Here is a 282075-nt window from a genome sequence, read left to right as displayed (position 1 = left end):
TTGCTGTGTGCTCTATATGTAATATTTGAAGGGATTTAAACATTCTAATGGGTTCCCCAAATTCATAACGGCCCTCGAGAGGAAACCATAACTACAATGTGGCCCGCGGCAAAAAATGACTTTGACACCCCTGCCTTAGAGGAAAGCAGTTTGAACACTGCGAGGGAACCTTGCAATATTATTGACCTTGGTGACGATATTGGGAAGTGAAATTTCCGCATAATGAGAATGATTTTTTTCTATGATGATACGAGTGCAGCGTGTTCAAATTCCTTGTGTGTTCTACATGCTTGGCTAATTCTTCTATTTTTCCCCATCCATCTTTCTTTTTTCAGTGCAATCCTAATAGACCTTTTCTTACTTCTCCGCGTGTAATGATCATTTTAAGCCTCTCCCCGCAAACATTTCATCTTCAAATGCTCACTTCAGCTCCCGTTGCGGTTTGTGTTGTGCGCCTAATCGCATAAACTGTTGGATGTGTCTTAGTAAAGACTTAAATAACAAGCCGAGACGAGCCTTCGCTCCACAGCAGTTAGGATGTACAAAGATAGCACAGCGCCAGCTGGTCTGATAACAGAGCAGCAACAGACAAAGCAAGACTCCCCTCTCACAGGACATAACAACATGCTCCGTGTGGGCCATTTCACGGACTCCAACTTTCATCAACAACATCAGAGTACGGAAAATAGAACTGAGGGTGGATTTGGATGCTTTTGATACACTAATACTGTTTACACCCACAACCTTTCACACTTTAAGTCAATTCGGAGATTTGAATTAACCTAACATCCACATTTTTGGAAGATGGCGGGCAAGGCAGTGTACATACAGAAACCGCATGCGGGCAGGTCAAAGCCTGCATTCGAACCCCCAAACTTAGAGATATGAGGCATACCATATGTCCACCATGCCAAAGACAACTTTTGATATACTGTATCTTATTTATAGTCATGTTTTTTAAAAAAAATTCATTCCTCACAGTTTATTTACTCAACTGGCACAGCAAGTGTAGCACCCCAGAACCTAATCATGATGGAGCGTGCAAATTCACAAAAGATCTCCTCACATCCAATTATTATCAACTTAGCATAATAGACTCACTCAAATGATGTGCAATATGCAGAAAGAGATTTACCGGTACTTGTTTCAGTTGCTGCTGCTGTTTTGGTGATCAAGAGCTGAAATGGTCTCATGAGTTTAATTATGAACACCGATGCATCTATCAACTGAGGTAATTACAATTGCAACATCCGAAGGAAAACAAGGCGTCAACTTGAGTAAGATGGTCATGTTTTGTTATGGTTGGTTTTTTTTTCAACCCTTTCATCGATAGCAGTCAGTTACTACAGTGGACAGTTTATTATGTTATCAGGTTAGCATTATTGGTGCATGAAAGGGTTCAATGGGTTTGCCATAATATGAACACTTTGCTCTGGATTAACTGTACGCGCAAAAAATAATGGCATATTGAATGCATCAGGTAACTAATAAAACAGGGAATGTGAAGATGTGTAACAACAAGAGGGAGATGTGTAGTTTTCAAGATTCGGTGAGTGGGGCACAATTTATATTGAGAGATGAAATCAACTCAAACGTTAAGGAAATGCCAGAGCTGGGGCGGTACACGGAAATATTGATTGCTATTTGCCAAATCCTTCTCATCTAGTTCATGTTTTTAATATTGGAGCATGCTGCGTGAATGTGCTCCTACCTGATTGGAGCTCTTCATCGTCGCTTCAGATGTCAAAGGTTCTGCTTGTTGTCAGGCTTCACGTAGCAAGAGAGCAGCTCCCTTGCATGTTTGATGATAGAAGCATGGCCACTCGGCCTCGCAGCTTGGAGTTTGATGTGGGCCACCCCAGCATGCCGACTTCCTTTTATAAGCGGTTAATAGACACAAATAGCAGGCAAGCAGCTGTGGTGCGCCGCCAACAATGTTGACAATTTAGGCTGGAAGCCACACAGAGTGCTTAAAATAATTCAGTCTCTGATCCAGTTTGCTTTATAGCTCCATCATAGAGAATTGTAGCATATTTGGCGAAAGTTGTGAAGATTGCACAACTGTCCATGTTTTGATGGTACTCTTGTGTTTATTATTTTGCTTTATGTTGACTATTATGTGAAGCACTTTGTGACAGCTGCAGCTGTTCTTCTTCTTTTCCTTTCGGCTTTTCCCTTCAGGGGTCGCCAGAGCGAATCAATGTCCTCCATCTAACCCGGTTTTGTGCATCCTCTTCTCTCACACCAGCTGCCTTCATGACCTCTTTGACAACATCCATAAAGATCCTCTTCGGTCTTCCTCTCGGTCTCCTGCCTGGCAGTTCAAGGCTCAGCATCCTTCTCCCGATATAGTCCCTCTCTCTCCTCTGGACATGTCCAAACCATCTCAGTCTGGCCTCTCTGACTTTCTCTCCAAAGCCTCTAATATGAGTTGTCCCTCTAATGTACTCATTCCTGATCCTATCCAACCTGGTCACTCCCAAAGAAAACCTCAACATCTCCAGCTCTGCTACCTCCAGCTCTGCTTCCTGTCTTTTCTTCAGTGGCATTGTCTCAAGTCCAAACATCATGGCTGGTCTCACCACTGTTTTATACACTTTTCCTTTCATCCTAGCGGAAACCCTCCTATCACACATCACACATCACACCTAACATTTTTCTCCAGCCGCTCCAGCCTGCCTGGACACGCTTCTTCTCCTCTTTTCCACACTCTCCATTGCTCTGGACAGTTGACCCCAAGTAATTGTATTTTACTAATTATTGAATATGAAATTAGAAATGGAAAACTGTTGCATGGAAGATTTTTTTAACCGATATAATCCAATATAATCAATATAATCACCAAAAGTCAAAGTCAGCTTTATTGTCAAATATGCTAATATGCATGACATACAGCACAGATGAAATTACTGTCCTCTCGGACCCAGCATGCAAGGCACTTATAATGACTTTAACAAACATAATAAACATGAAAACGCCAATTTGCCGGGAGAGGGCAGCCGCTGCGTGTTCACGCGCCGCCATCTTGGGAAAAACAAAAAAACAAAAATAACAAATATGAAAACACAAAGACAGAGAATCATTCATTCTTCAGGACTTGCTGTACCCTCTTTGTGATGACATGAAGCAGTTCTAGATGAAAGAGGAGAGGATCAAAGCATCCATTTCAGGAGTGGATCAGGGACGTCATGGTGGAATTTGCACGTCTACTATACAAGCTAAATGTTGAAAGCAAACACGAAGCTGTCGCATCCATTGACAAAAAGACATTGTCTCACATCTCCTGTCCCACGTAAATCCGCTTCAATTCCAAGCCGCAACAGTTTTACATACGTATCGGCGCTCTGCACTGACGCTCCTTTCTTCTTATCGCGGGCTCCTCAAGCCATGCATCCATCCAACCGCAGACTGTCCAACACAATGTCCCCAGAGCTGTCCAGCGATGACAGTCAAATGGCACCGACATTCCTCCCATGCAAAAACAGTACTGGCAAATTCATGCTGCCGAAAGGCTCAGCACAGTCTCCTCCTTGATGATTGTCAAGGCCAAAAATGCTGAAAAACAATCAGTTCCGCACGACGCACAACAACACAAAGTGACAAAAGAAAACACAATAACAAGACAAAAACAATAACAAAAAATCATGCAAAATGGCACTCAGGATTACAGAAAATAAAAATCACAAAAACGTTTTTTTCTTTTTTAATTAACTCGTTCACTGCCATCCCCGAATTTATTCGGAAATTGAAAATAAGACATAGAGCGCCATTTCTGAATTTGTTCGGGTTTTGGTTTTTCTTGCTGGGGGGTGCCGATAAAGTGCTGGTCAGACCTCTGACAATGTTTTTCCCTTCCCGAGGGGCCAGCTTTTGCCTTTTTTCCATGTCAGTGCTTTGTTACAGCTTCTCCTGTTGTTAAAGCACTATAATACTACTACTACTACTACTACTACTACTACTACTACTAATAATAATAATAATAATCTTCTTCTTGTCCTTTCGGCTTTTCCCTTGAAGGGGTTGCCACAGTTAATCAGTGTCCTCCATCTTCAGCGGTTTGATACGCATGTTTGGTATGGCCAGGCTTTTACGTCGGTTGCCGTTCCTGACACAACACGTTAATCAAAACACCGCAATCAGAGTCGGGGAGGCGCATAGAGCATCATACCGTAAAGACAACTTGAGCATTGATTTTCCTGTTTGGGTACCAGGGATGAAGAAGAAGAAATGTACGATGCTAATGGTCAACCTAACAATGATGCTGACCACAAAAGGTTCTTTCTGGCTGATCAATATGAGCAGTTCATTCGGGCAATTCCCACAAAGAAAGGCAGCCGTAAGGCATTTTCATGCGCACATTAATTCCAGAACGACTCACAAATTTAGTCGTTTTAATTCATTGTCGTTCAACTGAATTAGATTTTAGTTGAGTTAGAAGCAAATGCCAGAGAAGGATATTAATTAAAACATTGCCTGAATATGAAATCAAATTTTTACGATGATGATAGTTTAGGGTTTGAAATTACTTACTTCACCTTATATTGTTTTTAATCCACTGTCCAATCAAACCAACATTTTTACCTTGCTGTGGACTTTGACAAATTGCACATTTTGGTCATGTCATTGCCAAATAAGGTTTATTATTACATTTTTTTTCATTTTGGTTCTGATTGGAAGAGCTTATGTTGTTAGTTCTGGCTGATGCACTGACAGAGTGGAAAGCAGAATAAAAGTGCCCGTGTCAAATGGGTGACAGCTGAAAGAGAAAAAAAAACCACATCTAAGTGCCCAACAAGGACGTGACATGATTGTGCTTAGTTTTTTTTTTAACTCGTTTTTTTTTTTATCTCGTGCAGTTGTCCTGTGTTGTTTTATTTCTTTTTTTGGTTGCTTATTTATTTTTTTGCTGTAGCTTTTTGGGGGGGAAAGTATTAATAAATGAGTCACAGGATAATATGGATGAAGTCATTGTGAAAGTCATTTGTTTGAAAACAATTTGTTGCAGTTTGTCCCACAAGCGCGAATGGAGACCTCAGAAGTGGATGCTAAGCCTTTAAGCACACTACATTCTTCATTCCTGCCACAGTTGCCCTTGTCTATTTCCATCCTGCAGTTTCGCTTCACATATATCTACGATCGCAGCGCGGAGTCGCACATTGCCGCTGCACTCGCTTGTGCGCCGTAGTTATTCTCGAAAATATTTGAGATATACTCATTTCAGATTCAAAGCCGTTTTAGATCTTATAGGTTGTCTAGGTGCTCTTAATTCACCCTTTGCAATTCCTTTAGAAGAAACATGTGATATGATTTTCATGAGATGATATTTACCAATTTCTAAAGTAACTTTTTATTGTTTTATATAATATATTGAATGCTGTCTGAGAGCAATTCAATAGTTTGAGAGAGTTAACCCTGTATTCTGTCCATGACGGACAGATGGAATATTCATTGCTGGTGTCCAGCACTGCAAAGCTAGGGGCCAAGGGTTATTCTAAGTTTTGAAATATTAATGAAGACAAAATTAATTCCAACAGACATAACTTTGCTCCATTGGGTCAAAAGGGCAGGTTTTTGTGCACTACTCGGATATATCTGTGTACGTGCTTGCCATTGAGCTTGATTTGTTATTTGCTATTTTTAATCAAAGCAATGTGCTCAATGCAGAAGAAAGTATACCTCTTTGACAATAGTAGCGTGTCACTAGAAGAGGTTTCAGTCTTCTATCTATCAGGAAAACGTTAGTGTGTGTCTGCGGCAATTGCTTTTCTTTCATCCGGAACAACATTTATGGAATCAGTGAGTAGTGATGTTGGACCCCAGAGCGGGCCTGAAGGCTCACCATCTCAGCTCTAACTTATCTTTTTTATTTTTTGTAAAAAAGATAAAGATAAAATAGATACATTCAAATTGCAATGACTGACAACATCTCGTAGCCAGATACATGTCTATTATGATTATTATTATTTATATTATTATTATTATTATTATTATTATTATTATTATTATTATTATTATTATTATTATTATGGGCATCGCTCTTTGACAGATGGTCACCACTAAAGGGTAGAGAAATATTAAAGCCACAAACATCCGTACCCCAACCTTCCCTGCATTTGAAACTCTTGTAAACCAAAACCAAAACATCTATTTCTGAAATAATAAATACACAGTATCGAAATTCAAAAACGTTGGTTCACACAAAGGCCCCTAATTACACCTAATTACAGTTGACTACATAAACATCCTAATTACAACATTATCAAACACACAAAATAATACACTTTCAGAAAATAAAATAAGGGATTCCCTCAAGAGAATCAAATTCAACATCGCTCCTTGCTATCCTTTATTGACCGCTCAAAAGGTTGCAGAGTAGTTGTTCACAACACACAATTGAAAGTGTGTGCAAATGGGCACAACTCATTGGATTTTTTGATTGATTTTTGACACCTAGGGAAGAATAAATGCAGTGAGGGTATAATTTGTTTCACCGAGAACCTGGTAAAATAAAACATGGGTCATGGAGCTCCAAACAACTCTTGACTTTGTAGATTATGAACTCTATATGTCTGCCACATTGAGATTCTCATCGCTATTTTCAGAATGTCGTGTCACTGATTTTACTTGTCATTCAAACCGTCTCCTTGTTCCCTCAGTCTGCTATCAGCTCCCAATGGCCCCCTTTTGTTCTACCCATCGGTGTCTCTTCTTTAGTCTCGATGTATTTTCTGTACTTCCGCACTTTCCATTCTTCTCATGTACCTCATTCAACTTTACTTTTGTTTTTGCCAGCACTGTGCTATAATTCCTGTCTATTTCATGTTGCTGTCTACCAGTAGATGTATTCGGATATCGCACAGTCCACCAAAAGTAATGTGATCCTGGCCTACTCCTTCGCTCGGGACTAAATTGAGCCGAAGTGGAAACCCTCTGCAGGAGTGCAGAGATGATTGTTTCCAAGTCAAGACGATACCTTTTAGACCCCACATGAGTGGTCTTCTGAAGACATGGGTAGGCAAAATGTTCTTGTACCCTCCACATCCTGGTCACCACCTCTTGCCATATGGATGCTATATCAAAGCATGCATACTAAAACCAACCAGCCCCCGAATATGTGCTTCCTTCCCTCTTGCCATTAACTTTCGAAACATTACTCATAATGCTACAGAGGACTTTTGCACTTTTTTTTTTACCAATTTGGCCCATTCCGGTGTGACACCAATTAGTGTAGCTGTGGCTATTTCAAATTTTGCAAAACATTTTGTGCGCTACACCACATCACTAGAGACGTTACAGTTCTCAAGGCCGCTCTGTGTCACTTTATACAATGGTTATTGGATCATAATTACGGCACTTGTAGGCATGATTGTCACTGACAACCATCACTACTATTTGCTCAGCTGTCTTTGTGCGGTACGACCAAACTAATGCCATCCTTTGGCCTAACCACTCTCTCTACTTATTGTCTGAGACCAATCAATAGTCTCTTTAAAGGCTGCCAGCTATGCATTTCATTCGTCCTTAACAAGTTTTCTTCCATTTCCATTAACAACATTAAGACCAAATAGTGTTTGGAAGTAGGCTGTATTAACATTCGGTCTTTGGGAGCTATGTTTATCCAGTCTCTTTAATTGTCAGTTAAAAACAAAATCCAGTGCTGCGTTGAGATACAGGTGTAATTAATTCCGTGACCACGCTCATAACACGAAACATTGATATCCCAAATCAGTTAAAAAAACATGTGTAGCTGTTTTTAACTTATACTGCAGAGAACATACATCTTCTTCTTCTTTTCCTTTCGGCTTTTCCCTTCAAGGGGTCGCCACAGCGAATCAGTGTCCTCCATCTTCAGAGGTTTGATTCGCATGTTTGTTTTGGCCAAGCTTTTACGTCGGATGCCCTTCCTGACACAACCCTCTGTATTTATCCGGGCTTGGGACCAGCACAAGAAGACTTATGTCCCCTTGTGGCTACAAAACAAGCAACTCGCTCAGTAAAAGGCCCCCGAACACAAAATGGTCATCGGCACAGAACATACATGAATAACATAATTATCCATGCAGTGACTTTCCAATCAGATGGTCTTCACGAACTGTCCTCGCTGAGCAGTCAGGGTACACCCTGAACTGGTTCCCAGCCAATTGCAGATCTCCAAAATAATACATATGACAGTATTTGTCAATGGCAAATGTATCTGCAATTTTAAAAAAAATGCCATTGGAGGAAGTCCCTTCAGTGGTTTCATATGTTCAAGGTGGATAAAATGCACTGTCAAAAGACTCCTAAGGGACACAACTCTCTGAAATGCCTAAATCAGGTTGCACCTCCCTGAAAGGACCTTCTTGTGAGAGCTCTACATCTTCATCAGACGTGGAGGGATGAGTGAGGATTATCCGTGGAATCTGTCAAAGAATATACATGTGCTGGCTTTAGGATGGAAATAACATCAGGTGATCTGTTGCACAAAGACCGATGGAATACAGGTTAGGCATGAAGAATAAGGTGCTCAATTGACTCATTCACTGCTATTCACAAATTTATTCGGGAATTGAAAATATGATGTCAGGCGCCATTCATTAATTAGTTCGGGTTAATGGTTTTTCTTGCTTGGGTGCCGGTAAAGCGCTGACCAGACTTCTGGCAATGTTATTTTTCCCCCTTTGACAGCATTCCCCTTTTTTCCATGTTATTGCTTTGTTCCAGCTGATTATCAATAAAATATAATTAACTATTTTTCTGATGACAAAAGACAGTCTCAGGTTTCTTACATTGCATTGAATGTTTATGTTGTCCTAAAACTCAACATTCTGTGGGTCCTGGAATTCGAGTGACAATAACAAAACCCTGGCACTGGAGTGGACATAATTTTGCACGTCTGGCAGTGAATGAGTTAATAGTATTTTGAAATAGTTTAGAATTAAAGAAAACAAAAATCTGAAAACACCTGTCACACTCTGTTGTCGCCTGGTGTCTGAAACCAATTTCGGCCATATGGCACAATCCCTCATGACGATTATCTCCACATTCTGCATGATTTGGCAGTGCAAATATCATTGTGTCCACTTCATGTGCCACATTGACAGATCTGCATCAGGTAGCAACTTTGACACTTTCTCAATTAGAGTAGTCTCCAGCTCACTCAGCCCCATTGGTATTTGTGCTTCGGTTAAGCAAGGCCAGTTTATCAGAATCAGAATCATTTTTATTGCCAAGTATGTCGAACACACAAGGAATTTTTCTCCGGTAGAACACGCTGCACTAGTATCATCAAAAAATTGAGAAAAAGGGAGGCCCTATACAGTCCTATTTGGGTTACTGTTTAGTGAATTAATGGTTTGGGGGAAGAAGCTGTTTAAATGTCTGCTGGATTAAAACAGATTTAACCTGCCTTGGATAAAAAAATGGACTACATTTATTGATCCTTGCTGTCGTGTAACAAAATAAAACATACAAAGACAGCCGGGAAGTGTTTGAAACTGTTGGGAAAATGGGCATTTAAGAAGAAAAACAACTTACCTTCATTACATTTTTGTCCAAATGCAAATCATTTCTTTTGGTCACTTGAGATCTCTGCAAGTCACTGTTTAAATTAGTCTGGGAAAAAAAACAATGATAAAAAAAAGAAAATGAGAATAGGTTAGTGGGGTTTTAGTTGTGGGCATAATTTCAATGCGTTTTACATGAGAATTACTGATAGTGTTGAAATGAATTATATTTCTTTTCTACCCACAATGCCATTGCCGTTGCACACTACTGCGTCCGTTTTCTTGGAGACGCAGTCGTCCCCGCTGTCCACCTTGTGCGGTGTTTCCCTTTGACATTTGGTGTCGTCGCGGTCGCTCAGGTGCCAGCACGCAGCATCTTCAGCATCTGCCACCTGCCGTGTCACATGCGAGCTTCCCCGCAACACTTTCATTTGAATGCAGCTCCCGGCATTCCTCAGGGTTCGCACAGCCTCCAAATGAGTGGCCCCCTGCATGCTGAGGTTGTTTACCTGGAGGGTGACATGAAACTTTTGTCAAAAAAACCGAGCCTTACACGTGAATGTGCATCCTAAAACATTTTTCTCTTTCCATTCTATTTCCATCATTGCCTCGCTACTATTTTAATCTGTGAGGTAAAAATGGTGCCGCGAGCATTGATTCAGATTTTCCACATGCATTTTTAATGATCAGTAAAAATAACGACACTTCCAAATTGACTCCATCACTTCTGTTTGTACATGAGCGCCCTCTACTGTGCACAAAGGGAACTAAATCAAGACAGTATTTGTCCACCGGTACATATTGAAATATTTCCAGAGAGCCATGAATTAGAAAGATAAAAACACAACATTTAAAAATAAGGATAATCAAAAGTAAAATAAAACGGAACAATAGAAAAAAGAACAAGGAGGCACAAAACAGAACAATACCTCCAGTAATCTGTCTCCAACATGGACCCCTGCTTTTTCTGAAGGCCCACCTCTTGTCACTCTGGAAATAAAAATACCCTGAAAGGGAAAACACACTTGAGTGGCAGCTAAGATCAGTCTTGCCCCCTGACTCCCCTGACAGAAATTGCTTTGCTCAAGGTAAACACACGCCACCTGAGGCCCCTTGCTAAATACTTGGATTTGATTCAGAGTCGGGTTGACAAAACAAATATATTCAGGAAATGAATCGGCTTCAGTTGTTATTTACCAACCTCATCATGGTCTTTGTAAGGCAAAGACCCTTTCCCACCAGCTATGCTGATCCCCAGCCCGTCCCTCTGGCCAGAAACTCTGATCTGTAACTACACAGAAAGCCATATAAATAACATTTCTAAACAATGTACAGCTAGCTATATTGAGAGACACTTTCAAGCAGGAAAGCAGTGAAAATGAAGGCAACAAAAACAACAAGCAGGAATTTTCCTCTATTCATATTCACTAGTGGCGGGGCGTCAGGACCTGCTAGGCCTTCTATGCTGGCCTAAAAATATCTTAATCACAGACTAATTGATCATATGCTGCCCATAAATTCTTTTTAAATAATTCAAACTTGTCTTTCAGCTTCCTTTCACTACTTTTTCCCCTGTCACGCTGCTTCCGGACGTGTTTGTGTATTTAAGCATTTAACCAATCACATTTCAGCCATCATTTCCTACCAGTGTCAGAAATCTACGTGGACGCCTTCACAATCAGTTCTGCAGGCTCGAGTTGGCAACCCAAGGCCTGCTCAAAGGCGCTGGCAACGTCAGTTTTCGCAAATTATGATTGGCTAGTCACATGATTGGCTAGTCATTAGCCAATCCTAGTATCACTAGCCGCGAGTGAGAAGGTAAGAGCAAGCACACTGTATTGGTAGCGAGATGCATAAGCAAATATATTGTTTTGATTTAATAGCAGTTTTGTTAACCCACAATGGCTGAAGAAGCAGAAGAAATAGTTTTTGTTTGCAGATATACTGTTAAAGCCATTTTCAAGATGGACTTTTGAAGCAAAAATTGACATCATTAAGAACGTCAGTCAGTTATTTCCTGGCTAATGGTACCCTCTAGTGGACTCTCATAGTAAATCACACCACACTTTTTTCAGTCTGGATTGATTGAGACAGAGCACTACTGAGGCGTAGCGATGAAGGCCCGCCACTAGTATTCACTGTATTATGTTGTGACATTTAACAAAGGTGCAAGTACGTACCCGTAATGGCACATATGAGGTGAGCGATTCGAGAGGAGTCTGCAAAACAGGCTTCAAATGCCTGCTGACGGAGGGGAGCTTTGAAATGTGGGCAGAGTCTCCATGGAGACGACATCCGGCATTAAGAGGTCCGTGCGGTTGAAATTTCCATCCTTCTTGAGTGCCACTTCTCCGGTGGCGAAATCGACATGGGAGGCTATCACTCGACGTCAGCTGGCTCGAGGCCTTCTGTTGATAAGGAATGAAAAGAGCTTTTTGGGACAGCGAGATGCATTTTGAAGTGGCAGCGGTGCAATGAGTGATATCAAAACTGTCTGCGAGTGAGTGATCACATACAGAATACGAAGAAAAATATAGCGGGGTGTGAATGTGTTACTTAAAACGTGGAAACCCCTTATAAAGATAAACACACCTGAGCTGGTTGCTCGCTTTTCTTCAAATGGCGAGCGCACAATCCATCAATGCCAGGGAGGAGGTGGACGCCCCCGTGCAGACAAGCTTTTGCCACCTTGCCAAAACCTGGGAGGGCCCAGTTTTGGCAGCTGTTCCTGAGGGACAGACCCGCTTGATGGGTTGCAGTCTCCTGGAGAATATTGGAAGGCACCACCTGTGGCTAAAATGTGATAATGATGTTATGATCAGGATCAGATGGTTGATGTCAAATGTCTGAGTAACTCTCATGTCACTCATTTTGCTGAGGGCGGTGAGCAGACAGTAAAGGACACTTTCTCCATGCCGATTGCGGGTTTCAAGGTCCCTGCTGGCAAGTGACACTTTAAACCACACGGATGACAATCAAGTGATGTTTTACTTTGATTGATGCCTTCAATTTATATGCATATGTCTTTGTATGGGTATGCATTGCAGGCAAGTGTTTGCATTATGATCAATCATATTAGATGGTAGGTGTTAGAAATTGTAGCATTATTATTGTTGAGTTATACGCTGCTTGTTTAAATTACCATATGTTCCCCACTCTCAGGCACGCCGGATTATAAAGGCCACCTTCAATGAATGGCAATTTAAATTGTTGATTTTGCCATGGTTTTCCTTTTTTTGATGTGAAACAAAAATAGAAATTACAGAATAGTATAATGTGTGGTATTTTCTCATTTTTTTTATGAGCTCAAAAATATTACAGGGTTTTATCAGTTTATCATAATACAATAAATATAATTTTCTGAGATTACCAATACTTCTTTGAAACTTTAAAATTCTTTAAGGGTTTTTATGGAATATTTTGGCCTTAAAATTGTAAAAAATAATTTTTGGGGGGGGACGCTAAATACAAAAACAAGCAAAAAATGCCAAACTTTCCATTTCTCATCATTGTGCCAACAACGGGAAATTATGGTGAAAGCAAGAAGAAAATTCCACCTGACAAATTAATTTTAAGAGATTACCGAAATGAAAGCCATTTTAGATATCCCCGGATGCATCGCGCACTACTTCTTCGATGGGGGGGAAAGGGAGTCGGTGGTTGCTGACAGTAGTTGCGAGACCTGTTGCGGCTCAATATTACTTCATCGTCATCTTTTGAATACAATAAAGGCTTTTGGTGAGCCTTACAGTGCCGAAAGTACGGTACTTCTGCTGAGTGGAACTTTTCAACAAATGAAGCCGATTAAAAATGACCTTCGCTCAACAATGGCACAGGGGTCGTGGCAATCATAAAAATCTATGATGACATTGTACAGCATTTGTCTGTGGGTACTCCAAATTTTCGCTTGTGGTCATACTAGGGCCCGGCCGGGTATGTATTTTTGCTGCAGGCCAAATCGTGGTTAGGTTTTTCCTTGGACTGTGAAATTACATTTCAATCAATTTATGATGCCCTTATATTATTACAAATGGAAAATAAATGCATACATGATATTAATACTACTACTGCTAGTTGTGAAATCAAGATGTAATTGTCTATTTTTCAGTTTGTTTTAAAGAGGCAGGGGAATTAGTTAAAATAAATCACATGCAATATACCATATCGCAGTAATGCGAAAAGAGAAAACAAAGTATAAAAAACAAAGTCTACCCACGTGATCTGCCTGATGTTGCTGGCCGGATTTGGCTTTGGGCTTTGAGTTTGAAATCTGTGCCATAAAGACTAAATCGTTAAGTTTTTGATAGAGTATGTGAGCCGGATTTCCATTGCAAAATATGTGACATCATCTCAATAAGATGCAATGGAATCGATTATGGATTCCACAAAGACTTGGCTTTGCTTATCATTCTGGTTAATGCAAGCTGCTTGGTACGCACTAAACAATACCCAAGAAGTAACTCTCCATTTCAAAAAGGTTGATGAACCAATCTTCCAGCGGGTGTGAGATGTGACTTAGGTAAACAGGCCAACTTGGACAAGAAATATAGCGACCCAAAACAATCAATGCTTGGTCTGGCCACTGTTAGCCGATACTGTGCTTGAACGGACCTGGAACACAAGACACACTAGTTTTGCTATGGTCCAATCACTTGAGTCCCCCAAACCAAATACTAAAATAGTGAAGTCAATACAAACAACATGTAAAAAAAATCATTAAAATTAGATACTGGGGGGAAAAAAAGAAATTTCCTAGACTTCTTTGCAGCATAAATATGATGAAGGTTTCTAACATCGGTAAGAGACAAAGTCAATACATTCATGGTCTATTGAAGTAAAAGCATGCAAGTGTTGGTCCGTGCAGGGTGGACAAGCTGAGCATTCCAAAAGCGCTAGCAAGCAATCGGCAGGCAGGAAATAATCAATCAAGACACTAGAGGCGCAGGCTATTCCACAAAAATTTGACATCATTTCAAGATGATTGCTTTTCAAAAACGATGACAATCCTTTGGTTTATCCTTTGGAATTGCATTGATTTGTTTTTAGTCTGGAAATGAAATATATTAGCGGTGATAATAACCCCATTTAGTGTGGCGTGGTGAAAGTCAAAGTAATTATGGAAAGACGACATTTAGTGTTGCACTCGTTTTATTCATCAGTGGTTAAAAGTCATCCAGATCTCAAGGTTAAAAAAAATCTCTAAGATCTGAGTTTGTGCAGTTTGATCAGGAAATAATTAAAAACAAATAAAACACTTTGAGAAACCTGGTCCACATATCATCCACTATATCAAGTGGCTGATTAAAAAAAAGAATGAGCTTGAAGGGATGTTGTCGAGTGCATTACACTGGAATTTCCAAAACTGCAAGGGTGCATTGTTGTTTCGTCAGGCCTATCAATGCTATGACTGTTTTTTTAATAGCAGCCTTGGAAGGGGAGCTGGGAAAGGAACAGCTGTATTTTGACATTTTGTTTGAGAAACGTGACAAAGCAGTGAATTGTATTTGTTTTGACATTGGTGAACTGAAATTATGTGCCGTCATTCAAACAGATCCTAAAAAAGGCTCTGAGGCCATCGTACTCAACGACATTTAAATCAACTGAATAAGACATGATTGAAAAAAGATTTTGCTAATTTCATTTTTTGATTTTTAAAGAATAAAAAAGTACCAAGTTCCAAAAACGAAAGAATTTTTAAAAAATAATAAATTTGCTATACATTTCTATTTACATTGGAGCTGCCAAAACGTACAAAAGTATTCACATGAGACTATACAACAATTCATAATCAGTAGATCCAAAACCTCCTGCTTTTATATATGCCCAGAATGGTAAGAAAAATAAATTCACCCAGTGTTTAAAAATCGATATAGAACACAAACATACAACATTTTAAACGGTTTGACTGTATTAGAGATTTCAAATAAAAGTGCAACTACCTAGTGTTTTTCTTTTCTTTAAAAATATCATTTTCATAGGGGCTTTATTGCTGTGGACGAGAATTTAAAAACAGGAAGGCACAGCAGCCCTGAGGGAGAACGAAGCTTTACAGGCGTTCCGGGGTTCAATCACAGGACGGGAAGGCCACAGTTTATCGGGTTAAAGGAAGGAGAACAGGAGGGAGAAAACAAATGTTGTTGGATTGTGCAGGACTACACGGTGAGACACGGGAGGTAAAAACACAAATCCAAAAAAAGTAAAAGTAGAGGTGTCACACAGACGTGGTCACATTATCCGCCGCGTTATTGACCTCATTCTTGTTGGAGTCTAGGCCTTTGCTGGCATTCAGGTCGTTGCGGAGGTTCTCGGCCACTTTCTTCATTGTTTTCAGCTCGCCTGGGTGAGGGGTGGCGCGGCGCATTAGTGTTCCCTGTGAGGAGGATGCAAACTTGTGTTCACGATGCATGTGAAGCACTCGCGGTCGACATGAGTGGGGCTGATGTAGCCGCAGAGACCCGCGTAAAAGCCAGTTAGCCTGTGACCACTTTCACAAGCGTGCGCTATATCACAATTGAATATGAAGAAATACTTGTTTTTCAAAAGAGATGAGTGGTGTTTTACTTTTAAATTGCAATTATAATGAGCTGCAATGTCTTTAAACACTAATAAGTTCCATTTAAACTCTCTCTGAACATTATCTTTAAAGGACAACCGACGTCTCTGGACAAGTTGTGTCTATAATTTGTAAAATGGCTTCTACTGAGCGTATTTTACAAAGATACCACCGCATATAGCTATATTTTACGTTTTAAGACTCGCGCTGAATATTCCGGAAGTCTTGTTTTTGAGTTGGTGACGAGTCCGTACGTGACGTCACTGAAGGAACGCCCCTGACTGCGTGTTTTGGGTATTTTAGATGCTATAAAACGTTTTTCTGATGTCAGTTAGGAAACAAAAATGTTACGTCGGTTGTCCTTTAATTATAATGCAACTGAAGATCTGAGATCTGAGAAAAGTGTCTCTAGTTTTTATTAATATCACTTCATAGCTGGAAGAAAATAGAGTAGAACAAATGTCGTTTAACATTCAAGGCCATGATACACCAAATGTTTGACATGTAACTTCAAAAACCAATTCATTAGTTTTTTGGGGTGCATGTCCTTGAACTTTTTTTCCCTTAAACGTAGACAAATACGACACACCAAACACTCAAACGTTCTTCCTGAAAAACACATTTTTTTGAAACTACAAAATAAGTTATTTAAAACATGATATATATTTTTCATTAATTGTCCGACTGATCAGTCATTACAATTTTCTTTTCTTGCCAAACTTTGAAAATGGCATAAAAATGCATCCATGTCGGTTATCTCCTAAAATATGACAAGAAAAGTATTTTCTTTCATTAAAAAGTCCTTCTATTGGAAAATACTTGATGTTAAAAAAACTACCTGGTAATACCTGGTGTGTCCCATTTAAATAAATAAATAAATAAATAAACAAATAAATAAAAAAGGAATGGGCTGATACGTTGTCAAGAAAATGGTCATCTTAGTGCAAGTGCACTGTTCTATTTAAAATATCACTTCAATGTCATGATTCCTTCTTGCTACTCAATATGGCATAAGAATGACAACTTTTTGTCCTTGGGATTGTACACTTAATTCTCTGTTGTTTAATTTTTACACTAAGACTCTTTAGCAGCCCATTATTCGTGCTGGTATTACATTTGAAATCAGTGAATAAAACCCACTCTTGCTAACAAGCTAAGGGAAGACACACTGGAGGACACATTTGAATTCAATCAAAGAGCTTTGGCCGTGGCAAACCGATTGATATGATATTCTCGAAATGGCTTTTTGCAAGTGCACATTGGCAACACACCGTCCTTGAGTTCTCACCTTTTCATCGTCTTCCTCTTCGTCATCATCTAAAAAGTGAATGGCGCTGATCCTGTTCCTGGCTTTGTTGTCCCATGTGTCATCTGCCATGTCGTTCACCAGGCTCTCCAGGGCTCCGAAGCGGGCGAGATTATCAGAACCTGTGGTCATTAATGGACGGGAGAGAACACAATTAATCGCGAATGCTGGAGCGAGTCGTATGCCGTGCTGCTATGGTCTCATCTTGAACATCATCGTGCATGACATTTTATTTTTCAGAAGGAAGCAAATGTTAAAACAAAAATAACATTTACAACCACGAGAATGCGCATAGATGTGGTAAAGTCTTGTATCCACCAGCAGAAAAAAAAGCCAAGCATTGAAGCGCTTCTTTATACCAAACAGGCGAGCTTTTAATGGAAGAAAGCCAGCCGTTGCTAAGCCTCTTTAGCTGTCCGATCGACCACATTTCAGAGGAACATCGCCAAGGAAGGCCTCAAGGGACAGCAAAGGCCGTGATCTCTTACAGGCTCTCTGATCCTATACAGGATACACTTGTGATCAACAGACTCTACCAGGAAGGATTAGAGTGGAAGAACAAGAAATGGGCGTCTCCATTTTAGATCATGCAAACATGACAGAAAAGGATGACAAAGATCACTCAAATGTCACTCGGGAGGAAACCCGACTGTGCATGTTGGCAGAGAGAGAGAAAAAGAAAACAATGGCATGACTTGATGAATAAAGTAGTGATATCGAACGCTCTTAAAACTGCTGGGTTAAAAATAACCCAAATGGAGTGAAAGAGTTCACCCTGAAATGTTGAGGTTTTTACACAGCCTGTTAGGTCATGAAACAAAACATGCGATGCAAGAATTGATGGGGGGAAATACTTGCATTCTACAATAGATTCATATTTTCCTTTCTAATCACATCATATTTGGGTTTCACCTAAATACAATCCTAGCGTTGGTTAAGATGTCATGAGGCAATAAGAACAACAGGGGTCGCACACGGCTCATAAGCTTCCACACTTGCTATCTGCAATATCGTCTCGCAGAAGTATATCTATGCTAACGTTAACATGGGGCGTGTTAAAATGTCACTGACATTCGACTGTTTCATCGATGGTATTGTTTCATTGCAAATTAGAATCAGAACATTTTCTCTCCTCAAAGGCGAATGCTCCGGTGTATTCAAGCTGAAGTGCACTCGTTGGGCTCATTTAAAGGAGCGTTTACCTGTTTCAACATGACGGCCAGTATCATCCAATCAAAATGGCGCTTTCGGCCAACCTAGGTCAGTGTCATCCAATCAAAATTGCGCTTTCCGCCAACTGCAGCCCCAACAGCAAATGAACAGCGAAAAAAACGAGAATATGTCTTTAGTTTTATCGGCGAGCCATATGCAATCATCAAAAGAGCCATATATGGCTCGCGAGCCATAGGTTCCCGACCCCTGCTTTACACCTCGTCTGAAGGATCAGCTGCAAGTTTGGCAAGGATCATTCAAACTAACTGATTGTCCAGTTCAGTCCCATCGCTAAGTGCACATTGAATATACACAAAAATGTCTGCTGTAAACATATCCTACCAATAGCGAAAAAAGTGCCTACCTTTGTTTTCAGAATCAAAGGGCTGTTGGGGCAGCAGCACGCAGGTGAGAACCTTCTCACCCGAATCGGGGTCCTCGTCCGTCTGAAAGGTGAGAAGGGGCTGCGACTGGTTTTCTGACAGCCATAAAGCCTTCAGGCAAAGCTTGGTCAGGGACATGGGCAAGTGGGTGAGCCTGGTCAGCAAAACCAAGAAATCGGGCATTCAAAGTTTCGTAGATTTGTAGTTGGTGATACATGCAACTTCCTCTGACATTTTCTATGAAGCTGTGTGTAAAAATTTCAAACAGTGTACTTTTTTGTTGTTTTTTTAACTGCTTCAGATGTACCCACTAGTAGTAGCGGAACTGCAAAAGGAGGCGATATGGATGAACATACTGTCTAGAGAGCTTGGTAAAGTTTTGTCTTGAACGACTACCGTACTTGACTTTCAAGTTTTGGCAACAGATGAAATGATGGACTAATAATAATACATTTAATTTCTAAGCGCCTTTCAAAACTCTCAAGGACACTTTACAGTCATGGGTTTTTTTTGTGCGAGTGAGCAGCGGCAGCCATTCGCGCCAGCGTTCACTCTTCCCGGAAGTAACACATCCTCCACTACTTTACGGAATGAAGGCACAGACCTATTTCCAGAAACGTCAAGCACGTGCAGCTCCGTTGCTTGCGACAGCTCCGAGGGTATCCTCGTCAGTCGATTTTCCCGCACACAGAAGACATTCAGGCCACTGCAGCCTCCGATCTGAAGCAACAACCACAACAGGATTCAATGAAACCAGCAGCCTGAAAATCAAATCAATAACATCTAAGGTTGTGTAAATGTTGGCTCTTGTAACTGTTAGTACACTGAAAATAATGGATGGAAAAGCCGCTTTTGATCCTACTCATAAAAAAAGGGTCGGCGCAATTTGTACATTTTGTCCCAGAAATATCAATTGTTCTCTCGTCCAGTTCAAATGAACGCAATGAGACAAGGCAGCACAACCTAAAATTAGGAACAATTAGGCTCGCACTTGATGAGCCATCTAATCTGACAATTAATCGATTAATCTCATCAAACGCAGTGCACGGTGTTAAAAGGCTAAATGTGAGTGAAATGCTTCAACAGCGTTGATTCATGCCAAAAGGTAAACATTCTGAAAAAGACTTTGTGGTGCCAAACTTCGCTCAGTTGTGAGCCAGAGAGAGAAAAATGAATAAACATTCAATGGAATCTATAAATGCAGACCAATGGTCAAGTAGCTCGGCTAAACACACATCAATGACGTGCACTGTGGTTACAATGTGAGCATTGATGTCATGCAACGGCCTCTTTGGCAAAACAGTGACAGTGACATTATTGTCGAGGCCAAGTGTCCCATTATGTTTCTCCATGCTCTGCATCATTAAGACACAAGAGCATTGTACGGCAGTCCGGAGGAGCCCCTTACATAGTTTTGCGTCAAACTCGCCTCCACATAAACAGAAAGTGGTAGAAAAGCACGTTTCATGCGATTGCAATCAAGACGGTCAAGGTGGATGACTTTTATTGCTTACAATTTGAGCGGGATACAATGTGTTTTTGAAATGTGAGAGGAATCCGGAGTACCCTGAGAAAACCCACACAGGTGCGAGGAGAACATGCTAACTCCACACAAGAAAGCCAGAGCCGGAATTGGATTAAATTGGATTGAATTAGCCTTTATTAGCCTCGCAGTGGAGAAATTTACATTTCACAGCAGCAAAGTGATGAAAGTACCGTAATAGGAAAGGCAAAGGAAGAAGTAGAAAAACAAAGTACAGGACGTGCTGTAAAGGCAATTGAACCCAATGTGTGTGTGTGATGGATTTGTGTCTTTCTGCAAATGGTAAATAAATCAATTGATGCAATGATACTTTAAATTTGCCAACAAACCTCTTTGGGCAATGATGTCAGCAGGTTCCGGTCACAGTTAAAATTGGAAAGCCGCTTCAATTTCCCTATGCTTCTTGGTAAAATCTATTGGAACCGAAAATAATAAAATTTACAATACAACCATATCCTTGGTGCATTTTAACTCATTCGCTGCCGTTCTGGAATTTATTCGGGAATTGGAACATTTGACGTGGAGCGCCATTGTAGAATTTGTTCGAGTTTTGGTTTTTCTTGCGGGGCGTGCCGATAAAGCGCTCGTCAGACCTCTGGCAATGTTTTTACCCTTTCACAAGGGGCAGTATTTCCCTTTTCCATGTTATATAATAATAATACATTTAATTTCTAAGCGCCTTTCAAAACTCAAGGACATTTTACAGTCACAAGGTTTTTTTCGTGCAGGTTAGCGCTTTGTTCCAGCTTCAGCTGTTGTTAAAGCGCAATATAAACCAATATGTATGTATTGCATTGTATTTTGGACAGCGGCCCTCATTTCAAGCTCGTGTGACTCAGGAATTAAGTATTTTTTCTGATGAAAGAAGGGAGTCTAAGATTTCTTACGGTGCATTGAATGTTTATGTAGTCCTAAAAAGCAAGATTCTGTGGGTCCTGGAATTTGAGTGAAAATGACAAAAACCCTGGCACTGGAGTGGACACATTTTTGCATGTCATCTGGCAGTGAATGAGTTAACATCGAATAGCATTTACAAATTGTTTCTTTTTGACAGTCAAATCAATTGTACTCTTAGTTAACAGTTTAGTAGCAACATGTTGACCTTTCACTCGACTCATTTAGCAACAAAGAACATAAAATAATCAGGCAAAGCAGACATCACTTTTTACCTTTTCGTTGAAAGCACAAATATTGGAAGCTTTAAAGGACAACCGACGTCTCCGGACAATTTGTGTCCATAATTTGTAAAATCACTTCAAATGACTTCTACTGAGTGTATTTTACAAAGATTCCACCGCATATAGCTATATTTTACGTTTTAAGACTCGCGCTGAATATTCCGAAAGTCTTGTTTTTGAGTTCGTGACGAGTCCGTACGTGATGTCACTGAAGGAACGCCCCTGACCGAAAAAAAAGACACATTGTAGCAGTCCTTCCATCACGTCAATGTATTTTGCTGTACTTGTTTGGTCTGAAAACCTCGTGTTGCACCAAAAAGCCGCCAGAAGAGGGCGACCAAGCTCCATGTCAGGAATTTATCAGCCTGTGGAAACGGCTGATTAATTCCTCACAGGAGTTTGGTCACCATTTTCTGCCTCTTTTTTGGTGATTCCCCCCATTTGCCCCCAATGTTGCCTCAAAATGGCACGGAATAAGTCAAAGTCAGCTTTATTGTCAAAGATGCTAATATGCATGACATACAGCACAGATGAAATCACTGTCCTCTCGGACGGTAATCGAATAAATTATTTAATCGATTGCAAACATGTATGCTTTCCTCTTCAGAACTATTTGAATCATATTCATAACTGGATGTGTAACAAGAAAGCATATTCTCCGAATGTGAAGCCATTCTTTTGATTCTCCAGCAATGCAAGACGTCTTGGTGTGACGTCACACCAAGATTTTGGACACTTTAAGTCCTTTTTATTGGTGTTTTGCAGTTGACTAAAAATATCAGCCTGCGTGTTTTGGGTATTTTAGATGCTATCAAATGTTTTTCTGATGTCAGTTAGGAAACAAAAAAGTGATGTTGGTTGTCCTTTAAGTACAGCATTTCAATGACACTTGAACAAATTACATCGTAAATTACAAACAAACCTGTATCTGATTCTCTGTGAGCACCAGTTCAGTCAGACTCGCACAGTTGCCAATGCTCTCTGGCAGGTACGACAGTCTGTTCTGATCCGCTTTCAGAATGGACAGATTACTCAGTTTTCCTGCGGGAAAAGAACAAAAGTGGCAAGTCTTTCAACGTAGGAAGAAACACCAGTGGTTAGCTTTTCAAACTATTTACCGATGCTTTCTGGTAGAGCATCAATGAGGTTCTGCGACACCAGCAAGTCAGTAAGTGCCAATAGGCCTCCCAGTTCCACGGGAAGTCGCTCCAGTTTGTTTTCAGACACATCCAAACACAAGAGGCTCTTCATGCTGCCCATCTCCTGAAGTTTTGGTTAAAAAAACATTTTTAAAATGCAGACCGAGTTCAGATTAAACGTGGCTCTGCCTTGGCATGCAAATAGTTTGTCAAACCTCAATGTTTTACCGAAAAAAGAAAACATTTTACATGAATTCAAATTCCGAATTGCACAGCTACTGAAATGTTTGGGTGCCGAGGGGGGCACCACTTCATGCAAGCTACAAAATAGGAAGAAGAAAAAAAAAAAATCACACCCAAACCACGATTGAGCATTCTGCAACTCAGATTTCAGCCACTTGAAAGTCAGTTTAACTTTTAAATATATGAATGGAAAAGAGGCAGAAGAGGTGAAAATGTTCAGAGTAGGACATAATTAGCATGATAATCTTACCGCAGGTATTTCGGCCAACTGGTTTCCATCCAGCCACAAATCCTTTAAACTGACAAGACAGCCTATTGTGTCTGGCTGCGTGGGGAGAAGAATGTCACAATGGAATGAGCAGGCAAAAGGATATTTTGGCAGCAAAGATTCAAGCAAATACAACAGTGTCATTTTTAATAATCAAATTGGGATATGTACTTGATTAAATCTTCAAAAACATTTCAAAAACTACATTTTGGACAATATGTGGAGTTGTCTGTGGTTTACAGCACACAGACAAAAAATGCAACATGACAGCCACGTCAGCAAAGCCTCCTTTTGGATCTTGTGCCAGTAAATCACTCACACGATTTTGAGCGCTCCCATAAGATTACACCCTAAAACCCAAGCTGGAAGCAGATGTGCCCCCTCCCATCTGCGCGATAAGACAGGAGGAAGCTGATCTTGAGGAATTCTAATCTACTCGGATGTGATGAAAGCAAGGAAATGGAGAAAAGTAACGTATCAGAGAATACAGATTGCCCAGAATTCACAAAGAAACTTACCAAACTATATAATTCATTATTTCCTAAATCGAGTTCTTCCAGTCTATGGAGCAAGGAAAGAGAACTGTGGATCAAAAGAGAACACGTGAGTGCGGATTTACAACCGTTTGGAAAAATATGCCAAAACGTGAACATCAGTACATAAGAACCGTCTGTACGCACATGAAAGCAGGCAGATGGTTTGAATACTCACTCTGGGAGGAATGTCAAGAGATTTTCTCTGAGTTCTAGTGACACCAAATTGGAGAGCCTGAAATAACAAGGCAATGTTTATCTAACACCTTTAAATTTCCACAGCATGCATAAACACTCACAAGTGCTTTTTAAAACAAAGAGAGGGGAACGAATCAAGTCGGGCCGCAAACGCCATGAAAGATCTCTTTGCCATCTTGACGTAAGGAACAGGAAACATGACGGAGGCCGGACCCATCTTATCAAAAACAGCAGCAGTCTAAACAAGTAGTGAATCGGTTCAACGAAAAGCCAAATGTCTCCTGGGCCATCAAAAGAACCAAGTACAGTGCAGCGTTTATCTTTGGGTGGTGTTTGTGGACATCTTGTGCCCTTTTAATGGACAGTTTTATGACAGCAAGTCATTAAGAGACGCCTTACCAAGAGATTCCAAGGAAGTGTTTTGAAAGTACTTTTAGGAGTAGTCATTTAAATTGAATTGCTTGATTGGAAATTTAATGCAGTAATAATTGCATAAATGTTCCTTTTGACTACGCTTCCCAATAAAATGCATATATCCAGAAACAATACACGAAATGGCATAAACTACGCCTACTTCAACATCACGATGTGGACTTTATGTCTCTTCACCTTCACGTTTGTCATCATTTGCATAAAATAACACATCGTTTAAATTCCTGAATTTTTTTGTAAACTTCCTACTTTGAATGTTACGGTATAACTCGAACTTGCTGTAACATGAATTCATTTGATGCACCTTATACACCAGTAAATACGGTATTATGTAATCAGGTGACAGGAAGCATGAATGGGTTTTCATGACAAATGAGAAAGGTGCAGTAAAAGTCGCCCCCGTTGGATTTGTGTTCCATAACATGAACATTCACAGGTGCCATTGAGAACAAGTGGCAGTTGCAGTAAAAACGACATACACTGACAGAATTTCGGCATCACATGTTCGGTCCCAACCCTTCTCCAAGAATTTTGATCCAAATTGCCTTTCATGCATTTCCAGTATATCTCTCTCTCTAAACATAACAGTATTTGAAAGACTGCCTGCTCTGACAGCAAATTGTGTGGCTAAAACTTATCTGACAGTAATGACCTCCAAAAAAGGACGAAGGGTCTCTCACAGTCTGAAATACATGATTTGGGATTGCTTAATAAGACTTGTTCTGTGGACCCAGACTAAGTCAGATTCCAATAAAGTCTTGATGTTTGTGCCAGAGACATTTTTCATCAGGCGAGATTCGGAGATTCGAAAGATGGATGTTTTCAGAAAACATCTATCTTATCCCCTTTGGCAAATCCAAAAGATGTTGTTCCGTGATTATTTTCTTTCTTTCGCCTCTTGACGATGAGCAGCACTCGAGCAAGAATGTTACACAAGCGACCAGTTATGGGACATTTGGGCATATCAGCCGTACCAAGAAGAGCAAGGTGCACACGCTCAATATGAAAATATGAATTGCCGTTGCATGATGTGGCAATATTTGAAAATATAACCGGCCAAATGTTTACTGGAAATCCCGGTTGACTTTAGCAAGCACCAAAGGGATGTGACTTCCTTTATCCTTGGCTCTTTTTTTCTTCAACACAATTTATTCCAATAAGATTCATGACTATTATACAACAGACTTGTGTGTACCTCACGAGAGATCAATTCAACTTCTAAGAAGCAACGGTCAACATACGTTTTTTTTTTCATTTGCCAATTAAGAAAACCGCAAAGATTAAATCCACAAAGTAAGTGGATTTTATATTTGTCATCAAATTTTACAAATGGCATTGGATAACGGATTGTTGCACTTGTATGACAGTTCAAGATGACCATGTTGCATAGACAGTTACGACCAATACAAATGAGTTAAGGCTTTATGTTTGTGACATTTTGAGGGACTATTTTCCTGTTTATTCATTCATTTGGCAAAACGTAGAAAAAAAATAAGATTGAACAAATTAGTCAATGGATTGTTTACCATTATCGCATTCACTGTCAGACGATGTGCAAAAATATGTCCACTCCAGTGCCAGGGTTTTTGTCATTTTCACTCAAATTGCAGGTCCCACATAATAGTGAGTTTTAGGACTACATAAACATTCAATGCAGCGTAAGAAATCTTAGACACTCTTCTTTCATCAGAAAAAAAATAGTTAATTCCTAAGTTATATGGCTCTTGAGTAACATGAGGTGTAAGTGGGGGCGGCTGTACAGAAGACAAATGATGCCCCCTTGTGGAAGCGAAAAAACAGGTCTAACGCGCGCTTTATTGGCACCCTACGCAAGAAAAACCAAAACCCGAAATAATTCAGGTGTGGCGCTCCAAGTCATATTTTCAATAATAAATTAGGGGATGGCAGTGAATGAGTTAATTAATAATAAATTAGGGGATGGAAGTGAATGAGTTAATTCGGCAAAAAGTAGAAAAAAAAATAAGAAGATTGAACAAATTAGTCAGTGGATTGTTTACCATTAAAGAGCCACGGTATGGACGTGCAGTTATTTAATTCTTTTGTACAGCCACCCCCACTTGCATCTCATATTACTCCAGACCCATACTTAGGAATTAACTCTTTTTCTCATGAGAGAAGAGAGTGTAAGATTTCTTACGTTGCATTGAATGTTTATGCAGTCCTAAACCTCAATATTCTGTGGGTCCTGCAATTTGAGTGAAAATTACAAAAACCATTGCACTGGAGTGGACACTTTTTTTGCAAATGTCTGGCAGTTAATGAGTTAAAAAAGATGGAAGGATCGGGGGAATGGAGGGAATGAATGAGGTTAAAGACAATCAGGTTATTGTTGACATTTCTCCTTTAAAAAAACACCTGGATTTTCTCACTAAATCCACCCACAAGAACCAAAATTTAATTTCATGTAAAAGACCACAGTTCCATTAAAATAACCCTTGAGGCAATTTGACCCACAAGTTCATAAGTGTGTTATTAAATTTAATTATAACTGAGATAGGAACAAGAATGTTGGCAGACGGGCCTTTTTCTGACATGCTGATTATGTGGCATCTGACAAGCCTTTTGTTTTTCAGAGAAAAAAAATCAATGTAAGAAAGATTATCCTCGCATGAATTAGATTATAATTAGATTCATATGAAATTTGCATCTTTCAAATTATTTCAAAATAAATTGCGAAGGATGTGGTGAAATGCTTGAACGGGCAATTTAATACGTTTACTTGAAAGCAGGAACGGTGGTATGTTTTTAAATGCAACGCAAAATAGAAAGAGTAGGAAAAGAGAATCACTTGCTCAAAAAAAAAGAAAAAAGAGAATTTTGAAAATATATTTTCTTGCTGTCGCTACATAATTATTTTCATCATGTCCAAGCGAATATGACACGGACGGTGCTGCTGTGACTTACTTTCCAATGTTATCAGGTAGGACTTGCAATGAGATGTCATTAATAGAAAGGCATGTTAGACTCCGGAGCTCTGGAAAGCTTTCAGGTAGCCTGGAAAAACACCAAAAGATGCAAAACCTTCAATACTCTGCATAATTCTGGAACATGTGCCTCGAATGGTGGATGAAGCACCGTGCTGTTTCGTATGACGCAATAAAACCCATTCACTGTGGTCACCAAATGGGCTATTATTTACAGATTTTGTCCCTCTCTATAGCTGGTAGCTAAAAATTTCTTCCAAACCATTGGAGCCTGTCAGGCTCTGTCACGCTTATCTTTATTACGGCATATCTAACCACGGTTAAAATGCTCGCTGTGGTCACGCCCTTTCCCCCAGCAACAACATAATGTGTTTGTCATTTGCCACTTGTGCAAATAACTGTCAAAATTACCTTGTTAATGGATTCCCACTGAAATCTGCCACTTGGAGGGCTTTGCAATGTGAAATGGTCTCTGGGATTTCCATAATATCTGCACACAACAAAAGCAAACCACGTAAAGCGCACAACATAATTAAGGGAAGATAATATTGAAAGTGCTTGGAGAAGGGCTCAAAAACACGACGGTGTCAAGCAACCAGACCGAACCAAAGACCACAGGAGGTGGCTACAAGTCTATTCTTATCAGCCACCCCGTATTATTCATCGCCCGTATTTTCCAGTGTATGAGGCACACCCAAAAGCCTTGATTTTCGTCAAAAAATGACCCTGCGCCTTATACACCTTATATGTAAAGTAATACTCAGCCACAACAGGTATCACAACGACTGTTTGCAGCCATTGACTCCATTTCCACCCCACCGTAGAAGTAGTGTATAACCCCAGCCTCTACTGTTGCGCCTTATACTGTAATGTGGTGTGACTTATTTTTTGAAAACTGGTGTATATATTTATATATTATATTTGGAAAACATTTTTCACTCCCTGAAGATGCGCCTCATAGTCCGGTGCACCTTACACAGTGATACCTCGTGTCAGAGATGCTTTCGCTCACAAACTTTTCGCCTTACAAACATTACATTTGCGAGAATATAATCTTGGCATACAAACTAGTTTTCGGCGGACGAACCAAACAACACAGCGCCACGGTGGCTGACGGACTAGTTTTCCACACCCCCTTTGAGTGCAGACGTGGTTTGCTATCAAGTGGAGTACTTTTTCTATTATGGGACCAAAAAAAAGAGTTCATTGTATATGGAAAAGGTTTGAAGATACACCATTCATTGGGGGTGCGCCTTATACACCGGAAAATACGGTCATTATTTTCTGAATCCCACTTGCATTGGTGTGAATTTGGAAATGGCAATATTGAAAATAAATGCTATCATTCAAAGGCAAACGACAGCATTCCAGGAGACAAGCTCGCAGGCGCAATGATGATGGGAGTAGCAACAATAAATAAATCAAATAATATTGAAAAAAATATACTATTTACCATTTCGCGAGACATCCAGCTCTACCAGTTGCATGAAGTTGGCGATTTCTGGAGGAATTCTCTGGATCTCATTGTCACTCAGGCTGAGTTTTCTTAACTTCACCAGCTGGAAAAATGGCTGAAAGATTAAAAAAAAATGTCAAATCATGCATATGGGCAATAATGAATACAATGTCAATGGAAATGGAAAAATAAATGAAAATTGAATTAAATATTTTTTCATATGATAATAAAGAGATGAAATTCTGAGGAAAGAAAAGCTTTCGATTTAAAATATAGTAGTTGGTGAAATAAATAACATAATCAAACACCCATTGAAAAGCAGTATGCACATTTATTGTAATTAATAAATATATAATGAGGAATTTTAGACAGAGCGACATTTCAATCCATCCACATATTACCTACTAAACACATTGCCTTTAAGAAAACTTCCAAGTTTTTTTGATCCCTTGTGTCAATCCACAAGCGTGAGGCACACTTCTCACTATAATGGCGCTGCAGTGATGAACCTCTCTTCGTACCATTGGTGAATTGTATTGGTCTTTAATTGCATGGGTCAGACTTATATGGTTCACGGGTCAAAATCACATGTGATTTTGGGGCAATTGGCTTCAGTTCCCACTCGGTAATCATGTGAAGGGTCATCTGTCTTGATATTTATCCTGTGATTGGCTGTCAATCAGTCAAGTGTGTTGACCCCGAACAAGATAAGCAGCACGGACACCAGATAATCACTTCGATGGTGTGCAACAGCAATATCAGTCTGGTGATTTGCAACGTTTATGACTGCCGCCTTTAGGAAGACCAATGAGCAGATGTCTTTGTGATGTGGTGAGGGAAGATTTGTAGTAGGGGGAAAAGGAGACAGAGGGTGAAGTGCAAGAATGTTTTGATGTGGCAATTTCTACAACTATGACTGATGAAATATAGTCGTCTAGCTGGTTTGTGTGAATCATTCAAATTCCTACTGTTAGAGCAAACGTCCATCCATGAATTAATTAGTCGTTGCGCTCAAATGGTTGCACTGATGATATAAAAACAAACATAAACCTATTCCTGTGTGTTGTGCAGTGTATTTTTTTCATTCCAAAGCAAAAAATATACAGTATTAATTGGGACTGAAACTAATTAAGAGCTAGAATCAACTTGCACAGAGAGTGAGCCAACTGGCAGGCGCAAGTAGTTTATACATGCACATACTTGATACGACTCACAGGAAATATCAGTCTCGCCTGGGTGAATGTTTCTGGCAAAAAAAGCAATTGGGTCTTATTTTTATTGTTCCTTAGTCATGGAGAAATTTAAAAATCATCATGTTTGTTATTGTTTCTACCAAGGAAGTTATGCCTTCATCATTTCATTGTTGCAAAAGCTCCTGCTACCGGTAAAACTGAATGTACAAACAAATGAATGAAATCAGAACCCAAACAGAGTCCACACTTGATATTCGTGGGGAGGCCAGGTGTCACTACGGAAATGGAAAATGTTTTCTTTGGCAGAACAGGCCATCGCCCTGTTGTGGCCGCCCCAGAGTGCACTATCAGCAGGCATAATTTTGCCGACGGACCGCTAAATGAATTCCAAGGGAGCCGACAGTAAAGAGACTTGGTGACCACACATCAGGAACTAACGAATATGGGGATAAACATCCTTAATCCTTCATTAGTGCAAACACACGAAGCAATGGTAACTGGAAAAAAAACAAAGTCACAATTTATGCAACCGAAGCAGAGAAAATCCCCTGATTTAGCAAGTGTTCCTTTTTGCGGTACTTTTAGACATTCACTGTTATAGACAATCACAAGCAAACAATTGCTGACCGATCCACCTGTCATCAAAACATACATCTGGAAACACATTTTATAGTGGCACATCAATCTCCTTGACAATGGCACTAAAGAAAAGTGCCTGTTTGCAAGTCCAAACCTGTTCTTCCTGCTGATCAATCGGCTCCACGCCCCTCAAAAGAAAAGAAAAAACAATCACGTACAACACAAAAATCTCAAATAGGGTGAGTCAAGAGTTTAACCTCTGAAATCCTCAGTCAATGATTAAAATGTTGGTTTCACCTTCAGCACCATCCATTTGGGTTGGAGCAGAAGACACAACCAATTTATGTTTCCTCTGCACAGGAATAATTTCATTGGAAAAAAATGTTGAGCATATGACAAGGACTTGAAATGGGGTTTAGAGACAAATGGCTAGTCTGGCCAATTACATTGTAGACGCGGCCAATTGTGTGAGTATAAACTGCTCACATACTGGTAATTTTGCTATTTTCTAAACCAACATGGTTAATAGTTTCACTGGTTCAAGGGGAAGGGCTGACAATGTGTTGATGAACGCACTTATGAAATCGCAAGACCAATAAAGATAATCTCAGACTCAATGAGATTAAATCATAGCAAACTGTGATACCACTTACTCTTTGTGTGTTGCAACTCATTGCTTTTGTTCTCGTGGCTCCTCGACATGACTTTATGCACAACCATTCAAAATCACAAGGCAAACAAAATTCTATGTTAAGGTCCCCTCTATAATCATGTATATATGATGTTGGTCCAAAATAACATTCTGCAGTGTTACCAATCTGGATGCCAAGTGGACAAACTTTCCCGGGAGGAATTCCCCTCTGTGATGCAGAAATATCTTTTAATACAACTGCACGGGTTAATGTGATTGTTGTTTTTTTCACGAAAACTGTTTAAAATGAAAACATTCATAGCAATCAAAAGACACTTAATTTCAGCACAGCAAAGGGTACCTCATAAATACTGGACAACTGCTAAAATGCACATTGTTCTTTATAATTGCTTTGTGTAGGTAATCTAATCAATTGGGTATTTGCGAGCCAATCTGATGATATACCGTACATCAGAAAACACAACTGGGAAATGTCAGCCTTCCAGAATTCAGTTTTCACACCTGAAATTCGAACAGGGGTGTGTTGAGTTTTCTACGTCAACGTATGACAAATAGAATGGAGCCATGATTCCAAAATGAATCTGAAAAATGTTTCCAATATTTCTCAAAAAGCCTGAATATTGTTATTGATAACATTGATCCCAAGGTGAAATTATAACCGATTGCACAACCCCAAATTAACTCATTCACTGCCAGACACGTGCATAAATGTGTCCACTCCTGTGCAAGGGTTTTTGTCATTGACACTTGAATTCCAGGACCCACAGAATATTGAGTTTAGGACTACATAAACACTCAATACACCCGTAGAAATCTTAGATTGTCTTCTTTCATTAGAAAAAAAAGTTCATTCATAAATGATATGGATCTGTAGTTATATGAGCTTGAAATTAGGGTGGTTATGTATTGGTTTATGTAGAGCTTTAACAACAACTAAAGCTGGAACAAAGCGCTAACATGGGAAAAAGGGAAATTCTGCCCCCTTGTGAAAAAGGGGGCAAACATTGCCAGAGGCCATGGCCAGTGCTTTATTGGCACCCAAGCATGAAAAAAAATAAACCCGAACAAATTTGGGAATGGCACTTTACGTCATACTTTTAATTCCCGAATAAATTTGTGAACAGCAGTGAATGTGTTAATGAATAAAGGTATGATGAAATCAGAAACATTTATACATTTGCTCATACAAGTGCCTCTTTGCAACGCTGTGCTTGTAAAATGTTCATCAGAGGAAAAGTACAACTCCTTTGGGGGAAAAGTGAGCGCCAAGCCACGTCCACTTATCCACCCACCTCAGGGGCAAATTACCGACAGCAAGCGTTGAAGTGGATGGTGAGCTAATACGAGCATTCATCCAGTTATGTTTCTTGAGTTCACCCAGCAAGCATTGATGACATTAGTGACATGCCGCTAACCATGATTAACTGCTTCTCTTTGTGGGCATGCTACGAGGAAACACATCATTACGCTAAACATCCATAGAATACTGCTGAACTGGACTGTCACTTCAGTTCAACGTCACGTGGATGCACGTATGACAGCTGTCTCGATAACAACACACCTGCCATTGGTATCTTCACAGGCAGGCAATAAAAGTAACGTGTACTTCACACTACGCAAGATACTGGCAATGTACTTTTATCTGCGTTCATATGATACACCACAGGCCTGTTCTTTGCAGCTCAATGATTCTTTAGCGGAAAATCAACCTCATACCGGTATGATCAAACCAACAAGAGAAATCAGAAATCAGAATGGTGCTTGTGTTTATAAATTAAATATTTACAATGAGGAAGCTGTATAATTTATCAGGAATGTTTTATAGAATGTTATGCATTCAATGAATACCTTTAAAAGAAATAAAGTACAAATATATTCACCCTATTTGCGATTGTGTATGTGTGTGTGTATAAAGAGGACATTTACTGCAATTTTTTCAATAAACGTTGTTGCTAATTTTGTCCACTTTAGGTGACACGGACAAGCACTTAAATGAAATGGTGAAATTGATTTCGAGTCAATCATTGATATTGATGGAAATGGCAAAAAGATGCCAGGTTTCAGGAGGAAACCAGGTCAATTTTATGTCCTTGAGAGCTTTGAAAGGCGCTTAAAATGTAACGTATTATTATTATGATAAAATGCTGTGCCATATTTGCATTACGAGGGATATGGTTTGGTGAAAATGACTACATCTAGTAAATATTTGAAGACAGTCAATAATGCAAAATATCCGTCAACAGCTTTGGTTCAAAATAAGTCGGGCTGGTGGAACACTGTTTTTCTCCTGCACTGCCACAACTAGAATATTGGTGGTTCTCAGGGGGGCTGGTTCAGCCAGACGCTCAAACGCTGACCCACTTTGAGGGTCAATATTTTTCCCCATTATAATCAATCAACATATTTCACAACTTGAAATTCCATACATATATATTGCAGAGATCAAATAAACGTTCTGAAAGGGATTGGTGCCTTTTAGCTGGGGACTGCATTTTAAGTGGTGAAAATTAGCCGGCACGGCTACTGAAGCCCTTAAAATGTTAAACGTTCAAACAAAGTTGTGACCAATAAACTGGCAGCATATCAATGCAATAAAATACAGTTTAATTGAGTCATACAATGCCCACAATGTGAACATAATGTACTGTATTTTCCGGTGTATAAGATGCACCAGAGTGTAAGGTGCACCCCAAATGAATGGTGTATTTTCAAACTTGTTTCCATGTATAAGGCACATCGGACAATAAGGCACACCTTCAAACGGGGGAAATTGAGTCTGTGGCTGCTGACAGTAGTTGCGAGACCAGTTGTGGCTCAATATTGCTCACATATAAGGCGCACCTGCGTATGAGGCGCATGGTCATCTTGTGAAGAAAATCAAGGCTTTTGGGTGTGCTTTATACACTGGAAAATACAGTATTTAATTCATGACATAATGACAATATTGCATATGAAGATGTCTTGAGGAGTGCAAATGCAAACAAACTTGAGAGGCTTTGACAAGTGTACTGTACGCCGAACAGTGGCCACTTCATATGAACACAACAAATCGTATGAAAATGAAGTCAAGATCATTTTGGCCACAACATTGTTTGTGGAAAGAGAAGTAAAACTTCACAATGAACAGTATGGTTGGTTTTCCCGTATGGTTGGTTTTCAACAAATATAGATGCCTTTGCATTGTTAACGTGTTAGAAGTAAGAAGACATTTCACAAGTAGGAACACGTTTGGCATGGTAAGAAGTATGAAAGGATAAGGTTGCTTTTCCACTAAAACTGTTTCAATTGACCTCTTTCATTTCCCCCCTTGATGGTTCACTCGGTCAGCGCAGGAATGGAACTTGGATGTTGATGAATATAACCTAGAGGTGCACTGCTTGTTATGGGCCCATTCAAAACTCTGGTGCAGTTGTGATGAGAAAGCAATCCGACCCCATCTGATAAACACATTGCATTCCAAATAACGGAATGACGATCGGATATCGGAGTGTAGTATGTAATGTGATGTGATCAATGTTTTGCAGTTTCATCAAATGAAAATGAGGCCTCTCAAAAAGTCAACTTGAAGGGCACCTGTATATTTGCTGGTGGATTACAGCATGTGTCAATACGCCAAACATTCTCAATGGATGTTAAAGTGAGAAGGGCGGGCGTGAAAGAGGCATGACCACCCTCTTTTAGGCCCACGCTGCATTGCAGTTCGACCTTTCGCAAAAGCCGACTTCATTTTTGGGGAGCTGCATGTGAGAGTGACACTGACAATGACACAAAGGAACCTGGCGTGTATGATGTTGAACTTGCCTAGTTGTTCATTTTGAATACAGAAGTTGAGGACTTTGATGAATTTGAAGAATATAATTTTTTTTTAACTCATTTACTGCCAGACGTGCAAAAATATGTCCAATCCAGTGCCAGGGTTTTTGTCATTGTCACTGGAATTCCATGACCCACAGAATATTCAAATTTAAATTTGGGAATGGCTCTACGTCATATTTTCAATTCTCGAATACATTTGTGAATGGCAGTGAATGAGTTAAAAAAATATGTGAGTACATAGTTAAATACGTAAATAAGTAAAACAGAACTCTGTTGTGCTCCTGCTGTCTTTTTGAAGATTTAAGAAAGAGTGCATGCATGTTATAGTTTTTTTTTAAGATAGCGTACATTTTCCCATGCCTGCTTCCAATAATTCATACATCTTCTATATGTGTTGAATACCGAAATAGCACCCGTAAATGACACTACGCCTTTTAATATAGTGCACCATATTGTCATAAAAATAGAATACAGTACATGCAATCAGACCACTACTATGGCAACTCTTTTGGGTAGCATCATGCTGCTCGATACAACAGTGGCAGTGAAACAGGAGGCGAGCACATTCAAATAAATTATCCTTTGCAATAAAAAAAATAAGGATCAGAAATAAGACCACCACAATTAGTGTGGTACACGAATCAATCAATTGATTTTGTGTGGATGTTAAAGTACTTGAAATTAAACCTGTGGCTTTAAGGTCGACATCAAGAAGATCTAGCTAGCTTGTCATTTGCCTCAGTGGACAAGCAAATGTTTACTTTTGGGGGAGGGCTCGCTTAGCTGCATAGCTCCTATTGCCTTGAACATATAACCCATGTGAGTTGGAGTTAGAGTTCACTGAATGACTGGAGCATTTTTTTTTCACATGAATCACAGATTGACTTGCAGGCAGTGCATTGTGTACCTTGTCTCTTGCCCATAGGCTCTCCATTACTCGCAATCAAATTTGGACAAATGCTTTGAAAAATGGACGGACATGAGAAGTATTAATTTTTTTTCCACAGCTGCACAGCTATTTACTGTTATGTTAGACCTACCCCAAGAGTGAGGCAGTAAAAAGTAATTTATGAGTGATCACATGAATTTGAAGACAGTTCCAAGTGGCCTCCATCCTGTTTCCACTTGTCAGGGTCAGCAGTACAGTAGAACTGGTTTGGCGGTCAAAACCGAGACTACTAATGGTAATGAACAAAAGTAAACAGTTTGTCAGAAACAGAAACCAGGTCTGAATCTTGGAATAGTATATAGTGACAATGTTGAAAAGAGACTAATGCTGCAAATCCTTTAAGTAGCCAAATTAATCCAGAAGATTGGGGTCAAATGGGGCCAAATTTATGGCATTCATCTCGGTCCCTGCAGTTTGCCTTGGCTTCTATTTAGCTACTTGGGCCTCTGTTTTATCACACGAGGCTGTCAATCAGGGTCAAATGCAGTATTTGGCTTTCACGCAGGACAATGAAGGAGAAGTCTACTTTCTGAGCTAGTTTCAAATCCTGTGAAAGTCTGACGGGAATTTGCCTCAATTTTAAAGTGTGAGGGAGGTGAGAGCAGAAGATAGGATATCAGTTTTATTACCATGACCCACTTTGTACATGCTCTTTTCCTGATTGTACCACAAACTACGAGCCAATAATGTACTTCCTGGAGACATTCGTGCCACGCCAGATTACCATGAACAGTACGAAGGATATTTGATCAATGAAAATTGCATTGTCAACAATTCAGAAAGGGAAGAAATGTTATGACTACATCCAACAGGTTAAGATATCAGAAATCTGTGCTTATGTTATGTTATGATGGACCCATAGACTTAGCTGACTTAGTTTGATTGGGTTCTGTTGACAGTTTTAAAATAATTGTCTGTTGCACTGAATGGCACGAACAGTTAGACTTCTGACAGCTGTGACCAAAACAGACAGGGTTTGCCACACGAATGCATATTTCCAACAGTTCACAGTTCAGTGAATTTAACCCGTGGAGTGCGGGAAATTTCCACCTCCACAGGTTTGCCCGCCTTGCTGATCTTGCGTAATGACTGTCCCCAGATCCCAGTCCGTTCTCTCACGGGATGGATGAATCGGCTCAGTAGCTTGCAATTCCGTGCCGCCTCTCCGGTGAACTTCGAGCACAGAACCGTGGAGGCCTTTTGCGAGTGCGTCTATGCGTTTGTGAGTTAGTGGGTGGAGAAAGGTGTACGAAAGCAGCTCGTCGCTCGCTTACCTTGGGCAAGTCTCGAAGTTGGTTGGCGTCGAGTAAGAGTTCTTCCAAACTGCGTCCGTAGCGATAAATCTCATCTGGCACAAATAGCAGTGAGCAGTGGCGTCTATCGATTACCTCCACATGACGGTTGCACCGCCACAGGGGGATACAGTGAAACATCACGGGGGTGGTGCGGCTGGATGTCGTACCCGGGCGAGAAATTGCACACGAACTCGGGAAATGCAACAGATTGCCACGACAGGACAGTCCCGGGTTTCTCAAAAAATAAAATAAAGCACCGGCAAACGACGCTAACAGGTGGTTCTCAGCGAAACTCCAGTCGTAAACAAGTCCAATGTGTCGTTTGTTAAGTGTCGACCGACATGGGAATCACTCTCCGGCCGGCCGTCGTCACTTTGCTTAGTTTGGAGGCACCCGCCCAACACCGCATGGAAACACCGCCGCTTTTACCGCATCGAAGCCGGTCTACATCTCCGTGTTGCAGGGTAAAACGGTCATTGCCATGTCTTCGCGTAGTTCCCGGAGTGAATTTCCTCTCGCGTTCAGATTCCGACCCGGAACACTCACTCCCTCATTCCAATCTACGTCATCACTCCTGGCGGCTCCTCCCTCTCTCCTCACGAGGCCGCCATGTTGGGACGGAACCAGCCCACGGCTGTCGGGGCTGCATCCAGCAGTGCTCGGGAGAACCCCCGTCAAAATCAATTATCTTGGAAATGAATGCATACATCTAAAACGTCATTGTTCCTACTTAAATCAAGAAAAAAATCATACAGACAAATACCTTGTAATTTGTATGTTTTCTGAGACCATTTCAGTTCAGCGATTAGTTGCATTAACATCACCCACAACTTCCAACGGATGATCATTTCATTTCAGAAAAGAAAAAAAGGAACATGTTGAACGCCTTCATCACCGTACAGACATGAGAATTATGTACAATTTTATCTACCTAAGTGGGTTGGTAGTCGAGTGGTTACCACACGGGCTTGACAGTGCAGAGGTCGTCAGTTCAAGACCAGGTCTGGCCTCCCTGTGTGGAGTATGCATGTTTTTCTCGGGCCCGCGTTGATTATATCCGGTTTATTTCCTCCCACATTCCAAAAACATGCATGGCAGCATGATAAAACACTCTGTCACCCTCTGTGTGACAGTGACCGGTTGTTTGTCTCTATATGCCCTGCAATTGGCTGGCAACAAATTCAGGGTGCCCGAAGACGGCTAGGATAGCCTCCGGCGCCCCCCCCCCCCCCCCCTCGTGACCCTGATGAGGATGAAGAGGTTAGGAAAATGGATAGATGGGTGTACCCAGCCAGCCCACTTCAAGCGTGAATCCTCAAAGCTTGTATCGATACCGACGAGCTGCACACCAGCACCAGGTAGCCTGAAAGTACCAAAAGGGTTGTCCCCCAGTTGCGATTTTAACTCATAGCAACTATAGTTTTAAAAAATACAAACACCAGCAGTATTGAGAAATTTTCATTGTATCAGTTTGGAAATTTAAATCAAGTACAGTACTAAAAATAACATATTCGTTTTTTTCGGCATGAATGTATTTGGTAGCCATATACAATCCCTAGACACGAAGTCGCTTTCACCCTCAAAAAGGTACAGGTATTTGACCCCTGATCCTTACACGCTTCAAATGATTGCCCTGGATGTTGTTTGTACAGTTTTTCCACCCTCTGGTGGTAGTTGTGTGAAAGCGGCCGGATATTCCATAATAAAAATGGTCCTAATATGAAATAAACATTTTAGCGTTGAAATATTTTTAACCAGATTATCGGTTTCGCTAGGGATAACCCTTCAACCAGAACTATGTAAAGGAAGTTAACAGTCTGTGTTAAGCATCTACATAACTACCGTTTCTTGTTTTCCCCTAGACTGAATCATGCTTTGTGCGGACTGCTTATGACTGCAGAGATACTGTGCAAAGTAATTTATTGTCTAAGGAAATGTGAATTTGTGTGCCTTAACAGTTTTCATTTTTATTGTATTCACATTTTATAAGGCAGGCGATGGCATTCATAATGCGTTTGCGTGCATGGGTATTTGCATGACCCATGTTTTGAGTTGTAGGCATGAGAGGAGTTGTTGGTATGAGAATCCCAAATTACCGAATAGTTCCTCTAGAGGGAGCCACAACCCATTTGGTAATTGGGACGTTTTTAAACTCCCCAAAATGGACCAGTTTTGCTTTTTGACTGTTTATTCTTCAATCGAGGAGAAAAGTAACATTTCCAGAGAAATATAGGAATCGGTTGTATTCGTTTTCCTACATTATTCCAAGGCGAACAGTGCCTATGACCCTCGCTCAACACAAAGTACAAGATCATTAAAGTGCATGCATTTATCGCCGTCCCAGTTGCTTCTTGAACGCCTTCAAGGACTTTGCCATCATTGGCGCCACTCCTGGGTTGACAAATATGACAAGTAAATTATGCAAGATATCATAAAATGGGTACAGTCACCTGTATAGACTGTGACAAAAATGTCTTAATCTGTTCAGTCCCACAAATCTGCATCAAAAGCACTCAAGTGCGCTCACGTGTTTTCTTGCGAGGTTCTTGTGTGCTGCTTGGCCCGAAGGTGCTGCTGCTGTTTTTTGTGGGTTCATTGCTCAGCTTTGATTTGCTCTCCTGGGACTTGACGCTGTATATAGAACAAGTAAAAGTATCCAGAAGTCTATACATTCAAGATGGTTCAACTACAACTACAGCATGAATGACATCTTACATTGCAAAGTAAACTTGATAGTGTAGTTGTCCAAGTCATATTACATTCTCAGAAACTGAGGTGGAAAAATTGCAAGCACATTGCTACATTTTACAGCTGTGGTCACAGTGAATTAATTACGGTTTACCAGGTTTTTGGGGTGTAAAATTACACCAAAACAAATCATTTCTAAACTGCCTTTTTTGTAGTCACGTGTAGTCCAGAAAATCCAATACCTCCTTACTTCCAGGTTGAGTGAACGCTGGCGCGTGGCTGCCGCTGCTCACCCGCAGAAAAAATATCCTGTGACTGTAAAGTGTCCTTGAGAGTTTTGAAAGGCGCTTATAAATGAAATGTATTATTATTATTATTATTATTATTATTATTATTATAAAGAACCAATGTCACTCCAGAATTTCATTTTTTAATGTATTTAGAACCTAAACAATTCAATCATTTATTGACTAGTAATAGAACTTATAAATCTATTTACCGGATGAACGGGAGCTATTGAAAAGCCTTTAAAATAAGAGAAATATGTTCTGATGTTTTTGTTTTGGTCAGAACCTGAGATGCAGCATTCTCAACCAGCTACAGCCTTTTATGTGGGTCGAAGTTAGGAGACCCTGACTATAAACAAGTCTTCTGGAGATCAAACATCTAAATTATGACCTTAAAATGACGTGTCTTAAGAGATTGCATTTCTGCCGGTGTCACAAATATATAGGGAGTCAACACGTACCAGATCCTGGGTTGCTGAAGTTGCTGACCTGCGGTGCCATGGATTTCTTGTTGAATACGCACGTCTCTCGGTGGCTTAGCAACAGTGTGAATAAATGCCATCTTCACTTGCCGGCCTAAACAGAGATGAGTGTCGATGAGTTCAAAAAAAATAAACAACAGTTGCCAAAAATTGTAAACACAGACACAGGAGCTAAGAATCAGATGAGAATCCGGATAGTAGTGTTTTAAAGATATGAAGTATTTGTCTGTAGGTTGTTTATTCTAAGAGTTCAACTGATAAAACTCAAAATGGCATCTAAAGATACATATAGATATAAGATATACACATAAAAACAAAGAAACATGGGCAAATTGTAAAAACACTTAGCCATGAAATCTTCAGGAAGTGGAAATCAGAATAAATGCGGAGGCATAATGACACTGAACAACCTTTGCTTCCCCAAGATAGAGGTGTCAATTTTATTCCATGCCGTAAGATGGAAGTGTTTTTCTATTTCCTCTCCAACTTTTGACCTTGTGCATTTGGGAAATTTTGTGCACACCTTTGGGTTTCTTGGAATGATCCGAAACAATTTTTTTGGCCAGCGTCTGGAATTTCCTTTCCCTCTCCTCTGAGACTCTGATGTACATTTCCTTCCACGACTCGTACTGCTGAAGTTTGGCATCCTTGAAGTCTCTCTGGCAGTGTTTTCCCCACAGGTGGTCTGTCACTCCGATGTACACCTAAAGACGCGACCAATAAAGATTAAAAGAGTAAATTGGCATAGTATCACAATGCAAAAATGCGTTAATGTACAACAGTGAGTCAAATTCCACAATCAGCTTCTGAATGTAGAAATATACTTGAGAGGAATCAATCACTATGCAGTGAGGAAAATCAGGAAAACTGATCAGCGATTACCTCGATCTGGCCCCATTAAAGGACAACGAACATCTCCGGACAAGTTGTGTCCATAATTTGTAAAATGGCTTCAAATGACTTCTACTGAGCGTATTTTAATAAGATTCCACCGCATATAGCTATATTTTACGTTTTAAGACTCGCGCTGAATATTCAGGAAGTCTTGTTTTTGAGTTGGTGACGAGTCCGTACGTGACGTCACTAAAGGAACGCCCCTGACCGAAAAAAAGACACATTGTATCAGTCCTTCCATCACGTCAATGTATTTTGCTGTACTTGTTTGGTCTGAAAACCCCGTGTTGCACCCAAAAGCCGCCAGAAGAGGGCGTCCAAGCTCCATATAAGGAATTTATCAGCCTGTGGAAACGGAGGTGGCCACAGGAGGTCGCCATTTTGTGCCTCTTTTTGGGTGAGACGTTTCCTCTCAATGTTGCCTCAAAATGGCACGGAATACATTCTTCAATCGATTGCAAACATGTATGCTTTCCTCTTCACAACTATTTGAATCATATTCATAACTGGATGTGTAACAAGAAAGCATATTCTCCGAATCTGAAGCCATTGTTTTGATTCTCCAGCAATGCAAGACGTCTTGGCGTGACGTCACGAACTGGGGGCGGGACTTTCTGAAAATGGCCAATTCGCAGCTCAATTTTTTGCAGATTTTGGACACTTTAAGTCATTTTTATTGGTGTTTTGCATTTGAATAAAAATATACTGCATGTTTTGGGTATTTTAGATGCTATAAAACGTTTTTCTGATGTCAGATAAGAAACAAAAAAGTGACGTTGGTTGTTCTTTAAATACTGTAGCTCACTGATTATGAGGTCAGGATCTTAAGCAATTCAACGAAAATGACAAAAACTGTGGCTTCTGGTTCCTTTTGTGAAACACAGAAAAAAAACTTTTGTCAGTTGGCTGACCGTTGATTTTCTTAAAGCATTGTTTTACATTCACGATAAAACCTCAAGTGAGGCTTTGGTGATAAAATCTGTCCTATATTTGTTCCTACCGGATTGCAGTCCTCAATACGTAGCAACTGCTCCGGAGTGCATCTCTCCAATACCGGCTCAAGGATTTCAAACGGAACCCCGCCGGTTTGATAAAGCACTGACAAAAACAGAATGGTACACAAAGCAACAGAACCTCAAAACATCTAAAAAAAAAAATAATAAAAAAAGACAAAAAAAAAGATTGCTAGGTCTCATTCACAGTTTATATTGTTCTGCAGCGTGCGGATACACTGCTGGTACAAGCTCATCATAGCAGGGAGGAATACCGTCTTGGCTCCCGAATAGACCTGCATTTTTTTATTTAGCCGATGGCCTGTGAAGAATGCTGAGTCCTCAGATAGGTCCCCAAAATCAGGCTCCTTTTCACCTTCAAAACAAAACAAAAAAAGGTGAATTTGCTTATCAGTTAGTGAGAAATATGAGTATTAGAAACTGTACCTTTCCTTTCAAGGTATTTAAAACTGGATTCTTTGTCACATTCAACTAGAAGGGCAGGTAAAGGAATGTAAAGCGGGTCCTTTGGAGACTCCAGAAACATCTAAAATGCAGGTTCATCAGAGATTAACCAGTTGTCCAGAAGTTCAATGTATACCCTCACTCAAGCACCTTTTTTGGAGAAAAAGGCATCCTCGGAGGCTTGGTGGGTTTTATGAGAGGCTGCTTCTTCATGACAAAATGGATCTTTTTGGAGGCTTTCTTTCCATTGGAGCGATTCTTCTTCTTCTTCATGGCCTTTTGGTCGTAGCTCAAGTATGATTCAAAAGACATGGATGGCTGCTCCATTTCACTTTCACTATTTTCTTGCTGTGTTTTGACCTTTTTCTGTGAGAGATTTGACAGCCTGTCGAGTTCAGACTCTTCTTTCTCTCGTTTCTTCCTTTTCCTATTTGGGTTGTCTGAGCTACTCGATGATACTGACGATCCATCCTGTTGAGCGTTGTTCAAGTCAGAGGACATGTCTGAGTGCCTGTCACCGGGTGAGGTTTCCTCTTGTGGGCATTCTTTCGATAGCTTTGATTTATTTTTTGACTTCTCTTTCCTATTGTCTGTAGGTTGTACCTGACAGCCAGACCTGGATTTAAAATGTCCATTGTCCTTGAGAACAGCATTTTTTAAACCCAAGATTCCATTTTGCAAACTGTTTGGGTCATCTTTTTTACTTATTTTGGACTTGTCCTTTTTTCTTTTGGGACTTTTGTGTATGTCTTCAGCATGACATTTTTCAGTCAAATCTTGCAAACTTGTTTTAACTGGTGTTAAGCAATTATTTTTGAAAACATCTCCTGTATGCTCTTCATGTTTTGGGCTATTTGGGTCACAGATGATGCGCTCTTTGATGGACAAACTGTCCAATATGTCTTCATCTTCTGGATGACTGCATTTAGGAGATGAAAATATTAAAAGACTTGAAGGCGAAAAATAATAATAATAAATGAAAAGGGAAAAAAAGATCCACACCTCATTGACTTCTTGGGAATTAATTTCTTCCAACCTTTGACTAGTGACTTGGCCAAATCTCCAGCTTCTTTGTGCTTTCGAAAGGAATTCACAGTTCTCCCAATTCCAGTTTCCTTATTAGAAAGAACATTCACAAGTGAATGGCCAATTAAAACAAATTCACATCTAAATAGTCTCATTTGCCACTTACAGCAAGAACATCTACAGTGATGTCGAGACTGTTGAGCTTCTGCAAGATTTTGAGAACCTGAAATGAAATTTATCAAGACCTGAATCGCAACATGAAAAAAGAAACATTGTTATTGAACACACATTTTCATGTATTGTCTTGACATAAAAAAACAAAAGCTGAAACATTAAACGTGACATTCCAGGGTGATACAGTAGCTTAGAAGCTATGTATAGGAACCTTTCCACCCCCTTACTCATTTTACTCCCAGCTATAAATGGACAAGCCCGTTACACTGCGCTATCCATTTTATCTATTGGCACAAACTGTGCAGCTTTAAGCTAAAATATTTACGAACTCCTTCAAAGATATTTAAGTACAGTTTAATATGATCTAGCCACAAAGGCACATACATTGTCTTGTGCCGGTCCCTAGCCTGGATAAATATAGAGGGTTGTCCGGAAGGGCATCCGACATAAAAGCTTGACCAAAACAAACATGCGGATATAAACTTCTGAAGATGGAGGACACGGATTCGCTGTGGCGACCCCTTGAAGGGAAAAGCCCAAAGGAAAACAAGAAGTCTTCATGTACAGTAAAGTCTCGTTATATCGATATTCAAGGGAGTCCGAAAAAATATCGATATAACCGGGACTATCGATATATCCGACCCTGTTTGCATGTAATTTTCTCCGTGCGTGCATAGAAATAGTATCGATATAACCGGGACTATCGATATATCCGATATCGATATAACGAGACTTTACTGTACTTCCTTGTAAAACTTGAAAGTTTTGAATGGTGCTTATTAATGAAATGTATCATTATTATTCAAAGAGGCCATGAGATGTGCAGGTTGTCACAGCTGATAAAAATGATAGACAACAGTCATAAATTTAATCACTGGCGGCGAAGCAATTTTTAGCCGCAAACCACTTCCCAGTTATGTTGTTTAACATCACCACGAGTGAGGCATCCATATGTATATCATTTTACTGTACTTAGTAAATTGTTCTGTAACATTGCACAAAATGACTTGTGTCCGCTATCATCAATCACTAGATGTAATTTTATTTCACTTATATTGGAGTGCAATAAAACACAGTTAACAACCAAAGTCCTGCGTTCAAAGACATTCATTTCCAATCAGAAGGGTGATGGAGACAATGTTATCATTTACGATGTTATCATTGAAGCATTTAATGGTACATATACGCATCAATATGCTTTGTTTTTGTTATACTTGCACCGTGTACATTTTTATGAACCATTTTTGCACAGTTACAGTATGCACCTCAGTCTTCTGACAATTATATTATGCTTAGAATATCTCTACAACCCTGACCCCCACCCTCTTTCAAATTGCTGCTGTGGACTGCAAATTTCCCCATTGTGGGACGATTAAAGGCTTTCTGATTCTGATTTAATGGTCTATTTGAGGAGTGTTTGCTTTCACAACATTTACATTTGAACTTAACTGTTCTTTTGTTCTAGGTTAACACACCACCTCAACTTATAATAAGTAACTCTGCCAAAAGGTTCCTTCGACGACTATTTTCAGCCATTTGCTTGGAAAGGTAATACTTTTCTGTTGACACGGCGCTGAATAAATCAGTGGTGCATTTAATGAACCCTCTGTGTAGGAATAATGGAAGAATAAAATGTTCGCTACCGTTGTAGACTGTGGCGTGTCCGATAGCTGAAGTTTGAAGCGTAACACTCTCTTCACCACGTCCGAGGTTCCTGCCATTACTTTGGTGGCATGTATGCCGGCACACGCACCTGACGGACAGGCGACACTAATTATCTGCAAAGGAAATTGTGGAAACTCCCACTTCAGTTTCCTGTGTTAAAATTGATACGGTCATTTATATGACGTCACACATCGGAAAGCCGGTATGATGCTGTTATTGTAACAGTTGATGTATGTGCATTTGTAATGTATTTTAGGAAATTTGGCAGGAATGTTATCAGTGTTCAAGAAAACACACAACATACACTCGTCACAAAAGGTTCGGGACACACTATAGAGTGCCTTTCACCATGACGAAGTAGGTCGATGAATTCAGGGTAGCAGAAGCTTTGATGAATTCTTGTGATCTTTGTATACCTAAACGACACCCAGTTGGTTTAACCTGTGGCGTCACACGTGTGTATGATTTTGAAGTGCGCCTTTCAACCCTTTCATGTCTTTCAATTTCTTGATCTCCTTGATGTGCGTCTCGCTCACCCTGACGCATAGCACACGCTTGAAAATGGTATAAAAGGAGCTGTCGCGGGACAGAGAGATTGGGCGAACCACGGGACAGAATCATCTCAGACTCATCTCGGACTCACAGACTCGAAGAGACTTGCAAAGACCCGCACAGGCACGCCCGGCTCATGCCGGGCGTCGGACGGACTCCACGCCACGATCAACCTCTCCGCGTCACCTGCCTGGGAGATCTGACAACGAACCTACTTACAAATAAAGAGAAACGTCAAACTCTTTAAACCCCTCTTTTCTAACTGGTTTTGTATATTTTTGTTTAGATTAAGGAAATGAGGGAAAATAACAAAATTGAATGGGTAAATTCATTGTGATTTTGTTTTCTTTTCAGGGTCGAACACATTTACTTTCTGCCACCCGAAGGTACCCCTTGGTGCCTGTTGTTTCCAAAGTTGATGAAAAACATTTATGGGTCTTTTTTTGTAAAATTTTAGACTGAAACTAAAATTCACAGTCAACTCACATTAGCCTTCAACCCCTGTAAAGCTGTTTCATTTTTTTGTTGTTGTTGCGGAGTTCACTATCTTCCACATTGAGTTGAATGGTAAAATTCACAAAATGCATACATGAATCAGATGATGCATTTCCAAGGTCGTTTTTTGTGACTTCAAGTCTCATTCTTCATCTCAGTTGTTCCTTTTGATGACACCGTCCACACTATAGTTTTGCACTGCATGTAGTTAATTTGCTATTTTGTAGTGCTGTTGGAATATATGATTATTGTATCCGTTATTGCATTGTGCCAATACAAAATAATTATCGTTCACACAACAATACCTTTACATAAAGGAAGGGATGTAATCCTTTTATATTTAGGGGGGTAAAGGAGTTAAAGTCCAACTACAATTGATTGACTAGATTGATTATTAAGAAGGCATATGAATGTTAAACTGCAAATTTAAAGACACTATTTTGATTATTTTGCTCATCTCAAACAAAGCTCTGCACATTATTGATGCACAGAGGATACTATGGTGTTCAGAGCCAAATTATTGACATCAACTAATTGGAAATTATCTGTAAATGAGGCCAAACGAGAGGTCAAGTTTTGGGGGTGGGAAGCTACTGTCTACCCCATGTATTTCACAATGTGTGATTGACACCCAGGCCTGAAGAGGAGGAGTTAGTGAGGATTTCTCTTTCAGCGTGGGTGACTGCTGTCCTCTCTCTCCAGCTCCAGTAAGTGGAGGCACAAGTTCCTTCCCCCCCCCAGCCTCAACTTCATTCCTCAGGTATTTGGTATTTATTGGTCAAATTGTGCTAATTGTAAAATTCATGCTGCTATGCTTGATGTATGTTATAACTTTAGGGGTCAAGGACTTTATTTGGGCTATGGTGGTTGGACGCCATACTTGAAGTGGTTTTATAGATCGTTATAGAGACATACTGTGCATGGTAGGTGAATTGTGTCCAGTCATTGTGCTTTTAAGTTTAAAGCAATTGTACTGACAAGAGTAATTCACTGCAATTTACAAGTTATACCAATGTAGTTTGAAAGTCTAAATTGAACCAAAATAGTAAGAGAGCACAATGCCTGCTTCTGGTGCCTCAAAGTCTATAAAAGGAACATCAGTGGCAAGCCCTTCCAGTGGGTTATTCCTGGCCAAACAGCTGATAAAATGTGACAGATGCAATGAGGACTCGCTCCCGCATCACCTGGCACAACACATGCTTCAAAGGTGTCAGTCTCTGCTTGTGCAGTAAGATACAACTTTTAGATTTCAATGAATTAACTTCCACGAATGTGGCAGATAAATCATGCCAATGCTTATTCGCTTTTGGTTATTGACCTTTACAGCATAAAAGCATTTATTTGTTATATCGCTGTTTTCAAAAGGTCTGGGTTGTGCTTCGCTGCCTCAGCCATGGCGCCCAAAAAGAACAAGACAACCAAGAAGAATAAGGGAGACATCAATGAGATGACAATCATGGTTGAGGACAGCCCCGTGAACAAGATCAACGGGCTGAATACACTGTTGGAGGGCAGCAACGGCTTCAGCTGCATTTCAACCGAGGTTACAGATTCCGTGTATGCCCCCAACCTCCTAGAAGGTCTGAGCGCCATGAGGCATGACAGTTTCCTCTGTGATTTAACAGTTGCAACCAAGTCAAAGTCCTTTGATGTCCACAAGGTTGTCATGGCCTCTTGCAGTGAGTACATACGCAACATCTTGAAAAAGGATTCGACGCTGCAGAAGATTGACTTGAACGACCTCTCACCTGTGGGCCTTGCCACAAGCATCACATATGCGTACTCTGGAAAGCTGACATTGTCACTCTACAGCATCGGCAGCACCATTGCCGCGGCCAGGCTCCTGCAGATCGGCACTCTCGTGAAGATGTGCAGTGACTTCCTCATGCGGGAGCTCAGCGTTGACAACTGCATGTACGTGGCCAACATTGCGGATGCTTACGACCTCAAAGAAACCAGGGCAGCGGCACAGAAGTACATGCGTGAGAACTTCATTGAGTTCTCAGAGATGGAGCAGTTCCTGAAACTCACCTATGAGCAGATCAGCGACTTCCTCTCAGATGATTCCCTGCAGCTTCCCTCCGAGGTCACAGCCTTTCAGATCGCCATGAAATGGTTGGACTTTGACGAGAAGAGGTTGAAGTACGCTGCAGAGCTCCTTAGTCACATCCGCTTTGGCACAATCTGCGCCCAAGACTTGGTGAACCACATCCAGAGTGTGCCTAGAATGATGCAAGACCACGAGTGCCACCGTCTTCTCGTAGATGCCATGAACTACCATCTGCTGCCGTACCAACAGAATATCCTTCAGTCACGAAGGACAAAGGTACGCGGCGGCCTCAAGGTGATCCTCACAGTCGGAGGACGCCCGGCCCTGACGGAGAAGTCCCTCAGCAAGGAAGTCCTTTACAGGGACATGGACAATGTGTGGAATCGGTTGACGGAAATGCCAGCAAAGAGCTTTAATCAGTGTGTGGCAATGATGGATGGCTTCCTGTACGTGGCAGGAGGTGAGGACCAGAATGATGCGAGGAACCAGGCCAAGCATGCTGTCAGCAACTTCTGCAGGTAAAAACTCATCTCTGTTGTCGACATTTAGTTTCTGGAGACTTTTTAGGTACTGTATTAACCACCTTCATGTTCTTAAGGTATGACCCCCGCTTCAATGCCTGGATTCATTTGAACAACATGATCCAAAGGCGCACCCACTTTAGTCTCAGCACCTTCAATGGCCTTTTATTTGCCATTGGTGGCCGGAACGCTGACGGTGTTCAGGCATCGGTGGAGTGCTACGTGCCGTCTTCCAACCAGTGGCAGATGAAAGCTTCCATGGAGGTGCCCCGCTGCTGTCATGCCAACTCAGTCATCAATGGAAAGATCCTCGTTTCTGGCGGCTACATCAACAACGCCTACTCCAGGGCCGTGTGCTCATATGACCCATCCACTGACAGCTGGCACGATAAGAACAGTCTGAGCTCGCCTCGCGGTTGGCACTGCGCTGCCACCGTGGGTGATCGCGCCTACGTCATCGGTGGCAGTCAGCTTGGGGGTCGTGGGGAGAGAGTAGATGTATTGCCCGTAGAGTCCTACAACCCTCAAACGGGTCAGTGGAGCTACTGCGCACCTCTTCACACAGGCGTGAGCACAGCCGGCGTTGCCATTTTGAACAGCAACATATATGTCCTTGGGGGCTGGAATGAGGGTGAGAAGAAGTACAAGAAGTGCATTCAGGTGTACAATGCGGACCTCAATGAATGGACTGAGGACGACGAGTTACCAGAAGCTACAGTTGGCATTTCGTGCTGCGTCGTCACCATCCCCACTCGAAAACCAACACGTGAGTCTAGAGCCAGCTCAGTTTCATCTGCGCCAGTCAGTATGTAGGGATTGATATCCTTTGGATGATGTAGTTTACATGCTTCCTCGCCTCAGCTTGTCTGTTACGTCAGCCGTGGATCTAAAAACTCCCTGTGGTGAACACCAGAAAGGTTTTTCATAGGGTCTTAAATTTTAATGAGGGAGCAAAGGAAGTGCAAACAGACATTTAAAGTTACAGTTTGGCAGTTGGGTGGTTATGTTTGGCATCAATCGGGATTTGTTACGTTTATAACACAAATAAACTGGGCAAGGTGATATCAAGCACAATTAGCTTTTTATTAGGCAGAGATTTCCTCTATGAGGCCAATAATAATAAAATTAGCCCTCATTGTGTTGCATCACAAAAAAAACTCTTAAAATTAAAATTACAGTGTGAAGAAATGTATTTATCCAATTCCATGACAATCATGCTGTACATATATATGTTCACCACGAGAAAATTAATTTCAAAATATTTATGGTGACCAAAGAGCTACTGTGATGGTCAGATACTTTGAACAGCATGAGTTTTGGAATCAATGTTAGAATACCACCTACCAGGATTAGATGTTTAACATGAGTGTATTCACAAACTTTACAGCGATCTCACCATTCAGTTGGGAGAAACTGGTTCTGCTGGAAAATCCTGCGAGAGTGAGATATGAATGTTTAGAAAAAAATAAAATGGAACTGGAGACAACTATTTCTGCCTGAGCTGTCATGGGAGTTTTCATTATTTCCCTGGTTGCTCATGACTTTTTTTCAATTAAAGATTTCTTATTTTCACAGGACTGTTGTCACCATTTAATAAGACCTACAGAGTATATGATTAGCACACCGGCTTCACAGTGCAGAGGTCGCCGGTTCGCGTCCCGGTCCGGCCTCCCTGTGTGGAGTTTGCATGTTCTCCCGGGACCCGCGTGGGTTTTCTCCGGGTCCTCCGGTTTCCTCTCACACTCCAAAAACATGCATGTCAGGCAGATTGACCACTCCAAATTGTCCCTAGGTGTGAGTGTGAGAGTGACTGTTGTATGTCTTTGTGTGCCCTGCGATTGGCTGGCAACCAATTCAGGGTGTCCCCCGCCTCGTGCCCGAAAACAGCTGTGATATGCTCCAGCAACCCCCGTGACCCTAATGAGGAATAAGCGGTACGGAAAATGAGATGATGAGTATATGATTATTTTTAAAATATTACTCAGATGATTTGACAATAGTTCAATGTACCCAAAATCTCTGTGTTTTGGATCAAAATGGATTGACGTAATATTTTCAACATCAAGAGCTGTTGTCCTGAAGGAAACTAGTCAGAGCAAAAGCAAACTGTATGAGAATATCAAAGTATTATTGTGAGTTATAGAATGACCCTCTGTGTCTTTGTGTTGTCATATTATTTGTTATTTAGTTTATTGTTCTTTGACTTTAAATGGCGCAGCGAGAGTGGCTGCCTTTTCAGCAGCTCCTGTATTTTGTTTTTGTACTTCTGTCTTTCCTCTTCCTTTCATAACTTTGCTGCTGTGAAATGTAAATTTCTCCACTGCGAGACAAATAAAGGTACATCCAATCCAATCCAATCCTATATCACATCAACAAATATTGTACGATCACATCACCTGACATCCTATTGTGGATTACCAGTGGCATGTAGTTAGACCGTTTTAATAAACATGTCATATTAAAATTATGTGGCGTGATCATTTGTATTCCCGCTTGTGAAAAAAAGTCAGAACTAAGATGTGGAACAATGCAACAGCGGCTTGATAGTTTGACACTGCTTACTTCGTTGTGTGTAATGAGTAATAGGCACAGTGCTAGAGGGAACCGCCCACCACTGTGAACAGCAATCAAAACAAAACACAGTCATGGCAGGTGCCAAGGATGGAAGAAGAATGTGCTGTAATTCCGAGCAACCAGTTCTGAGTGCAGCCTACCTACTGCCCAGAGACAGCTGGCATAGGCATTCCCACAACCCTTGTGAGGATAAGCAATTTGGATGAAGGATCGAAGGTTGACATTTCTACATGGTTGTCGTCGAATCCATCCGTTGTTATTCCATCACCGTTTGGTTTGGAGCCGTCACAAAAATGGACAAAATCCGACTTCAACGGACAGTTAGGACAGTTAGGACGGCGGAAAAAAAATCATTGGCACCTCACTACCCACTCTCGAGGACTTGCACACTGCAAGAATACAAACAAGGGCGCGGAAAATCCTACTGGACTCTCCGCACCCTGGCCACCACCTTTTCCAGCTACTCCCCTCAGGCTCCCCTCGAACCATGCACACCAAATCCAGCAGACATTTAAAAATCTTCTACCCCCAAGCCATTAACTCTCTAAACAGTAACCCAAATAGAACTGTATAGTGCCTCCATTTTTCTCCATTTCTTTATGATACTACTGCACCATGTTCTACCGGAGACAAATTCTTTGTGTGTTCTACATACTTGGCAATAAAGATGATTCTGATTCTGATTAGCCATAGTTTGTTACTTTATTTTGAACACAGTGGATTTTTCGCATAATTCAGTGTATGTACCTATAGGGTCCCATTTTATCCACTCATAAATAATACAAAGCATGCCATTTAATAAACCACAAAAACCTCCACTCACTTGACCATTGAAATGTGAGAAAGAGTCTGAGTTAAAGGACAACCGACATCACTTTTTTGTTTCCTAACTGACATCAGAAAAACGTTTTATAGCATCTAAAATACCCAAAACACGCAGTATGATATTTTTATTCCAATGCAAAATACCAATAAAAATGAATTAAAGTGTCCAAAATCTCCAAAAAATGAACCCGGAAGTGGCCAGTTTCAGAAGGTCCCACCCCCATGTTCGTGGTGTCACCCCAAGACGTCTTGCCTTGCTCAAGAATCAAAACAATGGCTTCAGATTCGGAGAATATGCTTTCTTGTTACTCATCCAGTTATGAATATGATTCAAATAGTTCTGACGAGGAAAGCATACATCTTTGCAATCGATTACAGAATTTATTCTGTGCCATTTTGAGGCAATAGGACGGGAAAATGTAGCACTAAAAAAGAGGCAGAAAATGGCGACAAAGCTCCGTGTAAGGAATTAAACAGCCCGTTTCCACAGGCTGATTAATTCCTTACACGGAGCTTTGTCACCCTCTTCTGCCTCTTTTTGGTGCAACACGAAGTTTTCAGACCAAACAAGTACAGCAAAATGCATTGACGTGATGGAAGGACTGCTACAATGTGTCCTTTTTTTGGTTTAGGGGCGTTCCTCACCCTACGTCACGGTGAGGACTCGTCACCAACTCAAAAACAAGATTTCCTAAATATTCAGCGCGAGTCTTAAAACATAAAATGTAGCTATATGCGTTGGAATCTTTGTAAAATACGCTCAGTAGAAGTCATTTGAAGCCATTTTATAAATTACTGACACTTGTCCGGAGACGTCGGTTGTCCTTGAAGGGGCTGGTAAACTATGCACGTGTATTGACTTCCTCAGTGGATCCGTTCACGTGTTGCGTCGCAGGTTGTGTGAGTGCATTTGTCAGTCATTCGATACTTCAACGTACACAACAACAATAATGTACACCCTTGGTTGCAGTGTTGAAACTACAAGGGAAGTGGAAATTGTGTGTTCTCCTTTTTGTACAATAACCTGCAGTCGACATGGGGGAATGAGTGTGGGGAATTGCTTGGTCGATAGCTCAGAGGGTATATTGGTTAATATGTAGAGTACTGTATCTGGATTCATAGGGATTACGGGCATGGGTGCAAATAAGCGGTGCACCGATGCGCATGAGAACTGAAAGTATAATGTCACTTTCCAAGTCTGTTATTGCAGTTTTGTTCACCAAGAGGAAGTCAGACCAGCATCAATTAAAAATGTCTGCCGCCATAAAAATGGCTCTTGATGACCAATTTTGAAATAAATGCTAGGTGAGGCATTGCTATGTCACTGTCTCACAGTAAATGTAGTTTAAGGGCATGGAGTCAGTGTCTGACTACTCGTCAAGCCAGCCGAGTAGTCAGCCCAGCGGTTGTTAAACGGTGTGCAAGGGTCAACTTCAAAATAAAAGTGAAAAACTGGACAGCAAGGGTAAACATCTCAGGTCGTTGAGGACTCCTATTGACAATATTTTTGATGTCTCTCTCCTCTAACACACCAGCTTTGTCAGTCCATCAAAATATAACCTTCGAAATAAATAAATAAATAAACATACAAACAACCAAATAAATAAATAAATAAATAAATAAATAAATAGATAAATAAATAAATAAAACAGTGGACCGCGAACAGCTGCCCTAGAGAAACGTGCTAAGTACCATCATTTAGATGATTATAAATGCCATGCAACTCAAATGTGTTAAATATTAATTACATGTATTTTTACAAAACAGTAAATTGTATTGATTTAATAAAATGCCAATCTGTAATCTTAGCATAATTATGTCTTTGGGATTCAGAAACAAAAATTAGAAACTGGAAAAAAAGAAAAATGTTGATATCTACAAAATATTAATAATAAATGCTGCCCAAATATAAATCAATATGTATTGTACTGTATTGTATTGTATTGTATTGTATTGTATTGTAAATGTGGTGGAAGTTTATCTACAAGTTCAGTGGACTGGGTAAAAAAATGGTCTTTAGATAACCATGTAAATTTCTATGTGCACACCTGAACGTACACATAACAGATGTAAGTTTCTGAGTGTAATGAGTTACAAGTAGGTAGGTAGGTAGGTAGGTAGGTAGGTAGGTAGGTAGGTAGGTAGCCAGGCACGTAGGTAGGTAGGTAGGTAGGTAGGTAGGTAGGTAGGTAGGTAGGTAGGTAGGTAGGTAGGTAGGTAGGTAGGTAGGTAGATAGGAAGGTTGCTTGGTAGGTAGGTAGGTAGGTAGGTAGGTAAGTAGGTAGGTAGGTAGGTAGGTAGGTAGGTAGGTAGGTAGGTAGGTAGGCAGGCAGGTGGGTAGGTCGGTAGGTAGGTATGTAGGTAAGTAGGTAGGTAGGTAGGTAGGTAGGTAGGTAGGTAGGTAGGTAGGTAGGTAGGTAGGTAGGTAGCCAGGCACGTAGGTAGGTAGGTAGGTAGGTAGGTAGGTAGGTAGGTAGATAGGAAGGTTGCTTGGTAGGTAGGTAGGTAGGTAGGTAGGTAGGTAGGTAGGTAGGTAGGTAGGTAGGTAGGTAGGTAGGTAGGTAGGTAGGTAGGTAGGTAGGTAGGTAGGTAGGTAGGTAGGTAGGTAGGTAGGCAGGTAGGTAGGTAGGTAGGTAGGTAGGTAGGTAGGTAGGTAGGTAGGTAGGCAGGCAGGTAGGTCGGTAGGTAGGTAGGTAGGTAGGTAGGTAGGTAGGTAGGTAGGTAGGTAGGTAGGTAGGTAGGTAGGTAGGTAGGTAGGTAGGTAGGTAGGTAGGTAGGTAGGTAGGTAGGTAGGTAGGTAGGTAGGTAGGTAGGTAGGTAGGTAGGTTGCTTGGTAGGGTAGGTAGGTAGGTAGGTAGTAGGTAGGTAGGTAGGTAGGTAGGTAGGTAGGTAGGTAGGTAGGTAGGTAGGCAGGCAGGTGGGTAGGTCGGTAGGTAGGTATGTAGGTAAGTAGGTAGGTAGGTAGTTAAGTAGGCAGGCTTTAAGTAGGTAGGTAAGTACATCCACATAGTCATGATTAGAGCAGCAATATATAATGGTAAAACTGACACAGGAAGTCACATAATGTGACCTCTAAAAATACGATCACAGCTTTTTAAACAGGGGACAACGTTCACTCATCCACATGTTTATGTTTGAGTCTCATACGGCAAATGATATGGGCCTCTTGCGTATTAATGCCACTCAACCTGTCAGACCTATCGCTTCAGAAAAGCAATTGTTCACAGAAGAAAATGATAGTTATCTGGCTGTCAACATGTTGAATTACGAGCAACACGTTTTTTGAACTGTTCACCCCCAGGTAAAAGTCGTATTACAAATATAATTTTCTGTTTGATCTCGTTTCACATAATAAATGCAAGGTTCTTCTAAACTGAGATGATGGTCGGTCTGTTCATTGAGCCCCTTTTACGCCACCTACCCCCCCCCCCCCCCCCCAAAAAAAAAAAAAAAAAAAAAAAAAAAAAGCAACCGAGATTTGCAGCACAGTGTACCAGGTTTATTATAAGCAGATGTTGTGGTGAGCTTGTCTGGGTTGATTATTTTCTGTCTTGCATATTTCAATACGTTTATTTCTTTGTGTACATTTGACTCCTCTATCTTATCAAAATACTTTTACCTAATCTTTCTTATCTTGAAAGCTGCAATCTTGCCCCATGACTCAGCAGTAATAATGGTTTTCTCATCCTCTCTTCAGTTTTGCATAAGCATTAACTTAGCTTTTTGCTTGATCATTTTTGTGATTAATTTTTGGGGGACTACTTACAACAATTCCTCTGAGATAATATTTGTTTTTAGAATTTCCTGGCAGGCCAAACAAATGCTCTTCGGTCAAAGGATCTATATGGATAATGGGACCGCAGTTCCCGGGTGTGCCTCATTCTTGTTCGCTCGATTGTCATTTACTCTCATCTACAACACGTTTGTATGTTTGCTTTGTTGACATAAAACCAAAACTGCTTTTCCTTGATCCAGCTTCATCCAGCAACATATGTGGATTTAAACAGCACTGAAAATTTTAGTATACAATAAAACAAGACCTGTTCTAATAATTATGCATCTTGTTTTTTTTATTTTGGTTTTTTGTCTTTTGTTTTACTTTTTAAATTTCAATACAGTACTCCCTTATCCCATCTCTGCTGACTTTTGATGTGAAACTGGGCACAAACGGACCTGGTTGCCCCTCAATAGTTGGGCAGTTCATTCTGTTATTAAATAAGTTACAGTGGTATTTGGGTCACATGATTTCTCAGCACGATGGAACACTCTCATCATAGTTTGCTGTGTCATGCTTTGTTTACTTTGCCTTCCAGAGAGATTACATCAGGCATGAATAAGGTCAAAGTTTTTGACAATGAAAACGCTAATTTGACATACTGTACGTTATTAAGTTATCCAAACCTTATGTCTGCGCATGTGTGAAAGCGTGGGTATATGTGTGCGTCCGTGCATTGTGTGTGTGTGTGTGTGTGTGTGTGTGTGTGTGTGTGTGTGTGTGTGTGTGTGTGTGTGTGTGTGTGTGTGTATGTGGCATGTGTATGTGGCAGTAACATAATAAAAAATAATGGCTCCTCATCGCTGACTGGTTGGCCACCCCTGTAATAGAACAATAGTGAATTGATAAATTACATTTGACTTCTAAAAAAGTGTAGAAAAGTGGATATTGTATTGTTGAATTGCTGAAAAAAATTGTGAGCACAGTATATCATTTCAGGTAAAGGTTTACAAAACAACAAAAGATTGAATTGAAAGTATTTGAAAAGTACTTACCTGCATCTATAAATAGTGACAAATGGAATGTTTCTGTGAAATGACTACAGGGAGAAAAGTTAGAATTCTGAAATTTGCTTTCTAACAAATTACTTGTCTCAGGTTTACTCAATTTTAACCCCACAGCTGCGTCTTAATGGTTCCAATTTTACGAGGTAATCGGTCAAATATATTATTTCTTAATCCCCGCAATGTTGTGACCTCTTCTGTGGTTTTGAAAGCATCGGCCTCCCGTATGAATGACAGGAGGCATTGGAAAGCTTCTCGGAGAATGCTGAGTCATCGTTACGTCATATAAAGTGGGGTGGGGGCGCCCTTGTGTACGACAGCCTCCTGGTGAAGTGGGCTGGCTCGGTAGCAACGGCAAAACCGGTTCAACCCACAACAGAAGTGCATACTTAAAAAGCGCCCAAGCGAACTAAAACGAGCAGGCAAGTGAAAGACAGAAGTCACAGATCGCATTTCTGCGAGCATCTTTCGCTATAGCAGCGTGTCTTTTCGCTCAGCAGATATTAGCAAGTGATGATCAGGGCCCTTCTTTTTTTGCCTCTTCTGGGGAATAATTTAAAAGTCAAGAGGGGGTATTCTAATCGAACAACACGTTTAAATAATCACTAAATTTGTGTGATTCTAAAAATCAAATTAAGGCTCATCCTGTTGTTTTAGTTCTCGGGTGTGCGACTCTATGCTAGCTGAGCACAAGTTGGACTAGCGAGCTAGCCCTCGGCGTGAAAGTTAGCCGAAAAAGGCAACGAGGCAAGCGGTCGTCACCTCCCCCCTAACCGAGTGTCTGCGAGATGGGCTTGCTGAGTCAAGGCTCACCGCTCAACTGGGAAAACACCAAGAAGCATGCTGATCACATCCGATCGCATGGCATCATTCAGTTTGTCAACATTTACAACAATTTGAAGGACCGGCACAAGGATGTACTAAAATGGGGCGATGAGGTAAAACATTCCCCTTTATTTCATTTTGAGACTGCTTCCGTTGCTTTTAAGTATATTTTCCTGACGCACCGACTGTCATGTGCTCCATTTGTTGTGCTGTAATGAGTAAGGCGGCGCGTTACATGTTGCGTCTCTGTGCGTGATTTATACCACAAGTTATGTGAGCAGAGGTATTAAAACAAAGTAAATTATTATTCCATTAAATAGTGCCCCGCATTCGAGCTTTTATGTTGTGTTCCTTTGACCCATGCACCTGTAAACTCTTTAAAGATTGGCCACGTCTTTTTTTCTTGGTCTGACCACAACCGCCATAAAAAATTGTATTTTGCCGAGTTTGAATAACTCACTACTCACTAACTGAGCACATAACTCAATAAAATGGTACTTAGCAGTTGTCGTCAATCTAACATTGATCTGCCATGTGGAATGTGATTTCAAACAATGTGCAGTCCTGGTGATTCTAGATTCTAGAAGATGAAGCCCTGGGATTACATTCCTGCGTCAAAAGTCAAGGAAACACATCTACACCTTCATGCCTTGGGTGACTGGTGGGGTGACATTTTGATGAATGTGTCGTCATGCAGAATATTATCTGTGTATTCATAGGTGGAGTATATGTTGGTGGAACTGGACGACAAGGATGAAAAGGTTCGGTTGGTGTTGAATGGCGATGAAGTATTGGATACCCTCCAAGGCCAAGGTGAAAAGATAAATCCCAAGTAAGTTACAGCAGCTATTAGACAGAGTCAGGAGAAACTTTGACCTGCAGCCAAACCCCTGACTTCTTTTGTTTCTCGCTCACGTTGTGTTTGCCTACAAACTTGTCATGTTAATGTGTCATAAGACGATTAGTTATACAGTACTGCCTGTGGGAAACAGTTTTGAGCTGCCATTCATTCACATGAGTATAAGTCTTCAAATTAAAAGTCCAACCAAACTCCAAGTAACTACGAACAAAATCAGTTTAAACTCCAAGTTGTCTTTGAATTTAAGTCATAGCTTTGCGGCGTGGTTGAGCTCAAAATTTACATTTTGAGAATTTGACAATGGAGGGTCCACTACAAAACACTGTTAAACCTTTGGATGAGTTATTAAAGAATGTACTACCAATACTGTGTATTGAGAAATGAAAGTGAAAATGTAGCACCTGTAAATGTAAATAAAATTAAGGATATAGTAGTTTCAACATTTAGAATGTGGCCAACCTTCACCCCATTTCTCACCTTCCTTTTATTTCCTTTGAAAGGCGCTTGAAATATATATATATATATATATATATATATATATATATATATATATATATATATATATATATATATATATATTATATATATTATTTATTATTATTATTATTATTATTATTATTGGCTATCCATCCTCATTCATGAAAGTCTTCTAATTTGAGCAGAACTTTCTGCCTCATCCCCAGAGTGTGCCTTTGCTTCTCTTCTACTTTAGCATGTGTGTGTGTGTGTATGATCAGAACTACCTGTAGATGTGGCTTACTCCAGTCGTATCATCTTCCAGTCTCTAGCCCCCTCCTTCCAAATTATTTTAAAGCTACACATACCTCTCTCTTGCTGCACTTTTTATCTACAGTAATGTGGCAGTTATTTCAAGTGACCGACCATTTGTGGTTAATATATTTAAAAATGGCCAGTAGTCCTTTTATAGCGCAAGGTAACATTTGGTCAAATAGGGACATTTGCATGTGCTTCAGTGCATGCTCTAAAATAAATGTAAATATATTTTAATATAATCCCAGGAGAGGGCATTCCCTCTATACGGTGCTTTATTTTAGTCACATGCATTACATGCATGCAGCTCTAATCCACATGCAAAAATAGATTCTGCAATTATGCGGGTGAGGGGATGGATGTTCCTTCTTGAAGTACATGTACTTCAACAATAAAAAGTACACGCACAGGAATCGATTCAGCATTCCTCCGATAACGTTTACTGTGCGATCTCAGCCTTCACGTTACAGGTCATATGTTGTGTTTTGTTACCGTAGTTTGTTATTTTATTTTAACTGCAGCTGTTGAGAAAACGCAATACTGTATAACGAGTGGTTTGATTGTCCCGGTATTGGTTTCAACTCCTGGTCCCCGAGCCAAATACTTACGGTCTCTCTTATTGCCATAATCATTTGACAGCTGAGTAGTTCTTCCAAAATTGTCAAGCTATACTACAAGTTTCATGATGAACAAAGATCTGCTTTGCGGACAATTCCACACCCATTCTTAGGAATGTTTCAGGCACGTTCCCAAATTAAAACTCGGTTACTTTCTAAAGGAAGGCCATGTTTGGACAAGCCTTCCACGTTGTCCAGGACATTGCTCTAAATCTGTGCTGCCAGCTCCAACAAGGGGAAATCCTGGTGGCAGTGAGAATAGTAGAGACCAGCATTCCACATTACTTCCCCTCTGGCACTCTCACGCCGGCCCCTTGGGTACAAAATTATTGCTGCCGTAGGCTGAAGGGAGGGGGGCCAATTGAGACCTCTGGTCATTTCAATTGAATGATTTTCTTTCTTTGTGCAGCCATCCCACGCTTTGGAGGCCAGAATATGGCAGCTACATGATAGAAGGAACTCCAGGGCAGCCGTATGGCGGCACCATGTCAGAGTTTAACACTGTCGAGAGCAACATGGGGAAGAGGCGACGAGAAGCTTCTTCTGTCCTCAACCAAAATGAAATTCTCTGCACAATCACCTCTTTTCCAAGGTACATAACACAGATGTTTAAAGTTACCGCATCCTCAACAAATTTAACACCCTCTTCAGGATCAGAATACATCTGTGTAAGCGCTCAGTCGTACAGGAGTGCTCCATCGATGAAAATGTTTGTTTATTCAGACCTCATCTCTACTTCTTTGAAGGTGTCGGACGTTTTGCTCCTCATCCAAGAAGCTTCGTCAGTGAACTGAGTAATGATGGGGTGAGGAAGGGAAGGGAATGGGGGGTGGTGAAGATGACTTCCGCGTGAGTTTGATTCGAAGCTTTTTGGATGAGCAGCGAAACGTCCGACACCTTCAAACAAGTACAGATGACGTCTGAAGAAACCTTTTCATCTCTAGGCATTGCAGTTCATGCAAAAGCAGCAGGCGGTGTTATTCTTGAACACCAAAACCATGATAACAATTTACAGGAATGGATTTAACTGGGTATACTCATGAATAGCTCAAGTATATATAAAGTTAAAAAAGTAAACTAAACCTTTCCATCTAAAGTATTCTTCCCTTTTGTCTCTGTCTGTTAGGCTGGGTTGTCCCGGATTTACAAAGCCTGAATATCCGCCAACGCCTTTTGAGAGCGGAGCATCAAAGTCACTGTTTTTCCCAGATGAAGCCATTAACCACCACCCAAGATTTAGGTGGGCACTAAATAGTTGTCGCCATGGCAGTTGCGCATGACTTGTTTGTGCACTTTCCTTTTCAGCACCCTCACCAGGAACATACGTCACAGACGAGGAGAGAAAGTCGCAATAAATGTACCGAGTAAGTCTCGGCGATAACTCGAATGAATTAATAATTTGAATTATCCCAGTAGTAAAACAATAAATTACGTTCCAGTATTCAAAGACGAGTGCACGCCGTCTCCATTTGTGGAGACGTTTCCTGGAGATGATGAGGAGTCGATCAGGGCAGCTTTGCCTGACCACATTTATATGGACGCCATGGGCTTTGGAATGGGCAACTGCTGCCTGCAGGTAATGAAAATGTCCACGCAGCCAAACAACATCTCAAACAGCCTTTTTTTTTATCAGTGCAATAAGATTGTGCAAGCCAGTCTGTCAAAAGCGACGCCGGCTTTCATCCTGACATAAATGTCCGTCTTTAAACGGTTTATGATATTTTGCAGGTTACTTTCCAGGCTTGCAGCATCGATGAGGCAAGATACCTCTATGATCAACTCGCGACATTCTGCCCGATAGTGGTGAGTAGATCAGGAGATCATGTGGCAGACAAATAGATTTATCACATTTGCCATCCAGCGTGATATTTGACCTAATCACAAATGAAGCCCACTAAAGGTCGGTTGTCTAAGACCACTGCCAGGCAGAGTACGAGCAAATGCATTGGCACCCCACACACCTCTTCCTCATTCTATCACGAGACATCCCAGTTAGATGACTGCGAATGTGGTATTATGATGCACTGCGGCGCCGCCCTCTCTTACACAGAGCAAGCAAAATGGGGGTCCTCTGTGACAGTGTGACAGACCCTCCGTCACTACAGAATCTAGAAAACGGAATGAATGACTCAAGTTGGTCAAATTCCTACTAAGAAAGCGGAACGTTGAGTTGGGGAGACGGCACGGCCAAGATGGCTTTCAAATCCACAACATTGTGACTAGCTGTCATGGCGTCTTGACAAATATATGTAGGTTCCTACTATAAGCTCGCTTTGATACTACCAGTATAACCAAAAACATATTTGAATGCTTATTTTCTTATTTGCATATCTCCATGATGAGGTTTTAAACTTAAGTTTCAACATTTGAGGCGGATATTGCAAAACAATTTGAACCACACACCGCACAACTGAATGTTTTGCTATATTTTCACCTTAAAGAAATATCGCCATCGGGATCAACAGTGTACTGTGGCTCTAATGATTTAAACGCTGTCAACACAGATGACTAATTTGACTGTGTGCGTGCAGATGGCTCTGAGCGCAGCCTCTCCCTTCTACCGAGGCCACGTGTCAGATATTGATTGTCGCTGGGGGGTTATTTCTGCCTCAGTGGATGACAGGACACAGGAGGAACGTGGACTCAAGGTGAGCCACCCAGACAACATATTACATTTTGCCATTGTCAAGAAATTAGTTCCATTCATTTAGTTTCTTCTTTGACTTATTTGTCTATGTAAAAAAATCTAGGTTTTACACAGACAAGTCACCATTATTAAACACAAAATAATCATTTTGGCCAATACTCATTTAAAATGCAATTTAAAGCATAGTGGAAAGAATTTTAACCGCAGCTGGGTGGGCCGCTTTTTTTTCTCTCCTGCAGCCTTTAAAAAACAACAAATATAGAATCTTCAAGTCGAGATACGACTCCATTGACAGCTACTTGTCTAAATGCGGCGATATATATAACGACATTGATTTGACGATCGATGAGGACATCTACAATCAGCTATTGGGTGCAGGTATTAAATACGTATTCGCATATGGGGTAAACAGTCACCATAAAGTAAAATACACTGCAGCGTGTGCATGACAAATTTCCTGCAGGAATTGACAAGTTGCTGGCCCAGCACATTGCTCACCTCTTTATCCGAGATCCGCTGTGCATCTATGAGGAGAAATTGCATCAGGATGACGAGAATGAATCGGACCACTTTGAGGTGAGGATCTTGCACCTGCGTGGAAACAAGGGCTTAAGATCGGTTGTACTTGAGACTTAAACAGTTTTTGGTACTGTTTGACAGAACATCCAGTCAACAAACTGGCAGACGATGAGGTTCAAACCACCTCCTCCGAACTCAGACATTGGCTGGAGAGTTGAATTTCGCCCGATGGAGGTGAGTCGTGCCGTTTCACGTCCGGCCCACTTGAAATGAGATCACAGAAAAGTGACTGGTTTCACTTCTCAGGTGCAGCTCACTGATTTTGAGAACGCTGCTTATGTGGTCTTTGTCGTCCTGCTCACCAGAGTGATCTTGTCCTACAAACTGGACTTCCTCATCCCTTTATCCAAGGTGACATGATGTTTATTTGAAGACGCCCATGTAGGTTCAAGTTGCTCTTTGTGATCTCATGCCGACTTTTCTGTCATCAGGTGGATGAAAACCTTAAAGTGGCACAGAAGAGAAACGCAGTGCAGGAGGGAATGTTCTACTTTCGAAAGGACATTTTCAAAGGTGATCTAAAAGAACGGTGCTGTGTTCAATGGGGCGCAGTAACACCTGAACACGTTATGCCTGCAAACAGGATGCAACCCAGGCCTGGATGGCACCTCTTCGGCCCAGAACGGCGTGGAGACAGACGGAGCTAACGAGGAGTACACACTGATGAGCATTGATACTATCATCAATGGACAAGTAAGAGTCACCTCCTATGGAGCCTGCAAATTTGTTGTCACAACACTAACCACAGACCAGGGCTTCATCCAGCTGCACTTTTTCTAAAGAACCATGTGCCAAAACCAACGTGTCACAATAAGGTGATGACATAATATCAGTGCTTGTGTGTAGTGGAAATTATAAATACCTGGAAGGCACAGACGATTGTTGACAAAAGGGCTTCCTGGAGTGTGTTTCCACCATCCTGTGGTATCTTGGTGCCAGGGAAGTAGTTTGAAGCATTTTAATTAAGTGCTTTGCTGCCATCTTTTGGCATCAAGAGGTCATCGTTTTAGTTTTTGGCATCGATTTCCCCTGGATTCTATTATTGCAGGGCTTGGGCCATATTCTATGAAAATAGAAAGGGCATACGATACATTGCAGTGTAAATCTTGGCGGGCCATGAATAGGTTTTTCAATGAATTAAAGGTTTGTTTTTGAATGTCAGTCAGAATATCTTGTAATGTAATAATCAGAACAGGGGTCGGGGGCTTCACTCGAGGCTGTCTGTTTGCTTTGCGTGTCAAAAAGTTCTGTTTTATGCTTGCTGGCCCAACCAAAGTACATACAGAAGGAAACCAATGTAGCCTTTTTTTATTACTAGGAGGGAGTTTTTCAAGGCCTCATTCCGATCCTCAATTGCTATCTGGAGAACATGGAGGTTGACGTGGACACCAGGTGCACCATTTTGAATTACCTGAAGCTTATCAAGAAGCGCGCCTCAGGTACATTTTAACCACAATGCTGCATCACAATGTTACACTGATCAAGAAATGTTCCCCAGGATTTTTCCAATAAGAGATGTGATTATGCTTTTATACTATCTGGCACATCAGTTTTAGGATGGGAAGAAGAAACAGTTAGGAGTATGTTTTTCAGAAACATCAGCGCTATAAATTGCCATTTTTTTGTATTTGAGTCAGTCCTTGGTTTAATGTATCTGCCAATCCAGACAAACAATGTAATATGACGGCAATGAAAAAAAGCGTGCACCTGATTTTTCTCAAATTTACATGCAAATACAAAGACATCAATTTGTATATGTTATATATTACTGAATATTGATATGAAGCACTCCACCAAATCATTTAGGATCAATTAGGATTTGTAGTACTGTACTCTCAAAATTCAAGTTTGTGATTGGATTGGGACATCCCTCTAAATGCATTGTAAAATCCATAGTGTGCAAGATGTGATAGGTTGAAAAAAATGAAAGTATCAGGAAAAAAACTGATATGCTCGAAAAAATGTAGACATTTTTGTCAGCATAAAAAATTGTCTCGGGGAGCACAAAGTAATGTTTGAGTGTGTAAAATGTACCATTGACCAGTGTTAGCTTTGCATCTTGGGCCTCATTCTGCTTTTCTGTTTAGGCGACCTGATGACGATGGCCAAGTGGATGAGGGAATTTGTGGCAAAGCATCCCGAGTACAAGCAGGATAGCATCATCAGCGACAAGATCAACTATGACCTCTTTGTGAAATTCAATCAGATTTCCAGTGGCAAAGAACAATGCCCGGAACTCATCGGCAATCCAGTCAACAAGGTTAAATGAGAACCTTCAGTGGCAACATGTATCAGACAAAACGACCAAATATGTGGCTCTTGTTGAAATCGATTCACTGTTTAAGATATGATAAAACATTGCTGAAAAAAAACACCTGCAGTAATCTTGCGTACTGTACATATACTGTATCAGATTTTTAATGACTGGAAATTATTTTAATAAGGTTAAGACATGCTCAAGGTATGTCAGAAATGGTGTATTTATTTTTCTCTGAAAATCTGGTTGTCAATGTAAATTCAGCAAAGAGTTGTACAGTAGTTTTCCCCCTTCTCTCTACTGTTAATACTGTACTTGTGCTCTTTGCAAAATTAACACAGCCCGCCGGGCTGTGTGTTCATCTCGCTGCATCTGTGTGCGCTTTCTTCTACTTTGGGGATAAGTTACATTTTATTTTACCAAGATGTTATGTTTTTACTTTGAAATGTAGTCGCAGGAATTCAAATGGGAGCAGTTTACATGTGATGCTGCTTCAAATAAATCTGTATGACACATCTACTTGTTCTTGATTTGGAGATGTGTTTCCTCCCCCACCATCCAGCCATGACATGAACAAGTACCAATGATTGTTCACAATTTGGCATAATGTCCCAAAAGTCCTGTTTATTTTATGCTCAATGTGGTTGAGGTTTGGTCAATATGTTGGACATGTAGCAGCACGTTTCATTTTGCGTGAACCCACTGCGCCAAAATCGACAATTACCCCAACAACAACCAAGATGAATCATGAAACTGAAATAACGTTTCTGCCAGTGAGTTGATCCTTCATGAGTCGCGGCGAAGTGTAAAATGTAACAAATGCACACACAAATAGGCACTATTAAGTTGGCTTAAGCATCAAACTACATCCGAATACAATTGGAAAGAATACTTCTTACTTAACACTGCTTTGTCTTGTAATGTTCAGTGTTTTTAGCCACTAGAATAGATGGAAGCAGTGAACTTCACTGCACTTGAAACTTCACTGGACAATTTTTTTGCACAATATCCTTTTTCATGAAAATAAGCGACTGGTAACCGCGACTACAGAAACAGTACAAAAAGGGCGTTCGGCTTCTTTTTGAGGAAGCAGGAAGTGATCCAGACTGGGGGGTCAGGTTAGAGGGCGGGGATTGGGGGATACATTGAAGAAATCATTTTCACTTGTGGAGTGAGATCATACATGATCTGTGCATATGGCGCAAGCAGCGGGCCCATGTCAAACGCAAATAATCCCATGCACACATCACCTCTATACTTTCATCGAGCTATCAAGTATGAGCCGCATATCAGAATTATCAATTGTAAGTATCTGAAGATACAGTGATTTTACGGTATAATGCAGTATTACTTACCGATTTCCGTTGACACGACATGTTCCATCCTGCATATAGTCTGGATGTTGCCTGATAATGGTTGATCTGAATTGGGACGAGATAATTTATCACAAACTGTTTGTTCATAGACAAATAATCAGAGATAGGCGATTTGATGTGCCATAATGAATCGGATGATCAACAATCAAATTATCAAATGAAATGGCAGTATTCTCAGAATGTGTTCAATGAAGTAATAAAAATACATTCGTGTTTTTTAACTTTGAAATACCTGTTTTGAATAAAGGGATTAACATCGTTAATGCCGTTCATTTTTGCAGTCCGCTTCAATTTTACACATCTTGTACCGGAACGTCACTTGCGTGCGCGCAGGAGTGGTTTCCTGGCTCATCGTACCCCTCCCTCACGATATTATCCGACGTGAATGTCTCCAGTTTGTGCGCGTCCTCGCCGTCCCCGAGCCACTGTTAAACGCTCTGATTTTTTTCCGTCTTAAAAAACAGAAGACAGAAAACGAAAGAGTTGGTCCATAGTCCGTGTCTCGTCCACTCTTGTGCCCGCCCGTGGACGCTGTGACTTTTCTGGTGAGTGCGAACCATCGGCACAATTTGTCACTTTGAGCTGATGGTTAAAGCGTGTTTTGTGTATCCTTGGTTGAGAATCGTGTGTGGTGGTGGTAGCAGCACGACGCCCGGTGCTCACAGGTATGACGAGAGGACTATCAGGAAAGTAAAACGTGACATTGTTTTGTCAGTGAACGACATTTGACTTTATAGTTACAGTTATTACATACGCTGACACCATGTACGGCTGAAAAGTGGACACAAAGTCCTGGGACAAGAGCTCATGATGTTTTTCGAAGTCGTTGCAAGGGGGTGACAACTGAAGCGAAACAGCGAGGACGATGGGAATGATCACACTAAAGCTTCATATCTATTAATTAACCAGTTGTAGAATGTTTTAGTTGCTTTGCAATCTAATCGACCTACTATACAATACACTTTACAATAAACATAATATTGCCAACATCTTCAACTTGAATTTTGACAATCTGTAAATACACTGCCTGAGTGTTTTCCCATTTTATATCAAACACACTATTTAAGTCCCCCCCACCCAAATAATGATAATAATAACAATAATTATTATTATAGTAATGTTATATTTATAAGCGCCTTTCAATACTCTCAAGGACACTTTACAGGAAAATACAGTAGTCTTGACTTACAAGTTTAATTCGTCCATTTACAAAGTCAGACCTGTTCTATGTGAAATTGCATTTCCCCTCTGGAATGAATGGAAAATCCATTCAATTACTCCGCCCAAGAAACAACATAAAAACCCTCTAAAATAGCTTTGTATTGTAGATTCCCATTGATTGAATTGCTTTATATGAACATGTCGACATCTATCCATCCATCCGCTTTGTAAAGCGTTTCTTTGCTGAAGCCTCACATAAAAATAAGAGATCTACATAAAATAAAAGAATGCAGCAATACCTTTTAACCTTTGGCACAGTTTACACATTCATAACGGAATAAGAGGAAGTCAAAAAATTTATGTCATCCTTGCTCTCCATTAATTTACAATATGATATTAATGTTATTCATACAGTACATGAGAATAGACTCGTACAAATTGTATGAATGAATGAACAGGTCCATTTTTACACGTCCAATCATTGTTTTATGAAAATCAACATATGAACCCCTGCAAGGAACCAACAATTTTAAGCATCACCAAAAAAGACTCGCACACAAAAGAAAAAAACCCATAAAACCGTGTAAATATAAAAATATCTATCGGCCAGCGGGGACTGGAGAAAGCTTACGTAACCAGCGAGAGCTCATATGACATAAACATTTAGCTGTTTCTTAATCGCTGATTTCCAATGGACTGTAAATGTAATGACATAAAACAGTGTCCAGTCCATTTAAGAGGCCATTTTGAGTAGTAATTATCAAAGTCTGTCACTACTAAAACTGTTGGTTACCGGTGCTATGCAGAAACCGTTGTCACAGATGGACAGAACAGACACGAGGCGGCTAACATCGCTACATGGCGGCCATGTTGGCAGGGGCAACATTTTCTTCAAAGGAAATGCATGAACATAAGTGGCGGCAGCATTGGTAGCAACAACAAACTTATCGAAGACGGTCAACATAAAAATGGCCATAAGCACTGCTGCAATCAGGCTGCTCAAAACGAGCGTCTTGTCCCCCTCAAATGTCTGGATTTTATTGTAGGGTGCATGGCACCGAAATGCGTATAATACTGCCTATTAAAATGTAGAGAGTTGCGTAAATGCCATTATGATCAGATTAAATATGACATTATTACTTTGCATGACTTGATTGTGTTTTGTCCCGGAATGCAAGTCATTTCTTGCCATCCAGATGTCACTAAAATGCTTTAAGGTCCCATGAATGGTTAAGCATTGACCATAGATGAAAATAAATACATAGTATGTCACAGAAACAAAGTCACTGGTGCTTATCCTCCTGATCGGAAAGGCTCGAGTTATTGCAATGTCCTATGATTGTGCAGAGGACACATGCGGATTAAGTTTTCATGTTTTTGCAGAATTTGCTAGCTCTCAAATCTCAATGAATGTTTGCGTAGCTTCATCCAAGGTTGTTGTAATCTGTTTAACCCTTCTGTGATTTTAATCTGAACAAGGCCCCTGACTGTTCACCAATCAACCTTGTCCTTTGGCTATTCAAAAATGCGAACATCAAACTCTGGTCTGGAAATGTAACTGATATTTCACAATGGCTCTTAATTAGAGAAAAGTATCAGCATCTGTAAAGTCAAGACTGCCCCGAGCTAACAGGCTAAAGTTTAAGATGTAGTAAAAATTCACTCTATCGCTAGCTCGAGTACACTCATAATTCATAGTTTGTCCGGTAAACAGGACAGTTGTTATCTATTGTTGATGTTTTATGGCTTTCAGGTGACCATGGAGGCCTTCGATCAACGACTCAACACCTTCTTGGAATCATGGTTGGGTCCCAGAGGTATGTGAGAATACAATGTTTTCCGGGAGTTCGGTTTGATTAAAATGCAACTTTAAATACAGAACACTGGGGAGCGACGTTGATCGGTTATTGTTAATACTACTTATGTCATGATCCGATCGAACCTTGCCATTGACGTTACATTATTTTAGACCAGCGAGTGCGGGGTTGGCTGCTGCTCGACAACTACACGCCAACTCTCGCCCTGACCCTTGTTTACCTGCTGGCGGTGTGGATGGGGCCCAAGTACATGAGACACAGGCAGGCATTGTCGTGCAAAGGCCTCCTCGTGGTCTACAACATGAGCCTTACCTTTCTGTCGCTCTATATCTTCTACCAGGTATGCGGGTACTCGCAGCGGTGGATGAATTTCAACTATTGAAGACAGAATTATTTTTACAAATTCATTCAGTTTAGTATTCCATCCATCCAGTTTCAAATTTGCTTAACCTCACAAGTATAACAGGCATGCTGGAGCCTATCCCAGCTGTCTTTGGGCAGTAGGCGGGGGATACCTTGAACCGGTTGCTAGCCGATCGCAGGGCAGGCCGAGACATACAACCATTCATGCTCACACTAACGACTAGGAATAATGGAGTGTTCCATTTACCTGCCATGGATGTTTTAGAAATGTGGGAGGAAATCGTAGTAGTGGGAGAAAATGTATTCAGGCACAAGAGGAACATGCACATTCTCTGAAAGAAGGCCGAAGACCAAATCGAACCCTTCACTGTGAGACCGACGTGCTAACCGGTCGCCCACCGTGCGGCCTGAGTTTACTATTGATTTAAAAAAATGTAATTTATGCTAAAATCAATCAGACGCTGATGGAAGGGTAGCTTGTTGTCAGGCAACACACTCCAGGACATCCTGTTCAGACCAGACTCCAAACCATGGAACCTAATCACAACAAATTGCGTTGGAAATGTAGGTTAGAAGTACAGTGCCACCTCGGTTTACGAAACCCTTGGCTTGGTCTTTTGCTCAACTAAAGTTGAGTTCAGTATTATCAGTGATACCGGTTATTCGGTACTTAAAAATGGATACCATTTATTTCAAAGAACCAATAATATAATGCGTTATGATAGCTAATACTGTCCCAGTAGTAACAGTCAGTAAATGACTCCCCATAGCCCAACGCAGATGTTGCAGTAAATGCCAAGCAAAAATATTGGATTTTTTTTTTTTTTGGGGGGGGGATGCACTTGCAGCATGCACTTGGCCACAAAAATGACTCCTCCTCTTCTTTTCCTTTCGGCGTTTCCCTTCTAGGGGTCGCCACAGCAAATCAGTGTCCTCCATCTTTAGAGGTTTGATCCGCATGTTTGTTTTGGCCAATCTTTTACGTCGGATGCCCTTCCTGACACAACCCTATGTATTTATCCGGGCTTGGGACCGGCACAAGAATACTTTGTGGCTACAGAACAATTACTAACAGATCAAATTGTACCATATAGCTCAATAAATACGTTAAAAAAAATCATGAAAGCCATGTTACACCCACAAAAGCCTTGATCTTCATCAAAATATGACCTTGCGCCTATTATGTGAAGTAATGTTGAGTCACAACAGTGTGTGACAATGTGGTGTGCCTTATATTTAGATTTTTATCTATTTCTAGATTATATTTGGATAACTTTTTTATTTATTGAAGTTGCGCTTTATAGACCAGTGCGGCTTATATTTTGAAAATACACCATTTATTTGGATGTGCCTTATACTCTGGTGCGCCTTATACACTGGAAAATACGCTACATAATAAATGTGTTTTTACCATTACAGTGTACACCTTAACAGCTATTTACATATAAACATAGCAAAAACAACGTGAATCATTGTTGATCAAATCAATAAGTTGAATATTTTTACTGTGCTAAAGCTAACCTGATGTTTGAGGAACTCTGCGTGAGTTTTTATGGGATGGCAACCTTAAGTGTGTCTCCGCCTCTTCTGGCTGACTTCTTGCTTCCCCATCTGCATTGCATAAGGTTCATCAAACCCTGTGCTGCATGTGAACTGAGTAGAATCAAAGTACATGGCGGTTTGATTGCAATCGGTGATTAAAAATGAGACCCTGAGAATTCATTCATTTAACACTATTGAAGCTTTTGCTTCTTCCACAAAGGCAGTCGATCGTTATTGATCTGGGACCCTAGCATTGAATTACGTTTCTCAATCTAATTTCAGTTGAGATCATTTGTTCATCAGAAGTCTCATTCAAATGAGGAAAACAAAAGATTCTGCGGTTCTTTTTTTTAGTCGAAGAAAATATCTCAAAATCTGGCAGATTGTTTCACCACTTAGTTATCACGATGCACTCCATTTTGGCATGGTGTGATGTTGTAACTTGCGTTTCCTTTCCGAGCTTTGACATTGATTGGATCCACTTTATTGTGCTGGACATAAAAATTTTAGTTCGCTGACAAAGCCTTTTGGATGAGAAGCGAAACATCCGACACCTTCAAAGAAGTACAGATGACGGCTGAAGAAACCTTTTTATCCAGTGTGAAATGAATTAAATTGTGCATTATTGTGTGTGTTCATGTCCATGTTTATCATATCTGATATTTCTGTATTTGTGTATATATGACTCCCTCATTCATCTTTGTCATCAGCTTGTGTCTGCTCTGTGGAACAGCAGCTATGACTTGTACTGCCAGGACACAAACAGTGCACCGGAAGTGGATAATACGGTGAGTCATAACTGGACTCGCAATGTGCTCGCTCAAGGTGATTCTTAATGATTTCAACAGTAACACGATCTCCGGAGTGCCACCAAAATCTTTTGGGGGGAAAAATATGGATCAACATAGCGAGTCAAACCACCATCGTGATTGACAATCAAGTACAGTACCTATAACATAAAACTGATGTCAATATCTCGGTATTGTTTTGAGCAATGTCATTTCTGCTTCCTTATTCGTGACTCACCTAAAAATCCCGGGACCAATGTGCTGATTTGCAACCAACATCTGTGTGTTTCCCCGCAGATCATGAATGCGCTGTGGTGGTACTACTTCTCCAAGTTCATTGAGTTCATGGACACCTTCTTTTTCATGCTGCGAAAGAACAATCGGCAGCTCACCTTTCTTCACGTCTACCACCATGTCAGCATGTTTAACATCTGGTGGTTTGTCCTCAACTGGCTCCCTTGTGGTCACTGTGAGTGATGAGTATCTGCGTTATTATGTAAGAGCATAACTGGACTTTTTCCTCTAGGTTGAGCTAAGGTAAGAAATGGCGAAAACTGCTTATAACACATCAACGATTCAACAAAATGAAATAACAGTGTTGAGGGTGCTCGACAAAAAACTGATTGGCTCCGTTTTGGCTGCTTTCATAACCTCTTCAATTCCTGCATAACTTGTCGACTGTACAGCTCTGTCAATAACAGCGCTTACATGGTGCCTAATCCAATTGTTCTGATTTGTACATTGTATCCATGCAGCTAAGTCTTCAACAAAAAAAAGGCAAAAATGAATTGAGTTATTCGCATGTACCTTCCAGCCTACTTTGGGCCTACCCTCAACAGTTTCGTCCACGTGGTCATGTACTCATACTACGGCCTGTCCGCCATCCCCAGTGTGCGGCCGTACCTCTGGTGGAAGAAGTACATCACACAGCTCCAGCTGGTAAACTCACTTCTGCTGAACGTGGAAGGAAAAAAAAAAAACATTTGAGCATCCATTAAAGATATTTTGGGCTTCGGATCGATACTGTCTTTCTCGTCACCTTCTAACAGAAGTGTCTTTGTACGTGTGTGTGTGTGTGTGTGTGTCATGTTTCCCCTCCAGATCCAGTTCTTCTTAACGGTATTGCAAACCCTGAGTGCCATCGTGTGGTCGTGCGGTGTGCCTTTCGGTTGGCTCTACTTCCAAATCGTTTACATGATCACCCTTATCATCTTCTTCTCCAACTTCTACATTCAGGTCACTTTTGTCCGATATTATTATCCCCCGCCCCCATTGTCAAAATACAAATGTTTACTTATCAGACCGGTATGTCAATTTTTCCAGATGAAATATTTGTTAGCTGATCCTGAATCTGCCCCTGTTTTCCCTGTAGCACATCAGGTTTTTATGATACTAATATGTAATCAAATACTGTAATATTTTAATATTTTTCCTTACACTTGCTTTTAAACCTGAAACACTAACCTAACTTTAAACTCTACACCTAACACTACCTGAACCAAAACGCTTATCCAAAACCCAAACTCTGGACCCTAATTTTACACCTAAACATGAAACCATAACCTGAAAATGTCACCCTATAACAAAACCTTAATTCCAATAAAAATGCGAAATCAAAACCCTTCCATCCTTATGTTTCCTTTTTTTTCCAATGAATCCATTGCCTCAGCTTTGTAACAATCATCTTGTTCTTCTCTTTGCCCTTCACCACAGACATACAAGAAGGACAAGAGAGAGGAGCTAAAAAATGGACATTCGAAAAGGACCGTGGTGCTCAAAACAAAGATGAACTGAGGCTGGATGTACATTGGTCACTCTCAGCCTTGCTCCAATTGACACTTAAAGCTTATCACACTGATAGCTTGTCAGCCATGCTGCTAAGAGACAAAAAGTAACGTAAAGTTGGCCAGGGTCGACACTTTCTATTTTCTCATTGAATTTAAAATGACTGACTTGGCAGGCTTTCCTTGCATACGGTGAGCGTGTAAATAAATTTGAAGCACACAGCGTTTCGGAGCGTCCTTGACATGTAATCAGAGAGCGCTTCTTGCGTCCTGCCTGTGCTGTTGCATAATCTCTAAATACTGAATGTCCTTTGCAGAGCCCGGCCAGGACAGCGAAAGATGCTTCTCGTCAAATACGTAGTTACACAGTCGACACACTGATATGAAACATTAACCAAATCCCCAAAGGACTCATTTTTTAATGTGTTATTCAGGAAAGGGGGGGGTGTATATATTTAATTTATTATGGGTACAATCACACTGCAAACACAACGTTGCTGTTTTTTTTTTTAAATAGATGTAGTGCCTTCATGACCTGTTTATTGGGTTGCTATATAATGCGGATGTCACCACAATGATGCCGGGTCACTCTGTGTCTGACTTTACTGCTTGTGTTTTGACGACATCAGAAATGGAGTCGCAGCTTGGAATTGAGGCAGTTTTGCATGGGACAGGAGATGTAAGGCAATGTCTTTTTCCTCAGTGGACGCTACAGCTTATTGGTACTTTCTGACTCAGCTTGTAGCAGACGTGTGCACATTTTCAGGATGTCTTTAGGGGTGTTCACACGGCACACTTTAGTTTAGGGGTTTAGCCCGGGTGCTACCCCTAAGTAAAAATGCCCGTTTGAACACCTCTCCTAATCCATTGGTGAAAGGACACCTTGATACGCTCCTCTTTTGTCTATAATTGCTTCAAACAACAAGTAAATGCCTAAATGTGGTTAAGATTGCACGACTGTCTGTCTCAAGTGTTTTGTTGTATCAGTTGTCATTTTATGTTAACTGTTCTTTTGATCTCTCCCCCCTGAGGAAATTAATTTCATCTGTGCTGTATGTTGTACATGTAGCATGTTGACATGAAGATGAGAGGAATCAATGACATCATTAAAGAATTGTTTAGAATAGACTTGATGACATGTTTATTCAATTTTCCGCAGAGGAAGTGCGCGTCTTTACAATGACAACACAAGCTAAGAGACGCCCGGTTCATTATACACGTCATGCTTGCTGTATAGAGCAGAAAATCACAGATTCATTTACTGTTAGTGCAGTGAATTGGAGGATGAAGAAGAGGGAAAATGCACAATGCTTTGATGTTTAAAGTGTACATGATTCTGAAACATTCCTCAGGCACTTTGCGGGTGGTTGTTAACCTCGTGAATCAAATGTTGCACCTCTTTGACACGACTTTTCATTGACAAACTCAAGGAACCAATGCCATATATATCATTTAGTTGCACTGTTGTTGGAATGCAATTGTACAGACAGGCTTCATGTGCTCACGCGCAAAAGACAGTCCAGTCCATTCATGTCTCTCATCCAGAATGGGGTGACATGACATGAGTGATCAATAACATGAACACTGGTGACCACGCCAGCCTTAAACTCCCAGTACAATGTCACAAATGCACACGTAGGCATTCAAAACTCAATTTGTGCCATGATTTGCAACATTATTATAGACAGCATGTGGTTACAACACTGCATCTACATTCAAGAGGCGACAAATAATTGGAGCTCAATGTAAAACTGCTACGTCCCTCCTCACTCTATAAATCCTGTTCGATCCATCCCTGTTTTCAGAAAAAAAGGGATTAAAATAACAGCTTACATGTCTCGTGTTTATATATATGACAACACTGTAATATGACGTACATTGTATCCTATGCATGATTAGAACATGCTGTCAAATGAAACAATCATGTTATAACTTTATTTCAATGAGAAAAGTGCACCATGAGACAAGACCAGTTTGAACATTCGCTGGTGGGAACATGTGAACTGGAGTTGCTCATTACATAGTGCTCATCCACTAAGCAACATGACTGAAAATCATAGGAATAACTTGAGATATTGTCACGTGCAAGTGGGTTTAGTTTTGACACTGCTCGTTTAAGTAATGCATGAACCGGTAGTCTTTGTGGGAGATCGTGCGGGTTTCCTAGAGGGGCTGATCTGAGAATGCGGTATAACTCTTGACGCGTCCAAAGATGAACGGGGTGTACATCTTGTTAAGGTCAAAAGCGCTGATAACAGTTTCTCCAGTCTGTCTAAAAAAAGAATGTTGAAAATGTGTTTTGAAACTTTCCGTTTTTTTTTATAAGGATTCAATATTATCGGATTTAAAATAAATCTGTGAAACATATCATGCTTTGTAATTTATATACTGTCCATTGACGTCTGTATCTGATGAAATGTTTCTATTTATGCATGAGACACGTTCCATTCATTCTTCCAGTTTGGAAGATTTCCCAAACCCTTCATCTTAAGGTCACATAGTAATTTACCCAAAACGTTGCAACAACCCTCCTTGTGTGTGGTAGGTCTTACTTGTAAGTGATGTGGCAAGAATGGTGAATCCACGCCAGTTTATTGAAACTCTGGCGCCCCACGGAGGAGAGAAGAAGTCCCACGTGAAAAGTGTGCTCGGACTCGGGGGCGGGGTTCCGCCTGCAGAACCGATTCTTTTGCATTTCGGACGATTTCTGGACATAGGCGCACGCACACATACGGACAAATGATTTCATTCATCAAAAATACATTACGTTTATATCGTCAAGTAAAAAGAAAATGGAACGTTTAGTGCTGTCAAGAGATGAAAAAAACACAAGCATCAAATGTAAAAAGGGATATTAGAAAAAGGCAACCCACCTACAGAAACAAAGTCAGAGGTTCAAATCTAGATTAATGCGATAAAAAAACATAATGGTGTTAAATAGGGCTGTAAGTAATTATTCATAATCAACACAACAATTTGAAACCTCTAGTAATGTTTCATTCAAGAAATAAAATCCTTGTTGAACCGATAAAATACTCTTACCTCCTCCTTTCTCTTGCGGACGACAGCGTAAACTTTGGTTTGGTTGTCCGTCTCCTGGGAAAGACGGTAGTGGCCGAACTTGACGGCATCTATTCTGCAGAAACACCATAGATGCAGAAAATAATGACACTCGGCCCAACTGAAGGAACTCTACTTCCCACACAGAGCTCGGAAGATGGTCAAAATTCCTCCCGTGTGAGTGGTACGTTTCTGCAACATGGCCTCACCTGACATTTTGAGTGCGTAAGCGAGGGACAATCGAGAGAGGCTCCTCAGGCGTGGTCAGCATGAGCACGCTGCCATCAGGGAAAAAGCGCAGATACCTGACAACACACAAAAATATGCACAATATACTGACCTCCAAGTTGACAAAAAGAAACAAAGTGCGCGTGTGTGTCCAAAATCAACCTGTAGAAATCAACATGGTGCCAAGGCCGGTAGAAGCCATCCAGGGATTGCTCTCCTTGACGAATGTACGACGTCCTGCTGATGTAGACGCCTGCTCGGACAATGTGAGAATTACGTTTTTGTTTTCGTTCTTCGTCCTATTGAAGCATTGCTACACTGCATAGTTACCTACCATCAAAACGGACGCGGGGCCTCTCCAGGAACATCTCTCTCCAAGACAGGAAATGTCCCAACTTAGTGCAGTTACGTCCCCACACTCTTTGACAGGCTGAACGCCAAATCTCCGGATCCCTGCCATACACACGATAAGGATTTTACATGAAGGATCCAGTTATTCGCAAAATGACATCCTCTGGCTCCCTCCAGTAAACGTAAAAAAAAATAAGTCACAGGATCACAATGATTTAAACACATTTTAACGCGATAAAGTACATTTGATCAGCACAGTTCAGTCGTATTCACCTTTTAAATTTTACCTTTGAAAACTGACCACTTCTAAAAGGTCTTATTTAAAATTTAATTTGTTTTTTAAAAAATATTTGACTAACATATTTTATTTCCATACCTCATCGTATTATAGTGGCTTCTAATCTTCGAAGTGTATATCTTATCAGGAGCATCTGCGGCATTTTAAATAAACAGAAGGCGTCCTACACGTGGTGCAAAAAAATTTACATGCACTGCAGTACTTTACGTGCATGTATGTCATTAGTCAAGTCATACCCACGATTAAAATATAGCTGCATCATATGTACTGTACTTAGCATTAGCAAGACACATTAATACATTATGTTGCCTTTTTACACTCCTTTATTATATTCCCAACACATAAAATTTAGATTATAATAGTGGTTGACATGCTGCAGTCTTGACAGTAACTGGGGGAGATGTTATGATGCTGACAGTGAAGACAAAAGGTAGCTTTTGACTAACATGATTGCATACATTGTTGATTAATGTGGTCGGCGGTGCTGACCTTGCGCAAATGTAAAAGCCGCGGCACACCAATGACAGCTGTTCCAGGGCTCGCATGTCCAGGTCACGTGACACAACCCAACGAAATATGTACATGACGATCTCCCGTGGCAAGGCTATAGTCATGTAGGAACACATCACCAAGTTGACTTTGGGGTGATAATTTAAGGAGGACGGGGATAATATGACATAAGGATGCCCACTACCTGATAGATGCACCTGAGATTTTTCCAGGTCAGGGGAGCAAATTTTGGGAAAGGAAGTTGCCAAAGTGAGCTCCTGCTCAAAGTAGGCAACCAGATCCTCAATCTCCCCATCGGCGTCTCTCTCCTCCCTGCTGTGATACAACATGTGAATGAATCTGTGATAGTGAGCACTTCTTTTTGCTGTGATAATGCAATTTCAATCACTTGAGTTCAGCTCAAGGAAAATGAAAGTGCACTATGTTTATGTAGACTATTTCAACTTGTGTTTGATGGATTTAAAAAAAAATATTTTCAGACCGTAACACCACCACACATTAATTACCCTTCAAAAGTTTGGGTGAGATTAAAAAAATGTATGAAAAATGAAAGAAAAGCATATCATTTTTTCAGTTAATGTTAATCAGAATCAGCTTTATTGCCAAGTATGTAGAACACACAAGGAATTTGTCTCCGGTAGAACATCAAAAAATTACATAAAAAGATACAGCCCAGACATTGTTAATGTGGTAGAGAAAAAAACCCTGTGCTTTTCTTGAAAACTGAAAGACATTTCTAAGTGCGCTATAAAACGGTGAATGGCAGTGCATACATGTATACTGCATGCAACAGAGTTGGAGATGCCAAACTTTTGTGCATAACTGTGTCAGCAATGTGGAGCATCTTACTAGTTTCCCTCAACTTGGTCAGCTTCGGAGTGGCTGTAGTTGATCTTTGATTCGATATCGGGCACAAGCTGCATAGCCAGGCGGTAGAATTTGATAGCTGCCAGCGACAACAACAAAATTAGTTCAGGCAACAAAGTGAGTTTTCAACCACATGTAACACAACACAGATCATTTTTAATTAATTTCCAAGGCTTTTAAAACCACATTAAGTGGCTCAGTGGAACATCCGTCACTTGGGGGTTAACCTCTAAACTCCATAGGGTTGTGCTGCATTAGTGAAGCTCCAATCAAAAAAAAATAAATAACTCCATGACTTTTTCCTTAATAAATGTCAAGCTTTGTCAAGGAAACACATTGGTAATCATGTGGAGTGGTGGTTAGCATGTCTGCTTCACATTCAGTGGTTTTCCGTTCAAACACCTCTTTGCGCCTGAGGACATTAAGAGACTCACCTTCGTAAAAAGCTCCATTCTGCTCTTCCTGAACAGCTCTCAAATACAACTCTGCAGCCTGACAGGAGGAATTATTTTAAAAAAGATGGATTGGATTTGCCTTTATTAGTCTCGCAGTGGAGAAATTTACATTTCACAGCAGCAATGTTATGTTGAGCATGGACTCAAGATAACAGGTCCTGTCACACATGGTGGGGACGTACCTCTTCCTCACGAGCAATTTCTTGCGCCTTCCTCTGACTCGAAGCTCGCAGCAGCCTCCTATCACAGCTCGGTTTGAGTTCGGACATCCACTTAGCTCGGAAAACATTGAGCTGCAACTGCAGTTGAATCATTTCATTACTTGTTAGGGACTGGCTAATGGTGAAAATTTTAGGGCCACTTATCCATTTTTAAAATTTATTTAATTTGATTTTAAAATTTTTAAAACATTATACATAATATTAAAGTTGAATAAGTATCATTCCAACAATGTATGAACAGTGCTTCATGATGTGCAAAGCTATTTATTTTACCTCAAGATTTGGGTCGTCAGAACCCTCATCTTCATCCTCAAGCGTGTCACCAACATTCACATGTTCTTCAGCCTAGTAAAAGTCGACAAACATAAAACACATATTTATTCACCATTACCCTAATGATGATAAAAGAGCAAATTTTGACAAAATGCCTTGCTTTCTCCAAAACCCCCCATGGAGCTTCGCTTGCCTGTTGTACCTAAACTGGAATCTTGCATTCTGCTGCCAAGCTGATTGGCTATCAGTGGGTGACTTATTCATATTCAGTGTTATTATTACCCAGGAGTTATATTAAAGCACCCTTGGATGCCCTAAAAGGTGCTGTACAAATCTAGAGCGTCTGTCATGATGTTGATGATTCATTCATTTTCCGAACCGCTTTATCCCCACTAGGATCCCACTGGGGGAGGGGAGAGATGATCCCAGCTGTGTTTTGGTAGTAGCCAAGGGACACCATGATCCTGTTGCCACCCAATCGCAGAGGACACAGAAACAAACAACAATTTGCACTCACACCTCAAAACAATTTGGAGTGTTCAATCATATGTCATACATGATTTTGGAATGTGGGAAGAAAAGGGACGACCCAGAGAAAACCCATGCAATCCCACGGATAACATGCAAAATCCACATAGGAAGGCCGGAGCTGGAATTGAACCTCTCCACTGTGAAGTCAATGTGCAAACTATTCGACTACCATGCCGCCTGATGATGATGAAGATTGCTATTATTCATATTATTATTGACACTAAATAGCATGAATACATATGTCACATATGAATGTTTAAAACATTTCAACAGTAGCCAAAATGGAACTGTATAGTGCCACTTTCTGCAGTTTTTGCAGTGCAGTTTTTTGACGACAATACTAGTGCAGCGTGTTCTACCGGAAACAAATTCCTTGTGTGCTCTACATACTTGGCAATAAAGATGATTCTGATTCTGATGAACTGCCACCTGAAACCTCGATTCACACTTTGTGAATTACCATGATATGGTTAATTGACAATCTACACAGACGTCATGGGGGAGGAAAAACGCAATCTTCAGCGGGCACATTAGTATTTTTGTTGATTGTGTTGCGACAGTAACTTAAAAAACACTACACCAACTGTGCTATTAGGCCAATGATTTTGGACTGTGTAAATTGGTATTTAAATGTGTTCAAATGAAACACAGGTAAACGCAATTCAGTATTTGACAATTTAACTAGTTCGTCGCTTGTGGGATTAAATGTCACTTGCAGAAAGTGACGATAGACATATTGGTTGAAGTTAGCTAAATGCTAGCTAAACGGCGAACTACCTAACGCCGTACACGCGCGGTGACATACCATGCCAATTTGGCCAAGAGAGTCCTTTTGAGTAAGCACGTGTCTTCACAAAGTTCAGCAAGAAGTTTACAGGTCACGGTCGGAGAAACGGACCACACAACGAACATATTTACGAGCTCGCAAGAACGCAGCCATTTCGATTGTCGGTCCAAGGCGAGCTTGGAGACTGAAAGTCAAGTAATCCGGAAGTCGCGCACCTGTCTGCTTTATTTGGGTTGTCACTGTTGACATTTTTACACGACAACCTACGAAATTAAGCAAAGTTTGTTATTTTACGACGAAAAAATCTCAACACATCTCAGTGATCTCGGGTCAACGTTAATGTTCCTGACGCTCTTCAAATGAATTGCGCAACAACACTTTTGCAACTTGTAAATTACACTCTCAACCTAGATAGTAGTTCAAATAAAAATTGCTTTGTAGTATGAACATTTTCGCCAACTCAAATGTTACTATTAGATTATGGGGGTCACCCTTTAACTGTATAGGGTGAACTGCAAAATAACCTTTTTTTATTTACCAGAGAGGAATCATTACACTCAAAATTGTTCACACCCACTTATTTCCGCATATACAACACTACCCTAAAGTCCCGCCCTGTTGTGTTACGTACATTTGTATTTAACGTTTTCTAAGCGAAGATTTGTTTCTGTATATTTAATCTCTGCATCAACGTCTTATTTGTATCAAGTTTAATAGTTACTCGCTGTGATTTTTCTGCCTTCATAGTTACGTGTGAACGACAAGGGCGCAGCATACATTTAATAATTTGTTGTAAAAAATGTCACGTCCAACACATTGTGTCTCGGGAGATACCTACTAAATTTAAAATCGTATGATCAGTACAGTTTTTGCTTTTTTGAATGTTGCTGTGCCGATTACCATTTTGTGTTTAGGACCCCTTTACTGAGCGAGTTGCTTGTTCTGTAGCCACGGATGGACATAAGTCTTCTTGTGCCGGTCCCAAGCCCGGATAAATACAGAGGGGTGCGTCAGGAAGGGCATCCGACGTAAAAGCTTGGCCAAAACAAACATGCGGATCAAACCTCTAAAGATGGAGGACATTGTATTTTATTTATTATAGTAGCTATGCTTGTCTGTGACTGTAAAGTGTCCTTGAGAACTTTGAAAGGCGCTTAAAATGTAATGTATTATTATTATTATTATTATTATTATTATTATTATTATTATTATTATTATTATTATTATTATTATTATTATTGATTTGCTGTGGCGACCCCTTGAAGGGAAAAGCCGAAAGGAAAAGAAGATCTTTGGTATCAATGACGAGCTGTGATTTGTTGTGAAATTGCTGCAAGTATCGCATTCAAACATCGCGAGATTTTAGGCGAATCCTCTCCCAGCGAGATTGGGCCTGGTTTTGATTGCATTTATATTTGGTGGAGACCCACAGAGGATGTATGTGTTTACAGCTAACCCGTCAATGTGTCATTTTGCTGCAAATTGTTGCTCATTTTTGACTATGTGCTCTTGTGGAACTGATGCGAGGAAGGTGAGAATTGTTTCCTGTCTTCTTTTTAACACGGCTCGAGGGTCTATTTGGTTATCTTTCATACAGTAGCGCTGTTTGTTTTCTGTCCAGTGGACCGCAGTCGACCACTACGTGTGTTCTAAATTGCTACACAAAACTAGAAGCGTTCAAGCAAAACGTAACACAAATGGCATACAGTATTTGAGAAGATTTGTATTTCGCGACGACGAATACATTCACGGAATTTGCTTAGTTGTGCTAACTCTTTGTTTGCTAGCTTTAAGTATACATTATTGTTATAAATAGGATCTGTGTACGCTTGCTCGCACAAGTCCCGTTAGTCCTGGCGAAGTACCAGAGATGCGCCCATGACGCTGAAACGGCGCTCCATTACATTAAGTGAAGTGACCCAACTCCCTTCTGCAACCCATTTAGTTGAATCCGGACATCGTAATCCTGACAGGGAGGATTTGATGTAAAACTGCCATGATTAATTTAACAATGAAGTGGCAAAACACTTTGATTGCGTTGATATGTGGTTTCATCCATGCATTATCCAAATTGTATATCCTTAGGAGGGTCCCCCTATATTTATTTATACAAGAAGGTTCTGAGGGGTGGGCGTGCTGACCACTGGGCGTGCTAACCAGTCACCCACAGTGCTGTCATGTGTCTTACCATTGTTGCATAGTTCATGTCATGCTTGTATACAGGATGAGGCTATGGTAAATACTGTAGAGGATGGCTGGCAGCGAAAAAGTCGGAAAGTATAGGGAGGGAAATGGAAGGCAGAAACATTGGTTAAGAAATAGAGATGAGAGCATTAAAAAGTTTATCTCGATGAAGACAGTTTTCAGCATCCCCCCTCCACCCCGAATAAAAAAAATGTAATTTAATAAAAAAAAGTTTAAAGTGTAGTACGTAATTGTGATCTCACGCAGAATGCTAATTATCATATTCTTGTGCTTCCTCCAACAAAGCCAGGAGGAGTCAAGTGCATGACACAATGAATCCTCTACCTGTGGACTTGTGGCATTGTCACAGCACTTTTGGCTGCATTCAGCTGCGGCAGGCAAGCAAATCTCAGCTCCCTACCCAATTGACCTCTTCCCCAGGGTGAGGGTATGGACAGACAAGGACAATGAACAGATACAACACGCTCAAGCAACTTGGGGATGGCACATATGGCTCGGTCATCCTCGGACGCAACCTGGAGTCCGGAGAGCTTGTGGCCATTAAGAAGTGAGTGTGTGTGTGGTTTGTTTAAACTTGATCTGTGGACTGTGTCGTCTAACTGTAAAGTGAACTCAAATAATGCTTGGCAACCAGAACATCAATGAGAATATTGCTGTAACCTGAAGTGTATTTTTCATTTAGAATGAAAAGAAAGTTCTACTCATGGGAAGAATGCATGAATCTCCGTGAAGTTAAGGTCGGTAAAGTTATCTGTTACACAGTCACAGCCCCCCCCCCGAGTGTTTAAGATTTGTACAACACAAATACAATTCAGATGAAGAGCAAAGGAAAATAATTGCTTTGTGCTTTTGCACTTAGTGTATATAGGACCATATGTCGTACCGCATTAAGAGGCATCGTGTCAGTTCCGGTCCAATCTCTGTATTTAACATATACACAACATGCACTGTGTGAATGGAAGCAACCATGATAAAATGTACGCCACATTAAACCCCCACGTCAGCTTTTCAGACATCTCGGATTCAAGCAGTATGTGTGTTGGTTGGTAAGAGTGTCGACCGCAACACACGGTGGTACACGCCCCCATATAACCATTTCAGTGGCCCCACATGTTATTTCCTCCTGAGCTGAAAAGCCAGATTTGGCATTGATTTATTCAAGTGGATCCTTTTGTTCCTATTTGAAAAGTGAATTATACATTGACGAATGCTGGAGTGATGTGAAACACTCAGTTTGTTCTGCTTTCTTTTCACACTCAGACAGAATGTTACACTCAACCCACAGCAGCTCTTAAGAGTCAAAGGTGATTCTCGTGTGTTATTGTCAGCTCTTTTCCCCCCACTTTGAACTTATGTACCCCTTTTCTAAGAGTTTGACTTTTTAAAGCAGTCGGAGATTTAGCCGGCTTGAAACTACGACAGCATGTCAAGGCGTCAAAAGTGAAAATCCCAGTATGGCCTCCTCACTAAAATGTAGCATGATGAAACCTGAATCATTCCTGTGCATCATGGCTTGTGTTAACAGTTTTACATTGTCTTTAATTGCACGTCCGTATGTGCTCAATTTTATGCTGAAAAACTTCCCTTTTCATTTCAGTCCTTAAAGAAGCTCAACCACGCTAATGTGATTAAGCTGAAGGAGGTCATTAGGGAGAATGACCACTTGTACTTTATCTTTGAGTACATGAAGGAAAACCTGTATCAGCTCATGAAAGACAGGTACTGTACTGTATACCAACTGCATTTTGAAATCCTGACTTCTCTACATTTAGCTTTTTTTTCTTCCTGCTTCAGGGCTCGGCTGTTCCCAGAGTCTGCTGTTCGAAATATCATGTTTCAGATTCTCCAGGGCCTTGCATTCATTCATAAACATGGTATGTTACACCACAGCACCTTTGAAATACTCTGTTAACCCCTGTAAGTTTATACGGTAAACAGGCATCTCTTTTAGGGTTTTTTCACAGAGACATGAAGCCTGAGAATCTTCTGTGCATGGGCCCAGAATTGGTGAAGATAGCCGATTTTGGCCTCGCCCGTGAAATAAGATCTCGACCACCATACACAGACTATGTGTCAACCAGATGGCAAGTGACATTGTCTTGAGGATTCGCGCAATACTCGCTGGCAAATTAGGTGGCCCTAATTACCCTCTCAAACCCCAGCATTGATGTCTAATTTTTAGTGAACTTTTACGTGTACTTCAGCGTTCCCCAAACTTTACTGAGCCAATGAACCCATTTCACAAAGGAAAAATCTCACTGCACACCTCCATCACCATCATCATTCTCATTCAAGTTCTAGTCCCAGTGAATCCCAGACGTTTCTCCCCCACCCTGCTTCTTGCCCAAAGTCAGCTAGGATATGTTCCAGCTCACCCAAGGAGGACAGTTAAAAAAGTCAAAAAAAGAAACAATCCAACCAGTAGGTGGTAATTAAGATTTTGTTGTTTTCCTGGACAGGTACCGAGCACCAGAGGTCCTCCTCAGGTCCATATCCTACAGTTCCCCCATAGACCAGTGGGCGGTGGGCTGCATCATGGCAGAGCTTTATACCCTCAGGCCTTTATTCCCAGGCTCCAGTGAGGTGGACACAATTTTCAAGATTTGCCAAGTTTTGGGCACACCAAAAAAGGTAACCATTTCAATGTGTGATCAGGATTAACTCAATCACTCCCAGACATGTGCAAAAATGTGTCCACTCCAGTGCCAGGGTTTTTGTCTTTGTCACTTGAATTCCAGGACCCACAGACTATGGAATTTAGGAATATATAAATTCAATTCAGCATTAGAAACCGTCGACTATTTTCTTTCATCAGAAAAAAGAGTTAATTCCTAAATTATATGGATTTGGAGTTATGTGATCTTGAAATGAGGGTGCTGTCCAAAATACAATGCAATACATACATATTGGTTTGTATAGCGCTTTAACATCAGCTGAAGCTGGAACAAAGCACTAACATGGAAAGGGGGAAATGCTTCCTTTTGTGTAAAAGAAAAAACATTGCCAGAGGCCATGGGCCAGCGCTTTATCGGCACGCAAGCATGAAAAAACAAAACCCGAACAAATCCGGGAATGGTGCACTCCATCATATTTTCAATTCCTGAACAAATTAGTCCATGGCAGTGAATGAGTTAATTCAAGTGCATCTGAAATGAAATTCGGTTTTCATTTGATCACAAATGTGAGTGTAAAGTGGAGATCATCTTTTTTTCCATCGAGAATGATTGGTCAGAGGGATTCCAGCTAGCCAGTGCCATGTATTTCCGATGGCCTCAGTGTGTTCCCAGTAATTTGAAGACGCTGATTCCGAATGCCAGTCCTGAAGCCATCCACCTGATGACTGACCTGCTTCAATGGGACCCCAAGAAAAGACCAACTTCTGCTCAGGTAAGCCTTCATGGAAATCACTGATGGAAATTATGTGTTCAAGTCTGGCAAACGATTGTGTATACAAATGTGGTATATAGCTGTGTGAATAACTCATTCAAGAATTTTTAGAGAAATAGGAGGAACAAATGCTCCCCGGCACATACTGATGATGCACACAATTTTGATGTTTTCTGTAGGTGTTATGTTGTGGGCGAGAACAGGTTGTTGTTATTTCTATTAATTTCAATGGGTAACAATGATTTGATGTACAAAAAAATTGCTTTTGTACTGTATCGTCAGTTTATTTCAAAAGCAAAAAATATTGATTTGCACAATATCGTGTGCAGGCTCTCAGGTACTCGTACTTCCATGTGGGCCAGGCTTTGGGAACCCCACAACAGATCCTGGAGCAGGGAAGACCCCAGTCTCATCCATTTCCCTCGACGCCACCGTTATTACAGTCCCAACAGACTCCACAGCAGCAACCATTAAATCTGAGGCCTGTGCCTCCCTCTCAACCACCGCCAGCGCACAATCAACACTGCACCCCCCCCAGGCCTGTGCAGCAGCTCCAGCCTTCCCCAGCTCCGCCAGCGACATACCAACGGCACATGGAGCTGGTTCGAGAGCAGCAACCGAAGCACCTTCTCAAGCAGGAACCCAGAGAAGGAACACCCCAGATTCATTTACCTTACATTCTTGACAAGAACAAGGTGAGACTCTCCAGAGTCCCAGGCTGCACTCCACATTTTCTACTTGTGTCACTACATATATTCGTAATGTTTCACTATATTGTTTGACAGATACAAATGTGTTCTCTCTGTTCCATTCAATTTGACTTTTCTATTCACAGACCAGGCAGGAAAGTGACAACGCAACCTCACTGACCTACCAGATGAAAGCAAAGGGTGGGCGTCGCCGCTGGGGTCACAGCACAGGGCACCTTAAAGAGGATGAGTGGGATGACTATGAAGACAGTGAATTGACACCATCGAGTATTCTGGGGAAAAGCAAGTGCTCGAAAGACAACTCCAGGCAGGCAGCTGAGCCACTTACAAGGTGATATGATTGAATCACAAAACACATTTTATTTTCATTTCCTTTTTAAAGATTTTTGTTTTGAACTCCAAATCAAACCACTTTCAGGCATTCACTTTTCAGGTTCCACTTTCCATACCTCATACTACATTATGCCCAAACATTCTGGGAAGTGCTGAGCTTGATTGAATATACTTGCACCATAGGATACATTCCCCAATGTGTGTCCTGTGCCACTCAGATTTAGCGACGTTCTGGACTTCAGTCACCCTAACGGCAAAGAAGAAGCACCTTTAAACCTCAACAAAGCTTTGGGTTACCAGGAATCAGCAAGGACTGCATCTGCCAAACAACACTACCTGAAGCAGTCTCGATATTTACCAGGTATCAATTTATAAATACAATGCCATTACAGTAAAGTCTCGTTATATCGATATCGGATATATCGATAGTCCCGGTTATATCGATACTATTTCTATGCACGCACGGAGAAAATTACATGCAAACAGGGTCGGATATATCGATAGTCCCGGTTATATCGATATTTTTTCAGACTCCCTTGAATATCGATATAACGAGACTTTACTGTATATGTTTGTTTTCTTAACTCTTTCTCCATGTCGCCCAGGTATCACCACAAAGAAAAATGTGACCATAAACGCCAATAAAGACATGTCCGGAAGTCTGTGGGGACACAGCAGTATTCCATTCGGTGGCACACTACCAAGCAGAGGTCTTCATGGTAATCTCACTGTCGTCATTGCATCTGCTGACACCTTTGGTCACATTTTATTGTAGGAATATCGCCGGTCAGGAGGGATAAGTGAAGAGGGCCAGTCACAATCTACAAAATGACATGGGTCTTCAAAATATACATATACTGTATAAATATAGAAATAAAATCATTCAAATAAAAAATACCGTATAGAATTGTCTTATGGAGAGACGCTAACTTCTCATTTCTTTACAAGTAAATACAAAAAAACAATTATTTAAATCGAACACATCAGTAAGTTATGAAAGAATATGTTTTACTTTGCACTTTCTGTTAAAATTTGGTGTAATTGTACTGAAGAGTTTGACATTGGCACTAATTAAAAATGAAAACAACAAAAGCTGGGAGATTTGTTTCAAATGTTGTTAGCTTTGTAAGTCTTAAAGGACAACCGACGCCTCTGGACAAGTTGTGTCCATAATTTGTAAAATCGCGTCAAATGACTTCTAATGAGCGTATTTTACAAAGATTCCACCGCATATAGCTATATTTTACGTTTTAAGAATCACGCTGAATATTCCGCAAATTGGTGACGAGTCCTGACGTCACGTCACGGAAGGAATGCCCCTAACCGAGAAAGGACACACAATGCATTTTGCGGTACTTTGTTTGGTCTGAAAACTTCGTGTTGATGGTGAAATTAGAAGGAAAACACATAAATAACGCGATGGTGAATCGTTGTGTGTTGCACCGATCAACTATTTGATATTCGCTGACAAAAAAATCAGCCCATTTCCACGGAGCTTTGTCGCCATTTTCGGCCTTTTTTTGGTGCTACATTTCTTTCTAGATGCCTCAAAATGACACAGAATAAATTCTTTAATCGATTGCAATAATGTATGCTTTCCTCTTCAGAACTATTTGAATCATATTCATAACTGGATGATTAACAAGAAAGCATCTTTTTTGAATCTGAAGCCATTGTTTTGATTCTCGAGCAAGGCAAGACATCTTGGCGTGACACCACGAACATGGGGGCGGGACCTTCTGAAACTGGCCACTTCCGGGTTCAATTTGAAGTAGTTTTAGAGACTTTAAGTCATTTTTATTGGTGTTTTGCATTTGACTAAAATTATCAGCCTGTATGTTTTGGGTATTTTAGATGCTGTAAAACGTTTTTCTAATGTCAGTTAGGAAACAAAAAAGTGGTGTCGGTTGTCCTTTAAATATTCCAACTCAGTACAGTCAGTGATTAGTATATTTTATTTATTTCACTTTCTGCTACTTTTTTCTTTGGCTTGGACAGGCACAAATACAATCCCAGCTGGAAGCTTGCCAAAATTTTACACAAAAGATGTCGCTTCTGCTGGTCACAGATCACATCAGCGTCCTCCTTTGGAATCAACAGCGTCAAGTTAGGATTCTTTATCATTGTTGTTTTTACTCATTCATTTTAATATATTTTCTTGTTGTATTAATTGCGTGTCCTTTTTCATTTTTAAAGATTATGCAACATGGCGATCCACTCGGAGTCAGAGGACTACCTCCACCAATATGCCCAACAAAAGTCCCCCTTGTCTTTTACCACGTGCACCAGTACAGAGCATCCACGGGCGAATCGACTGGTCTGCCAAATATGGACACCGCTAGTGGCCTGAAAAACACACTTTACTTTACCTCCTAAGAGTCATCAAAGGCTGTACATACATCTTAACAGCAATAATATTGGCTTCACTACCCAAACCATGGATGTTGCATGTGTGTGTGTGTCTACATATGTATGTATGTATGTATGTATGTATGTATGTGTGGTTACATGAAATCATGTGTCGCCCCCCAAACAAAAGAGAAATTACACCTCTGTAATGTAATTATTACCTCTCCTTTCCAGTTGTTACATATTGTTATTTATATGAATTATTATCAGACCTGTGTACCAACATGTTGAAATGAAATGCATATTATGCACTGTGAGTTGTTTACAATAGATGACTCTGCTATTGTATATTACTTTCTATAAATATATGGCTGGTGTATATTTCTATAAATAAGTTGCTAATTTTTTTTTACTTTAATGCTGATGTACTGTTTGTGTGTGCGTGTTTTTTTCCAAATAAAGTCATGGCAGTGATTTAGCTTTTGGATTGGATTGGATTTGCCTATACAGTGAGACCTCAACTTACAAACTTTTCTTCTTAAGAACCTCTAATTTATGAAAAATAAACCTTATAGTAAGCACTATTTTCATAATACACACTCACCACGGGCACGCTTTTTGCTGATAATTTTACTATGATGGGACCGAAAAAAAACCCACCACAGGCTCGTGTTCAGCCCAGGAAGACACAAAATAAAATCACCGTCGCTGAGAAGAAGGAGATAATTGAAAAACACGAACGAGGTGTGCGTTTGTGTTATTTAGTGGCAGAGCACGGCTATGCTAAGTCAACCATTGCTCCGATTCTCCGGAACACAGAAGCCATCAAAGGTGCGTCTGTTGCAAAAGGTGATTCCGTGCTCTCAAAGCGACGGTCTTGGGCAATCGAAGAAGTTGAAAAAAAACATTATTTTACAGCACCGTTTATTTCTTTAATTACAGTCCTCATGTAATGTGCCTCTCTTTGTGACTTTATGATACAATGCAGTGTATTTCTTTCATTACAATACAATAGCACATTTATTATACATAGAATAAGGTATGTTGTGTGTAGTTTAAGGCTTATTTAGTTAAAAACTATATTTTATGGAAACCCGGGTACGGATTATTCTCATTTTAATGGTTTATGTGATTTTTTTTTTGGGAGATACACACTTTTCACCTTACACACTCTGTCTGGGAACCAATTAAGTGCGTAAATTGAGGTCTCACTGTATTAGTCTCACAGTGGAGAAATTTACATTTTGACTTGTGTTCCAATTTTTAACATTCAATTGACATGTTTTTCAAATCACATTTTGACATGCACCCAATAAATAATTTGCCATCGTTGTTTTGAAAACTTACGCTCTCAAATGATCTGATATTAACCTAGCTAATAGGCTTTCTATTTGTTGTAACACGCTTAAATATCGGTAGTTTCATTTTTATTTAAACCAAAACATAAAACAAGAAAACAAATTAGCTATGAGCATATGAGTTAATTTGAGTAAACAAATGACTAAAAGTGTCACAATGATGCTCTACATGGAAAACCGCAGTTTCGCCTAATCTGGTATGTAAAAAGGAAGGCAGACTGCCACATGCAGCGCCGCAATTGGATGTGTCTGAAGCTTGGAGCTTGACTTCCCTACGTTTCTCCTACAAATGGGCCTTGAGCTTGTTTGGAGGTTCTAGCAGGGGAGCGCAGCTACTGGTATACCGATGAGTTGTCGTCCGTCGGGGGGACGTCGTCCGCTGCCACCGAGCGCTGAGCTTCGGGAGGGACACACATGGATCGGTGAGGGAGGAAGGGGACACCCGCCTAGCCAGCCAGATCAGCCGAATCAACCCTAGCGATCAATGGGGTGACAGATGTCGCAGCCAGATCGCCCTCACATCCAAAAGACAAACCACAGCTCAAGAATATATATAGCCCACTTGACGTAAATGTATAAGAATTACGGTGTGGATTAGTATTTCGCATTCTGTTCTAATAACCACCCAATGTTAGAAAATACATGACGTGGTCTTAATGTGTTGAATATACCGCGATCGACTGAAGCAGTTTGACAGGAAAACCATTTCCCAGCATGCCTAGGGGGAAACATTATGCTAATGTAGAGCCTTTCTGTTGGCTTGCTTCTGCCAATAACATTCGACTTGTTTAAACACCCCTCTCGTCTTCCTTTAAAATGGAACCCGAAATAGTAAAATCCGCCCACTCTCGATCCATAACATTGAGGAGGTGACGCATGTAAGTATGGCAAATCGTGTTCCACCTCGAATTTTTAAGTTTTGGACTCCTCCCCCCACCATCCTCATACTTATATATCTTTTCAACTTTTCAGACCAACAGCCATGGGTGAAAGGGTAAAGTTGCACTATTTCAATGGGAGAGGGAAGATGGAGTCAATCCGCTGGCTGCTCACTGTTGCAGGAGTGGAGGTAAATGAGTCTTGGTCGCAAAGCCACCACACCAAACTGCTGTTTGCTTTATATCCAAATGAACACGACTTTTTGCAATCATGCAGTGTATTTTACTCTGAAATGAAAGTACAGAAAACAATATTTTTTTATTCTATCCATCTATTTTCTAAACCAGTTATTATCACAAGGGTCACAGGTGTGCTGGAACATACACCAGCTGTGTTGGGGAAGTGGGCGGGGGACACCTTGAACTACTTGTCAGCTAATCGCAAGGCTCACATTCACACTTGGTGACAAATTACAGTGTTAAGTCAGACCACCATGCATATTTTTAGAATGACGGCGAAACCCGGAGTTAAGCCATGCAGTCCGAGGGAGAACACAACAGCTTTTTTTTCCTGAAAAATATATGTATGTATAGTTCTGAATTACTCATCATTCTGAGTAGTATACCAGTTTCCAGTGTATCATTTCAAAGTATTCATTGGGCTAAAACCTCTTGATTTTCAAGGATACGCTGGAGAAATATTTGCTTTTTAAATTATTTGACTGGAACTACTAACGTCATTAAATTTGATGCCACTTGATGTCCGCAGTTTGATGAGATCCTTCTGACCACCCGAGAACAGTACGTTAAACTGCTGAACGGTGAGTTTTATTTCCCCAAGTGACTTCACATGAGTGTGGGAATTTGTCCCATTTTGGGAAGTCAATGTGTTATGTATGTCATGTCGATTAATCACTTTGTTAACCTCAACTAAACTAATGACTTACCTGAGATTAGCCATAGCAATGAAATGGCATAAATGACCTTTGCACAGGTGAACTTGGCCACAATGATTCAGCTTGTTTTACTGGGTGTGGCTCTCTCTGCAGATGGAGACCTCATGTTTCAACAGGTCCCATTGGTGGAAATCGACGGAATGAAGCTCATTCAAACAAAGGCCATCTTGAACTACATTGCAGAAAAGTACAATCTGCATGGAAAAGACATCAAAGACCGTGTTAGGTATGAACCAAAAAATGTAAACATTTTGAAATGATGGAACCTGTAATGTTTCCAAATGGGAAATTGTATTTATTTCATTGGTATAGTGTGCATCAATCAACACAAGAATAAACTGTGTAAATGCGCTAGGTAATATAAGTTTAAAAAATGAATAATATAAATACAGTAAAGTCTCGTTATATCGATATCGGATATATCGATAGTCCCGGTTATAGCGATACTATTTCGATGCACGCACGGAGAAAATTACATACAAACAGGGTCAGATATATCAATAGTCCCGGTTATATCGATATTTTTTCGGACTCCCTTGAATATCGATATAACGAGACTTTACTGTAATCGGTTTCAGGATCAAGCTGTGGCTGTCATCGTTTCCAGAAAATATTTTTTTTGTATTGGTATTCTTTGTTTATTTTAATTGGAGTCATGATTTTTAGACAAGTGATTACATTAAAGCTCAACATATTTTGATATGAGGATGGAACATTTTTTGTTCCATGTTAGAATACTGGTAAATAAAAATAAAATCTCATTTTCGACTTGGCACGGAAGGTACATATTCTTTTCTCTTCTGGAGCGTTAGTGAACCTTCCTATTTTCAAGTCTAAGAAGTGTCCCTAACCTTATCTCGGTACATAGAGATCGCCGGCCTCTCCTGATACTAAATGTAACAAATTTCAGTTTCGTTTCTATCCTTTATGAGGCAGCATAATGCTGAGTAGTTGTACTTTATGTTGCCGATGACTATTATCCTTGCTGTCATTGCCTTTTAATCGAGCATCTTCATCTTTATTAAACTCATAGTGTTGCTTGTTCTGTAGCCACAAGGGGACACAAGCCAGTGTCTTATTGTGCCGGAAAAATACACAGGGTTGTGTCAGGAAGGGCATCCGAGGTAAAAGCTTGGTGGCCAAAACAAAAATGGGAATCAAACCTCTGAAGATGGAGGACACTGATTCGCTGTGGCGACCCTTGAAGGGAAACGCCGAAAGGAAAAGAAGACGAGTCAGTATGTTCTGAGCTTTGTTTTGCTCCACAAATTCATCGGCCACTCACATTTATAATCGGCATACATATTGTACTTTTTGATATTATACTTTCATCTCTTTCCAAATATAAAAGCCATATCTGTAGGAGGCTATACCAAAACCGAACCATACGACACCTTGGCTAAAGTTTGGCTCTGCGATATTGTCGCAGGTAGTTTTTCCTCACGTCCCCCAGTCAGCCATGGGGCCCACTCATGCCTCACATAACTTGACTGAGACAAAAGATTGATTGCCTTCTGAAAAGGTGCATGTACAGGGTGACCCAAAATGATGCGTACCCATGAAAATTTCAATTGTGGCTTTGATTAAAAAGCTATTTATTTCATATTAAAACCACACATTACTCAGTTTATGGAAGAACATTCAGCAGTGTTTCAGCTATTTCTGTCAATTTTTAGTCAATTTATGGCTTTCCTAAGATGTGTTCCAAATGTCCATTTCGTTGCAAGCAAACCTGTACACAAATTGACTAAAAATTGACAGAAATAGCTGTACATCAATCATAAGAACCAAATACTAATGAGTACTAAATCACAGGTCTCTCGACACAAAAAAGAAAACTGTAGTCCTCCTTTTCAATGCATGATCAGCCCTTTCTAAATCCATTCTGCTGCTCCAATAACAGCCCAGTCTGCTTCAATGGATCAACCAACCTACTGTTTAAAATGGAAGAGTGCAGTTTATACACACAGCTGATCAGGCTTTGGCGGATTTCAACATTTCATTTGAAATGCATTGATTCCAATAAGCCTTTTAAAATGGGCATTAGTTTAGTGCATTTTTTACTTTCCGAAATACATAATTCAGCATGCTAATTTCCACATTGTGGCACTCTTAAAGGCTTACTGATTCTGATTAGATCATTTTGTCCCCGTTTGTAGATAAACCGGTAGCCCTTCATGCTAACCAGTACAATGTGATCTGGTGGAATAAAACATCCCAAAATTCCTGTTGAGGTTCCATTGTGTTGTTGCATGCTTCATTACAGCCAACTAAAAGTTGACCCTTATCATTCAGGATCAACATGTATTCAGAGGGAATAATGGACCTCATGGAAATGATCATGCTTCTGCCCTTCGCTCAAGACCCAAAGTCCAAACTGGGCAACATCCAAGCCAAAGCAAAAGAGCGCTATCTGCCCGTGTTTGAAAAGGTAGCATCACACAAGGTGTAAGGAGTTGGCTTTCTGAAGACTGCTGATTAAAAGAATGATTGTGTGCAGCAACTGTTGGACCGCATTTACCTGGTGGGAGGTCATCTGAGTGTTGCGGACGTGCTCCTGATGGAATGCACGCTCATGCTGGAGGAAAAGTTTGTGGGGATCCTGGCGGATTTCCCTAATGTCAAGGTGTGCAAGTGACAAATGAGTCAATCCTAACTAGGAGCGTGTAGACTTTTGATATCAACTATTGTGACATTCCCAACGGTGTCTCCTTGCAGGCTTTTCAGGGCCGCATGTCAAGAAATGATGCCATTGCCAGATTCCTGCAGCCTGGAAGCAAGAGGAAGCCCCAGCCCGATGACGTTTACATAAAAAATGTTAAGGAGGTCCTCAACTTAAACATATCATTTCCATAACATGTTTTTCACCTTCAAATTAATGTTGAAAGGCAGAGATGAATGTGAAGGTATCACCCATGAAAAGGTTAATTCTGTCTTCAAACATTGCACCGTTTATTGATTTCACAATTTAACCAAACAAATCATGCTGCAGTGGTTTGATGAGTCAAAGTCTCTTGGTCCATTAGGAAATCAATGACGCAGTTCTATAGATTTATATAACATCTATAAAAAAAAATCCAATGTGACAATCAAGCAAATGTGTATTTTTCTTTGTGAGCATGTTCCATCTATTTCCTTATTTGTTTTTTTAAGTATTGCTGTTTTTGCATGGTGGGCAGGATCATATGCTCACCTCTGGCTCCCCAGTGATCCCTCTTTAGAGCCTCGCAAAGCGTGCAGCTGGTTGGATTTCAAACAAAATGGTCATCAAGTACAAAAAAATGTTTGATTTGTTTTGTTAAAATCAAACTTGGAATCGTGTATCAGGTCAAACAGCTTGCCTACACCCTTTCTTCAATCACACCACCATCTGGAGCAAAAGTCGGAACACCATGAACAAACTGTAGAAAGAAAGCAGCCAACATTACACAACCTATCGAAACCAGTGAGGCAATTGTTTCAGATGTGTTTTATAGATAGCATCAGAGTTTAAAATTCTGACCTTAGACCGGTCATAATCCCAGCTGGCATCAGTTTGCCAGACTTTGTGTACCTTGTCCCCATGACCACCGCAAGAAGACCAGAGCTGACTGATGGAACACAATTAAGGTAACAGTTAGTGCCTCGTGACCGACCCGCAAACTGTCTGGCCCCAGCTGAATAACCAGTGCCGACTTGACTATTGTGCAATATTGTAGAAGCAAAGGTTAAGTAAGGTTGCCATATCGTTCCTTCAGTCGGCGCCCTCAAATCATCTCGACCTTTCTTTGATGACTTGTTTCTGAATAATTAGCCTCAACGATAGTACGATAGTATTTAAATAACCACTTTTATATTTTTTAAACGTCATTCCGTGGAGGGGTCGTAACAGTTTTTGGATCATTTGTAGTGATTAACCCAACTGTGTTTACACTGGCCCATTGTCTGTACTAGTGCTAGAGTGTGAGTACTTTTTCCCCCCCCCGATACTTACACAGTGACACCTTGATGTTGGTGGGATTGTTGGAAATGTTGTAAGCGCCATAAGCAGACAGTCCACTAAAAACCAAGCCAGCCATCAGAGACATGACACTGCCTTCAAAAGACATATGATCATGATCATGATATGAACTTTGTTTTTTGTTTTCGCCTGTCAAACAACACTGATGGAGCTTCCTCCTCTTAACCTTTTCTCTTGTATCCCAAGTATCCTCCGAGCAAAATGGCTGCAGCATAGCTATATCCAATCCAGTCGATGGCCATTTAAGAGCTGCAACAGTTCAGATTGATTAGGTTTAATATCGATTAACATATAAAACATGAAACACAATAAAACATTAAAATGAAGTGAGTGGATATGCATATGGTGCATTTACCTTGGGTTATTACGGTATTTTTTTTTCAAATCCGCTTGCGTTGTACAGTTTTTAACTTTTAAGAGTGCAATACCACACTTGTATTTAATCATTAATAATAGTTTTTTCATTGTTTTCATGTGATCATATATTTTGCACAATTATAAACCTATAATGACCAACACTAAAATGCAGAACGTAGTCACCCAAATGACTTTTAAGGTGGCACCAGTACTTGTAAAAACTGATACATGTACAGTAGTGTATATGTATACTAATACAATGTAACCGGTATAAGTGCGACCCCTGAAGGGAAAAGCCGGAAGGAAAATAAGATACATGTGGTAGGTGTTTTCAGTAAAGAGCTACGTATTTGGTTAATTATTTTGGTTTTAAAAATCAACAATGAGATAAAATAATTCGCAGCACGAGGCAGACAGAGGCGTAACCATGAATAAAATGTATTTTAAGCAACCAAGAGAAGCAAACAGTAAAATAATGTGACTGAGTTTAGGTACCTGAACAAGGTCAAACAGATTGATGTATATATTTGAAGTTGAGTGTGTGGGTCTTCAAACTATGTCACAAATGGACAAACGCTTTACCCAAAAAAAATCAAAATAAGTTACCAATCATTGAACAGGGTAACCTTTGTGTTAGTTGTATCTCGAGACTGCAAACTCCCCTGGTCTCGATGGCCCCCTAGCGGTCACCGGGCTCTAAGCAGGTGCTTCGTTCACTTAGTTTGGGGTGGTTGTACGGCGTTTAGCTTGAACGTAGCACCTTACTACGGTGTACAGTATATGCAGAACTCGAACACAAATATATGCACTACTGTACGTTTTTCGAGCTGTGATATTTTCACGAATTGACCGCTAGATGTTGCTATTGATTGAACATTATGGCGAGACGCACTCTCAACTATACAACTGTCTGTGCAGACCAGATATTGACGACACGAAGGTCCCGTAATGTAAAAGTAAGTTTTGAGACTTAATAAGCACATACCTTGGGTATAAACCACGTAAAAGTTGAGGAAAAAAAAGACTCCTACTATTCGAACACTTCCTTGTAATCAGAAAACAGCCGCGCACATGCGCTGTAGAGTCAGTGTAACGTTCAAATACAAGAAAAAAAGTAGAAAATTACCTATCCTAGTTTTACGCAACAAATTGTTCGAAATGTATACACTACAGGTATTCCAGCATTCAACTGCTATAGACTACTTAAAATTCCCTCCAATTTCTCAAGGGCAACAGTTCAAGATAAATACAAATCTTTCCAAGTTTGGTGAAAAACAATAACATCCTTGATGTCATTTTTATATGCCTCAATACTGTAATGAATTGAAAATACAGCAGTGGTTTTCTCAGAAAATTAGATGGGTTGAAAATATAGATTGACATTAATTACAGATTATAATTAATATCAGTGTTTTAATCGCTTGACAACACTAAGTGAAAATACTTTTTAATTTGATAGATAGAAATAAGATAGTAAACAAACTCATTAAGAAATATAAAACTTGTCTTAATACACCTATTTAAGGAGGTGGGGGAGTGGAGTCACTGAACAGCTAACTGGTACAGGTAACGCACACATGCGCTGTATCGTCAGTGCAACGTTCAAATACAAGAAAAAGTAGAAAAATTAGGCTGGTAAACAAGCATTCACACTCAGTCACACCTAAGGACAATTTAGTCTTCAATCAGTACATGTTTTTAAATGTGTGAGGAAGACGGAGAACCCAGGTGAAGAACAGGAAAATTCCACACAAGAAGGCTGGAACTAAGACTCAAACCTAGAACCTCGAACTTTGAGATAATCATGCTCTATGGATGTCGTTCTGCCCCAGAGTAATTTCCGCATTCCTTTAAATAAACAGCGAATAAACGACACTAATAAAGCTAATTGACCATGGTGAGGATGGTGCATTAACAGAGAGTCTTTAGAGAGCAGAAACTAACTCATCAATCCAGCCACCTGAAACGGACAATACAGAAATGGGCACGAAATATTGGACAATCGGGCACTTTTACGTTTCGTTCAAAATCCTAACCGTGCGCGCGCGAACACACACAAACACGCACGCACACAACGTGTCATCGTTAAACATCTTTATTTTACTCCGACTATATACCCATACCCGCAACATATAAAGTCGATATTTCGGTTAAATTTGTAAATCATGTCGCATATCTGAGCAAAATAAGCCACTTTGAGTGCAGTGTGAGTCACAGGGCCGCTGAAAGCCTCTGTGACGTCAAGACTGTAAAGAGCAGCTGAGGTGTTCCAGCTGGGGGAGGCAAGAGAACCCGCTCATCCAAAGAGAAGGCACACGTTTGCGCAGAGTTGGCATTTTTTAAATGCTGACGACAGAAAACAATTCCTGACAGGATAAAAGTTCTTACAAAATATCTGAAAAAGGTCATATGTGAACCAGGAAGATGGCTTAAGTACTACAGCACAGAATGCAAACCTTCCATTTACCCAGATTAAAATAGACATTTGACTAAATCCTGGTTTGCCAATGTGCAAAGTGAATTGCGGAAAAAAAGATATAAAAGATGAGAACATAACGAAAACAGTCCACAGACAACGCTTTTCATAATACAGAGATGCATAAGAGTATATATAATACAAATGGCTTTTTTATCTTGCATGGCTTTGTAAGATTTTTTTTTTTTTTTTGCTTCAAACAAGGTAGCTATTGTCGTGTGAGGAGTGGCATGGTAACAACAGAAACATTAAGAGTGCAAAAGTAATAAAGATAATAAAAAATGTGCAACATTGCTGGCACTGGTAAAATATTGCTCAACATGAAACATGTCAACGTTGTGACAAAGATAATAACCAAGTTTGGCAATTTTTTAAAGCTATATTTCACTGAAGTATATCAGAGGGGAATAATTTTTTTATCTACTGTTGCTTTATAAAACCCTAGAAGGTAATTAAATGTATGCACATACAGTGCATTATGCATGAAGCAAGTATTATCTTTAGTTTTACGAGTATTTTTAACAGTTCCTCTGGAGTTAATGTTGTGTATTTTTTATTATTTTGCATTGGGGCCAGAACATTTGCTCTGGTTTATTATAGCCCACTGGCCCCTAGATTTGGATCTGTTGTAGTGTACAATTTATGTAGTAACAAGTATTCATGAGATTGCTTCACATGGCTTTTCTTGTCATATGCATTGTTAAAGCACATGATGCAGATATTTTCCAAGGGCAACATTCATTTTGACTACTAAAGTGATATATTTTTAAAATAAAAAATTTGCTGTAGGTAAACTGCAAATTACTGCAAAGTACTGCAAACTAGAAGTATGTTGCATTTATCACACATCAAGTCATTTGAAAGTCCAGTGGAAGCCACAAAGTAAAATGCCCCGAATGTCAATTTTGAGCACAACTAAAATGTCCTGGAAAAACTGCACACATTTTAGCGCAATAAGTTCAATGCTCCATAAGTGTTGTGATGGGAATGTAGAAGGGCAATGATAACCATAGAACATGTTCGAGAAAAAATAAAAGATGAGTTGATTGGAAAACATCTAGCCACCGAGTTCATTATCAATACAGCAATGTTGAAAAGAATGCACCCTGATTGAAGGTCTGGCTGAGCGTGAGCCGATCCGAGCTAACTTTCGGGGAGAGAGAGAAGCAAAGTGTACACCAAACTGGTTGTCCATCTGCAATACGGCAAATGTAGACAATCAGTCAGTCTCGTTCCCACCGAAAGACAATCAATCTAACACTCATATTGATGGAAAGCATCATAAGGAAGCCAAAGTACCTGGAGGAAAGAATTTCAACTTCATAAACGAATTGACAGAAAATATATAACTACACAGTCTGTTCCTTCTCCATTTTTTTCAAAGCATGCCTTTCAATTTGTATTTTTCCAAAATTTCATTGTAGGGTGTTTATATCTCTATTTGTATGATAATTAAGAAGGGTACAATGTTAGTTCAAAGAATGTTGGGTTCTCGAGGCCTGATGACGAATTCCCTTCACATTATTTCTGACTTTTTAGAAGGAATTGTTGATAACGTTTAAGACAGGCGCATCACAGAACAAAATGAACGACCCCAGTGCAAATTTGGAATATGGCACTTTGCATACAGATTACTGAAACCTTCCATCCATCCACCCATTTTATCCTCACTCGGGTTAAGAGGGGTGCTGGAGCCTATCTAAACCGTAATCGGGCAGTCCTCAGGGGGCACCCGAAACGGGCTGCCAGCCAATAGAAGGGCACACAGAAAAAAACATTGCAATGGGGAGTGGGTAGGGTTAATTGTTATTTTTAGCTTGGATGAGAAATTTCATGTAGTTTCTTTAGAACAAATCCACTGTTGTCTCCCCAAATCCCAATAATTCTGGGAAACAAATCAGGACGAATAATTCTTTGCATGGGTATAGCACAGTGAGTCACATGTGAGCCAGTTGTGTCTTTGTACTTTACGTATCGTAGTGCAATGCTTCTGCAACACAACCTGCGTGGTAATAGTGAAACATGGGAACGCTTTTGCGCACCTTACGGCCGTGCGTTAAGGAAGCAAATTGACCCACAGCCAACCAAGAAGAGTCCCGTACACCCAGGTTCTCCAGTACACCTTCCTGCCGGTGTCAGTCAACAGCAAAGGCAGCGTCAGACCCCCCAAGACGAGCACGGCCGGGAGGGTTTTGGTGAGTCCCAAGGGGTAATGTCTGCCCTCGCCGGGGAAGCTACATAGTTTGACTCCGTCGCCACGCTTGTAGAAATCCGTCAGTAGCCTTTGAAAAGAGAGAAATATTTCAGAGGAATTCTTCTATGTGTACAAATATTGCTGCAATTTAATATGTACTTCAAATTGCCTTCTAATCATTATCTTGGTACCATCTTGTAATTGTGGTGCATGCATTATTCATGAGGTAGTCGGTTGATAAAACGGTTCATAAAACTTACTGGATAAAACTTACTGGATGCACCAATTTACCTTACCTGCATATATTGGATTGGATTTGCCTTTATTAGTCTCACAGTGGAGAAATTTACATTTCACAGCAGCAAAGTGATGAAAGGAATGAAAGTAGAAAAAATAAATACATGAGCTTATTATTGAATAGCTTGTTACTATGCAACTTTTTTATGGACTGGGAAAACCTAAAACACTATGAAGAAAAAAATATAGCACAGATGTCAGTCACAAGTCCTTATAGATGAGCTGAAACTACATGTGCAAAATATTTATGAAAAATGATGAAAAAATATTTATAACAAACATGGAAATATATTTGGCTATAATTCAATAAAGAAAATGCAAAATTTAAGTTCCACACCACTGATATAACCAGAATAACTGAAACCAGATAAACCATCAGATTTTTTTGTTTTCAATAACCTCACAAAAACAGGCAATTGATTGGATATGAAACCGCATTCACTGTGTTCACGCAAAAATCCATTTGATGACAAAAAAAAATGGAGGAATCCAACAAATGTCTACAAAAGATCATTTTGTATTAAAAATGCTGATTAAATGTAATTTGTTAATAGGCATGTCTAATTATCATCAATATTTGGAAATGATCTCGTGTTGATAATCACAGCCATTTGCCGTATGCAAAGCAAAGTACTGTATTTGACTCAAGTAATCACTGTGTTGTGTTAGTGCTTTTTCCCTGTTTTGTTTGACAGTGATGTCACCCAAACAGGACGGGATGTTTCAATGGGGGAGCGTGCGAGCGAAATATAACTGCTCGTTGACTTTGCCGCATGTACACTTACCGGTCCTTGATTTCAAATCGCTCGTGCAGCCACCTGCGGAAGAAGCGTGGCTCGGGAGGAATTTCCTTGACATCCACACGTTCAAAGTGGATGTGGACCCTCGGACATTCTTTGCACAGGAATTCTGCACAGCATAAAACAAAACAAAAAACATACTAATAATAAGAAGACTAAACAAAAACAGGAAGAGGCATTCAGCAAAGCAGCACATAAAGTTTGAGTCTGTTGCTCTTGCGTGAAGTTGGGTTGTGCACCAAATGGTGTCGCCAGCAGTAAAGAGGGAACAATCGAAGTTGGATTAGTCTAACTGAAGAAGAGTTGTATTGAATCACACCTCCACTCAGGCACTCATCGCCTGGGAAATTAGGGATGGAATGATAAAGAACGATGGCTCTTAACAGCTTAAAAGAGGGGGAAATTTCATCTAGAGTCAGAAGTCCCTTTACATGCAATGGGAAAAATGTGACACAATAGGACCGAAGAAACACACAAAATGGCGCGCGGGTCTGATGAGGTGATAGCGAAACCAGACATAGCACATATGAAATTGGAATTGATAGAGTGTTTATGCACATTAGTAAACATATTATGTTATTTCATGTTTAGCTTAGTATACATTATGATTAGTGCACGTTTAATTTCAGTCTAATAGCATTATCAATCTTATTAGTTCAATAGTCGTTGCAAAGAAGCAACAGCTCCAACTACAATCTAAGACCCTCCCAACACAGAGTTGTTCGTAACCGATTGGACGGGAAAGATCGACTTGTCCGCAACTGATTGGACAACAGATCGCCACTGTGTATGTTTAAAAACTTGTCAGAGCGGGAGCTCGTTCTCTTTGTTCTCCTATCTTTGTCCGTGTGCTCATGTCTTTGCCCCGACCGAGACGAGAAGTGCCTTTTTCTGTCTCATTAGAATAAAGTAGTTTTTTGTTCACCATCTATCGTCGTTGCTGATATTTTTATCACTGAACTTCTGACAAAACCGAACCAGGAAAGACGAACAAGAATTTAATCCGAACAGGAATTACTGTATTTGAATTCAGAATCAGACACAGATTGAAAATATTGAAGCGTCTAACCCTGCATATTCATAATGCACTTCATTCAAATCATCTATTGATTTTTTATAAAAGCTGAGCCTCATTCAAATCCTGTGTGGGTTTCGAAATGAGCGCGCTGTGCAGGGGACTAGTCAAGGGCGGAGGTGGGGTGATGATCCTTGACAAATAATAACTCAAATTTATATTCACACTGAACAATTCAGTCTTCATTGAGCCCGACATGCATGTATTTGAAATACGGGTGTAAATGGGAGTGCCCGGAGGGGGCGAAAAACAAATTAAGGTAGCGTTCCTAACATAGAGGATTCACAACGTTGAAATTCAATCCTGCACATATAAAATGCATAATTAATGCATGTCATGTTGGCCACTGTGCTGCCCCTCATTCAAATCAGACATGAGATATTTCCCAAGAGATGTGAAGGTATTTTTTTCAACTACAATCGAGGTGGATTTACATACGGATAAACATTGAGACAAAAAAAAGAATACATCATTAATACAAAGCACTAGAAGTGACCAGGAAAGTGTGAACGCTCAAGGCTACACGTGATTCTCCGATCCGAAAAACTTGGTCCAGTGGCCAAGACGGAAAACCAAATCCAAATCAACAGCAGAAAGCCATTTTACTTCTAGCCTCACATGAAATATGGACTGTGAAAAAAAAATAAAGGCTCAGTGAGGGTGGGAAAAAGAATAAGAATCATACTTACCTGATTTTTTCGGGGTGGGAAGGGGTTGTGTGTTTTTGAGTCACTTGAGATGCTGACTACTTCACTTCAGAATTGATGCCCATACCCTATGACTTGTGAGGCCTTTATTTTGATATTAGTATTGGCGCATTGTTTCATACAAGCAACCATTCGAGTGGCTGGGGTGACTTTGATGGCTCTTATGCAAATGGCCATTGCTGTTGTTGGGTTTCACTTCTGACACACATTCACAACATCAAAGCACATACTTGACGTTTTAGTTTGACCTTCTAAAACCTGTAGAGGGCCCTGCTTTTCCCAGATGTGCTGTGTGTCCTGATGGTGATGCATGAGGTCGTTGGGTCGGGAAAGAAATGAGCACTTGACAATAACCTCCAGTGCTCATCTGAATCAGACCAATATTTTTGTGTGCACCCTAAAGAATACAACCCCCTAGAACGCTACCAAGGTCAGAAGGAGGAATAGTTCTGCCAAAATCTCCATTGAGCCACGTGCTGTGAATATAGACCTGCAATACATTGGTTGGAGGAATGACTGCCATTCACTTTGCCTCGAAATGTTGCAGTGACCGTTTTTACGCACAGACTATCAGAGCAGTCTCATTTGGAGCAAACTAAGTTTCGACTGCCAATTACTGATGCACGGGCACTCAGCATGCAGACTACGGGTAGTCATTTAACCGCTGGTGCCAGAAGACTCTCATTTACAAAGTCCCATTTCACTTGCCACGCCACGTGGAAGTTTAACACCACACACAGCAAAAGCTATTATATCATGGAATGTGAGCATGGGACCCTCAAGTGGACTATCATTTTGGTCAACCCCCATGTGCGCAACTTGGCTTTGATCGCTGCAAGCCTACGTGATACCAAATTTGTATTTTTTCCAAGTACAAGCACATAACATATAAACTTGACCCAAATAAAATGAAATGTCTTCTATTACTGAAAATCTGAACGGACCAGTTATCAAACTATTTGCAATATATCAAATCGCATGAACCTACTGTCATTATTTCAATTTTAACTATTTGTTGTTTTGTACAATTAACCAATCATGGGATTTGTAGTAAACGTCCTTGTAATTTCCGTAGTTTTAAAATCTAAAAATGTTTGGAAGTGAAAAGCAACTTTGTTTGTTAATCTTTGATTGCACCTCCTGTGTCTGAGACACAAGGAGGTACGCACTCACTCAAAGTCAACTTCGCCCCTTGACATCAGGAAGTGCCTGAGGAGAAAGAAGTTGTACCATCTTTGATGTTTTTGCTGCTGTTTATTCCCGACGGTGAGGGGATGTTTTTATTTCCAAACGCTACCAGAGAACGCACTGAATCACAGCGAATTGCAATAACGAGAAGAAAAAAAAAATCTAAAACGGGGGTTCTCACGGTTTACAGGAAATCACCCAATGGCAGTAGGTTATTTTGCTTTTGTAATTTTGTAATTCCTGAGGATCTTGTATAGAATGGCGTATCGATTTTACAACAATATGTGCGACCGTGGAAACACTTGATTAACAAAGAACGATTGGCAGCTGTTGTTCCTGACCATTTAAAAAGTGGCTGTGAAATTGAACGTGTGTTGTCCAATTATAAGTATTTGGAGGTACTCTTTGCGGTCTCCGGGAATAAATTCGAACAATTGCGGCTGTCGACGATGTAGAGAAATGCCATTAATTAAACATACAAAAGGGATCAGTCATGTGTGGACTCCTTATCATTAAAGAAAAGCAAGCAAGAATTTGCATTCCACAGCTATTGGAATAATTACAAAATGACTCGATCAAATGAGATGCTGTTGATGAGGAGGAGTCATAAATTACCTGGCATTGAAGGCGCTGGTTTTCTTTGGTGGTCAGGGCCAAGTGTTCCCTCATAGGCCACTGTGATGTCATATATGGCATCCAAGTGGGTCCTCATTGTCTCCAGGGCAATATGTAATGCTTTCATTCGGGGCGTTAGTGTGTGTTGCAGAACAGCCAGACCTACAGAAAATAAGGCATTCATTACAAGTGGTTTGTTTTGCATCTTTTGGAAAGCTTCTCATCATTTTCACACTGCACATCAGCCATTATGCTTTCAGCCACATAGAAGCAATTGCTACACTTGAAGAGTGCAGCCCTTGTAAGACCTTGGATATTTTACATGTTACATGTTTACAAAATGTTTTATGAGGTTAAAAAAAAATCTGAACTTCAAATGGACTGGACTTTGGGTGATGTTTCACTTGCCTGCGATTATTCCACCAATGATGCTGACTTTTTATGAGTGTCCTGTTGTTGATTTTCCTTAGCACGTTTACACAATAACCTAATCAATTTTGAAGGCGTAGGCTGATGAATAAAACATATTTCAAAATTCTGCCTTCTCCGTTCTTTCTGGGCATTTTGGAAAATTTCTAATAACTGTCATGAATCTTGATGATGGCCTTTTATAACAGTTTCTTCGGGCTTCAGAGTTCTACTCTCCACCAAGTAGCACTCTGTCTAGCAGAGTGACTCCAGAACAGAATAAGTAAAAAATAAAAATAATGATTGGGCTGATACTGACACTTACTGTGGAGTAGTACTATACGTTCAGTATTGAAATGCCACCCTTATCTGCTCACTAATACCACGAACATTCACTAACTGCAGATAATGTCTTGTGCATGTCAGCTCTTGTGAGTGAGTTGGATTAATGAGGGAGGAGGGGGGGCTACATTAAAGCTGGGGCTCAGAGATAGATACAGTATACTTTGTCTATGGAGCTGGAGAACATGACCTCAACGCCTCATCAAACATCAGATGAAATACATTCAAGCAGAAAATCTAGGCCAATCCAGGTTGAAGTCACGCAATTTAAATCTATTTTATTTAACAATTTTTCATTTTCTTAGATTTATTGTCACTGGTTATCCCCATAAAGCCCGGATCTGACGACGCGACAAGAGCTTTACGAGCATCTATAAATCCAGTGAATGCATCTTTTTTATGTTGCCCCACCCTAATTGTGTTTAATTGTGCTCTATTCTTAAGATATTTTAAGAAACACAAATAAGGTAACTTGCGTGTGTGTGTGTGTGTGTGTGTGTGTGTGTGTGTGTGTGTGTGTGTGTGTGTGTGTGTGTGTGTGTGTGTGTGTGTGTGTGTGCGCGCGCGTGCGTGTGTGTGTATTAGAGAGTGGGGGCGGGAGGGGCTTTCAATTTTTATCATTTCCAAATGCAAAAAAAGGTATAAAAATGACATCAAATTGGAATTACAATTACAAAGTGTGTGGAACCTTTAACTTTCCAATGTAGTTATTTGTGCATGTAATAATAACATCTTCCACACCTATATAATACATGCTTACACTATGTCAGTAGTCAAACAGTTACTTGTATTAATGACCAAAACTCCTAGTCAGCCATTTGTGTGTGTGTGTGTGTGTGTGTGTGTGTGTGTGTGTGTGTGTGATTAATATGCAGCAGTGCAGACGTCGCGGCTTTCTGTCAATTCAGTACCTTCTTTAGTAGCAAAGGCCTGACTATCGGCGATTACTTTCTTGAACTCGGGATTATAGCGCGTTCCTTCTGGAAAAATGACCATGTACATCTGTGGGAAGAGGACATGTTAAATTAAGCGCTTTAAGTTCCGATTCTGCGGGGGTGAAGGCGGTCAAGGAGAAAAGCATAATGCTGATCCATGACTATTGCAAGAGCTCTTAATGTCCATTTTGGTCTCCGGGGCAATTTGTGTAGACTACACTGATGAAGTACATTCACGCACATATGTGTGCACATACAAATACTTGCACACACCTTGCGTATTTGTAACCAGGAAAAAAGCAATCACAACGCTCTACATAAAAACACTAAAATGAAAACCCTTGGTCCTGGGAGACCAAAGAGATGTATCCGGATGCAGAGGCCTTTCCATGCAAACGCTGATAGTACAAAATGTTTAATTTCTATGGTTAAGTTTTCGTCCTTCCATTTCAGTGTAAAAATAAGCAATACATGATGTAAAAAAAACAGGCACAATAATGTACAAATATGGAAATACTGAAAATTTAACAGCTTGGGATTGATTCTAGCCCTGAAATAAAATGCATACTGTTAGTAAATATAAGCAGTTTTTTGTTCAGTTTATCACGTTTTCTATTTTTTTTATTTTATAACTCAAGCTATTATTTTAGGAAAGTGGCAATAACGTAAGGTGGATAAAACATATTTATGCCTTTCTTATTCACAATATCATGATCTAACTTCCTTATTACGATGACCTATAAGCAGGATGTCAATGGACTTACTCCATTTCCAATTATCTTTATCGTTAATTTCGAAATAAATATGAATAGTTTGTTTTGCAGAATTTACATACAAACTGCATACATGTACATACAAAAAGGCAACAAATAAATAACTACATACATAAATTCATTGATAAAACAGGAAATATTTAGAGAATGTCAAAGATCATAATTCCTGGATAAATTAGAAACTATATCTTCTTTTCCAATGGGATTATGTTTTGACATTGTTTCAACCTAGTCGCCCCCAATTTTCAATTTGTACAGATGGCCTTTTTATTTCACATGCAGTTGAGGACACCGAAATACTAAAATTTGCCCTTTCAACGCTATCGATAACCCTGATTTAGGAATGAAGAAAATTTCTTCCTTTGAACATCATTAACTTTTGAGGATCCCTGCTCGAGAAGATTTACAAAATACAATACTCGTGATGTCTCAACTGAATTGCAATGTTCCACAAATGGGGTTGTTCGGCTGCATTTATATTGAGATTACTTCTCATTAATGAATATAAGTTATTTAGTTAAATTGGACGTGGGGGCGGGGGCATGCACAACACATATGAGTGGCAAGTAGAGTGTATTTGGCAATGTATCTCAAAATATAACCCCATTTCAGTGTGTGAGTCAGGGTATCAAGTGGACAGTAAGACATGACAATTGTCTTACTGGTACTCCCAACTGATTCTGAGAGACAAGCTTCTTCTTCATAGTTTCTGCATTAAACTTGGCACTTCGTTCCACGTAGATCCCCCCATGCTGAGATGAAAAGAGCATCATTATGACAACAATGTACAAATCTGACATCAAAGCACTTACACAGGGGCATTACCTGAGAGAAATACCATCCGTACAGTGGAAGCCACTTGAGTCCATCTTTAAGAACATATCTGACATGGCCAAGGGCACTCTGCCTGATTGCCAACATATCAGCAATGATCCAGTCCACTAGGACATATCCAGAACAACTTTATTTCCATTGTATGCTGCATGAGATTATGTTTAAGGCACATATATGCACACATGGTTTACCTGTACATTGATGATTTGACAGATAAATCACATTCTCTTTGGTTTTTGGTATATCTCCATGTATGATGATCTAGAATGGAAAGAGATGCAGCATTTGTTTTGGCAAGGAACCATATTGTACACACTATTGTATGGCCACACGAGACATGGAAGAAAAATCAGCATTCATTGATATTATGGCCCAATGAAAGCGTGTTAAATTTAAAGTTTGACCAAAGTTTGGGGGTGGAAATAATGTGGCACAAAATGTGATGAAAGCGTGTTAAATTTAAAGTTTGACCAAAGTTTGGGGGTGGAAATAATGTGGCACAAAATGTGGGGAAATGAACATATCCACAAGCACAGGTCATAAAAGTCATCCCAAGTGTGTTTCTTTTTTCTCTCATAAGAGAATAATTGTTGGCAGGTGGGGTAATATTTACTGGAAGCAAACATGTAAGCAGACTTATCAGGTCTTCAAAAGGGAGCCTGTTTCAATTTGTGTATTTAACTTATAATGAGTATCCATTTGAGTGCATCTGTTCTAGCTGTTTGACAAAAAGGCACACCCAGTGATAACCAATGAACCAATGAAAGCGTGTTAAATTTAAAGTTTGACCAAAGTTTGGGGGTGGAAATAATGTGGCACAAAATGTGGGGAAATGAACATATCCACAAGCACAGGTCATAAAAGTCATCCCAAGTGTGTTTCTTTTTTCTCTCAGAAGAGAATAATTGTTGGCAGGTGGGGTAATATTTACTGGAAGCAAACATGTAAGCAGACTTATCAGGTCTTCAAAAGGGAGCCTGTTTCAATTTGTATATTTAACTTATAATGAGTATTCATTTGAGTGCATCTGTTCTAGCTGTTTGACAAAAAGGCACACCCAGTGATAATTTGTAATGATATTATTTACTCCTCAAAATGCATCCTGGTAAACTGCCATATAAATTCGTTTTCACGTGACAAACTAGTAGAATTGTGTGCGTGTGTGCGCGGGCATTTGCGTGAGACTGAGGACATTTTTGTGTGTTTGTGTAAATATTGATGTTTTGATTCAATTCAAGGGTTCACCTGATTGGGCTGTTTCACGAGATCCAGGATGTATATTGAAATAATCTGTCTACCAGCTGACTGATTAGCTGCCAGATGTTTGTCATATTAATTAGAACCAAAGTTAGTTTTACCTTAGTTGTTGAATTCATATGTTGCTTGCGAGATAGTGCTTAAGAGGCATAATCACCTTTAATAACAAAATATTTAGAGTGTAGAGTGTTTGGCGTGTGTCCCTGGTGCAGGTTCCATCAAAAGGTGTGGCCCACAAATTAAAGGAATGAAAACTGGCTGAACTGCTTCAGTTTGAAGACTGGTGGTCACAAGGTATTTCGAAGCATGCAACATTCAAAAAGATTTTCCTACAAGTGTCCTTTATGATAGGTGTATTGTATAGGCATAACTCATACTTGCCTCCACTCCAGTATAGTTCTCGAAGAAGAAGAGGACCATGCTCTGATAGATGCAGTACAGTCTGTCGTCTAACGTGTGGTAAAGCCTGGCCGGCAAAAGCGCAGAAAGAAAACGCCACAAGCCCCACGAGAGCAAGTAAGCCGGTGCAGTGCCCAGCATGACTGTGGCCGGAAACCAATACCGGAGCGAGTGTGTATGCACGACAAGGGATAGGAGCATGTTGCCACTAAACAACTCACTTAAGCAACACTTGCACAAAAGTCCAAAACTGTTTGTTACACTTACTTCTCTCACACGTCCCTTTGCCTAGTTTTAAATTACAATCGTAAATGTAAACGAAGTGGGGAGTGGGCTAAAGCTAACTTTAACCTTGTGTCCATGACTCACTGAGTCGAGCAGGCTTCAATTATCCATCATTACTGGCATGCGAAGCCGAATAATTTATCTCAAGTTAAATGTTGTACGTTGGAGAACTAAAACGACAACCCAAAGCACAAGTGGGTCTACTGCACAAGTTATTGTAGTCCTTATCGTTAGCCTACACTACAAAGTGTGTCATGAGAACACTAGTTTGAAAATAAAACGCCCCATTAAAACATTTCATGGCGTAGGCAAATAAGAAATCGATTCCGAATTTAATCCAAGCGGTTACGAGGTGGTGCAAAAACATGCAAAAAATAAGTTCCTCATCGGTTGGCTGTTAAGACCTAGCTTGGTCTGGTAGCAAATGTCATCGACACTTGCCCACGTAATAAAAATGAACAGGATTGGTCGAAGCCACCAAAAGGGCGTTTCCAATTTTAAAGAACCATACTAGAGCAAATGAAAGGAAAATAACATCGTTGTATTTTATTGTTTTTTTTTGTAGCTGTGTATTTGAAAGGTTTAACTATAAACCCAATTTGCATACATTTCAGAATGTTTTTGCAAAACAGTAATTTTTGTTATTTAGCATTTTTCCTTTTGTGAGGGATTGAACATAATTCTGTACAGTTCAAATTGCAATAGTGATGGGATTTTATACTACACTGTATTTTGTGTTCACAACTTCTTTTCCCTTCGGCTTTTCCCTTCAAGGGTCCGCCACAGCGAATCAGTGTCCTCCGTCTTTAGAGGTTTGATTGGCATGTTTGTTTTGGCCAAGATTTTATGTTGGATGCCCTTCCTGACACAACACTCTGTATTTATCCGGGCTTGGGACCGGCACAAGAAGACACTGGCTTATGCCCCCCTGTGGCTACAGAACAAGGAACTCTATGACCTTAATAAAGATGCTCAGTAAAAGGCAAACACAAAATGGTTATCGGCACAGCAACATTCAAAAAATCAAAACTATACTCACCATGTGATGACAATGCTCTGATCTTAGTGAAATGGGCACCTGTGAGAATGTTTTACCATGGGCAAACTCAAAACAGATTCACATCACTTCATCAGAATCAGAATAATCTTTATTGCCAAGTATGTAGAACACACAAGGAATTTGTTTCCGGTAGAACACGCAGCACTAGTATCATCATCAAAAAATTGCAAAGAGGCACTATAGAGTTCTATTTGGGTTACTGTTTAAAGAATTAATGGCTTGGGGGACGAAGCTGTTTAAATGTCTGCTGGATTTATGTGCATGGATCGGTAGTGCCTGCCTGAGGGGAGTAGCTGGAGAAGGTGGTGGGCAGGGTGCGGAGGGTCCAGGAGGATTTTCCACGGCCTTGTTTGGATTGTTGCATAATTTAATTTTGTCACGGTTTGCAAGGTGGTGATGGCGGTCGTGGATACCAAAAAGAAGACAGGAGGGAGCAGCAGGTTGTATTTGAGAAATTGTATTAAAATAAAGTCAACAGGAACAAAATCATCTAAAAGTCTGCCAAGATGACACAAACTTCACAGGGTGCAGAAAACACATGCACAGCATACAATGCAATGACTCGACAACAAATGGCCATGCCGGGAGTCCTTTTGACTGCCACTGAATGGAACGACCAACACCTGCGCGGCTGCAGGCAGGGCCGACAGCGCTACCCGTTGGTCGCCAATCAGAACGTGGCAGTCTGCCACTGATCGGGACAACCAGCACCTGTGCAGGTGGGGCCGAACAGCGCCACCCGTTGGTCACCAACCATTCATGACAAATTTGATAAATTATTAGATTATTTAATAACAATGACATCTGTGTCATAAAATGAAACAAACCGATCTTACAGGTGAGTGTTGTCCAATGCGATCAATTAAGTGGAACTAGCAGTTCCCTCCAGTGGTGTCGCTGCTACAAGCAAAACAACAAACTGAAACACGTCAGTTCAATGTTGTCAACCAATAACCAAACCAAAATTTCCCTCAATTTTCCAAAGAAACTTTAATGATTTTTTTGAAAACGGAGAACTCCAGGAAAATCCAGAAGACTTTCATCTCTGTAAAGGAATATTTATTTACGTTGCCTGAGGAACCAGTGGGTTAGTTGATCCAACATGGGGTTGGATCGCAGAATCTGGCTCATTGGAAGAAATTATGAAATTGAACCCCACCCCCCAAAAAAAACTCCCACCCTGTAGCCGTGTACAACAGTTTAGACATGTGGCTCAAATTGCTTAAAAATAGATGTGAGAAAATGTCATTGTAAAAACAGTAGTGACATTAAAAAGAAACAGCACCATGTTTCAAAAACACGGTTTTATATGGTGCAATTTACACAAACAAAGTTAAAATGGAATGAGACAGTGTAGTGGTTGATGCGTAACGACAGACAAAAAGTGTATTTATATTCCAGAGATTTTACCATATTCATTTAAATTGTGATGAGGCTTCAGGCCTGTTTTAATGGGAACTGTCTGTTGCAAATTTTCAATTGAAATAAAAATGAAAAGTAAAAACTAAACATATCAAGAGATGAACCAAAACACCAAGATCGGAAGCGGATCCCGTGGATCAAATAAGTCTTTCCCTGGAAAAAAACATGTCCACAATGCAGCGCCATTTGGCAAATGCCTAATGCAACCCTAATCATTATTGAAAGAACATTCTCTGCATAATCTAACAATGTGATTAAAACTGTGCAACAAACTCATTTACAACATAGGTTTGGACACCACACTTTGATTTCACACATACTATTGAAATGCAAAAATAAGGCCAGCTGTTTTTGTTAGGAAAACTTCTTCGAATATTTTTCGGCAACAATGAAGTTGTCAAAGTCACCCAATCCAAGAAGGGGATTTAAATGTGTTCTTTAAATGCACAAAAAAGTCAAAAATACAGTGCAATAACCAGATCACCCCCCTTTGGGGGAATATTTGTCTATTTATGGGAGGTAATGATCTGTCCTGAAATGATGATCCAATTCGCCTCTACTGGAGGGATAACTATTGAAACATTCAGCTTCGGAAGACGTTTCCATAGAAAGATGAGAGGCAGCAAGATGTGCATGCAGCAGTTTTCATATTAAATCATAATTATCATATGAAAGCTTCTTCAAATAAGTGATGCTGTCTGAAATGGAAGCACAATAGACAGCACAAAAAGCAACAGCAATTAAACCACAAATTCCCAAGTGGGATCAGGATGTATAATTTGATTGAAGAGGAACCAAGATTTCATCTTACCAAGTACCCATTGCTCAGACAGGAACCTAGTTCCCACCAGCCTCCTCCCGCTGTATCGCCCGATGCAGATTCCGGCCTGACGTACAGTTTTGCACACAGTGCCCCCGCACAGTTGGATTAGCTCTACCAAACTGGGAGTAGGCGGCTGGGAATGCTGGGACACAAACATGGCTGGCTGATCCTGGAACAGGTCCTGCCGGTAGTGGTCTCCGAAAGATAGATGTTTCTGAAGACGGGAGATCTGGGCACAAATAGTGCAAGTTCCAAATATGAAATGACCTTTTGTAATCATGAATCATCAAATAAAAAGCATTTATTACACTACCGGTGGAAAATATATGTTACATTACTGACACTTGTGGCCAGAATGTTACTTGGTGTAACAAAGCAAGCTAATTGTTTTTATTTGTAGCTTTAAGTAGGGGTTCCATAAAAAAGGACAACTGGTCCATAAACTGTCATTCGTTTGTTGCGAAATGCTGGGAAAGGCATTTTTTCTCAGTAACAAAACTTATAACATTAATTAGACTAATTTAAAATGTTTGTTGCCTTGAAATATGGAATCCATCCAAAAAACTTTTATATTGTTATGCTAACAGATTTATGTTTCAAAAATCTGAATCTTTTGGAGCAGCAACAGTTCATCCTGGGGGGCTGTCTACGCATTTGTGTATACACTGACTCCTATTGTAATGCAACTTTGTCAGTACCATCAAACATAACTTCTATCCTTGATCAATGAACATAAATAAACCAAAACAAATAAAAACCGATGTACTAATCGTTTGTAGTTTGAGTTGAGAGTGGATACCAGACAATAAATTGATAATTTATTTGCTAAAGTACTCCAGGGTCTCGTGAATGAAGCCCTGAGCTCTCACCACAGGCTTGTTTGGTATCCAGCAGGGGTCACTTACTAAACTGAATGGGACATTCTGCCCTATTGCGAGTTGAATGCCAGGAAACAAGCGTTAAGGATTTTATCCCTTTGTAAATGTTCACACCGGTTTTATTTTACACCAAGTAATCAGGGATAGACCCGAGGAGTTCTGGGACAGGGTCAGGTTAACATGAACTCATATTGTGTACATGCAAGGGAGCGACTCAACACTTAACGCGGGTCCTATTGTGTGACTAAACGTGCTTGAAAAGGCATTTGCGCTCATAATAGGAAGACATGGAACATAATAAAACTTTGTTGTAACAAAACAGACAAACACGTCACTACTGTAGTGTTACCGTTAGAGCGGGAATAACATGTTTTGCGCAGAACATTGGCACTTGGAAATAGTGTTTGTGTTGAAGTCTGACAAGCATTAAAATCAGCAATTGTATTCTGCCTGTGACTAAAGGTCATATTTCCAACACCTGCAAGTAATATAAGGTATTTATGAAAACATCTCTTACAAAGGAAACTGCTTGTTTTCAAGCTTGCTGCAGTTAATGTCCTGGTGCTGCGTCTCATCTGCTAATTTAAAAAGGGCCGTTTTTGTGAAAACAATGTTGTTTAGTCATTTTGTTCACGCACAGTACTAAGGATTGTCAGATAAATACGCTAGTACTCCAAGAGCCTTTGCAAAACCTCCCTCATTCATGCAGGAACGTTGCCATGGAAAATAATTGGCTCATTGACCGTGAATCAACCCCAAACGCTTCCAATTACTGTATAAGATGATCACGGAAACACTTTTGTAGATTGTACTGCATATACAGCACATATTTTAGCTTACTATTAAAGTAAACTGACAATTTGAATCAAACAATGCACCTGGAAAAGCAACAACCACAGGCTGTTTTTTTTTCTTTCTAGCAATAGCACTGTACGTAGATGCAAGAGGTGCCCGATTGGTTTTCAATCCATTTACATAAAACAGTAGGGAAAAATAAAGACTATCATAAAATATTGGCAACAAGATTTGAAGATGTTCCCGCTGATGGGATTAGCCGAAAGCCGCAACCACAACAGCATGAACACCTGCAACGTAACCATTTTGGGGGAATGACGACATGCTTTTCCGCTGTTGTGCCTTCAATATTTTGCATTTCCCTTCACTGTAGAATATTACATCAGCTGACTTCCTGCTGTGAAGCTTTCCACTCTAAGAAAGAAATGTGGTTTATTCATCATTTAGGGAGAGAGGGGTTTAGGGAGAAACTTTTCTAACAAGGCGGATTATATGGTGAATCTCCTGAAACAAACATACTGAATCTGATTTGGGTACATTCCTGCCGTTTAAGACAACACATGTTTTTCCTGCACCATGTCTTCCCATGGAGACAAACTCTGACGACCTCACACAAGAAACAGCACCATTAACAGTGCAACTGAGGTAAAAATATGTTTTTCTGAGGATTCACCTGGCAAAAAAAACAACAAAAGAAAAACACGCTGGTGACGGGGATTTGTGAAAATATTTTCTTTCACAACTGCACATTTGGTAAATACCTGGTATCCCATCTTTAGACAGCTGTATTTTTTATTAAAATACATTTCATCTCTGTCAGAAAATTTGGCCCTGAAACAAAAATAATTCACTTGATATCCTTCAGTATGACCGGTAATTGACTGTAAACTCGAGAAACGTGTACCCCACTTTTCAGCAAGAATCCACAAATGGGATCAGTCGCATTATATTACGATTAATATACATATAATCAATTGATTATTGCATGAAAATTATTTGGGAAGTCAAAACAAGTCAACCAGAGTGAAAGAGCAGAACAATAATGTGTTTTAATAAGAAAAAAGCAAATGTAGATTAATGAAGTATATATATTTTTGCTTGTTTTTTGTGCATTGTTATATTATCTGTCTGTGTGCTGCTCCACTTTTTTATTCCGATATCAGTTGCTGAAAGGATTAATGCAGCAACACCAATGCCATCCGTTGCCTTGTCTCTGGCATTTCCCATTCAGTGTTATCATTGAGCGAACGGACGCTAAGGCCTTATGAGGTTGTTTTAAACAGTTATTCTACTACAGTAAAGTCTCGTTAGATCGATATCGGATATATCGATAGTCCCGGTTATATCGATACTATTTCTATGCACGCAAGGAGAAAATTACATGCGCGCAGGGTCGGATATATCGATAGCCTCGGTTATGTCGATATTTTTCGGACTCCCGAGAATATCGATCTAACAAGACTTTACTGTATTTGTATGTATTTGTTAAATCTATAATTGAATGTTAAAGTGAACTCATAGTGGAATTTAACAGGGTGAAGACTTTTTATACAAATGTCTTTCCAAACTGCTGCTTGTTGTGAATTATGTTGAGGTCAGTGTCATCTTACACCGCTCATACCTCCTGTTTTTTGGTTGTGATTTATAAGAAATAACGATAGCTTGTATCTTGAAAAAAAAAAACTTGTACCTGTTGTTACAATTTGATAGCAAGAGCTCATCAAAGGGTAAAAAGGAGACATTCCGCCTTTATTCAGAACCCAATGTTAATTTGTTTCATGATTAGTTTACTGTATCAAATCTTTAAAAACTGCAATCTTGTACAATTATTTTCTCAAACATCATATGCTATAAATTGTCCACGTAACGTTTAATTCACGAAGAATTTGAAACACTTTATTTGTATCCCTTTCTAAAAAGTAGAAGATGACTCAAAGTAAGGGATGTTGATATGACTTAAGCAGTGGGGCCTTTCCGACCATCATTTAAAAACAAGGAAATCGGACCACACAAAAACCTGAATGTTTTCTGAAGGACTGGCAAATATTTTTCAATGGGCTGTTGACTGCCACTATGACTATCACACAGTACCGGAGGTGGACAGCTGCATCCTGCGTAGCTGTTTAACCAGTGGAGGGAATTAACACGTGGGCATTGTATAGGATAGAGTAGAGAATGTGTAGTTTGTGCATTTGCCTCTAAGTGTTGTTGGTGTGGATTATAATAGATGTTGCGCTTCACTGGGTGGCCACATGGCAGGGGGAGTGGTTAAAGTCACAGTTAGCGAATCGGGCGGTGTCGAGGGCAGCTCAAACAAGTGGCTTGAGCCTTGATGAAAAATGCTCACATGCTGTCCGGCACCGGTGAACTGCAGGAATGAGCCTCTGACTTTTTTTTCTTTCTACTGAATGGTCATACAAGGACTCTGCAAAATCTCAAGGGGATTTAAAGTTGGATTCCATTGGCAGAAGCAACATTTGAAAGAGAAACTGTTTGAGCCTCACAACAAACTCTGAAGAGGAAAATGTTGCACGTCGTCTTGTTCGTTTTCAGTGTCTGTCTCAGCGTGGCGAGGGGATATCGGACGAGTTCAGACAGCACTGTGGGCAAGAGACAATATCAGATTCAAAACGGCCCATGCAGCTACACTTTTCTACTGCCTGAGCAGGAGAACTGCCAAAGTCCGAGCAGCGGCTACAATTATCCAGTTCAGGACGGGCCCGCAGACAATGACGAGTCATCTCACAGGCTGGCGCAACTTGAGATGGTCATGGAGAACAACACACAGTGGCTACTAAAGGTGATGTCCCATCCACCCAATATGTCACAAAATGAATGGCATGAGAAACGGCTCTTAGTCAATACACATTGAGTGTCGCACTACTAAACTAAAAGACACATTGGTACTTAGTAGGACGAGATTACCATTCTGTGAACCGGATAATTTCAAGTTCGACTGCAGAATTTGTGAATCACATTCTGAAAAGGTTAAGCTGATTTCGAGCTAAACCTTTTAGGAAGTGCAAACCACCAGCTTCAAACCCATATTGGAAGGTGTATCAAGTCGTTATTTTAATATTCATCACATCTTTAAGAACGGTGGAATTGCAGGTGGCAAATGAGGGGTACCTTGAATTGTAGTCCATTTGCACCCCATTGATTTTTCATGCACAATCAGTCTTCAACGGTACTTGAAATCACTACTTGGACTAAAACCAGCAGATTTGATCAGGTTGAGAACTTTTGTAGTTCACTGAAAGCACAATGCCATAAGTGAAGACATAATTGAAGGGCTTGAGCTGTTCAAAACTTTTGCCTTGGACAGTTATATAACTGTACTAAGTCTTACAAACATTGGCAAAATACACATGGTGCGATAATGTGGGTAATTTACAACGACCTCCAGATTAAAAACTCAAAAAGGTAATAGATGTACATGGTGATAACCTTAGAGCAATCAATAATTATCTCTGTACATAAGCTGTACTCAACAATAATGTCCCAACAGATGCTTATTTTTCTTTTTGGCTTCCAAAGAAATGAAAAACTCCTAACAGGTGTTTGACGGGCAAGTGTGCCCATCCCTTGCAGTTTGCCGAGCCATTCTTTGAGATTGAAAGAGATTTTTTTATGAAAAGAACCAGATAAAAGGCCTTCACAGTTTGAGTGCACAAATACATGCTCAAAAGAAAATGCAAGTGAGGATGCTTTAGAAATATCATCTCATCTCATTTTCCGTACCGCTTATTCCTCATTAGGGTCGCGGGGGTTGCTGGAGCCTATCTCAGCTGTCTTCGGGCACAAGGCGGGGGACACCCTGAATTAGTTGCCAGCCAATCGCAGGGCATAGAAATATCGTTCAGCAGGGAATTCTTTTGATGCTCTTTCAGGGCCTAAACGTTAACAGATTATCAAATTGAAAAATAAACATTATGTACGGTTCCAGCAAAAGCCTTATCTGTACAAATAAACAAAATCATTTTTTACTTACAAATATGTACTGTAGGTGGAATGTTACTAGCATGATATCCAATTAATTAAAGAAAACTAAACAAACTGCACAGGGCCAGGTGTCATCTTTCTGTTAATCAGAAACAGGACATTGGCGTAAAAAAGTGCTTTGCTTTCTTCCCTTTTGATTCAATCAATCAGGACACAGCAGTGTGTACAGCTCCCGCCATTACATGCAGGCATAAGCGTAACATTCATACTGGCACCGAAAAAAACGGGGTTTGAAAACACAGGACTGTTCAAGTAGGATATTCCAGCATCCTCAACTTCAAAAAGGCAATCAAATACAGACATGTCCTGGACCAAAACGAATTGAACCATAAAGCCCGGTGGAACCCAGACACTAGTGGTGAAATGCCGATATCATATTCAGCACTCCTGGTTTAAGAGACTGAAATTTGAATCAGAACCACTTTGCTTTGACTGCCATTTCAACAGAAGAGCTGGCTTAAGACACATTTTCGCCAGTCAAATTGATGGCGCCAATTTGACTTTGCACTCAAGATATGTGGAGCATTGGAAGAATTCACTTACTTGACGTCTCGGTCAAATAAATAAATGGAAAAAGCTAGAATGTGTGTGTGTGTGGGGGGGGGGTTTCAAATGGAGGAGTTGTAGTTGCTTTTTTCAGTTTTACACTTTGCAGATGTTATAAGCAATAGCTGCAAATAAAATGAGTAGGAGTATTTCTATTTAAACTAAAAAAAATTGCCTTTGTGTATTGAGTGAGCAGTTGAGGAAATGTGATGTCACGTTTTGTGTGTGTGAGGAACACAGCCATTTTTTAACTGAATGAGTCGGAGCGTAGCGGAATAAACAACTGATTAGATCATTAGCTGTAAACAAGAAATCCTGACAATTCAAAAGTCCGCTAATCAACCGTGAACGTGTCATAAGTAACAACCACTGGAAGTTGATGACAAACTAAATATGCACTGTGCGTGCTGGGAGACAATTTGTGAAATTGTTTTTCAAATTGCATGCAGATAGGCAAAATATATATTCAGCTGAGGTGAGCTTCCAGCTTTAACACGTCATGGTGTCATGAAGGATGTAACTCCTCACTCAACACTTCCATCCTGTTTACGAGTCGGGTGACCTGATTGGCACTCAGGAACACCATGCAGGAAATAACTTAATGATTGGTCTTGGTCTAAATTTGGAATACCGTAAGGTACATAAGAACATATTGAGTTAAAATTAAAACAGTGACCTTTTCCGTATCTTGAGCCTCGAGACAATTGTAAGAAGCATGTTTCGTTAGAATGTAAAAAACAAGAGACTAATTATGTTATGATAAGATACTGATTTGTGACCTTGCAACATACATTATAGATACTTCTAAAATAATGACTTCTCTCAAATTTCGCTGAATAATGATGGTTGTGTTAATTGATGTGGAGACACTGAATAGAATCAGAAAACCTTTATTCGTCCCACAATGGGGAAATTTGCAGTCCACAACAGCAATTTGAAAGGGGATGGGGTAGGGATGTTATTATTTGTCCTAATTGGGGGAAAAGAAAAATCGGGCTGTAACTAACGATTATTTTATTGATCAAGTCGTCGTTTGGTTATTTTGCGAACATAACTCAGAATTTGTAGTGTGGAATACAAATTGATCACAATTCTACTGTTGGTTTGGTTTTTAAAAAGTTTGAAAACACGCAAAAAAAGTCATTTTCTAAAGTAAAGTGCAAATGATGTTTGCATGTCTTATTTTGATGAAACACAAAAACGATTACAGTATTTTCCGGTGTATAAGGCGAACCCAAAAGCCTTGATTTTCTTCAAAAGATGAACTGTCGCCTTATACGACAGTGTGCCACAGACTCCATTTCCCCCCATAGTAGTACATAAGCCTCTACTATAGTGCCTTATAATATGGTTTACCTTATATTTGGAAAACTATTATATATTTAAATATATTTGGAAAACTTGTTTCATTCATTGAGTCCGGTGCGCCTTATACACCGGAAAATACGGTACATTTACAATGGAGGCTGAAATTCCTGATTTGTTTATAAAACTTATGATGAATTAAAGGATGCACTAGTTGAAAATTAATCGTCACTCCTGTAAATGTCAAGACACAAGCCTCTGCTTGCATTTACATTTTCTTACAATCACTTCCACAACATTCCCTCCATAAATAGAAATGTCTTGAAATGGGTGAACTATTTTTAAAACAGGCTTTTTTGTGGCTGACCGATGTGGTCCTTGGGGGGATACAGAGTGCAAGGGGGCACAACATTGTTGAGCCCTGCTTTATTAATTAGTAGTAGTAGTAGTAGTTTTAAGGACTTCATTCTGACAACAAAGTTAGGAATAAGGGGGGAATACGGAAATGTGTTGCTTGGCTGACGCCCCTTCCAATCTTGAGCACTGCCTGTGCGCCATTGAGCAAGACATGAGCTATTTTGTCTTTAATTACATTTCATGTTCATTCTTGTTTGTTGAGTGCATTCATTTGTCTGTCCAAATGTGCCAATTTGTAAACCATAAAACTAATTTAACAACATCTCTGATTTGTGCCACAGCTACAAAATGACATCCAAGAGAGCATGAAGCATGATATGGTCCAAATCCAACAGAACGCAGTGCAAAATCACACAGCTACCATGATTGAAATAGGAACAAATTTACTCAGTCAGACTGCAGAGCAAACAAGGAAACTGACCAACGTGGAGACTCAGGTGAGAGCCTTTCCGACTTCTTATAAATTAAAACAAAAACACACAATTGTTGGATTGTAATGTTTTCACACAAATGTATAAAAAGAAAAGCAATAAGAGATCTGTTCATATAATTAACTTTGCACGTTTCAGTTTCATCGGCCGGTTGATACTGTAAATTCCACATTGACACTTAATTTCACAATAAAACATTCACTGTCAAATACTGCACACAATTGTAACACGGATATAGATATTGATCAAATGTAGTGGGAAAACAAGAATGGATGTGTCAGTATATTATTGTCGTTTAACATCAATGACCTCATGTGAGCCAACAGTGCAGCATTTCCTGTTATTAGCACATTTGTATTCCCACAGAAAGAGTATATCAGTTTTTCACAATCAGACAGCCGTCTGTTCAAACACATCAACAGAACCAACGTAAAAGTACAAGTTGATTCCATGGAAACAAACTGCTTTTTCTCAGAACTGGAAAAGTAGATAATTTTGTGAAAGTACATCTGCCCCATTGGAATTTAGTTGCTTTCCTGTCGCAATTTGTCGCCATTTTTTTCCATTTCGCAAATGCCTGTTTGTAAAGGTGCAAAGCAAGCTCAAAATCGAAATAATCCTACCAAACAAGGCACACAAAAAGATTCAGTATTGACTAGTTTGAACACACTGCACATCCAACCTGAGGCGTTTTTGTCACTACAGGAGAAGAAATAGTTCACTGTTTAAAAATCCGATCGGATGGCAATCACCTTAAATGTATTCTCCAATGCAGCAGCTTCACAAACTAAGCTACATTCTTTCATATGATATTCTTTAGGGAGCCAATTTCCTATTTTGGCAAGGAGAATTTCACTCTGGAGTCATTAATAAAGCACCCTTTGCCGAGTGGATAGCGTGGCTCAGGGACTAGTGAGTTACTTTTATCTGCACACCCCCATTAGCAAATTCTGTGAGAATCTGTGATGTGAAAGCTGTAGATCTGTTTGAATCAATGGATGCGAGCGCATGCACGCACGCACGCACGCACGCACACACACACACGCACGCACGCACACACACACACACACACGCACACACACACAATTGACTGGCTTGTTTAAAGGACTGATTGTTTTGAAATTATCTTATATTTCCAGGTTATTAATCACACAACTCGACTTGAGCGGCAACTGCTTGAGAACTCTTTGTCGACAAATAAACTGGAAAAACAAGTCATTGTTCAAACTAATGAAATAACTAAGCTGAATGACAAAAACAGGTGAGAACATGACACAATACTTCTATATGTGACATTCAAAATGAAAGCATGAGATGACAAAAAATAAAGAAAAAATGTTCTCAACCAGTAAGCGAAATGACATGCATCTACCACTTCAGCATGTTGGAGAAGAAAGTAAAGGAGCTGGAAGAGCAGAGGCAGGTAGAGCAGAAGATGCTTCAAATTGAAAAGGATCAGCTTCAGATCTTAATACAGAGGCAGACAGCCATCATTGGCGACCTGGAGCAACAGCTGTTCAGGCTGTCAACCAACAACAGCGTCCTGCAGCATCAGCAACAGGAGCTTCTGGACACTGTGAACCAACTCATTCACACCTTCTCCACTGGCACAGCCCAAGGTAGGTCAACACGAAAAAGTAAAAAAAAAAAAAAAAAAAAAAAAAAAAAACAAAGCATAAGATGTGAACGAGTTTGACTCGATTAAATGAGACTACCAGCAACATCAATCATGCATCTTAACCAAGGATAAATTTCCTCAACCCAAACTAATCCAACCACAATCATTCCTGCAGAAAACTCATCACCACTCACTTGTTTTATGTTTTCACTAAAAACTAAATAAGATAAAAAAAATACCAAACATAATCATGAACCACATTGATTTAATTAAACCCTCTCACTGTAATATATCTTTTTCACGGGACAACAACGGAAACTGGGCATTGAAAATATCTCACAGCACAAGCTGGCAGCAAAAGTGAGTGCACCGCCAAATGATAAATGTTCAAATTGGGCCTAAAGTGTCAATATTTTCACAGCTACTTATATTCCTTTCCACATCTCCATTACAAAAATGATATTATTGTCGTTGCACTCCTTGACTGTTGTTTTTTTTGCCAGCCCAAAGAACATGGTTCCAGTAGTTTGTCTTTAATTTACTTAAGTAAATTGTTTGATCCTGGCGACGCTCATTCTGTGTGGAACCTGTCCCTTTAAGTTGCTGGATGGCCTGGCTACTGTGCTGAAGCTCATTTCGTCCTTCTTAGGCCATCTTAATAAGAATAAGAATAAGAATACATTTCATTTATAAGCGCCTTTCAAAACTCTGAAGGTCACTTGACAGTCACAGGATACGTTTTTCTGTTGGTGAGCAGCAGCTGCCACACGCGCCAGCGTTCACTCAACCCGGAATAACTCAAATAGATAGAAAGTTAGCTAACAATCTAATACATGGCTAATAGAACCTTCCAGGTGTTTTGGCAAGAGGTGTCATAACAAACTTCCAGTGACCAGCATGGCAGAGCGAGAGAGCAAAAACTCCAAATTGAACAAATCTGCTACCCTTTTAAAACACAGAGCTACAACTTAAAACTCACGTGACTCCAGGGTGGGAAAATGACTAATTGGGATCAGTTTACACATTTTCACTAAAAGATGTAACTAGTTGTGTTGCCAGACAATAACGGCTGTGTTGAGAAAAAATATATCTACTATACACTGGACTGTTAACAAAAAATTGCTTTCTGCTGTACAATAACTACTTCATGGTGTGATGAAATGTCATTTCTTCAGCGCTCTCCCATGGAAATCTATAATCCAATATTTCCAAAAATGTGCAGGGTACTCTCACTCCGAAGTTAAGAGTGAATGAGAAGTGAGGCGGTTTCTATACTTTGCAATGTGGTGAAATGGAAATTTAACAGGCTCGTGCTATCAAACAAACGGTGCTTTTGTTCTTACAATGCAGGGGCAAAAACTGCCATGATGCAGGACACTCCATCCACATTCATGGACTGTGCTGCCATCTTCAAGTCAGGAAACACAAAGAGTGGGATCTATACTCTCACATTACCCAATACTACAGCGGAGGTTAAGGTGAGGTGCATTCCATTTTGTAGCTGTCAAATAAAAAACACCTGTGTAACATTAACAAATTACAACTGAGTAAAAAACAAGAATAGCAGATGATACCAATGTTTTAGTGTGTATATCCTGGTTTTAACTAGCATAAAAAATGTTTCTGCATTCAACCAAACTTTGATTCGTCCAATGGTTGAGTTACTTTGTTTTAATGATCCAAGTGTTCACAAATTGCCTCCGACCACTCAAAAAAATGAATCCGATTGATGTACAGTTCAAACCGGTGGCAAAATTCATCATTAAATCATGAAGGACATTGCATTAAATATATAATGAATGTAATGTTTTGCTCGTGAGCCATGCTCATTTCTGCTTCACGATTAATAATGATCACACACCACGTGCCTAAAAATTGGCACATATTTTTTTTATGTGACAACTCATAGTTTTGCAAAAAAAACACACTTTCTTGATCTCAGCAAGTCTTGACCCTGACTTATCCACCCTTACATAAGTAGCACACATTGCGGCATTGGAGTAACTGTGCAAACAGCAGAGAAACTAAAAGGTCTGGACAACCCCCATGATGATGTGCATGCTTGAGCTAAAACTGTGATCTCCTGGTACCTTTCAGTGTATAATACTGGACTTGAAACTTCTGACATTCATGGAAATTCACTGAAAGTGTCCCACAAAATAACATGTTGTAGTTCTGTTGTAAATTTAATTTTGCAGAAAATGGAAATTGAATAATTGTAAGAGGAATTACTCATCAACTGACTTTTCTTAATTTTTGCAGGCTTATTGTGACATGGAGACAGAGGCAGGTGGCTGGACAATACTACAAAAACGCTTTGATGGCAGTGTTGACTTTCACCGTACGTGGCAAGAGTATAAAAACGTAAGGTTTTGGCCTAGAGAAAAAAATTGCCTAGGCTACAGGTTTAATTCTCACTTCTCAAATGAGTTCCTCTGTTGATTCCTTTTTGCAGGGTTTTGGAGATCCTTCAGGCGAATTTTGGTTAGGAAATGAATTTGTATACAGGCTAACAAGTCAACGCTCCTACAGCCTAAGGATCCAATTGAGTGACTGGGAAGGGAACATTGCATTCTCCCAGTATGACCAGGTCTCACTTGATGGTGAAGGACAAAACTACAGGTAAATGTCGTTCACAACATCCAATTAACTACAAGGCTAAAATGCAACAAATACTTGGCAGACATCACAGTAGGTAACCAGAAAGTTAATTTGAATTAATTCATTCATTCATCTTGAACATAGCCCCTAATTACAAATACGGCTTTGTGTCAGATGTATGTTGGTGCAGTGGCACTTGTTTTTTTTCAATGGTTTTTACCATTTGGACTGCCAAAGTAGTATTTGAGCTTTATATCCACCAGGCTATTATCAGGTTGGTCTACTACATATTTTGATCACAAACTGTATTGAGGGCATGGCACAAGCAAGTCTTACACATGTTATACGTTTGTCTTTTAATGAGAAAAAACAACTAAAGAATGAATGCTCCTCTGTCCATTTCATAAATGTGTACGCCAGTTAGAACGGGTGTTTGAAGAAAGTATGTTAGTTGTATTTTGAGGAACAAGCGTTATTGACTTCCTCCTTCTACTTCCTTAATTTTTCCTTTTCCACTCTACAGGATACACCTTAAAGGCTACAGTGGAACAGCAGGCAAAATAAGCAGCATTGGTCAGCCAGGAAGTGATTTCAGTACAAAGGACGCAGACAATGACAAATGTGTTTGCAAATGCTCACAACTGACAACAGGGGGTAAGAAACTTTGTTTCACTGAATGCACAATTTACAATTGTATGCATTAGATACATTGCAATAATTACAGTGCAACATGTGTGGATGTGGAATTTCAAACTCTCCACTCTTAAATGTATCTTGGCACTTCCCTAAAATCTTGGAAGGACATTATGAGTACTTTCTGGCCAGGCCAAAGAGCACAATTAGAGTTAATCACTGATCCACTCTTGAGGGAATTCAGCCACTACAAGCGCTGACATTAAAGAGCCTGGGAACAGCGCTTTCTCTTTCTCTCGTTTAGATCCTCTCTCCATTGCTTTGCAGTGACTCTGATGCCAGAATTTTTGCCCGCCTCTACATTAGAACGCCGTCAATTGAGCATAAAAGCACTAAAACCCTAACCCTGTCCTTTTTCCCATGAGAGGCATGTCTCACAGGGGACACTCTCAAAGCATATCATTCACAACTCCACTGACAGAGAAAGACACAAGAGAGAACAAAATCTAGCGATGTGAAGTTCTGCAATATGAAGCTGTCCATCATGAAAGACCAAATCTTTATATCAACAATCATAATCCTTAAGTAAATGGCAAGTTTTAAAAGCAAGATGGGAGAATGCAAATAGACTATAGATTCTAGATCTGCAAAGAATACTCATGAGCCTCACTCGGGAGCATTTCCAAAACTGAATAACATTAAGAGAGGCAGTCAAATTGTGGCATGCTACAACCCGTTTATCATGATTGTGATTATTTAATTCATTGTAATTACCCTACGCCCGCTAACTGTGAAACATTTGACAATATGGTTGAAAGTCTTCACTTTGTCAATGTCCAAATACAGTTACACCTATCAAAATAAGAAAACCTTTCCTCTTTAAAATCAAAATCATCACTGAATGTCCGCAACATTTTCTGTTTATTTGTGTTTTAGGTTGGTGGTTTGACGCTTGTGGACCGTCCAATTTAAATGGCATGTATTACCAGAGAGGCCAAAACTCCAACCGCTTCAATGGCATTAAATGGTACTACTGGAAGGGCTCAGGATATTCACTGAAGGCCACGTCTCTGATGATTCGGCCAGTAGACTTCTAAACTTGAACGGGCACTAAAAATATGGAGCCCAAAGCACCTTGTGACATTCCTGAAAGGCTAAAAGGGGAAATACTAATTGGTTATATTATCTCTTAAATATTTGAACCAAAAAAGGTCAAATTAAGGCACACTGCACACCGAGATGGGGCCAATCCGACTCATATGTTGCAGTTTGCGCCGTTCCATATCTAGAACAACTAGCTTTGATGCTTTTCAAAATTGGACAGCAGGTCAACATCGGCACAACATTGCACAAATAACGACCAATAAAGAATGCCAGGTCGTATTACACCAGCTTTCTTTCAAAAAACATACATGTCAGTGTACAAAGCGTGAGGCAGCTGACTGCCATCAAGCCGTACCAATACACAATAATATTTAACTAAACTGAATTGTACCTACAGTACAAAGCAAAACGTGGAGGGCATTGCAATCAATAGGGTAATCATTTCCAACAACCTCTCAAATATCCATGCTGTCTTTTTTATCACCCCCTTCAACCCTGCCCTCCCCGTTTATTTTCATTGTATTAACATAATATATCTTTGGCAGCCTGGGCAATTCATTTATTAACCTACAATTTTAATTATAATTTATTGTTCAATAAATATTAATAGAGTACAGCACATCCGGTGCTTCAAAATTTTGGGCAAAAAGAATACCGCTGGCTCATGATTGTGTGTGAGAGACAGTTGGCAACTGTTCATGATTAGCCAGTTCGTTACGTTCGCTGGCATCGCTCGGTGTGCAGTGGTTCTGACATGAAAGACAATGAAAATGAGATTATTAACAAGTATTAAGTAAGTATTAACAACTCTTACAATTACAAATTACACTGTAAGTCTCATTTGTGGTAAAAGTGTACAGTTACTTAGGAATATGTATGTTGCTATACTGTAAACTTATCAGTGTTTGATGCTTCAACCATTGTTGCCAATGACAGGTCCCAGAAACAGAGGCTTTTGGAAAACATGAACATTGGGTGGAAAACAATTGGCAATTCCTATTAAGAGTTAATTGCTTGACATTTTTTTTCTGTTGTAGAGGTCAGTAATGCTAATTGTAAATGACACTGAGAATCTCAGTTTAGAAAATGTTTCATGGGGCGAATGTTTTCACGAGAGTACATTTTGTGTTTTATTTATCTGGGGAATTATTTGAGGATTTATTTGACCTGTTCGGTTGTATCACTAGTCATCTGTATGTGAATCGTGAGACAATTAGCGTTGATATTGCACATAAGCAGTGCTTTTGGAAAAAAATACATCTTTATTTATATAATGGTTCACATGAATCTCACTTTCAGAACTGAGTTTTATGACAATTTACCTGAATTGTGAACATGATTGATAACAGCAGGCAATCCACAATGCAAAAATAATTTATAACTGTATTTATCAGAAAAAAAAGAATATAAATATTTCATTTAAAGAACAAAGTTGAATAGAAGTTAGGATCACAAGAGCTTGAAGCTGTAATAACTGAGAAAATGCAAATGGAAGGTGCAAGCACAAGCACAGCTATTTTTCATTGTTTTAATAGTTTATATTTGTCCATTTAACCAGTTATACGCTTTTGATCCAGTATACATGGAATAATCAGGAATTCAGGCACAATACAATAAGTATGTGCATTGGGTAAATATTGCATTACAAGTTGATGAATTTCTGGATATTTTCAAATTATTTTATATTTTATGCTATGTAATTTGGTGTTTAGAGTTCATATTGTGCTTATTTATGTGGAGGATGAATTTAAAAAATGTAATTCGCTCCTAAAATTCAACTCACGTGTACAGAAACTTGTGGAAATATAAGACTGAGGTTGGTGAGTGTTCCCAAACAGTCATCAAGCATTCAATGTTTTTAAGAGGAAACGAGTGGCTGAAAAGAATTATCTAGTTCCAAGTATCCAACCCCCTCGCCCGCGATTCAAAACAAAATGTTCAATGCGACGAAGCAGGGGATGGGCGTAGCCTGTGTCATATCAAAGCGAGGATGCTGCTGTTGTAATGCAGAACTTCAGCATACGAGAGAAGATGCGCACTTCAGCCAATAAAAAGCAGGCAAGGTGTGAATTTTGTGAGCCTCCGTGTTTTTTCAACATGGGCTGTGCTTTTTTCATTGCATGTGTTATTTTTTTAATGAGGAAGCACATAACTGATGTTACATTTTTACCTCATTTAGCCAAAGAACCTTTCCCCTGAAGCTTTCTCCTTTGTCTGTACATTAGTGGCATCAGTGATTTATTTTTTGAGCAGACACACACATAAAAAAAAATAGCAAATGTGTATCTTTTTTTTTCTTTCAAGATAGTCATTTCACTAATAGTATGGTTATGCTTCAACGTGTCTCTCTTGATGAGTAAATTTAAGTAACCAGGACTGAAACTGAGAAAATTTGATACGCACCTGTGCTGCTGGAAACTGCTCAGAAAGTTCAAATGGTTCCTCTGGAACCCACTGCCTTTGCTCTAAGCACTTCAAAATCTATTTCGGAGCAGTGAAAATGCATTTTTTTTAAATTGCAAAGATGATTTTGTTATTGGTGCCCTACCAAACTCCATACCCATTCAAATGAGAGGATCCAGCATCCGCGAGCAATGCCCAACAGAACATTCACAGTCCGCCGGTGTTCCCCAGAAACCACGTGAGTTGTACTCTCACAAACTCGATCAGCAATAGAAAAGCAACCCAGTGCCTTCACAACCTGAACGACTGTGTTCTGTTTCCTGGTAGAGAGAAGCAACGGTAAGAGAAGATGATAGATATTTCTACACATCGTGTTAAATGCCTATTTCCGTTTTTAACACATTTGAATATATTCTCAAGTGCTACTTACTCAGTGGGCATGCTTGTCATGACCAGTGTTCTCACTGACTGCAAGACAGGAGAGATAAACAGAATTAGTCATGTATCTATTTTCACAGGAGGCATCTAGCCACTGAAAATATGAGTGAAACACTACACCTTGTTCTCAATAAGCACCTATTCTATGTGTGGCTGTATGACAGCATAAACCAGATAAAAGTGTGAATAAATATGTGGGGTGGAAAAAATATAAAACTAGTAATGCTGACAAGAAAATCCACCACTAACAGCACTTTAAATATTTCCTTTGGGGTCAATTAGTTTACAGTGACGCAAGCATCATCATCATCATCATCATCAAAGACCAGACTGAGCAAATCCAGTAACTTTGTCACATACATTTGAACACAGTGGACAAAAAGGCAGCAAACACTAAATATAGGCACTGAAGAAGTGTGAACTCATCTCCCAAAGGCATGTCAATTTGGTGTCTTCACGTCATACAATAGTCAGAAGCAGTTACAAACTGTTTTCTGATATCTGTTCCTCCAGCTGGAAGGACCGAGAGCAACCTGTCAATCAAAGTGTGGTATCGAGCCTCATCTCTTGACCTCACCCCTCTTCCACCTTCCCATTAATACTGATAAGAAATGAGGGTCAATTAATCACCAGCACACCACAATTGCTACTGCACTGTTGTCCGCTGTGATGCGTGCTGCCGATTCACCAACAGGGTCAATAATGATTCATTCTCCACCCTTTCAATCATATAATTGCAACAAGTAAAGAGTGGATAATCTCATGAATAGGAAGCCGGTGACGCAATTAAAGAGTCTACAGCAAAGTGCCCCTCAGGACAAGCTAAGGAATACCTTCAGTGAATGACAAGGTCATATTGGTGTCATGAAAGTAATGCTTTTCAATAAAATCAAAGAGAGACGAAGAAGCTGAGCTGTGAACAAGAACAAGAATCCATGCCCGCAGGATCGGATATATCGACAGTCCGGTTATATCGATATTTTTTCCGACTCCCGAGAATATCGATATAACGAGACTTTACTATATATATATATATATATATATATATATATATATATATATATATATATATATATATATATATATATATAGGGCCGAAACTACCAGTAAAACTTTAGTTTGCTGACGAAACTTCTTGGATGGGAAACGAAACGTCCGACACCTTCAAGGAAGTACAGATGACGGCTGAAGAAACCTTTTAATCGATAGCTATTTTAAACATTTCACATTTCTCCCTTGGGTTAAAGCCTATGATGTTTGACTCCTTTCAGCTGTGGCATACTGAGGTTTGTCATAACGGAAATAATGGCCAGGTGCATTTGACTAACAAGGAAGTTGTATTCTATCATCGCAAAAGAAAAACACAGGAAGACCCTAAGACCAGACAGACAGAAGTCCCTTGTCGAGATGCAGCCGTACCGAGGAAATACTCAAACTAAACATGGCTGGTGCGCATCCTCAGCTGTCTGTATCAAGGAATACAATGGATGACATGATTATATTGTATTTTGAGTGTCTACAAGAAAAAGCAGCATATTTGGTACGTCACCCTCAAAAGCCCCATGAAAAAATGGCAATTACACCATTTTTACATGTCAACCAGGCAAAACGGGATGCATTAAATTCAGTGCTGCATTGTTTTATGGGAAATGTAAGGACTTGTGAACACCAGATACTGCGAATTTAAAAATAATTCAGTTTTTACTTTTGCTTTACTGATTTTCTGAAAAGAAGAGCAGGTGCGCTTTTTGGGTTTTCCTTGGATGTCCTTTGGGATTTCTGTTGAAGTAATTGGAGCCGAACTTTCACTTCTTCTTCCTACATTGGTATAAAAAAGCAAATAAATGAACATTCAAGCAGATATTGCAGCCATTGTCTGATTTTAAACTACAACAGCACAATTGCATGAAAGAGGAGCCAGACCTCAGAAGAATATTCAGTCACATTAAGATACAATGTTCAATTTTTACATTTTGCAAACAGTCTGATCCAAAATTAAAACGCATTAATTAATAAGCATTATGAAATTGACACTGACTATCACATAAGTAAACCAGCGATTATAAAGTGCCAAAATGTATTATTTAAAATTTTGTTCATGTTTGTTATTTATTCATGTACAGTGTAATCTGTAAGGTTTGGTACTGTTGCTACTCACTTTGTAAAGTGGGAGCTAATTGACAAAGTCCAGAGTGATTTTCCAGTTCCAGGGTCGTCATCTTCCCTGTTCGATTTTCTGAGTCAACAGCGAGGGATGCTTTTTGAAGCCTTGATGCAGCTTCACTGGGGACTACAAATGCTAACGTGCTTTTCCTTCTGCTTTTTGCTGCCAGTGTTCGGGTAACATTTTGATGATCAAAAGCAGGCACATTTTCTTTGCGATCATTTTGTGGACAGACATTTAAAACATGCTGCGGCATGCAAATGTGTTCACTTTTGTCTATTTTCCTCCTCTTTGAGTTGTTACTTCCCGCAACAGCACTTTTACATCTTCTTTGTTTTCCTTTCGTTGGGACAGAGTCCAACTCAGATGGGATGTCAAAATCGGTCAGGTCAGGCAAAACGACTAAAAGCGATCTCTTGGGCATCTTCTGGTGACTGGCCGAAGCAAAAAAGTCGTCAAACACATCATCGTCTCCATCAGGGGAATTTGAAGCAACATTGCGAGATTTTTTGGAAGAGCTAGAGGGGCTCGCCAGCGTCGAGAGAGAAAGTCTGCCTGACGTTCGCTTGCTCTGTCGTTTTGACTGGTTATTAACTGGCATGCCACCAAACATGTCACCACATGAGCTTGCATGAGGAATTTTAATGTGTTTTCCCTCCGCCCGGTGGTTACTTTGCATTCCCTTGTCAGGCTTGTCAATTGTCTCCTCCAGCATTCCATTAAGAGAACTGCAAGAATACATCAGTGATTTCCGCTTTCTTTTGCTAGCATCCTCGTGATCAGCAGATTTTACCTCTTCCCCGATGCTTTGTGATTCACCCCCAGTTTTAATTGATTTTGTTCCTGAAGTCATCCTTTGCTTTTGTGGCGCTTTCCCTTCCACTTCATTTATTATAAAGTCACGACATGCTGAAGGACTATAGGACAGGCGTTCTGAAGTGTTACGACTGGGCGAGAGCCACGGCTTTGCAAAGTCTTTGCTGAAGGGTTTGTCAAGACTGTTTTGCTCAGTCAGATCACTCTCTTTACAATCTTTATCCTTGTCAGGGGAATGGTCGAGCTCAGCGACAGATGCACTAGAGTCCTCATCAGAATTGTCATCTAAAGGAAAAGAAAAATCTGATCGTAAAATGTTGCAAGCTTAGTTTAAAAATGTACTTGGGTGAAATGTGACTGCAGACATCTTTCAGCACTTTGCAAACAAGCAGATTGTTTGCCACCCACTGAGACATTGTGAAAAAGCAACAGCAAAAAAAAAAAGACAAAAAAAAAAGATTGGGCAACAGACAGGATGATATCCTGCTACTCCGCATTATTTCAGACACCATCAGAGAAAATAAGGCTGCGGCACAAATAGTTCACATGAGATGAGACAAAATTGTTCTATTTAAGGATCAGTATTTTTTTTCTTGGTTAGCTTACTAGAGAAGTCACCGACTGTCTTCAGGTTCCTTTGTAAGGGCTTCACTCCTGGTGATGTAGACATTTGTGAGACTGAAAAAAAAAATCTAAATGAATTATGTGATTTTTTTAAAGCGGAATACATTCAGTGTTGACAAGAATTACCTGTGGGCGAGATATTTTCGTGTTTCTCTTTCATGTGTTTCAAGCGCTCTGCCATATAATCAGCTCTTTTACACGCTGGGCTATACACAATTCCACTGTCTTCATCAATAATAAAAGGTGAATCGTCTGTGACTGTGGAGGAGAAACATTTACAAGATGACAGCTACATTATTTAGTTAGCAAGTGTTAAAATGTGAAAAAATGGACTTTTTTTACCCATTGTTTGCTTGGGAGCAATGTCTTTCATCAGTTTATCGAACTTCATCTTCACGTGCCTGTCATTTTCTGGCGTCCTCTCTGGACAGTCTCGAGGCTGCATGCAACGATGCTGCACCATTCAAACAAAAAGGATATCAACAGGAAAATGAAATGGACTCTTTGGTCATGGTATTTTAATGCAAACATTTGTCGTATTGATTCAAATTGTGATACATCCCAACCATTAAAAACAGAAATTAATTAAATCCCGGCCATGTGGGAGTTCATCAAAAAAAAATCCAAGCTGACATTGTTAAAACTTGCATGCTATATTTACAAATGTTTCTCGGACAATCTCTGGCAACTAAAATTAAAGGAAGAGTATTCTGCATTGCTATTCCAGTGTATGTTTGTTTTAGCCAATTGTTCAGAGTTATAACACATCATGTAACAGTCAAAGCAACTATGTATTAATCAGAGTTTAGCTTAACTCCAATGTGGGAGGGCTTTTTTTTCTTTGAAATTGGCATTTGGATTGGATTGGATATGCCTTTATTAGTCTCACAGTGGAGAAATTTACATTTCACAGCAGCAAAGTGATGAAAGGAATGAAAGTAGAAAAACGAAATACATGAGCTGCTGGAAAGGCAGCCACTCTCGCGGCGCCGTCTTGAAGATTTCAGATTTGATTTCAGAATATAAATATAACAGTGTCTCAAGTGAAATAGACGAACCCAAAAATCAATTTTATATATCAGACTTTACGGATAAGGAAACAAACTTCTGCATGTAAAAGGAGTGAAGTGGTGCTGAAAACAACAGTAAAACATTAACAGAATAGAATTAAAAAAAACACATTTTGCTTCCACATATGGAGAGAAAACGACTCCTCGCCATCAGTTGACAATTATCCCTCATATTGTGTTAAGGGGTCAATTTTACCACTGGATATCCTTTCCTTTTTCTTTCTTCAAAACAGTTCTAAAATATCCCAATAGTATAGAAAATGACCCAAAACAAAATCAACAAAATCAACAATTTTTTTTTCAACATATGAGGGTTATACAAACAATTGCACATGAAATTACTCCACAAGGGCTGAAAGAATCTACTTACTTGCTTGTTCTTTAATACTAAATTGCTTTCATCATTTATGGCAGGATACAACTCTTCATCCACCAGCTCAGCGACATCAAGACACCTGGAGATTGTTTCGACAGCATGAGGTCACCAAACAATACATACATTAAAGAAAGTAAACTACAGTAAAGTCTCGTTATATCGATATTACTGCTTATTACGATACTATTTCTATGAACGCAACGAGAAAATTTACATGCCGCAGGATCGGATATATCAATAGTCCGGTTATATCGATATTTTTTCCGACTCCCGAGAATATCGATATAACGAGACTTTACTGTAGTTTCATACCAGGCGAATGATGCATACCTACCTTTCTATCCACAAAACAGAGACCAGCTTCACGTGACTTTTTTGGGCTTTTTTCCATGTGGCAGTACGACCATTGTTAAAGATGACATGCGTGACTTGTTTATTGAAAGTTTGTGATACCTGTAATAAAAAATATTTTGGCAATTATTTGTATGCAGACACACTGTTCTCACATTATACAAGGTTACTGCATAAATGCAGAGAAAAAAAAACAATGATAGCTTTTTTTCCCCCTCAATAAAATTGAACAATTCTGTTCCATGGTAAACTGCCGCCAGTAATTTTAGGTAACATTTAGACATTTTAATTTGTCGCAGTTCTGTAGAAAAACTATTTTCTCCTAATCATTTTTTATGGCAAAGGATAACAAGAATATGGCGTGTTTTGGTTCTGAAACACAAATGTTCACTGGAAGATTTGATTTAAATTTGATTATTGGTTTAAAATGTATTCTTACTACTCTGGTGACACACAATAATCCTTTATTGTTGCATGAAAATCCACACGTACAAAAAAAAAAAAGAATGAAAATGGGCCAGATTTAAAAATCATGAGATGTGTTCTCGGCTGAGATCCCCTATAACTTGTAACTGTGACACTTAAACACTGTGACTTTCAAGGTGCATTTTTCCAGAGAATATTGGTTGAACTCTAATTTTAAACTACTTTGGTGGCATGAAAGTAGCATATTTATTTCTCTCTCTCTCAGTATTCACACGGTACTTATAGGGAATTGTCATTTCCATTTACTGTATGTGAATTTGTTGCGCTAGACATTCTGGCAGCAGTCCTAGCGTTTCAAACAGTAACCAAAATGGTAGCTTTTCGTAGCGATTGCAAATACGAGAGAATAATGATGCACAGCCGTGTCAATCATTGGTCTGGGAACTCGACAAACATTTTATTCTGCGTATGCTCTTAAAAAAGGTTTTACAATTTACAGGTATAACATGATCAGCTCGTTTCGCAGGTGACATCAATCAGTGATCTATCTGAAGCCCGTCGGTAATGTGCTCTTATGCTCTTCTTAATGGGCTGACTACAGTCTCTGCTCGGATAACAGTCCATGACTGTCTCATAGCTGCCACCTGTAGTTTGTCCTTTCGAGTATAATGCTCATGGAGAATCTCCAGTTTTCTTCTCCCTTCACGTTTTGCGTCTCTCATGACCAGCGATAGGCTCTTATTGTCCAGACATTGTGCCAACTCAGCATATGCCTTTCCATTCTTCGGTGATAACTTCTTTGCTGTCTTCGTCAATGTCTGAGACGCCCAAAATAACGTCTCTGAGGCCTCGCAACTCCATGTGCGCCAGGAACCTCGTAGTTTTTCCCATCGCCATCGAACAAAAGCCGAAACCATCTTTGGCCTGTGGCACTGGGCCCATAACCAGTTGCGCAAGACATTCTGGTAGCAGTCCTAGCGTTTTAAACAGTAACCAAAATGGTAGCTTTTCGTAGCGATTGCAAATACTCACGAGAGAATAATGATGCACAGCCGTGTCAATCATTGGTCTGGTGACTCAACAAACATTTTATTCTGCGCATGCAGATTACAATTTACGGGTATCATATGATCAGCTCGTTTCGCAGGTGACATCAATCAGTGAAATTACCCCAATCATGTCTTTGCCTCACACACACATATACACACACACACGCACACTCAACACACACGCAACAGAATTTGACATATTACCTGGGCACCCATGTTCAGTAGCTGCTGGATAAAAGGTTTCGAATAGTTGGCTCTCTTATCAGATGCCCACACATCCACATAGGCAACAACATCTGTAAAAGATAGTTTAAGCCATGAAGCGCAGCACTGTGCATTTGTTTAGGTCATCGTAGTGCTGAACTGCTTCATGTCATCGCAAAGAGGGTACAGCAAGTCCTGAAGAATGAATGACTCTGTGTTGTCATATTTGTTATTTTTTTCAATTTTTTTTCCCCCAAGATGGCGGCGCGTGAACACGCAGCGTATCCCCTCTCCCGGCAAATTGGCGTTTTCATGATTATGTTTGTTAAGTAATTATAAGTACCTTGCATGCTGGGTTCGAGAGGACAGTAATTTCATCTGTGCTGTATGTCATGCATATTAGCATATTTGACAATAAAGCTGACTTTGACTTTTGAAGGTGCATTACCTTTAAGAACTGCGCCGCTGTTGTTAGTGGTCATTACTGCCGTCTTGAGCTCCAAGATTCCCCTTGACAAAAACAAAAAACAAATGATAACCATGCTGACTTTTCTGTTTGTTTGTTTTTTAACTGCGCTGAATGGGTTGTTTTCGACTTGGAAAAACGTTCGTTCTCAGGCCATTTCGTCTGGATAAACACTAACAGTGGACATGGAGTACCAACACCAACCAAGAGTAATAATTGGGTCTGACAATGACAAATATTTCGAGTTCAAAACGTAATAGTCATATTAATCCACTTTTATTTTAGTCTTGGCTAACTTTCAGGAGCGTTAGCACGGGCTAACTCTTCCGCACTATGCCTACAAACAGTACGGCCAACTATCAGTCACAAACCGACAAAGCGTGTTAACTATCAGTAACAGAATAGTCCTATCTATCCACACGTGTACCCATTACTTACTTTCAGCGACAATAACCTTGAAATCACCCAGTCTGGACAAAGAATCAGGTGAAAATTCGCGCTTGTTGCTCGAAGTCGATGCGTTTTGGATACATTCCGCTGATTGGCGGATGAGTTGTGATGTCACTTCCATAAAATTTGGAAGGGAATGAAAAAAGTCCGAAGAATGACGTCCATCAAAACTGTGTCACACGTAGTATTTGTGTCTGCGTGCGTGCGTGCGTGCGTATATGCGTGTGCGACTGTGATGCACATGTACATGGAATGGTGCTCAAGTCAGTTCTTAATCACTTTGACATTTATTTATAGTGAGACCTTTAAATGTAAGCGTCCACATGGAATTCTTCATTGTCACAAAACAACATAACACGCCACCTTTCCCATTGAAAACGTATTTCACTGTAGAGATGCGATGCATACAAAATTAACTGATCATATAGGATGTCCCCCGCTGACTGTCCAAAGACAGCTGGGATAGGTTCTAGCACCCCCGTGATCCTGGTGAGGATAAAGTTGTTTGGGATTGTATGAATGAATGAATGAATGAATGAATGAATGAATGAATGAATGAATGAACGAACGAAGGACGAATGAAAAAATATAATTGTGAGTTTTGTTAAATGAACAGTCTAAAACAATTGCTTATTTCAAAAATGACAATCATGTACCCTATAGTACATTTTATATGGTAAATGTAAAATATAGAATACCCAAATAACTATAATTTATCACCCAAATATGCATTCCATTCCATTTGCCAACCAGTCTCAGCGCACACCCCGACATATGAACAAGAATTCATTGTTACATTGCCATCAATGGATAGTTTAGTGTCCTAAAGAACCTCACATTCATAGTGTTGGAAAGTGAGAGGCAATCTGATGTAGCCGGAGAAAACCCACACGACCATGGAGAGAGCATGCAAACTCCACACAGGAAGGCCACAGCCCAGATTCGAACCCCCAACATTACTGTGAAGTTAGGTCACTATTGAGTTGTTTTCCTGTGTATAATAAATACATCTTTTTCTTCTTCTTCATATACATCGACAAATTCTTAAATGGCATAAATGAATAAGAAAATAATCAATAAATACTTTTTCATGGACCAAGTGGCCATTTGAAAATCTAAACATTGAAAGGGATTTATAGAAATAAAGTGCATATTGATATCAATCAATTTCTTAATTATTCATGATTATGATTTCTATTTTTACACAAATGGGTATACAGTACAATAACCATAACATCATTTAAAATAATTCTAGCAATTTTTGGTGATTTGAGAACCATGTATTAAACAGGAAGCCCATCACGTTTATCTCTTCCTGGTCACGGCTCTCAATTTACAAGAGGTTAATGACATGGACCTATTCAGAATCTGTGCACAATTAGATGCATTCATATGTTGAGATTTGTAACTGAAGTCATTGATTATACGACCCACAGCCGGGATTTTATTAAATAAAATGTACACATATCGAGAACCCTATTTAACACACTCATAAAACGAACGTGAGTAAGGTCTAAATAAATAGTGCCATTTTGCCATATTGCAATACCATTTTAGTTGCTGTTGATTTGCTTTTGTGAACTCATCTCAGAATGTACTTTTACCTCATGCACTGATTTGCTAAGAGCCAATCAGAGAAGTGATAGATGGTGATCAATGAATTTAAGAAGCACCACATCTTTTAATTCTTCACAATTGTAAACATTGCTTTGGTTCGTTCCTCCTAGCATGATGAATATACTTTATACCTCATAACTTGAGGTATAAAGTATAAATGTCAATTTTATATAATGAAACCATGACTGCCGGATGATAGGATAAAAAATACTTTCTCTTGCCATGTTATTTGCCTATTAATGTGATAGTAATGATTTTAATTGACCTTAGCTGGAAGAATTCAATTTTTAGATTTTTATTCAAGCGAACTTGGAATTTGTACTTTAAATATACATGTACTGAGGCAAAGTAAGAATATTCAAGAATATTCCATCCACGTGACAATGACTGGAAAGCCTTAGGTATCAACATGTGATAGATTTTTGATAATACAGATGGTTGTTGGGCTGTATGTGGTCCGATGGCACTGCTCAACATATTTTTCTCTGTCGTTTTGAAGATTAGAAAAGAAGGTCCATTAAAATGAGATTTGTGTCCCTCTCGACAATTAGACGGAGTCACTCCTGCAGGCGATGGGCACAGAGGTGCGAGACACCTCCATGTGCACGGTGGACATGGGGAAGTGCCCACACTCCTCTTCCAGATGGCGGCAGCAGCAGTGCTGGATCACCTCTTTCACCTCTTGCCTAAAGTTGGAGTTGAGGAAGCCGTAGATGATGGGGTTGATGCAGGTGGACGACATAGCCAGAAGGTGACAGAGTGAGAAAAGCAGGTTGTGGTGGCACACGGGCAGCGCCTCCTGGTTCCAGTCGGACACGGCGTTGAAGATGGTGAGCGGCAACCAGCACAGAGCGAAAGCCGTGATCAGTGCCACAAGCATGATGTTGATGCGACGGCTGTGGCTCATACGCTGGCTCTCCGGCGTCCTGGTGCGGTCCAGCATGTCTTTGCGGTGACGCAGGCGCACAAACACTCGGACGTAACACAGCAGAACGAGAATAAGAGGACCGCAGTACTGGAAAAGCAGCAGCCAGGTGGTGTAAGTCAGCCGGTGATGCTGGGAGGGCCAGCGCTCCAGACAGGCCTCCATGTGCAAGGATGCATAAAGGTTGTGAAAATGGAGGGAATTCGGAAGCACGGTTGAGTTAGCAGCCGAGACGTAATGCGGAGGTGACATATTGTGAAAGAGAGCAGACTGGGGAAGGATCACGTTGGCGTAGGGTTCGCTGGTGAGCAGCTGAAAGGCCAGGAAAGGGGAGGAGGTGAAACAGGCCAGGATCCAGATGACAACGACTGCTGCGTAGGCTTGCGGGATGCTGGGCTTCCAGCCAGCCGGGTTCATGATGAGTTGGTGTCTCTCCAGGGCGATGAAAACCAGGGAAAGGATGGAGACGGTCACAGACATGCATTGAATGAAGGGCACCAGGCGGCACAGCAGTGACCCAAACACCCAGTGGTCCATGAGCGTGTAGATGAGTGTGAAAGGCAGGCAGAAGACACACACCAGAATGTCAGAGAAGGACAGGTTACAGATGAAAATACTGGTGACGTTGGCTTTCTCCCGGCGCCGAGTAATGATGCAGATAAGGCCGACATTGCCCACAAGGCCCAGGACCATTGTGACACCGTACCACGCCACCAGAAACGCCGTGAGGACGGGAGACGTGTGACATTGCTCGTCATGTCCGAGACCCAACAGGTCTGGGAGAAGAGTCTCGTTCGCGCGAGGCTCCTCCCACGGCGGCGCTCGTGACGAGGATGTTTGGTTGAGGGACGGCGGTGAAGGGGGGTGCTGGCTCGCGTCACCACTGAAGGACATCTCGCCAGCACTTAAGGGTCACCAACCCCCAGGATGAAGACATCCATCTTAATACTTTAGCAGGTTATCAGCATCTGTGAAGGATGGGGGAAGAACACAGCAACTTCATTCAGAGGTCAAAATATCACCATGAAAAAAAACATGAAAACCATGAAATGCCATCCATGCTTTTGTATTTTGGTACTGGAAAAAATATATCAGAAGACTGCTCCAATTTTAACACAATTTATGTGTGCATACAATACGACAAAATGCTGTGATACTGAATGGAATGGGCGGACATTCAATATTTTGAGAAGAATCCCACTTTAATTCTGGAAAATGTTTTATGATAAATGTTTTTATAATAAATATTAAATTACCGGTAAAACTCATTCACTGCCAGACGATGTGCAAAAAAGTGTCCACTCCAGTGCCAGGGTTTTTGTCATTTTCACTCAGATTCCAGGACCCAAAGAATATTGAGTTTTAGGACTACATAAACATTCAATTCAGCGTAAGAAACCTTAGACTCTCTTCTTTGATCAAAAAAAAAAAAGTTAATTCCTAAGTTGAATGGGTCCGGAGTTATCTGAGCTTGAAATGGGGGCAGCTGTACAAAAGGTAAATGCTACCCCCTCGTGGAAATGGAAAAAAAAAAAAAAAAAAAAAAAAAAAAAAAAAAAAAAAAAAAAAACATTGCCAGAGGTCTGACCAGCGCTGAACCGGCACGCAAAACCCAAGTAAATTCTGGAACGGCAGTGAATGAGTTAACCAGGAACCTTATGTCTCCATCAATCCATAAAAAATATTGTTCAGTATTGATGAGCCTTGACACTGTCAAATTCAACGCATAACAAAACAAAATAAAATACAACAATACTACATTTCCAACAGAGGGCATGATGGCCATTGATGGAACAAAGGTTCCGCACCCTTGCTCTAAAAGAAGATTCCACACATCTATATGTATCATGTACACTACACTTGCTCATCCATCTAGATAGGATATGACATGTGTAATCCCTCAGTCAGGCGAAACGCAAAAGCCATGTTGACAGTCAACGGACCGTGTACACAATGCCACCAGAGACTTCTGCCTCCCAAGTTGCACAATATAACGTGTGTCAAAACAAAAAAGGCAATGACGTTGTCAGAATCTTAAAAATGGATTGTTTACGTCTCCCCCGAAACCTTAGCCGTGTCAATCCGGCATGGCACATACAATGAGCCTGTCATTTTGCGTCAAAGGCGCATACAAGTCACTTCACAGTGCATCATTACTAACACGCAGTGTCACTGTGCTGAATGAGCTGCAGGCGAGGTGGCAGAACATTGATGTGGCGACACTACCAAAAAAAAAAAAAAGGAAATAAAAAAAACAGCCATTATAAAGCAGACGGGATAAGTCCCAGAAAGAAAAACACACGTCTCTGACAGTGTGATACACTTGGGAACACAGCTAACCCTGTACTTGTAGTTTTTAAGTGCAATGTGACCTGGCACTACAGTGTCCATCATATCCTTCCTCTCTCATTTGAAGCACAGTCATAAATCACAGAGGATTCAGCCCATAATGACAAAAAATTAAGGGAAGATAAATGAGGATGAATTTTAGATGAGAAGAAATTACTAACACACCCATTCGCACACCCCACACACAAGCTCTTTATTGCATGGCTTGTAGAATCCAAATGTTGGGCGTCTTACATTTTTCGATTTACTTTTTAATTGACACTGGAATCCAGTGTGAGTCCACTGATGTCTATGATGACTTCACACGATTGGCCGTAATATCAGATGTTCTTTTTCATTTTGTGACTGCAGTCATGCATTAGTTAAAGGAACATGAAGAAAAAATATTGATAGGTTCGCTCAGAATAAGCAACCACCATAATCAAATAGACAGAATCCAGTGTGAAAAAAAATCAATCAAATAACATAAAACATCAAAATTTCATGAAAGAAATACAACATATATCATCTCATCTCAGAAAAAGACCATAAAAATGTATTTAAAATAATTTAGTATACATGCTGTACCTATAAAAAAAGAATCTGACAATAAAATACAACAACCCATGCATGGCCCAGCAGTTAGAAATGGGTTGAACTGAATTGATTTTCTTCTTAATCCCTTCCATGTACCCTGTAACCTGAAATCACGGTGAGTTGTCCACTGTAGTAACCGAAAGGGTTAGTGGCTACGCTTCTAATCTATATTTGTGATTACAGTCGTGCAATAGGCTAGACGTCACGTATATGGGTAGCCCGAAAGCACCATAAGTAACCCAGGAACCTGCTCTAAAAATAGCTCAGAAGTGAGAGGGTTGATTTATTGTTTCGGATTTCTTTTCTAAAAAAAATAAATAAATACCACCATGTCACATGAGATGTGAAAAAAAATATATTTTTGCTATTCTTTCATCCATACTATTTGCTTCAATTTAAAAACGACAATCAAAAAATGAAAAAAAAAACATTCAAGTTCAAAGGTCAGCATCGTGGTGCACAACCAAATCAGCTTTCATACACACAAGCGGCTGCAGTGAGCAGAAGATGATTTAGGCCAAAATAATTTGAGCACATATGTTTTTTCCAAAGTGTGTATGTACAGTAAGTAGTACTCTTTTGGCTTAATCAGTGCCCAAGTAGTACCTCACATTTCAGAAAAGGTTGGAGCCACCAGCGACAGGTTAGTACAAAATAAATAAATAAAAATGACAAGATAGATTCCTATGCAATATGAGGCAACTGTAAAATAAATCTATTAGTTCGGCTCCCCTCTCCCGGCGAATTGGCGTTTTCATGTTTATGTTTGTTAAGTAATTATAAGTGCCTTGCATGCTGGGTCCGAGAGGACAGTAATTTCATCTGTGCTGTATGTCATGCATATTAGCATATTTGACAATAAAGCTGACTTTGACTTTTGACTTTGATATTTTGTCATATAATGTCAATTGTGCTTCCAATCAGCACATATCGCAGCATCTGCTTCACTGCACGGCTTATCTGTGAATTCATGTGCACACGCGTGTCCAACTGTTCACATACTGTAAATCATTTCCCCTCATTTCTGTATGGAAATGTGGAATAACAGCAGCCGACAAAAGCTTGACCCAATACAATGATCCAAGTTCTCATTTTTCACGGATGGGCTTTATTGTGTGTACGCGTGTTAACGTCCCGAGAAAATTACCCCATCACATATTGCTGTCATATCTTTTCATCACAATACATGTGGAAATAGTTGGCAATTCATTTACTTCAGCAGAAAGTGGATGGATATGCTGAGAAAGCATAAACTAAAATGTGCATTTAATTCAATGAAGACTTCTTTCTCTAAATTCTGGAACAGGTTCATTTTTTTAAAAATGTATAAAGATAATTTACAAGAAATATTACCTTATTTTCTGTGTGGGGGGGGGGGGTACTTACGTTTTGGATTTGATGATTCAAAAAGGTCTGAATCCACAGAGGAGAGTAGCAAAAGGAGAAGAGCATCCTGAGGAGCGGAATGCCTTAGTGAGAGGCAGAAGTGAGAGGACTTTGGCTATTAATGGGCTGATGGAGCCGGCCGAGCCGCTGAAACCTTCGGTGCGCCGAGCTCTGCTGTCACGCTGTGGTGGTTGTCTTCAATTGCATCCCGGAAATTACGCACGCTGCAAAATTGGACAGCATTGAATGTTACAAGGAAGCAGCAGGGAGCGTGAATGTGCACAGGAGGCACCCAGGTACATGTTTTTTTTTTCGTTTTGTTTTTTAACCTACCACTGAGGCGTTTCTCTGGCAAGTGTTGGATTGTTCACACTATCGGCATATTATTCATCTGTGCAATATTTCATGGTTGACAGCTACCTGGGTTATCACACTTTCGATCTACCCAGGCTTCAAACTTTGCATTGTGTGCAGATAAGACAGAAGCTTTTTAATATTTGATGTTTGTCTTTTTTCTTCTAAAGCATTTAACTAATTCACCGCTGGACATATGTAAAAAGGTGTCTACTCCAGTGCCAGGGTTTTTGTCAATGTCATTCGAATTCCAAGGACTTACAGAATTTGAGTTTGAGGACTACATAAACATTCAATTGAGCGTAAGAAACCCAAGACTCTCTTCTTTCATCGAAAAAAAACAAGTTCTTCTTCTTCTTTTCCTTTCGGCTTTTCCCTTCAAGGGGTCGCCACAGCAAATCAGTGTCCTCCATCTTTAGAGGTTTGTTTCGCAAGTTAATTCCTAAATTATGTGGGTCTGGAGTTATATGAGCTTGAAGTGAGGGTGGCTGTCCAAAATACAATGCAATACATACATATTGGTTTATACTGTATACTGTATGGCTTTAACAACAGCTGTAGCTGGAACAAAGCGTTAACATGGGGAAAAAGGAGATGCTGCCCCTTGTGGAAGGGAAAAACCATTGCCAGAGGCCTTGGCTTTATCAGCACCCAAACAAGAAAAAACAAAACCCAAATAAATTCGGGACTGGCACTCTACTTCATATTTTCAATTCCTGAAAACATTCGTGAATGTCAGTGAATTAGTTAAAGTACATAGAAGCACAGCCTTTAAAATCCATAAAATAAGCAAAAACCGGGAAAAAAAACATGAAAATACTTTTCAGTTGCCATTAAAGAATTTTGGGGTGTGGTGTGATGAAGAGAGTATAAACAGTTGGCCGATGCCTTGAGATACAATTGACTTAACTTGGGGGTTATACGGGATATGACTTGCGAACTCACATTTTAGAGGTGCTCCCTTGACAGCAGCTTTGACGCTTTTTTTGACCAGGTAATAAGGGTTGCTAACCAGGCGAACGTTTGTTATCTGCAAAGTCTGCGACTTGTTTATTCGTGGGAGACCAGATATAAGAGTGTCCAAGTGTCTGTCTATGGTTCAAAGCTTGGCAAGGGTTGATCAAGTCTCCGACCGAGTGTCCAGACGGGGGATCTGGTGTGCAAATATCAAGGCCAGTGTTTCACTTGTACTTAGCATACGTAAACAATAGAAGTTCAACGAGGAGCATGAACAACCTTGAGTGTAATCTGCAGAGCAACTGCTGTCAGTTGCTTTGGGAAATTGTACTCCCGTCAGCTGCAAAGGCAATCTTCCGTGAGTTGTTAGGGTAAAACCTCCGACATGCTGCAAATTGAGAATTTCTCCATTGTGAGACGAATAAAGGTTTTCTTATTCCTAGTCTTTTTATTCTTGATTTGTTCTTCTTGAGAGGCAGTTGACAAGTCATACTAATGTCGCATACCTGCCTTCTTCTTTTCCTTTCGACTTTTCCATTCACGGGTCACCACAGCGAATCAATGTCCTCCATTTAACCCGGTTTTGTGCGTCCTCTTCTCTCACACCATCTACCTTCATATCCTCTTTAACAACATCCATAAACCTCCTCTTCGGCCTTCCTCTCGGTCTCCTGCCTGGTAGTTCAAGGCTCAGCATCCTTCTCCCGATATAGACACGTCAAAACCATCTCAGTCTGGCCTCTCTGACTTTCTCTCCAAAGCCTCTAATATGAGTTGTCCCTCTAATGTACTCATTCCTGATCCTATCCAACCTGGTCACTCCCAAAGAAAACCTCAACATCTTCAGCTCTGCTACCTATCTTTTCTTCAGTGGCACCGTCTACAGTCCAAACATCATGGCTGGTCTCACCACGGTTTTATACACTTTTCCTTTCATCCTAGCTGAAACTCTTCTATCACACATAACACCTGACATTTTTCTCCCGCCGCTCCAGCCTGCCTGGACACGCTTCTTCACCTCTTTTCCACACTCTGCATTGCTCTGGACAGTTGACCCCAAGTACTTAAAATCCTCCACCTTCTTTATCTCTTCTCCCTGTAGGGGCCTCCCTCACTTGGATCCCTCACATTCACACACAATGTCGCATACCTGCCACTATGACAAAATTGTCCTTCCATTGCAAGGAAATCGGTTAAAATGATAGTGGCTGAATATTGTGAGTTTGGTATCATAAAAGATATACAAGATAATATACGGTGACGTGTAATTTGGCAGTTCAGAAAAAGGAATGTAACATTCGTATAATGTACACCATAGTCTTAAAGACTGTTTTGGTTTCAATAATACAAATAAGTAACACATCTAGCTTTGCAGATGAGACTGTGATGCACTTCCTCTGTAGTTAAGGCTAATTATGCCCCAAAAATGTGTGTGTGTGTGTGTGTGTGTGTGTGTGTGTGTGTGTGTGTGTGTGTGTGTGTGTGTGTGTGTGTGTGTGTGTGTGTGTGTGTGTGTGTGTGTGTGTGTGTGTGTGTGTGTGTGAGCGTTTGCATAGATTCAGTACATGTGATGGGATGGACACAAAATGAAAGATAATGTATCCACTGTGCGCCACATGAGTGAGGAATCGAGCTTTAAATCATAGGACACAAATAGCTGCACGGCTACTGTATCACACACCTAATGGCGGTTGTCATAGCAACCCTGTTTTTGGTGGAGTTTAAAAAAATCTTTGATCAGCATCAGGAGCAATCTGAAAGAGGTAAAAGCAGTGTGTTTCACTCAGTTTAAATCGATATAAATTGTTTGGAGGTCAAAGAGAATAAACCAGGGATGAGAGCTTTCAGTGCCATTAACCACGCATTGGATGTCTAGTGATATAGATATATATATATATATATATATATATATATATATATATATATACTTTTCTTTGCACATGATAAAATTGAATGTGGTGGGTAGTGTGGTCTGTCTCACATTTCACATTTCCGGACATTTGTTGGTATACTGCGTTCACGCACCTGTCTCACCCAACAGCCTTTTTAGAGCCATTGGGAAGGATTGGGATGTTTTATTCATCAGTTGATGAAGGGATGGTACACACAGATGTCAGTAAAATTCAACCAAGCATGCAACATTTCTCTCTTTTCATTTGGTCATGTCTGATCTTTTTCTCCAAATTATACAGTGCTGCAGCTATGCACTGTATTACTTTGAAGAACAAATTGAAGGAAGTGAAACCACTGTTAAGTAGTTCACGCAAGTTGTACACAAAAAGTATGTGATAACTGCGGTGTAAAACATTAATGTCCATTGACTCATCATAGGGAGAAACGAGAATCGACTCTCTGTTGTTGCCACGGCAACAAGAAATCACCTGCACTTCAATTTCGGCGGTCCAGCGACCTCTAATATGGTTTTAACACCAGTTTAAGAGCATATATTTAGATTTTGTGATATCCATCCCTTGCACATACATTGCTCCAATCTTAATTTATATATGACAATAAACAAGAAGGAAGGATAAGAAAGTAGTTAGCATGTCTGCTTTGCAGTTTCTTGAGTTCTGTGTTCCAATCAGAGCTGCAGCCTGACTGTGTGGAGTTTTTGCTATGCTCATGCTGTGTTTTCAGGAGAAAAAATGCCTGTAAGTTTCATTCAAGAATCGACATTGTTCATAGGTATGAATGTGGGCTTCATTGCTGTTCTGCAGTGGGGAAAAGACACGATAAGACCAAATTTGATCACTTCAAAGCCTTTCCACCCATTATATCAGAATACAACATGATAAGAGGGGATAAAAACTAAGAATTTGATTGCACATGTGGACACCCTTTTATACCTGGGTTATAGCTGTGATCATCACATTGGAAAAAAAGGTTTAATGTAGTTAATAAAAAACTAACAAAAAAATGAAGCTAAAATTGATTAAATAGAGTTTTGTTCACAAAATTAATCAAAAATGAATAATGGCTTATAAAATGAACGAGAAAAAAATGTGCTTTGATTTTGTATTTGTCAAGCAATATCATACACAAGTTCTTAGAGCTCATTCATGTTGAAAATGTTTTCATATAGCGAATTGCCCTAACAGAGTTCTTCGAGATTGTTCACACACAAAAGTACATGTATATATTTTTATTAAAAATAATCCACAAATTAGTTCAAATCAACTTGATAAAACAAAAGCAAAAAGTACTGCCACTGAAAAAAAAAACAGCCAGTAAAAAAAAAAAAAGATACGCAGCTCTTGTAAACATCAGGTAGGTGAGCCAAAAGGCATTCCGATTATCGCTTGCATTGCAAATAAATACATCGATTGTAAACAATCACACGAAACGCATATGAACTATTGCATGGTTGCTGTCCATTTAAAGCCTTGACGAAGTAAACTTTTTTTTTTCGGTAAGTCATAGCATTGCATTTCACAAATAAATTAAGATTGTCATTGCCTCTAGCCGAACAGTATCGTCCAGCCGAAATTTCTTTGGTAGCCAAAATTGCACTTGTACACTTACCAAAATGTGACTTAACTCTGTGAAACCCCATCCAACTTTTTCATAACAATAAATGCTGCGTGGGATAAAGCAGAACACCACAGTGGGAATAATACATGAAGGCAAAACTGATACTTGTGCACTCCATCCAAGATGTGTTCATTGGATGCAGACCTTGAGACAGACCATCGTCCCATCCCTACCCACCACCAATTCAATTTTATCATGTGCAAAGAAAAACAGTAAGGTTAGTGAAGCTCTGAATTGAAATAACAAATATCATTTGCTTCCTCCATCTTATCTTCGGGCCATATGCAGACAAAAGCATGCGCCTCATCATCTTAAACTAATATTTGAGCTGGAACACAAACTTAAGATGAGAAGCGCATGGCGGATAAAGTTGCCGATGATTTACAGTCTATCCAATGAGTGTCTTCATGAAGGCAGGTTGACTGAAAGGCCAGTGATACTGGTTGGGAACGGGTCCATTAACGTTGCACTCGAAGAAGGAGAACATCGGGAACCAGATGCGAGCCCTCCGGCTCTGCTGGTAGGCGCGGGTGTTGGCCAAGGTATGGTAGTAGAGGAAAAGGCGCGTGGTGATGTAGAAGGCGATAAAAACGTCAATTGAATAGTGCTCGTGCGCCGCCAGGATGAAGAAGATCCCAAAAAGGTTCAACACCCAGGAGATGGTGTGAATTAAATTCCACGTTCGAGGAGTGTCTGCCAAAGGGGGAGTCGAGGATATTATTTGAAGGATTTGATTATTTCAATTTATTTGCATTAGCAGAACAAACTAACTTTCATTTGTGTATTCAAAGCTGAATTTAGGGTAAGTCAATCTTGCATCTGCCAAACTAATTGAATTCAAAACACGGCCACGAGTCAAAATTTTTGCATCGTGCTTCGTTACTGGCTGAATGTAGACAGTCATTATAACACCAAATATGTGTTAGCACTAAAAATAGACCTCCCTTGTACAACTACTATGGATTAAAACGATTCAATCTGGGCCATATGATTTTGGGTGATTGATTTTCAGAATCAGAAAACCTTTATTTGTCCCACAATGGGGAAAGATGTTGAATGACACCAAAATTGTCCCTCTGAATGAATCTGAATGATCAAATGTGACGGAAAATGTCGTAAATGCTACTCCAGTCTCTAAAAATGTCAATCCAGCGGCCAAGCATAACAAGCTCAGGAGACAATGAGACCATTTTGACAACCATTATGAGAATCAAATGTGTTTTTACAAGTGGCTCGCTGGCCTTTCATTGCTAATTATCCATCCTTCTTTAAAATTCAAACAGTTGGTGATTAATGATTTATGTCTTGACTACAAATGGTTTTCAGACGGATTGTCAAAAGAATAATTGTGTGATCTTTTTCATTACATTACAAAAATAAAGGATCCTCATTTGTTCATTCTTTCATATCAACAAATCATAAGCGTAGCCCCTCATATGGGTGCAGCGCTCAAACTGCAGCGGAAGCTCAATTTTTGAGTTTCATCCATTGCGTTAAGTCTGGGTGGAACTAAATAATACGGTCAAACCAAATGATACAGAATCCAAGTATTCTGGGATTTTTATCCTATTGTCAGAGATGAAAAACAACAATAAAAATGGAAGAAGCTCCTGCTCAATGGTTGCTTGGTTTTCTCAGTACATTCATACCTCAGCTTACGAACTACAACACAGAAACACCCTTAGCCACACGTAGCAATGGTCGACTTAGCATACTGGTACTTTGACGCTAAGTCACACAAACGCACACCTCGTTCGTGTTTCTCGATGATCTCCTTCTTCTGCTCGACCGTAATTTTGTTTTGTGTCCTCTACGGCTGAACACTAGCCTGTGGTGTGGTCTTTTTCGGTCCAAAAAAAGCAAAAGTATTCACTCGATAGCAAACCACGTATGCACTCAGAGAAAGGGGATGTGGAAAAGTAGTCCGGCAGCCACGGTGGCACTGTTCCGTCGTGTGTTTTGGTGTTCTTCCGCCGAAAACTAGTCCGCCAGTCATTGTGGCGCTCCGTGTGTTTCCTGAAAACTAGTTCGTATGCCAATATTATATTCTTGTGAAGGCGAAAAGTTTGTGAGCTAAAGCGTTTGTAAACCGAGGTATCGTTGTATATGAAAGAGTGCTTTCTTCAGGCACTTGCTATTTGCCGTCACGTTCAGTGAAGAATGCACTCGTGCATGTGGTGAGGAAACCAAGGAACCATTGAGTGTGAACATGACATAACACAAACGCATTAACTCTTTCGGTCACGATTCAGCAATTCACCAGTGGTGGAGAAGAGATTACTTTGTGAAAAATTTGGGGTTGAGTTCTCCTTTAAGGATATGCGGTTGTGATATAGATTTATAGGTAGTCAATAATAATGCCAGTGTTATTTGTCTGCTTTTGTCGTAAATGATTAGTGTACATAAATCCATTTACTGGAACATTTTATCCTCACAATAGTCGCGGAGGCGCTGGAGCCTATCCCAGCCATTTTTGGGAAGCAGGCAATGGACTAACCGGTTTCTAGCCAATCACAAAGAGCACAGAGAAAAATAACCCTCCATGCTCACACGCACACCTCGGGAAAGGTTCAATGACTCTGCGAACCATGTTTTGGTATGTGGGAGGTACCCAAGAAAACCCATGCAGGAAGGGATGGAGCTGGAATTGAACCATGCAACATGCCCCTGGATGGATGGATTTTCCAGTATGGAATGTTATGCGTTGTATAACTTCAGCTGAATTTCTCGCAGTCTTACTCTGTTCTGTTCATAATTTGTAAAATATAGTTTGCATTGTTTTCGAAAATTCAAAGTCACCTCCCGCACATACAATATGCCCCCCGACCAGCTGATGAGTAAATAAAGGCCCACCGCCACGATTTCGGGAAACGATTTAGATACGGCCAAAATGTTCCACTTACATTCTGTCACAAAAAAGTTGAGCAGGGTAATGACAACTGTGTGTCCGCTGAACATGTAGTCTCCACACGTTTGGACGCCGGTCAGAGTCATCCCGAATCCGACCCAGATTGTCAGCGCCCTCTGTATCTTTTCCATCAAATTGCCATATGTCTGAGTGAACAAGAGAACCTCGTTAGCGGCACCAGTTCGGTGACCCAGAGCTGGAGCACAGCTCCTTAGCAACAACTCAAATAGACAGAACGCACGTGGAAGTTTCTCACCTTGCTGGCACACTTGAGGTGATGTCCAGGCACGGAGAGAGAGGTGACAAACATGGTGCAGCAGCGGAGTAAAAACACAGTTCCCATCAGAGAACACAACCTCCTAAGGAGAATAGACCTAAATACAAAACAAAATTAGGGTGCGTTAGAGAGATGCTGACTGATGATTACACCTTTGCCAAGCACAGAGCGTGATAAGCGATTGATTGTTGATAGTGTGGAAAGGTATGTTCATTGCTTCTTGAAGCAACTGAGACGAAACAGATGTGCTGTTCAATCAGTCTGAAGCAGTATCTCTCTAAAGATTACTTTCATCCATATTCTTTAAAACACATTTTCCCATTTTTCTGTCACCATGCTGCCGCTCTGTAATAAGTGTACAAGCACAGAATGACAGTGTGCGTGTATGTGTGTGTGTGTGGGGGGGGGAGGGTGAACAGGCAATTTTCCACCTGAAGTAGAGCCAGAGTGCTCCTGCTCCAATGCAGATTATTAAAATATTGTTTTCTTTAAAGAGGAAGTCAGAAAATGTGGGGTTTGAATTGCCCTACTACACATTATCACATATTTTTTTTTTTTAAATCAGACAGATTGTTACATATGATTTGTATAATTTTCTCTTCTTGGGGTTGCCATCGTCCTGTTTTTTACGTCTGTGTAAACTCTCAGTCGTACAGGAGTGGTCCATTGATGAAAAGGTTTCATCAGCCGTCATCTGTACTTCTTTGAAGGTGTCGGACAAAGAAGTACAGATGACGGCTGAAGAAACCTTTTCATCGATCGTGCTGTTTTACTGTCGCATCTGTGATTTTTGAGTGTGCATGGCGGTAAGTACTTTCAATAATTTATATGGTAACTCGATAAATTCGGTCCTTAACTCATTCACTGACAGTCACGAATTTATTCGGGAATTGAAAATATGACACAGCACCATTCCCAAATTTATTCGAAGTTTGCTTTTTGTTGCTGATAAAGTGCTGGCTAGATGTCTGGCAATGTTTTTTCCCTTCCACAAGGGAGCAGAATTTCCCTTTTTTCCATGTTAGCGCTTTGTTCGCGCTGCAGCTGTTGTTACGCCATATAAACCAATATACAATATGTACATGTATTGCATTGTATTTTGGACACCCACCCTCATTTCAAGCTCATATAACTCCAGACCCATATAATTTAGGAATTAACCTTTTTTCTGATGAAAGAAGACAGTCTCAGTTTTCTTACGCTGCATTGAATGTTTATGTAGTCCCCAAAACTCAATATTCTGTGGGCTCTGGAATTTGAGTGAAAATGACAAAAATCCTGGCACTGGAGTGGACACATTTTTGTACGTCTGGCAGTGAATGAGTTAATAAATGCAGTCCTCATTCTTACATAACAGTGCTTAACAAAACATGAAAAACTGAAGTTATAAAGTGATCAGGATCAGAATCAGAATCAGAAAACCTTTATTTGTCCCACAATGGAGAAATTTCCACAGCAGCAATTCGAAATTTTTGATGATTTTATTGAAATTGAGATTTGTTTGCAATATTTTTGTAAGTTCATTGATGATTTATAGAATGGTGTGGTTCATTTTGCTTAATTTTAGCATATGCCTAACCCATATGACAAAAGGTTTGATGTACAATAAAACTGATATCGATGAGAAGGTTTCTTCAGCCGTCATCTGTACAAAAGTGAAGGTTTCGGACGTTTCGCCTCCTATCCAAGAGGCTTCGTCAACGAACTAAAGTTTAGTTTAGTTCAGACTGTACGTCAACGAACTAAAGTTTAGTTTAGTTCGTTGACGAAGCCTCTTGGATAGGAGGCGAAACGTCCGAAACCTTCACTTTTGTACAGATGACGGCTGAAGAAACCTTCTCATCGATGGACCACTCCTGTACGACTGAGAGCTTACACAGACGAATAAAACTGATAGTATTTATTTTAATATGATAGTTTGCTTGGAATTGTCAAAAGCAGACATGAGAGGACCTGGAAAAAACACTGCATATGTAATCTCAATTCCAATAGTAGGGGTGCGGTGAAGATAACAATTTTATAATTATTCAAAATTGATCAGACTTAGTGGTCAATATGAGCGAACGTTAAGACGTTTTCCTGTTTAGCAACCATTGACGCACACATTGGACTTGATCTTCTTTGTCAAGTGGGAAATAATTCCCAAGTTTCATGATTTGTCTATTCCACTCTTCATTTCTGCCGTCTGGTGACAGTTGAGTAATATTTGACCGTCACTTCTTCTGCACTGGTGGGATTTGAAGCAATGGCCATCCAAGATTTTCAGACAGGATGCTGATGTCATCTATTATATATTTGATGGCAGGATGGATGCCCTGTTGCACAGTCGAGGTAATATCTCGCTTGGTTAGGCTCCGTGTAAAAGGCACAGGCGGATAAATGCTTCTCTGTGGCTTCGATCTGCCAACTTTATGGATTCTTCCATTCCAGAAGGAAGCTTTTGTGGTAAGCAAGAAGGCTTTCAATTTATAAATCCGGATAGAGGACTTGATCCTATCCTTGTGTCTCAATGGGAGCGTTCCTCCCATATTCTGGGAGTCCCATCAGTCTAATCCTAACATGTTTTGTCATTTTCTATAAGGCACAAAGTAGCCTCCTAGCTGGTAAACGGACAAACCAAAAATATGCACTGTCCCTCAATTTCCCCTCATGCTGGAAGAATGCGTTTTGTATTTCTACCTTTTCAAATCCTTATTATTTACTGCATGATATTATCAATTTATATCAACCCGCATCATGATTCACTTTTGTTGATCCAATTTTGGGTTGCACCTGGAGAACTCTAGCACATGCTCCCACTTGCATGTGCTCAGACTAAAAGAACAAAAATACATCACTCACTTTTGTTCACAGACTAATTGTGATTTTGAAATGGGTCCCGTCATCTCATTATTTGTTGTGTGATCAACTTAAATTAGAGCACTCTGTGATCTTTGGTGCAGGACTGTTCGACGTGTTTAATTGAATAGAATACACTGTATGGGGGTCATGGTGAGAGTTTAATCTCATTTATTGGATTTGGTCCACGCACGGAGGAATGAAAGGTGTTACCTATGTTTATGAAGCAGCAGGATCAACAGAAGCATGTAGCACAGGATGAGGCCACAGGCTTCAGCCATTGCAAAAGCCCAAGGGATTCTCGGAACACTGTCAGGGGTCAAAATACATCAATGTCAGCATACAGATTAGATATGGGGACAAGGTGCACACAAACCATGACTAAAATAGATATACTGGTGGAAATTTTATTATTACTTATTTTTTATATTATATTGTTATATTTATTTTTATGTGAATTTCTTTTTTTAATCATCCCAGTGAACCGAAGCAAGGTTTTTATGAAACAATAAAGACATGACAATATAATGAACAATTGTTTTCCTTTTTCTTGAGAAAAAAATAAAGCTCTGTTGTAATATCAATCCGTTGTTTTTCTGAACCACACTAGCCTCATTGGGGATGGGAGACATGCTGTAGCCTATTTCAGCTGTCTTCAGGCAGTACACCCTGAACTACTTGCCAACCTTTCACGTGGCGCACATAAGCGAATAACAATTCACGCTTACAATCGCACCAAGGGACAATTTGGACTGCCCAATTAACGTGCAATGCATGTTTTTGGAAAATGGAAGGAAACTGGAACACCCGAAGAAAATCCACACAGGCAAAGGGAGACCATGCGAACACCACACGGGAAGGCTTATTTGCTTTGTTTTGGAGAAGATTCTCTCAGGATGGACTGACATTGCTACAATGAGCAGTTACCATCGAGTATCAAGGAGCATCAGTTGCATTAGAGACAACGCCACCTTCATTAATATCATAGAATGTTTGTTTTTCCTTGCAGTCTACCTTTGTATTCTCAATAAAGTATAAAATATATACAGATACATGTAAAACTCTTGTCATAAAGTCTCTCATTTTCAGCATTATTTCTTTCCAGCATTGCCTGCTCTGTGCAGTCAGTGACAAATTGACAGTCATTGACAATCATGTCTCTCTAATGTGATGTGAACCACCCCCAGTACAATACATTACTACTTTGGATGATTGTGTTTGATTCTCCATTTCGCGATTCAATGTATAATTAAGGGGCTCAACTTTGATCCGCAAACTGTGTGTGAAACCCGTTTATTTTGAGCCTCATACACAATCTATGTAGTTTATCACGCCGCATGTAAATCTGATACCTGTCCAAGAAGATGTCAGGAAGCGGTGGATAGGTTCTCATGTCTGGAACACGCTCGTGGACGATGACCATAACAAAAGAAGTAAAGCCAAACACTAAAACGACATAAATGACGCTCAAGATGGTCTTCCATACTTCAGGATCAAGCCTTCCTGCCAGGTCCTGCTGACATCTTCCGTTGGAGTGAGTGTGACACAGCGGCGTTTTGGCCTCGCATTCAGTTTGGGTGTCGTTCCTCTGTCGGAGCGCAACGCCATTCCCGGTGAACTCTCCTCGGTTGCAGTGCCTATCGCCTCTGTCACAGGACCAATCGGCCGCCGGGAGTTCGTCACTAGGTTGGAGACCCAGCTCCTGCACCTGGACATGGTTCTGTCTCTGAAGCTGGCGGAGTGATATGGCCAGCCTCTTGATGTCCCCCAGCACGGTGAGACTCAAAGGAGGTCCGCGTAGGTCGGCCTCAGTCAGAGCAAGAAGACTGGGTCCATCCAGGCGGTGGTCAGCGCACAGCAGATCCACATAGTCGGCAAATCCTTCCGCCTGCAGCCACTGGGCCACCTGCTTACAGTTCCATGCGGCCACACCGCTCTCTGATGCCATGCCACTGCAGACGGACACACAACACTTGATGATACAGAGGGCTCTATGATTCAACATATCCCTTGAAAAGGACCATTCAGCACATGCAGGGGACTACATAGAAAGACAAAGCCGCCTGATGCCTTCCAATGTTATCGCCACTTGAAAGAAACGACAGGTTCATGACATAATTTAAACAAGCGTAGCTGATTGAATAAGACCATCTAACAACAATAATACATGTTAGATGTTGACACAAAATGCCACAGATAGGCTAATCAATGTCTTTGTGTTTGAATCCTTTCACATATTTGAATAAAAATGGCGTAGGTGTGAAAAAAAAATTGAGAATGGAAAATTTATGTTAACTCATTCACTGCCATTCACAAATTTATTCAGAAATTAAAAATATGACGTTGAGCGCCATCCACGAATTAGTTCGGATTTTTATTTTCTTGCTTGTGCCGATAAAGCGCTGGCCAGACTTCTGGCAATGTTTTCTCTTCCACAAGGCGGCAGCATTTCCCTTTGTTCCAGTTTCAGCTGTTGTGAAAGCGCTATATAAACCAATATGTATGTATTGCATTGTATTTTGGACAGTCGCCTCCATTTCAATCACAAATAACTCCAGACCCATATAATTTAGGAATTAACTATTTTTTCTGATGAAAGAAGATAGTCTCAGGTAGTGGTTCTTAATCTTGTTGGAGGCACCGAACCCCACCAGTTTCATATGCTCATTCAGCAAACCCTTCTTCGAATGACTGTACCTACTAACTGCAGTCTAGACTCAGGGGTGGACCTCTGTGGCGGAGGATCCACCGAACCCCTGAGACCGACTCACCGAACTCCTAGGTTTGGATCGAACCCAGGTTAAGAACCGCTGGTCTAAGGCATCTTATGCATTGAAATAATCTAAATGTAATATTCTGTGGGTCCTGGAATTTGGGTGACAATGACAAAACCCCTGGCACATTTCTGCACGTCTGGCAAGGAAAGGGTTAATGATGTGTTTCAAAAGTTAAATTTGTAAGTTGTATTATTTCAACACATGCAAAGTGAAATATTTCAAACCTTTGTTTTAAATTATGAGGATTAAACCATGAAGGCAAAAAATAATCTAGTACTGTATTTCAAATGTCCAATATCACGTGAAAATTCAACATTATAGGCCTGCTGCGTCCTAATCTTGCCAATGAAGTGTGGAGGATTTGCTCAGCCTTGATCTTAGTCTGTTTTAGTCGGCTTCAGCATCATGGGGAAGAGTGTCGACGTGACAGTTGTGCAGAAAACCGTCAGTGGGGAAAAATGTGGCCGGAAAAGTGCACAAGTGACAGGGATTACCGCAGCCTCCAGAAGGTTAACAAGCAACTGTAATTCAGAAACCTATGAGACCTTCATAACGAGTGGGCTGAGATTGGGGTCTCTGAGAAGGTGATAGCACATTTTGTTTTTGTTTTTTTTCCCTCCAAGACCTGGACAATGTTAGGTTTCTTTTATAAAGACCACCCAAAATGTCATTTAATTAAGTGCCATTAATTTAATACAAAACATCAACACGTTCATCTCACAAATGGTAAAGAGATTGTCAATAGATGAACATTTTCATTATAATTTTAATGTTGCAGAGGTGATGTAAGGGGTACTTAAGTCAAGATGGCTCACGTGATGATTAGCTATTTGTTCACTCCTGCAAGCTAGGTACATCCTCTGCATTCTGATGACTGTTTACTGGCTATAGTTTTTGTAGAATCAAATCTAATATGTTTCATGAATAATAAAATACATGTATAATGAGCAAATAAATAAATAAATATCACAGTTGACAAGGTTAATACCCCAGTCAGGTGTGCACTTTAAGAAAAACTGTTCTTGCCCTTCAACCTTAGATAATAGGACCACAGCGCAGCCCATTGAGCTCCTCCCTTTGGCATAAAGGTCAACCGGACCAGAATAACATGAACAGAAAATTTTTAAATGGAGGGCTGATGGGCCCAAAGTCAACGCGTGTCAGTACACCTCGTCATGCGTTTAGTTTTTGAGATATTTTTTCTGTGACAGACGACTTGTCAAGGCAGGAAGAATGAAATATCCCAGATTAAATTTGGACACAGTTAAATTTAATTATGACACTATACCAAGCATTTGGAATGTAGGTTTCTGTCCTAAATTCCTTCAAAAATAAATACAATTTAAATGTAAACCCACATTATCGGTTATGCCCCAAAAGGTGTCACATGAGGCAAGCAGCTGAAAAACAACAGCAGCAACGTCAACAGAAACTCCCAAAAGGCTGAAGCGATTACTGTATTTGTAGACAAGACATTTTCATTTCAATCAATAACCTCCCACTGCAGTATTCCATCCATGACACCTGGTTTGTTGTCCTGATATTAGGGTTTATATGTTATTCCAATTGATAGATTGAAAGGTCGGTGGATGGAAGGGTGAAATGATATTTCAGGTCTCATTAAAAATAACGAAAAATAACAACGTTTACGAGGGCAAGGGTGGTTTTAGGCAAAACTGTATAGTTTATCTAGACCAGATGTTTCCATGATAAATTAACCATTCCATTGAGAGCACCATAAAAAGCAAACCATCAAGAAACTGCCAACGTGAGCAGCCCAGTGGAATGGCCTGAGTTAAGTTTTTCCTTGATGAATCACACACTGACATAGAAGTTGCGACTAGACTAAATTGCACAATACAGTATCGGACTTTTGGTCTGTAACATAAATCAGAACATTTTTGAAAACACGGAAAATCAGAACAACCACAAACATAAAGAGTTTCACAAACACACACGGTAAAGAAACAATACTAAGTGGGTAACAGTATAGTGAGGGGCGTTCTATTTCTACTGAAACGTTAATAAAAACTGTCTAGAACTAAAATGAAACTAAACAAACGTGAGGTCAAACGTGTGGAGGTGTAACTAAATACGTTTGGGAATAAGTAGACTTTTTTTCTTACCAAATAACCAGCGTCAGTGCTTTCGTCAGGGTGTAGAGAGGGAAGAAATGAACCGTCTTCCACTGGCATTGCACAAATGTTCATGCCTTCAACTTTCACAACCAGGCAACAGCAAACAGAAACTGGCAATAACAAACAACAGCAGACAAGAGGAGTCGCAAACATCTCTTTGGGTTGTGTGTTTCAGCGCACTGCCACCTGCGGTCCAAATATAGGATGATGATTCCCGTTAAGCGAAACGATGCCTCTCAAAATAAATGAAAATACGTACTGTAATACAAAAATTAAAATGACAATAAATGCTGTGACATTAAAAACAAGGTTCTACCAAATAAATTTTTAATTAATTAATTAATTAATTAATTAATTAATTAATTAATTAATTAAGTAAGTAATTAATTAATATATTATTAATTACTTTTATAATGTAGTAAAAGAATCATATCTAAACGAATAGACATGTTAATTAATAAATTAATTATAAACATTATAAAGTTGACCAGTCGGTTATTTATTTATTTATTTATTTATTTATTTATTTATTCATTTGGGCCCCCAGTCTACAAAGTCTCCAAAACGGTAGTCTCGGAGTAAGCTTACAATACAATACAATACAATACAATACAATACAATACAATACAATACAATACAATACAATACAATACAATACAAATTGATTTAGATAACAAAGCGCCCAAAATGAACAACTATCATATACAAGAAATAAATCTGTCACATAGATAGTAGAAAGCACCAGGGAGTAAAACTAAGATCAAGTCTGAATCATACAATATAATGCATATTGATTTATATAGCGCTTTAACAACAGCTGAAGCTGTAACAAAGCGCCTAACATGAACAACTATCATATACAAGAAATAAAGCTGTCACAAAGCTATTAGAAAGCACCAGGGACCAGGGAGTAAAACAAAGATCAAGTCTGAATCATATAATACAATACATATATATTTATATAGTTCTTTAAAAACAGCTGATGCTGTTACAAAGCGTTTTACATGGGCAGCTATCATATACAGAAAATGAAGCAGTCACAAAGATAGTAGAAAGTGCCATGGAGTGAAACCAAGATCAAGTCGGAATCATGCTGAGTCAAATTCCAAAGCGAACAAGTGGGTTATTATGGTTATAGATACAGTTTTGCCTTGACCATTAATTGAATGACCCATGCTCAAAATATAGGCAATAAAGTCGTTGGGAAATCTGATTGTGGGAATCTCTGAATATGATTGTGATAGCCACCAAAATTAGTTTTTGGGGGGCTTTCTGTAAACATTCAAGCATTCAATTTGAATTAGATGAATAATAATGATTTATCAGTTTCATATACTGTACCCTTTTGCTAATACATGGGGTGTTCTGAAAGCAATGTCTTCCAACCTTTAAGTTGGATCACACGTTTATAAAACAGTCCCATGAAAGTCTGAACCTCTGAAAAACAATCCCACCTGTCTTCAGCAGTCAAATAGAATGAAAGTGCATAGACGGCAACAGAGCATGTGAGCGGGATAGTTTTAGGAGTAAAAAAATACCTCACCTGCTTTTTATCATGAGTGGTGTGCGCCCAGTGCAACGCAACACAGAAGACTCCGGTAATGATTATATGAGAGAAGATGGCACACCGGGTGAGACTTTGACAGCAGAAATCTCTCTCAATGGGCTACTGGAGATTTTACATGCTGTGCCTCACTCCTGTCGCCATGGAGATGAGGTTTGGCCCAATCTATACCTGGGAGACCTGTGAGTGTACCATATATCAAGCCTAAACTGTCAAAATCTGGGGGCCTGCTTGGAACAAAATTGGCAGAAATGGATTTGTGCCTTTTAGGACCCCCCGCATATCAGTAATATAGGATGTCTTTTTGTAGAGGCAGCGATGACTTTTACGGAACCACAATGAAATACTATGGCGTGCCAGCCAATGACCTGCCCACATTTGACCTTTCACCTTTCCTCTACGCCGCTGCTGCCTTCATCGACCAGGCTCCGACATCAGGAGGTACGGTGTGATGCTGCTGTGACAACCTGCTTGAAGGTGTTGAACAACTTCCAATAAATTGCTTTTATCACCAGGAAGGATACTGGTGCACTGCGCTGTGGGTGTAAGTCGATCAGCCACATTGGTCTGCAGAGCAGAGCAAAGGAGAGACCGTGCCAAAATAAAAGTCTATCAAATATTGATTTATTGCTTATTGGTCAATTCACCACATGCAAAATGGAGTACAATACAATACAATACAATTGCATATTGATTTATATAGCGCTTTAACAACAAAGCGCTTAACATGGACAGGTATTATATACAGGAGAAAAACAGTCACAAAGTTAAAGATTTAAAGACAAATAATAAGCTCTTGAAAAGAACTCCTCTAAAATGGAGTCAGTGAAGGGATGCCAGAGTAAGAGTTCTGTGCTCCATCTTACGAGTACCAGTCAAGAGGCAAGCAGCAGCATTCTGGACCAGCTGGAGACGCTTCAAGGAGGATTGGCTGACTCCAAAGGTTAGCGCATTACAGTAATCGAGCTGAGATGTAGCCTACACATATATAATCTATGGAATACAATGTCTTCTTCTTTTCCTTTCGGCTTTTCCCTTCAAGGGGTTGCCACAGCGAATCAGTAACCTCCATCTTCAGAGGTATGATACGCATGTTTGTTTTGGCCAAGCTTTTTCGTCGGATACCCTTCCTGACACAACCCTCTGTATTCATCCAGGCTTAATCTATGGAATAGAATGTAAAATGTTAAATTAACACAACTTCAAATATGATCCTGTGAGCAATATTGATGTCTGAACATATTACGGTTTAAGGTAGCAAAAGTCAATGTATACAGTACGTGGGCCAATTATTTAAATATGGTTGCATGGCTTCTAAAAGGCAAACAATGGAGAAAAATACTTATAAATATACCACTACAATAATTTTATGAAATTTAAAGGTGTATAACTTGTTAGAAAATTGCACAACAAACGGCTGAAAAAAATAAAATAATTACATTATATGAAAATTGTGTTGTTTTTTGTGTAATGCCCTCTAAATTATTCAAATTCCACAATAAAAGCAGAAGGATATATTTTGTTACCATTGCAGTCAACAGTGAAGAGAGGCAGAGGGGTTCTTTCTCCCTCTGTCGATTTACCTCTTTTTCTTTAACTTTTGGCAATCATGCAACATCAAATAACAACACAGAGTCAAATAAAGAGCAGTGAGCTAATTTTGGAGGCCAGCAATGTCCATCCAAGCAGCTGCTGGGGTCCTTCCGCGAGCGTCAAGCAGACTTTGTCAGTGTAGTAACACCTTGTAGTCTCTCCCACTCATACACACTCACATAAACACAAACACGCACACACGTTGTGGTGGCGCTTGTACGGGTGAGGAGATAATGTCAAGGCGCAAGGAGCAACAGGACCTGGTGCTCATTAAACAACTGGAACTCATTTTGGATTCCTGCACACTGGAACTCACTGTAGTGGATGAAGTCTGGCCAAACCTCTACATAGGAAACATGTAAGTCACACAACCGTTTAGTGTCAACTCCAAATTTAAGAATTATTCTGATTGAAATACAGTAAAGTCTCGTTATATCGATATTCAAGGGAGTCCGAAAAAATATCGATATAACCGGGACTATCGATATATCCGACCCTGTTTGCATGTAATTTTCTCCGTGCGTGCATAGAAATATTATCGATATAACCGGGACTATCGATATATCCGATATCGTTATAACGAGACTTTACTGTAAGATTAATCATGAGAGTTGCAGTCATAAAAACAATGACATTACAGCTGTATGTTGGTTATATGTGGTGTTTCCAAATCATGAAAGCGACCTTGCGTTTGTCCTCATATGTTTTGCTAGAGCCGTAGCACAGAATAAAAGGACATTATCCAAGCTGGGCATCACTCACATCCTGAATGCGGCTCACTCCAAGCAGGGAAGCCTCGGGGACCAACGGTTCTATAGCAACATTTGCGTTTATTGTGGCATACCAGCTGAAGACTCGGACCACTTTGACCTCAGTCAGTATTTCAAACCCGCGGCGGATTTCATCCATAAAGCTCTAAAGAAAGACCACGGTGAGTACATGTCACCCATTCTGTGTATTTGTAATCTCACTTTTGACTTGCTTCCCGCAACTTTTCAAGCAAAGTTCTCGTGCATTGCATTATGGGTGTAAGCCGCTCAGCCACACTGGCATTGGCCTACTTGATGCTGCGTCAGCGTCTTCCCCTCCACGATGCTCTGAGACACGTCGTCCAGAAACGAGCTATTTATCCCAATCGGAACTTCCTGATGCTCCTCTACAAGCTGAGTGAACAGTTGGCATTCAAAAGGAGGTTGTGTCCACTCCTTTGATGCGACACCTCGTTCCTGCTAAAATACATCTCGTACAGACAACAGATATTTTTGGGTTTAGATATTTTTCATTTTAATCACACAAGAAAATATCTGCTACTTTTTACGCACTGTATTGCTTCATATCATTTTCAAAAACACAGAGATCTTGTTTATCAGTGGTCATATTAAGAAAGCACATTGTTTTTGCTTGTTTTGAACCGCACTTATGAACCTTAACTAGGTTATGTCCGTAGTTAAATAAAGATGGTGGAAATTGAATCCAACTATGCAACTGCTTTTTGATTATTTCTATTTAAATTGAATCATAAATAAAAACATTCTCACAAAGATAAAAATAATACAATAGAAAGTTCTCAAATCAATGACCTTGAATGATCCATTCGGACAGGGTAGCTTAATAATCACAATATTTAATAATATAATTGTATATGTTATGTTTGTAACTGCATCTAAATATTATGTATCACTGTTTTAAAACATTGATGAACAACATTGTGTTTTAAGTAGTGCCAAATCACATTTTCTTCATAAGTCAAACATAGGTCATGTGATTTAGGAAAATGGCAGTTGCAGTCATCATCATACAAAAATACAACATAATCATGCAATCACATAAAACACCACAAATTCATTGAAACACATATTACATGTACATCTTCTTTTATCCTTGAAATAGAAGATACGTTACTGGTGAATGTCAAGTCTTCTCCAAGGAGAGCAGGCGTGTTCCCCATCGACATGTTATGTAACAATGCACACTCGTGGAACTAAGTGAGACAACAAATGTTAAAGTTCAGTGGATAATGCCACTTTGTTTTCCTGTTGCGAGGACCTGCGGGGGGTTGTCACAGTGGTCTGCTCTAATCTGTGGTAGGCTATCTGTCTTGATTTTGTTGTGAGTTTAATGTGCTGTGTACTATTAATGGAAGTAATTGATTTTCATATACAGTGCATTTGTGCCTTGATTGTGTCCATGTTATTTCTTTGCATCATCATAAAAATAATAAAATGATACATTAACAGAATAAATTGCTACAGACACATAGGTTAAATTATATACATTTCCTTTCAAATCTAATATAAGGAACGCACTCATTTACAAAGCACATGTAGTTCTGTTCAGATTAATTTGTTGGGCACGTGTGTGTGAAATTCTCTGAAGGACGCACCACAGGAACACCCCCACTGCGATAGAGCTCTCTGAGCTTTTGCTCAAAGACAGACGAGTCATAGGACATGTCAATCAAGTGTGGCCCAACCTTTACATTTGCAATAAATTACACACCCACACCCCACACACACACACACACACACACGCATATACACACGCACATGCAGTGATGCACACACGCCCACACAGTGATGGGTCATGCATTTGGTACCTGTCTTCACTAGAAACCTACCATATACGTATTAATACAGACGTTTTGCAAATATAGACGGCGTCAATACATTATTAAAATTGTGAAATAACAGCAATGGATTGTGCCATTTACGTCACATTCCTGCTGCTGTGAAATGTAAATTTCTCCACTGTGAGACTAATAAAGGCAAATCAAATCCAATCCAATTCCGTGTAGTGGGAAGTAGCCTGCTATCTAGCAAACACAAAGGCAAATCACCACAATATTAGCGTTCCACAATTTATTTCCTATTTGAATTGTACTGTGCTCCACCCTTCCAGATTACAGGAAATTGGCTGTTAGTTAAGACATAATTGCATTACTGTATTTTTCATAAAGCTCTTCTGTATCTGGGCATCAACTCAAACAAACAAACAAACAAACAAACGTGACAATGTTAGTTGTACAAATGGGTCTCAATCTGCGAATAAGTGAGCTCAAACAAATTTGTTGAAACATTCTTAACATGACTGCAATGTAACACGCTGCTCTTTTTTGCATGACTCATAGTGGATTTTAAATATTTCCTGTCTGTCAGGAGGTGTCACGAGGTTTTGAAACAGTCATTTGCGGGTCACACTGATGTGGGCTCATGGCATGCAGGGCCCTAAAAATATCACGTGAAACACTGGGAGAGCAGTTAGCATGTGTCCTCATGCTGACTGTAAAGGAACAAGTCCTGCTTGGGAACAGATCACAAATTTACAAGACTGCAGTAAATATATGACTGGTAAGTTATCATTTTTTATGCTTTACGTTCAGCTTCACAGACTCCTACAAATAGGATCTTGGTGGGTTTAATATTTTTTGGGCTTTGGAAAGACTCCTTTTAAGGTTTAACTTGTTTTTAGAATTGCATACGAGGCCGCAGTGGCCGGCCGTGCATGTCACTCCTCGGCCTTCAGTAGTGCTACCTCTGAATCACTTCACAGCTGGGAGTGTGGTGTGATTTATGACACATCCAAATTCGGCCCGCCACATCATTTTTTTCGGCCTGCGAAAGCAAATCAAATGATGAAATGTGATTGGTTAAATGCTTAAATACGAAAACACATCGAGGAGCAGCACAAAAGAGCAAAAACAAAGGACGCTGAAAGACAATTTAGAATTATTTAATAAGGATTCATGGACAAAATATAATTCACATACATCAGCCTGTGATTCAGATATTTTAAGGTTAGCTGAGAAGGCCTCTGCTCGGCAGTATGAAGTCATCTGAAGGAAGAGGGCATAGGATCTGAATGAATTATGACAGACATGTTTTTTTTTATATATTCAGTCGCGGTTTCTGGAATAAGCATTATGCACAGGAGAGTATTGCTGGGAAGTGGCAACGTACACCCTCCCCTCCAAAAAAATATATTGTTATATGTTATGGATTGTAATGGCATGACATATGAGTCACTGGCATTTGCATGGTGACTTTGCACTCCCACATGAACGCGCTAACTATAGAAGAGACACGGGATGGCGGCAGTCGAAAGGAGGAAAGACAAAATTTCTAAAAAGTCCAAACAAAAGCAACTATAACTATAGTTTATGTTATTGGATTATTTTCAAAAATAGATTATTTTTCTTCGTGCTTACAGGTGAACCATGTTATCCTGTGGAGTAAAATCAAGAGGAAAAAACCCTTACATGGCAGTTCAAGTGGACCCAGACAGTGATTACATCACACCAGGTACTCGAGACCTGGAGCAGCTTTTTTGGACTGGCAACAGTGTTCAATATGCACACTTCAACCAAGTCTGGCCCAATGTCTTCATCGGAGATGAGTAAGTCATCATGCACAAACTGCAAAAAAATTATCTAGAAAGGAACAAAAGGAAAATAAACCATGACAAGAATTAAAAACATGAATTCACTGGTGTGTGTTGTTTGGGAAACAGGAAGACGGCTCTGGAGCGAAGTGGTCTGAAGGGACTGGGTATCACACATGTGTTGAATGCTGCAGAGGGGAAATACAACAATGTACTGACTGGTGCAGAATATTACACGGACATGGACATCCAGTATTTAGGGGTGGAAGCCGACGACAAACCCACATTCAATATCTCGCAGTTCTTTGACCAGGCGACGCAATTCATCAAGGAGGCACTGGGACAACCACAAAGCAAGTTCAGTGTGTAGTTTTAAGATTGAGGTTACAAAATAGCATCACAGTACTTTCCCGGGAATGGCAATTCAGTTCAGTTGTATTTAACGTCCAAAATAAATACAACCAACATAAGTGTTTGTTTGAAAACATTTGATTATATTTTTATGTGCAACACTGTCACAACCATTTGTTAATTATTCCCATCTTTTGACTTGTTCCAGACAAGGTGTTGGTGCACTGCGTGATGGGCCGCAGCAGGTCAGCGTCACTGGTCTTGGCCTACCTGATGATGGAGCAAGGCTTAACAGTGGTGGACGCCATCGAGCATGTGCGACAGCGCCGTTGCATCCTCCCCAACCACGGTTTTCTGAAACAGCTCAGAGCTTTGGATATCACACTCCAAGAGGAGAAGTTAAGACTAAAACAACAAAAGACGTAGGATCAACAGTCGTGATTGGGATCACGTGTAAAAGGGGCTTGAGGTCCACTCGTATGTCATTTTTGTCTCAGCAGCACTTTTTCTTGTATCAGAAGAACGTCTTGAGTAAATGTGCAAGTGATGTGTGGATATTAATTGGTACTATCGGTTGTGAAGGTTTGTTGTTATGAAGGACATCTGGGGAGATGCAATAACTTCAGAAAAATGATTTCAGACTACTTTTTCGAACCAAATAGGCAGATGGACAGAAATAATGCATCCACGAGATTCACAAACATGCTGAACTTTTTCATTAAACCTGTGCGAAAATGATGAGCCTTTCTACGCGGGGCACAGACTACTTTCCATTACCAAATTGTTTGTATAGGTCGGGGGGCAAAGCAACTCCGTGGGATGAAAAGCCCGAATAGGCGCAGTCTGTTTTGTTAACTTTGGAAATAGTAGTAGAAAATAGAAGGAAAAAACATGTTTGAACACAAGCTGATGTTAAATGAGCCACCATACAAGATTTACAAGACTGCAATTTGAGAATTCTGTAACAATTGAAACTTTTATTCATCCATCATGAAATGTCTTTAAAGCATTCCTTTCAAAAAGGAAAAAAATATTTGCCTTCTTTTTTGTTGTTGTTTTCTTTGTATTTGTCCATGTCAGACAAAGTCTGGCAAAAACCAGACAAATGGGTCACTTGAGGTTTGTACACGTTTTACGCAACAGGCTTGAACGGTATGCATTCAAGATTTAAACAAACAATTGCAATAAAAAGAAGAAAACACAATTGTGCATCATCAAAAATTGTCACAAATGTATTCAAGTATTGATTGATCAAAATCAAACACAGAGATAACAAATTTTATCCTGATGTGCTAAATGTGCATTTAAATCGAATTAAACAATGCAGAGTCTTGAGGTACTTAAAAAATAGGTCTCAAAATACATAATTCAATAAACCATTGTCTACTGGCACAATGCTCACAATTATCCTTTGATTGTTGGTCTTGTGTTCCAACAGTACTAGCATATGTGCACTATGACTTTGCATACGGATGACAAAAGCGGCTTCAAGTCTAATGTTTGCATTAAAGGATTAAAGGCACTCATGATTTGGACACTGTTAAATATCACAGTTCCGTTTCCTGTGCCTAGTGGGTTTGACACTTACTAATCATTGATTTCTTTTTTTTTTTTTTTTTTTTTTTTTTTTGGGGGGGGGGGGGGGCTTTGTCCTGTCAACTCATGCCATTCCCGAATTTATTCGGCAATTGAAAAGCATGACGAGGAGCGCCATTCCCACACATGGTCAGGTTTTGTTTTTTCTTCGGTCAGACAATGTTTTTCCCTCCCAAGAGGTAGCATTTACCTTTTATACACCTGCCCCCACCTTCAATGCAGATAACTCTAGAGCCAGGCAAGCTCTAAATAAACTTTTTTTTCTGATAAAAGAAGATAGTCTAAGGTTTCTTATGCTTCATCGAATGTTTATATAGTCCTAAAACTCAATATTCTGTGGGTCCTGCAACCTCAGTGAAAATGATAAAAATCCTGGCACTGGAGTGGAGACATATATTTGTCCATCGTCTGGCAGTGAATGAGTTAACTGGCCTAACCACGTCACACAGAAATTAATTAATTGATTGAGTTGTTGATCTTGCATCTGACAAATCCCTTATAATAGTCCCTGCAGCGCAATCAGATGGAAAAAAGAATACATACTCAGGTGAGGTGGCACAATGCTAACTAACGATTAAAATGAAGTTGGATGACAGGTTAAAAACATACATACGTATATCTAACGGATGGGGTAAAACTGGGATAAAAACCATTTTAGGGACCATGTTTGTGTTCAACGATGGACATTTTTAGGGAAACAGAACAACAATCAAAACACATCAAACAAAGTCTGGCTTTTCAGGGAAAGTGCAACCCAGTCTTCTAATAATGACATTGGCAGCATAGTGAGCTGCTCTCACACAATGGTCCAATGTTTTTTCTCTGACCAGCCCAGACAGGAAACCTGCAAAACAGAAAGAGTATATTTTTAATTGGAGCATGGACACTGTGAGCTAACAAGACAGAGAAGCAAACATGACAAGCTCTCACCTCCAACAAAGGCGTCACCAGCACCGTTTGTGTCCACTAGGTCTTTGGGATCAATTGCCATCACTGGAAAGGTCTGAATTTTATCACCTGAACATTACAAGGAGAAAAATTACTCCTCAAACACAGGATTGTTTTTTTTTAATGGGGCAATGGAAATCTTACCGAGAGCCATCACAGTTTCATCCTTCCCCTGAGTTAATACAACAATCCTTTGTCGCTTGGTGTTGATTTTGGGCAGTGCCTGCACTTTCTTGGCAATCTCCTTAATGTCTTTGGTCTGCAGAGATGTGACCGCATGCCGCATGTTTTATACAAAATGCATGAAAGAGCAACAGCGATAAGAGGAGGGACATTGAATCACCTCAAAAGCTTGCTCTTTGGCAAATGTGGCTGCCTCCTGTAGGACAGAAAGAAAACCACAAATAAATTAATCATAGTGATTGTTGATCCTCACATAGCAGGGGGTGGACAAAATACATCACATTTTTAATCCCACACAACAAATATTTCCATTATGAATAGTCTTGGTGTGATATCCCTCCATCCCCCTGAAATTATATTGGAAATAATTAAGACACCCACGGAAATTCAAACTGTTAACAAGAAACCCATGCGAAGTCCTGTTGTTGGGGGGGGGGGGGGGAGAGATGTGTCAAAGTGTGAACAATTTGCCAAAAGACACACTCACTGGCCCATAAGCTAAATTGAGCAATTTTGTAGACTGATGGAAGCAAGATTGCTCTTTTGGGGAGGAAGAGGGACTGCTGCTGACAGTTTGTCAGAAGAAAAATATGCTGCAAGAATGCAATGGGGATGTTTCCCATTCTTGAGTGCTGGACCAACTTTTGATACGACCCATGAATCAGTTTGAATACATCAGAATATTTGAAGACACAACGGTTCCTCATGTTCAAGTAGAAATCCATGAGTCCAGGCACACCTGTTTGCAGAACTAATTCCCAGACCCTAACGCAACAGAGAACTTGGGGGCCAAGCCAAAACATTGAGCATGTAGTGTAATCATGTTGTGTCAGAAGTTGGAGGTTGATTCCATGCAAAACAGCCACTTAACTTCTAAAAAGGAATAACACAATTGCTCCATGTATTTATGATTGATTTGGAATAGTAGAATGGGTAACATTCCTCGTGCATTTTTTTCAATCTTTTTGTTATTAAGAGTGCTATTATTCAAAACTCAAGCGCGCATATAAACACATAAAAGGGGGAAAGCTGCCTTACCGTCTCATTGCCGAACAGCACGTCCACATAAGGCAAGAGCTGTGTGAGATGGTCCTTGAAAAACTGACAGATGAAAGGTGCCGACAGATTGAGGCAGAACAGTTTGTTATTATCTGATGCGTGCTTTGCCACTTTCAGCATGGACTCCAAAGACACCGTGACAAAGAAACCCTGGAAGGAAAGGTTCCAGATTTGCATCATTGCATGTGGAAACACGCAGTACAGCAAGGGTAAAATACCACACAAATCCTCAAGCAAAGAGAAATGGTTCATTACATTCGATTAAATATGCATGCTACAGTATTGATCAGTGTCTCCCGAAACTTCGAGCCAAGGCACGTATTTTACTTTGAAAAAAAATCTCATAATATATCATTAAACAAAAAAGTATGCAGGCTGTTAACTGCATCGCAGTTTCTTAACAATTTCAGTGAAATGCGAAATATTTTGTTCTTTAAAAATAAAACTTCTGCTATCTAGTGAATCAGAGTTGAATTTAATTATAGTCACATGCAGGCAGTCGTTTTCATGTATGGTGAAGTCGCTTAAATTCAGTTTGAAGGTTTGAGGTGAACGAGAGTGAAGCATCATTTGTAATTCAAGACTCACTGCAATATAGTAAACTTGAGCGTTTTCCACCAACTTCCAATTTTCTTCAAGGTCCAGATGTTTCTCCTTCTTATAACAATTAGCAGCAGCCAAGTTAGCCACCAGTGACCTGAAAGAAGGGAAAGAGCAACAAAGCATCTACTGCATGTTTCTAGTCAACAAAATGAGCTTTCGTTTGTGGATTTTACCGGTTCACTCCGGTGATGCAGGCTGCACATGACCCAGTGGGCTCCTGGTCTTGCTCGTAATAATGGGCATCAATGTGGGCCTCTTCTGCCTTCTGCTTTAGGATCTCGCCAAATTTGTCTCTGCCGATGCATCCGAAGAAAGTGCCCACATTGTGAGGCTCCTGGATCATCCACTGAAGGCAGTGAGGGCGCAGATTACAACTCCAGATTAAATGAAGGCGTGAATCACTGCGTTGATGTCACAGTTCGATGCACGTGACTAACCTGGGCAATCTTTATGGAGTTCTGTGTGGCTCCGCCAGCGTGGTATTCCGCTTTGAATTTATTCACTATCTCGTCGAATCTGCATGTAAAAAATATAATAATAATAATTATAACCCAAGACCTATAATGACACCTGATTGGTCAGATAATGCCAAGATTAAGTAACCAATGCTAAAATGGTTTCAGAATCATGCTTGAAATGTCCCAACACTTCTGATGTATTTATGGAGCATGTAGAGCCTCCAAATGGTTGTATGTTTTCCCTCCAATGTTTGGGCATTCTCTCTGATATGTGGTCTCCTCCAAAACATTCATGCCAATATGCAAGAGAACTTCAGTCGGTCTCAAATCAATCACCGGTACTTGTTTCAGAGTACGCACTGACCTCTAGTGGGACAAGATGTACATTACAACACACGCCCTACTACCGATGCAGTATAGCCTTACTGGACCGTCTTCGTATGAGCAGAGAGAGGAATTTCAACTTTTTACGACTCCACAATATGGAGTGAAATACGCTGAAATTTGCAATATAAAATATTATATCTTATAAATTCATACTAAAAGCAGTACTGAAACCACCACATTTGACTTGTTTGATGTACAGTTGCTCTGTCCGGGATGGCGGCCAGGACAACTGCTGTTAAAGGTTTGCTGAAAATATTAGCTGGGTTAACAAAGAAACACAGAATGATCTTACAAGAGCGCATCAGTTAAAGGGTAAAACAAATTTCGACCCATTTGTTGGATGGACCAATTTAAGTTTGAAAATCAAATCGTGTTAGATTACTCTTTTTCAATGACTGCTGAGTCATTTGCCAGCTCTTGAAAAGCACAATGTGCAGCATCTAAAAATGCACCATAGACTGCAATGGGCACTTTTTACAGCATATGACGAAGATACCGGGTTGTGGGTTACTGTGATGCAATAGCCACATTAACTGCGCTTTGTCTGAAATGCAAAAGACGGCTTTCGTGCTCTGAACAAGTGTTTACGTAAGATCTTTTTGTAAAAGACACACAGCCCCCCCCCCCCGACTCCCCACAATTGAGTCTGCACTGGAATGAATTCTGGGCCTCTTCTCGTATTCATCTTGCATAAGCACAGTGTCATAGGTCTTGGTTTCCATTTGGCACTTTTTTTACTAACTCATTGTGGGTATTTACCGGTACTTGAAGTTGGCCCGGATAAACCTGTGTATTGTGTGACTCTCCGCCTCATTTATGAATAACTACAGCAAGATTGAGTGCTCGACTTTATCTCATGCTGTTTGCTTTGTGGCTCTTGTCTCACAGGAACTGGGAGGTGAAAAGTCCTGCTCTGCTATTGGCTCACACACATTGAGATCTGCTGCCCTACTATTGCTGTTCTATAACCAAACGGAGTTCAACGCGGGCGGTGGAGAGGCCTGTTGTGACTGGTCCGCTGCAGCCTTCAAAGGAGCCCGTTAGAATGTAGACGGAGCGGTTAACAGATAAGCATGTGACATCAAATAGTCAATATTCTACAAGAGGTGCTCTTTAGGGGGAGATACGCACAGTGCTTTGTGTTTGTCCTCAGCCAGGATCTGGTCATTTGGCTTGAGTGCATATCTACAAATAAAAAGCACAAAAAAGTGGTATTAATGTTCATTTAGAAAAAAAATACAGATTAGCCCTCATCCGTGACTTGACTTATCTTCATAGGAACAGACAAAATAGTGGTTCTTACACAGTTGGGGCGAGAAAACATTTTTCATGCCTGACGCAGTTTCATTTATTCTTTATTTGGAGGAGAGGCTGAATTTGATGTGGTTGTCTGTCTTAAAAATTGGATTGGATTGGATTTGCCTTTATTAGTCTCACAGTGGAGAAATTTACATTTCACAGCAGCAAAGTGATGAAAGGAATGAAATTATCCCAACATTTACGCAAGGCCTTCCTTACAGAGTGGACTCTGGACTTGAAGCCACATGAGCTCTTTGTACTGCTCACTTCGATGCAGAATGGCCACTGCTTAGGGGGTAAACTGTTTTATTATTTAGAATACAAAATCAGGAACATAAAAAAGTAATTTTCTCTATACACTTTGGAGGTTAAACAGAAAACATTACAGAAAAAAAATATTGCCCATTCTGCGCTTGAAGCTGCCAATTTGTATTTCACGTTGCGCTTATTGATGAACAGACACAAACTTTTTTGACAGTTGTTCAACTTACTTGTCCAAGAAGTCTTTGTCCACCACGGCACAAATGTCAAGCAAGGGATTTCCCATCCCAAACAGTGAATTACGGCTGCAACATAAGTGTAAAAAGAGGATTTAGTCATCGCTTTCCCGATAAGTAAGCAAGGAGCATCTTGAGAATAAATGTCATGGCATTCTGGTTGTTTAATTTCTCCGCTTCTGCTCAAGTTAAGTCAGCTGGCATGCCAGAAACATCACCATGGCCATGTGTGTAACGCCAACAGAAAGGAGAAATAGTGCATGTCTATGACATTGTGTTGTCAAAGTATCATGAGAGAGCCCAATCAACCTATGCACGTCATTATGTTAAGATGGCACCACCAAACTTGTGGGTTGTTTCTGAGGGGACAACACTGCACTTGAACACTTCATAAAAGGCAGGGGTGCAAAACTGACAGATACTGGGCCATATACGGCCGACTTAGTTTTCTATCTAGCATTTTCAATAGGAGTAACAAAATCTATCAAACATAGAGAGCTTTGCGAGAGTCACAGCAATTGAATGCAATGACTCCACAAAACTGTCAATTGCCTACGTGTCCAGACGCCTTGTATCTAACAATTGCATCTGTTTTTTATCCTCATAAATGCTGTATGGCCTCCTTGGAATTAGGAAAGAGCATTAAAAGGAAGTCATGTGATTCCATTTGCAAACGGACACAGATATGACCCGCGCATGACCCATCTCCAGACAACTAGGCAATGTGTCAGTGAAAAACATCCACATATCCAACATCAGCGAACGGTTGTCAAGTAATGTGTTGATTTTCTGATCCACAAACTCTTCCAGAACAAAATAGATTGCCTACATTGACATGCCTCTCTTTGTTAACTACCAAAACATAGAAGAAAAACGCTTATTTATTCTAAAGGCCATGCATGGACCTCCTGTAGATGCCACACCCTCCCTATCTTGTACTACAACACACACACTGTCCTTCCATGCAAGTCAGATAATATCTGTGTAGCCAATTATCTAAGCATTACATTAATCCTCTTTGCCATTGGGGACTTACCTCAATACAGACATCTCTCTGTCAGTCTGTGCAGGTGCTCGAGACCTGTTGAGCAAGCTAAACAAAAAAGGAGCGAAGAATTCCCAAACTGCTTAATTTCAGCACAAATGTGTGGCAGATCGATGACCCCACCCCCTTCCACCCGCAACCCCAGTTCCCCCTCCCCTCCCCTCCTTCCAACTGGATGACTGGTGGTCATCTAAAAAAGGTAGGGCCACGATGGTCTGTCTCTGGCTGGCTATTGGCTCAACACGTCTCTCGTGAAAGACACTTGGATGTCCGTGAGAGCTATGCTAATAAGCGCTTCAGGGGAGCTAGTTTAAATGTGAATCGTGGCATCGAGGTGCGTGTAAATGCACTCGGGAAGGGGGCAGAGTATCAAAGCGGTGCCTTGTCGAAGTCACGTGACTGCCATGTCCCGGGCGGGTGGGCATTTGATGGTGCGTTCAAGTGTCACCCTAACAAACCTGGCACCAGAACAACAATTCAATGACCGGGAGTGAACTATTTTTCTACATACCAAGGGTCACCTTGAACTGAGTATGGAAATTCTACGGACAACGACAAAGGAAGGCGTTGTATTCGCACTACTAGAAGACGATTCTGTTTACATTTCGATACAGATTTTAATCTAGATTTCACGTTAACAGTAACAACGAGGTGACACACGAGCGTTGGCCTTGTTTCTCTTCGTTCACTTTCGTGTAAACAAAATCATCTCGCAAGGGAAGTTCTTAATTTTGTTTTAACAACTACACATGACCATTCATTTTACACCCTCGAGTTGTTGTTACCTTAGTTTGACAAGAGAGGTTTTGGGAACAGAGTCTGTCTCCTCGTGTGCAGATATTTTAGGTTTCTTGGCTTTGGGTTCTTCGAAGGAGGACATTGTTGGTCAATCGAGGTACGTCGCGGTCAACCTTCTTACCGGCGAGATAAAGTGCAGGTATCCCGTTGTTAATAAATGAATATCGTTTCACCCTGATTGAAGGCTCGCAGGCGCCTACAGTTGAGGGCGATACAAGACGGCCCACCAACCACATGATTCATTTTTATTTATTTGTTCAATTGAAAAGTGTTGTGGAAAATAATAATAGTCACCCGACTTTTGGAGTGACTTTGTCCTAAAATTGAGATTTATATGTAGTCGAACGAGGACACCCCATGCACGATTCTAAAAAGCCACCGTTTCAATTAGAGACAGACAGTAAATAAAGTAATCAATTGGCAGAAATAAATAACTACAAAATGTACAAAACTATAAATGCGTCACTGACTTTATTATTTAGGGGCCCATTTAAGATTTTATACAATACCAAGTTCGACACATTTGTTGAAGGTTGTCTGTGTCCAATAGAGTTTAAGTTGATAATTTTCTGGCAAACCTGAAATAATGTTAATTTGATGTAAAATTGTAACTCACACATATCAATGCTTTACTAATTTCAGAACAGTCCAGGTTAAGTTTAACTGAAATCCTGAAAGACCAAAATGAGGTAATATTACATTGCCCCTAAATGTGCCTGAAAGAAAAAGATTGAACAGCTTCCTCGTACATTTCCTTACACCAACAAATATATACATTCTTGTATTAGGCTTTTAAAACAATTATCAGAATTCTAGGTTAATGATTTTATTAGTATAAAATAATAACTCGAGTTTGTTATGCGCTTCACTGGTGCAGGCATTCTCTCGGCCTTTCCTGCCTAGTGGCAACATCATCACAGTTTGTCGACCAAACTGCAGTCAGGAGGTAAACTAAGCGTTACATCGAACTTTTCTATTCCTAAACTGTTCGCTATATGTAATTCAGTTATTCGTGTCATCATAATTAAAATAAATTGTATGCTGGAAATATGCATGTGCATTTATTTTTAAATCTATAACTTGAAAGTTCAGGAACTGCTCGAAGTAAAGTCGACCGAATGAATCACTGAGTTCTTCAGATTTGGCACTACCATGTGACGCTTCCTTCCTGACACCATAAATTCGGAATCAATCCAGAAAATAGAATGTTAATTCACCATGATGCTTTGTTTTGTCGACACCGGCAATATTGACCTCTAATACCTCTTGTTTCAGCTGAGATGATTCACAGTCTGTTCCTCATTAATTACACGGGAGACATCTTCCTGGAGAAACATTGGAAGAGTGTTATCAACCGGAGCGTGTGTGACTATTTCTTCGACGCTAAAGAGAAGGCGCTAGAACCCGAGAATGTGCCTCCCATCCTGCAGACCCCACACCACTATCTCATTAATATATACAGATCGAAGCTCTTCTTCCTCGCTGTCATCCAGACTGAAGTGCCTCCGCTGTTTGTCATTGAATTTCTGCATAGAGTTGCAGACACACTTCAGGTTAGACACAACATATGAGGGGGGATTTAAAAGTCCACATGCATATCTTCAAGTGCCAAATGAGGCTTAAGTCAATCATTTCAAGACATTTTCCATGTTGCATTATGTTTGCCTCATGCATACCTAATATCAGACACATGTTTTTAATTTTTGCAAAAACGTTATACACCAACTCCTTAATATTGGTGAGAAAATGTGTTTTTAGATGAATTCCACAACTTTGACACATGGAAAAACACAGTACGATTAAGGTTTCATTCTGTGCCAAAAATTTTACTGGTTTGACAGTCATTCTACACAGTCGCTAAATTGTCTTGGTAATGAGGACAGAGAGCATACGAGCACACTGACCTAAAGCAGGATATCAAGGATATCAATGAAATGCTCAAATGGTTTTATATACAACAGGACTACTTTGGAGATTGCTCCGAAGGCGTGATCAAAGACAACCTGGTGACGGTGTACGAAATCCTGGAAGAGATGCTCGACAACGGCTTTCCACTAGCCACCGAGTCCAACGTCCTCAAGGAGATGATCAGGCCTCCCACGATCCTCCGATCGGTCGTCAATACTCTCACCGGTAAACAGATAGCTGATGTTGACTTGATGTGTAGAAACATAATCCAAATCTTGTTTTGCCTTTTTAGGGGGGAGCAATCTAGGAGACACCCTCCCCACGGGTCAATTGTCCAATATCCCCTGGAGGCGGGCGAGTGTGAAATATACCAACAATGAAGCATACTTTGATGTAATTGAAGAAATAGATGCCATTTTGGACAAATCAGGTTTGAAGAGACTCCCTACTGCAATATCCACCATTTGGTTTAGTTTGATTTAGTTTAATTGTGCAGAGTGTATTCCAGATAATGTATTTACATGTAACATTCAGGACAGAGAAAAAATAGCCCAAAAGGATTAGGCTGAAGCAGAAGCATATAACAATGTACCCCTTTATACATAATGTATCATATCAAGAGTATCCAATCTTTGTGAACTGTGCTTGTTGCTTAGGTTCCACAGTGTTTGCAGAGATTCAAGGTATGATTGAAGCCTGCGTCAGACTCACGGGGATGCCTGACCTTACTCTGTCCTTTATGGTGAGTGCTCAGCTTTGAGATGGATTCACAAATAGAAATGGCTTTTGAAAAACGACTGTTATTGCGTCGAAATTTTCATGTCTTAATTTAATAGACAGGAGAGAAATATAATAAAAAAATGATACAAAATGAAAAGTTGATGAAGAAACACAACGTTGTCGCAAATAAACTGCAGTAAGATTCAGCATTTTTTTTTACAGAGGATAAAGAATGTAGTGAGCGTAGCGAGTGTTATTTGTCTGTTTGCCTGTGTTGCTACCGTTTGTGTTTTCATTGTGATCATGTACAAGTTAAACATATAGCAGTGTGCTAGTTATGTTAACCTGTCTGTGTCACAAATGGTGACTCAACTGCACATTTAATGGCTTTAAGGTCTATACAGTGTACTGTATTGTGTGCAATTGGTCCCATATCATTGTTTTGTGTGTTGAAGAATCCCCGTCTCCTGGACGATGTCAGTTTTCACCCGTGTGTGCGGTTCAAGCGCTGGGAGTCGGAGCGCGTCCTCTCTTTTATCCCGCCCGACGGCAACTTCACCCTCATGACTTATCATGTCAGCTCCCAAAAGTAAGTGCAGGCATTACTGACAGGACAGCACAGTCAAGGTCACTCTTCTGCACCGACTTTGAATTTTCTTGTCCGTTGCCTTCCTCAGTCTGGTGGCTATTCCGGTATATGTGAAGCAAAACATCAGCTTCATGGAAACGGGCTCTTGCGGCCGTCTGGACATCACAATCGGGCCCAAACAGACAATGGGGAAGACGGTGGAGGGCTTGGTGGTCACAATCCACATGCCCAAAGCCGTTCTCAGTACCAACCTCACTGCCACGCAGGGGAACTACACGTATGACCTCACCACCAAGGTGAATGCCCACTCAGATCAAAATATGTCTATGTTTTGGGTCTTGACAGTGAATCGGGGACTGAGGAGTCATTGTATTACATTCAGAAAGATACAATGGATGCAGTTATTTGGCTGACATCAACACATTTTTATTTAACTCAGTTAAATAAACATGGGGGAGAGGCTCATGTTTCCCTGCTTACAGCTTGCTGTCTCAACTCAACTTTTTGTCTTTTACCATTTTCATGCAGCTAAGAAAAACTCAAAATTGGGCTACGTCAGGAATAATTTCAGACTAGTTAGTACAATGAAGTAGGTGCGCGATCTCATCATTACTTTATTATTGGAGTTGTGTTGAAGTACTTTAGAATGCTGCCCCTTGTGGAAGGGAACAACATTGCCAGATGTCTGGCCAGCGCTTTATTGGCACCCAAGCAAGGGAAAAAAAAACTAAACCCGAACTAACTCGGGAATGGCGCTCTACGTCATATTTTCAAATCCCGAATAAATTCGTGAATGGCAGTGAATGAGTTAATAAATATGTGACAGCCATCGGGGGCCACTGGAATGTAGCACCCCGCTGTGGCCCTTTTGCTTGCATTAAAGAGGAGCTATTACACGTTAAACTATTAATGACAGTCAGGAGTTTAAAATTTCAGCATCCCCTACCTGAAATGCATCAGAAATCTAAAAAGAAAAATACGCAAAATACGTTGCTCATTATTGACGTTATACTTTTCATCCTGCACATATTAGAACATGGCTCGTATGGTTATTTGTGTCTATATGTGCCCTGGAACTGACTGGAAATCCTTTCAAGGAGTCGTCTGCCTTTCGCCAAAGTAATTTCAGGATAAAAAGTGTTGGATGGATGGTTTTAGCTGTGTTACTGACAACATCCATGTGTCCTTTGTGTAGGTTTTGGTTTGGGATGTGGGGAAGCTGAACCCCCAGAAGCTTCCAAATCTGCGAGGCAGCCTCAGTGTGCAGTCGGGAGCTCCGAAACCTGAGGAGAATCCCTCACTCAATATCGACATGAAGATTCAGCAGTTGGCAATATCAGGTAATACAAACAACGTGTGAATGTCACATGATGTTGTTACAACAATGAGCTCCTGTTCTCTGCAGGCCTGAAGGTGAACCGTCTGGATATGTACGGGGAGAAGTACAAACCTTTTAAAGGGGTCAAATACCTCACCAGAGCTGGGAAGTTCCAAGTGAGGACTTGACTCAATCACCACTTGGCAATCATGCTCTAGACCCAGCGCTTCAAAACTAGGCTAACTTCAGCATTATTAACAAGTCATTTTGCATTCTAACAGTTATTTATTGAATCCATGTTATGGCATTACAGGCTCTGTAAATATCACTGAGGTTACATGCGGCCTCTGAAGGGAAGCCTTAATAATAATAGTAATAATAAGTAACGCATGTGACCAATTCCTGCAAACGTCATTTTGTTGAAAGGAATATGTTGCTTAGTAAATGGGCACTGAGCCCACACAATCAGTCATGAAATATTGCTTGCATATTGCCTTTCTGCACATCTTTTTTTCTACTTTGAATGTGACATATGATTCCATATCTTTGCACACCTTGAGTCTGTAACGTGGCCTTGTAAGGTGCTTCCTTCAGGACTTCATAGCAATCTGTTTTATAGATAAGATATGGTTCAGTTGGATAAGTAATCTGTTATTATCTGCTCACTTTTATGCCAGGCTGTGAATGGCTGTGGAGAACAGCTACTCAGAAATATGCACAACCTTTATGTGTTCTTGAACACAACTTCCTTTCTTAGCTTAGCCTTTGCAGTTTGCACAACAATTTCTCGACTTGGAAAAAAATTATACTCTATTAGTCTGGACTTAAGTGCACAAACGGTCTTTTAAAAACTTTTGCAAGAATAAAATGTACTCTATTTGTTTGTGCTTCTTTAATGTTAAAGTGCATGAAATTATTTTAAGAATGCCTCTAAAAACAAAGAACATTATTGCAGAATAAAATTGAGTGAATTGACCAATGTAACTATGTTTTTAATAGCTATCTTAAGTTACCTAAAAAATTAAAGTACCCTGTTCTAATAACAAGGAATCACAAATTTAGCGAGTAAGTCCTGAGATGCTGTTTTGAAAGGCCATAAACGCAGAAAAGGACAAACTTGCAGGTAAAATGTCATTCATAATCAGTCTTTTTATTCTTCCAAGGCACAAACAGCGCATGTGTTTGCATGGCCATAAGCTCGCCGGATACATTCAGGGTGCATGGGGCACATCACGCGTACATACATACATACTGTAAATACACCCTGTCGCTCTCAGCAAGCGGCTGCTACATACTCACTACATTATGTCCCTTTAACGTTGTGTTTATTATCTTCTCATACGCACACTTGCACTGACTACGCTTTTTAAAATTCTATTTGCCGAGCAAGCATACAAAACACTGTATGAGCCATAAAGTGAAAGCAAAACAATAGCTTAAAATGTTTTAAGAGTGGTGTTAGTTTGCATGTAATTTTGTCAACTTGTTGACGCCACCACTCCAGATACATGATGAGTCCCAAACAGTTCAACTGTTCAGGAAAATAAGTGTTCTAAATGTAAAATAAGACACACAAAAAATGTATGATGGTAGTGTGCTCTTTGAATTTTTTTAGTTTTACAATGGTGTAATGTGAATGCAACATTTGGCTTATTAATAAAATTAAAAAGTCGCGATTAAAATTTCACATTTGGATAGGGATGAAAATTTGATTGGCTGTGAGTAAAATGTTACTTTGATTTTTTTTTTTAATAATCTGAAAGTTCTTGAATCCTGTTTTCGGACTAGCGCTGTATTGCGTTTGTTGAAGAGTTGTGTACATAACATGGATGTAGCTACACTTTGCATACACATCTGCACGCAAGTCCTGTTGCTCTAACTAGTTGACACTGAGCTATCAATTACTCTACTCCTTTATGCATCAATTAAAATGGCTATTTACGTGCCAGTCACGTTTACACAATTAACACTTCATCATGATGCCCATCCCTACAAATAATCATGAGTTGTCACGCACACGAGCAAATACTAAGCTAATACTTCTTTAGTTCGTTAGCCCCTCATATATGTAATCACACATTTCATCGCCACACACGTCCAAGAAGACTTTATAGTTCAAGTATAAGCGAAATGTAGACGATGATGTCACAACTTCAAATTGACACACAGGTCTTTGAGCACCGGCGTTAATTCTCAACGTAAACATGAGCGTTTTTTAAGTTGGTGAGAATCTCTCACAGCTGTGTGTATACAGTATATACACACCCCAACACGCAAGACTTCATTATTAAGAAACAAACCTCTGTTAAACAGAAAAGGTCTATCACAATGTCTTAAGTTGCCTTTTAGAAAATAGAAAACATCTTCATGCAAAAAAACTATAGAGCTACCTGCAATCAACATAGCAAAAATATATATTAATATAAATGCTTCCTTCATGTCCTCTAAAAAGGCACACGAAGCGCTTTAAATGAACATGGATGATGGAGAACCATCTAAGTCTATGATGCTACTTTTTTTAAAACCTTCTGTAGTGTGTGCCGCTGCTCACAAAGTCAGTGCTCTGGTCACTGGTACCAGGGGGTCTTACGCACCCAACGGAGGGTGAACCCTGCATCCGTGCGGATCTTGATGGAGGCCGCTTCAGCTTCTCTGACCGTCTCCTTCACGGACTGCATTAGGTTCTGAGCATTGTGGACCAGCATCTCTGTGGCCTGGATAAAGCAAAAAAAGATAGTGGGAAGCAAGACATAACAACAGAGAAGGCACAAACTGATTCTTTTGATTTAACATTGTTGTGGGGACATCTATCCATCTATGTTCAACATCTGAAGAGGTTCATTGGGTTGCTGGACCTTTTCCAAGCTGATTTTTGAGTGAAAGGTGCACTACCACTTAACTGGTCGCCATTCAGTCGCAAAGTGCACATTGAGACAGAACTATTCGCACCCACAGCCACAAAGTCACTGAGTGGTAAGCAATCCCACATTCCCTGAACACAAGTCAAATTATTGGACCACAACATCATCAGTGTTGTGGGGCCAAAAACAGTCCAGGTATTGTAATTTTAAAATCATAATGCCTGTCCACCTATTAACTCATTAACTGCCTTCTCGAATTTATTCGGGAATTGAAAAACATGACGTCAAGCGCCATTACCGAATTTGTTCGGGTTATTGGTTTTTCTTGCGCAGGGGTGCCGATAAAGCGCTGGTCAGACCTCTATGCATGTTTTTCCCTCCCACGAGGGGGCAGCATTTGCCTTTTGTCCACCCGCTACCATTTCAAGCTCAGATAACTCCAGACCCATATAACTGAGGAATTAACTCTTTTTTTCCGATGAAACAAGAGTCTAAAGTTTCTTATACTGCATTGAATATTTATGTCGTCCTAAAACTCAATATTCTGTGGGTCCTGCAATTTGAGTGAAGATGACAAAAACCCTGGCACTGGAGTGGACACATTTTGCACATTCTCTGGACGTGAATGAGTTAAGTGTGAAATACATATAGTACATATAACAAGTTGATAAAAGATTTAATATAATTTCGTTATGTTCCATAACCATGAGGTGACAGTATAATCAACATAAACACACAACGAAGAGTGACACAGTTCATGTTGTATTACTACGCTGATACGCTCCAGTCCCAAATATCCAAATGACAAATTGATAATTGTACCTGCTCAGACTCCTCTTCGCTAATGTTTGTTCTTCCCAACATGGTTGCTTTCACGGTGGAGAGGATCTTCAACTGAGTGCTGATGGTGGGGATGCGCTCACACACCTTCAACGAAAAGAGAAGAAGAGCTAAATTGGTTCAGTGTATGTCTTTTCAAAAAAAAAATGGGATTTTTGAATGGGGCAAGTGGAGCAATTCTTGACAAGAAATTGCAGAGGGCAAAGCTTGCCATTTAAAAAAAAAAACATGTTGTCTTAGCATGCAGTTTATAATAACACATTATATATTGTTTACAAATATGTGTGCAAGCATGCTGTTGTGCTCGATACCATTTCTCATTTATAAAAAAACAAACCTGTAGCAGGTTTGTCCTAATGCGTCTGTCCGTGCACTGCTTGGCCACTTCCTTTGCAAGTCTTGTCACCTCATCCGATGCTTTGGCGATGTCCTTGGCACACTGGATCAACGCTCTCTTATTGCCACTACCGCCGCGCACGAGCCGAGACATCTCAGCCATCAGGAGTGCCATGCGCTTGGCTGCCGCGATGATGTCATTGCCCTGAGATGAGGATGCGATAAGGAGAAATAGAATAGAATGTTCACGATTGAGGAAATGGGGATATAGAAACGGTCAAGGACAATAATACTGGGACACATTTCCTCAATGTGGGCACGACTTCAATGCTGCTTCCAAGTTTGTATGAATAGTTTGGGGAATGTCTTTTTCTATTCCAGCAAGTCACGTTTTGATCATTTGGGTTGTCAAAGAATCTCATTCAAAACCTTCAACGAATGATTGACAAGAGTTCGTGAGACAGCACACCCTCCAAAAAAATTGTAAAACCCCCATTGTCAATAATGGCCTTTTGTCCCAATATTTTTGTCCATATATCGCATGAGGTTTCCGAGCTCATTTCTGTTAATTTTAACTCATTTACTACCATTAACAAATTTATTCGGGAATTGAAAATATGACATAGAGCACCATTCCTGAATTTGTTCGGGTTTTGTTTTTTCATGCTTGGGTGCAGATAAAGCGCTGGCCATGGCCTCTGGCAATGTTTTTTGTTTTCCACAAGAGGGCAGAATTTCCCTTTCTTACATGTTAACGCTTTGGTTCAGCCTCAGCTGTTGTTAAAGCGCTATATAAACCAATATGTATGTATTGCATTGTATTTTGGACAGCCGCCCTCATTTCAAGCTCATATAACTCCAGACTCATATCCTTTAGGAATTAACTACTTTTTTTTCTGATAAAAGAAGAGAGTGTAAGGTTTCTAACGCTGTATTGACTGTATGTAGTCCTAACACTCCATATTCTGTGGGTCTTAGAATTCAAGTTACAATGACAAAAACCCTGGCACTGGCGTGGACACATTTTTTCACGTCTGGCAGTGAATGAGTTAATGGAGTGTTAAAATCATGAAAATGGCAGTGAATGCTCATGACAAGCCTCCATTTAGGAGTTGCATGCAGTGTACACACAGAGAATAATATTGTGAAATTTACCAGCATGCTGACACAACTATCAGTGCTTAAAGATTAGTAACCAACCAGGTCGTAGGAAGATGCAACATCGCTACTTCACCCAGATGACTATGGAAAACTATCATCATTGGCATCACAAGTTGCCTTGACAACAAGTGATTGACAACAGTGAAACTCCTCCTTTTAAATCTCCAACATAAAGGCGGGAAATCCTGAAGCTATTTAATGCATCAATTAAAAAAAGCCATTCCATCAAGTGTCAACCTTTAGTACAATTTAGAACGATCTGAGCAGCCACAGCTCGTTGGAGTTGCCATGGTAGCAGCTGAAGCAGTTTGTTTGAGTGAAGCATTTTTATTGTTTTCGCATGCGTGTGTCAAGAGAAGTGGTGGAGCCAAATCATCCAGCGCTTGGGACATCATGTCAGACCTTGCTGGACCACTTGCGGGCCTCCTGGTGCAGCGCCTGGGCAGCCGCCAGCATTGGTTGATTGACAGGCTGGTTGGAGGGCATCAGCAGGAGCTCGGGCTCATAGTCATCCTCACCATCAGTAAATTCATCTTCATCGTCTACCTCTACTACCTCCTGGCAGGGCATGGTGGGGAAGGGGTGTATTGACGACGGTTGACGCAGGATTGATTGGGGAAGGAGGGGGAAGGAGGTGGGAGAGAGCCAGGAGGTATTTAGTACACTATGAGAAGTAGCAGGTGGAAGAACAGAGGGATTGAAGGAGGGCATCATGGAGAAGCGGGGAGGGAAGGCGGGACTGCGGAGCGAGGCTGACTGCAGCTGTGATACTAAAGTTGTGATCTGACAGGAATGAGACTTCCCTCCACAATACGAGTGGGATGCAATTAAAATGACTTTTTGATCACCGTTTCCGAAGGCAGATGTGGAAACACAAGAGCTGGTAATAACTTCTTGAACGTCACACTACACACATGAAATTGCAAGGAATTTTCTCCCTCCACAAAAAAATATGCAAAACAGCATTGCAACTCAAAAGGAAGTTACTTCCGCACATTTTAAAAAACATAGTTCTCATCCTCATTCAGGACGCAGGTGAGTTGGAGTCTATCTAGACTGACTTCAGGAACATATAGACAATCATACACATAAGTATTCACAACAATGGACAATTTGGAAGAATTTGGAAGAGTCTAACGTCCCAACATCTTAAATATTGACCCTCTTCCCACCTTCAAATCCCACGTCCACACCCATCTGTTTAAAATCACATTCACAGTTTAGTTTAATCAGCTTTTTTTATTATTTATAATTGTATTCATGTGTGTCAGTACAGATGACGGCTGAAGAAACCTTCTCATCCATTTTATTCATGGTTTTATTGTTCTGGTGCTTATCGCTCCACTGTTCATTTTGATTCTAAAAGTGTCCTTGGGTGCTTTTAATGGTGCTTGTAAATTAAATGTATGACCATTATTATGAACGTGCATGTGACTTGAACCCAGAAACTCTTTACTTTGAAATAGAGCCACTTTACCACTGTGCTGAACACGCCATTAATATTTATAGTCAAGGTGAACTTAAGTTTAAGAGAAAACAGCACTCTATATTTTTGTATTTCATAAAAACAAAGGTGAGTAACATAAATAAATGTAATGGAAATAATGGTGCGCTGTTTATTTATTTATTTGTTTATTATTTTAATCTGAAATTGAAATCAAGGCCTTGATGTACATACTTCAGCATCACCGTGAATTCGCAGTCAACAAAGAGAATATATTGCATGACCACCCAGGTGAAAATCAGATTCGCAAATTGAGGTCATTGTGCATATGTGGACTGACCTTGCTAGACCACTTGCGAGCCTCGTCGTGCAGCTGTTTGGCAGCCACCATCATGGGCTCACTCACGACTTCCCCAGCCTTCTGCTCGGGGAATTCTTCATCCTTTTCCTCGGGAGGTGGAGGACGAGGTGGCGGCACCTCACCCTCCGGCAGGGGCGGCTTGGGTGGAGCCTGCTCGTCATTTACCTGAATGGAAAACACAACTTCGATGGACGGTCAATACGTCGACCACACCAGGTGCTTCAGTTCAAAAGACATTCTTGTGATATTTATTCTTAGTAAATCATTGAAATTCATGATAAACAGGAAAGCCAATTGGTATGTAAATGAATCAAATCCTAAAATCGCTCATGATGACTGTATTTTCCGGTGTATAAGGTGCACCTTAAAGGACAACCGACGTTTCCGGACAAGCTGTGTCCATCATTTGTAAAATGGCTTCAAATGACTTCTACTGAGCGTATTTTCCAAAGATTCCACCACATATAGCTATATTTTCCGTTTTAAGACTCGCGCTGAATATTCAGGAAGTCTTGTTTTTGAGTTAGTGACAAGTCCGTACGTGACGTCACGAAAGGACTACCCCATGACCGTAAAAAAGACGCATTGTAGCGGTCCTTCCATCACGTCAATGTATTTTGCTATACTCGTTTGGTCTGGGGACCTCGTGTTGCACCCAAAAACCGCCAGAAGGCCAGAAGAGGGCGTCCAAGCGCCATATAAGGAATTTATCAGCCTGTGGAAACGGCGGGGGCCACAGGAGGTCACCATTTTCTGCCTATTTTTTTTTGGTGAGAGATTTCTCCCCAATGTTGCCTCAAAATGGCACAAATAAATTCTTTAATCGATTGCAAACATGTATGCTTTCCTCTTCAGAACTATTTGAATCATATTCATAACTGGATATCTAACAAGAAAGCATATTCTCCGACTCTGAAGCCATTATTTTGATTCTCCAGCAATGCAAGACGTCTTGGCGTGACGTCACGAACTGGGGGCGGGACTTTCTGAAAATGCCCAATTCGCAGCTCAATTTTTTTGCAGATTTTGGACACTTTAAGTCATTTTTATTGGTGTTTTGGATTTGAATAAAAATATCATACTGCGTGTTTTGGGTATTTTAGATGCTATAAAACGTTTTTCTGATGTCAGTTAAAAAAACAAAAAAGTGACGTCGGTTGTCCTTTAAAGCCTTCATTTTTTTCAAAAGATGACCCTGCGTCTTATATGTGAAGTAATATTGAGCCACAACAGTTCTCGCAATTAATGTCAGCACGCACTGACTCCATTTCCCCCTGTCAAAGTAGTGCGTAACCCCAGCCTCTACTGTAGTGCCTTATATTTGTAAAACTTATATATTTATGCATGATATTTGGAGAATCTTTTTCATTTATTGAAGGTGTGCCTTATAGTCCGGTGCGCCTTATACTGTACATGGAAAAAAATGGAAAATACACCATTCATTGGAGGTGCGGCTTATACGCCAGTGCACCGTATATACCGGAAAATACGGTATATATTTACGTGATGTACAAATGTATTTAAATTCATGCATTTTTTTGTTGTTGGTTTTTTTGTTAACTGTGAGAGACAACCAGCATCACCCCCCAGTTTTTCATGTGTCTGTTATATACAATAATTGCATTTTATATATTTTTTTCTTATCTGATTTTTTTTCCCATCTCATTGGCAGTAAGCAAGTACCGTCTGGTGCTTTATACTAACTTTGTGACTGCTTTATTTCTTCTATATGATACCTGTCCATGTTAAGTGCTTTGTTACAGCTGCAGCTATTGTTAAAGCGCTGCTCACCCGCAGAAAAAAATCCAGTGACTGCAAAGTGTCCTTGAGAGTTTTGAAAGGCGCTTATAAATGAAATGTATTATTTTAATTTGAAACAGATTCTTATCTTACAGACAGTGTATTGTCAAATATCTGACATGTTTCAACTATTACGCGAAATGTATTATTATTATTATTATTATTATATAAATATATGTATTGTATTGTATTGCTTTTCAAGTAGTGCAAAATACTATTTTGTGATGAATGTCCAAAAATAAGCTTGAGAGCACGCACATGCCACACAATAACGTAATGCTCACTTACTGCATTACAGCAGTTCATGACAATTTGGGGCAAAATGATAACAGTGAAGAGATGTTGGAATTACTTGTAGCTGATCTAGATCAGGTGGTGGAGGGGGGAAATCCAACTCCTGAGGTTGGAAGGCCTCTCTGACCTTTCCCACAGCAGCCAAGATCCTCAGACAGGAGTCCAAATAGGCCTTTTGCATTGCTGCGGAAGGATCACAGGTAATCGTGTACCATGCAGAGATTGTTTTCGGCTTTTATTGACTGTGTGTACCTTTATCTTGTATGTTGCTAGCCACGGCTTTTGCGTCCATGACCATCGGGGAGATGGTGTGAGACAGGGCGTCTGACGCGTGTTTCACCAAGTCCCTGAAGCGCGGATCTTCAGAATTCTCCACTTCCTTCTTGGCCACCAGCAGAACGCGATTGGCTCGCCGCGCGATGCTAGTCGCCCCGGCAACAAGCATTTGGGGCTGAACATTCGCCATGGCAACTCGGCACTTGTCGATGTCTTTCTTGATGGCTTCCTCCGAGGCGTCGAGCAGTGACTTGGTGTCTATGGCCTCATCAACCAAACCTGGAGACAGAGACATGGGTTCACGTACAAACACGAAATAAGAAAATTGACAATGAACAGTATTGATGTGAACTTTTATGACACATATGTAAAAACAATATGACCAAATGCATTCATAAAATCAATCCAAATGAACCACCTATAAATGAATCTCCAACCTGCCACAATTATTACATACCTATAACAGTGATTTAGCCATTTCACAAAACGAAAAATAAAAGTGAAACAGTTTTTTAATCAAACAAAAATTTGAAGAACTATTTAAACAGGAACAGGAACGAAATAAAATAAATCCATAAATTCCCATTTACAATACAATACAATACAATACATATTGATTTATACAGCGCTTTCACAACAGCTGAAACTTTAACAAAGCGCTTAGCATGGACAACTATCATATACAGGATGAAAGGATTTAGAATAAATCATTGCGTAATATTGACGCGTGCACACAGTAATTATGGAAAAAAAACTTTAGAAGTTAAATATTTGGGGGTGAGGTGGCATCTCACCTGTGAGTTTCTCGACATTGTCGATCCACTGGTTCTTCATGGTGTTAAAGTGCTCGTATGCTGCTTTGTTCCCAGGATTTTTCAACAGGATCCGAGCAGCAGAAGTTACCTGGATCAGGCGTAGATTTGGCATTAGACAAATGTCTCAGAGAATCTAATTAATAATATTTTGTTTGATTGGAAGAAATAACTCATGTGTCACCTAGTGATCAATTCAAGTGCTCCCCTGTACTTATGATGTAGAGTTGATTCCATCTTTTTACTGTTCTTATCGATTACAGTGTTAAGATGATTCACTTTGATGGATAATAACAACAAAAATGATTTTACTGTCTTGATCTATCTCAGAAAATAGGAGAAATTTCTCAAACTCCGACTTTTTAGCATTAGGCCCCACAAATGACAAAATGTGCACATTTCTTCATTTGTGGGGCCTAATGGGCGAGGACCATGGTCCTCGCCCAGACAAAAACAAAACACATCCATGAAACTAATTCAAACACGGTGATTTAAAAAGTAAAAATAAATAACGACAAGCACCTGTGGTGTGAGTTCACGGGCATGTTTCACAGCAGCGTGAATCCCCTCAACAGTGCTTTTATTTGCTGTTCCCACAGCAGCAGCCTTCTCAGCTGTTGCCCCAAGACGACCTGCGTGGGCCTCAAAATTCCCAGCACGCTCCTCAAAAACCTACAACATGGACACCTAGTCTTAAACATTTTATTCAGTGCGATTGTTCTCCTTGTGAACCTTGTGCACACCACAACCAACCTCTTCTCTGTTGGGGGCATCCAGGGGCGCTGTCGCAGACACAGCCAGCAATTTGATTGGCGTTGTGGTGTCACTGAAGACGTCGGATACTTCCTGGGTCATCACCCTCTGCATTTTTTGCCTCAGGTCCTGTTGTAGGTTTATGTTGCATTGTCAGTCCACTAGGTGGCACACTCTACTACTGTACGGCATTTTTAATGCAGAAAATATCTCCCTACTGTCGTTCCATTTGACCTTTTTTCATTTGGAGCTTTTGTGCCTTTCGATTTTTAAAATTTACAGATGGCAACAAAATGTTGATTTTTATTCTTATTGCATTTGTCAGACAGAACTCACGAAATGCCTTGAATAGTTAAAATATACAAAGTCCTTACAATTAACCCACTGGATACAGGATATTAAATTCGTTTTGAAAGGACCCCCAAAACATCAGGAAAATGGTACTTTATTCTGATGAAAGTCTAACTTTATTTTTAAGGACCCTTAAAATGGTAGCAGGTGTGTGCTTGAATCTGATTGGTTAATTCTGAAGACGGCCAATTTCAATTTATGGGAGGGTAAACATATTTCATTTGTTTATTTTGACATTGTGGGCATTATGTGCCACATACTTTGCCAATCCCGGGTTTATCGGAGGCCAGAAAATAAAACAAAATTAAAAAATAGTTCAGGAAAATGTTTGCACAATATATAAAGAAGTCAACTGTTATATGAACTACCTTAAGATTGTCATGTAGCTGCGCAGCAGTTGCCCGAGTCTGCGGGGCCTCGGTCTCCCCCCTGCCAGCCATGTCTGCCAAGGATGTCATCAGAGCCTCTGTTCGGTCACAATGTCCCATCAGGTCTTGGCGGTATGGCCCCAAGAGGCCTCCTGCCAGCCTCCTGCCTTCTCCAACCATCCCTCTGATAGCCGCCTGACCTGAGGACACGAAAATGGTCAAAGGTCATCCCTCATATCACATTTAAATACCAGATATCAGCTTGCTCTTGGATAAAAACAAACACATCTATGGAAGTGGCAGAGAGAGGAAATAAAAAAAGTGAACCAAAACAACGACTCGATTGAACTGTATATGACATAATGTTAAATAAATTTGTAATGGTTAAATAAAACAGAACCGTATTCAAGCAGTGATCCTTTTGTTGACCGAAAGGGGAAGCCAACACACGCCGACTGGTAGAAGTACAATACAGTAGCACCATTTGAAAATCACTGCTCTGAAATATATTTCAAGAATATGGGTGCATCTTCAGTGGAAGGTTAAAAAAATATATATAGTACTGTACCTGTGTTCCACTCAAGCCTCTCACATTCTGTCCTCGAGAGGAAGCATGGTAGACAATAGGGGACAATTAAAAGAAACATACACACAAAACCAGGAACACGAAGCATGTTTCTTCTTTCTTAATGTTGTTATGGCTCAGGATGTCTTCAGCCTATTACACATTGTTAGCTCAAATAGGTGGATGGATTTTCCTCTTGAATGGCACCAATGGACACCAATTTCCTCAATAAGTGTCAGTCAGATTTTCAAAAGCCCTCATTCCTTTATTTTCAAACCCACTCACCTACACCTCTGTCATCCACTCCGGGGTTGCCGACCCAGCGCAGCGCCTGCTCCATTTTGCCCTCCAGAGTAACCGCAGGCTTGGCGGGCCTCATGTTGGCCACAGCTCGGTTGGTCTTGGCCTGCAAGGTCAGTAGGCCCGCCCCAATTTGTTTTGCCAAGGCGCGGGCTTCCGGACTGTCACCTTTCCCTCTAAAAGCAAAATAGAGGGAAAATGTTTAATGACGTGCAGAATAATAAGAGCATCAAATAGGAAGGGAATTGAGGAAATAAGGGTTTGGTTTATGCAAAGTCTTCTCCACCTTTAAAGAGGAAGATATTTTGTTGGTTATTTTGTTAGAAGCCCAACATTTTATGAACCCATGGTTAGAAAATCATTCTTAAAGGGAAATATCATTGATGTTTAAATGCATTTGATTAATCATAAATGAAATTCAGATCTTGCAGCACGCTTTTCGTTTATTTTGGGGCTGTTTAATAGGGGAAAAAAGCTTGAAGAAATAGTATTTGGAACCAGTGTGCTACATAGTTAATAATACCCTGTATATGTATGACAATGATAGTTTTGAAAATGTTCAGATTATCAAAAATGAGCCTTCCAGAAGAATTTCTGATTTTCTTCTTATTGAAGAGATCAGATTGACATTTTTCATGGGCGTGTTATCAAATATATTTTAGGTCATAGAAAATAAATAGAGCATCAGTATGGACGTTCTGGCAGTGCAGCCAATCAAAAAATGTATTGAGCGATGTATGCTCTCATGTCTCACAACATATCATGGGACAAAAGTGTGACTCAACATGTTTACAGCAGAGTTCCTTTTATGGTTATTGCATTCGGAATCGAGACAACATGGACACCTAGTCTTAAACATTTTATTCAGTGCGATTGTTCTCCTTGTGAACCTTGTGCACACCACAACCAACCTCTTCTCTGTTGGGGGCATCCAGGGGCGCTGTCGCAGACACAGCCAGCAATTTGATTGGCGTTGTGGTGTCACTGAAGACGTCGGATACTTCCTGGGTCATCACCCTCTGCATTTTTTGCCTCAGGTCCTGTTGTAGGTTTATGTTGCATTGTCAGTCCACTAGGTGGCACACTCTACTACTGTACGGCATTTTTAATGCAGAAAATATCTCCCTACTGTCGTTCCATTTGACCTTTTTTCATTTGGAGCTTTTGTGCCTTTCGATTTTTAAAATTTACAGATGGCAACAAAATGTTGATTTTTATTCTTATTGCATTTGTCAGACAGAACTCACGAAATGCCTTGAATAGTTAAAATATACAAAGTCCTTACAATTAACCCACTGGATACAGGATATTAAATTCGTTTTGAAAGGACCCCCAAAACATCAGGAAAATGGTACTTTATTCTGATGAAAGTCTAACTTTATTTTTAAGGACCCTTAAAATGGTAGCAGGTGTGTGCTTGAATCTGATTGGTTAATTCTGAAGACGGCCAATTTCAATTTATGGGAGGGTAAACATATTTCATTTGTTTATTTTGACATTGTGGGCATTATGTGCCACATACTTTGCCAATCCCGGGTTTATCGGAGGCCAGAAAATAAAACAAAATTAAAAAATAGTTCAGGGAAAATGTTTGCACAATATATAAAGAAGTCAACTGTTATATGAACTACCTTAAGATTGTCATGTAGCTGCGCAGCAGTTGCCCGAGTCTGCGGGGCCTCGGTCTCCCCCCTGCCAGCCATGTCTGCCAAGGATGTCATCAGAGCCTCTGTTCGGTCACAATGTCCCATCAGGTCTTGGCGGTATGGCCCCAAGAGGCCTCCTGCCAGCCTCCTGCCTTCTCCAACCATCCCTCTGATAGCCGCCTGACCTGAGGACACGAAAATGGTCAAAGGTCATCCCTCATATCACATTTAAATACCAGATATCAGCTTGCTCTTGGATAAAAACAAACACATCTATGGAAGTGGCAGAGAGAGGAAATAAAAAAAGTGAACCAAAACAACGACTCGATTGAACTGTATATGACATAATGTTAAATAAATTTGTAATGGTTAAATAAAACAGAACCGTATTCAAGCAGTGATCCTTTTGTTGACCGAAAGGGGAAGCCAACACACGCCGACTGGTAGAAGTACAATACAGTAGCACCATTTGAAAATCACTGCTCTGAAATATATTTCAAGAATATGGGTGCATCTTCAGTGGAAGGTTAAAAAAATATATATAGTACTGTACCTGTGTTCCACTCAAGCCTCTCACATTCTGTCCTCGAGAGGAAGCATGGTAGACAATAGGGGACAATTAAAAGAAACATACACACAAAACCAGGAACACGAAGCATGTTTCTTCTTTCTTAATGTTGTTATGGCTCAGGATGTCTTCAGCCTATTACACATTGTTAGCTCAAATAGGTGGATGTATTTTCCTCTTGAACGGCACCAATGGACACCAATTTCCTCAATAAGTGTCAGTCAGATTTTCAAAAGCCCTCATTCCTTTATTTTCAAACCCACTCACCTACACCTCTGTCATCCACTCCGGGGTTGCCGACCCAGCGCAGCGCCTGCTCCATTTTGCCCTCCAGAGTAACCGCAGGCTTGGCGGGCCTCATGTTGGCCACAGCTCGGTTGGTCTTGGCCTGCAAGGTCAGTAGGCCCGCCCCAATTTGTTTTGCCAAGGCGCGGGCTTCCGGACTGTCACCTTTCCCTCTAAAAGCAAAATAGAGGGAAAATGTTTAATGACGTGCAGAATAATAAGAGCATCAAATAGGAAGGGAATTGAGGAAATAAGGGTTTGGTTTATGCAAAGTCTTCTCCACCTTTAAAGAGGAAGATATTTTGTTGGTTATTTTGTTAGAAGCCCAACATTTTATGAACCCATGGTTAGAAAATCATTCTTAAAGGGAAATATCATTGATGTTTAAATGCATTTGATTAATCATAAATGAAATTCAGATCTTGCAGCACGCTTTTCGTTTATTTTTGGGCTGTTTAATAGGGGAAAAAAGCTTGAAGAAATAGTATTTGGAACCAGTGTGCTACATAGTTAATAATACCCTGTATATGTATGACAATGATAGTTTTGAAAATGTTCAGATTATCAAAAATGAGCCTTCCAGAAGAATTTCTGATTTTCTTCTTATTGAAGAGATCAGATTGACATTTTTCATGGGCGTGTTATCAAATATATTTTAGGTCATAGAAAATAAATAGAGCATCAGTATGGACGTTCTGGCAGTGCAGCCAATCAAAAAATGTATTGAGCAATGTATGCTCTCATGTCTCACAACATATCATGGGACAAAAGTGTGACTCAACATGTTTACAGCAGAGTTCCTTTTATGGTTATTGCATTCGGAATCGAGAGAAGTGATGATTCGTGTTGTTATGACTCATTGGACTGTTTGAATAAGTAGCTCAAACTTCAATGTCCTACTTCCCTTTGATTTCTGCACTCATTTTCCCTTTTTTTGTGAAACCATCAAAAAAAAAAAAAATAACCCCATTACTGCTTCATATTCAAACATTTTAGTAACCTTATTACAGGATGAGTGCCTAAAGTTGAGAGGCAACAACATAATCTCCATGCAGGGAAAATGTGCCTGGTATTGGTGAGGCAAGTTTGCGCTCTCATCCTGGGAACGAAGGGTCTTAGCATTAGATAAAAATACAGGATAGTTCGGAGTGTCAGAGGAGAGAAAATAAACTTAGTCAACATACTGTTTGCGAAGCTCAACAAGTCTGGCGGTGAGGCCTGCAATCTCACTGATGGAGCGCAAGATGTCATCCCTGTCTTTGGGGTCCTCACACAGGTCGGCAATGCGTTTGGCCTCTGCGAGTAACGCCCGGATGTTCTCTTCACCCTCGAGACCGCCATTCGGGTCAGCCAACCAGGCCTCAAAAAAATGAAATAAGGATATTTTGTAAACACCTTCTTGATCGTGTCTAAGGTGCACAAATGCCAATGATGTGTTGCCTCATGAGACCTGTGCAGCATCCAGTCTCCTAGCGATGGCTTGCTTGGCATTGATAAGAGCTTCCAGTCTGCGAGAAGCATTATCCACTTTGCCCAATAACAAGTCTATGCCTTGAGAACATTGGCCTGCACGGTGCACACACTCCTGGCTCGGACCCTGGCCTCTGCCACAAATAAACGCATTGGAAAGAAGACATACATGTCAATACATGCATGTTTTTCCAGTGGTGACTACACTCGACATCGAAAAGTAAACATACAAATGAAGAAAAAGAGCTACTCAATTGTTATATTTAGTCAAAGTAGAAAGGCACAGGCCAAATTTCCCAGTTGTGGGACTATTAATTCATTCACTGCCAGACGTGCAAAAATGTGTCCAATCCAGTGCCAGGGTTTTTGTCATTGTCACTTGTCACTTCCAGGTCCCACAGAATATTGAGTTTTAGGACTACATAAACATTCAATACAGCGTTAGAAACCTTAGACTGTCTTCTTTGATCAGAAAAAAGAGTTAATTCCTAAGTTATACGGTTCTGGTTTTATATGAGCATGAAATGAGGATGGATGTCTAAAATACAATGCAATACATGCATACATATAGCGCTTGAACAACAGCTGAAGCTGGAACAAAGCGCTAACATGAACAATGAAGGACATTCTGACCCTTGTAGAAAAGTAGAAACATTGCCAGAAGCCATGACCAGCGCTTCATTGGCGCCCAAGCATGAAAAAACAAAACCCGAACAAATTTGGGAATGGTCCTTTACGTAATATTTTCAATTCCCTAATAAATTTGTAATCATAATAATCATGCAATACCTGACTCGAAGATCTGCAATTTGGTCAGTTATTTGTACCAAAGCCTTGTGTGTCGCCAAGATATCCTTCCTCTCCTTCCCAGTACAAAGCTCTCCGACCTTCCCGCCTCGTCCAAAATTACACGTAATGCGACTTCACCCGGTTCTCCTGGCGAGAGCGACATGACCAAAACTTTGTCCTTTCAACAGAGACAACCCTCAAATTCAAACCTGGTTGTCCATACGGGTCTTTGAGCCAACTTTTCGCTTGGATCATCTTCGATTCAATCAAGGCCAAAGATCTCTTCAGTGCTTCCATATCCTAAGAAATGATTACAATTTCAAAAGGAAAATAATTATTCTTAAATTGAAATGTGGGAATCATCAAGAAAAATAAATAAATAAATAAATAAATAAATAAATAAATAAATAAATAAATAAATAAATACAATATATTTTTAAGTATTTAAAAGTATATTTTTGCATTCTGATTAAATGAAAAAAAAATTAAAATTATGCACACTTCATTTTGGACAGCAATGGCATTTTTTTAAAATAGGTGTGCAGCAATATTGTAAAATAGTTGAGTTTTTTAAGCAAACCTTACATAACTATTTTTTTTAATACAAGGCTGTTTTGTTGTTGTTGGTGAATCAGTTTTGTGAATGACCATAACCACTTTGATGCCCAAGAAATCCTATTTACAAATAAGAATAAAGCACAACATTTTTCTCTCCTCTTCAGTCATTAAATTCTACAATAGCAGAATATTGTTGGGCATTTCTGAACAAAGTTGACTGACATCAAATAATATTGATGATGTACGGCAGCTGCATTTATAATGAGCCAGCAAATGTTATGCTAGCTAACGGTAAACTCCAGTTAACCTCACTTGATTCACAAAATAATTGATTGCAGAAAATTGATCACGCAGCTCAACCATTAACTTAAAGGTCACTTAAAATGTGCTCTTTTGATTACTATGCAGGGCATAATCACAGAAGTCATTAAATCACTGCATGCCATCAAACATGCTGTTATGTTATCACAGAACTTTAGTTAGATCAACATTAACTCTATATTCATATTCCTCTAAATAACAGAGAAAAAAACACTTGACTTCCAGCTCAGAGGAATGATTGAGTGGAACGGTTCAATCGGTCATCTATCACAGATAGGTTTGGACCAGCTTATTTTCTATAATTCATGACCCTGAGAGGTAGGGCAGCACTTGCCACTCATGATGACTGGGACTGGTCACAAAATGTGCACATCAACCATTCAGACACACAAAGACAAGTCATTGTGTGGACCGGTTATGTGTGTTGAAACATGCAGAGTGACAAGTCGGACGAGGGAAATTTATCTCATCATCTATGACGTTCTAAAAAAAATAAAATAAAAGGGGAAAAAAAAGCATCAGTCATTTCTGAGTGACGTTCTTTTAAAAACAACATCTTGTGTCACAAAAGAAAGAGAAAAAACAGTAAATGATGTTACCTTTTGTCAATACATCATTAAACTGTGATAACAAATATGCATCTTCACTTGAGTATTAATTGTTGACAACTTTCTACTTGTATTGTACATTTGATATCAAATATCAGTACGTTCTAATGTTTACATGATCAAAAAATGCTTTTTCTTTTTTTTCTTTCAAAAGTCTGGAATGAGTTCAATCAGTATTTGAAGACAGAGTGCAGGTACTTTTGTCACCTCTACTCAAATCACACACACAGATGCACATGAAACAATGCACGCCGTGAGGAGTTACAGATAGCTTCATCACATCTATTGACTAAAACACGGCATAGCATTTTACGCTCAAGTGTGTTCAACTAAGTGGCACACACACGTGCACTGGATGCTGCAAATGGGGAGAGAAGCGGGCTTACCTTCTATAAGGAGGGAAAATAATGGAGGAGGAAGGTACAGAAAGGAAAAAGGAGAAGGGGTTACACCAACAAGCAAAAAGAAAAAGTGAATCACAGAAGGTCAAAAGATGACCTCTGTAGCAAATAGGTGTGTGGCTAACATTGCTTAGTTACGTGTGTGTGCATATGCGTGTGTGTGTGTGTGTGTGTGTGTGTGTGTGTGTGTGTGTGTGTGTCCGACTTCCACACTAAAAGTGCATTTAAGTAACTGTCTGAGGGTTTTCAAATGAGAATCCGCCTAGTCAGCCAAGGGATACCTTGTTGGCCCAGGCGTCTTCGTCCCACGTGGTGAGCTGTAAGACTCTGATGATCTCAGCGATCTCGCCGCTCATCTTCTCAAAGGTGAAGCGGCGGTTCCTCTCGGCCTCCTCTAAGCCGGCCCCGCGCCCGCTTTTGGTTGCCACGAAAATCTTTATTGCTGAGCATGGAAAGATGAGATGTAATTATTGGGAATGTTGTCAGAAATCAGGGAATATTTTCAATTACCCTCCTATTATGTTGAAAAAAAATCACATTATGTCGTGGGTCATTTTTACCCGGATGCAAAAATCCACACAAGACAGTCAAATAATAGGTGACATCATCAACAACTGTTTCTGAGATGTTATAAACATATTTGAAAAGAGGCAATATATTTTCTATGCCATCGGGTTATTCTTAGTATTTTATATTAGTATTTTACTATTTTTTATATGAGTATTTTACTATTAGTATTTTAGAACTTTTTTGAAGAAAAGGAAAGCATATCCAGTGTTTTAGTCAACACAAAAATGGAAACGGGTAAAATTGAACCCTTAAAAATGTCCCAAACATGCGTCACGGGTAATTTGAATTCATTCTGGATGTTAAAATTCATGAATAAAGTAACAATGGCATGAATGCTGAGGGCTGAAGGAGAATTCACTGTGTGGTAAAGGCTCCCTCCTGCTAGTTACAGAATCAGTCACAATTGTTGAAGATGCGCACAGGTGACTTCTTTCCATTTATCTTGTGTATTCAATTTCCTTGTGAACTTTGGTGATTGAGATCAAGAAGTGACTGTTTTTGCATTACAAAATTATGATAAAAAAAATAATTTTACCCACTCTATGCATATGTGAAGTAAGGCATAAATGAAAATTCAAAAATAAAAGTCCCGTATTTTCCTGTGTATAATGTGCACCGGTCTATTAGGCACACCGGAGTATGAGGCGCACCCCAATGAAGGGCGTATTTTCAAACTTTTTCCATCGGACTATAAGGCACACCTTCAATGAATGAAAAATGTTTTTCAAATGTTGTAGATAAATATATACAAGTTTTCCAAATATAAGGCACACCACATTATAAGGCACTACAGTAGAGGCTGGGGTTACGCACTACTTCTACGGGGGAAATTGACCTCACATATAAGGTGCACCGGCATATAAGGCGCAGGGTCATCTTTTGAAGAAAATCAAGGCTTTTGGGTGCCCCTTATGCACCGGAAAACACGGTAAGCAAAGTGATGATAAATTGTATGACATGGTGAAGCTACTTTTTATCAGTTCTTTTACAAATTGGCTGTTTATTTCTTACCACAAGACCGCAAACTATTATCACCGTCTGCTTTCCCTCAATTTCATATCCTATTGGTAGGCGTAGGCGTGGTTGTTGTTTCAATACTTCTTTCTATGTCACAAAAAGAAAAAGTGAATCACAGAAGGTCAAAAGATGACCTCTGTAGCAAATAGGTGTGTGGCTAACATTGCTTAGTTACGTGTGTGTGCATATGCGTGTGTGTGTGTGTGTGTGTGTGTGTGTGTGTGTGTGTGTGTGTGTGTGTGTGTGTGTGTGTGTGTGTGTGTGTGTGTGTCCGACTTCCACACTAAAAGTGCATTTAAGTAACTGTCTGAGGGTTTTCAAATGAGAATCCGCCTAGTCAGCCAAGGGATACCTTGTTGGCCCAGGCGTCTTCGTCCCACGTGGTGAGCTGTAAGACTCTGATGATCTCAGCGATCTCGCCGCTCATCTTCTCAAAGGTGAAGCGGCGGTTCCTCTCGGCCTCCTCTAAGCCGGCCCCGCGCCCGCTTTTGGTTGCCACGAAAATCTTTATTGCTGAGCATGGAAAGATGAGATGTAATTATTGGGAATGTTGTCAGAAATCAGGGAATATTTTCAATTACCCTCCTATTATGTTGAAAAAAAATCACATTATGTCGTGGGTCATTTTTACCCGGATGCAAAAATCCACACAAGACAGTCAAATAATAGGTGACATCATCAACAACTGTTTCTGAGATGTTATAAACATATTTGAAAAGAGGCAATATATTTTCTATGCCATCGGGTTATTCTTAGTATTTTATATTAGTATTTTACTATTTTTTATATGAGTATTTTACTATTAGTATTTTAGAACTTTTTTGAAGAAAAGGAAAGCATATCCAGTGTTTTAGTCAACACAAAAATGGAAACGGGTAAAATTGAACCCTTAAAAATGTCCCAAACATGCGTCACGGGTAATTTGAATTCATTCTGGATGTTAAAATTCATGAATAAAGTAACAATGGCATGAATACTGAGGGCTGAAGGAGAATTCACTGTGTGGTAAAGGCTCCCTCCTGCTAGTTACAGAATCAGTCACAATTGTTGAAGATGCGCACAGGTGACTTCTTTCCATTTATCTTGTGTATTCAATTTCCTTGTGAACTTTGGTGATTGAGATCAAGAAGTGACTGTTTTTGCATTACAAAATTATGATAAAAAAAATAATTTTACCCACTCTATGCATATGTGAAGTAAGGCATAAATGAAAATTCAAAAATAAAAGTCCCGTATTTTCCTGTGTATAATGTGCACCGGTCTATTAGGCACACCGGAGTATGAGGCGCACCCCAATGAAGGGCGTATTTTCAAACTTTTTCCATCGGACTATAAGGCACACCTTCAATGAATGAAAAATGTTTTTCAAATGTTGTAGATAAATATATACAAGTTTTCCAAATATAAGGCACACCACATTATAAGGCACTACAGTAGAGGCTGGGGTTACGCACTACTTCTACGGGGGAAATTGACCTCACATATAAGGTGCACCGGCATATAAGGCGCAGGGTCATCTTTTGAAGAAAATCAAGGCTTTTGGGTGCCCCTTATGCACCGGAAAACACGGTAAGCAAAGTGATGATAAATTGTATGACATGGTGAAGCTACTTTTTATCAGTTCTTTTACAAATTGGCTGTTTATTTCTTACCACAAGACCGCAAACTATTATCACCGTCTGCTTTCCCTCAATTTCATATCCTATTGGTAGGCGTAGGCGTGGTTGTTGTTTCAATACTTCTTTCTATGTCACATCGAGTGTTGCTCAGCTCTTGTTGTCGATACAGGACAACAGGCAGCAGCTGGCGCGTATGCCGGTAGTCAATCTTATTGTACAACGCAACTAATGACTGCCATGAACAGCGTTGCTATAACAACTGCGCGGCATGCTCAGTGACCTGCTCTCTTTGGCTTTTTTTGCAGTGCAGTGAGTCCCCCGCACGCCTGGACATATACACTCACCTGATATCAGGACAGGCAGCAGCTCTTTGACCGTGCTCATGGAGTTGACAAGCATCTGTCTGTGCTCCTGGTGTGTAAGCTCCTGTTGTCTCTCCTCAATCATCTTTGCCATCTTGGTCATCCCTGAGCAAATGCAACCAGTTACGAAACTACTGAGTAATTTGGTCACAGTTAGAAAGAAATGTGTACTTGGGTACCCATACAAATTATGATAATTTAGCTTTGATGGACATGATCAATATTTTTTTCTGATATTGCGATTGTGTTTTTTAATTGCAGAGCACTCAAGAACAATTTTCTCTGACCTGGTCCCAAGTTTTTAGTGTACGTGACGAGGTCCTCCATAGTCTCCACCACTTCAGATACTGTCAGATACTCCAGAATACCTTTGCACACGCGGATAATCTTACGCACCTGGGACACAAATACAGATGTGGAGAGTATAGCATCATAGACAACAAAGTATTAGACCAGGGGTCTGGAAACTATGGCTCGCAAGCCATATATGTATGGCTCTTCATGATTGCATCTAGGTCGCAGATAAAAATAATATTCTCGTTTTTTTTTTGCTGATCATTTCCTGTTTGGGCTGCAGTCGGGTGAAAGAGCAATGTTGATTGGATGATACTGACCGAGGTGGCCATTGATGTTGAAAGAGCTATTTTGATTGGATGATACTGACCTAGGTGGCCGTTGATGTTGAAACAGGTAAACGGCCCCTTTTGAAAAAGCCTGACGAGTAAAAAAGATGACGAGTATTGCACACTTGAGGTTGAATGGACCGATTAATTCGCCTTTGTGGAGAGAAAAAGTTCTGCCGTGATTCTAATTTACAGTCAAACTATATCATCGATGAAACAGTCAAATGTCAGTGGCACTTTGACACGCCCCATGCTACGTTTGCATCAATATAATTCTGCGAGAGACAGCAGAAAGCAAGCGTGCAAGCCAATTAACAGTGTGCAGGCTAGCTAGCAGTAACTTCGGGTATGGACTAGTCAAGTTGGCTTTCATTCCGATAGTTTGGCTGGATTCTTACCAATCATGAGGAACAGAAAACCATTCATATTAATAGTGAGTATGATCACAAAGTTATTTTAAATAATACATGATGACATTTTGTTGAAATCATGTGCAGATCTCACTGAAAAACATTTCTAAATACAGGTATTTAGATTTTACGGCTCTCTTGGTCAAAAAGCTTACACACCCCTGTATTAGAACCTCTTATTGCTCTTACTTAAGTGGCCCCTGGTCGTGTGTGTGTGTGCGTGTGCGTGTGTGTGTGTGTGTGTGTGTGTGTGTGTGTGTGTGTGTGTGTGTGTGTGTGTGTGTGTGTGTGTGTGCGTGTGCATGCGTGCGTGTGTGTGTGTGTGTGTGTGTGTGTGTGTGCGTTTGTATGACCAGTCTTGTGAGGATCACTAACATTTTTGGCCGGTCCTCACAAGTTTTGCATTCTAAAGGCTTCTAGAGGGTCTACATATGCACCAAGTTTTAGAGAGGTCCTCACAAATTCACCCAAAATGATTTTTTTGGTGTGTATTTTCATTTCACTTGGATACACACACTTTTTACTCAGTGTGTGTGCGTGTGTGCGCGTGTGTGTGCGTGTGTGTGTGTGTGTGTGTGTGTGTGTGTGTGTGTGTGCGTGGGCGTATGTGTGTGTGTGTGTGTGTGTGTGCGCGTGTTCATGTGATATATATGTGTGAAGTGGAATCACATTCAGCATGTTATTACGGCACAAAGACACACACACAAACACACACACACACACACACACACACACACACACACACACACACAAAACGCACACGCACACACATACACACATACCGATTCTGCATTACGTTTGAGCTAAGTCATTTGATCTGACAGATTAAATCTAACTGTGACACCCATTAGTGAGCTGCTTGAAACTCTTAGCTCAGTTCCTCCTCCCGTGCGATGCTATAAAAAGCTTCCTTTCCCTGAAAGATATCCCCAAGCAGACGAACACAAACACACCTCTGCCTCATCGAACGTAAGCAGCAGGTCAGACGTGCCTGACAAAATCCCTCTGGATCCGTCAATGAGGTAATCCCGAGCTGGGACCGAGTAAGGGTCCGTCTTCAGCATCTGAGCTGCTTGGACCAGTTTAGAAGACGAGTTCTCCACCCTGCACATATCCAGAACACATATTTCTTGTTTTCTGTTATATTATATTTTACACTGAGCAAATAAAGTGTTTATTGAGCAAACATCTACACACAAGGTACGGTAATGTATAGTGATGCTTACATGTTACATGTTTTCTTTGGTTAAATAAGGTGACAAATTTAAGCGCATGAAAGAAGCCAAAGGCACGTCCTCCTTCTTCTGACCCCCATTGGTCAGAGTATCGATAGCTGCTACTTCATCTATATTTAGTCAGGTTCACATTACACATGGCCCCCTCCTAGCCTTGTGGGTGAGATTTACGATGTGTATACACTGAATGTGTATCCACAAATGTGTGTGTGGGAGTGGTTACAGATCTATGTCCGTTTAAATTCTGGAATCTACTTTTAAAACTGCAGATCGACAAAGGCAGCTGATAATTCATTATCTTAAACCAATGTTATGTTGCTGCACTTCATTCATTGAGCTCCATAATTCTAATAACAGAACAACTCAAGTCAATGCAGCTTGATGTCCAAGGTGCAGCATTGCTGAGTCGGCGCCTTCGGACACTCTACCAGACCATGCTGGGACACAACAAACCACACCTGAACCGGATGAATGTGTGATGGCGGACAAAGTCATTCGTGGGTCGCTTTTGACTGAGCACTCGGTTCAGAAGTGGCTCTGTGTTGCGTCTGGGGCACACTGCCATATTTCCTAACATTAAACTGCTCGGAATCTTCTTCCGTTCTTTTTTTTTTAAACAAGTATTATGTCCGCTCAATGATGAAATGGATTCATTCCATTGTGCAGTCAATGGTAAACATGCTTACTTGATGAACGCAGGGGGCATGTCTCTCTTCATCACCTGGTCTTCAGTGGTTTGAGCTGTTTCCTTCCCAACCTGCAACGGATAAATGGACGATTAAAAGGTCTCTGTTGCAAACTGGATCGAAAACAGAAACTGTTTTCAGTTACTGTTATAAAACTTACACACAAACAGCATTTCCTTTTTTTCCATGTTAGCGCCTTGCTGGGTTTGTCCATGTAGCACTGGATTGAATGTTTAAGGAGCCCTAAAACTCAATATTCTGTGGGTCCTGGAATTCGAGTGACAATGACAAAAACCCTGCACATCTGGCAGTGAATGATCAAGGAAGATCAATTCCAGGTGAGGTGAGACCAGGGAAATTTAGTCTGGAGGGGAAAACTTGCCAAATAAAAAAACTGTTTTATTCCGAGAGTTTAAGACTGGAAAAGAAAACGGTCTAAGAGTTGGAAGTACAGGGATGAGTGGCCAATTGTGATTTTTTTTTATTTATTGTTTATATAGTGAATTAGTTAATTTGCATTTATTTATTAAATGTGATCTGAAGATGCTGCACTTATGAGAAAGAGATGCCCGTACGATCAGAGCATTGTCATCAAATGGTGAGTATAGTTTTTGCTTTTTTTGAATGTTGCTGTGCCGATGACCATTTTGTGTTTGGGAGCTTTTTACTGAGCGAGTTGCTTGTTCTGTAGCCACAAAGGCACATAAGTCTTCTTGTGCCGGTCCCAAGCCCGGAAAAATACAGAGGGTTGTGTCAGGAAGGGCATCCGACGTAAAAGCTTGGCCAAAACAAACATGCAGATCAAACCTCTAAAGATGGAAGACACTGATTTGCTGTGGCGACGACGTCAAAGGAAAAGCCGAAAGGAAAAGAAGAAGATATGGTTTAGATAGAATCTGAAACACACTTTTTCTATATTGTGACTCAGTAAGCACATGAAAAGATGCAGGTTAGGGGATAAAGGATATACACAGAGTGTAAAGAATGTATGCTTGCTAGTGTTGTTTATATAGCATGTGGGACACACTTTTACTATAGTGTGACTCAGTAATCTACTGAAAGGAGTCAGGTTAGAGGATCAAGAATATAGGATAAAGGATATATGCTTGCTGGAGTTGTGACATTGTCTACATGTGTTTGTCATCCATTTGTGTTACATGATGCTCAAATGCTTACAACACCACAACCATCATTGCTAAATGTTGATCCCCCCTGGCATTTTCCGTTATGTTAGCTTTTTGCATTCTTCAGGCAATGTAATTTAGTTTAATTAAATAAACAATTATGTGTTATTCTTTATTTCATGTTTAGTTTGCCAGTGAATTTCAAATGAGGAGGTGCAATAAAAAGTCTTTGTTTTGAACATTTTTGAATATCAGCTAAACTACTTCTTATTGTGAAGTGAGTGTGGTTGAGTTTACTGCCACCGTATTATAAAGCAGCACGGTGAACTCTAACTTCCCTTGCGGATGCTCTGCGCAAACGTGTCCACACACACACACAGCGGAGCTGCAATTGCAGTCTCTCAATGCTGCATTGGTGAACTTCACTTCATAGCCTTTATGTCCCCTAGAAAGTCACTGGAAGATATATCTTTAGCGGGAAGTAACCGCGAGCAACATGAGGCATCCAATCTGATGGCAAAAGATTCATTTTCCATCAGACTTGCAGGAATGAAGCTCTGTCAGTATAGCAGCCGTGTCCTGATGAGACGTCAGACAAAGAACCCGCTTGAGTGCAAGCGCTTCCTATAATTGGCATCACTTAGCATCGATTATTCAACGTACAATCGCTGCATAGTTAATGTGCAGTTAAGTGGCCCTTTGCCTGGAGTGTGCACACAGTGACACAGTAAGTGTATGTGTTGGAGAGGTGTGCAGCTGGCCAAAATGAAGACAATTTTAAACTGTAAAATTTCCTCAAGAGCAGGTTTATATCAACAATCATATCTACAGTGATGGTTGTTTGAATTTCCAGTTATCTGGCAGACTTTTTATTTTATTTTATTTTTCCGGGGAAAGCAAACTTACCAAAGTTGCACTTAAAATTGCGTAGGTGTCATTTTCAAATTCTTGCTAATTGTCAAATCAAATTAAAAAAAAGAATAATTTGGACTGTCTGTGCATTAGGGATGCTGATGCTAAACACAATGCTAACATGGGTTTAGTTGGGAATTTCTGTGTGGACAAAACAATGTTTCTCTTTTGGCCACTTACTGAGACAAGCTAGCTTTAATAGTACGGTCAAAGTTAGCACTTCATCTATGTATTGCATTTGGTTGATTCGGTGGCGGACCGTGGATTTCATCGCTAGGCCTTCAGCGGTGCTACGTCTGAATCAATACAGACTGAAAAAGGTGTGGTGTGATTTACTACAAGTCCACTAGAGGGTACCATTAGCCAGGCAATAACTGACCGACTTTTCTTAAGGATGTCCATTTTTTTCTTGAAAAGGCCGTCTTGAAAATGGCTCCAACCAAATTCATTTCTACTTTTCCTTCAGCCATTTTTGGTAGACAAAATTGCTATTATCTTCCGGGTTGAGTGAACGCTGGCGCGTGTGGCCGCGCTGCTCACCCACAGAATGTATCCTGTGACTGTAAAGTGACCATGAGAGTTTTGAAAGGCGCTTCTAAATGAAATTTATTATTATTATTATTATTATTATTATTATTATTAAATCAACACAATATATATTTGCTGATGCAGCTCGCTAATGATAAAGTGTGCTAGCTCTGGCCAGTATGCTCTTATGACTAACGGCTAGTGATACTATGATTGGCTAGTGAATAGGCAATCATAATATGTGTAAACTCTGACCTTTCCAGTGCCTTCCAGCAGGCCTTAGGTTGAACTGAACTGATTGTGAAAGTGTCGAGGTAGATTTCTGACCCTGGTAACAAATTATGGCTAAAATGTGATTGGTTAAATGCTTAAATACAAAAATACAGATCTGGAAGCAGTATAACAGTGGAAAGGTAATGAAACGAAGCTGAAATACAATTTCGAATTATTTAATAAGAATTCATATACAAAATATGATTAACATCAGTTTGTGATTCAGATATTTTAGGCCAGTAGAGAATGCCTTGCAGGCCCTGACGGCCCACGACTGGGTTGATTCAGTTGTTTAAACTTCAGTGACAATAATAATAATAATAATAATAATAATAATTATTATTATTATTATTATTATTATTATTATTATTATACATGTAATTTATAAGCGGCTTTTGAAGTGTCTTCACTTGTCGATCACCAGGCGGTTGTAAAATACGCTTTACCTCATTTGATGATTTTGCATCAGAGTTGTGGGTGTGCAAGGAATTAGGACACTGAAATCATGTCATGTGGAGTGCATGAAAAGAAATGAAGAATGTATTGTTTTTTTTCTCTGTGATGAATTAATTAAGTGAAAATACCAAGTTGGACTCCTAGCTCTAATTAATGCATGACTATTGATTGCCGTTCCAGAATAAAAAAAGGAGGGCAAAGTAGAAAAGGCAATTCAAATTAATCCAACAAATTACATCCCAAACAGATGCAGGTGACTCTTCTGCTCACTTCTCAACAGTAAATCTATTTATTCCTCCTCAGTCATACTCGGCATTGCGATCAACATCGCCTCCTTGGGGGAGCTCAAACTTCCAAAGCCAGATCTGTCATCTGCAAAACTCCACCGGGCTTATGCTTTTCCAAACAAATGCAGCTTTTAGATGTTTAGTTGAATCGCTAGCCCACACACATACAGACTCTCTGATCGATTGACACCATCTTGTTTGTGTCTGGAAGAATCTCAGTGACCTACTTTCTCTATTCACGGCCAACCATGCTGGGGGTGAATAGTGTAACCGTATCAGTGAGCAAAGGGACTCTACTATTTTACATCTTTGCATCAACTGACACTGATTGCTAAAATGAAGCTCACAAAACATGAAGGCCTCCATCATGTCCAATTAAGTTCTTCTGCCCGGCAACCACCAGCGACTATGTACTCACGTTTTACACTTCCTTCGGTCTTTATCATCCATTACCAACTACTTGTGTCCTACTCATCTGCATTTCTACACAATTAGCAGGCTTCATGAAAATGAGCGCCTGATTTTTAAATCCTCAATTACATCCGATAAGAGCAGCTTCTTCTATCTGGTCTTTAGCTTGTCACCAAATGCATTAGTGAGAAATGGGCATGCCCGAGGGTTGCTATTAACCACGCATTGTTCGCTGTCTGGGTGAATTTACTGAAATGATTTAGACAAGCAGAGAAACAGATATGCAATATTCGGACATCACCGACTGTACTTTACAACTACAGTATACATTATTTATTAGATCAGAGGTGGGGAACCTTTTTCCAATCAATGCACATTTCTAGAATGTAACAAATGAACAAATGTCTATTTTATACATTTGCAGAGGGATTCGTTGTATGTCGGTATATGCCCAGTGATTAACTCCAAAACAGTCCAGGTTTGGGTTTTGATTCTGTATATTCTCCCCATTCTTGTGCAGGTTTTCTTAAGAACCCTGTTTTCACCTCCAATTTCAAAAGCATGCGCAGTTCATTATGAAGTCTGAAAAACAGGTGTGATGGGATGTTTTTCTATACTGTATGTGCCATGAAATTGATTGTTGACCAGTCCAGGGTGTAACTCATCTCGCCGAAAAAGTCAATTTGGGTAGGTGCAGGTTAAACGTAACCCAAATGAGGACATGCACTATGTGGTTTGATCAAATGTGTTTTTGGGATATGTACAAATAATGGAAGATGGACAATATTGCAATGACATTTAGGTGCAAATCTGAATAAAGATGAAGGTGATCAGAAATGAAATGTCACTTAACTGTTTTTAAAGAGCTATATAAATCAGAATCAGAATCAAAATCATCTTTATTGCCAAGTATGTAGAACACACAAGGAATTTGTTTCCGGTAGAACACGCTGCACTAGTATCGTTGTCAAAAAAACTGCTAAGTGGCACTATACTGTATTGTAGTCATACTCGGCATTGCGATCAACATCGCCTCCTTGGGGGAGCTCAAACTTCCAAAGCCAGATCTGTCATCTGCAAAACTCCACCGGGCTTATGCTTTTCCAAACAAATGCAGCTTTTAGATGTTTAGTTGAATCGCTAGCCCACACACATACAGACTCTCTGATCGATTGACACCATCTTGTTTGTGTCTGGAAGAATCTCAGTGACCTACTTTCTCTATTCACGGCCAACCATGCTGGGGGTGAATAGTGTAACCGAATCAGTGAGCAAAGGGACTCTACTATTTTACATCTTTGCATCAACTGACACTGATTGCTAAAATGAAGCTCACAAAACATGAAGGCCTCCATCATGTCCAATTAAGTTCTTCTGCCCGGCAACCACCAGCGACTATGTACTCACGTTTTACACTTCCTTCGGTCTTTATCATCCATTACCAACTACTTGTGTCCTACTCATCTGCATTTCTACACAATTAGCAGGCTTCATGAAAATGAGCGCCTGATTTTTAAATCCTCAATTACATCCGATAAGAGCAGCTTCTTCTATCTGGTCTTTAGCTTGTCACCAAATGCATTAGTGACAAATGGGCATGCCCGAGGGTTGCTATTAACCACGCATTGTTCGCTGTCTGGGTGAATTTACTGAAATGATTTAGACAAGCAGAGAAACAGATATGCAATATTCGGACATCACCGACTGTACTTTACAACTACAGTATACATTATTTATTAGATCAGAGGTGGGGAACCTTTTTCCAATCAATGCACATTTCTAGAATGTAACAAATGAACAAATGTCTATTTTATACATTTGCAGAGGGATTCGTTGTATGTCGGTATATGCCCAGTGATTAACTCCAAAACAGTCCAGGTTTGGGTTTTGATTCTGTATATTCTCCCCATTCTTGTGCAGGTTTTCTTAAGAACCCTGTTTTCACCTCCAATTTCAAAAGCATGCGCAGTTCATTATGAAGTCTGAAAAACAGGTGTGATGGGATGTTTTTCTATACTGTATGTGCCATGAAATTGATTGTTGACCAGTCCAGGGTGTAACTCATCTCGCCGAAAAAGTCAATTTGGGTAGGTGCAGGTTAAACGTAACCCAAATGAGGACATGCACTATGTGGTTTGATCAAATGTGTTTTTGGGATATGTACAAATAATGGAAGATGGACAATATTGCAATGACATTTAGGTGCAAATCTGAATAAAGATGAAGGTGATCAGAAATGAAATGTCACTTAACTGTTTTTAAAGAGCTATATAAATCAGAATCAGAATCAGAATCATCTTTATTGCCAAGTATGTAGAACACACAAGGAATTTGTTTCCGGTAGAACACGCTGCACTAGTATCGTTGTCAAAAAAACTGCTAAGTGGCACTATACTGTATTGATGAGAAGGTTTCTTCAGCCGTCATCTGTACAAAAGTGAAGGTTTCGGACGTTTCGCCTCCTATCCAAGAGGCTTCGTCAGCGAACTAAAGTCTGACTGGTCGTATCGGCCCCATTTATATATCCCTAATGTCCAGACCTGGTGGCGCCGGACACAGCTATGATAGGTCCCTACTCTCAGGTTGGGGGGGGGGGCGCGGGACCCCCCCCCCTGTGGCCCCACTGATTGTTCCTACATTCCTGACTAACGATTGGCCTATTACACCCACTCCCCCCGGTATCACCTCATCAGCATAACGACCCTCATCAGCATTGCGAAAGTTGCCTAACCTGTTTTGCCTGAGCAGGCTATTGTATGAACGATCCAAATTGAACCTCACACCACCAGACCGGTTTAATGAAGGATTTTGTTGTTTTATAAGAATCGCCTCTTTCACCCCCCTTTCAAACCATCTATGTTCTTTCGCTAAGATTTTAACCTCATTGTCGTCAAATGAGTGGTTGCTAGCTTTTAGGTGCAAATGTACTGCCGATTGAGGCCCACTAGTATTATCCCTGCGATGTTGATAAAGTCTTTTTTTGAGAATTTGTTGAGTCTCCCCAATGTACTGCTCTTTACAATTTTCATTCTTACAATGTATGGAATAAACTACATTACTTTGTTTTTCATTTGGTAGCCTATCTTTTGGATGCACTAATTTTTGCCTTAACGTGTTTATCGGTTTGAAATAAGTAGGAATTTTATGTTGCCAAAGGACTCTTTGTAATTTTTCAGAAACTCCTGCAATGTACGGTACTGCTACTCCTCTCCTTTTAGAATCTTGAGAATTATTGGTTTCGTTCGCTATTCTATCTTTCTGACATTTGTTGAATGACCACTGAGGGTACCCACAGTTAGTGAGTGCTCTCCTGATATGTTTTGACTCCTTTTCTCTACCTTCAGTGCTAGTTGGTATTAGTTTAGCCCTATGCTGGAGGGTTCTGATAACTCCTAGTTTATGTTGTAAAGGGTGGTTAGAGTCAAAAAGTAAGTATTGGTCAGTGTGCGTAGCCTTCCTAAAGACTTCTGTTTTTAGCGCTCTGTCCTCTTTTATAATTACTTTACAATCCAAGAAGGCTAGTTGGTTCTCTTGAATGTCCTCACGAGTAAATTTAATGTTGAAGTCTACAGAGTTGAGATGATCTGTGAAGGATTGAATTTCTTGTTTCTTAATTATGACAAAAGTATCGTCCACATATCTAAACCAGTGTCTAGGTTTTGTCCCTGGGAAGGATGTGAGGGCCTGTTTCTCCATCTCTTCCATGTAAAGATTAGCCACTATGGGTGAAACTGGTGAGCCCATAGCACAACCATGGATTTGTTTATAAAATTTTTCCCGAAATTGAAAATACGTAGTATTAAGGCAGATTTCTAATAATTGGCAGATGTGATCCGGTTTCAGTTTGGTTCTTTCATGCAGAGAAACATCCGCCAGCAGCCTCGTCCTCACCACTGAGACTGCTGCTGGGGTTGGGACAGATGTAAAGAGAGAAGTCACATCGTATGATGCCAAAGTTTCCTCAGGTTCCAATATGATAGCTGTGTCCGGCGCCACCAGGTCTGGACATTAGGGATATATAAATGGGGCCGATACGACCAGTCAGACTTTAGTTCGCTGACGAAGCCTCTTGGATAGGAGGCGAAACGTCCGAAACCTTCACTTTTGTACAGATGACGGCTGAAGAAACCTTCTCATCGATGGACCACTCCTGTACGACTGAGAGCTTACACAGACACTATACTGTATTGTATTGTATTGTATTGTATTGTATTGTATTGTATTGTATTGTATTGTATTATGTTGTATTTGTTACAGTACATTCTTTGACATTTTCTTTCATCTCAACAGTGAATAGTCAAAATAACAATAGTCATAGTATCTGTGGCACCTTTTGAGTTGTGCCAATTTGATTCTGATCCAATATGTCTGATAATAGGCCAAAGCGAAACCAAATGACCGATGTCTGTGTCTCTTGAGTGTTGTCACTTGACTGCAGGGCTCATATTGATTTTGCCAGTCAGCGCACAAAGTCACCCACTGTGTAATATCAGAAATAGCAGTTTAAATAAAAGATGACCAATGTGTCTGTGTCAAAATCAATCTTCCACTTCACAAACTCCATTGAGCGCAGACTGCCCATCTGATTAGCAGAAAGGGCAAAGTTGAACATGTCATTTTACCTTTGTGTGAGTCACTTTTACACCATTTTAATGGTGTGCAAAGATCAAACACCATAATGTTTTCTCTTTGCTCAAAAATGTGTTTAAAAAAGTCTGGCACATATTTTGTCAAACGCACTGACGTTGAAATGATATATGGCAAGAAAGCAAACTGGGAGAAGAGAACTCTCATTGACTCACCCGCACAAGGTTGCTGACTGCAGCCTGAACCGCCTGCACCGGGAGGGACAGGTCCGGGATGGCTTTCCCGTCCACCTCGCCTTCTTCGTGCATGATGACCAAGTGAGAGATCTGCTGGGCCACCGGCTCCAGGATACTCTCGATGGTCTTGGTGTGAAAAACCGGCATGGTCACCGACTTTTACCGCAGCCCCAACACAAACGCACGCACGCGCACACACACGCTTGCTTTTTATTCTCTATTCACTCGCAAGAGGAGCATCAACCACGTCCGCTCTGACGGTCGCTTAAAGCTGGACGAGGGTCCCTACGGTAGGTCTACCCTGGACCCTCGTCGTGCCAGAAGGAATCACCGCCCTCCGCCCAATCACAGCGAAGACGCAGCTTGCTCCGCTTCAGTGCTGAAAAGGGTGCGCGCTCACGCTGCACGTACATGCACGAGCACAGCACCGCGTGCAAGTGACAGCTCTTTCCAACTTACGTCATGCATAAATGCCAGTGTCCCCCCACGGCCCCCATAAAGGAAAGGGCAAAATTAATGAGAAGAGATGGCAATTGCTCCATTGTATGAGGGAGTTGAGTGCAGTGCCCCCAACAGGAAGAACGTGGCACTACAATAAGGGGTCGCCTTCTCAAATCAGTTTAAACAAGGACTGCCCAAATCCGGTTCTCAGAGCCCCTATTAAGTCAGTTTGAGATTCCTTCCTCCTCCAACGCCTGATAACGACCCATCTCATTTGAATTACATGTGTTGGGGGAGAGAGTCATTTTAAAATGGGGCTGTAAAGTGTCCTTGAGAGTTTTGAAAGGCGCTTATAAATAAAATGTATTATTATTTATTATATACGTCTGTGTAAGCTCTCAGTCGTACAGGAGTGGTCCATTGATATTTATTATATACGTATAAAATGTATTATTATTTATATATACGTTACATACAACTTATCATTAATTTCCATTTCAATTGATTTATACAGCGCCGGTTTTGTTACATCTAAAAAAATATGGTATCTTCATTTCTGTACTCTCTGTACCCTTCCATGAAGGGAAGTAACCGTCTCATCCCCACTCTAATGATGGAGCATCAGGATTAACTTGGGTGGGAAGCGGGCGGATCCAACCTGAACGCTTCCAGCTGCGAGGCAATCAATCTTTGACCCTGATCTATCCATAACCTCCTCCTTGGAAATGTCCTTTCAGCGGAGTAGGAGTCTTACGGCATCTCAAGGCCATGTATGGTTTGAGGCACAGTAATAAAGTAAACAGATTTGTGTGAGTATATTTGAGATGTGTGTAGGGGGACAAGCTACAGTTGTGATTGGCCTGAGCAGTGCTGTTGTAAACTATTTTGGCGTGGTATTTGGTATTAAAACAAAACAAAAAAAGACTCATAAGAGGTTGTTCGGAAATGTTTTGAAGTTTTAAAAAAATAACATGACAGTGGTTTATACTGTACATAAAAATGTCTCCCTGCAATATTTTTCTTAAGGTATTGCTCATATATTTTGTTCAAGTAAATGAACTATAGATGATACAGTGGTCGAGTGGTTTGATGGCCTCACAGTGCAGGGGTGTAGAGTTTGATTCTGCTCTAACCTTCCTGGGCGGAGTTTGCAGGTTGTGCTTGTGTGGGTTTTCTCCCGCATTTCGAAAAACATGCTGGGCAGATGAATGAATTGGGATTATTTTTTTAGATGTACATCACTCTTCATGACTCGTTGGACTCTTTTTTTTTGTAAGTCAAGACAGGTTTACTTCTATCACGTAATAGCGCCCTCCGGTGGTATGTGTGCATTTTACTCCATCAGATGATACAATTCACTTTATTTTGTTGTACAGTAATACCTCGTTTTTCGCTGTAAATAGGGACCAGGACCAGTAAAAAAAATCCGCGAAATAGGATTTGGCAGAGCACTCCCACCCTTGTCCCATATCCCGCCTCTGGGCCCCAACAATCTCCCTGAGGAATAGTTTGAGTACCAGCATGATTACAATATGTAAACAGTATTTATACTTCATATATTTGAGACAAGACCTACAGCAGTACAAACAATTCTTAAATGTTTCTTAAATGATTAAAAAATGTTATACTGTATATTTATTTATTTTGAAGTTAACCTATACAGTGGAGTGGATCGCTCCACTTATTCACACATTATCTTTTACACAATATGAAAATAGGAGAAGTAAAATATTTACATTTCAATCTATTACAAACGTTGTCTTAAATATACTTAGCCTGGGGAGAAAATTCAGCTGGTAAATTAAATTGCACAAAACAAATCTCTTTCATATATAAAACTAAACATATTTTGGCTACACTGCTTGGCCGCTCCCCTGGACTTAGCTCACGTACCCGAGGGGCTTCTGCCCAATATTCATCAAGGTGCGACATTATGGCTAGTTTATCCTCGGCCATCGAGTAAGTGTCATCCGTCGTCTGCGCATGAACGTCTGCGCCCTCGGGACCCGACTAAGAGGTCCCTCGGGGTAACTTCGGTCCTTTAATACAGTGTACATTCAATACAATAAATAAAACAAAAAAAATATCTTGCAAAACGACAATCAGTCCTTGAAGGATTGTCTTTGCCAATGTACAGTAAATAACCGTTAGCTGCCAGTCCATGTAGATTGCAAACAACAAAATGCACATACCACCACCCCGTACCCAGACGCTTCACCTCTGCTACCAAGTTGCCCACCATCATTTTGGGGGGTACATGACACCAACTGTATATTGCGGCAGTGCTATTTTCTCTGCAATCCATTTGTTGTACTTGGTGAGTTTGGTGTAAACACCCGGATTGTTCTCCTTTGCGCAGCCAATCCCCCAGCTCACAATTCCGAACTGAAACAGCCGTCCGGAGGCTTCACACACGAGTGGACCACCAGAGTCTCCCTGCGAGAAGAAGACACATGCCAATCAGTGCCTTGTAAACAATGTGAGAAGTCATGTGCAGTCAGCCATTCATGAACCAACATAAGAGACGGATGAAACATGACTTCTTAAATGTTTCATATGTATTTATATCCCTGATGAGAACAAGTAATGCATACAAATGGGTGGCTTGACAGAGTCATATTTTTGTTCAAAAGGACAATAAAAAGTTGGAGATGCCAGGGATTGAACACAAGGCCTCATTGAATCACAACACGCGCTTTACCACTGAGCTACATCCCCTTGATCATAGACTTGCTCACCTTGCAGGAGTCCATCCTCCAATTGGGTTCCGCCGCGCAGAACATGTTTTCAGTGAGTAGATTTGCATACATGGAATTTTTTTGACAGTGAGACTGGGAGAGAAGATTCACACGTGCCTCCTTCAGGAACTGGGAGTAATGCAGTGCCCCTGCAGACAACACTTTTGTTAGAATCTTATGAGAAATACTGTACTCGCGTGTTCTAGAGTGTCCCCTACTATTACACAGTTCATCCGCTGTGGATTCGCCGTATCACACTGTTTCAATATAGTTTTATCATTACTCCATCCATCCATCTATCCATCCATTTTCCAGACCGGCTAATCCTCATTAGGATCACAGGGGGTGCTGGAGCCTATCCCAACTCTCTTTGGGCACTAGCCGAGGGACACCCTGTATTGGTTGCCAGCCAATCGCAGGACACACAGAGACAAACAACCATCCGCGTTCACACTCGCACCTAGGGTAAAATTGAAGTGTTTAATCAGCCTGCCATGCATGTTTTTGAAAGATGGGAGGAAATTGGAGGACCCTGAGAAAACCCATGCAGGCCCGGGGAGAACATGCAAACTCCACACATTACCATTACTGTAGTTACTACAGTTTTTTCTACTACAGTGTAGTAGAAAATCGCTCAAGGTTTCCCTAATATTTGTGTCTACAAAGTGTTTTCTGGAGTTTACACCTACCGGATTTCTCCCTCCCAAATCCTGCAATAACGCATTGAAATCCAACAGGAAGTTGAGTCTGGGGTGGAGGAAGACAAACCGTGCGAACGGATTCCGATCGCACAGCACATCGCCCGTTGCTGCTTTTGATCTTCAACAGCGCTGGAAAAGACAAAATAAAAACTCTTCATAAAGTGCAAAGAAAGCCTTTTACCAAAGACTCGTTTTTGCTTACCAATGTCATTGTTGTAGTTAGTCTCATTGTATGTTTGGTGGAGGATAATTTTTTCCACAGTGAACTTCTGCTCATTGACCTCATCCGTTTCGTTGATGGCACTCTTCCCCAGGAACACAGACAAACGCTGGAGATTGGTCCCTTCCCTAAATCCAACGCGCATTGTTTTATCAAATGAGAATAGCAGCAGAGGAAGTGACACGCATTGCTTTGTGTTTAGGCTCACCCATCAGAGAAGCAATGGGCAGCCGTGAGCACCCAGCATGGTGCAATAAGCGAGCCGCCGCACAAAAACCTGTGGCGCTGATGAAAAATGGCAGCAACCCATGGCTGAGATTGCGCCGTTATGAATGAACCGCCCACAATTTTGTGCAGCCTCCGCTGAGATTTCTCACCACATGTCAGTTCTGCAAAGACAGACAGGAAGGGACTCATCAGTGCTGGTGCGTCATCGACAGATGTTATTGTAACAAGGTGGTGGCTGACTATAGATTACCTGTATCCGCAGCAACAGGAGGGTTTACTGTTGTGGAACCTGAAGGAGGCTTTACTGTTGTGGAACCTGAAGGGGGACATGAGACCCTTAGAAAATGCAAATCCAACTGAAAGCAAAGTATTTCATTTCAATCTCTTACATTTAGGAATGTCACAGAATTCCCTCACGACTCTTTTCCCTCGTTTGACACGACACCATGGCTTCAGGCTTTGGTCAGGATTCCTAGAAGTTCAAAATTCCAGGTAAGTCACATCCTTGATACTCAAACTTTTAACTCATCATAACATAAAATATAACAAATACAGCTAGGATTGATTAATTTGGAATTCCACAAAAATATGTGTTTAAAGGGGGTTAAAACAGTTTTCCCCCTTCAGTTTCTTCCTCAGTCTAATTCTTCAGTCGTTTTATAGAGTATAAATTATATTAACAAATATTAATAATAGCTCAAGCCTCGTGGTATCTCTCGGTATCAATTGATTCCTACCTGCAATATCTATGATTCCCAATTCCAGATGAGATTCCCCAGGGGTTTTTGAACCAGTTCCAGTGAAGACAACGGCGCCCGTTTGTTGTTTTGGAAATAATTCCCCTGTAACTGCTGCCATCTCCTGACCAACAGCCCTCTGAAGCGTCATCTTTGAAAACTGTAAAGAAATTATGAATGAATCCACATGTAATAAAAACAAAATACCTTCACAAGTGAAAAACAGTCAGTTCACCTTGATGCGAGCGTGCATGGCGTGGTGACCATTTAACCCACCTCTTGGAAAATGCCTGAAAAAGAGAACAACTCACTAACCCCATATTTTAAAAAGACGAGGCTCAATTATGAAGAATAAAACAAAATCTTGCATTCCAAATGTACTTACCACTTCAATACTGACAACGGCAATGAGAGACAGGATGACGAACAAGTGCATCTTTACTTCTGCTTTTGTGATATTTTGGTCTGGGCATGAAAAAAAAACGGAAATCAAAATATCAACAATGAATGTTTTTAAAAGGGGATTATCTGAAGGGACACAAGAGGACAGGCATATGTGATTATTCGGAAAGATAATGAAGACAAGGTGATAAAGCGCACCTGTCACACAGTTGACACATTTCTGTCAATGGCATATGTTCATTTATTACAGTATCTAAAAATGTTTTTTTTTTTGAAAAGAACACTGTATCAATATATTTGTAACATGATTGCATGGTCAGAACGGTACTTTCTCTTAAAATTCTCATAAACTAAAATGATACAAATTCATATCATGAGAATTGCATCTGAGATAATTAAAATTGTCATGTCTACATAATAATCTAGAAAATATAATTGGAGATTCATACCTTTCTGTTGCAAGAGAGTGTTTTGATTTTTTCCCCAAGACCTTTATTCCTCCACGTGTCTTGTTTCTTGCTTTTTTTAGTCCTGAGCTCTTGTGCATCCCTCCAATTTATAAATGCAGAAGGTGGGAGGAGGAGTTTAATGCGAGGGCCATGAAACAAGCAGATGAAACAGCTGACAATCACATTTGGCTTTACCAAAGAATTGCTCATAATGTGTGACATCAGCACTGTCAAATAGAAGAAGTACTGTACATTATATCCAAACTTGGTCATGAAACTGGCACCCACGCTTTTGTAAAGATGAGCGCACTAACACAATGTCACTTTATTGTGCACTCAATTTTCTAATACAAATATAAAAGTATTTCACTGACATTTATCTGAGAGTGTGGGCATTAATTTATATTAAGTGGGCTTGGTATTGATCACTGCTCATTATACTTTGGGTTCATATTAAATGCATTGGCATACCGTCATGCATACGGGTACTATTTATGTGGATCGTTTCTGATCCTAACTGCTGAATTCTTCATTTAAAGTGTTGCACCCAAAGCCTATTGTTGGAATTGTAGAGATTAGATGCCACATTATGTATCGAAACATGTTTTGATTAAATGCTTTGTCATTGACTGAAGCCCAAAATGATTTGCACACATCCAAACTGACAAAAACAGTCCACAGTTTGCATGTAAATTAAGTATGAGGCAAATTTTACAGTGTTGTAGAACGAAAACAATAGCAATGACATATTGAGGGGGGACAATGAGGTCTCTGAAACCCCCCTCTACTATTGTACCTCATGCATGATGGCTTTATTAGTCACATTTCCGCTTTCCTGATCACCAGTTTATTAGGGATGACTACAGTACTTGCTACAGCCAAATAATGTCCAAGACAGGAAACAGGCAACATAAACAGGAAAATGTATGAAAACATTCAATGACTTGGTGTTTTCTGTTGGTCCATACGTGGTAGTTTTTACAAGGTTACATGCAGTCTCACCTATTGTTTTGTTTTAAAATGCAAGGTGATTTCCTCCTTGGCATGATCACACGTGACGTTACTCATCCTGGAGGCCTCAGAATCTGTACAATTTAGCTGACGCTAAACCCTAACAATAAAACTAACCCCAACCCTCTAATGTTGACCCAACACTAACACTTTCACCAACCCTAACCCTCCCCTTCCACTCCAAACCAAACAATCTCATCCAAACCCTAAACCTTAACATTTTATCCCTATCCTTCAAAACACTAACCTAACTAACTAACCTTAACCCTAATTACTGTAATCCCTAACCTCCAAACCATAATTTAACCCTAAAACTTACCCCCTCGTCCTAACCCTGTGAAAAATAAAACGTGTCTTCCCATCAAAATGTATCACCTCTGCATAAAATAGATTCATTAGATTTCTGGTACTATTTTCCTTTTTTGACAAGCCTTTGACCCTATCTTGTAACATCTATGTGTTTTTATGAAAGAGCACAGCTACATATTTCAGCAGGACAAGTAGACAGTGTGTAAAGTGGCCTGCAATAATGTGCCGTGCAGTTCAGAATATAATGGATGTGTGGTTGGAGGGTGGACGATTTAAAAAAAAGTGCCAATGTAAAAATGAACCGCGCAGGGAAACGTTCAAAAACAAATGCAACGAAATACGTATAACTAAAGATGAGTATATGGCGCCATCTGCAGCCCAAATCTAAAGCTTTACCAGTTTGAACGAGACCATTTGTGGTGCAGAAGTGGTAACAGATTTTTCAAATGTTTTCAAGACATTCCTGCATAAAAAAAGGTTAATCCAAGCCCATTAGTTTACTAGTTTTAGCCTCCAACGACGAACTTTAATTTCTCAGTTTTGCGAGGCGACCCTTTCACGCATGCGCAGATGTTATTTCCAGTGTTGACATACTTTCACTTTGTTTAGAACTCACTTTTGGATACATTTACACTCACCGACAAAATAAACCACAAATATCTCCAATGACAAGCGCCGGGGGAAGCTGACGGTTTTGTTACTTCAAGCCGTAAACAGTGGCATTAGAGGTCTTTAGAGGTCCGTCATTAATAGTTAGCTAACTTGGAAGGCTGATAAAACTTGTTTAGCTCTTGACTTAAACCATGGCATAACTCGAGCTGAGCACTTCGATAGGTAAGCGAAATTGTACCGCTTTTGCAAATTGAAGTTTTTCTACAGATTATGTCATCTTCTTGTTTGCTGGCAGTCAGTTTTGTAGTACAATATCTACCTGCTTATAAGTGGGTGTGTTAGCAGCGCCTAGCAAAATACATTAAAAAATCTTAGCAAAAACACGTTGGACACCATGTCAGTGACTGCACGACCGAAAGAATGTGCAACAGTATTTGGGGTACTATTGCTTTTATTATAAACAGTATTTGCGTCGTGTTTTTTTTTTTTTTTTTTTTGTAAACGACTATCCCTGCAACGCACAATTATTGTGTCTTCAGCTGGTGACAATGGAGCGAGTTTCAATCAAACAGAACCAGCTGTGTGGACCATGGGAGATGAAGGAGAGACTGGGGATGGGAGGCTTCGGGCATGTCTACCTGTACCAGAATCATGTAAATCCTCTAATCCAAATTACACTTCACAACAGAATATGAATGAGCATCACAAACACCATGAACCCAATTGCTATTGGACATGAGGAGTTGGGCTCAATTCCAGCCATTATTCTATCGTTCTTACAGTTTTCATAGCTGCTTGAAATTTGGAAACTGGGAGATACTATTTTGTTACTGATTAATATACCTAAATGGCTAAAAGTTCAATTTATAACAAATTTGCTTTAATTACCTGAAATAATACAGTGGTGATTTGAAATACAAGTGACTCCGCCTACAATTGGTCACTGAACAATATTAATTTGAATCTCTAGCAGCTCCCAGATGTTATTATTAAAAATGGATTACGTACATTAATTCATTTTACAAATGGATCACATTAATGATTTTTCAAAAGGATTATCATCAATCATTTAGACAGATAAATATCAAAATGCAAGACAAGTGATGTTGCAGTGACCATTCTCTGCCAGACTCTGCCAGATTGCAAATTGCTCTGACTATGATGGTTGCTGGTCTAGAAGAAATAGTACTTTTCATTGACTTGAGATTTTTTTCTCGCAGTTTCCAAGAACAAGAACCACTTCAGATGTTGATATGATTCTATTTAAGCATACACTGGTTTATTCTTTGATATTTGAATGTGAATTGTGGAAGCTTTCACAGCAGTCTATTGACTAGGCTCATTCATACAGAGGCTCTCTCAGTCACGTCACCTGCAAACATATCACACAGTTGACGTATGTTAGTGGGTCTTTAAATGTATCTTGTCATGTGAAATTATTATCTGCCTGATAATAATAATAATAATAATAATAATAATAATAATAATAATAATAATAATGATAATAATTTACTAAAATATTGGTAGCTGTATAATGTTGCTAATAATCAACACAATGTCAACCAAAGTAGTGAAGGTCAGAAAAGGCTGAACATCTGTCATTAAATTTCATATTTATAACTTCTTCTAATCAACAATATTGGGTATGTCTGTCATTTTGTCACATTATGCATCTTTATTTTTGCTTGGAAGTAATGTGTTATTATTTTTTTGTGCTGAGCAGAAGTCGGGGGAGAAGTTAGCTGTAAAAATCTGCCGTCTTGAACTGAGCTCCAAGAACAAGGAACGCTGGGGAAGAGAGATCCAAATCATGAAGAAGTGAATATGGATAATCAACTTCGGTAATGCAAGAAAAACATTGATTTTCACTGTGGTCTTCATCCACTTCAGGTTGAACCATGTGAATATTGTTCAGGCCAGTGAAGTTCCAGAAGAATTGAGCTTGATTGCTCGGAATGACCTACCGCTGCTAGCTATGGAGTACTGCTCTGGAGGAGACTTACGCAAAGTAGTTATGAACTGTTATCAAGTGTTTTAATCAAGGTTTTAAATGTTGAATTGCCACTGCATATGTATATTTCCTTAAAACATTTTTAGGTTCTCAGTAAACCAGAAAATTGTTGTGGTTTGAAAGAAAGTGAAGTGCTTGCCCTGCTCCGTGACATTGGTAAAACTTCTTTTTTTGCTGTAAAAGCTCTATGTGATGACATACTTTCATGCATTAAATTTTTTGGGACAGGATGCGGTATAGAGTACCTTCATCAAAATAAAATTATACACAGAGACTTAAAGCCAGAGAATATAGTTCTGCAAGAGATCAGTGGCAAGGTAAAACACAATCTTGCATGTTTACAAAGTGCCGCCTGTAATCTTTAAATTAATGGTATACTGGGTCACTTGGACAGATTCTCACTTTCATTTTCCTCCAGCTTGTCCATAAAATTATAGATCTTGGTTACGCAAAGGATCTCGACCAAGGCAGTGTCTGTACATCATTCGTCGGAACTCTCCAATATCTTGTGAGTAAAAAAAATGTATATTTCGTTGTGGTTTTTTTTCTTTTTCTATCAAATCCATTTATGAAGTGCTATATCATGTGTTCCAGGCTCCAGAGCTGTTTGAGAGTAAACCTTACACGATAACTGTGGACTATTGGAGTTTCGGAACAGTGATTTTTGAGTGCACCTGTGGCTTTCGCCCGTTTCTACACCATATGCAGCCCGTACAGTGGTACATTTGACATGTGATTTGTAATTATATTCTCTCTCTCTCTCTCTCTCTCTCTCTCTCTCTCTCTCTCTCTCTCTCTCTCTCTCTCTCTCTCTCTCTCTCTCCTGCTCTCTTAGCAGTGAAAAAAATTACAAAACCAAAAAGCATGATTGACTTAAAAAAAAACATTTTTCTGCAAATCAATGTGACTTTGTAAATGACAGAAGACCCCAGCTTGAAAATATTGTGATGAATGTTTACGATGTTTGGTGTTTTTGTAATATTTGTGTCTTTGAAATAGGACAAGCCAAGTAAAGAATAAAGGTGCCAAAGACATCACGGCGGTCGAGGACATGAACGGAGAAGTTAGATTTTCAACACATCTTCCATATCCCAATAACCTGAGCAGGTAGAGACAAAAGTGGCAAGCAATGGTTATGCTGTAAATCAACTACCTAATGTGATGCTAATTTCAAATATTTGTACATGTTTGTGTTAAGGCCGTTGCTGGCGCCAGTAGAGAATTTACTGCAGATGTTGTTACTATGGGACCCAGCAGCACGCGGCGGAGGGTTGGATCCGGTTTCGAATAAGGCAAACTGTTACAGAACTCTCCAAAATATTCTCAACATGAAGGTCAATAATTATAAAGCTTCACTCTATTTATGACATATATTTATGTTTTTTGTCATACATTGATTTTTGCACTACCTACACATTCTTGGGCAATGACCTTTAAATTCACCTGCTCAATCTCGATGTCATCAATTTGCCTTTATAAAGATAATAATTCCCAGACATGGCGCTTAGGTGATCCATGTTTTGGATATGACGTCGGCCCAGCTGCACTCTTTGAACCTGGAGGCTGAAGAGAGTTTACACTCCTTGCAGCTTCGTCTGGAGACACATACACAAACACACATCCCCCCTCTGAATCAAGAGCTACTGTTAGAGACTGGAATGTCCCTCGATCCACGCAGACCTCCTGCGCACTGTCTGCCGGATGGTTTGGTACGTGTCAAAATAAATTGCATTAAATCACCTTCTGGCACCCTCTCTTTCCTAACTGGTGACAATACTGCTGCACTGTGTACCTTAACTTTTGTTGTTGTGTTGTATCAGAGAGGCTGGGACACCTTCATTGTCTTTCTGTTTGATAAGAGCCTATCCAAGTACTCAGGACCCCTGACTGCCAGACCTCTGCCTGAGAGTGTCAACTTTATAGGTAAGAATTTTCGCTTTAAAACAGTATCTAAATATTCCTCTTTCCTCTTTCTTCAATTGTAATTAAATTGTTGGATGTGGGAAAAATAAGTCATTTTGAAGTGCTGGGAACACGTTTGTTTTCATAGTTAGAGAGACGAAGACGCAGCTCCCGCTGGCTGCATTGAGGAAGGTATGGGGGGAAGCGGTCAGCTACATTTGTGGATTAAAAGAAGACTACACTCGGCTGTACCAGGGACAAAGAGCTGCTATGTAAGTCAAGTTATAGAATTGCACATTGATTGCGCCTTCATAATCGTGGTAAATGGTTGGGGTAACAGCAAATAATAAATAGATGAATCCACGTCCTAATAAGCTTCCTCAAAGGAAATAATAGGAAGAACAGCGATTCCACTTCATGTACTAGATTTCATTGTGCCGAAGGAAGGGCAGCCTTAAAACATGTTCCTTGGTTTGTTTGTACCTAGGTTGAGTCTGCTGCGTTACAACACCAATTTAACACGCTACAAGAACCTCCTCTTCTCACAGTCACAGCAGCTGCAAGCCAAACTGTCTTTCTTCAAAACCAGCATCCAGCATGACTTGGAGCAATACACCAAGCAGAGACACACAGGCATCTGTGAGTCTACTTCCTTTGGTGCCGTTTCATTCATTGATCTATCCGTGTACATATGGTTGATAGAGAAAGTCTACACACCCCTGTACAAATGCCATGTTTTTGTCTTAAAAAAAAAGCAGAATTCCAAAAGCTCAACACAATGGTGTCCATCACAAAAACAACACAATTCCTACTGTGAAGAATGATGTTGCCATCTTTGGGATTTTTAGATTTTTATTAAATTTATCTACAGATGTAATTATAAACAGTTAGTACCGGTAATAGCACCAACCCTTCAGACCTTTGTGAGAAAGTACAAATAAAAAGGTCTCTGTAAGTATATTCAAACAAGTACAAATAAAAAGGTCTCTGTAAGTATATTCAAACGGTTGAATTTCATTTGGGATTAATCCGGCCCACTTTTAATAGTGGTGGTGGTGGTTGTGTCCTGACTTCTAATTGGAATTGGAATTGATTGCTTCATTTTTAATGCGGGCAACATCAGACTTAAAAGAGAATACGCACCTTTTCTTATCACAAAAAGCTTGGACTTGGATAAGGGTGTTTTGACTTTTTATATTCACTGTCTTTAATTTTTTTTGCTTCAGCAAATTGTCTGCTTTTGTATATTTATGCAAAGCTTCAGAGAAAATGCTTAGGACGTGGCATGAAAACAAAGCAATGGCCGATGGCTTTATGAAGGTATACGACAAAATGTCATAATTGCTGACATTCTCTACTTCCGTTTCAGACTTCACACATTTCACAAATATTTTCTGCTGCAGGTCGCTGATGTGGGATATCTGGATGAAGAGATAGTTGCGCTTTATTCTGAAATTGTGGAATTGCAGCGTAGTCCATTTTTGAGAAGACAAGGAGACTTAATGGAACAACTGTGAGTACATTTGTCATAATGTAAAGCGCATATCAGTGTTGTGCCATGTCCAATAATTTAATGGACTTTTTCACAGTGAAGGAAAAGCTGTCGAACTCTACAAGCAACTAAAAGCGAAATGCAAAAGTTCGTGAAGATCTTCACATTTATTATTATAAAGATGTGTATGCATTTTACATCAGTAATATTTCCCTTAATTTTCTTTAATTGTTTAGAAAGGTGGATGAATAAATGCTGTCCCAGCCACTATTTGTGAAAATCAAATGTATTTGTTTGTTTGTACAGGCCCCGACCCTCCACATGGCTACAGTGATAGCTCGAGCATGGTGAAGGCCATACTACAAATGGTACAGAACCAAGATAGAGTGCTAAAAGATTTGTACACTCACTTGAGGTAATTCATTCACAAACAAAAAGCAAAGTACAGCACGTATGTTTTATCATTCTCCTTAATCCACACGCATCTCACTCGGCAGTACAATTCTGGTGTGCAAGCAGCGCATCGTTGATTTGTTCCCAAAGCTGGAAAAGGCAGTTGAGAGCATAAAAGCGGCAGAGGCAGCCGTAATTCAGATGCAAACAAAGCGGCAGAAAGAGTTCTGGTACCTTCTTAAGATTGCCTGTGTGAGTAATAGTCATAAGCAAAGTGTTGAAAAATAATAGTAAGTAGCTATGATATTTAGGAGGTTGAAGAAAGACTAAAAACTAGTAATGCTGTAGTTGAAACCTGATGTGTTTGTCTCTTAAGGCTCAGGGCAATTCACAGATTTGTGTTCAGCCATCCAGTGAAAGGTAATATTTTTGAATGACATAGCTTTGTATTGCCAAATAAGTCGAAATGATGATTTGGTACAAACTCAAGATATTTTTTTTCCAAGTAAATTTTTTTTTTTTTTTTTTTTGGATTCAGTGAAACAGTTTCTGAGTTACTGGATGAAAACTGCCGTTATCTAAGGAAGCTCACGTCTTTGCTGCAAGATGCAAGCCATGAAAGGGAGCAAAGTATAACGGTATGTGATACAGTGTTTCTTTCTTTCTTCTGGTGAATATTGTTGGAAATGTGCAAACATTACCAATTGCATTCTTTGCAAGCCCTCCCACGTGACACTATGCAGTCCGTCAAGTTATTTATTCAGAGTAGTGTTTTGAGTTGTGATCTTTGCTCTTTCTATGAGCTCCTAAACTGAGTAGAAAAAGAGGAGCGAGAAGGGCCAAATTTTTGGTAAAATGTGATTTACTCTCCTCTCTTGTCATTTAGATACATCAACTAAACGTGTCATTGTCACATGACAGATCAACCGTGTCTGCGCCTCAATGATTTCAATAACAGCATACATTTTTCAAGATACGTGTATATACATTTAAAGGACAACCGACGTCACTTTTTTGTTTTTTAACTGACATCAGAAAAACGTTTTATAGCATCTAAAATACCCAAAACACGCAGTATGATATTTTTATTCAAATGCAAAACACCAATAAAAATGACTTAAAGTGTCCAAAATCTGCAAAAAATTGAGCTGCGAATTGGGCATTTTCAGAAAGTCCCACCCCCAGTTCTTGACGTCACGCCAAGACGTCTTGCATTGCTGAAGAATCAAAACAATGGCTTCAGATTCGGAGAATATGCTTTCTTGTTACACATCCAGTTATGAATATGATTCAAATAGTTCTGAAGAGGAAAGCATACATGTTTGCAATCGATTAAAAAAATTATTTCATGCCATTTTGAGGCAACATTGGGGGGAACTGTCTCACCCAAAAAAGAGGCACAAAATGGCGACCTTCTGTGGCCACCTCTGTTTCCACAGGCTGATAAATTCCTTATATGGAGCTTGGCCACCCTCTTCTGGCGACTTTTGGATGCAACACGAGGTTGTCAGACCAAACAAGTACAGCAAAATACATTGACGTGATGGAAGGACTGCTACAATGTGTCTTTTTTTTTCGGTCAGGGGCGTTCCTTTAGTGACGTCACGACGGTCTCGTCACCAACTCAAAAACAAGACTTCCTGAATATTCAGCACGAGTCTTAAAACGTAAAATATAGCTATATGCGGTGGAATCTTCTATCTAAAATACGCTCAGTAGAATTCATTCGAAGCCATTTTACAAATTATGGACACAACTTGTCCGGAGACGTTGGTTGTCCTTTAAATCAAATGTGATACCACTGTACTTTTCTTGAGTTCTTGATTTCCCCATGATCTCACCACCTTCAGCCACAGCCTATATTTTAGGGGTAACTTGTAAATATGGATACTTTGTTTGCATGTTGCTAATGAATCACATTGAATGTAAACACAGTGTAGAACTATCAACCCTTTCCATGTTCTTAATGCGGCCACTGTCGGAATGAATTTTATAAAATGAAATTGAAACCAACAACCAATTACACATTTTGTGGAAAGTGATCAATGTCTTGCAGTACACTGGACGATCTCTCAAGGCACCACATCCAGTTTGGGAATCTGCATGAAAAAAAAAAATACATAAAATGATGAAGAATTAAACGTGCACATTTCTGCCACGAGGTAGCGTGTTTTCTCCTTTAATTCTCTCAATTCGAGTATCATTTACCTCTTTGTTCACTGCATTTTATCAGCCGACCTTTTTACAACATGTACACTAAAATATAAAGTTGGTGAAGATTTTGGAATCACATTTATAAGGAACAACTTCCCCAATTTACCCGCCAAACAAGATTGCAGCAGTTCATTTCCTTGCGTAATAACATATTTAGGCTTGTTTTTCTCTCTTCAGGATCAAGACTGGAGTTGGATCCCAAATGGCGCAGCGAAACCCAACCAAATCCCACCAAAACCTCAATAAGTCAATGATAGGGCTGCCAGGATTTTTAAAATATTATTCTTACACGGAATGATGTATTGAACACAGACTTTATGTTAAAGTCTGAATGCAATGGTCCGCATTATATATTTTTGTTGTGTGTGTCTTGGAAGATACATTTTATTTAGATAGTGAAAATGAGCAGTATTGCCAAGAAACTGAGATTATGATGTCTTCAATGCCTATATGCGCCAAATCCACTTGCACAGTGTACAGTTTTCAATGCAGAATTTACAGCTATAATAAGGAAACTATGCAAGAAGATTAAATATATATGTTTTTTTGCTTTTTAAAATTTGAAACAATTGTGTTTTCTGCACTTCAGGACATAATGTCATTGAAATAAAATTCTTTGATCATATTTAAAAGCACTACGGACAGTTTAGAGTCTTCACTGAATTAACACGCATGAGAAAGGGAATGTGGATCAAGCATAGAAAGAAAATGCAAACAGAAGAGAGCCTCAACTGAAATCCAAAACCTAAACTACAGAAATGTAAACCAGGCGTACTCCCCACCAGGTTCAAGGCGCAGTTTGGTTCGGTAACCCTTTGAATCAAACAATAAAACAATAACTGTTGCTTAAGTGTATCCATAAAAGCACTGTTTGAAAGCTAACTTAAATGAAATCGGTTTTCTGTCTCCAAATCTGTCATGCATTGAATTTTTGGGACGACGCGGCATCATTCCCCAAAACAAACTTTATTCGCGATGTGCCGAAAGATAATCTTCAAGAGGGGGCGGTCGATGGCAAAATTAAGATTTTCCCTAGATTGCCACCCCGCCACTTGCACTACATGAGGTGAATTCTTTTTTTCCTCTGTTTAGATGTATATTAGTTTTTTGGTGTACAATTTGTATTTATTTAATGTAAAATACACTTTTATGTTATTGATATTTACAAAACGTATGTTCCACTTTTGATGAGTATGTTGGCCTTCTGAAGTGCTGCTTTTAAAAGTTTGTTGGGATGGTGATACCATGGTAGCGACAATTCTCGCATGTTAATTTTGTGTAAAAAGTATGAAAACGACACATTTTCCTTATTGAAGTGAGCAATAATCCCGACAGTCCGTGAATGCGGCGCTATAACGACTACTATCACAAAAACTGGGAGGCGGTTCAGCCCTTGAATGCACACCAGGAGAGGTGATTGTTCGCGATATTGGTAATTTCAATTTACTACAATTTGTTATTCAACTCGGACTTTGCACTTTGTTACATGTTTTAGGGAGCTTTATTCCAAAACGGGGTTACGTATTGCTCCATTGCGAGTGGACCTTATCAATCCGCCCCCGGTCGTGAGCCATAGCTACGCAGCTAACTGGCTATCAAGCGTCGTCTGGCTGTCAGCTATGCGTCCGTTGTGTTTTAAGTGTCTTTATTGTCACAAAAACGCTTTTAGTTGATGATAGTTCAGCGGAACTCATTCTATCTATATGACAAACTGTGTGCTAATGCATGTTAGCTATATAGTTATTGTCACCTGTCACTGTAAAACGAAACGTCGCGACAGTTGTGTGCATGTTCTAACCCTGGCGAATAACGTAAATTGCCGAAAACGTGAATGTGGTCATTATTAACAAGGGTGTTTTATTTGCATTTTAAACAATCAAACTGTTATAACGACGGAATTTGTGCGACCTGTAGCCCCAAATGACAAGACTTTGGATTTATAATTATTGAAATGTAATGAGCATTATTTTTCTATTCGATGTGGATAGCTGAATGTCACTCCTGAACCATGAAACAATGGGGTTGTGAGATAATGTGGAATGCATAACATTTTCCCATTTGGATAAACCCCTTGAGGTGTACCATCCTTTTTCATACGCGTGAAACATCGTGAATTCCCATAAGGCAAAACAAAAAAAGAGTCAACGGTAGAGAGAATAAATACAGTGGAATACAAATCAATGACAAGCAGTCGACCAGCGTTTCACAACATTTATTGAAGTACACTGTACGCCACATTTTACATTTGAAACATCTCTGTAAATGTACTTGCACAGTGTGAAATCTAGGTATTTTTAGCTGAACACAAAGGCTGAAACACTTGTAGGGATGAGAGGGGATAGCCTTTATTTGTCTTAAATTATGAAGGAAAGAGAAAAGAAAAAGAATAAGTAGAAACAACAAAATAGGAGCTGATGTGAAGGCAGTCACTATCGGATTGAGGTGAAGAAAGAGTCAAAAACCTAAATGGCCAAAAGACGACTAGGATCACCAATTACATTTAGCGCAGAACCGTCAAATACTGATGTGCAAACTAAAAAGTATGTCAAAGACAACAGTAGATACAATAAAACATGAACCGCCTATTGTATTTTGCTCATTAGGTAAATTGTTGCAAATACCTTTTATTTCACTCCAATCCTGTTTGGATGCACTTGTTTTAATTACTTGCGATGAAAGGGGAGAAAATTAACTGTTGTTTACTAAACCTATGAAAACATTTTAGAATGTTTAAAGAATGGGCGTCTGTCTGCAGGTGAGAGTCTGAGGATGATGCCGCATGTTGGGGCTGTGTTTGCAGCAATAGCAGGGGTCACGGCTGTCCTGCTCCATTCCTCCATTCACAAAATAGAGGAAGGCCACCTTGCTGTCTACTACAGGTATTGTTAACACCAAATCTTTATTTCCAGACTAAAACATAAAATAAGCCGAAGGTAAATAGTGTTTATTAAAGACTAGGAAGCGGTTTAATTAAAAAATGCTCATGTTATTAGAGCATAGCCGTCCAGAGTAGCTTGTCAACAAACCTCTGCCATTTTGTTGCAAGTCAATCAGGTGTCTTAAGCTTGTGAGTGTTTGTCTGAGTTTTTAAGTCTGGGGTTCATTTTGTTATAGGTACTTGACAACATTTGAATGGGAAATAAACTTACCTAAAGGTTAATCAAAGAAGGATTTATGATGATAGTTGGAGTAAAATCGAAAAATGTATTTGCAAAGAAACTGTCGTTACATATAAGATTCAGTTCTACTGAAGAATTTCTATTATAAGACATGCAGTGTGAACTTATTCCCTAAGTTTGTGCCCTCCGGGTTGTTTCCCTTTCTCCATCCTCCTGCACTGTAATCAACGTATAATTCAGCTATTATGAAATCATTCCAGAAGTCTCTCTCTTTTTTTGAATCTCTTTTTAGGGGTGGAGCTTTGCTAACTGGTCCCAATGGCCCTGGATATCATATAATGCTGCCTTTCATTACCACCTACAGATCAGTCCAGGTAATCTCTTCTAGCATCATTCTCACAAGAATGTGGAAGTTCAAGTTGACATTGTATTTCAACACATACAAACATAACAGGAACCTATAAATTGCACTTTCAAAGGGTTGTCTCCTCATCTTAATGTTACGTCAAAAATAAAGTGCTGAACATATTTTAATTGTTGCAATTTTCTGAGCTACGCTTGTTATTTTTGTGTTTCTCAGACTACACTTCAGACTGATGAGATCAAGAATGTACCATGCGGAACAAGGTACACAGATTTTTATTAGTATTTTGCTTTTTTTTTCCTCAATAACATGGATGTGTCTAAAAAAAAGAATGCCTAGTAATGTGGAAGACGTACAAGAATAAAATAAAAAGTATTTCAATCATAATTTGCTTGCTTGTCAAAGTCCTCATTTTGTTGTTCGGAGACATTAACACTTTTTGTATCTCCTTGACAGTGGCGGAGTGATGATCTATTTTGACAGAATCGAGGTTGTCAACATGCTTGTCTCCTCAGCAGGTACAAAATGTCAATTGCAATAGTTGCTTTTCTTTCCACATACAATTTTTGTCAGCCGCCTGGTGTCACAATAGTGTCATTGTTTGTCTTTCTGGTGTGTTTCCAGTGGTGGACATAGTGAGGAACTACACGGCCGACTATGACAAAACTCTCATTTTCAACAAGATTCACCATGAATTAAACCAGTTTTGCAGTGTGCACACACTCCAGGAGGTCTACATTGACCTCTTTGGTTTGTCTCTTTGTACATGTTGAAATAAACGGGGATGTCTCATGTCATGTGCAATTTAGAAAACTATGGCGTTTTTGATTTTTTTTAGATATCATTGATGAAAACCTGAAGACTGCCTTGCAGAAAGATCTTAATGTGATGGCCCCTGGACTTACCATCCAGGTACATTTTGTGTAATTGTCATTTGGCCAGTTGGCTACTTAAGTGAAATGCCATTTAAAGCCCGGTTGTGTTGTTCGTGCGGTCATGCAAAAATGTAATTTATTCATGGAGCACTTAAAAAAATACTGCTGCAATGAAACACTACTCAGAAGTGACGTTGTTTGTTTATGAGACAAAGGAATGTGATTCAAGTCTCCTCTGACCAGCATGAGGGCACTTGGATGCTGAAATTGAAATGTTACCACCACAAAGTGCTCAATACCCTTCACGTTGGCTGAAAACGGATATTTTAATGTGTAGAACAAATTGTGGTATTCCGATGAGTTTGTTCATTGTTGATTAACCGACATGGATAGAAGGAATGCATAACTTCTCTCAATATTATTCACAGTGATACTGCATGGTTCTATGATTCCAATTCCACTCCATAATCATTTTTGACCGATCTAGAAAAACAATTCTAAGTTATCACATTATGTGCAAAAGTAATGGACGGTGGTTTCAAAGGCCTTTTTCTGTCTTCCCACTCAAACTCAACCGGATACAGGCGGTCCGTGTAACCAAGCCAAAGATCCCAGAGTCTATCAGGAGGAACTTTGAACTCATGTGAGTGTGACGTCAAGTTGTTCTGTATCATTCATTTCTCACCAGTGATCCACCAAGTAAATTCAAGAGCATAATGACTCATGTGAAGTATTTGTCAATTTGTATTCATCTACGTGCGTGCGTAGGGAAGCAGAGAAGACGCGTCTCCTTATTACCGCTCAGACCCAGAAGGTGGTGGAAAAGGAGGCGGAGACTGAGAGGAAGAAAGCCATTATCGGTAAATGTGTTTGCTTTTTCTTTTTTTTTCTGGTTATTTAATTTGCACACTCTCCAATTCTGCTCACCACAAAACCCGCCTGCTGTGCTTTACCTTGTTTTGTGTTAGAGGCTCAAAAAGTCGCTCAGGTAGCAGAGATCCAGTTTCAGCAGAAAGTGATGGAAAAAGAGACAGAGAAGAGGATCTCAGAAATTGAGGGTCAGCTGCTTTGCATCATCGCATACAATCCATGTCGTATTGGGTAGATTTTTGTGTCATATTCTCATTCAGATGCCGCCTTTCTGGCCAGGGAAAAGGCCAAAGCTGATGCTGAATACTACACAGCTGCCAGGTTTGCCGAAGCAAACCAGGTATAAATCAGTACACACACACACACACACACACACACACACACACACACACACACACACACACACACACACACACACACCTGTATGTGCGTGACAGTATTGTCTATTTTTGGCACACCTCTGCTGTGGGAACAACATCAGTAAAACAGTTCTTAAATTGTGCCGTCCCTGTGGTCGATTGATTAGTCAAACACAAAGTAGATGTCATTCAAGTCTAACTAAATGAATCAATGAAACTTCCATTTTTTGTAAATTGTTATTGATGTTTTTTGATAAACATTTAGAAAATAGAAAACATGGTCACAGGTTTAAAGGACAGGTTTCCTGACATCAGAAAAACCTTTCCATCTAAAATACCCAAAACAAGCAGGCTGATATTTTTAGTCAAATGCAAAACACCAATAAAAATGAATTAAAGTGTCCAAAATCTGCCACAAATTAGCTCGAAACTGGGGATTTTCAGAAAGTACCGCCCCCAGTTCGTGACGTCACGGCAAGTTTTCTTGCCTTGCTTAAGAAACAAAACAATGGGCTCACGGAGTTTAGATTCGGAGAAGATGCTTTCTTTCTTGTTACTCATCCAGTTATGAATATGATTTAAATTCTGAAGAGGAAAGTATAAATGTTTGCAATCCATTAAAGGAGTCCTCCCATTTCAATTCGAGCCGTCAATGACAGCAATGTAGTGTCCCAGAAAATGCAAAAGATGGCGCCCATGCTCCGTTGGAAATGGGCTGATTTGTCTGCTGGGAATTTGTGTCTAGTATGAAATAGTAGTCTTGGTGCAACTCACAACGATTCACCATCGCGTTATTTACGTGTTTTCCTTCTAATTTCGCCATCAACACGAATTTTTCAGACCAAACAAAGTATTACAAAATGCATTGTGTGTCGCTTTCTCGGTCAGGGGCGTTCCAAATGTGATGTCACGTAGGGGATCGTCATCAACTCGAAAACAAGACTTCCTGAATATTCAGTGTGAGTCTTAAAATGTAAAATATAGCTATATGCGGTGGAATCTTTGTAAAATATGCTCAGTAGAAGTTATTTGAAGTGAGTTTACAAATTATGGACATAACTTTTCCGGAGGCGTCGGTTGTCCTTTAAGTACATTGAACATCATCTGTTCTGTACATCAAAACAACACATATCACATAACCGCCTCGATAAAACATTTACAATTCTTGCACTTTCGCATATGCTATGTCCTGAGAAAAAAATGACATAAAAAAGAATTATAAAAACAATGATAACCTTTTTTTAGGAATGCACGAGTAAGTCAGATCTCCCGAAGAAAATGCGCGCACACACATGCTGAGATTAAAGCCAAAGCTTGTGAAACAGACATGCTTGTCCAACGTGCTGCCCATATTAAGACATTAATGATGTTACAATAAGATAATTGAAACACATGATTATCATGTTTCCTCTTTGTGTTATGTTCCTGCTCTAGTTGAATTCATCGGTGATTTAAATGTTTCGGTCACGACGAGTTGAACTTTGGTCGCTAGTGAAATTCTGGTTATCTTCTTTTCCTTTCGGCTTTTCCCTTCAAGGGGTCGCCACAGCAAATCAGTGTCCTCCATCTTTAGAGGTTTGATCCGCATGTTTGTTTTGGCCAAGCTTTTACGTCGGATGCCCTTCCTGACACAACCCTCTGTATTTATCCGGGCTTGGGACCGGCACAAGAAGACATATGTCCCTTTGTGGCTACAGAACGCGCAACTCACTCAGTAAAAGGCTCCCAAACACAAAATGGTAATCGGCACAGAAACATTCAAAAAAGCAAATCTGATTTTACCGTGAAATGGGCATCTCTTTCCTTACATTACATCACCTTTAAGATGCTTTATCTTACCGTCACGGTATCTGAGAATGTGAAATGAACATACCGTAGTGAAATTCTGGTTATGCGGCTTAACAATCATATATGCTCTGTCTTGCAGCTGAAATTAACCCCAGAGTACCTGGAGTTGATGAAGTACCAGGCCATAGCGACCAATAGCAAGATCTACTTTGGTCAGGACATCCCCAACATGTTTGTGGAGGGAAACCTCGGCTCACCCAAAGCCGAAAACAGTCACCACAAGTCGCCCGAGCAGGACTTGCTGAAATCTTAAAAGTGCCATTTGCCTTGAGTCTTAAAACAGCAAAGAGTTTGGAAGCATTCGAGATGATTCAAATGCAGAAGAAAGAAGGTAATGAAAGGGAATTGTATTTTTTTTTTCTTTTTAGGGGTGGGGCGGGAGAGTGAGCATAAGAATGAAAAGCCCGCTGAAAGCGTATCTGCCTATAAGGTGACAGCAAGTAGTCGCTCTAATTTGCTTGTTTAACTTTATTTTAAATGCTTTTGGCTAACCTTTGATGCAAAGATGGTGATTGTTGACATGATTATCTAGACGGGAATGCAGCAAGTGACACAAATTAGTAACAAGAGGCGATTTGTTTTTCTGTTTTCGCTGAGGGATGTTCAGTCAGTGCCAGATGACTCATTTCTTTATTCCTTTCATGTCTAGTTGGACATTACTTGGTTGTGGGTCTAGCAGTGCACGGTGGCATTTGCCAGCTGCTAAAACAAAACTGACTTGAAAATACTCATGAGAACTCAAACTACGTTCCAGCGGAAGAGCTTCCTGTTCTTATTTAGTCTGCTGTTATTTAGGGGAGTCCGATGACATACGATACTTAGTCTTGTTGTGGCCTGGTGCTGATGATGAAAAGTTGTGCTTGCTCATTTCTGCCAACGCTTTGTTTAGAACTTATTGAGATATCTCAGGAAAATTACAATTTGTCAGATGCTCACAATGACTTTTTCCTCACGGCGGGTGGTACTGGATCTGAATGCAAATCCCTTTCTAGTTAACGTGGGGTCGCGCCATAGTTTACTATTCTCCGATCAGACGAAAGTTGTGGGGCTGTGACATGAGAAAATTAGCGCAAAGGTTGGCTGGCAACCAATTCAGGGTGTTCCCTGCCTCGTGCCCAAAGACAGCTGGGATAGGCTCCAGCAGCCCCCGCGACCCTAGATGGAAAATGGATGGATGGATGGGTTACACAACCGCTCGAAAGTCCGCACATTGTGATTTTGCGTACAAACTTCAGTGTCTCGGTCTTTGCCAAACAAAATAAAGCTTGTAATAACACTATCATCCTTTTTTATTTTGATTTGTTTTGGTAAAATACCGTTAATTAATAGCGCTTGTGCAGGGGCTCGTTTGACTTTTTCTTCTTTTTTGGCTTTGTTTGAGGAAAATGCAAGTCAGCCAGGTTTAACAATGGTGGTCAGTCACACTGTGGTACAGCAGTGTCGACGTGAGCCGAGAGAAAACCACTACTTGTGTTGAAAGAAAGTGAGAGATGCGCTGATGTTTACGTGACCGCTGAATGGCCGCACTCTTCCTCCCCTTGCTGTTGCGGCGGCTGCAAATAACCATGCAAATGAGGGGATATAAATCAGTCAAGATTTCATTGTTTCTTATTGTTGAGAATTTGTACAATCTGTGAAATTCTCCAAAATTGTTTCTCCTTGTTTTTAAAGGGTTTATATGCAAAAAAAAATGTTTTGCCAATGTTCTTAAATAAAGCCTATTTTGGTACTTCTCTTCTCCATGCATTGATTGACTGAATTATTCATCTTTGTATATTCTGAACTGGTCAATTGAATCAACTTTGTTTGAATTGCGACCTGACAACTTGAGTTGGCATCAGTCTCTCAGCTGGCTTGACCAACAATGCTTTTATAAAAGTATTTTCAATACTCCTGCAGATATGTGAACTATTTTGGTATGTTTGTGTCGAATAAAAGTCAACATTTTAAGAAATAGCAAACCACAAAATGTGAAACAACCGGAGCCATTTACAACAGTACAATTATTCAATGCCATGTATATTTTGTGAGACAAAATTATTTCAGCAATTATTCAGCTACAGTTGTGTGTTAATGTTATACCAAAGGTGAGATACGTTTAAAGTGTACATGTTAAGGAGTACAATAGACGTTGGAGAATATTGATTAAAAACAATGTAAAGACATGTTTGACGACCCTAAAAAGGATTGGGGTTTGAATCCTAAACTCTTGAGCTATACGGCAGAAATAGAACATAACTAAAATAATTTCCAACATGCGCCATTTATAAACATAAATGATGCATTGCTGACAAAACGTTTCTTGGTCTCATACGTTCTCTCGCAGAAAAGAAGCGCAGTTCCAATAGTTTCCAACAAGAGGAGCACTGACATCACAAACATTATAATGCTTATTTCACCAAAAACAATAGACACAAATTATGGGATTTTGACACGTGACCGTTGCTTGTGACCGCGTGTGGATGACTGGTCCTACACACAGTGTCACTCCTCATTTGTCATGAGCTACAATGTAAATGCATTAACAGCTCCATGGTCCCGAAGGAGGGTTAGCTGTTCATGCAGGTAGCACTCAACATGTGTAAGCATGTGAGGCATGGCTTCCTCTTAGTCATTGTGACGCTCGCTACCAGCTGCATTTAGTAAGCCCATTCAACCATTTTGTGGCGCGCGGGGCGTTTATACACGCCAAGAAGAACGGAGGTAGAGGCTTCCTGAAATAAAAACCAGCATTGTTATTGTCGTAGTGTGGCTAAACAGTAAACAAGATCAAGTCGGTTACTAACAAGCAACAATTTGCCTAGCTCTAGCAGTCGTGGTCTCACATCCTGTCAGGCGCTTTCAGTATAAAAGCATCACAGCTATACCACAGTTACAAGATATGTTGAATGAAATCAGCAATGTCTGCTTTGAATTAAAAAAAAAAACGTGTTATAAGGGGAAAGGGCACCGTGGCTGGCCGTTGATGGGATTCCAGTTGTGTCGCTGACAAGGACAAATATCAGCCTTTATTGCCTCCCTGTTTTTTAAAATAATGAGTGTCTGACCCAGATTTCATGACTTTGTTCAAACATATGAACAAGATAAATAAACTTCACTAACACTAATATTGATGTTGATGTTCAGCTCAATGGGTGGTCTGGTGCTATCAGGAAGTCGGGTCAAGTCTCTGTCTGCTGAAGACCACCGCATTGATGGCGTGGCTGCTGGTATGAGCATCTGGAATGATCCTTCGATTCAAAAGAGTGACAGGGTAATTCAGTCATCAGTGCAGCTCTGGACCCCACTTCTCCCTTACATTCCAATCCTGTGTGCTGGAGTTTCACACTCATGCTAGAAACACAATCTTTCTGAAAACCACTTTTTTTACTGTTCTTTCACTGTTTACTGCCCCTTACTCAACTCTTTGTCATTGAACAAGAGGCTCTTTCTTGCGAGTCATATTTTACGCCGATTCATTTTATTTTGACTTTTAACGTGTTACTTTAGTTTCATTCTACATAAATCAACTCAAATGGCTGCTAGAGAGCATTCTTTCTTGAGAACTGTGGTGCCTTAATTTGTTCTCAACCACCCTTCCAACTCAAAGCAATTGCATTGCAAATCATCTTCTTCCTTAGAAAAGGCCATAAATCCATTCGAGCCATATATATATATACAGTAAAGTCTCGTTATATCGATATCGGATATATCGATAGTCCCGGTTATATCGATACTATTTCTATGCACGCACGGAGAAAATTACATGCAAACAGGGTCGGATATATCGATAGTCCCGGTTATATCGATATTTTTTTGGACTCCCTTGAATATCGATATAACGAGACTTTACTGTATATGCAGTAGACTGATATGTTTTTTCTCTCTCAGAATAGTGATTTGATTGTGGAATCGGTGAGAAATTCCTCAAAAGCATATGTGAACTGTTACGCACACATAAACCACAATTAAGTCCGCATTGTTTGTATTTTCACACTTGCCGATGAAAGAGCATTATACAGTAAAGTCTCGTTATATCGATATCGGATATATCGATAGTCCCGGTTATATCGATACTATTTCTATGCACGCACGGAGAAAATTACATGCAAACAGGGTCGGATATATCGATAGTCCCGGTTATATCGATATTTTTTCGGACTCCCTTGAATATCGATATAACGAGACTTTACTGTATGTGATATTGGTGAAGTATAGTGTGTTTATTTTCTTTGACAAAGGGGAGCACAGATTTTGCCTGGCAACAAAATCTTATGGGGCACGGCCAGTATCTGAGCTATTTTGTTCATATCTGCAAAATATCCAGAATATTGTTTTTCTTGTGAAATGTTAAACGATGATAGAAACGCTTTTATGGTTTGGTCTTGACTGCGTTTCTGTCTTCAAGCTAACCTGCCTCAAAATGACATTCAGTATTTGTGTCAGCTTTCGAACATGAGGAAATGCTTTTTCATAAGACCAGAACAGATCACGATGCTGAATCATCAATACGTTATTCAGACACATGTGAGTCTTATCTTAACTGTTAACAGTGAAAATGTGCTATTCATACTCCAACGGAAACAGGAGTTGCTTTAAAAATAAATTGTCGCACTTTTTGATGAGTGTGAGGAACTGACAGTGCTTGTGAGTAAACCTAACACTGCATGTCATTGTGTTCGCAGCTTATTTCTCAACATTGGGAAAATTAAGCAGTTAGACAATTTATTGAGCACGGTTTGGTCAGACGGTACAAGCTGTACAGAGGATTGAAGCTATATTTAAAAAAAAATCACATGCAGATTTTACACAAACGAGGACCTTACTATAAAAATGCATCAATTAAATACAATATACAGTCTTAGGAAACCACAGTAAAGGTAAATAAATACAATTTACAGTGAATTTCCCTCACTGATAAACAGATACAATAAATAAAGTTGCTGGTGTTTTCTAGAGTCTTCCCTGACAGAAAAAAAAATCATTATTGGATTTCACTATTAATTCTCACAGAAAAATCACTTTCACCATTTTATGAATGAATAAGGCATGTACCATAAGGGATATTCTAGAATGATATAATTAGTTTTTAAATATTCTTGACTTGTTCAATCTTAACTACAATATACATATATACTACAAGTATAATACATGATTATAAAGAAGGATCCCTTTCAGTATATTTTAAATCAATGTAAATAGGTTCGGGTGATTTTGGCTGCTAAGTTATTGAACTTGTGTTCTCGTGATAATTTAGTCAGTAGATTTTCCTCTAACTGTTTTACACTTTTAGACTAAAGTCTACAAATTTCTCAAGTGTTCTTTAACTCATTCACTGCCAAACGTGCAAAAATGTGTCCACTCCAGTGCCAGGGTTTTTGTCATTGTCACTTAAATTCCAGGACCCACAAAATATTGAGTTTTAGGACTACATAAGCATTCAATACAGCGTTAGAAACAATAGACTCTCTTCTTTCATCAGAAAAAAAGAGTTAATTCCTAAATTATATGGGTCTAGAGTTATATGAGCTTGAAATGAGGGTGGCGGTCCAAAATACCATGTAATACATGCGTATTGGTTTATATAGCGCTTGAACAACAGCTGAAACTGGAACAAAGCACTAACTTGGATAAAAGGGAAATGCTACCCCCTTGTGGAAAAGAAAACATTGCCAGAGATCATGGCCAATGCTTTATCGGCACCCAAGCATGAAAAAATAAAACCCAAACAAATTCGGGAATGATGCTCTTTGTCATGTTTTCAATTCCCGAATAAATTTGTGAATGGCAGTGAATGAGTAAAAAATATTATTTTGTAAGGGATGAATTAAAGATAAGCAAATTATAGTAGCTTTTCGGTGCTTAAAATGCTTTTGGGTTGAGAATCTGTTTGTTTTCCTTTCAGACAAGTACACATCTTCAGATCGTGCTTCAGGTCATCTATTCGCATGTCCTTTAGTTGTACCAGGCGCTCTAACTTGCTCACCTTCATTTGCAGGATCTACACAGAAAACAACAGGCAGTGCATTGGATGAAAGTCAGCAATGTGCGAGGGAAAAAAAAGAGGAAGTGTTGCACGCTTGTGTCCTTGTGTCGCCTCTTGCCTCACATGCAGATGTTGTCACACACAGATAGTTATATCCGCTGAGGTAAAACTGACTCACTAACTAATGCTGACACAGCTTGTGACATATATGACTGCGCACCCGCCCACACACACGCTTGCCTACAAAATATCTGTATGACCTTTTTTTACAGCAGAGAATGTAAATAGGTAGACAAATCAAGCAATATGTTTCCCAAATTGAAGTATTTGTGTGTCTGTGTGAATGTGTGTATACCTCCACTGTCTCCTTCAAAGCCATGGTTGCATGCTCTTTTTCCTTTAGAATTTGCCGCACAGCTGGGTCCATGTTGGAGTAAAACTGAGCTACGTGTTGTAGTTTGCTGCAACATCAAATTCCCCCAAATATTTTTTTCCAAGGTAGATACACAAAAATTCACACTCAAATGAAATGATGAAACGAAAAAAAAAAGAGAAAAAGATGAATCATGTCAGACATTGTTCCAGCTAAAAACGTGAACTGTGACAAGATAATTCAATTGCAATAGTCAAATGGAAAATGTTGAATAGTCCACGGTTGATCAATTACACTGAAACGAAATTTTGAACTTTCTTACATCTTACTGGCTTAAAAAAACAAACACCCGTAAAATAAAGTTGTATTAACTCATTCACTGCCAGACGTGCAAAAGTGTCCAGTACAGTGCCAGGGTTTTCGTCATTGTCGAAATTGAATTGAATTCCAGGACCCACAAAATATTGAGTTGTAGGACTACATCAACATTCAACACAGCGTTAGAAACCTGTGACTTTTTTCGTTCATCAGAAAATAAAGAGTTAATTCCTAAATTTTATGGGTCTGGAGTTATATGAGCTTGAAATGGTCCAACATACAATGAAATACATACATAGTGGTTTATATAGCGTTTTAACAACAACTGAAGCTGGAACAAAGCGCTAACATGGAAAAAAGGGAATGCTGCCCCCTTGTGGAAAAGGAAAAACATTGCCAGAGGCCGTGTTCAGCGCTTTATCGGCACTCAATCATGAAAAAACAAAACCTAAACCAATTCGGGACTGGCACTCTATGACATATTTTCATTCCTGAATAAATTTGTGAATGGCAGTTGATGAATGAGTTAATAAATAAAAATTAATATTAATGAACATTGCATAATCCAAACTCTTATTTATAAAACAGTACTTCTTGTAAAGTGGTGGAAACATTCTTATCTCCACCCCTAGAATAAAAATACAGTGAGACCTCAACTTACAAACATCTCAACTTACAAACGTCAAATTTATGAAAATTAAACCTTATAATAAGCACTATTTTCATAATACACACCCACCACGGCTGGCGGAGTGATCTTTGGCGGAAGCACACGACCGAACAGCACCAGAGGTTAAGTTACCAACAGTCCTTATGGAAGGTGACTCTCCTTCCATAAGCCATCAACGACCATCAAAAAGGTCAATAAAACTTTATTTTACAGCACAGTTTATTTCTTTAATTACAGTCCTCATTTAATGCGCCTCTCTTTCCAAACAGCAATTCCCTTTGACCTTCGACCTCCGACGCCATTTCATCAAGCCATAAATGACCATCACAAATGTAAATAAAGTGACTTTATGATACAATGCAGTGTATTTCTTTCATTACAATACAACAGCATATTTATTATACATAGAATAAGGTATGTTGTGTGTAGTTTTAAGGCTTATTTAGTTGAAAAGTATATTTTATGGAAACCCAGGAACGGATTATTCCCATTTTAATGATTTCCTATGGGAATTTTTTTTTGAGATACACACTTTTCGCTTTACACACTCTGTCTGGGAACCAATTAAGTTCGTAAATTGAGGTCTCACTGTACATTCCTTTTCTTTATTAATCTCTAGTAATGGGAAAACGAAGCTTCAAATTATCTTCATGAACCTGTTTTTTTTTTTAATAAAAAATATATTTTTTTATTAGGTAGATGTCAGTGAACCGCGTCACGTTATATTTAGTTACCTTGTCTCCATTCTTAATTTGTCATCTCGTTTCACCTCCTCACAGATCATCTCGGACAGATATCGGGCTTCACTCTGACTAAACTCTGAAGCAAAAGAGAAGGGAAAAAAAACAAATGTGATACTCCCTCCACAATCACGGCAACTCTTAACTCATTCACTGCCATCCTGAAATCATGCCTGGGTGCCGATAAAGCGCTGGCCATGGTCTCCGACAATGTTTTTTTCTTTTCCAAAAGGGGGCATCATTTTCCTTTTTTTCATGTTAGCGCTTTGTTCCAGCTTCAGCGGTTGTTAAAGCGCTATATAAACCACTATGTACTGTATGTATTGCATTGTATTTTGGACAGCCACCCACATTTCAAGCTCATATATTCAACAGTAGCCAAAATGGAACTGTATAGTGCCACTTAGCAGTTTTTTTGACAACGATACTAGTGCAGCGTGTTCTACCGGAAACAAATTCCTTGTGTGTTCTACATACTTGGCAATAAAGATGATTCTGATTCTGATTCTGATATATCTCCAGACCCATATAATTTAGGAATTAACTATTTTTTCTGATGAAAGAAGAGAGTCTAAGGTTTCTTATGTTGCATTGGATGTTTTGTAGTCTTAAAACTCAATATTCTGTGGGTACTGCAATTTGAGTGAAAATGACAAAAACCCTGGCACTGGAGTGGACATATTTTTACACATTGTCTGGCAGTGAATGAGTTAAAATGTGGGCTGTTGTTGGACACGCTAATAGGCGATGAAGAAAAGCAGAACAAGGGAGGGAAGGCCTTGAAGTTCTGCCATGATGATATTTAGTCAGTGATAAGGGCATCTGCTGATATAAGGATGTGTGCTCTGTGTCTCTCTGTGATAGCGTGCAGGGTGGAGGGGAGGAGAGGAAAGAGGAGCTGGTCTGAGGTCACCTCACAGGTTATTTGGCTGGGACGGATGAGGTGCGAGAATTGGAAGAGAGCCGTGTCAGCAAGTGACGCCCAAAAGGTTGCGACATTTGCTTATCATGGGTGTAAATGTGTGTGTGGTCACGATGATCTGGACAGGAAGACATGCACTTACGGGGCGGGTAGTAGAGCGGACAAGCGGAAAATCCTCGATCATATTTAGTGGTGGGCCATTATTTAAATTCAAATAATTGTCACAATGTAGTAAAATGCTATTTTAAAATTGCCACGGCTGAAAATTTGTAAAACTGCAGAACTTTGGCAACAACACAATTTTTTCATTTAAAATGAGGTACTCCCATCAAACGAATACAATAACACCTTTTCTATATAAAACAATCAAAGAATTGTTTCATCCTGGATAATGTTACCTGTGAGAGTTTTCTCTGCATTTCTGGTATCATAGTATTCCAAATCCTGCATTGAAAATGGACATTTAGCGATGCACACAATACATTTCAACATAGGCTTACATCACCTACTGAAATATGGTGTGCCTTATAGTCCAACTTCTGTTGTATCTTCTCCCTAAGGATGCTCAGCACACTCTCGATCACCCCCGCGGATCGCAGTATAATCTTCTTCACCGACGTTTCAGGTACATGGAAGTTCAGCTTGGAAAACACCTTCCTGTGTTTGCAAAAGTGACATTGAACAACGCACACACATCTGTTTGCAATTAGGAAAGAAGCAGCAGATGGAGGGCGATTTATACCGACGTTGCATGTTGTGATGATTAACACTACAGGGACCCTCAGGGGCTGGCCCTGTGCACTTGAAATGGTCCAAGACGGTGTTTGGACTGATTCTCACGGCAAGATGAAGAGAGTTTAGTGAAGTTCAGCCACTGAATATCTTGATGTGCCCACTGGGAGTGGTAGGGAGGGCGACACGAGACACTGTATTCCCATTGTGCCCATTTTCCATCTGAATGGCTTACTATACAGTATTTATGAGCTATATTGTAAAAAATATTTAAACTGTGAAGTTGTTTCTCAGTCATGGCCAAACTCAGACAGCACAGGAACTCTAGAGTCAAGTATGTTTAGAATACACACTCAATTACCGTTGCACATCTTGGGCAGCGTTGGGAAACCAACATTCTGAGATCTATGCTAGAGCATTTGACTGCAAAACGTTTTTAAAATAACATATACATGCACGGACGGTATGTTGTATCTTGCCTGTTAAGGAGGTTCCAATTGCTGAGTTTTTGCTGAGTTGAGCTGGCAGGAGTGTAGTTGTGCAAATCAATAATCTTTGGGAAGAAATGTTTGATGACCTCTGCCACCATCACTGCGGATAGAAAGCCAATACATTCATGACATATTGACACATATATAACAAATTGCTTGAAACTGATCGATCAGTATGAGTAGTCTCAACACAAAGTTAACATTGTAAACATTAAAAATTCGAGTCCACTTCTTATATTTATCATTATTTAAAAGAAATAATATAGTTTATCTTTGTCCAAGCAGAAAGTTGGATTCCACATTGACTTTCATTACATTGATGTCCGAGGACTGTTTTTAGCTTTAGCCTAGCTTTATGTACCTCCGTCGCTAAAGTCATTGGCAATGTTTCTTTTTGGTCTTGAAAGACGAATTTTATCTATCCACGCGTACAAGTCCTGCAGCTCCTCCTCGTCTAGCTCACGCTCCATTCGCTATTCGCCTTTCTCTATATTTAATGAATTCAAGTACGAGACGATCTTGTTTGGTTGTGTTAATCAGTTGCTTAGCAACGCAGTGGAAGCCGGAAGGGGCCCTTGCGGAAAGAGCACAATTGCGTAAACAGACGTACAAATTACGTCCTGGACTGATACAATGTGTTTTATGCATGGTTTGCCGACGTTTATAATTAAATACACCACATTAACTAGACAACAAAGGAGCGCACCTCTCACTGCGACTTAAATATGTTTGTTTCCCCAACTCTTGAAAATAAGTTTTTGTAAAGAACACCCATGTAAAAAAGTGTCAATAGTCTTACAAGAAAAGCACGGGTTTTCATGATGGAAGACGCAGCTAAATTATTTTAAAATTGTAAATTAATATATATTTCAGTCTAAAGATTGTTCATGGCGTTTTAAAAATGGGCCTTCATTTTAGAGAGCATTGTTTGATAATAATATTAATGATAATCATCACCATCAAAATCATACCGCAGCAAATCAGTGTCCTCGGTCTTTAGAGGTTTGATCCGCATGTTTGTTTTGGCCAAGCTATTACGTCGGATGCCCGATCTGACCCAACACTCTGTATTTATCCAGGCTTGGGACCGGCACAAGAAGACTTTATGTCCCTTTGTGGCTACAGAACAAGCAACTCGCTCAGTAAAAGGCTCCCAAACACAAAATGGTCATCGGCACAGCAACATTCAAAAAAGCAAAAACTATACTCACCTTTTGATGGCAATGCTCTGATCTTACCATGAAATGGGCATCTCTTTCCCTATGTTACATGGTAATACAAGTTAAAAAATTAATACATTTAATTTATAAGTGACTTTTAAAACTCTCAAGGACACTTTACAGTCACAGGATAGTTTATTAAACGTTTTCTAATTGATAAAGAATTATTATGACGACTGATACAATAAATCAGACAATTTCAAATATCGATAAACGCTGCAACTGATGCAAAGTATATTTTTAAAAAGGTAAAAAAAAAAACAGTGCCCCCACGTTGTTTCAAAGCATTTAGTGTAGTGAATGTTTAATAACATTGCACTCATTTTATTAATGAGCCTGCTCAGATCGAGCAAGTGCTATTTGGCAGCATCAACAGTAATACAGTACATCATGTCCACGTCATCCAATAATTGCACTGAGGAAAAAGAAAGTTTTCTGTAATTTTATTTAAACACATGCATGAACACACGATGGTCTTTATAAATAGAAATGCAACTTGAACTTTGAGTCCTCGTTAAATGAGTTATCATTTCTGTGAGGGACAATGTGACTACTGCATGGAACATTCTTTTTTTTAATCCCTTGAGAAATTAAAATCGACATGGATTGCAGTGTGAAAAAGACAATTGTAAAGCACAAATTCATACATTCATACAGTCCCACAAATGGATTCAAGGCAAATTCATACAATCTACATCAGTGGGTTTCCATGTCTGGTCTTCGGGGAGCTACTATCCAGTCTGATTTAGATGCTTGCAGAGCTCCAACAAACCTGATTCAAATGAGGGACCATGACCAGATTGGTGCAGTGCTTACTGATGAGCAGATCCTTTGACCCTGATATGTTAAAGCTCGAGAAACACTTCAAACAGGCTGGATAGAGACTCCCGAAACCCCCGTCTACATTCTGTCCTTTTATCAGACAAAAGTATTTAAAGTGCCCACGTTGGTGGCATAGTTGAAAAATCCCTAAACTTCTCTTAGTACCAAAACAACGAGAAAAGATTTACAGCATCAGCAGTGCAATCATAAAGCGTTCACATATCTCAGGATCGAGGAGAAGAGGGAAGAAATGTTTCCCTTCAAACAGATCATTGTCGTCATCATGGTGGCACAGCAAAAAGAGCTGTCAATCACAGTTTTAAAAAGAAGCAAGGCAGATGGTGGTAGTCCTCACGGCGTTAGAAAAAAGGAAGAAAAATTCCGCTTATTTTTCTTGATCCTTCAGCTGGGTTGCGTCCCTACATGAACCTACATCAATGTCTCCTGAGAGCTTTTTTTCTCCTTCTTTTTTAGTTCTTGTAGGTGAGATAAGCACATCAGTATCTGAGGATTTCAGAAGTGGAATGATTCCCCTCGGTTATCTGGGTGTACTGAGTCGAGTCAGGGCAGCTTTTCCGGCAAGCTATAAACATAAATACAATCATCAAGCACACATCATAAGCATCTTTCAAAACAATATCTTCAGATGTGCAGCCAGTGATGAATTTAGCACTGTTGTTGCTTGCTTTAGGCACTTTTCAGGCAACCGTAGCACAAGAAGCACCAAGCAACTAATTTAGCTACTGTTTGGAAACCTTAAGCAACATTTAAAAGGTCACTTAAATGATAAAACACACATCTATTCCCTTTTAAATGAGAAAAAAAATGTCATTTCCCATAAGTATAAACATTTCAACAACCTCAGTTGAACCCATACCTTTTTTTTAATTTCAAGATGGTGCCGCCAGAGTGGCTGCCTGTACAGGAGGTCCTGTATTTTGTTTTTCTAGTTCTTCCTTTCTCTTCCTCTTACTTTCATCACTTTGCTGTTGTGAAATGTAAATTTCTCCACTGCGAGACTAATAAAGGCTAATCCAATTCAAAGTATACAGAGAAATTCAGTATTTTCCGGTGTATAATGCTCACCGGAGTATAAGGCGCAGCCCCAATGAATGGTGTATTTTCAAACTTTTTCCATACATAAGGCGCACCGGACTATAAGGCGCACCTTAAATGAATACAAAAAATGTTTGCCCCAAAAAAATTCTATAAAAAATCCAAATATAAGGCACACCACATCATACGACGCAATAGGAGAGGCTGCAGAAATCCATTACTTTTCCTACATAGCAAAATTGAGTCGTTGGCTGCTGACAGTTGTTGCAAGACCTGTTGTCGCTCAATATTCATATTCATATTCATATATAAGGCGCAACTGCGTATAAGGCGCCGATAAATGCAACGTCTTTTGAAGAAAATCAAAGCTTTTGGGTGCGACTTATACTGTGCACCAAAAAATATGGTACCCATTTATAAATCCATTTTTATTTTTGCTTGTCTTCATGATATATAGGGTTACGGCTCGCCTTGAGCCTGTGTGAGGTGACATTGGAAAAAAAGCAAAGCACAATCAGTTGACAACATCGTGCCGTTCTCCTCCGCAGCTAATTCATGAATTCGCTATGTTGGGATGATAGCCAAAAATCCACAATCGTGAATGCAGATTCCTCGGGGAAAACAATGAGAGTTTGACAAGACGAGGCGTGGCGGAGTAAGCGAAGCACTGCTGTGGTCGGGAGACGTACCAGCTGAGTGTGAGGCAGCTGCAGAGGGACGACGGCGGGCTTCGGCTTCACTGGATGCGTGACAGGTTTTGGCTTGGTGACCTGTGAGAACGCAAATGATTACATCAAAACGAAATAAACATTGACCAGATTCAATCTTGACTTACTGGTTTGGGCGTAAGTGGTGGTAGAGGTCTGGACGGAGGTAGCGGTCTAGCCTAAAAGTAATCTCAAGTCAATATGTGAATAATCACATTACAAGTTTTGGGACACACCTTTTAATGATTAGCGTTTGACTGCAAGACCCTAAAGTTTCCCTTGAGTCACAGTACAGTTACAATGTGGGGAAGGCCCCTTGTTACTTCCAACCACGTCGAAAGCCAGCTGATTTTTGCAGATTTGTTAAAGAAAAAAAACGAATACAAATGCATTAAAACAACACAGTAATTACTTCCCAGAAATGTGCTACAATAAATAAAGAGAAACAAAACATTTGTTATTAACAAACACGCACGCACGCACGCATATACACAAATTCTGCCCAAAATGATTTCATTTCTTGATCCATATATTCGTCATCAACTGTATGTATAACAGTATTCTTAAAACGATCAGCCATTTTGATTCCAGATGATTTTATATATTGTTTTTGTGTTGTTGTGCGTCGTGTGGAACGGATACGGATTGTTTTTTTTTTACCATCTTTGTCCCTGTTAACGCTTTGTTACAGCTTCAGCTGCTGTTAAAGCTCGATATAAATCAATATGTATTGTATTGTATTACCTCAGAGTTAATAGGCTTGCTTGGTACTGCTGGTGGTTGCAACAGTGGCCTTAAACCCTACAAGAAGAAAAAAAAACATGATGTGACTTAAGTAGGAATATAAATACTGAGGGTGATAAGAGTGACTCTTGCGGGGTTCTGTCCTAACCTTTGGATTAAATTACCTGTTGGATCTGTGATGGCTGAGGTACAGTTGGTTCATTTTTGGGAGGCTGTAGGACACAGCAGAGTGAAAAGAAAAGCACGATGAGTGCTACTCAAGGAAGTTGACTTGACAAAGATTTGGCTTAGTGACTGGAAAGTAAAAAGGTCCAGACATAATATGAGTCTTATGGGGGCAATGCTATTGAGACAGTTATGAAGGCATGTGTCTGGAACCCCCCAAAATTTGGATAATTTTCCCAGGATAGACAGACTGCATTACATTTCTATCTGTAGTGGCTGTCACTGAAATCAATAGGAAGCTGCGGTTGGGTTTGGCCTGAGATGCTTAAACTATTAGCATGTACGCTAAAATTTAGAGCGTGCAATGTGTCCTTTAGAGTCTAAAGGACACACTCTATGTTTTTTGGGGAGTCTAAAAGACACACTCTGTTTTTAAATGAAGACACAATTCGTCCTCACTACAATTGCAACACGAGGAATAATTTCTTTCCAAAGAAAGCGCTTTTACTGAACTTTTGTTTGATAGCATTTAATACTTGTTTGAGCTTTATCTTTAGCAATGAGAAAATGTGAATTGCATCATAATCTGCACATATAATTGAAGTTTTATAATGGAGGAAGCTGGAATCAATTCATTCACTACACATCCATTGTGGGAGGAGAAGATTTCCTTTTTAACCTTTCTCGGTACCACTGTATCCGAAATGCTTCATTACTTGACCAATTTTGTCTATTACACCACCTTGATGTGACCCTTTTTCTCACCCGAGTTCCTCATAATCAGAAACGGGCAAAACTTCTTGTTTGTTGTTGGCTTTGAAAACATTTTGAAGAGGGAAAAGCTGCATAATCTAACAGACGAACCTCAGGTGCAGTTCTGCAGGGTTTGAACCTGTCATTTGATGATCTGACCATGGAGAAGGAAAGCGGTTTACACGCTTGAGTAGCTGACGACTCCACAAAAGTCGGCTGGCTGATGGTTGTGGAGCTAAAGTGAGGGCTGCCCCGTGCATTGCTTGTTGGAAATAAAGGATTTGTCTGTCCTGATGTAGGTGGGAGGCATCTGTAAAATAAATACCCACAGCAACTAAGATGAAAAAAAAGACACGAGGGCTGATTGATCCATCAAGGCCAAGAGAGTTGAACGTCAAACCTCTTTGAAGGTTGGATTTTCTGGCAACAACACACGGAGCCCCCGATGAGAAGTGTGGCGACTATGAGCAAGCTCACAGCCAGTGCCACGATCAGCCCCACTCCCCCGCCTGCAAAGACACCATCGCATTATCAATCTCCGTTCGTTGCTTGAGGCGAGCTACAGTAAATGCCGCTTAATCTCATTACTGTATCTATGAAGGGGAATTCAGCAAAATCACTTATACTCGTGCCTCCATTTGATCACAAAGGCACACTTGTCCGACTCCATTTGGAATACATTCCAAGTGTCAACAAAAACATGGTCACAAAAAATGACATTCTCATGAAGCTCTTCTACAGGCACATAGTGGATGTACGGGGGACACTGATCATCATATCAGTGTGATTCACTTCGTGTTTGTGTGACTGTTCAAGTTGATGCATGACTGATTATACGATGCGCCTTGTAACCTGATCACATGATAAGCTATCGACTGTAGCAACCACTGGCTCTGAAAGGGTGAATGTTTGTGTCAGAAAAGAACCACATCATCTTATATCATTACCTCATTCACTGCCTTTCACAAATGTATTCGGGAATTAAAAATATGAAATTGAAGGCCATTCCCGAATTTTTTTTTTTTTTTCTTGTTTGAGTGTGGATAAAGCGCTGGCCATGGCCTCTGGCTATGTTTTTTTCATTTCCACAAGGGGGCAGCGTTTCCATTTTTTTTCATGTTAGCACTTTGTTCCAGCTTCAGATGTTGTTCAAGCGCTATATAAACCAATATTATGTATGGCACTGTATTTTGGACAGCCGCTCTCATTTCAAGCTCATATAACACCAGACCCATATTATTTAGGAAATTAATTTTCTTTTCTGATGAAAGAAGAGCGTCTAAGGTTTCTTACGCTGCATTGAATGTTTATGCAGTCCTAACAGTCAATATTCTGCGGGTCTTGGAATTCGAGTGACAATGACAAGAACCCTGGCACAGGAGTGGACACATTTTTGCACATGTCTGGCAGTAAATGAGTTAACCAACTACAGTACCTGTATTTTTTGCCGCACATCATCAATAAAAGCCATTATTTGAGAAACTCCTCAAAGAATTTTATCTTGGCAATGTCAAGCTTAAGACCACCATTTGCTTCAGACACTATCGTAAAGGGTGTAAGACACAAAGCAAACATGAGGGCATCTTCAATCTTCACCTTGCTCTTACTGTGACATAGTGCACAGTAGAATTTTTAATTGGCCCTTCTACACTGCGGTGGTGGACATTTATCGCTTTCTTACATGCCCGATTTAACTACAGTAAAGTCTCGTTATGTCGATATTCAAGGGAGTCCGAAAAAATATCGATATAACCGGGACTATCGATATATCCGACCCTGTTTGCATGTAATTTTCTCCGTGCGTGCATAGAAATAGTATCGATATAACCGGGACTATCGATATATCCGATATCGATATAACGAGACTTTACTGTATATGCAAATACACAAAAATGACCATATACTGTGCATGAGTACAATACCGTCGGTCACTTCCGATTCCAGCACCTCACAGTAAGGCGGAGCCCAACCAGGATCGCAATGACACTTGCTCTGATGGTTACAAACCTGTCATAGATCAATTCAGTCAGATACTTCAAACATTGAGTGAGGGGCCGAGTGTCCGTGTGGGTAAAATATTCACCCCGTGGTTGTTGCATTTGACGGAGCAGTCATCGTTTCCGTAGGCTCTTATGTTTGTGATGTCTTGACACTTTTGATTGTAGCATACCTTCAAGATAGATCAGTACAGTACACCCGTTAGTGTATATTGTCTGGAGGAACTACAAGCTAAAGCAACAGTAAATTTACCATATTGTTGCCACACTTGGTACCGGTGGGTACCATGCCCAGGTCAGCAGGGTAGTTGTCTTCAGGGTTCATGGTCGCCTCGTTACATTCCTCATTTCCTACTTTGGAAAAGGACTTTCTGGATGTCACTGGGAACTCCCACCCTCCCGAGCAGAAAAGTGTACCGCATGATTGCTCTCTGCATACAAAGAAGTAAATCACTAATTCAAAAATGCAATAAAATATGGTAACTCAGTCACTGTCATTTACGAATTTATTCGGGAATTGAAAATATGACGCAAAGCGTCATTCCTGAATTTGTTCACGTTTTGTTTTCTCTTGTTTGGGTGCCGATAAAGCACTGGCCATTTTCCTGTCCACAAGGGGGCCTCGTTTCCCAATGTTCACTTTAGTTTTTTTTCCCTCGCTTCAGCTGTTGTTAAAGCCCTATATAAACCAATATGTATGTATTGCATTGGATTTTGGACAGCTGCCCCAATTTCAAGTTCAGATAACTCCAGACCCATATAACTTTGGAATGAACTATTTTTTCTGATGAAAGAAGGTTTTAATACTGTATTGAACATTTATGTAGTCCTAAACTCAATATTCTGTAGTTCCTGGAATTCGAGTGAATGACAGAAGACTTGCACTGCAGTGGACATATCATGTCTGGCCATGAATGAGTTAAGATGTCATTGTGTTAAAACATACTGGCCAACACATCTACGCGTAAACAGGCTCATTCTGCAACCTCCATGCTGATGGAAACAAGCATCTGCAGCGACTTCAGCATCTATAATAAACAAGACAGGAGACCGTCCTTGTTTAACAGAATCATAAATATACTGTCGTTTTTCTCGGGTGGGCACAGGAACTTAGTGCAAGGGACTGATCTAGTTGAACATATGGGATATATATATATACAACAATATATTGTTGTGTTTTACCTGGTCCCCACAGCCTCTTGCAATGTTGCTGTCGCGACGGACACTGTCCGTTGTAGCAGTATCCTTTCCCACGGTTGCACGTCAGGCCATTCTGGGCGTAGGCGTCGGCAGGACAGGAGGCGGACAGTCCATTGCAGTGCTCAGCCAAGTCACAGTTTCCAGTCTTTGGCCGACAGACGCTGCCAGACGCTTTCAGCTGAAAATGGTGATGGACCACAAACGCCATTCATCACACATAACAAACAAGCCTGCAAATCGTAACAGCCACTACTAGCACATTGAGTATATGCGAGGAGAGCGCATACGCACTTGACAGTTGTGGCAGCATTCACCCTCGGCACACTGGGCTCCTGCGCTAAGTCTGCAGTTTGTAGCGTTGCAACAGGGATTCTTGCATTCCTTGGAAGTCAGTGTGATTTTACAACCCGGCCTCGCTTGTTGAGATTTGGCCATGTAAATGTTTGTGTGAGCGCAGGCTACCTCTGCTGTTCCACAGTCACACTCCTCGCCAGGTTCCAGGAAGGCATTGCCGCAAACCGGCCCGCCGTAAAGGCGACCGGTAGAGGGGGTATCCAACAGACAACCTGGGTTGATCTCCTCCAGGAACCTGTTGAGCTGGTACTGGCTACAGCTGCTGAACATCCTCGGAGGCACAGCACTAAAGGAGCATTCAAGATACCTTGATTTTTACTTGCATTTGGGAAGATGCTCGTCAAATTAGGCTTAATCGAGTCTAAATTCACATACCCAACGCTCTCTGCCATAATGCAGCCTTTTTTTGATGTCAAAGAACCACACACACAGTTCTCCGTATCATGAGACAAGCCCAAGTTGTGACCCATCTCGTGGGCGATGGTTGAGGACACCCCAATTGCGTTATTATTGTGGTCCTGTGGGCACGGAGGTGGTGTGTTAACACAAGTAAAAGAGAAACACGGTGGAGATTATGAAGTCTGACACCCGCCCACATTCACAAAATAAGCCTCAAACTGCTGCCAAGTTTCTCTATGGACTGCATGTTCTTCTTTTTCTGATCTCTGGCTGGTGTGGAAATTTAGGCGATTTAGTCCAAAATAAGGAGGATTTTTTTTCATTATTTTTCTTAGAATTAACTCATTCACTGCGATTCACACGCCATATTTTAAATATGACGTGGAGCGCAATTCCCGAATTTGTTCTGGTTTTGCTTTTTCTAGCGGGGGTGCCGATAAAGCGCTGGTCAGAACTCTGGCAATGTTTTTTCCCTTCCACATGGGGGCAGCATTTGCCTTTTGTACAGCTGCCCCCTCTTGCACCTCATATTACTCTAGACCCCTATAACTTTGGAATATACTCTTTTTTTTCTGATGAAACAAGAGAGTCAAAGGTTTCTTATCCTGCATTGAATCTTTATATAGTGGAATTTGAGAGAAAATGACAAAAACCCTGGCACTGGAGTGGACACATTTTTGTACGCCTGGCAGTGAACGAGTTAGCAACGCGCTTGTGTAACATTGAATTATATTCGAATGTGCATGTTTTGGTAAGTTTATTTTGATATTTTGGAGTTAATAAATAGCTAATGTTTGTTCCAGATTCTTGCTATCTTAGAGTGATATGGACAAATCACACTACAGAGTCAGTCTTAAATGTCAAGAAGGATGACATGACTTAATCAATGAGAAATCGATACCTCCATTTTGGCACAACACTTCTGCAGAACATGACTGTGAGCAAGATAATGATCATAAATTATGATGACATATGAAACAAAAGTAAACAGCCACCTCATTGACCGCTCCCGAGCTCGAGGTGCACATTGCATTTGTGTTGGCCAGACCAACCGTGATCCCTTCGAAATCCAAGCCTCTAAACAGGAAAAAGAGAACATTTTTCACATACGAGTCAGAACAGATGAGAGGCTCTTGGTGTGAGCCAAAATAATACGCCTGAGTCTTACGTGATGAATTGTGCGTTGTCATGCTTCATCCTTGGCAGGAGGTTCCGCTGGCGCCACTCGAGAAAGCGGCTCAGCGTTTGTTCGGGACTGGAGCTGACCTCTATTTGGTCTCGGTACGACCAGATATCAAGTCCAACCAACATCACTCGGACACCCAAAGGACGATACAGCTGGAACACAATAAAGCAGAATGCACTTTGAAATGGAAAGCAAAAAAGGCGGATCACCCGATATTGTATGTGGAGAAATGTTCAAAGGCGAGTCAGGCATGGCGCGACAAACGACATGAGCAAGGATAATACCGTCTCAGACCACCACTTCGGGGTCCACTGTCTGATGATTCACAGACATTGGCTCAATTCTGAAAGAATATGTAAACTTGCAGAGTGTGGTATGTGTGAAACTCCTCTGCTTAGTTGTTAAGATTCACAGTTGAAGTGCGAGAACTTCTCCTTTTAATCACTTGTAAGGAACAGACTGTATCAGCACATTTTTTTCTTCAATTCCTGCTATCCAGACGCAAAGCATGCACATGAAATACATTCCCCGACCACATAAAAAGAATTTAGGAGTCGTGTGAATTAAAAAAAAAATAACCCTTTTCACATTACTGACTATTTCTGTTTGTGTGAGGAACACATACCCTGTCAACGTTGTTTGCTATTTCAAGCACTCTGGCCTCCACTGTCCTTTTATTCCCAAACCTGTTGTACTGGAAGGAAAACATTTACATGAGCAGATACGGGAGTGCATATTGTTGATTAAAATCAAATATACTGCGGGCTATTTCAGATATGAGAAAGAGGAGTCAAACCTCTGTGTTATCGACCACCACGGCGAGCTCCACTGTTCTGGGTTTTCGTTCTCTGTCTTTGGTCTGGCCTCTGCTTCTCTGAGGAAGTTAGACATTTTGCAAGGGAAAAAAACATTATGAGAACAGACATAAAATGTAGACATTAAGGTGCTTGGAATTGAAGGTTTGGGGATTATTTCCAATCATCTGAGAATTACGATAATAATACTGAACTATATAATTGTGTAACCTGTGTGAATGTGAACTTTGAGTGCACTACTTGGCTGCGACCAGTAGAGGCACTGATGATTCAGTCTCAGCTACTTTGCTGTGTAAAGAAGACCAACAGGATGTCAGTTATGGGAAGTTGAGCTACATTCACACTGTAGCACATGTCCTCTGGGAAGCAATATTCTGGTCAGTACAACCGTAACGGTGGGTTGGGGCGAGGGGGTTGTTCTTTGTTCAAATCAGACTGAGTGCAAAGGATAAACTACGTCTGTGTAAGCTCTCAGTCGTACAGGAGTGGTCCATCGATAAAAAGGTTTCTTCAGCCGTCATCTGTACTTCTTTGAAGGTGTCGGACGTTTTGCTTCTTATCCAAGAAACCGCCAGGTCTGGACAGTAGGGATGTATATATAGGGCCTAAACTACCAGTAAGACTTTAGTTTGCTGACGAAATTTCTTGGATAAGAAGCGAAACGTCCGACACCTTCAAAGATGTACAAATGACGGCTGAAGAAACCTTTTCATCAAAGGATAAACTAGTTGATGGAGAGATTTGAGTCTAGATGGATAGCTCGACAGATCGACGGATGGACGAACAGACGGACAGACAGACAGATAGAACACATGAGACGCACACACACTGTACGTGTATGTCGATGCTGTGTGTGTCTTTACCAGACTGCTGAGCTGGAACAGTCCAGACGGACGAGTGCCATGATCAAAGTACATCGTTGTGTTTCCATGGGAACAGGAGCTCCTCTTCCTTCTCAGGTGTTTATAGTTGTAAATTGCATGAAGGCCCTCATCACTGTGAACTTCCGCCTGCTGTGAGGCCAAAGGTTCTATCAGGTACGTCTCATCTCGGAGGTGCACAAACCCCCTGTAGGGAAAAATAGGAACTTCAGGGAGAGAGCAAAGACGAAAATTGCCCTAGTGTCATAATATCCATGCACAGAGGAAATATCTGGATATATTACTGTATATAACAAGAGGGTAAGACTGAGACATCTGGATTTCAAACACAGTCATACTCAATCTTATTAATTCTCATCGAGGAACTGGCTGCATGGGAGCCTGTGTTTAATGTGCTGGACATGAGTCATAGTGCACAGTCTCCCATGCTATGGGAACCATAACCTGTTTGGAATTATGTTTACCGACAGGGAAGCGGGTGGCAAAACGACTTACTTTAATCCTGAGCACAGCTCCATGCTGGCAGAGGATTCCTCTACTCCCACAATGTGTCCGTGGTAGTAGCAGTGATTCTGAACATGTCAGGAAGAGACAGATTTGAACACCTCAGTGACAGCATAATACGAGGCCAAACTTGATGTGTCGCACTTTATGAGTCACAGTCAGAGGGAAATAAGAAATCAAGAACATACATTAGCATTACTAATCAATTTCCCGTGTGACGTATCAGCATTAGAGGAAGGAACGATGTCATAGGGTCAAGTAATCATCATGTCCACCTCAAATGTCAAATCACAGTCCACTTGAGTGGATATGAAGTAAATTTGAGAAAAGTACATTGCGGATGCATATGATGACACAGGATTTCCTGTGCTTAATGAACACATGTTGCAATCTCCCATGTTAAAAAAAAAACAACATTACATTTAAAATCATTTAGACACACTGTGAAAGTAATAACTACTCAATGCAGGGTTGGACTAGATCAGTCATTCTCAACTGGTAGAACATCCGTCCATCCATCCATCTATCCATCCATTTTTATTTATTTATTTTCTGTGTTGTTTGTCTTCAGTGGCATCGCTGGTGGGCTGTATAATATCCCAGCTGACTTTCCAATACAGGGCATATACAGAAAAACAACCATTCAGACCCGCATTTAGAGTCTTCAAGTCATCTAACAAGTATGTTTTTCAAATGTTGGACGAAGCTGGAGTATATATATAAAAAGAAATGCAAGCACAAGGGGAACACACAAACTACACCTGAGAAGAACAGGGGCCTGGATTTCAACCCATAATATTTGAACTGACTTGATTTTTATTTATTTTTACATATGCAAATAACACGTCCTCTGAAGGGAAGATAACACATGTAATTAATTGGCAGCAATTGCGTGCTTCTTTTCAAAAGAAAAACAATGATTTGCCTTGTCTAATTTCTACAAAAGTGGTTAATGATTTAAAGACCATGGGAAAATGTAAACCCCACAGGGAAATCAATTGAGAACCGCTGGTTCATGGCCTCTTTAGTCATTTAATGTAACGTCCTTATCTTATCCAGACATGTCGGAGCAACTTTGGGAATCACTTGGACATGCTTACTGTATTTCATACAAACAAGATGAAAATGAATTCAACACCTCTCTCTCTCTCTCTCTCTCTCTCTGTCTATCGCTCTGTCTGTCGCTCTGTCTCTCTCTCTCAGACACACTCACGCACACACACACACACACACACACACACACACACACACACACACACACACACACACACACACACACACACACACACACACACGCACACAAGCACGCGCTTGTAGACAAATAGACAACAGTTACCCACAGACTCCAAAATCATATACAGTCATTTTGTATGAGTAGAATGTTTTTATCATTACATTATCTTAGTCATGGATTGACAACTGACCCTGACTGATGGCTCCTGACGGAAAGGAAAATTTGTACCCACCCTTGCCTTACATTCATACATTTCAGTCATTGTAAAAACATACGCCCCTAATTCTCAACACAAACCCCTCATGAAACAACACATACCTCAAGCGCAGGCGTTGCTGTGAGTCGGGTGCCTTGCTCGGAATAATGTGTCACAAAGAAAGATTTTCCAATAAGATCCCTGTAATGATCATTGTGGTTGATGTACATGAATATGCACTTAGGAATGAAACAATAAAACTCTCTTACTTATTTCTCTCCAAATGTAGTGTGCAGTTTTGTCCCGAAATCTTCAGAGAGTACCTCAGTACATCAGGATACTTCTACGTAACATGTACAATATAAGAAGTAGAGTAAATGAGCGATTTCAGAGGATACATTGTGCGGTAAGGTGTGTGGGTGGGGGAAGGTGACTTACCTGATGAGTGGCAGCAACAGGGATGTGAGATGAATTCTCCAGCTTCTGAGGTATCACTGTTTGATACTTCATCACATGAGGTAGAGTCCACACACTCCCTGCAAAGAGGAATATCACAATGAGCCAACAAAGAAAAAAAGAATGAAAACAAGATGGGGGGGGGGACAAAAAGAGAAATACCCCACACGGAGAAGAAAATCCATATCACATATCCAAAGTGGGTCATATTGCTTGGACGGACTCAGTCATTGTGAGCTGGAATGTTCTGACAAAATGCGAAGACTCTGCAACTCTCCGCCCCTCTCTGTTGTAATTTTACCCAAACTGACCCTCTCGCGCATAGAATTCCCAAGATAATTTAAAAAAGACCTCAAACTTTACTCGTAAAAAAACATTAATTATGTATTTTGGATGACGCCGTTCGTGTTGAAATTAGGACACCCTTCATGAAAAAGTAAAAAAGTAAAACCCCTTTATGAAAAAGAAATAAATCACAAACTGGCTTTAAATCCCAAATATTATATTTTATTTATTTTATTTTATTATATATATATATATATATATATATATATATATATATATATATATATATATATATATATATATATATATATATATATATATATATATATATATATATATATATATATATATATATATATAAATGGGACAAAGTTTGAGAAGCGTGTTTGCTGTCATCTGCTGGTCATTCGTTCTACTACATACACCAGAAATAAATCCAGAAAATACACTTCCGGTGCTCAGTTAAACACTCTGAAACACTTGCAAATATTCGCTTATTATAAATTTTGTAGAAATAATGAAAAAAATAAGAATAAAGTCCGTCACCATCAATTTGATTTAAGATCGTCCCAGGTAACGCTATTTCCGTCAATAATTTACGTCATCAATCAGCGACACGAGTAACAGCAAACAAAACGGTGAAAAAATGCCTTTTGCATTTCGTGGACGTTGATAAACAGGAATGTTACAACCTGAATCGTCTCTAACTACGGTAGGGAACCGTAGGAATGAAGACTGCACGACTGAAAACATTTCTCAGGAAGAGAACCTGTTTAACTTTAGCCCACAGCTCATATACCTTCACAAGGACCATGAGCTGTTTGAGGTAACGACAACCCGACCCACTTTCGAATTACTGTACTGTATTCTCATTTAATTCACTGTGCATTTCGTTTTCAGGATGGAGACGTTGAAAGACATCTTTACCTTCAAGACCTCTATATTTCAGAGGCAATCGACGATAAACAAACCCTCAGGTATGACCATTGTTCGCATGCCCCTCCTGTGGCTAGCAAGAGCGTTTGATTTGCGGTGCAATTCTACTTCCACTACGTATCGAAGTACATAGAAGTACAGATGTGTATTAAATAGGGTAAACTACACGAACGGTAATACAACGATTCGGGTCTTTAAGAAAAAAACGTATCAGTATAAAAATAAAAATACTGTGCACGAAATATCATTTTTCGATTAAAAGGTTTCTTCAGCCGTCATCTGTACTTCTTTGAAGTTGTCGGACGTTTCGCTTCTGATCCTAGATGCTTCTTCAGCGAACTAAAGTCTCACTGGTAGTATCGGCCCTATATATATCCCTCCTGTCCAGACATGGTGCCAGACACTGCTATGATAGGTCCCTGCTCTCAGGTTGGGAGGGGAGCAGTGGACTACTCCCTGCGACTCCACTGATTGTTCCTACTGTCCTGACTAACGACTGGCCTGATTGCCGCACTTCCTCTGGTATCACCTCATCAGTATTACTAATCCTATGTTGCCTAAGCAGGCTGTTGTACGAACGATCCAAATTAAACCTCACTCCACCATATCGGTTTAGTGAAGGATTTAGTTGTTTTATGAAAATCGCTTCTTTTACTCCCCTTTCAGACCATCTATGTTCTCTCGCTAAGATTTTAACCTCATTGTCGTCAAATGAGTGGTTGCTAGCTTTTAGGTGCATATGTACTGCCGATTGAGGCCCTCTAGTATTATCCCTGTGATGTTGCACTGTACACCTACCCTTGTCTGCTGGCAAAATAGTAATATTTGTATCTTTTTGTCGAGTAGTTAACGCCTTTCTCTCTTCTAATGTTATGTTGGACGGAGGTGGTTTGGCACTTCTGAGAAGGGCTGATATTTTAATGCGTAGATCATCTGCCTCTGCATACGAAAGTTTATTTTTCAAAGCTGATTCAGTAGCTGTGATGTAGTCTATTGTAGGTATTGTTTCAGGAGTTACTGAGAAATTTAAACCTTTGGTTAGTACAGCCTTTTCTGTCTCTGAGAGATCTCTGTCTGCCAAAATATCATTTAGGTTTGACATTCTTAATCGATTACCAGTCATTTTCAGGGGATCGAGAGTTCAATGTTCTTGTGTGTGGTTCTCTCTCCAGTGTTTCAGAGTTTGCTTGTCACATATCTGGCTGCAACGCAGTCCACAGCAGTTTAGATGAGTATGAGCACCACTACAACTCCTTACACAGACACGTGTGCTCTATTTGCCGTCGCTCACTTCCCACCGCTCGCCTCCTGGACATTCACATTCAGGAGTGGCATGACTCTGTCTTCATGGTCCTCGCACACCGGCAAGACATGGTATGAAACATGACAATCAAAACAGAGCTCCCTGCTAGAGGAATCACATGTTGTGAATGAATGTTTTCACAATCTGCTTGTCTTGGTAAAGTGGCTTTACATGGCGTGCGTGATTGACAGTACCGGTGTTTGGTGGAAGGATGTGAACACAAATTCAGGACGAGTGCACTTCGGAAGGACCACCTGATACGAATTCACAAGTACCCCCCAGACTTCAGATTTGACAAAGCCAAAAGAGAGAAAGGGTGAGACTGCACTTATTTCCTTTGCTCGGTAGATGGCAGCAGCGTTCTTTATGTGGAGGACATGTTTATCTTGATTGTATCGTCCGTAAACTATATCTATTGCTATGTATGCATCACGATCGATATATATACTGTTAACATATTGCTGACAGCTAAATACGTACAAACATGTTTCAATTTTGCTGTACCATTTTATTTTGTTTAAAATCATCCATACTAATATTCACAGGTGCGAAGACTATGAATTTGGACTCAATTACTTTTACTTCATAGAATATATCTAATTCAATTTAAAGTAGTCCTCCAAATAATCATTTGAGTAAGTGTAGGGAGACAAATACACAAAAATACTTGAGACAGATCTACAAATTAAGACATTGTCTACCAATGTTGTTACCGAGTTAATATTGGTTGCAGAGTTTTAATATAGGTTGCAGAGTTTACCCTGTAATGATAGTTAATTGAAAGTAAAGTATTTTAGCATAAAGGTACTCTGACAAAAGTTATATAATTAAATGTCATGGAGTAAATATAACACGTTAATAACCCACCTCCGTTGAGATTCCAAAGTAAGTTTTTGTTTCACTTGTCAGGTGCTACCTTTTTTTAATATAATAATAATAATAATAATAATAATAATAATAGGATTGGATTTACCTTTATTAGTCTCGCAGTAGAGAAATTTACATTTCACAGCAGCAAAGTTATGAAAGGAAGATGAAAGGAAAGAAAGAAGTCGAAAAACAAAATACAGGAGCTGCTGGAAAGGCAGCCACTCTTGAAGGAAGCGCCATCTTGAAGTTATAATAAGTTATTATAATAATAATAATAAACATATCCTTTCTATTGGCTATTCTGCTAAAATTCTTCAATTTATTTTGTCAGACCTCGAGAGGCAAAGCAGCAACAGCAGATGGACATAGCGATGGAGGTAGCGGATAATGCGAGTGAGGAGCAGTCTAAACGGGCAGATCAAGAGGAATCCATGGAGATTCCTGCATCCGTGACAGGGAGATATTCCACTGAAAAAAGTAGCTTACATGAGCAACTGGCTGCAGGTCCCAACACAAATAATGAGCATCTGATATCACGATACTCAAACAGGTTACCTGCTTTAATATCGTTTCAATAATTTTCAGCTTTACAACAATGGCATTCAAATTTCACTTAAATATTCCATTGTAAATTGAACAATCTTCCTTTACTTTTTTTTCCTTCTTCTCTAGGGTTCCCTCCAATGTGTGTTTTGGTCACGGCTCCATTCGGGGCTTCAAAGGTCACAGAGGAAAGAGGAAATAAAACATTTTTTTTAGAAATCACAAATATGTACTCAGTTATTTCCGATGACAGTAAATAAAATATTTATTGGTATTTGCATATCATTTGTTTCAGGCGGTCCTTTGTGTGACATCCACATTACTTATTGTCTGGCTTCAAAACTGACATTTTAAAACAAAATACAAACAAACCTCATTATTTTTGTAATCAATTTTAATTGTACCCCCCAAAATTCAAGGCAACAAGTATATATAAAATACACTTAATCACTCTTAAGTATAAAATAAGTACTTTTTTTTAATTTACAGGACACAAATGATGCTTGCTGTTGTCTTGGAAGGGGATGAAAGGAAATTTGAATGTCAAGGTCAACTGTGTAAAAATTATTCTGGTAAAATGAACATTATTTTAACCTTGCATAATGTGGAGTAGCTTAGAAATTCAAATGGAAAGATCGGGATCCATTTTAAATTTGAATACAATTATTGCTTTATATAGCTCTTCTGTGCCATGCTGTTAGACAGGCTACTTACTATCTTTGGATTAACATTTTAGGAAGGTCAAAAATACATTTTTGGCTTGTAAATTCTGTACATAAATATCAATTGAAAGTTTAAACAGAATTGTTTCACTTTATGCTTTTTACCTTCATTCTTAAGTATTTTTTAAGAAAAATGTTTTACAGAAAACATATTTTAAAGGCAATCTTAAACAATGTGCATTTTGTTGTTTGACAGCTTTTCACACTACAAAAATTAGCATTTTTAATTCACTAGCCATGTGTAAAATGTTTTTAACTGCTTATATATTTGCTAAAGTTTTTATTTATAAAAAAAATGTTTTTCCCCAACCAAATAAATATTTTCACGTACATTTCTTCATTAAACGCAACTCTTGTTGCTCGGAGGTCACTTAAATGTAAAGGCACACACACTCATCCATGCAGAGTGTCCAATCAATGCGTGTTAAGACAAGTAATACATCCCATAGGGTCCACCGAAGAGTCTCGGTACCGGTAAGGCAGGTCGCGGGCCATTCAAAGCCCCGTAGAGGGCCGGTGCACAGATGGGTGCGCTCATGGGGAAGGGGAAGGCGAAGGCCGGCAGCAGCGGCTTGGCTGCTAGCTTGAGTTTCTCCAGCTCGGCCTCCTGCAGTCTCTTGGCCTTTGCCCTGCGGTTCTGAAACCAGATCTTTACTTGTGTCTCTGTGAGGCTGAGGGAGCTGGAAAACTCGGCTCTTTCGGCGATGGACAGGTACTGTTTCTGGCGGAACTTTCTCTCCAGGGACAGCAGTTGAGTGCTCGTGAAGGGAGTTCGGGGTTTTCTGTTGTTCTTATGTTTGCGTAGGTTGCAGTGGCTCGGACTGGGGAGTCCTGCGAGAGGACACACAATCGCTCATTTACTACAGCATCCTTTCACCAGAATGTCAGTTTTAATTGCATAATCGCCGTGGAGCGATTATGCATTTATAAACTCAATGGACAATTAATTACCTCGACGCTTGCAGAATTGAATGAAAATGACATAACAGGCTAATGACCATAATTGGTAATGAGATAAGACTGCGTCCACTTCATTGTCTTTTGCAAGTTTCCGACGCCTTGTGGAATAAGAAATGGCGTATCTACAATACACAGATTGGTCTTTACTGAGATGCTAAAAATATTAGACACGTCACGGTAGTATTTGAAGTGCATTTCTATCACACCAGTAACACGTCCACTGTATTTTTAACCAGTTCAGTGAAATGTCAGTTTTGTTTAAACCACCAAAAATGTTCTGTATTTTTATGCAGCGCTTTAAAATAGAAACCCTTTCGTTTTAACATTCACTCCTCATACCTGTCAACCTTGGCTAATAGCTGCTCTTATAAATGAATACAATTCTCGTGTAAAAGTTGCAATACGCCGTACATTATTTAAAATGATTAAAAAACTTAGAAAATACGGGAGCACATACGTTGACTGGTATAGGTCAACTAAACGAAGACGCGTTAGTATCTATAAAATAAATGTATACAGATGTTGAAAACAATCTTTTTGTAATCACGATACAGTGTATTTTATATATGACCAGAAGGACCAAAACTGACCCGTGGACCTACTGCACATGATAATCCACCAATTCAAATCTCGTCGAGTTCGTGAAACCACACATTTGACACGATTGATAAATAATGAAGTGCTTCCACTCACTGGGAGGTGATGCGTAAGAAGACTGTAACCAGGGGCTGCTGCTGCTCTCCTTGTCGTTGACATCCACGTTCTCTGTTTTGAAGCGATTAAGTTCCATTGGCGAAGTTCTTCCCATGTCCTCTTCCACTCGCGCGCTGGACTCCGTGGATTGCTGCGTCCGGTTTGACATAAGCGACTCCACGCTGAAAGGCAAATCCACCATTTTGCCTTTACACCTGACGACAGGTGACGAGTCGAGGCGCTCGGGTGCGGAACACCCCGAGGCGCGCTCCTCCGCGTTAAAGTCCCCCGGTGCAGCCGAAGGTGGCGATCCCTGCGAAGGATTCATTACGCACAACTGAGGTGCCATACAACCAAAGGTCCCTCCTCGCTCTCTGGAGTTGTATGCTTGCTTTATCCCACTAAATAATTTCCCCCCACTTTTTTATGATAGGACCACGCACCAACTCGTTTCTCGCTGAGTTAAGTGCTTCCCCGAATCGTCATACCACAAGCTTTCTGGTGGTGTCTTGGATCTGTGTGACTCCACCCAGCCTGTCTGATAGGGCAGCAAACCTCATGACGGGGTGTGATGCTTGCTTCCAGCGAAGGGCTTAATTTGAGACCCTAAAAATGTTATATTGCTTGCACTTTCGTCTTCTTCAACATTCCAGCAGGGTTTCCCCTGTTATTTAACATTCCTCACTGTATCTCAGTCATTTGACGTCCAGCGTTTTACTCTCTAGTGATGATAACTCTTACTCAGGGGTGTCAAATCTTTTTTTTCCAAGGATACTTTGATACTGCCAAGTGTTAGCTTTGATTTATTGAACACTTAAAAGTCAATTCAACAATGTAAGTTGAAGTTAAGTGATGAGATTCCAATCACATTTTCACAACAATAGTTGAACTAAATATTTTTCTTGACTTCAGATTTCAAAATTATGTAATCATAAACACATTTTTTTTCCAGGCTAAACGGTTTGGGCGTTCTTGGAAAAAAATAGCAAAGCAACAAAACTTCCCTTCCCCCGATAGTTAAGTCAAGAATAATTTCCAAATTGTATTTATAGTATAATGACGACAGGATGGTGAACAATGGCAGAAAAAAACTGGTTCAACAACTTTGCCTTGACCTTTTTGTGATGGAAATTCAAAAAACGCAAATTGCTGGTTTATTCACTGTGAGTGAAGACAGTCCAAGAATTATGAAGCCATTTGGCTCCCCTTCATATTTAATAGCTGGTGCTGTCAACGTTCGTTCTAGTTTAACGGGCTGTGTGCCATTCTAAGTACCGTATTTTCAGGTGTGTAAGGCGCACCAGAGTGTAAGGCGCACCACCAATGAATGGTGTATTTTCAAACTTTTTCCATATATACAGCGCACTAAGGAGCACCTTCAATTAATGAAAAAATGTTTTACAAACTTATTGAAATATATAAACGTTTTACACATTATAAGGTGCTACAATAGTGGCTGAGGCACTACTTCGCACTACTTCTTCTACTGGAAGAAATGGAGTCGTAGGCTGCTGACAAGAGTTGTGAGACATGTTGTGGGTCAAGATTACTTCACATATAAGGCACACCTGCATATAAGGCGCAGGGTCATCTTTTGGAAAATAAAGTACCTTGATTTTCAGATGAAATAAGTCTTTTCCAGAAAAAAAAGTCAAAATCTGGAATAACGTCAACACCCGGTTGTGGCTTTCTAGTAAAAAAAAATAGGGATGCCTACAGGAAATTATCAGTCGGTCGCTCAAAATAGAAAATTTCATTTCAAAACCAAAAGATGACTGAAAGGGGATGACACCACACACAGTCGTCTTACGGTGATTGCAAAACTGTGGCTTTACGGTTTTAGTTTAGTAATTTTGGTTAAGTTGACTCTTCCGGGATAGGTAAGCTGTTTTTAGACACAGCGGACGAGCCAGGAATCAGAGGAATAGACAACTGCTTAGTTGGATTTTTTGCCGTGAAAGTCCCCAAAAATGCTTGTCCCACAAACAAACAAAAAAAAAGACAGTGTCATGACCACATTCTGTGGGTATCATGGAAACTCAGTTGAGTTGCTCCAATTTGCCTGTGTTATTTTGTCATTGCAACATCTTGCACACAGTTGTTGAATAAAAATACAGTGGGACCTTGGCTTACAAACTTAATTGATTCCCAGACAGAGTGTGTAAGGCGAAAATTGTGTATCCCAAAAATTAATTGCCCATAGGAAACCATTAAAATGAGAATAATCACAGGTCCTCATAAAACATACATTTCTACTTTCTAATCTTCTAAGCCTTAAAAATACACAAAATATACCTTATTTTATGTATAATAAATGTGCTATAGTATTATGATTAGAGAAATAAACTGTACTATACAATAAAGTCATTTTATTTACCTTTGTGATGGTCGTTAATGGCATGATGGAATGGAGTGTCCGGTTTCCTCAGCATTAAACACTTGATGAGGAACATAGGCTTCTTTCCCCATCTTGAGGAATGATCCCTTGCAGGTGCTTTCCCTGTGATAATTGTATCTAATTCTTGATAGCTTTTTGCATCAAGTGTACAGATGACCTGTGCGGGTTATTTGTGCAGCCTGATTGATGGGAGACTTAACCTTACAGTCTACACTCTGCTTTTGAACTATCAAAGTTGAAATGGGTCCAAATTTCACCGTTTTCTATCAATTTTCTCACCATTTTACCACCTTTTGTTTTTTTTGTTTCAAGCTCTGTCCTCTCCCTTTTGTGTGTTAGTGTGTTTTCTCACTCTCTCTGTCTGCCTGTCTCTTTAATGTTTAACCCCCCGCCCCCCACACTGCTGGGTTCTTGACCAATCACGTGGCTTTAACCGAAGATGCCATTTTGTTTTTGGGAGAACGGCCTCACTCTCTCTCTGTCTGCAACCCCATCCCCACTGCTGCGTTCTTGACCAATCACGTGGCTTTAACCGACGACTGGGGGCGGTGGAATAGAGGACAAAAAAAGTCCGCTGCCATTTCCTTGTTTGGAGAACGGGCTCGTTCACGAACGACACATCACTCATTGTGGCAGCTCCGTGTGTATCCCGAAAAATATTTCGTATGCCAAGGTAAATTTTTCATAAATGTAACGTTCTTAAACCGAAAAGTTCGTAAGACAATGGGTTCGTAAACCGAGGTCTCACTGTAAATGGATTGGATTGGATTAGACATTCTTAGTCTAGTATTGGAGAAATTTAAATTTCACAGCAGCAAAGTGATGAAAGTAAGAGGAAAGGAAAGGAAGAAGTAGAAAAACAAAATACAGGCGCTGCTGTAAGGGCAGCCACTCTCGCGGCGCCATCTTGAAGTCAAACCAAAACAAAAAAAATTAAATCACAAATAATTTGACATGACACAGACAGTCATTCAATCTTTCTACACCCTCTTTTGTGTGTGAAGCAATTTGAGATAAAAGACATGAGGATCAAAGCATCCTTTTCACAGTGGATCACTGATGCCATGGGGAAATGTGCACGTCTGCTACAAGCTAAATGTTGAAAGCAAATATGAAGCTGTAGCATCCATTGACAGAAAGAGATTGTCTCACATCCCTTGGCCCACGTAAATCCGCTTCAATTCCAAGCCGCGACAGTTCCACTCACGCATTGGCTCTCTGCGCTTACACTCCTTTCTTCTCATCGTGGGCTCCTCAAGCCATGCATCTATCCAGCTGCAGACTGGCGCAAAAAAAGCACAATCGCCCCAGGGCTGTCCAGCGATGACAGTCAAATGGCACTGACATTCGCCCCAATCAAAAACTGTGCTGGCATATTCTTGCTGCCGAAAAGGCGCAACCGCTCAGCAGAGATGAACACGTTGATGCTATTGCCTCCATTTCAACACTGGAAGGATGAGTGTCAATCATGTTAGAGCCCACTGACTCGTAAGCTGTGATATGTTCAAGATTTAGCAAGGCTTTGGTATCTGAGCAGCTGTTTTCTGGATGTAAGCCGACACATTCATCAGTGTGTTTTATTAAGGCAGGAATTTATCAAATTTTAAGTAGATGTACAGTACTCGAATACTCTGGAATACTGTCAAGTTTCTGCCTTCTGGCCTCGTGGTAATGAAATTGCCTATAGCTGCGCATTGACCGTATTTCATCCCATTGTGGTCTTTGTCTGCCATCCACTGGACGGACAGAGTGAAACCCCAAATCAGTTTGACGAGATCCCATTAAAGAGGCCCATCCAATTGGATCTTGCTTCGCAGCACTTCAACTCAAGTCAAATAGTCTTGTGAGAAACCTGATATGTTTTCTTTTTCCCCTTGTGGGAACATTTTTTTTGAGGGGTGGGGGGTGGGCAAAACTAGCACACTGACGATCTGGGGGACAATTGGTTAAATGTAGTTAACCGTCTCTTTCCCTGAGGTACTTTTTTCCCTTTGATCCTGCTGTGACTGGCGCCTGTCTGGTCCATGTCGATCCCCCAACCCTCGTAGTTACCCCCCACCCATTACCTCCTACACTCGCTCTTTCTGTGTGTCTGTGTGTGTTTGTGTGTGACTGATAGATTGCTGAGAAACCAGACAACATTTCATTCCCTCTAATTTAGTGTTCAACGTGACATTTTCCCTCCTTAATGTGAATGTAGCAACTTTTGGCTTTGATTCTAACTCTTTGAAAAAAGATCTGGGATGGCCTTGTGGGTTTGTTTTGTTTATTTTAAATGTATTTGCAGTTATTTTTATCTCTTGCGCAGCTGCACGCACATTCCTAAAAAGTCATCATTGAATATTTGGCGTTGAAAAATAATTTGTGGAAAGAAAAAAAAGGAGGAACTCCACATAACTGAATGCTATCCTGTATGTAATGAAAGGTTGTTTACCGACTGAAATACAAGACACCCTTTGACCTTATTCCATCTGTCACCTTGGCTTGCAAATATTAAAGCTTCAGTATTAGTATCACGCCATGTAAATTTGGAGTGGAATAATTCGTAGTCATTTCTGCAAAGGGAAGCATTGTTTCATGAGATGTTGGTGAAAAGTGTTCCTATTTAAAGGACAACCGACATCACTTTTTTATTTCCTAACTGACATCAGAATAACGTTTTATAGCATCTAAAATACCCAAAATGCGCAGTATGATATTTTTAGTCAAATGCAAAACACCAATAAAAATGACTTAAAGTATGCTGAAACTGCAAAAAATTGAAACCGGAAGTGGCCAGTTTCAGAAGGTCCCGCCCCCTTGTTCGCGGTGTCACGCCAAGACGTCTTGCCTTGCTCGAGCATCAAAACAATGGCTTTATATTCGGAGAATATGATTCAAATAGTTCTGAAGAGGAAAGCATACATGTTTGCAATCGATTAAATTTATTCCGTGTCATTTTGAGGCAACATTGGGGGGAAATGTAGCACCAAAAAGAGGCAGAAGATGGCGACAAAGCTCCGTGGAAACCGGCTGATTTGTTTCCTTTGAATTTTTGTCGGCGAATATCAAATAGATGCTCGGTGCAACACACAACGATTCACCATCGCGTTATTTATGTTTTCCTTCTACTTTCGCCATCATCGCGGATCAACACGAAGTTTTCAGACCAAACAAAGTACCGCAAAATGCATTGATGTGATGAAAGTAATTATAATAGCATGCACGGCCCGCCACTGATTGGAGCATATGGTCATCACCCACCACTCCATCACTTGACTTGATGTTATTTTGTTTCCTTTCGACAGCACATTTTTTCCCCTGAATTGCTTCAAGATATAATTTAAGCATTTATTTGAGAATTGAAAACAATGACATGGAGCGCCATTCCCGAGTTTGTTCTGGTTTTGGTTTTTACTTGCGGTGGTGCCGATAAAGCGCTGGTCAGTCCTCTGGCACTGTTTTTCCCTCCCATGAGGGGGAAGCATTTGCCTCTTATCCAGGTGTCCCCGTTTCAAGCACGGATAAATCCAGTCTCATATAATTTTTTCTGATGGAAGAAGCTAGTCTAAGGTTTCTTACGCTGTATTGAATGTTTATGTTGTCATAAAACTCAATATTCTGTGGGTCCTGCAATTTGAGTGAAAATGACAAAAACCCTGGCACTGGAGTGGACATATTTTTGCACATTGTCTGGAAATGAATTAGTTAAACAATAATCCATTCCATCAGATTCCCCATGATGAATTACTGATTTTTTGGCAGCCAACATTAAGGCTGACGTTGGAGCACACGTTTTGAGAAACAGATGCAGTAGCATGAAGTTCGGCACTCAGTGGAGCAAAGGGGACAGATGATACTCTTTGTAATTACCTGATGGATTGTTGATCGCTCAAACACTTTTCATGTAGCTTCTGTATGTTAGCATGACTCGGCTGCCACGCAAAGTGCTGACAGGTGAGGGGCGAGCGGCTTGCTGATTCTCCTGTGCGTTTCGTGGGTTGAAGGCTCTGGTGACAGGGAGGCGTGTTCCACTTGGCCTCGGGCCCAGTGTTGGATTGACAGCGATTCCGCGCCGAGGAGTGCTAACAGGTGAACACAGATACTGTATATTGTTCTGATCTAGCTGGAGAGGAGGAGTACGAGTGGAACCAGACACCACTGCATGGACCTGGTGCTGGGTTGAGCTCAGGATGGCTGCTGACAGCAGTGCAGGGGACTTAGACTCCAAGCGATGATAATGGCATTGATGAAGACTGTAGAGCATGAGCCACGAAAAGAGGCTGGAGATGGCCAATTATCAGAGGCTCCCTTTTTATGTCTGGCCGTGAGAGTCGCAGTTTGGCGTCTTTCAACCGAGGGCGATGACAGGACAGG

At 40.1% G+C, this 282075-nt stretch overlaps 27 protein-coding genes and 1 long non-coding RNA gene across 50 annotated transcripts; 12 read left to right on the top strand and 16 right to left on the bottom strand.

The window, feature by feature from the left end:
• Positions 1-8234: 8234 nt before the first annotated feature.
• lrrc1 (leucine rich repeat containing 1) lies at positions 8235-37896 on the bottom strand. Its single transcript, XM_089011775.1, is given in 21 exon segments — positions 8235-8402; positions 9517-9594; positions 9731-9994; positions 10415-10492; positions 10687-10776; positions 11666-11893; positions 12078-12278; positions 15736-15855; positions 17327-17466; positions 18921-19093; positions 19544-19659; positions 20812-20895; positions 22583-22701; positions 22779-22923; positions 23293-23367; positions 23829-23892; positions 24022-24078; positions 27399-27488; positions 27830-27908; positions 28872-28989; positions 37338-37896. Coding segments are annotated over 21 exon segments (2631 nt in total). The 5' UTR covers positions 37497-37896; the 3' UTR covers positions 8235-8249.
• A 1078-nt stretch (positions 37897-38974) lies between these two features.
• eloal (elongin A, like) lies at positions 38975-47098 on the bottom strand. 2 transcript variants are annotated; one of them, XM_089012016.1, is made up of 11 exons: positions 46010-47098; positions 44359-44437; positions 44169-44281; positions 43317-44085; positions 43149-43248; positions 42910-43077; positions 42710-42807; positions 41339-41519; positions 40795-40909; positions 39886-39989; positions 38975-39749 (listed from the first exon to the last, which is right to left on the bottom strand). In XM_089012016.1, the coding sequence occupies exons 3-11, from the start codon at positions 44171-44173 to the stop codon at positions 39688-39690; spliced, it is 1602 nt and encodes a 533-aa protein (XP_088868142.1). In that variant the 5' UTR covers positions 44174-44281; positions 44359-44437; positions 46010-47098; the 3' UTR covers positions 38975-39687. The 2 variants fall into 2 exon arrangements, with proteins under 2 accessions (XP_088868142.1, XP_088868140.1); XM_089012014.1 differs by having other exon boundaries at positions 44359-44415.
• Positions 47099-47719: 621 nt separating this feature from the next.
• On the top strand, positions 47720-51138 carry klhl31 (kelch-like family member 31). 2 transcript variants are annotated; one of them, XM_089012338.1, is made up of 3 exons: positions 47720-47838; positions 48444-49646; positions 49727-51138. In XM_089012338.1, exons 2-3 carry the CDS (start codon positions 48472-48474, stop codon positions 50460-50462), a joined length of 1911 nt encoding a protein of 636 aa, XP_088868464.1. In that variant the 5' UTR covers positions 47720-47838; positions 48444-48471; the 3' UTR covers positions 50463-51138. The 2 variants fall into 2 exon arrangements, with proteins under 2 accessions (XP_088868464.1, XP_088868465.1); XM_089012339.1 differs by lacking the exon at positions 47720-47838 and having other exon boundaries at positions 48526-48658; positions 48739-49646.
• Positions 51139-57500: 6362 nt separating this feature from the next.
• Positions 57501-58013, bottom strand: LOC148889403 (uncharacterized). Its single transcript, XR_016116814.1, has 2 exons — positions 57819-58013; positions 57501-57644 (listed from the first exon to the last, which is right to left on the bottom strand). It is a non-coding gene; the product is annotated as an uncharacterized LOC148889403 (long non-coding RNA).
• A 239-nt stretch (positions 58014-58252) lies between these two features.
• gclc (glutamate-cysteine ligase, catalytic subunit) lies at positions 58253-66897 on the top strand. Its single transcript, XM_089011348.1, has 16 exons — positions 58253-58765; positions 59372-59484; positions 61309-61491; positions 62026-62139; positions 62205-62263; positions 62339-62475; positions 62628-62702; positions 63431-63547; positions 63786-63924; positions 64010-64122; positions 64207-64299; positions 64372-64476; positions 64557-64638; positions 64709-64818; positions 65444-65564; positions 66213-66897. Exons 1-16 carry the CDS (start codon positions 58616-58618, stop codon positions 66392-66394), a joined length of 1893 nt encoding a protein of 630 aa, XP_088867474.1. The 5' UTR covers positions 58253-58615; the 3' UTR covers positions 66395-66897.
• On the bottom strand, positions 65058-74376 carry LOC148889401 (uncharacterized). 2 transcript variants are annotated; one of them, XM_089011363.1, is made up of 5 exons: positions 73668-73804; positions 72621-72710; positions 71049-71111; positions 67738-67803; positions 65058-65188 (listed from the first exon to the last, which is right to left on the bottom strand). In XM_089011363.1, exons 1-5 carry the CDS (start codon positions 73729-73731, stop codon positions 65124-65126), a joined length of 348 nt encoding a protein of 115 aa, XP_088867489.1. In that variant the 5' UTR covers positions 73732-73804; the 3' UTR covers positions 65058-65123. The 2 variants fall into 2 exon arrangements, 1 of the variants encoding a protein (XP_088867489.1); XR_016116813.1 differs by lacking the exons at positions 65058-65188; positions 67738-67803 and adding exons at positions 68430-70252; positions 74237-74376 and having other exon boundaries at positions 71049-72710; positions 73668-73896.
• On the top strand, positions 68092-76167 carry elovl5 (ELOVL fatty acid elongase 5). 5 transcript variants are annotated; one of them, XM_089011360.1, is made up of 9 exons: positions 68092-68303; positions 70673-70736; positions 70889-71076; positions 73352-73429; positions 73727-73898; positions 74244-74368; positions 74531-74665; positions 74753-74809; positions 75143-76167. In XM_089011360.1, the coding sequence occupies exons 2-9, from the start codon at positions 70679-70681 to the stop codon at positions 75221-75223; spliced, it is 894 nt and encodes a 297-aa protein (XP_088867486.1). In that variant the 5' UTR covers positions 68092-68303; positions 70673-70678; the 3' UTR covers positions 75224-76167. The 5 variants fall into 5 exon arrangements, with proteins under 5 accessions (XP_088867486.1, XP_088867483.1, XP_088867482.1 ...); XM_089011357.1 differs by adding an exon at positions 68379-68423 and having other exon boundaries at positions 74531-74809; XM_089011356.1 differs by having other exon boundaries at positions 74531-74809.
• A 170-nt stretch (positions 76168-76337) lies between these two features.
• fbxo9 (F-box protein 9) lies at positions 76338-83128 on the bottom strand. 6 transcript variants are annotated; one of them, XM_089011352.1, is made up of 13 exons: positions 82813-83128; positions 81477-81548; positions 81165-81281; positions 80962-81019; positions 80510-80606; positions 79845-79975; positions 79640-79754; positions 78836-78954; positions 78664-78754; positions 78483-78578; positions 78256-78344; positions 77766-77920; positions 76338-77008 (listed from the first exon to the last, which is right to left on the bottom strand). In XM_089011352.1, the coding sequence occupies exons 1-12, from the start codon at positions 82813-82815 to the stop codon at positions 77805-77807; spliced, it is 1104 nt and encodes a 367-aa protein (XP_088867478.1). In that variant the 5' UTR covers positions 82816-83128; the 3' UTR covers positions 76338-77008; positions 77766-77804. The 6 variants fall into 6 exon arrangements, with proteins under 6 accessions (XP_088867478.1, XP_088867476.1, XP_088867477.1 ...); XM_089011350.1 differs by having other exon boundaries at positions 78256-78349; positions 82813-83125; XM_089011351.1 differs by having other exon boundaries at positions 76338-77485; positions 82813-83125.
• A 1040-nt stretch (positions 83129-84168) lies between these two features.
• Positions 84169-92252, top strand: LOC148889398 (serine/threonine-protein kinase ICK-like). Of its 3 annotated transcripts, none has more exons than XM_089011344.1 (14): positions 84169-84325; positions 85285-85546; positions 85682-85736; positions 86597-86718; positions 86794-86873; positions 86951-87083; positions 87459-87630; positions 88219-88386; positions 88716-89081; positions 89222-89427; positions 89648-89790; positions 90035-90148; positions 91428-91535; positions 91626-92252. In XM_089011344.1, exons 2-14 carry the CDS (start codon positions 85446-85448, stop codon positions 91769-91771), a joined length of 1914 nt encoding a protein of 637 aa, XP_088867470.1. In that variant the 5' UTR covers positions 84169-84325; positions 85285-85445; the 3' UTR covers positions 91772-92252. The 3 variants fall into 3 exon arrangements, with proteins under 3 accessions (XP_088867470.1, XP_088867473.1, XP_088867472.1); XM_089011346.1 differs by having other exon boundaries at positions 84174-84325; positions 85289-85546; XM_089011347.1 differs by lacking the exon at positions 91428-91535.
• Positions 92253-93956: 1704 nt separating this feature from the next.
• On the top strand, positions 93957-98068 carry LOC148889397 (glutathione S-transferase A4-like). Its single transcript, XM_089011362.1, has 7 exons — positions 93957-94014; positions 94109-94205; positions 94784-94835; positions 95064-95196; positions 97266-97401; positions 97471-97596; positions 97689-98068. The coding sequence occupies exons 2-7, from the start codon at positions 94119-94121 to the stop codon at positions 97824-97826; spliced, it is 672 nt and encodes a 223-aa protein (XP_088867488.1). The 5' UTR covers positions 93957-94014; positions 94109-94118; the 3' UTR covers positions 97827-98068.
• On the bottom strand, positions 97899-100421 carry tmem14a (transmembrane protein 14A). The gene is made up of 5 exons (XM_089011364.1): positions 100313-100421; positions 99137-99219; positions 98944-99045; positions 98473-98560; positions 97899-98371 (listed from the first exon to the last, which is right to left on the bottom strand). Exons 2-5 carry the CDS (start codon positions 99210-99212, stop codon positions 98329-98331), a joined length of 309 nt encoding a protein of 102 aa, XP_088867490.1. The 5' UTR covers positions 99213-99219; positions 100313-100421; the 3' UTR covers positions 97899-98328.
• A 985-nt stretch (positions 100422-101406) lies between these two features.
• agpat5 (1-acylglycerol-3-phosphate O-acyltransferase 5 (lysophosphatidic acid acyltransferase, epsilon)) lies at positions 101407-114348 on the bottom strand. Its single transcript, XM_089011355.1, has 8 exons — positions 113610-114348; positions 112163-112232; positions 111963-112078; positions 111800-111889; positions 110341-110431; positions 108680-108841; positions 105080-105203; positions 101407-104085 (listed from the first exon to the last, which is right to left on the bottom strand). The coding sequence occupies exons 1-8, from the start codon at positions 113826-113828 to the stop codon at positions 103860-103862; spliced, it is 1098 nt and encodes a 365-aa protein (XP_088867481.1). The 5' UTR covers positions 113829-114348; the 3' UTR covers positions 101407-103859.
• Positions 114349-115048: 700 nt separating this feature from the next.
• On the bottom strand, positions 115049-142472 carry mcph1 (microcephalin 1). 4 transcript variants are annotated; one of them, XM_089011788.1, is made up of 15 exons: positions 142373-142472; positions 141917-141978; positions 141469-141560; positions 139773-139891; positions 139433-139517; positions 138335-138446; positions 138119-138250; positions 137975-138046; positions 136547-137653; positions 136094-136206; positions 134381-134418; positions 134108-134270; positions 133951-134028; positions 117206-117446; positions 115049-117092 (listed from the first exon to the last, which is right to left on the bottom strand). In XM_089011788.1, exons 2-15 carry the CDS (start codon positions 141948-141950, stop codon positions 117040-117042), a joined length of 2439 nt encoding a protein of 812 aa, XP_088867914.1. In that variant the 5' UTR covers positions 141951-141978; positions 142373-142472; the 3' UTR covers positions 115049-117039. The 4 variants fall into 4 exon arrangements, with proteins under 4 accessions (XP_088867914.1, XP_088867915.1, XP_088867916.1 ...); XM_089011789.1 differs by lacking the exon at positions 115049-117092 and adding an exon at positions 122632-122783 and having other exon boundaries at positions 117307-117446; XM_089011790.1 differs by lacking the exons at positions 115049-117092; positions 117206-117446 and adding exons at positions 121375-121490; positions 122632-122783.
• angpt2a (angiopoietin 2a) lies at positions 121289-133934 on the top strand. 2 transcript variants are annotated; one of them, XM_089011793.1, is made up of 10 exons: positions 121289-121360; positions 121444-121690; positions 125442-125597; positions 126731-126852; positions 126972-127210; positions 128560-128687; positions 129472-129573; positions 129665-129831; positions 130334-130464; positions 131380-133934. In XM_089011793.1, the coding sequence occupies exons 1-10, from the start codon at positions 121299-121301 to the stop codon at positions 131538-131540; spliced, it is 1515 nt and encodes a 504-aa protein (XP_088867919.1). In that variant the 5' UTR covers positions 121289-121298; the 3' UTR covers positions 131541-133934. The 2 variants fall into 2 exon arrangements, with proteins under 2 accessions (XP_088867919.1, XP_088867918.1); XM_089011792.1 differs by lacking the exon at positions 121289-121360 and having other exon boundaries at positions 121415-121690; positions 131380-133933.
• Positions 142473-142658: 186 nt separating the features above from the next.
• On the bottom strand, positions 142659-149418 carry npy4r (neuropeptide Y receptor Y4). The gene is made up of 3 exons (XM_089012203.1): positions 149392-149418; positions 149238-149320; positions 142659-145894 (listed from the first exon to the last, which is right to left on the bottom strand). Exon 3 carries the CDS (start codon positions 145818-145820, stop codon positions 144549-144551), a length of 1272 nt encoding a protein of 423 aa, XP_088868329.1. The 5' UTR covers positions 145821-145894; positions 149238-149320; positions 149392-149418; the 3' UTR covers positions 142659-144548.
• Positions 149419-152630: 3212 nt separating this feature from the next.
• LOC148889391 (sphingomyelin synthase-related protein 1-like) lies at positions 152631-165146 on the bottom strand. Its single transcript, XM_089012204.1, has 6 exons — positions 165006-165146; positions 161455-162054; positions 160316-160411; positions 157244-157361; positions 156983-157133; positions 152631-154772 (listed from the first exon to the last, which is right to left on the bottom strand). The coding sequence occupies exons 2-6, from the start codon at positions 162048-162050 to the stop codon at positions 154468-154470; spliced, it is 1266 nt and encodes a 421-aa protein (XP_088868330.1). The 5' UTR covers positions 162051-162054; positions 165006-165146; the 3' UTR covers positions 152631-154467.
• A 3164-nt stretch (positions 165147-168310) lies between these two features.
• LOC148889390 (dual specificity protein phosphatase 13A-like) lies at positions 168311-170353 on the top strand. Its single transcript, XM_089012210.1, has 3 exons — positions 168311-168532; positions 168888-169106; positions 169175-170353. Exons 1-3 carry the CDS (start codon positions 168408-168410, stop codon positions 169383-169385), a joined length of 555 nt encoding a protein of 184 aa, XP_088868336.1. The 5' UTR covers positions 168311-168407; the 3' UTR covers positions 169386-170353.
• Positions 170138-173478, top strand: LOC148889389 (dual specificity phosphatase 29-like). Its single transcript, XM_089012209.1, has 5 exons — positions 170138-170258; positions 171330-171521; positions 172381-172566; positions 172681-172913; positions 173111-173478. Exons 3-5 carry the CDS (start codon positions 172388-172390, stop codon positions 173326-173328), a joined length of 630 nt encoding a protein of 209 aa, XP_088868335.1. The 5' UTR covers positions 170138-170258; positions 171330-171521; positions 172381-172387; the 3' UTR covers positions 173329-173478.
• Positions 173479-174538: 1060 nt separating this feature from the next.
• Positions 174539-181903, bottom strand: LOC148889388 (adenosine kinase-like). Of its 2 annotated transcripts, XM_089012207.1 has the most exons (12): positions 181763-181903; positions 180969-181025; positions 179927-180001; positions 179268-179321; positions 177729-177807; positions 177465-177637; positions 177277-177385; positions 176668-176838; positions 175790-175825; positions 175591-175705; positions 175429-175515; positions 174539-175342 (listed from the first exon to the last, which is right to left on the bottom strand). In XM_089012207.1, the coding sequence occupies exons 1-12, from the start codon at positions 181855-181857 to the stop codon at positions 175218-175220; spliced, it is 1176 nt and encodes a 391-aa protein (XP_088868333.1). In that variant the 5' UTR covers positions 181858-181903; the 3' UTR covers positions 174539-175217. The 2 variants fall into 2 exon arrangements, with proteins under 2 accessions (XP_088868333.1, XP_088868334.1); XM_089012208.1 differs by lacking the exon at positions 180969-181025.
• On the top strand, positions 181737-187285 carry ap3m1 (adaptor related protein complex 3 subunit mu 1). 2 transcript variants are annotated; one of them, XM_089012206.1, is made up of 9 exons: positions 181737-181872; positions 183051-183328; positions 183737-183908; positions 183976-184113; positions 184340-184425; positions 184859-184992; positions 185081-185288; positions 186188-186332; positions 186398-187285. In XM_089012206.1, the coding sequence occupies exons 2-9, from the start codon at positions 183056-183058 to the stop codon at positions 186496-186498; spliced, it is 1257 nt and encodes a 418-aa protein (XP_088868332.1). In that variant the 5' UTR covers positions 181737-181872; positions 183051-183055; the 3' UTR covers positions 186499-187285. The 2 variants fall into 2 exon arrangements, with proteins under 2 accessions (XP_088868332.1, XP_088868331.1); XM_089012205.1 differs by lacking the exon at positions 181737-181872 and adding an exon at positions 182653-182721.
• Positions 187286-187439: 154 nt separating this feature from the next.
• On the bottom strand, positions 187440-221315 carry LOC148889386 (vinculin-like). The gene is given in 26 exon segments (XM_089012211.1): positions 187440-189024; positions 189994-190098; positions 190349-190552; positions 191911-192066; positions 193293-193478; positions 195466-195590; positions 195660-195962; positions 196478-196586; positions 197018-197167; positions 199744-199872; positions 200464-200663; positions 201032-201058; positions 201314-201504; positions 202332-202430; positions 202516-202691; positions 202782-202935; positions 203591-203696; positions 203699-203737; positions 203800-203890; positions 205464-205466; positions 207418-207578; positions 209029-209151; positions 209334-209442; positions 211033-211183; positions 212001-212071; positions 220794-221315. Coding segments are annotated over 26 exon segments (3483 nt in total). The 5' UTR covers positions 220962-221315; the 3' UTR covers positions 187440-188877.
• A 1287-nt stretch (positions 221316-222602) lies between these two features.
• On the bottom strand, positions 222603-226806 carry LOC148889385 (urokinase-type plasminogen activator-like). Its single transcript, XM_089011997.1, has 11 exons — positions 226731-226806; positions 226265-226344; positions 226115-226169; positions 225880-226039; positions 225532-225614; positions 225393-225458; positions 225123-225303; positions 224897-225042; positions 224683-224823; positions 223994-224142; positions 222603-223691 (listed from the first exon to the last, which is right to left on the bottom strand). The coding sequence occupies exons 2-11, from the start codon at positions 226313-226315 to the stop codon at positions 223497-223499; spliced, it is 1227 nt and encodes a 408-aa protein (XP_088868123.1). The 5' UTR covers positions 226316-226344; positions 226731-226806; the 3' UTR covers positions 222603-223496.
• Positions 226807-228628: 1822 nt separating this feature from the next.
• On the top strand, positions 228629-237844 carry LOC148889384 (inhibitor of nuclear factor kappa-B kinase subunit alpha-like). 2 transcript variants are annotated; one of them, XR_016116840.1, is made up of 23 exons: positions 228629-228884; positions 229202-229315; positions 230386-230480; positions 230553-230670; positions 230760-230829; positions 230902-230990; positions 231092-231181; positions 231268-231392; positions 231673-231780; positions 231872-232007; positions 232182-232382; positions 232494-232596; positions 232724-232847; positions 233063-233214; positions 233834-233895; positions 233979-234088; positions 234165-234214; positions 234374-234482; positions 234565-234712; positions 234837-234880; positions 234999-235098; positions 236517-236622; positions 236852-237844. XR_016116840.1 is itself a non-coding variant. In XM_089011508.1 (22 exons), exons 2-22 carry the CDS (start codon positions 229211-229213, stop codon positions 236918-236920), a joined length of 2208 nt encoding a protein of 735 aa, XP_088867634.1. In that variant the 5' UTR covers positions 228629-228884; positions 229202-229210; the 3' UTR covers positions 236921-237844. The 2 variants fall into 2 exon arrangements, 1 of the variants encoding a protein (XP_088867634.1); XM_089011508.1 differs by lacking the exon at positions 236517-236622.
• Positions 237845-238007: 163 nt separating this feature from the next.
• Positions 238008-245855, top strand: erlin1 (ER lipid raft associated 1). Its single transcript, XM_089011509.1, has 12 exons — positions 238008-238106; positions 239430-239553; positions 240086-240167; positions 240374-240420; positions 240614-240675; positions 240782-240907; positions 240996-241069; positions 241617-241675; positions 241801-241892; positions 242001-242090; positions 242163-242242; positions 244189-245855. Exons 2-12 carry the CDS (start codon positions 239444-239446, stop codon positions 244360-244362), a joined length of 996 nt encoding a protein of 331 aa, XP_088867635.1. The 5' UTR covers positions 238008-238106; positions 239430-239443; the 3' UTR covers positions 244363-245855.
• Positions 245856-248809: 2954 nt separating this feature from the next.
• Positions 248810-254852, bottom strand: spef1 (sperm flagellar and cilia associated 1). Its single transcript, XM_089011510.1, has 7 exons — positions 254682-254852; positions 254309-254420; positions 253607-253754; positions 253496-253541; positions 252170-252254; positions 250430-250535; positions 248810-250089 (listed from the first exon to the last, which is right to left on the bottom strand). The coding sequence occupies exons 1-7, from the start codon at positions 254788-254790 to the stop codon at positions 249931-249933; spliced, it is 765 nt and encodes a 254-aa protein (XP_088867636.1). The 5' UTR covers positions 254791-254852; the 3' UTR covers positions 248810-249930.
• Positions 254853-255967: 1115 nt separating this feature from the next.
• adam8a (ADAM metallopeptidase domain 8a) lies at positions 255968-269266 on the bottom strand. Of its 2 annotated transcripts, none has more exons than XM_089012307.1 (25): positions 269172-269266; positions 268992-269089; positions 268823-268896; positions 268676-268754; positions 267115-267191; positions 266602-266806; positions 265720-265797; positions 265549-265617; positions 264906-265075; positions 264733-264814; positions 263714-263856; positions 263447-263624; positions 263276-263365; positions 262967-263162; positions 262731-262812; positions 262038-262215; positions 261871-261957; positions 261710-261794; positions 260188-260296; positions 259899-260097; positions 259034-259081; positions 258870-258926; positions 258254-258304; positions 258108-258188; positions 255968-256945 (listed from the first exon to the last, which is right to left on the bottom strand). In XM_089012307.1, the coding sequence occupies exons 1-25, from the start codon at positions 269215-269217 to the stop codon at positions 256901-256903; spliced, it is 2607 nt and encodes an 868-aa protein (XP_088868433.1). In that variant the 5' UTR covers positions 269218-269266; the 3' UTR covers positions 255968-256900. The 2 variants fall into 2 exon arrangements, with proteins under 2 accessions (XP_088868433.1, XP_088868434.1); XM_089012308.1 differs by having other exon boundaries at positions 269177-269219.
• Positions 269267-269917: 651 nt separating this feature from the next.
• On the top strand, positions 269918-273207 carry znf511 (zinc finger protein 511). Its single transcript, XM_089012550.1, has 6 exons — positions 269918-270120; positions 270195-270271; positions 271403-271604; positions 271725-271849; positions 272735-272953; positions 273076-273207. Exons 1-6 carry the CDS (start codon positions 269977-269979, stop codon positions 273146-273148), a joined length of 840 nt encoding a protein of 279 aa, XP_088868676.1. The 5' UTR covers positions 269918-269976; the 3' UTR covers positions 273149-273207.
• An 885-nt stretch (positions 273208-274092) lies between these two features.
• Positions 274093-275793, bottom strand: msx3 (muscle segment homeobox 3). Its single transcript, XM_089012551.1, has 2 exons — positions 275322-275793; positions 274093-274499 (listed from the first exon to the last, which is right to left on the bottom strand). The coding sequence occupies exons 1-2, from the start codon at positions 275668-275670 to the stop codon at positions 274093-274095; spliced, it is 756 nt and encodes a 251-aa protein (XP_088868677.1). The 5' UTR covers positions 275671-275793.
• Positions 275794-282075: the final 6282 nt, after the last annotated feature.

This window comes from Hippocampus bargibanti, linkage group LG13 (genome assembly GCF_051943395.1).
Source record: "Hippocampus bargibanti isolate YZ-2025 linkage group LG13, ASM5194339v1, whole genome shotgun sequence".
NCBI classification, from domain to species: domain Eukaryota; kingdom Metazoa; phylum Chordata; class Actinopteri; order Syngnathiformes; family Syngnathidae; genus Hippocampus; species Hippocampus bargibanti.
The sequence above is the reverse complement of the archived record's forward strand: the minus strand, read 5'-3'. Positions and strand labels throughout refer to the sequence as shown.

Coding starts and splice junctions, on each gene's coding strand:
- agpat5 (XM_089011355.1), bottom strand. CDS start 113,828: ATGCTCCTATCCCTTGTCGTGCATACACACTCGCTCCGGTATTGGTTT. Junction 110,432..111,799: donor AGAATCAGTTGGGAGTACCA/GTAAGACAATTG, acceptor CTCTTCCCACAG/ATGTACATGGTCATTTTTCC. Junction 104,086..105,079: donor CGATTTGAAATCAAGGACCG/GTAAGTGTACAT, acceptor CTCTTTTCAAAG/GCTACTGACGGATTTCTACA.
- ap3m1 (XM_089012206.1), top strand. CDS start 183,056: ATGATTCACAGTCTGTTCCTCATTAATTACACGGGAGACATCTTCCTG. Junction 184,426..184,858: donor ACCTTACTCTGTCCTTTATG/GTGAGTGCTCAG, acceptor TGTGTGTTGAAG/AATCCCCGTCTCCTGGACGA. Junction 185,289..186,187: donor CGTATGACCTCACCACCAAG/GTGAATGCCCAC, acceptor TCCTTTGTGTAG/GTTTTGGTTTGGGATGTGGG.
- erlin1 (XM_089011509.1), top strand. CDS start 239,444: ATGATGCCGCATGTTGGGGCTGTGTTTGCAGCAATAGCAGGGGTCACG. Junction 239,554..240,085: donor CACCTTGCTGTCTACTACAG/GTATTGTTAACA, acceptor ATCTCTTTTTAG/GGGTGGAGCTTTGCTAACTG. Junction 241,676..241,800: donor AGGAGGAACTTTGAACTCAT/GTGAGTGTGACG, acceptor GTGCGTGCGTAG/GGAAGCAGAGAAGACGCGTC.
- LOC148889397 (XM_089011362.1), top strand. CDS start 94,119: ATGGGTGAAAGGGTAAAGTTGCACTATTTCAATGGGAGAGGGAAGATG. Junction 94,836..95,063: donor GTACGTTAAACTGCTGAACG/GTGAGTTTTATT, acceptor CTCTCTCTGCAG/ATGGAGACCTCATGTTTCAA. Junction 95,197..97,265: donor GACATCAAAGACCGTGTTAG/GTATGAACCAAA, acceptor CTTATCATTCAG/GATCAACATGTATTCAGAGG.
- fbxo9 (XM_089011349.1), bottom strand. Junction 81,282..81,476: donor CTGACGACCCAAATCTTGAG/GTAAAATAAATA, acceptor ATTCAACTGCAG/TTGCAGCTCAATGTTTTCCG. Junction 79,976..80,509: donor GACCAAGTTGAGGGAAACTA/GTAAGATGCTCC, acceptor GTTGTATCACAG/CAGGGAGGAGAGAGACGCCG.
- eloal (XM_089012014.1), bottom strand. CDS start 46,087: ATGGCAGGAACCTCGGACGTGGTGAAGAGAGTGTTACGCTTCAAACTT. Junction 41,520..42,709: donor GTATTGAGGACTGCAATCCG/GTAGGAACAAAT, acceptor TCGCGTCTTTAG/GTGTACATCGGAGTGACAGA. Junction 39,750..39,885: donor AGAACCTCGCAAGAAAACAC/GTGAGCGCACTT, acceptor TTGTCAACCCAG/GAGTGGCGCCAATGATGGCA.
- LOC148889398 (XM_089011344.1), top strand. CDS start 85,446: ATGAACAGATACAACACGCTCAAGCAACTTGGGGATGGCACATATGGC. Junction 85,737..86,596: donor TGAATCTCCGTGAAGTTAAG/GTCGGTAAAGTT, acceptor TTTTCATTTCAG/TCCTTAAAGAAGCTCAACCA. Junction 89,791..90,034: donor GCAGTCTCGATATTTACCAG/GTATCAATTTAT, acceptor CATGTCGCCCAG/GTATCACCACAAAGAAAAAT.
- LOC148889388 (XM_089012207.1), bottom strand. CDS start 181,857: ATGTCCTCCTTCGAAGAACCCAAAGCCAAGAAACCTAAAATATCTGCA. Junction 181,026..181,762: donor ACCTCTCTTGTCAAACTAAG/GTAACAACAACT, acceptor TTTTTTGTTTAG/CTTGCTCAACAGGTCTCGAG. Junction 179,322..179,926: donor GACAAAGACTTCTTGGACAA/GTAAGTTGAACA, acceptor TTTTATTTGTAG/ATATGCACTCAAGCCAAATG.
- LOC148889391 (XM_089012204.1), bottom strand. CDS start 162,050: ATGGCATCAGAGAGCGGTGTGGCCGCATGGAACTGTAAGCAGGTGGCC. Junction 160,412..161,454: donor CCTGACATCTTCTTGGACAG/GTATCAGATTTA, acceptor GACCCCTGACAG/TGTTCCGAGAATCCCTTGGG. Junction 154,773..156,982: donor CAACTTTTTTGTGACAGAAT/GTAAGTGGAACA, acceptor CCCCTTTGGCAG/ACACTCCTCGAACGTGGAAT.
- angpt2a (XM_089011793.1), top strand. CDS start 121,299: ATGGTCATACAAGGACTCTGCAAAATCTCAAGGGGATTTAAAGTTGGA. Junction 126,853..126,971: donor AAGCTGAATGACAAAAACAG/GTGAGAACATGA, acceptor CTACCACTTCAG/CATGTTGGAGAAGAAAGTAA. Junction 129,574..129,664: donor CGTGGCAAGAGTATAAAAAC/GTAAGGTTTTGG, acceptor TCCTTTTTGCAG/GGTTTTGGAGATCCTTCAGG.
- msx3 (XM_089012551.1), bottom strand. CDS start 275,670: ATGGCACCTCAGTTGTGCGTAATGAATCCTTCGCAGGGATCGCCACCT. Junction 274,500..275,321: donor TTCTTACGCATCACCTCCCA/GTGAGTGGAAGC, acceptor GTCCTCTCGCAG/GACTCCCCAGTCCGAGCCAC.
- klhl31 (XM_089012338.1), top strand. CDS start 48,472: ATGGCGCCCAAAAAGAACAAGACAACCAAGAAGAATAAGGGAGACATC. Junction 49,647..49,726: donor GCTGTCAGCAACTTCTGCAG/GTAAAAACTCAT, acceptor CATGTTCTTAAG/GTATGACCCCCGCTTCAATG.
- npy4r (XM_089012203.1), bottom strand. CDS start 145,820: ATGTCCTTCAGTGGTGACGCGAGCCAGCACCCCCCTTCACCGCCGTCC.
- spef1 (XM_089011510.1), bottom strand. CDS start 254,790: ATGGAGCGTGAGCTAGACGAGGAGGAGCTGCAGGACTTGTACGCGTGG. Junction 253,755..254,308: donor AATTGGAACCTCCTTAACAG/GCAAGATACAAC, acceptor TTGCAAACACAG/GAAGGTGTTTTCCAAGCTGA. Junction 253,542..253,606: donor ATAAGGCACACCATATTTCA/GTAGGTGATGTA, acceptor TTTTCAATGCAG/GATTTGGAATACTATGATAC.
- tmem14a (XM_089011364.1), bottom strand. CDS start 99,212: ATGGCCATCGACTGGATTGGATATAGCTATGCTGCAGCCATTTTGCTC. Junction 99,046..99,136: donor CTTGGGATACAAGAGAAAAG/GTTAAGAGGAGG, acceptor TGTCTTTTGAAG/GCAGTGTCATGTCTCTGATG. Junction 98,561..98,943: donor CAACATCAAGGTGTCACTGT/GTAAGTATCGGG, acceptor GTGTTCCATCAG/TCAGCTCTGGTCTTCTTGCG.
- adam8a (XM_089012307.1), bottom strand. CDS start 269,217: ATGACCCACTTTGGATATGTGATATGGATTTTCTTCTCCGTGTGGG. Junction 268,755..268,822: donor CTACATTTGGAGAGAAATAA/GTAAGAGAGTTT, acceptor TGATCATTACAG/GGATCTTATTGGAAAATCTT. Junction 261,958..262,037: donor CCAAGTGTGGCAACAATATG/GTAAATTTACTG, acceptor TCTATCTTGAAG/GTATGCTACAATCAAAAGTG.
- znf511 (XM_089012550.1), top strand. CDS start 269,977: ATGTTACAACCTGAATCGTCTCTAACTACGGTAGGGAACCGTAGGAAT. Junction 271,605..271,724: donor TCGCACACCGGCAAGACATG/GTATGAAACATG, acceptor CGTGATTGACAG/TACCGGTGTTTGGTGGAAGG. Junction 272,954..273,075: donor ATATCACGATACTCAAACAG/GTTACCTGCTTT, acceptor CTTCTTCTCTAG/GGTTCCCTCCAATGTGTGTT.
- gclc (XM_089011348.1), top strand. CDS start 58,616: ATGGGCTTGCTGAGTCAAGGCTCACCGCTCAACTGGGAAAACACCAAG. Junction 59,485..61,308: donor GGTGAAAAGATAAATCCCAA/GTAAGTTACAGC, acceptor TTCTTTGTGCAG/CCATCCCACGCTTTGGAGGC. Junction 64,819..65,443: donor ATACTATCATCAATGGACAA/GTAAGAGTCACC, acceptor TTTTATTACTAG/GAGGGAGTTTTTCAAGGCCT.
- LOC148889401 (XM_089011363.1), bottom strand. CDS start 73,731: ATGATCTGCGGGGAAACACACAGATGTTGGTTGCAAATCAGCACATTG. Junction 72,711..73,667: donor ATTGGTCCCGGGATTTTTAG/GTGAGTCACGAA, acceptor TATGCAATGCAG/ATGGGGAAGCAAGAAGTCAG. Junction 71,112..72,620: donor CAGAGTTCCTCAAACATCAG/GTTAGCTTTAGC, acceptor TGTCTTCAATAG/TTGAAATTCATCCACCGCTG.
- mcph1 (XM_089011788.1), bottom strand. CDS start 141,950: ATGACCACTAACAACAGCGGCGCAGTTCTTAAAG. Junction 141,561..141,916: donor CAGCGGCGCAGTTCTTAAAG/GTAATGCACCTT, acceptor TATCTTTTACAG/ATGTTGTTGCCTATGTGGAT. Junction 138,047..138,118: donor CGAAAATATCTCGCCCACAG/GTAATTCTTGTC, acceptor TTTTTTTTTCAG/TCTCACAAATGTCTACATCA.
- LOC148889385 (XM_089011997.1), bottom strand. CDS start 226,315: ATGCACTTGTTCGTCATCCTGTCTCTCATTGCCGTTGTCAGTATTGAA. Junction 225,459..225,531: donor ATTCTGTGACATTCCTAAAT/GTAAGAGATTGA, acceptor GTCCCCCTTCAG/GTTCCACAACAGTAAAGCCT. Junction 225,304..225,392: donor TCCTGTTGCTGCGGATACAG/GTAATCTATAGT, acceptor CTGTCTTTGCAG/AACTGACATGTGGTGAGAAA.
- LOC148889390 (XM_089012210.1), top strand. CDS start 168,408: ATGTCAAGGCGCAAGGAGCAACAGGACCTGGTGCTCATTAAACAACTG. Junction 168,533..168,887: donor AACCTCTACATAGGAAACAT/GTAAGTCACACA, acceptor ATGTTTTGCTAG/AGCCGTAGCACAGAATAAAA. Junction 169,107..169,174: donor GCTCTAAAGAAAGACCACGG/TGAGTACATGTC, acceptor CAACTTTTCAAG/CAAAGTTCTCGTGCATTGCA.
- LOC148889384 (XM_089011508.1), top strand. CDS start 229,211: ATGGAGCGAGTTTCAATCAAACAGAACCAGCTGTGTGGACCATGGGAG. Junction 232,008..232,181: donor AAAATATTCTCAACATGAAG/GTCAATAATTAT, acceptor CATGGCGCTTAG/GTGATCCATGTTTTGGATAT. Junction 234,881..234,998: donor GTTCAGCCATCCAGTGAAAG/GTAATATTTTTG, acceptor TTTTGGATTCAG/TGAAACAGTTTCTGAGTTAC.
- elovl5 (XM_089011356.1), top strand. CDS start 70,679: ATGGAGGCCTTCGATCAACGACTCAACACCTTCTTGGAATCATGGTTG. Junction 71,077..73,351: donor CGCTCTATATCTTCTACCAG/GTATGCGGGTAC, acceptor CTTTGTCATCAG/CTTGTGTCTGCTCTGTGGAA. Junction 74,810..75,142: donor TTTTCCCTGTAGCACATCAG/GTTTTTATGATA, acceptor CCTTCACCACAG/ACATACAAGAAGGACAAGAG.
- LOC148889389 (XM_089012209.1), top strand. CDS start 172,388: ATGTTATCCTGTGGAGTAAAATCAAGAGGAAAAAACCCTTACATGGCA. Junction 172,567..172,680: donor AATGTCTTCATCGGAGATGA/GTAAGTCATCAT, acceptor TTTGGGAAACAG/GAAGACGGCTCTGGAGCGAA. Junction 172,914..173,110: donor ACAACCACAAAGCAAGTTCA/GTGTGTAGTTTT, acceptor GACTTGTTCCAG/ACAAGGTGTTGGTGCACTGC.